General features: G+C 38.2%; 26 protein-coding genes, 2 long non-coding RNA genes and 1 other non-coding gene across 54 annotated transcripts; 17 read left to right on the forward strand and 12 right to left on the reverse strand.

Moving 5' to 3' along the window:
- Positions 1-1,067: 1,067 nt before the first annotated feature.
- LOC131334299 (clustered mitochondria protein) lies at positions 1,068-23,362 on the reverse strand. Of its 2 annotated transcripts, none has more exons than XM_058369233.1 (29): positions 23,067-23,362; positions 21,661-21,894; positions 19,619-19,680; positions 19,085-19,274; positions 18,706-18,846; positions 18,419-18,575; positions 18,139-18,332; positions 17,936-18,037; positions 16,811-16,946; positions 16,575-16,703; positions 15,197-15,596; positions 13,931-14,035; positions 12,628-12,746; positions 12,155-12,263; positions 11,928-12,068; positions 10,491-10,625; positions 10,228-10,398; positions 9,951-10,037; positions 8,279-8,416; positions 7,769-7,918; positions 7,573-7,641; positions 6,216-6,374; positions 5,384-5,440; positions 5,262-5,302; positions 4,546-4,665; positions 3,343-3,652; positions 3,146-3,253; positions 2,977-3,048; positions 1,068-1,932 (listed from the first exon to the last, which is right to left on the reverse strand). In XM_058369233.1, exons 2-29 carry the CDS (start codon positions 21,884-21,886, stop codon positions 1,453-1,455), a joined length of 4,308 nt encoding a protein of 1,435 aa, XP_058225216.1. In that variant the 5' UTR covers positions 21,887-21,894; positions 23,067-23,362; the 3' UTR covers positions 1,068-1,452. The 2 variants fall into 2 exon arrangements, with proteins under 2 accessions (XP_058225216.1, XP_058225217.1); XM_058369234.1 differs by having other exon boundaries at positions 23,045-23,322.
- A 5,778-nt stretch (positions 23,363-29,140) lies between these two features.
- On the forward strand, positions 29,141-31,429 carry LOC131334300 (protein LIM1). Of its 2 annotated transcripts, XM_058369237.1 has the most exons (3): positions 29,141-29,443; positions 30,180-30,428; positions 31,168-31,429. In XM_058369237.1, exons 1-3 carry the CDS (start codon positions 29,416-29,418, stop codon positions 31,182-31,184), a joined length of 294 nt encoding a protein of 97 aa, XP_058225220.1. In that variant the 5' UTR covers positions 29,141-29,415; the 3' UTR covers positions 31,185-31,429. The 2 variants fall into 2 exon arrangements, with proteins under 2 accessions (XP_058225220.1, XP_058225219.1); XM_058369236.1 differs by lacking the exon at positions 29,141-29,443 and having other exon boundaries at positions 30,071-30,428.
- A 1,458-nt stretch (positions 31,430-32,887) lies between these two features.
- Positions 32,888-33,926, forward strand: LOC131334301 (pathogenesis-related thaumatin-like protein 3.5). Its single transcript, XM_058369238.1, has 2 exons — positions 32,888-33,012; positions 33,100-33,926. Exons 1-2 carry the CDS (start codon positions 32,967-32,969, stop codon positions 33,762-33,764), a joined length of 711 nt encoding a protein of 236 aa, XP_058225221.1. The 5' UTR covers positions 32,888-32,966; the 3' UTR covers positions 33,765-33,926.
- Positions 33,927-36,363: 2,437 nt separating this feature from the next.
- LOC131334302 (pathogenesis-related thaumatin-like protein 3.5) lies at positions 36,364-37,110 on the forward strand. The gene has a single exon (XM_058369239.1). It carries the CDS (start codon positions 36,382-36,384, stop codon positions 36,967-36,969), a length of 588 nt encoding a protein of 195 aa, XP_058225222.1. The 5' UTR covers positions 36,364-36,381; the 3' UTR covers positions 36,970-37,110.
- Positions 37,111-39,335: 2,225 nt separating this feature from the next.
- On the forward strand, positions 39,336-40,437 carry LOC131332583 (pathogenesis-related thaumatin-like protein 3.5). The gene is made up of 2 exons (XM_058366885.1): positions 39,336-39,466; positions 39,770-40,437. Exons 1-2 carry the CDS (start codon positions 39,421-39,423, stop codon positions 40,435-40,437), a joined length of 714 nt encoding a protein of 237 aa, XP_058222868.1. The 5' UTR covers positions 39,336-39,420.
- Positions 40,438-40,843: 406 nt separating this feature from the next.
- Positions 40,844-48,763, reverse strand: LOC131334303 (transcription factor bHLH130-like). 2 transcript variants are annotated; one of them, XM_058369241.1, is made up of 6 exons: positions 47,974-48,763; positions 45,597-45,919; positions 45,344-45,517; positions 41,482-41,547; positions 41,327-41,395; positions 40,844-41,241 (listed from the first exon to the last, which is right to left on the reverse strand). In XM_058369241.1, exons 1-6 carry the CDS (start codon positions 48,488-48,490, stop codon positions 41,170-41,172), a joined length of 1,221 nt encoding a protein of 406 aa, XP_058225224.1. In that variant the 5' UTR covers positions 48,491-48,763; the 3' UTR covers positions 40,844-41,169. The 2 variants fall into 2 exon arrangements, with proteins under 2 accessions (XP_058225224.1, XP_058225223.1); XM_058369240.1 differs by lacking the exons at positions 40,844-41,241; positions 41,327-41,395; positions 41,482-41,547 and adding exons at positions 44,478-44,921; positions 45,007-45,075; positions 45,162-45,227 and having other exon boundaries at positions 47,974-48,762.
- LOC131334304 (pathogenesis-related thaumatin-like protein 3.5) lies at positions 42,526-43,599 on the forward strand. The gene is made up of 2 exons (XM_058369242.1): positions 42,526-42,620; positions 42,920-43,599. Exons 1-2 carry the CDS (start codon positions 42,575-42,577, stop codon positions 43,582-43,584), a joined length of 711 nt encoding a protein of 236 aa, XP_058225225.1. The 5' UTR covers positions 42,526-42,574; the 3' UTR covers positions 43,585-43,599.
- A 15,352-nt stretch (positions 48,764-64,115) lies between the features above and the next one.
- LOC131334305 (DNA damage-repair/toleration protein DRT100-like) lies at positions 64,116-65,720 on the forward strand. The gene has a single exon (XM_058369243.1). It carries the CDS (start codon positions 64,325-64,327, stop codon positions 65,414-65,416), a length of 1,092 nt encoding a protein of 363 aa, XP_058225226.1. The 5' UTR covers positions 64,116-64,324; the 3' UTR covers positions 65,417-65,720.
- A 6,558-nt stretch (positions 65,721-72,278) lies between these two features.
- Positions 72,279-77,093, forward strand: LOC131334306 (sm-like protein LSM7). The gene is made up of 6 exons (XM_058369245.1): positions 72,279-72,453; positions 72,627-72,704; positions 74,050-74,131; positions 74,742-74,813; positions 76,158-76,210; positions 76,758-77,093. Exons 2-6 carry the CDS (start codon positions 72,702-72,704, stop codon positions 76,845-76,847), a joined length of 300 nt encoding a protein of 99 aa, XP_058225228.1. The 5' UTR covers positions 72,279-72,453; positions 72,627-72,701; the 3' UTR covers positions 76,848-77,093.
- Positions 77,094-80,517: 3,424 nt separating this feature from the next.
- Positions 80,518-81,844, reverse strand: LOC131334308 (uncharacterized). Its single transcript, XR_009202119.1, has 2 exons — positions 81,576-81,844; positions 80,518-81,161 (listed from the first exon to the last, which is right to left on the reverse strand). It is a non-coding gene; the product is annotated as an uncharacterized LOC131334308 (long non-coding RNA).
- A 1,146-nt stretch (positions 81,845-82,990) lies between these two features.
- LOC131334307 (zinc finger A20 and AN1 domain-containing stress-associated protein 5) lies at positions 82,991-83,985 on the reverse strand. The gene has a single exon (XM_058369246.1). It carries the CDS (start codon positions 83,785-83,787, stop codon positions 83,305-83,307), a length of 483 nt encoding a protein of 160 aa, XP_058225229.1. The 5' UTR covers positions 83,788-83,985; the 3' UTR covers positions 82,991-83,304.
- Positions 83,986-99,438: 15,453 nt separating this feature from the next.
- LOC131334309 (putative RING-type E3 ubiquitin transferase C3H69) lies at positions 99,439-106,850 on the reverse strand. 3 transcript variants are annotated; one of them, XM_058369248.1, is made up of 8 exons: positions 106,649-106,850; positions 104,893-104,980; positions 104,049-104,821; positions 103,628-103,697; positions 101,948-102,036; positions 101,762-101,821; positions 101,110-101,193; positions 99,439-99,832 (listed from the first exon to the last, which is right to left on the reverse strand). In XM_058369248.1, the coding sequence occupies exons 1-6, from the start codon at positions 106,657-106,659 to the stop codon at positions 101,785-101,787; spliced, it is 1,068 nt and encodes a 355-aa protein (XP_058225231.1). In that variant the 5' UTR covers positions 106,660-106,850; the 3' UTR covers positions 99,439-99,832; positions 101,110-101,193; positions 101,762-101,784. The 3 variants fall into 3 exon arrangements, with proteins under 3 accessions (XP_058225231.1, XP_058225232.1, XP_058225230.1); XM_058369249.1 differs by having other exon boundaries at positions 99,439-99,856; positions 106,649-106,814; XM_058369247.1 differs by having other exon boundaries at positions 99,439-103,697; positions 106,649-106,805.
- Positions 106,851-108,098: 1,248 nt separating this feature from the next.
- LOC131334310 (thylakoid lumenal 19 kDa protein, chloroplastic) lies at positions 108,099-109,441 on the forward strand. Its single transcript, XM_058369250.1, has one exon. It carries the CDS (start codon positions 108,585-108,587, stop codon positions 109,323-109,325), a length of 741 nt encoding a protein of 246 aa, XP_058225233.1. The 5' UTR covers positions 108,099-108,584; the 3' UTR covers positions 109,326-109,441.
- Positions 109,442-109,909: 468 nt separating this feature from the next.
- Positions 109,910-113,176, reverse strand: LOC131334311 (uncharacterized). Its single transcript, XM_058369251.1, has 2 exons — positions 112,814-113,176; positions 109,910-110,484 (listed from the first exon to the last, which is right to left on the reverse strand). Exons 1-2 carry the CDS (start codon positions 113,016-113,018, stop codon positions 110,255-110,257), a joined length of 435 nt encoding a protein of 144 aa, XP_058225234.1. The 5' UTR covers positions 113,019-113,176; the 3' UTR covers positions 109,910-110,254.
- A 667-nt stretch (positions 113,177-113,843) lies between these two features.
- Positions 113,844-116,214, reverse strand: LOC131334313 (zinc finger protein WIP2-like). The gene is made up of 2 exons (XM_058369252.1): positions 115,570-116,214; positions 113,844-114,526 (listed from the first exon to the last, which is right to left on the reverse strand). Exons 1-2 carry the CDS (start codon positions 116,062-116,064, stop codon positions 114,089-114,091), a joined length of 933 nt encoding a protein of 310 aa, XP_058225235.1. The 5' UTR covers positions 116,065-116,214; the 3' UTR covers positions 113,844-114,088.
- Positions 116,215-125,863: 9,649 nt separating this feature from the next.
- On the forward strand, positions 125,864-129,063 carry LOC131334314 (uncharacterized). 2 transcript variants are annotated; one of them, XM_058369253.1, is made up of 6 exons: positions 125,864-126,137; positions 126,251-126,306; positions 126,772-126,827; positions 127,002-127,496; positions 127,866-128,037; positions 128,662-129,063. In XM_058369253.1, exons 1-6 carry the CDS (start codon positions 125,993-125,995, stop codon positions 128,827-128,829), a joined length of 1,092 nt encoding a protein of 363 aa, XP_058225236.1. In that variant the 5' UTR covers positions 125,864-125,992; the 3' UTR covers positions 128,830-129,063. The 2 variants fall into 2 exon arrangements, with proteins under 2 accessions (XP_058225236.1, XP_058225237.1); XM_058369254.1 differs by having other exon boundaries at positions 126,778-126,827.
- A 369-nt stretch (positions 129,064-129,432) lies between these two features.
- On the reverse strand, positions 129,433-129,984 carry LOC131334315 (uncharacterized). Its single transcript, XM_058369256.1, has one exon. The coding sequence runs from the start codon at positions 129,864-129,866 to the stop codon at positions 129,663-129,665; it is 204 nt and encodes a 67-aa protein (XP_058225239.1). The 5' UTR covers positions 129,867-129,984; the 3' UTR covers positions 129,433-129,662.
- A 4,538-nt stretch (positions 129,985-134,522) lies between these two features.
- Positions 134,523-149,380, forward strand: LOC131334316 (telomerase reverse transcriptase). 11 transcript variants are annotated; one of them, XM_058369259.1, is made up of 13 exons: positions 134,523-134,950; positions 135,726-135,803; positions 136,690-136,755; positions 136,852-137,014; positions 138,517-138,571; positions 138,662-138,950; positions 141,579-141,705; positions 142,056-142,200; positions 143,141-143,279; positions 144,315-145,598; positions 146,791-147,359; positions 148,163-148,435; positions 148,714-149,380. In XM_058369259.1, the coding sequence occupies exons 1-13, from the start codon at positions 134,585-134,587 to the stop codon at positions 148,985-148,987; spliced, it is 3,828 nt and encodes a 1,275-aa protein (XP_058225242.1). In that variant the 5' UTR covers positions 134,523-134,584; the 3' UTR covers positions 148,988-149,380. The 11 variants fall into 11 exon arrangements, with proteins under 11 accessions (XP_058225242.1, XP_058225244.1, XP_058225240.1 ...); XM_058369257.1 differs by having other exon boundaries at positions 134,524-134,950; positions 138,517-138,950; XM_058369258.1 differs by having other exon boundaries at positions 134,524-134,884; positions 138,517-138,950.
- A 1,100-nt stretch (positions 149,381-150,480) lies between these two features.
- On the forward strand, positions 150,481-154,902 carry LOC131334317 (ATP synthase subunit O, mitochondrial-like). Its single transcript, XM_058369269.1, has 6 exons — positions 150,481-150,716; positions 150,903-150,953; positions 152,474-152,717; positions 154,013-154,125; positions 154,287-154,373; positions 154,525-154,902. Exons 1-6 carry the CDS (start codon positions 150,597-150,599, stop codon positions 154,648-154,650), a joined length of 741 nt encoding a protein of 246 aa, XP_058225252.1. The 5' UTR covers positions 150,481-150,596; the 3' UTR covers positions 154,651-154,902.
- Positions 154,903-156,270: 1,368 nt separating this feature from the next.
- Positions 156,271-156,352, forward strand: TRNAS-GCU (transfer RNA serine (anticodon GCU)). The gene has a single exon. It is a non-coding gene; the product is annotated as a tRNA-Ser (tRNA).
- Positions 156,353-160,349: 3,997 nt separating this feature from the next.
- On the forward strand, positions 160,350-163,018 carry LOC131334318 (uncharacterized). The gene is made up of 3 exons (XM_058369270.1): positions 160,350-161,033; positions 161,822-162,007; positions 162,590-163,018. The coding sequence occupies exons 1-3, from the start codon at positions 160,380-160,382 to the stop codon at positions 162,884-162,886; spliced, it is 1,137 nt and encodes a 378-aa protein (XP_058225253.1). The 5' UTR covers positions 160,350-160,379; the 3' UTR covers positions 162,887-163,018.
- A 2,593-nt stretch (positions 163,019-165,611) lies between these two features.
- LOC131334319 (large ribosomal subunit protein uL2mz) lies at positions 165,612-169,227 on the reverse strand. Of its 4 annotated transcripts, none has more exons than XM_058369274.1 (3): positions 169,035-169,227; positions 167,211-167,261; positions 165,612-166,846 (listed from the first exon to the last, which is right to left on the reverse strand). In XM_058369274.1, exon 3 carries the CDS (start codon positions 166,789-166,791, stop codon positions 165,829-165,831), a length of 963 nt encoding a protein of 320 aa, XP_058225257.1. In that variant the 5' UTR covers positions 166,792-166,846; positions 167,211-167,261; positions 169,035-169,227; the 3' UTR covers positions 165,612-165,828. The 4 variants fall into 4 exon arrangements, with proteins under 4 accessions (XP_058225257.1, XP_058225256.1, XP_058225255.1 ...); XM_058369273.1 differs by lacking the exon at positions 167,211-167,261 and adding an exon at positions 167,560-167,622; XM_058369272.1 differs by lacking the exon at positions 167,211-167,261 and adding an exon at positions 168,439-168,476.
- A 10,216-nt stretch (positions 169,228-179,443) lies between these two features.
- LOC131334321 (protein DETOXIFICATION 43) lies at positions 179,444-193,376 on the forward strand. Of its 3 annotated transcripts, none has more exons than XM_058369276.1 (14): positions 179,444-179,796; positions 187,136-187,334; positions 187,483-187,604; positions 188,722-189,000; positions 189,136-189,329; positions 189,682-189,817; positions 190,549-190,645; positions 190,803-190,903; positions 191,132-191,295; positions 191,673-191,744; positions 191,988-192,104; positions 192,188-192,283; positions 192,387-192,508; positions 193,047-193,376. In XM_058369276.1, exons 2-14 carry the CDS (start codon positions 187,255-187,257, stop codon positions 193,114-193,116), a joined length of 1,650 nt encoding a protein of 549 aa, XP_058225259.1. In that variant the 5' UTR covers positions 179,444-179,796; positions 187,136-187,254; the 3' UTR covers positions 193,117-193,376. The 3 variants fall into 3 exon arrangements, with proteins under 3 accessions (XP_058225259.1, XP_058225260.1, XP_058225258.1); XM_058369277.1 differs by lacking the exon at positions 179,444-179,796 and adding an exon at positions 181,202-181,273; XM_058369275.1 differs by lacking the exon at positions 179,444-179,796 and adding an exon at positions 186,747-186,893.
- A 2,042-nt stretch (positions 193,377-195,418) lies between these two features.
- Positions 195,419-199,746, reverse strand: LOC131334322 (zinc finger CCCH domain-containing protein 30-like). 2 transcript variants are annotated; one of them, XM_058369279.1, is made up of 2 exons: positions 199,297-199,746; positions 195,419-198,252 (listed from the first exon to the last, which is right to left on the reverse strand). In XM_058369279.1, exon 2 carries the CDS (start codon positions 198,172-198,174, stop codon positions 195,979-195,981), a length of 2,196 nt encoding a protein of 731 aa, XP_058225262.1. In that variant the 5' UTR covers positions 198,175-198,252; positions 199,297-199,746; the 3' UTR covers positions 195,419-195,978. The 2 variants fall into 2 exon arrangements, with proteins under 2 accessions (XP_058225262.1, XP_058225261.1); XM_058369278.1 differs by having other exon boundaries at positions 195,419-198,185; positions 199,297-199,684.
- An 8,468-nt stretch (positions 199,747-208,214) lies between these two features.
- Positions 208,215-219,821, reverse strand: LOC131334323 (cellulose synthase A catalytic subunit 3 [UDP-forming]). The gene is made up of 15 exons (XM_058369280.1): positions 219,279-219,821; positions 218,822-219,013; positions 217,943-218,138; positions 216,913-217,133; positions 216,708-216,825; positions 216,421-216,619; positions 215,573-215,839; positions 215,100-215,445; positions 214,875-215,012; positions 214,386-214,511; positions 214,090-214,302; positions 213,079-213,343; positions 211,589-211,791; positions 210,109-210,459; positions 208,215-209,059 (listed from the first exon to the last, which is right to left on the reverse strand). Exons 2-15 carry the CDS (start codon positions 218,843-218,845, stop codon positions 208,475-208,477), a joined length of 3,252 nt encoding a protein of 1,083 aa, XP_058225263.1. The 5' UTR covers positions 218,846-219,013; positions 219,279-219,821; the 3' UTR covers positions 208,215-208,474.
- A 4,232-nt stretch (positions 219,822-224,053) lies between these two features.
- Positions 224,054-232,314, forward strand: LOC131334324 (uncharacterized). Its single transcript, XM_058369281.1, has 11 exons — positions 224,054-224,246; positions 224,334-224,401; positions 225,668-225,749; positions 225,968-226,051; positions 227,450-227,489; positions 228,146-228,191; positions 228,286-228,350; positions 229,902-229,969; positions 230,725-230,808; positions 230,980-231,044; positions 232,055-232,314. Exons 1-11 carry the CDS (start codon positions 224,191-224,193, stop codon positions 232,138-232,140), a joined length of 744 nt encoding a protein of 247 aa, XP_058225264.1. The 5' UTR covers positions 224,054-224,190; the 3' UTR covers positions 232,141-232,314.
- Positions 232,315-237,694: 5,380 nt separating this feature from the next.
- LOC131334325 (nuclear transcription factor Y subunit A-4-like) lies at positions 237,695-242,764 on the forward strand. 2 transcript variants are annotated; one of them, XM_058369282.1, is made up of 6 exons: positions 237,695-237,888; positions 239,054-239,329; positions 240,400-240,521; positions 240,689-240,751; positions 241,745-241,909; positions 242,171-242,764. In XM_058369282.1, exons 2-6 carry the CDS (start codon positions 239,104-239,106, stop codon positions 242,456-242,458), a joined length of 864 nt encoding a protein of 287 aa, XP_058225265.1. In that variant the 5' UTR covers positions 237,695-237,888; positions 239,054-239,103; the 3' UTR covers positions 242,459-242,764. The 2 variants fall into 2 exon arrangements, with proteins under 2 accessions (XP_058225265.1, XP_058225266.1); XM_058369283.1 differs by lacking the exon at positions 240,689-240,751 and having other exon boundaries at positions 237,723-237,888.
- A 7,779-nt stretch (positions 242,765-250,543) lies between these two features.
- Positions 250,544-251,126, forward strand: LOC131334326 (uncharacterized). The gene is made up of 2 exons (XR_009202122.1): positions 250,544-250,944; positions 251,053-251,126. It is a non-coding gene; the product is annotated as an uncharacterized LOC131334326 (long non-coding RNA).
- A 1,061-nt stretch (positions 251,127-252,187) lies between these two features.
- On the reverse strand, positions 252,188-262,096 carry LOC131334327 (carotenoid 9,10(9',10')-cleavage dioxygenase 1-like). Of its 3 annotated transcripts, XM_058369284.1 has the most exons (14): positions 261,809-262,096; positions 260,472-260,542; positions 260,212-260,226; positions 259,418-259,529; positions 258,668-258,767; positions 258,420-258,482; positions 258,081-258,191; positions 257,813-257,997; positions 255,550-255,688; positions 254,693-254,804; positions 254,488-254,589; positions 253,965-254,216; positions 253,041-253,152; positions 252,188-252,655 (listed from the first exon to the last, which is right to left on the reverse strand). In XM_058369284.1, exons 1-14 carry the CDS (start codon positions 262,034-262,036, stop codon positions 252,626-252,628), a joined length of 1,632 nt encoding a protein of 543 aa, XP_058225267.1. In that variant the 5' UTR covers positions 262,037-262,096; the 3' UTR covers positions 252,188-252,625. The 3 variants fall into 3 exon arrangements, with proteins under 3 accessions (XP_058225267.1, XP_058225268.1, XP_058225269.1); XM_058369285.1 differs by lacking the exon at positions 260,212-260,226; XM_058369286.1 differs by lacking the exons at positions 260,212-260,226; positions 260,472-260,542; positions 261,809-262,096 and adding an exon at positions 259,722-260,172.
- Positions 262,097-268,540: the final 6,444 nt, after the last annotated feature.

The following is a 268,540-nucleotide window of genomic DNA, read 5'->3' on the forward strand; positions in this document are numbered from 1 at the left end:
AAATATTAATTGCGCATAAATGGAACTTGGTTGCCGAAGTGACGAATATAGTCACATTGTAAGTGAAGCCTTAAAAATTCCCTCACTAGGGACAATCTGTTCCATACAAAGTGCAATAAAATGTTATAAGGTGCAACGTTATTCGATTGAGGGAGTAAAGGATACGTTTCTCAAAAAATAAAGTATGATCTAACGTAAAATTGTCCACTTGTTTAGAAATGGGTGCAATTTAGTTCCATAAAGAGTGCAGTTTTCTCGACCAAAGGTGCAAGAATGTTACTCACGGAGACACGGAGTAATGTTTCAATTTTCCAATATAAAAAGTTTGACTTAAATATCAAAATGGCACCCAACTGATCCTCAAAGTTTGACTTAAACATCACAATGACAACTTGTCCTCATTGGGAGCAATCCGTTGGATACAAAGTGCAATAAAATGTCACAACAATTCAAGGAGCAAAGGATACATTTCCCAAAAAATAAATTAAAATTATGACTTAGACATCACAATGGCAAATGACGTTTGGGTACAAAGGCATTTTTGTCCGACTAATTTTAAAATACCACATATGTGCAATTGTTGTACGCCTTTCTACAACTTGATTCTTCCCAATAACTTGTCCATGAGTTTGTTTTTGTTTGCCCCTCTTCCCACTGAAATGCAATTCCCCTTTGAAAAAAAAATCATTCAGTGATCTTGGAACACTATCACGTGATATCCCAACATTCTTTTCCACTACATTTCTATAGGCCCAGTACTAAGTGTATGGATTGTGCAAAATGGTCTGGTGTGGTAAAAAAAATGTCGAGCACCGCCATCCAAGACCACTGAATAATTACTCATCAATTAGACACTCTATAACATAGTGGGTGTAAGGTAAGACTCGAAAAACCGAATGTGTCCACCTAAGATATACTACTATCTGCTAAAGATCAGATTCTCAGGCAAGGGAAAATAACGATCAAAAGTGAAAATCCATTGATTTGAAGTTGCAGGGAGCCATAACGGCATTGTGCAACACAAACCATTCCACATTCCTTCACTCAGAAATTCCGAAGCACAACAGTAAGCAACCTCGTATGCTCAAAATATTATTATGATGAAGCATTGATTGAAAAGAACCTTATCAGGTTCGGTATCCATAGAACCCTGATTTGGTGCAAACCAGAAGCAAAAAATAAGTTACATTTGCCAACTAATTATTTGTGAGCTTATACCATCATAAATATGAATCCCCTCTTTTCTTCAAAATTTGACCGATGCTCTCTGGTCCAAATCATGTTTCTCCGAGCATTGATTATTCAAAGAATCAAATGTTATATCACCAACGGGCATGTCTTGACACTCCAAACTTCCGTAAGCAGGGAGATCACAAGTTACCCTCAACAGACCTCACAATATCCCTTGCTTTGAGGACCAAAGGCAGGCTTCTGTCGCCCGTCTGTAAGTTCTCAGTTCAATCCTTCACGCGGTGACTTTGGTTTCATTTTCTGCTTCTTGGCATCTAATGCAGCCAAACCCGTGCCTAATCCAACCGGAGCCTGATCTTGCTGCCCTGGTTCTGGCTGGGCTTCAAGCCCATCTGCTGGACGACTTGAAGGAGGGCCATTAGCTTCTTTCTTTGCTCCACTGGCTTCGTTATTGTTTTCAGCCTCTGGACTTATCCCTGAATTGATTATGTTGAGGAGTTGTGTAAGTGGTGGCAATGCCTGGACGGGGACTCCGTGCGGGCGAATTAAGAGGCCCCTAGCCGCGGCCTTCTTCCTGACTTCTGCGGCAGCACGGGCAGCTCTTTCGTCGACTCCCCTACCTCGTGGAAGAGCCTCTCCAATTATTGCAGAGTTTAAGGATTTGTTCGCGGGGGGACCAGAGCTCCCGGATCCTCCAGCTGCAGCAGCAGCTTGAAATGCATGCAATAGATCGGGATGAGCCTGTTAATCAAATTTTAACTCATGAAGAGTTACGAACTCAGAATACTTAAAAGACAAATAAAAATGAAGCAGAGACAAGAATAAAAGGAAGAGCAATCCATTACCACAACAATAAACACATTACAACAAAATAAAGTCAACCAATAAGTGAAACAATTCCCAAGAGGCCTTTGGCCCAACGACATCAGGGGGTGCACATAGGTGCTAGGAGTAAGGGGATCAGGAGTTCAACTCCTATAAGGTGCTAATCTAACTTTGTCTAACAACACTAACTTTCACCGAGCCAAAAAAAAAGGTGAAACAATTCTGGGCAAGTTGAAATGCTCATTATGCTTTGTTTGGATGGGTTTTTGAGATTTTTTGAGTTTGGTTTTTGGGGTAATGAGTGGAGAGAGAAATTAGGGGAATGATTGGGCATAGGGGTAATGAGTGGAGAGAGATAGAGAGATATGAGAATAATGATTGTAGATAGAGGTAATAAGTGGAGAGAGAAATGAGAGTAATGATTGGAAGTAAGGGTAATGAGTGTTTTTGAAGTTGGGAATTTTTTTTTTTCAAATTAGCATCCAAACAAGGCATAATGCAGTCGAATCAAACTCAATAATTGGGTATCAATCGAGTAAATAAGTTTGCAGTATACAAATAAAGAAAATGATTTTGACATTTATCAATTAGAAATCTTTTATCACAAAAGAAGTCTAAAATTGTTGCAGAAAGATAAGCTTGGTTCAGTATGGTCAGAAACAGAAATAATTTGTTACTTGTAACTATTCAGATCCGGCATTTCAATAAAGAGAATGCTCAAAATATTTTGAATGCTGAAACCATTCCATGTCTTATACTTTTACTTCTAGAAAATATATAAGATTTGTGTATATTCACAAATCTAGATGTTTCATTTAGTTTTATTAACTGACAAAATTTGAACCAATTTACATGAAGCTTCACATGCCTTGGGCCCTTGGGCACTCGAAGCTTCCAAAGCTCTAGCAATCAAGGGCTGCACCATCAAAGGTGAAAAGAAGAATGGGCATTTAAAAGCACCTTTAAGATATCAATAGCCTTTTGGGCAGAATCTGCATTCAGAGTTTGACCTTTCTGCTTTTGTGTATTCATCTGTCAACATAGGCATATAATTAAGAAAAGCAGGAAAAAAAAAAAACTTTTACGCAGTAGTGAAGAATAAAAAAGCAGAAACAGTTTCTGGCATTACCTGTAATTCACGCATCTTAAATGTTTTCATCCAATTCTGGGAATCACGTGTCCTGGAATCCTCTTCTCCAAGTTGTTTCACAAGTATATCATATGTCTTCTTTTCATGCTGTCATAATGAAGCCTATTTTGTCATTATAAAGGCACAAGTTTCTGTACCCGTACATGAATCACATAAATTGTAATACTATGACATACCTGGTGAGAGAGCTTAAAAGCACCCATGCAGTTGAATGCAATGGCCAGAGCGTGATAGCAAACAGCAGTTTGAATATGTTCCTCGCCTAAAAGCCTCTCATTCTTTTTCAATGCTTCTTGCAAATAACGAAGAGCTGTGTTCATATTTCCAATATCTTGGTACATCATTGCAACATTTATAAAGGTTGCAGCCACATCAGGGTGATCTGGACCAGATGATAAACTTAGGAGGAGTAATGCTCTGGACATGTGACGAAGTGCAAGTTCAGTCTGGTTAAGCCCATGGTAGAAAAGAGCCATGTTGCCATAGCTGCAGTAGCCAGCAGATCAACTGAGAATAGAATGGATGTAGAAACATGTCTTTCCTATATACGTAACACCATCATGGTTAACATCAGGTGAGGAAAAAACTGGAGAGAAAGAGAGAGAAGAGAGTGTGCATCCTCCAACTCTATTTCACTTTCTGTACAAATGTAATAAATAAATTATTGAGACTGAGATCTATGAATGTTAAAGAACACCTATTGACACGTCGCGTCGTCATTCCTTGGCGGACCTAGAGGAATTTTGCACTGGCGGGCTCAAGGCAAAGTAAATTACGAACCTTGCTACGGACACAGCAAAAGTATGCACAGATTGCGTAGTGGGGCCATTACGCGTCCCACACAAATAATCCAAGCCGTTCATTATGTTTAATACATTTTTTCATGGCTCCCGCGAAAAATCAGCTCAATCCGATAACTACAAGTACTTGATCTAATCATCTAACTTTTCTTTCCAGTTTTCAGATCATGAAAAGTTAGACGATTAGATCAAGTCTTTATAGGTATTGTATGAAGCTGATTTTCGCGGGAGCCCTTGAAAAAGTGTTTTAAACATAATGAACAGCTCGGATCATTTTTTGTGGGACCCGTTATGGGCCCCACAACGCAATCTGTACACAGTTTTGCTGTGTCCACAGACTTTCCGGATCAAAAAGCCAACATCGTTTATAAATGTCAAAACCTTTATGACAATGTTCCTTTTATTTCTTTTCTTTTTTTTGTGTGTGTGACACCATTTTGAGATGATTAGCAGATTTAAAGGAAAATCAAAGTTTCAGAAATCATAAATAAAAAGGTTCTAGCTTTATTTAGTGGTGCTTCAACATAACCCCACTGAAGCAATTAAATATGTCAAAGAATACAAAAGTAAAGTCTGTGCCTGTGAGCAGTATCAGGATGGTCCAGTCCTAGGCATCGCTCGTTTATAATAAGTTCCTTGTGCTGTTGCATTATCGCTCCAGCCATGTCTCCGGCATGGTACAAAACCATAGCAAGGTAACTGAACAGAAAAAACTTCAAAATTAGTTTCTCTGAGCATCCATTTGTTTGAATAATAATATTTATGAGCACAAGAAATAAGCGGTCATATAATTCCACAAAACAAAATTTGTCTACAAGATAACTATTGCAATCGGAAGTGGGAACATCAGTGGCAGATCATAGATAACCAGTTCCTCCCAGTAATATGCCTCAAATGGCAAATCAATTAGTCTTGCGATTGTTTCCCATCAATGAGGTAGACCTTTCACACTATTCCCACTGGATTGTTTCCCACACTGTTATACATTGTGTCACAGATTGTGCCTTCTGAGCACTTAATCAAAAGAAAATAACTTGTCTATGAGATAAACATTTTGTGATACAAAGACAAGTGATATAATCAGCTCTTTTTTGATAGGCAAGTTAAGGAGACTTGAACTGGAGTCTTTTGACAAGGGGAATGAGGCCCAAGTGACTGGGATGTCTCCTACGCTACATTCTGTGATCAGCCATTCAAGTACCAAGCTGATGAACAAATATGGCTACTTTGTAACATTGGAAAGTAAAGCAGATTAGATATCATGGCAATAGGTTAGCACAGAGGACAATGATTACCGACAACAATTTGCAACCTCTCGATGCATTGGACCAGTCACCTGCAGTTTATGATACAAGCCGATCATTAATCAAAGTAGCACAATTTAAAGTCAAAGGGAAAAAGAACTGGCATTGCATACCTGCTGAAGTATTGTAAATGCCTCAGAAAATAATGCGTACGCCTCAGTAAGCATTCCCTGGAACAAGTGCAACAGAATTAATGATCACATTTCTTCCTACTCGACTTGGAAACTCAAAATTACTGCAACCACACAGTACCAACCCTCAAAGAGGCCTAGGATGGAATCTTAAGGAGGAATTCTTTACATTTAAATACTAATCACATGAATATTTCTCTCTTGGATTCTTGTGATCAAAATTCGTGTTGTATACAGACCCTACTATTGGGTCTTTGGAGAAGTAACCCTTACAAGTTCCTCCAACTGGGGTGAAAACTTTCTCACTAGGCCTTATCGACAAGGTTTTTTTCCTCTTTGGCTGGGCCTTTGGACAAGGAAGTTCTCCATTCTTAATAGAGATTTTCACTGTGGGACACTGGGGCATTCTACTACCACCCCAAAAAGTATGTAGGCCAAAACAGTATGCACCTTCAAAGTTTGGGTGCAAAAAAATGCACGCTTAAATCTGCCTAGTGCCTAGTAGTTGGGTTGACTTCTGATGCAACTGAAAATGTATCTTATATGCCAAAAGTCATCGCATATATTCCCTGCAACCATTACAAACTCATGATTCTAACACGTAGATTTACAATTTGCAAACTATTACTTCCCTAAAAGAATTTGCTAGGGTTTTTAGTTCTGCAAAAGAATTCATCAAATATAAGACAATTTCCCCTAGCATACACATTGCTTCACCTCCATTTCAGGTCAACTTTTTTCTTACTTCTTCCACACATAATTGCTGAAAACTACTTCCAACTTTCTGATAGTACAACAAACTAACAGTTCATACCTCAGCCAACTGAACTTTTCCTGTTTCTACAAGATCCTTGGCTTCTGAACAGACTGGAATAGAATGCTTCACTACTGGTCTCACATCCAAAAAGTCTGATGTTGAGAAAGGTGCCACAACATCAAGATCATATTTTCGAGCTGCAATGACTATGCCTACCTGTGAAAACCACCAAATAGATGTGTCAAAAACTACTCAAGAAGAAGGTATAAATTGCAGAGCTGAAACAACTATGGTGGACATTTGAAAATAGTGGACAGTAGAAAATAATAACACTAGTTCACAAACTAGCATCCACAACCTCTCACTTCCCATATTTTGCACGCCTGAGAACTTTCACACACCGAAACGACAGAAAAGACAAAACAATGGCATATTTTCAAAGAGTGCAAGACAAGTCGACATTTAATAGTTAGTAATCAACTAATTTGTGGCATCACATAGTTCCATATACGGTATAGTATACCTGTATTACTTGCATAAAAAATACACCATTAACCACAAACTGTGGGTTGATATTTTATTGAGATATTGAAACTGAAGTAAATTGATAAGCAAAGCATATGATTTTCGTGGAGGAACATGCGCAACCAAACCAGAAATTAATGCATGACAGCCAATTTTTACTGAAACTCCCAATGAGAATTCCAACCAGATCAAGGAAAGACACAATAACCACAATGTTAACAGCCCTCCACAGATTTAAAGCACCGGTCTATTACCTACAAAATTCTTCTTCAGTTCCTTCTTCTATTAACATTTTTTTGAAGTGAAGGACGGAGCATCCTGGCGGTCAAGCAGTCTTTTAGTGATGTGGCAGGACCGGTAGACTAGGTTAACTTATTTCTGAAAGCACCTATAACGTAATCTTTAACCACGCCAGCCTTAATTAATATCGATTGCATCAGTTCCTCCTAAGCAATGGAAAAAATCCAAAATTAGAGTTTCCTTACGATAGTTGACCCCTCAAAACAAGAGCCTGGCTTTCCTCGGAACCTCACTGGTTTTTTACCCCTTCTGGTTCCAAATGGCATCTGCCTTCTATCTCTGCCACAAGAGTCACTATTTGCTTCTCCACCTCCATGGGAGGAGCCACATATCTTTGCCTGACCTTATAAAAACAAAGAGAACACATACTTCCTATTCCTCAAAACCACTAAGCAAATGAACTTTTACTTCACCTCCTGTTACGTATGACTGAAATTTTCCAGATCCGTTTAAATCCAAGATGTCCAAACAATCAGAGGCAGAGGCAACAAATCAGTCCCATTTAGATCAAAGATCTACAAACCACCAGAGGCAATAAATGGTTTCCAGTTCCTTTTAAATTAACACAACAAAGGGAAGAAAAAGCTACCTTCTGACAAAGGTTGCGTATGACTGAAATTTTCTTTACCCGTGATCTTGCGTCCTCCGGCAACTCAAACTGCAGAGAGAATTAAGCACCCATCACAAAATAATATAAAGACCACGAGGCTCCGATCACGAAATATTACAAGACCATCAAAGGTCAATGGCAGGATCGAAGCAGCAAATGCTCAAGTTTGAAGTACCTGGTATTTAACTTTTGCAAATTCTACAATGTCGGACCACAAACTCTCGGACGTAATATTCAAATACGACCACTGTTCCTTCCGTGAATATCCTCCATTTGTCCCCCTTCCATGGCCCCTAGATGATTTGCCTTGGTAACCAGCGTGATCCTGCAGGATTTACACACGTGTAAATCTTCAAGTTAATTCTCAGATGACAATCTCACAAACCCAATTCAGAATGCCGTAAACAAACAAATCTACTAGAAAATGAACTCCCTGGTAAGAATTTTTCTTTGAACCAGACTAGACAACACAATACAACATCTTCAACTTCTATTTTTTAGAGTATGAACTCTCCCTAAATAGTAAGTTTTTATTGGCCATGCATACATGAAAGCCTATGCATGTGCATTAAAGGGATCCTTAAGCCTGGGATTAGCATAGAAGCACTTAAAATTAACAAGACAAAGCACATCAACAACGGCCATTGTGGACTAGGAATAAATGACATAATCAATAGTGGTGTACCTTCCTTTGGGCTCGGGACTGCACCCCGTTAGGAGGACCTTTTACAGCAGCAGTAGCTTGACAATTTCCAAAAAAACAGTTGAAAAAATGAGCTATTGCAGGCCCAACATCATGATCCTCTGAGTCTCTCAGAACATCCTGCAAAACCAAGTAGAGATGGTAAATGCATGCGCCACTTTCTAAGCCCTGTACGAGTTGGAGAATCAGTCGGTGCTGTGCATATGCCAATATATCACTCAGCCTATTTCACTGATGAGGTTAGAAGGCAGCACCGTTAAGCAAGAGTAGCAAAACTCAAACGAGTACAAAACAGATTGGACACAGCAGGAGATAAAATGCCAGTAGATAGTTCCAACCGACAGCAGCCTAAAAGATCAAAGCAAACTAGGTTCATCAGATAATGACCAAGATGAATGGATTTGTAAACAATCAACATCTGAACCTTCCATGGGTTAAGTTCATATATTCTTCTGTGATTGTTTAGGAACCCAGACATAATGTAAATTCACTCAACCAATATCAAATTACATTAGTTGGCGTTCCACTGTTCCAGTCAACAAGGAAAACGGATATATCCAAAACTGGGTCACCAAGGCAAATTACTATTATTGTATTCTATATATATGTTACATTACAATGGCACATCAACCGAGCGGGCGAAGCGCAAGTCAAATAGTTGCATGTAGATCAGCAAACCAAGTTGTAGATTTTGAAATGTCCAAGATACAAATGGGCATTATGAGTTAAGCGATCTTTAAAGAGGCTGACTCAAAAGTCAAAACATAAAAGCTGACCAAATGTGAAACAAGAGAACACTTCAAGATCACACATTTGCAATCCCGTAACAGTGACTTTAAAATTAACAGAGACACTGATTTAGCAATAAACAGAGGCAATGATTTTACAATTAACAGAGTTTAGGAGACAATTTAAAGGCTCCAAAAAATTACCGAACAGAAGCAAAAAAGACAGGAAAGAAGAAGAATAAAGTAAGAAAGAGATAGGCGAGGCAAGCCAGTCACGATCATCCACAGCTTTCCGAAAATTCTAAAATTCCACTATGAAAGGAAAGTATGAAAAAGAATAACTACAAATCCATCTGAAAATGTAAAAAAGGAAAAATGAAAAGATAAGTCAAATCTCCCAAATTATATCTGCAGTATTTCCTTGTAAAATTTGGACTCTCAATTAGGCACTAACTAGGAAATAAAATTCCTTCGAACTCATAAATAGTTGTATATTTGAGTATCAAATTACAAAAAGAATAATTTTAGCCTCCAATTTCTCAATCAAACTTCCATAAGGAAAACTTTGAATCAACCATCTCTCTTTGAGCTAAATAACGATTAAGAAGTTTCATAATATATTGTAGAAACTACACTTGGGTAGTTCATGTATACATACTTATGACATGAAGCATTTTTTTTCAACAACTATGATGAATAAGTTCATTTTTTGTATCTCTCAATTGATTTTATGCAATTTTACGAAGTGATAAAAATTTATTGTAACTCTCCGTGCAATGCAGGGGCATACCCTGCTTGTATCAATCTGAAATGAAAGGTAAAAGTAGCTGAACCACATACAAGATTTCAATTTGATCCATCACCCTATCTTCGGACAGTACATAGCACATAGGACGAGGATAGTTTAAGAGGTAAAAGCTGTTCACCTTGAGGACGTGCTTAGCAGACCTGACTACAATCTCGTTGGAACAAAGATCCCATAAATGAGGTAAGTGTTTGGTCCCCTCAGCAACCTGGAGAAGTCGTCCGATGTGCGAAAAAAAGTCAGAGAAAGAGACCATATAAAGTCAGGCTTGATTTTCACATTCCCAATTTTTACGCTTCCAATTCAAGTTGGGAAAACTGTTACCTCTCCAACAATTAATTTACGAGCCAGAATCCAATTCAGAGAATCAATGCAGCTCATCAACAGATTATACTTACCTTTCCAATATAACGAATATTAATTCCATGAGCATGGAGTGCTTCAGTCAGTGTTTGGCCATCCATGGGTGAAACTTCAAGGGTACAAAGATCTTGAATAAATTTGGGAAGCACAATGTCCCTAAGATAGAGACTAACTTTCCTAACATTTTCTTCATCAGCAGCAGTCTCCTGATAAATACCCAGGAATATGGCTATAATATGAAAAGCAGATAAGCATGAACTTGAACGGAATGTGTCTCAAGGAAAAATACAAGACTTACTTCTTCACCTCCTGCTAACTTAAACTCTGTAAAGACATTAGGATTGAAAGATATTTCTTCACATATATCTCCATTTCTGACGAATGAAGAACCACATTCTTGGGCAGCCTCACGTTTGCCTTCTTTTAACACATCCTACGAAAAGGAACCACAGTGAATGCATGACTGAGAGTCGTTTGGGTAGATTGAATTCATATGAGAACAAGCAAAACACACTACAAATTCCATCATTACCACTTTGAAAGTCTACGAGCAGTGTTTGAGCATTTTGAATAATAGCGAATACATGACCAAGAGATGTTTGTGCATTTTGAAAATCTAACAAGCAGGGAGAATTAAAAGAAGATTAGGGAGCTACATGGATCCTCAAATAGGAGAGGGAGGGCACAAAAACAAGCTTTCAAAGTCGTCATCGTTCTATGTTTCATGGAGGGAAATAAGCTTTTTTATTTTGTCCCCCAAAAAAGAGAATAAAAATTGCAAGACAAAACAACAAAATCAATCTTAAATCTCACTTATTGCCCACCCATCCCCACTAGTCAAAAACAAAGAAATTCCTTAAAGGGACGTGACACCGTCTCCCAGAGCCCGAAAAAAAAAACCTACAAGACACTATATTGGTCATGTTTTCAAAAACCTAAAAAACAACAGTTTTTCTGACCACTACGGTGGTTAACATTCATACAATGCCAAAAAAAAGTTAGAAGTTCAATATGAATTTGTGTGGATATCAATACACATTCACAGATTTCAATCCACTTCTAGCAAATACCAATGCACTTTACACATTATCCACCAGTTAGCATTTTACTATATATGTTTTCAAAATGAGAGCTGACACTTCTGGGAGGTAAAGGGATCACATACATCACCATTTGGATCTGTGTCCAAAATGAATTCAGCACCTTAATGACAGTCTCTCTATGGTCCACACATTTTGGAGTTAACTAGTTATCTGGATACAGACTAACCCATTCCCAGTACGGCCTCTATAAATTTGAGAGAATGACACTGAGAATCTCATTAAGATTTTCCAAACAACATGCGACATTCATGTTAGCAACGCGACCTCATCATGCAGTATCCTCTGCATAGCAAGAAGCCATTGACACCATATTTCCAACTTTGTAACTCAAGCAAAATAATATGATCTGGTGATGTAGGCATCTGCCTAAACGATTATCACTACAGAACACGTAGACACCCACGTACATTACCGTATATGATGCATACAAAAGGACATACATTATAGATACATTAACTCTGTATGCATGCAAGTATAACCACTCTGTTTGATTTCAAGTTGATACATTAACTTCTAAGAATAACAACATTAGGCTTTTCAGTGCTGCATGAACCCAAGCCATATTTTTGAGTTCTTTTAGGCAACAATCAAATGCACATCACTAAAATTACTTGAGAGAATGACACCTTTACCTGTTTGTCAGAAGTTGTCAGAGATGTATCTGCCTCAGTTCTCACCAGTTCTTCAGAACCATTAACATTTGAAGACTCGCTGGAACCAGGAAGCTCCCCCTTTGTTTCACAACTATTTTTTGGCCTCTCTGCCGCTTCAGCCTTATCCATCGGGCCAATAACGAAATTTTAGAATACACTGAAAGGAGGTCAAAATCATGTTTCACAAAAGCACAGAGCAAGATTACCTGGCAGAAGGCAGAAATTAACTCGGGTCTCAAAATACAAAATCTAGAGCCTGGACCAGTATAGTTTGCATCACGAGGAGTGACTCTCATCAAGTCCAAGAGATAATGCCTGAAGTTCAGAAGAAGAAGAATATTAAGCATCAAAGTTCAATGTTCAGAACTACAGTTGTCTGTATCTTAAAACATTACAGGGGGAAAAGTAGGCACATAAAACTGCAACATGCACCGTGTAAGTGAACTGAAATGTCAATATGTCAATGCCTCGACTTCACAATGCACAAATCAATCGTCACAATGAATGATGCGACACTTTCATGCTACACTACTTCAAACTTCAAAGCCAATATCAAATCTTGCAAGCAATCCGCAGAGTCCCAAAATGTGGAAGTGTCAAACAGAATTATGACATAAATAACAAGCTTATCATAACGAGAAATTCCTCAACATGGTGATAACATAAAGATAGCAATGACCTGTCATCACTTCCAACAATACCCTTGCATTCAACAGGTGCAGCTAATTTGAAAGCATTTCCAGATCCATCAAAGACCATATGTTCCTTCACATGGAGGCGTTTGGCAGCCTCCAGTACCTAGGGAAACACAAGGCTCAGAAATCATCGGAGAACCAGGTGATAGTCATAGAACATATATTGCTAGATCAGTATTGACATTGTGCCAAGAAGTGAATAGTATATTCCTAAATAAATGTAAAGAGTATTTTTCACACGATGGCCTATCACAACTGTTCACATTACTGGTAGCAGGCCCAGATTATTGACAGTTTTGAAACCAAAAATATAGCATATAAAGTATATTGCTCCAGAAGCAAAACTAATCCTGGGCCCTATGCATATAGAGAAGATTTCTCAGGTGAAAACCACCAGAAGTCAGAATCGGCATTCTACAATTATTACCAGGTAATGAACAAATACGCACTTCCTTATCACACAAATGGAAAGTTTCCCTTGGAAAGAAGCACAAAGAGAGATGCCCAGTAAATAGTTTGTCTTGGCAGGGAGCCGTACGACATTGGTTTTTTGGCGCCATTGAATTGGAAAAATGAAACGTTATTGTCAGTCATAGCCCAAAAAGAAACACATTGCTACCACATAACGATAATTTCCTATGTTTTCACTTATTAAATATCGAGATGCTGAGAGTAGGTAGAGATTGTGCCAATAGCAGCACTAGGAGAGTGCACTCTCTCTAAAGCTTTCTTCTTCTTTTTTTCATAAGTACGTTCTATCTAAAGCTCTCACATGCATTTATTTTCTAATAGTAATTACTTCATGTTTTGATCTTGTACATCTAACGAAATTATGCTCTGTCTATAAAAAAAATTTGTGATAATTTCCACCCACATACTTATCACACACCAAACTCTTCAAGTTTCCAATGCAATCCCCTTATAAATTGGCATTGAAGGGTACTTATAGAAATCGCTCCTTCCAAATTTCTATTTGAGTCCATTAACATGATAAGCCAAGACAGTTATCATATACAGACTAGTAACAAAGATGCAACACTAAGAGATTGACTGCATAACAACTCAGAATCCATAATATTATTCTCGTAGTGTTATTCTTATGTATCAGAAACAGGAAATATATTCGACATAACTTTCAAGGTCATCCTCTTCGTAATAATGTATTTCTAATTTCCAAAGCAAACTTTCTGTCATGAAAGGCCAATGATGTCATTTGGATACAAAAATGACTAAAATACAATACTAACAGATCGAGCGCAACAAGACAAAATCAATAGCCATCCTCACCTTGGAATGAAAATCTTCCTTCCAACAAATCTTTTTCCCATTGTCAACGGAACCGTAGAGAAGGGAGTCTGATTTATCACCTTGAAGGATGCCCGGTAAAACACTCTACAAGGGACAACGAGGTGGGGCAAAAAGATTAGGAAGATAAGAATTAGGAAGAGAAGCAACATCTCCAAGTCTAACACATACCAACAAAAAAGAAGAGGAAATCAGAAAAAACAGAATAACAACCAAGGGGACTGAATTAAGAGCGCTGAAAGATTCAGAGAGAGCACCAATAGCCAATACAAAAAATATTCAAATAGTTGACAAATGAAAATGCATTAACCAGTCAAATTGCCCTTTGTAAGACACTAAGGTCAAATTTAAACTTCAAACAATACAACATGCACGCAGTAAAGGAAGTCCATAAAAAAAAGGTTCAGAGATTAACAGCTGTAAAAAGCCAGGATGGAGTGGCAGCAGTGCTAATTTAGGGATTCCATTTGCCGTATTTTTTTTGCCTTTATTCAGCAATTTGATATAAGTACTCATTTCAAAGCTGAGGATGATGCTCTCCTTTTTGGATTCGATAGTGTGCTGACCATGGTTTTGTACAAGTGCATATCATATATGATTCAAACATATACTGGCTATCATCAATCATGCTTGCATTTCTCCTTGGCATATTTGTCAAGAGTTTAGACTTTAGAGATTCAGAAGATTGGGAAGATGTTGACGGGCTTGAAATCTTTGGTTTCTAATCGTTATAGAGACGCGGATAAAGTTCTGGATGCTTAGGGGTGCAATGATCAAGATTGTTTCATCCAGGATGTTACCTCTCTTGGGGGACCATCAAACTATGGATCCTATGGGTTTAGCACTTTCGCTTCCCTCAAGAGCAAAAGAGCATTTTGTTTTTTGCACATGCTTCATCCTCTAGTTTCCCTTTGCTTCTTCCAAGTTCCAAGGCTTAACCCTCTAGTAGACAGCGTAATTAAATAGTTTTGCTGGATAGGTAGCTCCAGTTACAGCAATCCCTCAATCGCTTTGGAAGGAACTTAAGGATTTCAAAGGTGTAGTGGTCAACCACAATCCTTTGTTCAAATATCAATGAAAGCATAGTAGAGGTTCATACCACACCTCTACTACTTCTCTATACTCTTATAAACCTCCATAAAACTATCATTGCCAATATCAGCCTTCTATACATAATAAAGATGATCCTAGAAAGAAAGAAATTTATTTCAGGAAGGAGGAAAAATAATATTTCAGATTGATACGAACCTGTGCCACTACTCTGTGGCCCCTGTAATCAATAATGGCCATAGCAAGATTATACAGACCCGATACATCAACTTCTTGGTAAGCCTTGGTGCCTTTCAGATCATTATTTGCAGAGGCATAGGTGGCTTGCTCGCTTTCAGCCAGCTGTGTCTCAGAACGAACATCAGAAGCCGAATCCATGGTACAACCAATATCCTCTGTACTTGTGCCATTGGATTTGTCCCCACTGGGAACTCTAGCGGCTGAAAAAGGCAACTTATTGGTGGAAGTCTTCTCAGATGAATTGCTTACTGAGCTTATGCTATCACTCTTTAAATTATTATCAGCTATGCGTTTCCTGGACAGCTGCTCAAGGTCCGCATCCACAGCAAAACTGAAGAATATGTTGTTGTGAACATACCTGGAAATTGGAGCAGCACAAAATGTCAAAGCCAGCAGAGACTGCGGATACGAGGAGCATTCAACACAAGTACTAAAGCTACAGATTTTCTCTGCATGCATATGTAACCAATTATATGTGCTAGACTGCTAGTCAACGTTTTTAATTTATGTGTCTACAAAAGCATGTGCCTACATGCTAGCCAATTTGCTGGATATTTAATTTGAAAGAGTAGGAAAGAGAGGAAACAATCACAGCCGAAAAAAGTTTTAAGGTAACGATGAAACAATCGTACAAGAAGCAGCCCATTCTAAGTGGGTTTCAGCACATCTGATAAAGGTTTAGGGAGGGGTGTTGGGCGCCCGGGGGGGGGGGGGGGGGGGGGGGGGGGGCGGGCGGGGGAAGGCCACAACAATTCTGCATGGTTAAGCAAATGTCTTCCTTTTGCGTTTTTCAATGGGCTAATTGAAGTCACAGAAGCTATCAAGGTTGCATCTCCACCCAAAAGAAAGCAATTTTTAATAATACTAGAAGTGCGCATAAGTTGATATTACAGAAAAATAAAGAAAACTAATTCCAGAGGAGCAAATTAAAATCCATTACACATTAATATATTTGACTATCATGATTCATGGACTCATAAATTCTCCATACCAACTTCAACAACCAATACATTGCTTTCAACTAGAAATAATACCAAAACAATTTCAGAGAGAGAGAGAGAGTTATCCAAACTCACTGGCATTTCATGTCCAAATAATCATATTACAGATATGCAAGCAAAGAATAATTCTCGTTGAGAGTCCGAGACCATAAAAAATAAGTGGAAGAATAATGTGATGGTTTCAGCAACCAAAGTTGAAGGCAGAAAATTATTCCAACTAAGTTAAAAGCCAGAAGGCAGTAAATATCAGGTTTTTTACCCGGTCAATTAAAACTTAAAGAGTATAAATCGTCAGTTAGATGAAATATTAGTTAGTGTTTCCAAGTTCTACTGACATGTGAAAGCACTCCGGGTCAGTTGGGTTAATTGGTGGTATACATCTGCTGATGACTCCAATAGCACCACTAATTGCTGCATCAACAAAATCAGATGTCACTTTGTACAGTGCCCTATCCCGCAAAATCCTGCAACAAAACTCCCCATGTAAGTGATCAAGACAATGCCACGACTGACCAAACTTGACCGAGAGTTCTACAATTATTCAAATTATGGAAGAAGAAAGTGTAAAGACCTTTCTTGAGGATTTGTGCGGGGAAACTCCCGACAAGACTGCAATTCTTCATTCCAATCCCTTTGCATGCCAATTAGCTCACTTCCAAAGGAAAGTGTCAGTTCACTCTCTGCCCTAGCAGCATTACGCTTGTGATCTGGATCCCAAAAATGACATCAACTAATATACTAGCAATAGTTCTGAAATATTTGTCTGGCTCTATTGCACAAACTATAAACTAAATGCATCAAGAATATAGCAAAACTGCGACCACCTCACTGCAGAACCGGAGGAGATTTAAGGGAACAGCACTACACCACATTAACAAGAAATTTTTTGCAGTACTTAGCAGGCATAATTTATTGAACAGCACAACCTTGCAGCCACGTAGTTAAACCACACCCCCCCACCCCCAAAATCTAGTGTATATGTTATGCCTCATGATGTTTGGGATCTGAAGCAATCTTACCATTCATATAGCTTACTAATACCGCTAATAACGAGAGAACCCACCAATCTTCAAATGGTTTGACTCCCATGGTTAAAGTTTCAAAATGGTATATACCAGTATCTTATGTCTGTAGGGAATGGCACTGAATAAGAACCTCCTTTCTTTGGAAGAAATCAACATGGAATAAAACCATGCAGGGGACAGAAAATTTACTTTCATGACCTTTTATTTGACAGTTTAGTAAATTTACTTTTACGCCCAGCTGGAAAAAATTCCCCAGGGTCCTGCATTGATCGCACAGGTCTTTTGAAAACAAAGTAACATTTGATGGGTGGCACACTCCACCGCATTAAGGCACAGAACCATCAGGTTTCGTGTCAATTTGTTAAGAGTTCACAGTTCATATCTCTTTTACTCACTTTTTTACATCCTAACCCTTAAGTTAACTGTCCTCGAAAAAAGATACTCCATTGTAATGATCCCAATCAACAGAAGTTGTTTAAATTGTGATGTAGGGAATTGATTCTAGATCCCAGAGTTGAGATAACTGGCCAACGAGCTTGTCGGCCAACACAATCAACTCGTAACCTATGAAATGCGAGGAAGAAACTTCAACCTCCAATGCCTTTACAACTAAGCGAGATGAAAGTCACCATGATCAGATATCAGATAAAGTCCTTTAATATTGAACTCACCTGGAAGAGGATATAGTCCAAGCCACGAATTTGGTGGTAACAGAGATTGGACATTCTCAAACGGATGTGCAGAAGCTTTCCGTTCCAAAATTTCCCGAAAAGCTTCAATAGTGGAACTAGTATTAGAAACTTAACTGATACTAATACTAATGCTACTCTATAGATAACATACAAACTAATGCTCCCCAACCATGCTATTTTACCTTTCTTGAATTTAGGGCTATTCTTTTGCATGAGTCCAATAAGGGTGGCTGATTCAGAAGCAGCTTTACATGGTCTCGGGTCAAGGACATTTCCCATACTTGAGTTGACATAAAACATTTTTGTGGTTCCCGTAATACACAATTTATTTCCTTCCAATGTTGTCACATCCAGATAAATCAAATCCCCCACAAGCCTGGAGAAAACATAAAGAACGTGCATTAACAAAGCCATAATTAGGTCTAAAAAGTTAAAATGAGTATCCAAAGCATGAGAACTAACCTCCTATAGCCTGGAGGTGGATTCAATGAAGAGAACACTATACTCTCCAGACATTTGATCTCTTTAGGAGGTGAAGACAACAAATTGGTAAGTGAACCAGTGACATCGTCCATGAAACCCAAACTATCAAGCTCTGGGACCTCAGTTTTTGCAGCATCTACACCACAGCAAAATTCAAGAACCAAAGTTGTTGTGACTACACTCCAAAACGAAAAGAAGTGTTTGTGTGTGGAGAATAAGAACATAAAGCCAGGAAACAACAATACTGCGGACTCAAAATTCAAGACCTCCTGAATTTGCAGGTGGACTTTTCCCGGTATCGTGCTGTAAAGCAAGTGATGTAGACAATGAGGAATGCAGTGTGGAAAGAGAAAGCAGTTCTCTTGTTCGGTGAACATGAGCCCTGATGGATCTATCGTCGTATAATGCTGCAAACATTATTCTTTAGTTAGACGCCAAATATCAAAATAGTAGCTCAATACATAAACAAATGCAGGCACACCAATTTGGCACCTCACTTTTTCCATCCTGCAACATTCTGTGAAAAATGACTAGCCAATACACCATTTTTGATGCACAAAGGAAAATAGTGAGTGTGAAAAGCATTAACCTACACGTTGCACCTATCACTTATAAAGGCAACCAAAGAATGTAGAACCAACATACCAGCAACCATCTCCAAGGAGCAATCACCAGTTGTGATGTCAGCAACTTCAGAAATTTCGTTATAATCTTCTAGTTGGTGAACCAAACCATCCTTTGTGACCAGTAATAGATCATAGCATGTGAAGAAACACGTCTCAGGAGCATCAAGGAGGAATTGTCTCACATCCATAACAGAATCTCCAGGGCTTAACTGCACGTGACAATCAATTAAGAATTAATTTAAGATGAATAAAATAACTAAATGTCAGGAGTAAGATCATCCAAGCAAATGCAATCTTAAGCGCATGATATAGAAAAGATACGCCACTCACGAGAAGAAAATGACAATGGTAGTGCATTGCCTTCAGACTTAGCAAGATAACCGACAAGAAAGAAACAAAGTGTCCAGAATGTTCGCAGTAAGCCAGTAACAAAAAGGAACAGAATATCAAAGGCAGCCAAGATGCAAATAAACTCATATATGCAATCACTCTGCAAGCAATTATATAAAGGGTTACGCCACCAGAAATTGAAGACTTAATATAGGTAGCTCACTTGTAGATCAAGCTTCTCGCCACCTTGTGTCTTGACAGAAACAGGGTAAAGATGAACTTCACCTGCAGCTAGAACAAACTCCCAAATTAGTCCTGTGTCCAAGTACTTGCATCCAGAAAAAATCCCAGATCAGTCAAATGTCTGAGTCCTATGTTAAAAGGCTGGAAAAGCAATTCCACGTGCCAAGTCAATAGTCCTTCACAAGAATAATCCGGATAGAGTTAGGGCATTGTACTATGGTTCTATTGAATTGAGTTCTGGCTGGGTTATTAATTTTGAAAAGAGAAGTAAGATGAATGGTCGTTAGAGGGAAATCAAACCTATGAACCTCAAGTCTGCAATAAAGCTTATTTTACACCTCCTCCAGCAAGCCCATTCAACCGCGAGCGAAATCTAATGCCAAAAATTAAGATTTAACCCCATTCTCTAGGTGTAGCAATGATGCCCCAAAATGTACCACCAAACAGGCATGGTGACTTTAAAGCAACTCAAGTCTTCATACTTTCAAGCAAGTACTAAAACGGATACATTTTCTTTTTAGAAACAAGAAAATATGCGGTCAATACTTGTCTAGTACATCTAGGACCATGACAGATGCATTGGGAAGACTGACCGAATCTACTTGTTAGCATGACAGCTCAAAACTAATTCCAATAATAATAAAAACCTGGGCTAGCATCAAATTTCAAATTCATGACCACGAACAAGAAGGATTTACACAGAATAGGACCGTACAAGGAGATAGTACCTGTAACCCATACCCCATCCCACATCGGAAGTCTACATTGATGATATTGGGTATATAACAAGCCATGTGAGTTACTACTTGTACCATGGGCTTAAGCATTTTGGGCCATGTGGTGTGGCTTGTAGATTTATAATCAAGGTTCTGGGTCAATAGTCTTGCTTGGGGCGTTAGAGCCTAGAGGTGGTATCAGAGCAACCCGTGCACACGACCGAATGGGCTCGGGCTACAAAAAAGACCCGTGAAATACCGTGGTGACTCTAGGTGCGGGGCACATGTGACCACCAGGGAAAGACTTGTGAAATATCATGGTGACTCTGATCACTAGGGAAAAGACTTGTGAAATACCCTATGACTCTAGTGCTCCACCCCTTGCGGGTGCGAAGCCATAAAGGTGGGGAGATTGTGAATTTGTGATACCTCGCCCCACATCGGAAGTCTACATGGTTGATCTTGGGTATACAACAAACCAATGGGCTACTACTAGTACCTTGGGCTGAAGCATTTTGGGCCATGTGGTGTGGCTTGTAGATAAAAATCAAGGCTAGTAGTCTGCTTGGGGCGTTAGAGTACATGAACGATCTAAAATCCACGTCCACTAAGAATAGATAACAAGGCACCGAGATATATAGTTACACACTAGACCACACTAAGGTGCTACCTAAGGCAAACCAAAAGTGGCCCACCTTTGTTGCACAAGAAGGCTCCTTTTGGCTAGGCATTAGCAAGGGCCTTTTTTTAGGCTGAAGGCGCACCTTAGCTGCAAAAGTATATTATAAAACTCATCCAGCAACGTATCAGATTATACAGTATACTTTCCCAAGTCAATGTTCTTAATATAAATTCTTCTGCGAAGTATACTTGCTTCATAGTTGAGTCAACGCATCTGTGAAGAGAATCCAACATATGTTATGATAGTGTTCTTGCTTAAGTACCTAACCACTAACATTATTGGCATAAAAGACCTTGGAACTATGATTATGAGGTCACATTGCTAAAAGTAGCACAGATGTTAATTTCGTTTGGCACGGTGATGCAATCCATAAGACCCTGGAAGTACAAACAATTCGAAGAAGAGAAGTGCCTCGGGGATTCATACAATCCCAATGCACGAACCAGCCATGTGGAACTTTTGTACCCAAGTTAGACTCTCGTCAAGTTCTATTTTATTTTTTCTTTCTACATGTGTTACTGAGGTACTTGATATATCAGAGGGAGCTAATTTACAGGTAATAGAGAAAAAAGTGATAACATGAAAACCATAGCCAAAAGTTGAATGCTTATATATTCACATCACCTTGCTTGGACTGACTCTCTGAATTTGCAGTTTCCGGCTGCTTTAACTCTGGCTCGACGCTAGTTGATTCCGTAACAGGCACGTCCCCATTAGAAGTGGATTTGGATGACTCTGATAAGCTTATATTATCCTTCACAGGAACATCAGATAAAACTGCCGCTTCCGAAGAATTCGGTGCATTATGAGACCCTCTCCGATTCCTCCCCTTGTTCGATTTTCCCGCCATTTCTTCCTCTTTACACCAATAGTAGACCACAGAACAACATAAGAATAGTAAATACTAAATAGTTTCCAGTTAACCTACAAGCTCATAAGAAGCATAACAAAAACTTATTTTCCATAACTATGAATGATAGCTACTTCAAGAAATCTACATAATGGGTATTGGTACTTCTCTATATATACATGCCCAAACTTTATCCTTAGTTTTTAACATTTTGCCCTGTCCCAAAAGTACCCATAACCAGTATATACGCAATACCCATTGTAATCCATACCTTCTTTGGCATTGAACTATGGTATACAAATCGGATTGTAAACCAGCCAAGTCATTTAACAAGTACTTTCACTTGTTTTTTAACTTGTTACAGCATATAATCAATTCTTCCAAATTAAAAAAATCAGACTTTTCACCGGAAACAAGTCAATCATAACCACACCTCAGTTCACGAGTTACGTCTTATCAACGTACCAGTACTAGTACATGCACTTCATCGTTTACAACAAAAAACCCCATTCCCCTAAGCACTTTTTGTCCTTATTCAAAATATTTTTCGTGTTTGTTAGTTTTGCGCCAAACTTTTGTGGATTATTGATTTTTCTCGACAAGAGAAATCGAAAAAATAATTTTTTTTTATTTTTATCCAAATATATTGGGAAACAACCACTTTTTGGCCCCCAAAAAAAAAAAAACAACTTTTTTTCTGCTGAAAAGTGACTATTTCTCAAAATATTTGGGTAAAAGTCATAATTTTTTATTTTTCCGAACCAAAAAAAATATGGTGCAAACCTCAACGAGAAAAAAAGTTGAATAAGGACAAAACAAGAAAAAATTGTAAGTTGCTAAGACGGTACAGCTCCTTTTTTAATCCACATTAAAGTTTACAAACGACGGCGTGGTTAGCAATGATAAACAGGTACGAAGAAAATATTAAGCTGCGCCAATGCGAAAGCAACCTTTCCTGAAGGAACTAAACACACGAAGGAAAAACAACATACACTTGGAATCTCCACCATATTAATTCGTCTGAAATAAGTACCCGATAACAAGTGCAAAGTTAAGATACGCAAATTAATCACCAGCAAAAAAATCAATCAGAATCCATGAGTTTGATCAAGCATCGGTATTCAGAGAAAAAGACACAAAACGTTGTAGATAACATACATATATAGGTGAGCGTGATTACCAATAAAAAAAATGCTCCAATCGCAGTTCAGCTGGATGGTTACACGAGAGACATAGAAGTAAGAGAATCTGTGAGTATATGTGGCGAGTTGACTGGAGATATAGGTGGTTTAGAGAGAGAAGGCGGAGAGAGAGAGAGGGAGGAGGGGCGGGCCGGGGCGGGCCGGGGGGGTTTTGAAGAGAGGGAGAGCAGAATGGGAAGTGGCTGAGAGACGGCGGAATTTGGCCCCCTATATTTTTTGATTGCGCTGTATCTGTAGAGAGAGCGACAGAGAGATTACACTTGAAATACGGTGAACCCAAATTTTTCTGGGCTTGGGCCTTTTATTCTTGGGTAGTCCTATGGTACACACTCCTTATTAGAGGGTGTAACGTACGCATTATGATTTTAAACCCTTGGATTTCAAAGTAAATAATCCGGACCACCCATTTGTTAAATCAATTTATAAAATAAAAAAAGGGCTCAGCAGGTAACAAGTTGTTCACTCCTCCTTGACTTTCTCTCCCTCTCCCTCATGTGTAAAATACTACAAATTATATAACATAACCACAATTGTTATGACAACACAAAAAATTGACACTTTCTTACCACAATGTGTCGTACCAAAAGAAATCGATCAAAAGATACTAGATACACGACCAAAATATATCGTAGCACAATTAATAATTATTATACCCAAGCAAGATACATGTCTAAAATATCACAAATTAAATATTGTATAACTTAACATCCTAACAGTCCTGATTGATCATTTTAAAAATACACTCACTAACGACATTTAGACTGTACAGTCAATTTATAGTATTTGGTATGAAACCTAGTCCTCTGTTATAGTTGAATGTAATGTAGCCATGTGACTGTGACACAATAATAACAATCAAATCCGTTGAAATTTTTTATGTTTGTTGATTAAGTCACCTACGTAAATTTTTGTCTCAATCAGGTTTAGAAAGCTCTATCATCGACACACAAATTGAATAATAGAATAATATTTTCCATCCAATAAAGTGTCTAGCTATAAGCCATCAACTTCATTCTTGGTACGAATGACCTAATTAATATTATGTAAAAGATAGACGATTTTGATAAAATAAAAAAAACATCCTACGTGGGGCTCAAATGGTGCATTATTATATTTTAATGTTGTATTGAAATTGAACGACGAGATTTGTTGAAGTATGAAAATTTAAGGACTAACTACGTAATTTATCCTAAAAAAATAACAACATTCTTTTAAAAAAAAATAGAAACGAAGGGTGTAAGACATGAACCCCAGATCTTTTAGATAAATGTCCAAACTTCAACACTTTATCACTATGGTACACAATTTAGAATTTGTAATTCTAAAGGCTATTAGTTATATAATATTTTCTTGTATGTATGGACTTTATTTTCAGGCTAAAAATTTGAGAAGACAGAGACCTCAAATGCCTCCGTCCTAGTGCTGGGCCTACACTTGTAGATCATATTATAGCTTATGTCATTGGTGTAAATCAATATGTCGATTATAATAATTTTTTTTGAAAGAAAGTACAATGACAATAAACTTACAAAATTATTTAGATTTTACTTCCACGACCTAGTTCCAAGGACCACCATTAAATTTTGATTGGTATGCATAGGGTGAAGGTTTGACACCGATCCATGTGTCAAATATATAGTACCAATTGTTAAGTGCATCGCCCTGAATATTAATAAGATTGGGTATTAATGTAATTAATTTCACCAATTACAAAAAGGGGAGTAATTTTTACAATCTATTTTTTGATATTCACACTTATTTTTTTGTATTCCATTTTAGTGTCGAAAGTGTATGCATTTGAGACAGTAGGATAATTATTTTTTTAGTGACCTCTCATTTTTCCACGAAGGAATTTTGATTTTTTGAATTAAATTTTGTGGAGAAATAATTTGATTTAGACAATATTTTGAGAGGAAATTGTAGTTGTATTAAAAAATTTGGGTATAGTACTTACTTTTTGGTGAATTTCTTGGATGAAAATTTTGTGCGAGAACTTCATTTTTAGTTTAAATTATTGAGGTATTGTGTAGGGACAAATAACAATTTGAAAAAATAGTATGGAGGAAATCGAAAATTAAGAAAATATGGTGGAAATTTTAAAATTTTAAAAACTAATGTGGCGGAAATTGAAAATAATTAGTGGTATTGTATTTTGCCAATTATAATTATCGTTTACTGAACATTCCGATTGAAATTTTTTTATACGACACGTTGTGGGTATGAAAACGCCAATTTATGGTGTTGTCATAACAAATTTGGTTATATTACTAAATTTGTGGTATGATATTTTGTTCATTATAACTATCGTTAATTGAACATTTTGATTGAATTTTTTTATACGACACGTTGTGGGTATGAAAACGTCAATTTATGGTGTTGTCATAACAAATTTGGTTATATTATTGAATTTGCGGTATGGTATTTTGTTAATAATAACTATCGTTAACTGAGCATTTCAATTGAATTTTTTTTATACGACACGTTGTGGGTATGAAAACGCCAATTTATGGTGTTGTCATAACAACTTTGGTTATATTACTGAATTTATGGTATGATATTTTGTTGATTATAACTCGTTAATTGAATATTCTGATTGAATTTTTTTATACGACACGTTGTGGGTATGAAATTGTCAATTTATGGTGTTGTCATAACAAATTTGATTATATTCCTAAATTTGTGGTATTTTAGACATGTGTTATTACGGAATATTTTAATTAGTTTCATTTGGTACGACACATTGTGGTAAGAAAACGTCAATTTATAGTATTGTCATAATAATTATGGTTTGTTATATAATTTGTGGTATTTAAATATATTTTCTTTTGATACGACACCTTGTGTTAAGAAAATGACAATTTTAGGTGTTGTCATAATAATTGTGGATATTTTATAAAAATTTTGGCATTTTACAAATATTTTTGGCTTGAGTATAACAATTGTTGATTCTGGTACGACATATTTTGATTTTGTTACGGAATATCATACGAGTCAAAAAAAATTTGGTACGATTCATTGTGGTAAGATAATGCCAATTTATGGTATTGTTATAACATTTGTGGGTAACATTATTTAATTTTTGATATTGTACGCATATATTTGGTTAGGGTATAAATATTATAGATTTCGGTACGAATAATTATGGTTACATAATAACAATATTTTTTAATTATGGGTAACCTGCTAATGACCTGTTCAACAGGTAAATTTTAATGTACAAGTCGTAACTAGAATCATAAATATGCATTCAAAAACCAAAAATCGGCATAATGAAAATCACAAATTGTCATAATTTAGACATACGGTATACCCTGTGTACCATAGCTTCCTCCTTTATTCTTAGGTCTGCTTTTTTCTTTTTCTTTTTTTTTCCCTGTGGAGTACTATATTTCACTTTTTTAAAACCGGAATCTAGTGTTTCATTGACTTTTAATAAAGTACAACGGTACATGTAGCTTGGTAGTTTGGAATTTCTCTAGGAAATTAGTAATTTTTACGCTTTCTTTTTTAATAATCACATTCTTTTTTTTATTTTAGTATTAAAAGTGTATGTATTTTTTGATTAAAACATAAAAAAGTGTGTGGATATAAAAAAAAATAGAGTATAGAAATCAATTCTCTTTTTTTATGGTGCACAAAATCACTTTTTGGTGTATGATATTAAAAAAGTCACTTCAGTGGTAAGTGTATTTTACATTTACTGATAAATACTTCATGAGAAATGGAAAGTATTCCACATTAAATACTAAGTATAAATTTATTACTCAATGTAGAATACTTACCACTTCGTATAAAATATGAGTACTTCCACGTTGAGTGGTAAATATTTCGTATGGAGTGATATCAATGTGAAATCTTATCCCTTCATATGAAATACTTACCACTAAAGTGACTTTTTGGGTACTATATACAAATATATATATATATATATATATATATATATATATATATATTTGTATATATGTGCACCGTAGATGGACTCGATAGTTTGTATCGGCCAAAGCATCGGGCGTACCTGTACCGTGTATTCCGGAATCACGGCCTTAGGAAGATAGTGGAGTATATAGTATGTTTTTCTCTTGAAAAAATTGTTTATTTAAATATAATTAAACAAAACTGAGATGCATGATACGTATGTTAATTATGTAATTTAATACATTAGAACTAATGTCAAGGTATATTAAAGTGTTATAATTCATGTTATGGAGTATTTATCCTTCAAGTTTGCAGTTTGTAGTCGTATATAAATATATTACTCCAATAATTATGGTAAGTTTTGAACGGTACTGAAATACATACGCCGTTAGTGGCTTTGCACCATCTCAGTAGAGAAAAAGTACGTTGACTGTCGCGGATTAACAATTTTGTTACACGTCAAAAAAAGAAGTTTGTTTCACATATCTCTAACAAAAATAAAGATGTTTTTTGAACAAAATTTTTACAATATTCCAGAGTAGTAATAACATCACCAACTAATTTTGCTTCGCATTCTGTTACCAATTTCGAAATCCGTATCCCTATAGAACTAGGTATAGTATAAATCATAATTCAAATTCCTTCTTTGATTTTTATACACTCTGCCATTCGCTTCTGTTTACCAAATTCAGTACCCATCTTGTTGTTCATCAGTCCTGCAACATACACTTATATGGATGTCCGGGCAACTTGCACCAACCTTGACTAATTTCAGCTCAAAAAGGTTGAAATGTTGGGCCTCAATGGGATTTGAATATGCGTGCTCATGGAGGACAAGTACTTATTTGTTTTTTTCATGTCCACTTCGCTTGAACTTCCACGGACGTTGTTTTTGTTTGTTCAGTTAATAGTCTCGGAGTAATTTGTACTAGATCATACGCCATAAATGCTTCTGTTCATACTTGATGGCAAACATGGCATTGCCATGATCGAATTTGTCATCCCTAGCATCATACCTAATCGGTATGATAGTGGATGCTTAATTTTCTACCTTAGGTTTAATGTTTGAGAGTTGCACTCCTATCAGCGTTTGTTTGTTATATATGGGTCTCGTCGAATTTCTAGCCGTACCTTTAACTCCTATAGAGAGGGTGTTCATATTCTTGTTGATGGGTAGAAATTTAAGCTAAAAGCGAGGAGACCGTGAAAAATAAGGTGCTTAGATTTGCAAATTCAAGGGTGAAAAATACTAATGACAATACTTTTAGACTTTCCACCAAAAGGTACTAGCTGTTATTGTTAGTGCCCATTGATGTTAGTGTGAGGGTAAGGAGAATGCGGAGACCCGAGGAGAGTAGCCCGGATGTGGTGGAGGCAATGTCTTGGGCTATGGGTGAGCCTACTGGAGGAGTGAGAAGCAATTCTTTGAGTCCTGTGCCTGGAAGTTAATTATCCAGAGAAGCTTTGGAGGAGGTGACTCTTGTGGAAAGTTTTCTTTTCTTTTCTTTTTTTTTTGGTGTGTTTGGCTGGTAACTAAGCAATGTGTGATTTGCTCAAGACTATTTCAGTGGGGGATGGTGGTTACTCGCATGCCATGCTCTAATATGTATCACGAGTCGTGAGTCATGACAAGCAGGGGTGGCGTCACCTAAAAGGCTTAAACCCAGGGGGTCGCGTGCCCCCTTAGATTTCCAATTCCTACATTTCTATCCCTATCCCTAAGAAATACTAGCTATCTGACGTACTTGATTAAATTATGATTAGTCTTTTTTACTGTTAATTTTTCGCATGATCTATTGATAATATTGCGTTCTTGAAATCTAGGACTTCAGATTATTAATTTTGATTGTATGCTTTTGATTCTTCAAATTAATCTGTTATTTGCATGTGAAAAATAGTGCTCACTTCAGTAAGAAAACTAGCACCGAGACTTATAAACCTCTGATTGAAAGTGATATTGTGTGGAAAAATAATTTTAAGCTTATAATGAATGTGTGCCCCTCCGATGTCGATTTTCTAGATCCACCACTGACAAGTGTATTATCATATGGTTGAAGATAACCAACTCATGTCATCTATGCCATTTTGTCATGCCGGCCAATTTGGGATTTGTTTCTCCTTGTGATTGAGTGCTGTTAGATTTGAAGCAAAGTTGGGTCAGGGTTGGCCCTTTGATTATGAAGTAGTGTATTCTTACTATATGAACACTGTTGGGAGTCGGAACATGTTCTCTTTTATAAGGCTAATACACTGCTGGGTCAGGGTCTGTGATGTAATGGCCAGGCCGAGGGTGCTGTTGTTGCAGGATACAACGAGGACCTCAACTTTCTAACAATTCATGGCAGAAGTAGATTCCGCGGTCCAAATATTTGGCTAAGAATGTGCAAAAGATGGAATTGAAGGTTCTATATAATGACTTCTCATTCAGACATGAAAGCAGGTTAGATCTTATTGAGCACTGGTTTACGTTGATGTCCTGATTTTTGTTAGAAGCTGAGTTGAAAGAGGGCCAAATCAAATATCGAACCATTCAACGTGCACCTAGTTGTTAGCTAGGCACATGCTGCAGCTTTCACAGTAGCAATTAATGGCACATTCTTTGTTCCCAAGTCACGTAATTTCGACTGTCAAGACAGTAAGAAACCTGAATAGGTTTCCTAGTTCAAAGTATCATGATTTACGGCGTTAGCTTTTAACCATTTTACTAGTCTGTTACGGTTAAAATGGTCGGCATCTTCCAGTCATTTAAATGAATTCCAGTTGTCAGTTCTAAGTAGAATGGGCCAGTGAACTAAGTGGTTGTGTGTAGCTCTAGAATTTCTTAGCCAAATTTTTGTCCCCTAAAAACTTTAACTCTTTGTAAGCCAAAATGTTCCACATTGCATTGCCATTATTTTTGATACGGGAGATACATTCACAAAATTTGACACTGCAACCCAAATCAGCTCAATGGTAGAGCTACCATGAAAAAAACATGACTTAACCGCAACGTAGGGTTAGGACAGAAGCACACACGGGCATGGCATTCACCTCCTATATATGCATACCATAACAAGTTCAATTTCTTGTAGCAAAAAAAGCCTTCACCAGAGTAGGATACTGAGGATTTCACTCAAACATGATGTTTTTTCGCTCAAAGGCGCTGACAGTGTTGGTGATTATGGTGGTGATGGTAGGTTTGGTGGAGCAAGGCAAGAGCCAGACTTGTGCTAGCACTTTCTTCTCGTCACTGATTCAGCTAATACCCTGCAGGGCAGCAGTTGTGCCGTTTAGCACCATTCCTCCGAGTCCAGCTTGCTGCAATGCCATCAGAACTCTAGGCCAGCCTTGCTTGTGTGTCCTTGTCAACGGCCCTCCTGTCACTGGTGTTGATCGGAATATGGCAATGCAGCTCCCTGACAAGTGCGCTGTTAACTTCGAATCATGTAACTCTCTCTCTCTCTCTCTCTCTCTCTCTCTCTCTCTCTCTCTCTCTCTCTCTCTCTCTCTCTCTCTCTCCTTTGAGGACCTGATCTTGGGAGGGATGTAAACTAAACTGATCTCTCATTGGCTAGCCCTATTATGTGAGTTCCCATGGTCGTTACTGTTATTTTGTCACTTGTTCCAAAAGCTTAAACTGTTAGAAAATAGGCTCAACAATGTGTATCAAGCTATTCAACACCTTCCTCACTTGCAACCTGTCTTGCACGTGGAGATGAAAACATTCATATCTACTGTGAAAGAATGCAAAGAAGAGAAACATAATACAAATAGAGAGACCCCGAGATCTCTAGCAACTTGAGCTCTGATACAATGTTAAGTTACCAATTGTCCCAAAAATGTAAGCTATTAGTAAATGGATCCAACAACATTTATCAAGCCATTCACCAGTTACTGGTTCCTTGGTTATTCTAACCTCCTTTTGGGATGCCAAAGGTAGCAAATTACTCCCCCTTTCCCATAGTTATTTGCCCATTTTCACTATTTCGGGCATCTCAGAAAAGTGATTATATCATTAGATGCCCGAAATAGTGAAAATAGATGGGGACAGAGGGACTATGCTTTACATTTGATCATACGGGTTGTTCATCATCGGTAGTTCAAAAGAGTAGTTACTGATTAGTCATTCTTCCAATTATATGTACCCTCTTCACACTAAGCTGTTTAATCTTTTCTATGGTGCAGGTGGTGTTGGGAAGTAGAACTACTAGTCAGTGCCTGTAGATCTAAAAACTTATCAATAAAGAGTGTGCTAGCTAAGAGCTATAGAGAGAGCCTTTCCGTTGTATGATGCGATTTCCTATGGTGCTAATAATAAGTGGAAACATTGAAATTTATGTACCAAATCCTGTTAATTTGGGCTTCTGTTATTGGAGTTGTTTTTGCTTTCTATGTAAGCTTGATTGTCTCTACGATAATATATAATCAGTGGCTTTTCTATGTCAAACAGTATGCATTTTTCCTGTCTAAGTTTGTGGAGTGACAGGACAGAAATGCACTGAGCATTTGAGCACTTCCTCAAGTGATGCATCACTGCCTAATTGATAGTCGTGATCGACTCTTTGTTGTTTATAGTACTCTCATAACACTTAGAGAGAATTCAAGAAGTGCTGTGAGCGATCTAAACTTTGACTATGTGATATCTGGCATTTCTGCATTTTCAAGCAGGCAAGAGGACTCGAGGAGTCATGAAACCCCTGGTGTGGAGAGAGGAAACTTGTTTTTATTGCAAATGGTTCTTTCTTGTACAGATTGGAACCATACTCTCTCATCTCCATAAACAAAGAACAAAAATTAATAGGAAAAATGGAACTATAAAGTTTCACAAAATCCATGGCCCTCCCACATTTTGAAGCTTGAAAATAATTCCCAAATTCAAAACGGGTGGTGGGTGGAGATTCACTTGGGCGTGCGGACTCCACCAAACTAAGTACCCAACCACAGTATGCACAAACGGCTGTACCAACTTGTTGCGGTCATGCGGGAGGTCCAAGAGTCTGGGAGAATTCCTCTAAGATAGGTGTGAGCTCCTGATTTAATCCTCAAGTCACTCGGCGGCAAAGGGCCTTCGAAGTAACCACAAGTTTTGGTTTACATGTAATTGGGCGCAAGTGAGATGCCTTGAATATTTCGAATGGTCCGGTGACTAACTCCATGCAAAAAACTAAAACGAAAAACAAAGTTATATTCGCCATATTCTTGTTGAAGGTTGCTTGAAAAAAAACGCTCGAAGTTTCTCTCAGAATTGGATCAAACCAACAACTCCGAAATTTTTTTTTTTTTTTTTTTGTAATTTGTTTTCAATCAAACTCAACACCGATAATTCTCGTACGTCTTCTTTTCTTTTACCAAAACAGGATGAATGGTCTTTGAAGTAAGAAACTATTTTAAATCTCACATACTACATAATACTACCACATATGGAATTCATAATGTATTGTTGGATCCTAATATATACCACATAAGAGGCCCTGTCCAAGGCATAGCAGGCTATTGTGCCCTCTACATGGGCCTCATTCTAAGCCTATAAAAAATCAAGTTGATCCGACATCTAACTTAGTTGTTCAATTACTGAACATGGACCTCATTCTACGCCTATAAAAGTCAAGTTGATCCGACATCTAACTTAGTCGTTCAATTACTGAGTTTCCGATATTTGATCAACTTTATTCTTTTACGGGGTTGTTCTACGCATTGACACCTACGAAGTGAATGGTCCGGATCACATTTTTCTAGCTCTGTACGATAACTATTTGGTTGGCACAGCAGGGCTCCAACTCCCGTGTTAACAATATACTGTAGTTTATATTGAATTTTACTCGTGTTTCAGGAGAGGACAGCTTTGGCAAACTCATATCGCACTCTATTTTGCTTCAACTGCCACCCCATGAAAAGAGTGTGCAACCGAACCACTACCTAATAATTACCCAAACTCTTTTATATATACCTCGTACACCCCCCATTGAACAATCAACAACCTGTCAATGGCATTAGTGCATCTTTCCCTTCTCCTATTTTCCACTTTCTTGGGTATACACACACTTCTGGTTCTAACCATTTTCGTTTCCAATCTACATTTTTCTCACAAATGTTGCATTTGTTTCTTTTCATTTTCAGGTGCTGATGCGGCGGTCTTTATGTTGGAAAACAGATGCAACGCCACCATCTGGCCGGGGATCCTAGCCGGAGCTGGAAAGCCCCAGCTCATGAACGGTGGGCTTGTGCTAAATCCAGGGCAAACCATCAGCATCAATGCCCCAACAGGGTGGTCAGGACGCGTGTGGGGCCGCACAGAGTGCTCCTTCGACCAATCCGGTAGAGGGTACTGTGCCACCGGTGACTGTGGCAGCGGCATGGAGCAATGCGCTGGAACCGGCGGCGCACCGCCAGCTACACTCGCCGAGTTCACCCTAGACAGCCCGCTTGATTTCTACGATATTAGCCTCGTCGATGGGTTCAACGTTCCGGTTTCCATAGTCCCCTCTGGCGGATCAGGGGACTGCAGGCCTGTCAGGTGTCTCGAAGACTTGAACCGGCGCTGCCCCAGCGGACTGCAAGTGACGAGGAACCGACGGGTTGTGGCATGTAAGAGCGCGTGTCTGGCTTTTAACCAACCTGAGTATTGCTGCACCGGTGCTTATAATAGTCCTAGAACATGCAAGCCGTCGGTTTACTCGAGAGTGTTCAAGGATTCTTGTCCTGCGGCTTATAGCTACGCGTATGATGATTCCACCAGCATTGTTACCTGCCAAGGAGCTGATTACTCAATTAGCTTTTGTTAGTTACACTTTTGTTTTCATGACATAAACATTGTTGGAACAAATGCAGAATGCATATTGGATTTTTTCTTTTTTTAACAAGCAAATTTAAGAGTTTATCAGTGAGCTGATTTTCTAATCAGCTGTAGCAGTTTTTATATGGAACAAGACTGAGAATTATTATTATTATTATTTTTTGTAATTTCTTTTTTACATTGGGTTAATAAGATATGGGTGGTGGTTATGACTTAAGAATTCGCGACTGAGTCAAGGTGGTTGGGGGTTAGTTGGGACTAAGGATATTAACAGTAACATACTAACATGCTACCAATCTGCTTACAAGAAATCTAAAGATTTGGAAAAAAAGAACTGAAAAGGGAAGGAAATGAAGTTACATGTAGTTGGACAAGCTGAAATTTTAAGAAATGCCTAATTTTTACCTGACGATAACGTTAGCTTTTCTACATTACTACGCTGTGTTATCTTCGTCTCCCATTTCTTTTGTCAAATTCAAGATTCAAACGGAGCCTTCCATTGCAATTATCGCGTTGTGTGGTTAAACCCGTATCTGTTCTGAGCTTCTAACAGGGTATATGGCCATTATAGGTTCGACTAGCAATGTACCTTTTCAATGTGGTTTTAAGCAAATTCCATCTCGTTCATATCTCCCTATGCAACTCTGGTGGTTTATAGCCTATGGCCTCGAAATTATGGGAGAACCTGTGAATTTTTTTGTTACCGAGATTCCGTCGTCAGCAGGAGTGAAGAAATCCTCTTAACTGATATCTATGCATAGTTTTGGAAAGAAATCCAATCTAAGGTGTTCCAGGAATCTCCAATTCTCACAGAAAATGGGGAGGGCTTCCTCTGAGCCCTTTACAACTGATATAGAAGTAAGTTTTTTTCCATTGTAAACTCGTAAAAGAACAATGACTCGTTGAGAACCAAAAACTATCCCTACTATAGTCACGACCGCCAAGCATCTACAACAAACTGCAGGAGGAACTACGAAGGCCTTCTGGATTTTGGCAATTGCATTTCGGCTAACCGATCATAGTGACCAGCTGAAGTTATCGGTTGAAAGTGTTGGCATATATGTGCAAAAAAAATGCAAGAATACTTGCCGTGATGACTCTGGATCTCCTCTTACAAGGACAATGCTATGCAGCTTCGAGACCCATCCTAGCGGTGGGAGAGTGTTCGGACGAAGTTTTGCCTCCAAAATGTACAAGCATGTTCTCTTGTAGAAATTCCAGGCAGAGTTCAAAAATCAGTTTTACCGAAGAGCTCAAAAATCAGTTTTACTTTTACCTGCTAGATTACATACTCACGTAGAAAATCACTCTGAAAAAACGCCGGAAGTTTTTCCTAATTTTGTTCCCTGGAAAAGGATAAAGCAAAAAAATGATAATGTTACTATGGTCATTTTCTTTTTATTGATAAACTAAACTCCACCGCAATCAGTTTCCGTTTTGTGTATTAATAATACTTTGATGATCACATTTTAGGTACCACGTGGTGCATCACGCGTGAATAGATGGAATAGATCTCAAAAGTGTGTACTTTGGAGGTTGTCCCCAAATACTTGTTTGTTTTAAGCGCGTTACCAATTCATAACAGCAATATGTACATGATTATTCATTTGATGAAATGTAGTGCAGGAAATCCAAACGAGTGGCATCACTATTCAATCGCAAATTATAAACACAAGCCACAAATGAACTCCGGATATCTACTTAATATTAAACGTAATCTTGTAACTGTCAGATCTGCATAGTGAGATCGATGCATCGTACCCGTCAGATCTGCATAGTGAGGTCGATGCATAGTACCCGCCGGTACGATTTATGACAGCTTTCTATAGGGATGGTAATATCATGTACCTTACTCATAAACTGGTCGCATCAATTTGTATTCCCCTTTTCTTCATGTTTTATCGCAAGAACAACTCTGGCAAACTCATATCCGGCGGACCGGCCTTTTTTCCTCCAACTGCACACCCCCATGTTAATGGTGTTTGCAACTGAACACCCTTTATAAACCTCTCTGCTCCTATTGTTGAAGACCCAATTACCAGTCACCATGGCATTACTTCTTCTTTCCCTTCTTCTAGTTTCCAGTACTTTCTTAGGTAAAGAATTCTAGCTCTATCATTTCATTTCAGTCTTATCTGCCTATTTCGCTTTTTTAGAACGATACTCAGATGGAACTAAAGCAACAAACAAACAAACAAACAAACAAGAAAATGATGTTGCATTCTGCTCTTTTTAGGTACCGATCAGACGACAGTTTTTACATTGCAGAACAGATGCACCGAGCCTTTATGGCCAAACGTCCTTGACACAGGTGGAACAATAGGGCCCAACTCCCTGGTTCCAAAAAAAACGTACTAAAATTTTGTATATTTTTTTCTTATAATTTGATATTTCTTTCCTATTGCCGTTACTGAATCAGTCGTGCAAAGCAATTTACTGAAATTTGTGAGTACATAGATTATATAGCTCAACAAAATAAAATAAAATAAAATAAACTCGATAAGTCTTCAAGCAAAGTAAATAAATAGTTATCTCATATAGTGTTTTGTATGCATTTTTGTCACCTGTGAGTTAAAATTCTGCTGCAGCCGCTGCACTCACAACTCATGAGTGGCGAAATCAGGCTAAACCAGGGCGAAACTGTGAGCATCACAGTAACAAGAAGTTGGATGGGCCAAGTGTCGGCCCGCACCGAATGCTCCTTCGACGAAGGCGGTAGATGGGATCCACTAAATTGTGCCACCGGCAATTGTGTAAGTGAGGAATGTGGCAGACCCTACACAACTCCATCGCCAACCACCCTCGCCAATTTCCTCCTAGACGGACCGAACAACACAGATCGCTACTCCATTAGCCTCCTTGCCGGATTCAACATTCCAATCTCAGTAGTCCCCTATGGCGGATCAGGGGAGTGCAGGCCTATCAGCTGTCTTACGGACTTGAACCCGCGCTGCCCTAGCGCACTGCAAGTGAGGAGTAATGGGCGGGTTGTGGGGTGTAACAGCGCGTGTTTGGCTTTCGACCGACCTGAGTATTGCTGTACCGGTGCTTATGAGAGTCCTGATGCTTGCAAGCCGTCGAGTTACTCGCGAATCTTCAAGGGTTCTTGTCCCGCTGCTGCTACCTATCCCCGTGATGATCCGAGTAGCTTTGTTTCGTGCAAAGGAGCAAATTACTTGATCAGCTTTTGCTGATTGAACTTTATTTTCAAGACATGGAAATGGTTGAAATAAATACAGAATTGCATGAATCAGTAACAGTTACTTTAATGGACAAATGTGATTCATGAACCTTGTGCTTCTTGTTTTTCTTTCCTTTTCATCATCAAACGCAACATCCAAACAAAAGTACATGATTCAAGGATCCTAAACAGTATCCATGTGGTTATTAATATATGCTTTAGGCCCTAAATTTTTGTTCAAAGAGGCCAAGAGGGGGACACCAATTGACACTAATTATGTACTCCTATATTAAGTATGTCGAAACCCCGAGAGATTGGCCTAGCAGTACGTATATAAACATATACTATACAACAATTATTGTCATTCATTAGATGAAATGTTGTACTAGAAAATCAAACAAGCATTATCACTAATCAGTCATATCGGCCCACGGGTACGATTTATGATAGCTTTCTATCAGATTGTTACAACAGGCATCTTACTCATAAAGTGGTCACATCAATTTGTATTCCCCTTGGCTTTGTTCTTTATTTGTTTCAACTCAAGACTTGAAAATGGAAGTAATAAATAGAGAATTGTACCATGAATCAGTACCCATCATGCATATATACGAAAAAACATGATTCAAAGATCCTAAACAGTATCCAATATATATACATGTTGTCATCCAATGTTTAAACGTAAGTCCTGGAAGCCGCTGCTTTGGGCACTCAATTTTTGTCCAAAAAAGAGGTGTTATTCGGCCTGGTGGTAAACTGCAAAATCCAAGAATCCAAGCTGTGTTTGTTTCCTGACAATTTGAGGCGAAAACGGTCCATTGTGGTCCAGTTTGTTTGGTTTCAAAGCATTTGTACCACCAATCCTGGAACTTCGGTTAGAGAAAATTGAAACCAGAAACCGGACAAAATAATAAGAGGACAGATCCGGTCCTATACTTTTGCATGTTAATTTGGTTGTCTCACTTGTACTTAATAAGATAGGCCAAATGCTTGGTCACAGTAGCTAGGAATGGAGGCCTATGCATTTCTCTGTGACTAGGGAGTCTGTTGCTGAAGATTTGTGACAAATTGCAGGATTTGCTGCTATGAGGGATGTGTGAAACTTTAGAGTAGGTATTGGAAACCAAAGGGAAAACCAGTTCAACTAAAATACTGAATTAAAAGCCATCCTAGATACTGTATCTAACAAACTTAAGTACAGGGTCATCACTCCTATGACTTGAAGAAAGATGCATTCACAAATTTGGATATAGTGCTACGGAAATTTTTTTTCATTTTCTTTCTTGAATGCTATGTTCGAATCTCAGTTTATACACATTACATTCTTTTCAGACTACGTCACAGTTCCAATTCTCACCACCAGTCTTATATATTCTACGATCAAAATCCACAAAACTTACGCAACACATTTGCCACCAATTCATGAGTTAAAAGAGTGAGTTTTCTTTTCAATCACAACTTGACTAGGAATATTTTTCATGACAAAGAACAGAGTCCCAAGGTATGCAGATATGGTTTCAAATCCTTGGCATGCTAAGCCAAGTCAAATTGAAATTTAGGTGATATAGCATACCAAGGTACTCCGTAGATCATATTGTAACATCATACCCATATGAATTAGAATGACTTAGGAGAATTATGGGTTGGATTGTAATACTATCAATTCTTAGGAAGGTCACGCCTCTTGTAGGCACTCCCATGTTTCACATCTATTCCGAAAAAATACATTGATCCCTTCCAAATAAATGCATTCCAATTTGATGGGTGTCATAAATATTCCAAAAATAATACTCCCTCCGTCCCTTTTTTTGTGTCCAGTATTCCATTTTAGGCTGTCCCTTAATAAGTGTCCATTTTGTAAAGTTAGGGAGGTAAAAGTTGGTGTATTGTCTATTTTGTCCCTAAAAGTAAATTTTATTTTGAAAAGTTAGTGAGTAAAAGTGTAATGATGATGGGTAAGTAGGGAAAGTGGAGGAAAAAGTTGATGTGAAAGGTGTAATGATGATGTCTTTTTAATAAGTTGGAGTTACGAAGCAGGACACTTAAAAAGGGACGGAGGGAGTAATCAAAACCCATGTGAAAAGGTGTTGCAATCTTCACAAAAACCTCTCACAATACGAAAATGAATCTTTTCAGAAAGTCCCACATAGAAACTCATTTTCGAAAAGGGAAATGCTAGGGACACATTAATGTGTCACACCCCAACCACACATCTCTCACATGCATGTATGGGAATTCCACAATAAATGCAAGGGACCAACATGTATGTGAGAGGTGTGTGATTGAGGTGTGACAAATTGATATGCCCCTAGCATCTCCCGATCGAAAATCTCTAACATCACATTAATTTGTACTCCGTTTTTTGCTCCAACTGCCGCCCCATCTCAATGGTGTGCAACTCAACCACCCCTTTATATACCTCTCCACTCCCTTTGTTGAAGAAAGCCAAATTACCCATCAAAACATGGCATTTTTCCTTGTTTCTCTTCTCCTAGTTTCCACTTTCTTTGGTAAAGGATTTTGGTTTCATCATTTCATTTCAATCTTGTCCTGTTATTTCTCATTGTTGTTCAACATTTAGAGAGACTAATTTATGTTGATGTTGTTAGTGTCTCATGTGTTAAGTTGTAAACAAAGTAGAAACAAGAAGTAATAACGAAATTAACTCTTTAAGAGTTGCATTCTTATTTCTCACTAGACTAGAATGTCAAGGGTTCGAGTCTAGTCGTAGGCAAAATCTCCCTCTCCTAGGTTACAATATCCTAATGTACCCGGAACAAAAGAACTAACGTTGCATTTTGCAATTTCTTCAGGTGGAGATGCCGCTGTCTTAACTTTGCAAAACAGATGCACGACCAAAATCTGGCCAGGGATCGCAGGCCCGCCTGTAAAGCCTGAACTCACGGACAACGGATTCACCTTGAGTCCAAGCCAAACCCTCAACATTAGCGCCCCAGCAGGGTGGTCAGGGGAAGTGTGGGCCCGCACCGGATGCTCCTTTGACAAAGCTGGGGGAGTAAATTGTACCAGTGGCAACTGTGACGGCGGCGTAGAGGAATGTGGAGGAACTTCCGGTGGTCCACCACCGGCTACTTTCGCCATTTTCATGCTAGACGACCAGGTTGATTCCTATGCTGTTGACCTCATTGCAGGATTCAACATACCAATTTCCATAGTTCCCTCTCGTGGGTCAGGGGATTGTAAGCCTGTCAGGTGTCTTACGGACTTGAACATGCACTGCCCTAGCAAACTGCAGGTAAGAAGGAACGGGCGGGTTGTGGCGTGTAAGAGCGCGTGTTCGGCCTTCAACCACCCCGAGGATTGTTGCACGGGTGCTTACGACAATCCTAAAGCTTGCAAGCCGTCAAGTTACTCAAAATTCTTCAAGGATTCTTGTCCCGCGGCCTATAGCTATCCTTACGATGATTCGACGAGCATTTTTACATGCAAGGGAGCTGATTACTTGATTAGCTTTTGTTGATGACACTTTGTTTCCAAGATAGGGAACTTGTTAGAACAAATATATAATGCATGAATAGTATAGTACGAATAAGTAAGGCAAGTATCAGGACTCATGGAGATGTGATTCAAGAGCCTTTTATAGTAGTACTAAAGACTTAAGGAGAGTGCCTATTATTGCTTGCTGAGTTTGAATCTCATATTATACACTCAGTTCTGTAAATGGGCACTAAATAAAAAACAGTTTTTCTTTTCCGAAGATCAATTAATTTCCTTCTCGTTTCCATCAGGCAAACCATTAAAATCATTCATCAGCTCAAAGGAAACAAATAAAAAGTTAGCTTATAATCATTCATCCAGTCGAAACAACCACAGCTATTAAAGGGTATATAGAATCGAATTTAATCGACTTTCAGTGAATGCAGATAACCTCGAAAAAGGAAATATTGACGTACTCAGCATACAAAATACTCCTACACTGGTATAGCCATCCATTACCATTGTATCATCTCAAGTTGGTTTAACTTCTCAATCACCCAGAGCAAATTCTACAAAAATAAGTTACAACATGGCCATGGGCTAGCTATTATCGCTAAACAAGCAATAATTATCCACAGGATTCAGCGAAGATTACACCAACTTTCTGTTTCATGCCCACCTACTATTTATCAGTGCATTGAAAAAGACAAGTTAGCTTTGCTATCTGTCTCCTTTCCAACTTCCCGTCGCTATGAATATCAGTAAAAAGAGCAAGTCAACCACTAGGATTTGAAGATTGATTCTGTTTACTTGAACACGTGCACTTTGACCTAGTGTCTTCGAGAGTCTGCAATCAAAAGCAAGAAATGAGATGAAGATATGTTTGGTTAGAAATTCACTTGGTTTAATCTGGAGAACTTGTTTTGGTATACCTTAACCTGTTTCTGAAGGTCTTTAATGTACTCAACAGCCAAATCCAACATATCCGCTGTGTTTGTTTGCTGCCAATTGAAAACAGAACGAGTTTTGAGTTTCTCTGTATGCTTTCAAATTAAGTGAACATGGAAGAAGGAATCTTGAAACCTACCTTGTCCATGTTTGGGAAAAGCTCTTGCAGTTTTCTCATTCTTTCACTAATACGCGTTCTTCTCATCTGGAATCAAAACCAGAAAGTCATATCAAACATTTGATTCAATGACAACGCAAACAATAGTAACCCCATGAGAAATTATTCCCTTCAGAGAAATTTTTCCCTTATTAGCCATCCTAGATATCTAACAAACTTAAGTACACGGTCATCACTCCTGTGACTTGAAGAAAGATGCATTCACAAATTCGGATATAGCGCTATGGTATTTTTTTTCGAATTCTTTCATGAATGCTAAGTTCAAATCTCAGTTTATACACATTACATTCTTTTCAGACTACGCCACAGTTTCCAATTCTCACCACCAGTCTTATATATTCTACAATCAAAATGCGCAAAACTCATGGGACACATTCACCACCAATTCGTGAGTTGCAGAGTTAGTTTTCTTTTAAATCACTACTTGACTAGGAATATTTTTCATGACAAAGAACAGAGTCCCAAGGTATGCAGTTTATGGTTTCAAATCCTTGGCATGCTAAGCCAGGTTAGAATGATGGAATTGAAATTTAGGAGACATAGCATTCCAAGAGAAATCATAAGGTAACATCATACCCATATGAATTAGAATGACTTGGGAGAATTATGTGTTGGATTGTAATACTATCAATTCTTAGGAAGGTCATGCCTCTTGTAGGAACTCCCATGTTTCACATCTACACCAAACAAATACATCAATCCCTTCCAAATAAACGCATCCCAGTTTAATGGGTGTCATAACTATTCCAAAAAAAAAAATCAAAACCCATGTGAAAAGGTGTTGCTACCTTCACACAAACCTCTCACAATACGAAAATGAAACTTTTCAGAAAGTCCCACATAGAAACTTATTACTTATATTGAAAATCTCTAACATCACATTAATTTGTACTCCGCTTTTTCTCATGTTCTAACGGAGGAATAACTTTGGCAAACCCATCTCAGCTCTTTTTGCTCCAACTGCCACCCCATCTCAATGGTGTGTGCAATTCAACCACCCCTTTATATACCTCTCCACTCCCTTTGTCGAAGAAGCCAAATTACCCATCAAAACATGGCATTATTCCTTCTTTCTCCTCTCCTAGTTTTCACTTTCTTAGGTAAAGGATTTTGGTTTCATCATTTCATTTCTCTCTTATCCTGTCATTTCTCATTCTTGTTCTACATAGAGAGACTAATTTATGTTGATGTTGTTAGTGTTTCATGTGTTAAGTTGAAACACAGTAGAAACAAGAAGTAATAACGAAATTAACTCTTTGAGAGTTGCATTCTTATTTCTCACTAGACTAGAACGTCAAGGGTTCGAGTCTTTGCCAAAGGCAAAATCTCCCTCTCCTAGGTTACAGTATCCTAATGTACCCAGAACAAAAACTAACGTTGCATTTTGGGATCTCTTCAGGTGGAGATGCCACTGTCTTTACTTTGCAAAACAGATGCACAACCAAAATCTGGCCAGGGATTGCAGGCCCGCCAGTAAAGCCTGAACTCATGGACAACGGAGTTGCCTTGAGTCCAAGCCAAACCATCAACATTAGCGCCCCAGCAGGGTGGTCTGGGGACGTGTGGGCCCGCACCGGATGTTCCTTTGACAAAGCTGGGGGAGTAAATTGTACCAGTGGCAACTGTGACGGCAGCATAGAGGAATGTGGATCTATTTACAGTCTACCACTGGCGACTTTCGCTAATTTCTTGCTAGACGACCAGTTTGATTCCTATGCTATTAACCTCGTTGAAGGATTCAACATTCCAATTTCCATAGTTCCCTCTGGTGGGTCAGGGGATTGTAGGCCTGTAAGGTGTCTTACAGACTTGAACATCCACTGCCCTAGCAAACTGCAGGTAAGAAGGAATGGGCGGGTTGTGGCATGTAAGAGCGCGTGTACGGCTTTCAAGCAACCCGAGTATTGTTGCACTGCTGCTTATGACAATCCTAATGGTTGCAAGCCGTCAAGTTACTCGAAATTCTTCAAGGATTCTTGTCCCGCAGCCTATACCAGTTTCCTCGACAATCCGACGAGCATTTTTACATGCAAGGGAGCTGATTACTTGATTAGCTTTTGTTGACGACACTTTGTTTTCAAGACAAGGAACTTGTTAGTGCATGAATAGTAGTGCTAATAAATAAGCCAAGTATCATGATTCTTGGACGTGTGATTCATGAGCCTTTTGCCGTGTTCTTGTAGTTTTTTCCCCTATTCTTTTCCTTTTCATCCACGAACCCAATATCTACATGTACATGAATAAGTGATTCTCCTTGTGCAGTTATTTTCAACCTTGTGCAGTTATTTTCAAAAGCGTAGATATCGACAACAAACAAGTTTCAATCATGCCGAGCTCGAGTAACTTAAATTGAGATACGTCATAGAGTACGTGCATATAAGGTTTAATGAGTGAACTCAAAATATTTACGAGCTTTAAAATGTGGGTCATCACTCAACAGTCATGATTTCCAGCCGACGAAAGATAGCCCGGTATTGTTATTTCATTGATGCCTTCACTATTTTTTGTGAGATCCGAAGGATGACTTTACCAATGTCTTACTGATTTTGGATTTGCTTGTTTGAAGCCCCTCCAGTTTCAGTTCAAAGTGTCACTTTTCTTTCGATCTGTTACAAAGACTCAAGGAAAGTACCTATTATTCCTTGCTAAGTTTGAATCTCATATTATACACTCATTTCTGTAAATGGGCACTAAATCAAAAACAGCTTTTCTTCACCGAAGATCAATTAATTTCCTTCTCGTTTTCCATCAGGCTACCACAGTCCTCAATCTCACAACCAGTCTGGCAGTGTTTCGTCAGCTCAAAGGAAACAAATAAAAATGTTTGCTTATAATCATTCATCCAGTTCAATCACTTGAACAGAAAATGCTGGGAATCCCACTCACCACCAATTACAAGCACAGCTACTTAAGGGTACATAGAATCGAATTTAATCGATTTTCAGACGAAACAAGGGTTAATGCAGTTAAATGAAGAGCGAGCAATACCATTAAATGCAGATCACGTCGCAAAAGGAAATATTGACGTACTCAGCATACAAAATACTCCTACACTGGTATAGCCATCCATTACCATTGTATCATCTCAAGTTGGTTTAACTTCTCAATCACCCAGAGTAAATTCTACAAAAATAAGTTACAACATGGCCATGGGCTTAGCTATTATCGCTAAACAAGCAATAATTATCCACAGGATTCAGCGAAGATTACACCAACTTTCTGTTTCATGCCCACCTACTATTTATCAGTGCATTGAAAAAGATAAGTTAGCTTTGCTATCTGTTTCCTTTCCAACTTTCCGTCGCTATGAATATCAGTAAAAGAGCAAGTCAACCACTAGGATTTGAAGATTGATTCTGCTTACTTGAACACGTGCACTTTGACCTAGTGTCTTCGAGAGTCTGCAATCAAAAGCAAGAAATGAGATGAAGATATGTTTGGTTAGAAATTCACTTGGTTTAATCTGGAGAACTTGTTTTGGTATACCTTAACCTGTTTCTGAAGGTCTTTAATGTACTCAACAGCCAAATCCAACATATCCGCTGTGTTTGTTTGCTGCCAATTGAAAACAGAACGAGCTTTGAGTTTCTCTGTATGCTTTCAAATTAAGTGAACATGGAAACAGGAATCTTAAAACCTACCTTGTCCATGTTTGGGAAAAGTTCTTGCAGTTTTCTCATTCTTTCACTAATACGCGTTCTTCTCATCTGGAATCAAACCAGAGAGCCATATCAAACATTTGATTCGATGACAACACAAACAATAGTAACCCCATGACTCCATGAGAAATTATTCCCTTCAGAGATATATTTGAGGAATTTACCCTCTCTGCAATGCTTCGTGGGTGTGTTGCAAAACCTCTTTTGGCCCTGATCTTACACGGGACAGAATCTTGTTGAAATTGCAAAAACTTTTCTACAGCAGCCATCTCAGCAGAAGTTTTTGGCAAGCTCAAATGGTGAGTTAAACCAGTAGCATAATTTCTGGAGTCCCGATGCTGATACAGAAAATACATTAAACACAAAAGGCAAAATTGCAACAAATAACAATTATTACAAATCAACTGCAAATGCTACCTGACTTTCCAATGCATTGAAACCAGAGAACTTCTCTTCACCGTCTCTGTTTCTCTTTTGGCCAGTGAACCCAGAATCATTCCAGGAATCATTAGGAAAGCTGGGTACATAAAACCCATTGCTGCTATTATCATTCTCTAGGTGCTCATTATCTGGACTACTGCTCTCATTTGCATTCTCAGAAATCTGCGGCATGAATCTTGAGCAAGAAGATGTCCCAGATGAAAAGTTTATATGACCATTCAACCTTTTAGTTGGACTGGCTTTTCCATTGGTTCCATTGCCAACTCTAAAGTTTCCCACATCACCCATAACAGAAAATCCTGCCATTTATCACAACTCTTCAGAACGTAATAATCATATGAAAAAATACACAAGCTATTGGAACTATGATCAATTTCGTGTTAATAACAGCTGGGAAGAGAATTGCTAGAAACAATCTTCTACATGCAAACAAGAGCTCCTGAAATGCCCATAGCAGTAAGCATTAATTCTTCTTCCTGGACATCATGACTGGGGATTACGAGGATCATTTTCCTATTCTCGATGGTTGTATTCTTCACTCGGGTTTCGTGTGCTAGGGTTTTGAGTTCTTCACCACCTAGGGCTTCTGAGAAAGTTAACATCAACGAACTGCTTGAGAAGGCGTCTGTGCCGTTGTCGTAACACCTGGGGGTTTCCACGGATGATCAGCTACAAAGCAAATCAATGAATTGAACGCTGAAGTGATCAAATTGAAGGCGCTTTTTGGAGGAGGAGAAACTGCTGAATGAGTCATGGTCCTGTGACAGGTATTCTTTCTGTACCTGGTGTCTTTGGTCCTAGTAATATGTCCGGGAAGGATAGGGTTGTGGTGTTGAATCTGTGACTCCAAGTATGAAATTGCAATATTATTCGTTCGTCGTATCAAATGGTAGGGTTGTGGTTAGCCCTCCTGAGGATGTTGCAAATTTGGGGGTGGCCAAATGGAAGGATTGTGTTGTAGGGTATCTTTTTTAATGTAAATTGCCTTTCATGGCTGTGAAGACTATTGCTCATAAGATTTGGGGAAAGTTTGGCCTAACTGCTGTGTTATCCAATGAAGATGGTTATTTCTTCTTTCAGTTTCATAGGGCTGTGGCCTATAGAAATGTGGTTGAAGCTGGACCTTGGCATTTTCGGGGTAGATTAATGATGCTTAAGCAATGGTTCCCCCAGATGAATTTACAGAAGGATCAACTGAAGAAGATTCCCTCGTGGGCTCAATTCTATAATGTTCCTCTTGAGTTGTGGATCGCTGAAGGCTTGAGCTATGTAGCAAGTGCAGTGGGTGTTCCTTTATATGCAGGTAAAATGACTGAAACTTGTAAGAGGCTCAGCTATGCAAAGATATGCGTCGAGGGGCTCAATTCTACAATGTTCCTCTTGAGTTGGGGAAAGCTGAAGGCTTGAGCAATGCGGCAAGTGCAGTGGGTGTTCCTTTATACGCAGATAAAATGACTGAAACTTGTAAGAGGCTCAGCTATGCAAAGATATGCGCAGAGGTTGCTGTTGGCTCTTTTCTACCTGAAAGTTTTTGATGTAATTTGGTCAATGGTACTAACTTTCCTATTAAAGTTCAGTATCCACGGAAGCCTCTTAGCTGTGAGAAGTGCATGGTATTTGGTCACAAGACCTGTGCGGATGCTGTTGGAGCTGGTAAAGACCACGCCAAGAACAAGGTTTGGGTGGTTAAGAATGTTGTTAAGCCTGTGAATGCGGCGCTGGATGGGGCTGTTGTTGTAGTGGTTCCTACCTAGTAAATGATTAATTATGTAGGAATAAGATTCCCGTATAATCTTCAGACTTTTGCGGGATAAATTTTGAGGGGAAGCTAATCATGGAGGGAAAGTTAGAGACATGCGTCCCACAATTATCCTACTAAGTAGTAACCTTACACGTTAAAAAGTGCGGGAAAGCAAAATAATCATGTTGTTTCCCATCCTTTCCTTGCAACTAAACGGAAGGGTCTATTAGTTTGGGTTTCGAAGAAAGTTTTTTACTAAAACATGGAGAGAGATAGAGAAAGGACAGTAATAATTGCAGAGAAGATATATTAGGGACCGTGCCCAAATAGAAGGGTTGGTTCCAGAGGAACAAAACGAACAAAGTCTAAACGTTTCCTATGTAACCCCTCATGACCTCATCCTTTTTCGTCAAATAAGCCACTTAAAACAACCCCTTTGGATGTTGAAAAATGATGAGATAAGAGAGAAGGGCCAATCAAAAAATTCCTTTCTTTTCTCGTGAAACCCCTCCTGGGCTGTAAAAGCCAACTATCCTTGGCAAAGATAAGTTCCAGCTAAAATGAATCATAAATCTATTATCTAGATTAAAAACAGGAAATAAACGAAAATACCATTTTCAACCGTCAAGTTTGAGAAAAGCCCCGCCGGAGAGCTGCTCTGCCGTACCAGATTCGGGCCCTTCCCCCGCACCGGACTCAGACTTGTATCATTACCACACCCCGAATCACCATGATTTGAAAAAGGATTCTGGTCCACTGGAGCCCGGTAAACCAACGGCGCCGTATTTGGGGCACCAGAATACTGGTTCTCCTGCTCCGGCGTCGTCTCGTGCTTTATCGTGAACTGCAGATCCTGCGGCCCAGAATCACCGGATCCAACGGCGGACATGAACTTAGTGAACATGATTTCCGACTCCGGATCCTCACCCCCGCCGCCGCCTACGAGGTTAGAAAAGAACGAGCTCGGCGCGGAACGGTACCGCATCAGGCCAGAGCTGTTCTGATTGTGGTGTTGTTGCTGATACAGATCTGTGTTCATCGATTCTCTGTTCTTCACAAGCTCTCCGTCTGTTTGCTTTAAAGTCGAAGAAAACAAGGGATTCGTGTCCCTCGACATCGTTCCGTACATAGCTCGGCTCAGAGTTTGAAGCGATGGATGAATCAAACTGTCAGCTGAGCTGAAAACAGAGCTATTCTATTGAGAATCAGTTGAAATACCAGGGGAGTTTCCTCTCGAGCTTTTTTTTCAGAGCTTGAAAGACGAATCCAACTTTCTGCTCATCTCCGAAGCACTGAAATCTAGAGAGAGGAGAGAGAGTAAAATTTGTTTCTATTTTCAGTGGAATTCGCTAGAAAGGGTTGAGGAAAGCTTTATCCGGTGCGTGCTTGCTATTCATTGTGCAGTGGATTTGTGGGCTATCCCCATTTATTGAACCGATTTCCCCATATTACCCCCTTCTCACACTAGTATTTACCGGCAATGCCATTTTAACGTGGCGCTCTCATTAGTGACGTGGAATTAAGGATGGATGATGTGAAACGGTGACACCACGTGACGCGCTGACTTGATGTTACCATCCCAATTATGTCCCGTAACATGTGCTTGGCGTTGATTTGGTGTTACTGTTCCAGTTACGTTTAGTAGCTCGTGCTTAACTTGGGATCCAAAATCGAGTTGACCGACTACCCATGATCGTTACCTCAGCATTAGAGTCCCTTTCGTATATACACGGCTAAATACTACGATCAAGCTAACTCATCATTCAACACTAGTAACTCGGTATGAGAGCCCGTACTAGGATATGCACGTCTAATTATGAATGAGTCGATGACATCAAGTCAACACGTCATTTATTGTCACGTTTTCATTCAAAAAGATTATTTCTTAGTAATAATTAAGATTTGGTTTAACTAAGTTGTAACCAGATTCAATAAAAAGATACTTAATGTGATGTCACTTATCCAATTATTTCAGTAACGTGTGTTTGAGATGGAATTCGAGAATGAGCTGACCGATCACTTCGTGATGTCATCTCGGCCTCGACATCCGCCTCGTGTACACCTACATAAATACGAATAGACTAATGACATCATATCAACACGCCATGAGTTGTCACGATTTCATAAAAAACAATTGAAAATAAATTCTTTACACCGTCGGTGTAAACATTTGTTTCCTCCAAATCAATTATATTGCACCGCATCGCCATGTTTTATTGATTAGGACCATTGCTTTGCAACGTAGCGCTATATAATTGATTTGAAAGAAATAAATGTTTACACTGACGGTGTAAATAATTTATTCTCAAAACAATTATGGGGCATCAAGGTTTAATTTTGAGAAGTTGTAACGCGGTTCAAGATAATTGCTAGTAAGATTTATGAGTTAATTGCTAGTCTCATGATTGGTTGTTAGTAATTAATGGCAAACCCACTATCCAGGGAGAGAATCCCGTTCAATTTTGCTTACAACCAGTCTGGTTTTGTTTTGGATCATTTGTGCGCACTTTCCGCCCCATAATAATGTTCAGAATCGTTCACTTTTTAGAACTCGTCGAGAACATTGATCACGTCAAAAAATCATGTTGATCAGATGCTATTTGATATAATTTTGAAATGTATTAAGTTTTAAAAAAATGTGTAACATTGGATTGCAAACTCATTTGACACAATTACCTGAAGATCAATGCATTTTAATATCAAATCAAATGATATCCGATCAACGTGACTTTTGGCGTGGTCAATGTTTTCGACAGACTCTAGAAAGCAAACGGTTCCGATCACTGTTGTGGACTCGTAAAGAGCCCAAAAACTGTCCAAAATTGGACCAAACTGGTTGGAAGGAAAACGTTAGCATGCTCCAGCTTGAGCCTAACTCTACTCCGAATATATTGTATTGACAACAAACTAGTGGCCTAGAACTTTCCGAAAAAAAAGAAAAAGCAAATGGCCTATAATATTTAACGGGTCTCAATCTCATCCCAAGTACCAGCCCATCCCTTTTGAGTAATTGCCAGATCACATAAAGTTGACTCTGATCAATGGACAGTGAATGTTTAATTAGGGTTTTGAGATATAGTTTGACCATTACTAGAAGCTTGAAAGTCTTGTAATTATTGGTAGGTCGAAAAAGTACATTTTAGAGGTTTTTGGTCATGCTTGGTTGGGACCGTACCCAGTTGAAAATTGGACACCAAAAAAGGGCCCTTAAATTTATGTTCGTAATATGTATTAAATATCCCAAACACTTTTGCATTTGCTTGACTGTTCCAGTGGTAGGAAGATGCTTATCCACAGACTTGACTCAAGTTTGAACCCTGGCGTTTACAAGCTCTGCATTTACCTCAAACCCAAACGTACAAGCATTGGTACCACAAAATCGTTTACAATAATGTAATTTCTTACACAAATCAATTACTATAATTCTAAGTTCCACATAAAATAAAAAAATGTGTATTTTCTTTAACATTTTTTTAATTTTTTTTTACAACCTCAACTACCACTAACAAGAAAAATATTTGATGTATATATACACTCATTTTTTAATTAAATAATAAAAATTGATGTGAGTTCGCCTACGACTTTGAAACATATAAGGTCGCTCTTAAAGGAGTGACCCATCTGTCGATCCACCACTGTCGATCGTCGAAGGCAGTACCCGTTTGGCCATCTTGTCATTGCGTTAAATGGCACATTTGAGTAACGCTAATCACTTATCGATTGTAGTACACACAAAATAGGATTGACCTTCGTCTCCTAACTTCCTCAAACAGTCTAAGATTTCCTCACAATGGAGCGGCATCTTCTCTAAAAATAGTATTCTAGCCTGTAGAGTTCGTCGGAGCTTGAAAATCGAATCGAACTTTCTTTCTTCGGAGCATTGAAACCTAGAGAGAGAAGAGAGGGTAATTTGTTTCTATTTTTCAGTGGAATTGTAGAAATGACAGAGGAAATCTATATCTGGTGCTTGCTATTTTTTTTGTTTGATCCGCTCAAAAATCATTCATAATTAAAAACATCATGCGGCATTGTGGATTTGTGGGCTATCTTGAGCTAGCTAGCTAGTGTCCTCGGATTAGCCCTTTCTTTTGCACTTCTATTTACGGGGAAATGCCATTTTGACAAGATGTGGTCAGTGACGTGGTGAAATCAAGAATGGATGATGAAAAACAGTGACATATTGATGTGGTGTCACTTATTCAATTACGTTCGGTAGCGTGTGCTTGAGATGGGACATAAAACCTAGTTGATTGGCTAGTTAGCATTGTCTTCTCGTCCACAGAGTCCTCCTCATATATACGTGCATGGCAAAGGAGAAATAGATCAATTACACAATTGTATAAGGAATCAAGGTTTAATTTTCCACAATCGTAGCCATGCAAGTTCCGAAAAAGATAATTACTGATATTTTGGGAACAAACTTATAAGAAAATGTTTCCTACGTACCCCTTGGTTTTTTGACATATATATCCATATTTGAAAATGCAAGAATCGTATACTTTTTTAATACAAGCGGTGGAAGGATCTTGTAGTGACAATCTTTCTTCCTCTTCTAAGGGTCACAAAAAGTGTCTAAGTAACCTTTTGGTTCGAATTAAAAATTGTGGATATATTTTGTGATGTCTGAACTAGCCTTTTTTTGGGATTTTTTTTTCCTAGAGAAAATGCATGCCGACATATAAAAGAAAAAAAAAAGGTTTAATATTCTTCTTTGAAAACTTCACTCAAGACCCCTCATATCGGTTTTAGGAGGGCATGTTTGATAGCCCTTACATATTTGCTTTGTTTTACTAATGTGCTGAATTTGTGTTTGAATCAATATTCAAAATAAGCAAGATTCAAAGAAAACGAAAAAAAAAAAAAAACCTGGATACATAAGGCGTAAGAGCATCTCCAATCTAATACTCTATTTGAGAGTATCAAAATACTCTATTTTATTCATAAAGTGATTTTAGAGGAAATTACTATTTCTATTTACTCCAACCACAAACCCTTTATTTTTCCCTCTAAAATCACTTTACAAAAAAAAAAACCTTTTTTTATACTCTCATAGGGATATGATTGGTATAAAAATTTAGTAAGAAAAGCTTACAAGAACAAAAATGTCTTTTAAAAAGGTGAATAGTGTTATGGAGATGATCCTCTATATTTTCTCTTACCCTCTAAATATAGAGGATCAAAATCTAATACTCTCAAATGGAGGAGGGTTGAAAGGATGGGTTGAAATACTTTGATACTCTCAAATAGAGATATAGAGTATGGGTAGGAGATGCTCTAAGGGTTAGCAAACGGGGTCAGAATCACTTTTTTCGGGACTATCTCTTTCTTGCGCAAATTTTTCGAAATTGCTTGAATCAAGGAGATGATTATTGCTTGAATTAGTCATCCTTGAATGAATTAGTCATGGAAATTTGTAATTTCTAAACATTTGCACTAAATATGATCCTGACAATTAATGTTTTTTAGGAGTATACGACTGAGTCATTCACTGGCATTGTTCTATAACAATGTCCACTATCACATTTTATAACTGATGCTTTGGTCTCTAGCTAGTAGATCGTGAAAGTGACTTCAACTTAAAATTTGGTATATATAATCTGCACTTGGTATAGTGATACGTTAGTTCAAGATGCTTATCCTAATGGTCGACAATCGAAATGTTTGACTTTGCCGAAAAACAATCACCTCCCTATTGAAATGTTTGACTTCGCCAAAAGTCAATCATTTCCTTCAAATTTGTATTACCAAATTGCATGCAATGTTTGACTTCACCAAAAGTCAATCATCTCCTTCAAATTTGTATTACCAATTGCCTCAAAAATCAATCATCTCCTTCAAATTTTTATTACCAATTGACATGTTTGACTTTGCCCAAAAGTCAATCATCTCTTCAATTCTGTCACCAATATTTGTTCTTTGACCACTTTCTTATTGTTTTTCTTTTCTTTTCTTTTCTTTTTTGAAAATGTTCACTTTTCTATGTTGAAATGGGCTATTCTGCTAAGGGGAAACCACACAAACAACCCCCCACACAAACACACACACACACACAACCCCCGCCCCCCCCCCCAACCAACCAAAAAAAAAAAGAAGAGGAAAGCAAAGCAAAGAGTAAAACGATTTTTTATTTTTTTGAATGTGTACTTAGTTCGCTACGAAAATGAAGATACACAATAAATAGGTGTTTCTCAAAGAAATTCAATTTTCTGTTGCCAACATTGTATACATCAGCGGGGGTTAGCTATACAAATAGATGATCTATTTTTCAGGTATTTTTTGAAAAAGTTAATAAGACATTTGACTAATTGGGGACAATACTTTCTTAGCGTGACCAAAAGAGTCCTTAATCTCTATCTACGTTTCTTAAACTTGTGATAAGCCTTTATCTATATGGTATTCGAATAAAAAGAAGGGCTATTCGACCGATTAGACAACATGAAATATCATAACCACACACAAGAATCTGTTAGCACTCTCGAATCGAATACCATATCATATATACACAAGAATCCGTCAGAGCTTCAGCCTAGCCCGGCTCCCAATCTGCTCCGAATATATATTGACAACAAACTAATGGCCTATAATTAAAGGGTCTCAATCCTTAATTACCAAAAAAATAAAAAAAAAAGGGTCACAATCTATCCCAAGAGCCTTTTAATAATTACCAAATCACATAAAATTGCTCTGATCAATATCGGACCACACTAGGGACAGTGAAATGTTTAGTTAGGGTTTTCAGCGTGACTAATTATGACTGTCTAATTCCGTTGTCCACTTGTAGGGGGTTCAATTAAAACCGAAATAATAACTCCGTATGGATTGGCCCCAACAGAGTTTTGTAATGTTTCGAATCTGATATCTTAAGAATTAATATATAGAGATAGACTCGAGTCATTGACTCTGACTAAAATTTACGAGTTATTATTATTTTACGTCTTCCCAACTAATTCTAGGTTTGAGAATGCAAGTTTTTTTTTTATCAAACGCTGGGCATGTCTGACTGGGGCCATAGCTATCAAATGTCAAAGTCACCACTTTTTGTCAACTTACAACTGCATTAAAGTAATGTTAACATTATTTTCCGCTTGACCAAAACAAAGAAGTAATGTTAACATTAATCACTTATCTATTGCAATACACAAAATATCAGGTTGAGCGTTTGTTCCGGAGTGTCTAAAATTTTTCTCGCAATGTAGATCCAGACTATTTGAACATATACTTATGAAGGCGATCTGCGGTCAACCAAATTAATTAGCTACGAAAACTCTCTCTCTCTCTCTCTCTCTCTCATAGCTAGTTGACACAACTTTTTTACAATTTATGGGTTCGTACGCAAATTATTAGCATAAGCAACCTTGTCAACGCATACGTGTGCTAAATTAGATATTACATTAGTTCATGAATCGAGAGAAAATTATATCTCTTTAAAATTGTAAATATTCAAAATGAATATAAGAAGGGAAAAAAAGTTGATTAAGGTCAACTTTGTTAGGAGCGGCATTGTGTGACTGTTTAAGGTCAACTTCGGAGGTGCCTTGTGACACAGCAACGGCATGAATCTCTCTCTCTCCCCCACACCACGGCCCCCCCCCCCCCCCCCCCCCCCCCCAACATATACATAGCTGAAAAGGTTGAAATACTAGCTGTTTTTATATCGCATTTTTAGTATCTATATACATAACTGAAAAGGTTGAAATACTAGCTGTTTTTATATCGCATTTTTAGTATCTTCTTCACTAAAAATATTTCATCTTCCGTTCATATTTTTGTGTTTTCCGATTGATCGTCTGAACTGAATGATTGATTCGGAATTTTTTGATGAAAAACTAAACGCTTAAATTGAATAGTACGGATAGTCTTTATGACAAATTAATTAAACATAACTTTACTGGGATCCGAGGTGATGTAGTGCACCCTTGTACTATATGTATAGTGCGATCAATCCGGCCGTTGGTCTCGGCAATGGATTACTCGGATGTTTATCCAAATAATAAGAGATTAGAATTTGTAGAAATTCAAATTAAATCCGAATTATCTGTGCTGAGATGGACGGCCAAATGAACCACAGCAAGTGCATTCCAACTTTACTTCCTCTAACAAAAAAGAGTGGTGATCTGTAGATCACGAAAAAGACAAGACATAGCTTTGACGTTAATAAAGGTGATGATTGCTTCTTCTTGTTTGTGTGGACGGGAACAAGGACACGTGACTTGGCATTTGCTTCGATATTTTCCTCCATACCTTGGGCTTAAAAGCAACCCAGAAAAACGGAAGGAGTTACGTTTGTCAAGGGAATGTTAATTTGTGAGTAATTAAAATTGCGCTGTAAATAAACCCGTGGGTAGTTTGAGCAAGTGAGTATGAGAAAATAATATTTCATAAAGTTTCATCTTTGATTTTATAGATCCCGTTCGTTTTGATATTTTGGAGTGTAGGTAATGTGTGTAGAAAGAAATAGAATAATGATTGAAAATATAAATAAGAATTTGAGAAAAATAGAGAAAAAAATGAGAGCAGCGATTAGAGAAAAATAGGATAATGATTAGAATCCAAAAATCTTTAACCATACAAGGTCATAGAGACTAACCAATTGAGGCTAGTTCAGTGCCAGAACTCTTACATTTCACTAGGAAGTCAGGAGTTAAAGTCTTCTTATCTGCATGTGGGTGTTTTTTCTAGTCTTCCCATTTGTCTGTGAGAGTTCTTCTTTTATATTTGTAAGGGTTATTTCTTTCCATAATGGGGCTTGTAGTTGAGTTGAGTTAATAGTGATTGTGATTTCTTCGAAGGGCTTATTTATGGTTCAATTGTTGAGCATGATTATCTCGTGAACTCTCACACAATAGATATAGTGTCCCGTGATTTGTACTTCATACATGATGTAATAATCACTCTCACCGATTGGGGGAAAAAAATCTTATAAAAACTAAACATTTCAAACATTGGGGCTAAGAAAGATGTTTTCAAAACCCTACAATTTAACGAATTATGTGCAAATTGACACGGATACAAGGTTATAAAAAAAAATAGCAGAGACAAACCATCCAATAAAGTTAGGATATATTGGAACATTTGCACGACATAAGTGTCTAACCCGAATACCCGATTGTATAAGATTTATAGCAATGCGGTACTTATTTCACATCTTTATAAGACCATTTTTGTTTTGGAATTCTTTTCTTGTGGATGATTCCTAATAAATTTTTTTTCAATTATTACTCTCATTTACCTATTTATCTCTCTTTACATATTATCCAAAATCAAAATTTCAAAACGGTAGTGATTTATGGAGGAAGGGGGGCTGCTGTCCCTTGAGGGACAGCAGGTTGCTGTGCCGGCCAAAACAGTTTCTTCTCAAGCCTGAAAACTTGATCCGAAAAGTTCACTTGAAAGATCTCATCACATACTATGGCCCTGCAAAAAATCAAGCCGATCGAAAATCGACAACCAAGTGAACAAATCAACTGTCTACAGTGTTATTATCAATGTCCAAAATATTAAGCCAAAAATTAAGCAAAAGAGTGATTCGTTCACTAGATTATCGATGCTCGATTGACTTGATTTTTTGCAAGGCCATAGTATGCAATGAGATCTTTCAAGTGAACGTTTCGGATCAAGTTTTCGGGCCAGGGACGATGCTGTTTTGGCCAGCACAGCAGCCTGCTGTCCCTTAAGGCCCCTTCCTCCGTGATTTATTGGATTGAACTGTGCTACACACAGCAATCTGTGCACAGATTGTGCACAAATTTTGTTGTGGGGCCCACCACGGGTCCCACACAAATCATCCGAGCCGTTCATTAAATGTAAAACATTTTTTCAAGGGTCCCCATAAAAAATAAGCTCAATCCAATACTTATAGGTACTTCATCCAACCATCTAACTTTTCATTCAGATTTTCGAATAATTAAAAGTTGTATGATTGGATCGAGCACCTTTAGGTATTGGATTGAGATTTTTTTTTACGGGGACCCTTGAAAAAATGTTTTACATTTAATGAACAGCTTGGATGATTTGTGTGGGACCCGTGGTGAACCCCACAATAAAATCTGTGCACAATCTGTGCACAGATTGTATGTATGTGTAGACTTTCTGTATTGGATTACCAATGAATAGAAAGGGTGTGGTATAGATTTGGGGGGGAAATCACGGTTCAGTGGGTAGTCGGGTATTTTATCCCCAAGTCATGGACCAATTTTTGTGAAATTACTCTAAACATGAAACGGAGGAAGATAAATTCCTAATACATGGAAGGGCCATGTTAAATGACTATTAAGCCCTTTAGCCAACCCTCCCCTTCTCTTTCTCACAGTCGCCGACTTTCAATCAACAAAATCTCCCTTCTGTCAAAATTTCGTCACCGACCACCGCATCCTCCGCCGCTTCAACCATGACTCATATCCTTCAAAATCAAATCTTCATTAAAATCTTCTTTTGTTTCAATTCCTCGTTTTTAATTCGATTAAAGATCGAAACTTTTACTTTCTCAGGTAACAATTTTCGTTTTTCCCCAACCCACCACCGCTGCCCATCACACCCACCACATCTACCATTGCCGTTGTCACCCATCACCACCACATCGCCGAGCTCAACAATTCCAGTATTCCCAAAACAAACGGTTCAAACCTTCATCAACCACCACCGCGTCGTCGTCTTCGATTTGAACCGAGTCAACTCGTCTGTTTTGTATTTTTTTTAATTTCAAATGGGTTTGTGATGGAAATACAAGAGGTGCAATGAAAAGGCTGGGGTTTTGCATAAACGAAAGTATTAGTACTAGTAAATTACATTTGCATAGGTCTGTGAGGAAAAGGCTGGGTAGCACCACTGGGTGCAATCCACTCAGATTGGAACTCATGGTCACTGGTGTAGAATCCGGAAAAAGGTGAAGAAAGTATCGACACGAGTTAATAAACGATATGAACTTATCCCAAACAAACAAAATATGATTCGGGACAAAGTTCTTTAAAAAATATGATTTAGTCTATGTTAACAGAAAGATTAGTCTTTACTAATACATAATGTAGTTTTTTAGAATTAATCACTTGCTCTTTTATAACTCAAATAATATAAAAAGTCAAATTATTTGGGACAAAATTCTCTAAAAAAATATGATTTGGTCTATGTTAATAAAAAGATTGGTTTTTACTAATATACAATGTAGTTTTTTAGAATTAATCACTTGCTCTTTTATAACTCAAATAATATGAACAGTTAAATTATTTGGGACAAAATTCTCTAAAAAAAATATGATTTGGTCTATGTTAACAGAAAGATTGGTCTTTACTAATACACAATGTAGTTTTTTATAATTAATCACTTGCTCTTTTATAACTCAAATAATATGAACAAGGCGCGAGATTCTCTGTTCGGTGGTGGTACGGTCCTATTGGCTGCGGTGGCGGCGGCAGTTTGGGGGGGGGGGGGGGGGGGGGGCCGGGGGGGGGGGATACCGCCACCAGGCGCCGCAGGTGGTGCTTGTGGTGGTAGTTGTGGTGGGGATCCGGTGTCAAGAACAAAGGGTTTGAAAGTAAAATGATTTTGGAGGGAGGGCATTTTTGTCTTCAAAATCATGTCTAGACAATTAATATTTTCCTTTTCATGACTTTTCAATTCCAGAAAACTATTCCCTGACTTGGGGATAAAATGCCCCTCTTCCCACTGATCTGTGATTTCCCCTAGATTTGGTGGCATCTTGTACAAAGAATTTTATTTTTATCTGATCTTGTACGTAGGATAGGATGCGTACGATAAGATTCCTTTTGGGTTGGATTCCACACATCACGCTTGTTGCTATAAATGGAAAATGGACAGATTTGGAATGTGAATACCGATAAGAGAATAACGACAAGGATGAGAATAAATTCTTTACACTACTCACGTTGCAAAATAGTGGTCCCAATTAATAGAATAGGGTGACATGGCACAATATAATTAATTTGGAGAAAATAAATATTTACATCGACGATGTAAATAATTTAATCTCGACAAGAATATGACCACAATTTCTCCCCAAAACTTTGGCTTCATTTATACTAGTAATTGTGATCCCCTGCCAATCTCATCTAATGGATATGTCTTTGGACCCAGGCCACAAAATGTGCTAGAAATAAGCGTAGTGAGTCGGACATATTATGCACCTAAATAAGCATAATGAGTTAATCAGAATATATATACAAGTCTAACTTATATGCATTTCAATTAATTTTGGAATATTAATCTCGCCGTTAATATTATGGTTCATAACCAATCTTACCGGCACTAAAATAAAAAAAAATCCCATATATTGCTCATATTTTTCCTGCTAAGTCCACAAAACACCATATATTCCTTTCCATTTGGAAAACCTTTTTCTTAATTAGGTGCTATTTATTTTGTTTCTTTGTGGGCTTTTCAGGGAAAATACGGGCTTCTCCGGACCTTAAACAAGTTCTAGAATAGAAAACTAGCCTCATCCAACGTACGTGGGCCTAAATCTTTTTTAAGCCTCGATACTCTTTAGTTGGTTATTGGGCCCAAATAGTTTAAACATGGTGTTGGCCCAACAATAATCTCTATTTGGATTTTTGTAGGGCTTCAAAATGTGCATATCCTTACCATTCTGTCCACAGTTTTTTAATTTTTTCTTTTATCGGCAAAAATAATACTCCCTCCGTCCCTTATTTAGAGTTCAGTATTCCATTTTAGACTGTTCCTTATTAAGTGTCCTTTTTTGTAAAGTTAATGGGTAAAAATTGGTGTATTGTCTATTTTGTTCCTAAAAGTATATTCCATTTTGAAAAGTTAGTGAGTAAAAATGTAATGATGATGGGTAAGTAGGAAAAGTGGAGGAAAAAGTTGATGTGAAAGGTATAATGATGACGGTTTTTTAATAAGTTGGAGTTACGAAACAAGACACTTAAAAAAGGACGGAATGAGTATTTTAAAATATTAATCTTTTAAAAGGATTTCAAAGATTCAACGGGTCACGGGCACACCGACATAACGCCACCCGAAAACCAAACCCAGAGGAAGGCAAGAAGCCAACCGAAACACCACAACAAAAACAAAATCCTCACACTCTCTGAAACAACCCAAACAACCTACAACCAAAAACAATCTAAGGCCGAAAGAACGAACCAAAGCGCAAAAAAAAACACATGGCGAAGGTATAAAATCGAAGACCAAGAGGAAAAAAAACCAAAAACGCCAAACCTTTGATTAACATTATTGTCCACGGTTGTATCCGTCTCTCCGGGGACATCCGATGAAATTCGAAAGATACGGTTTCTATTCAACTTCTTCTCCATTTCCATGTACGTGTAGATGAACGACGGAAATGAACTTTATCTTGTTAGATTAGTTTACCAGTTGGTAGTAAGAAATTACAAAAACAAAAGCCCTTTTGATTCTTGTTTGGGGACCCTTCTTCACGTGATCATAAACTGACGAATGTTGTAATCCAGACGACACAGACCCATGTTCGTGTTCCTTTCTATTTTTTATAATTCAGGTGTCCAGAGCAATTTACGCGCACCTCGATTTATCCTGAGCACCCAATTCCCCTGTCCACTTGCGGGGAGCCCAATCGAAGACGAAGCAATTGCTTCGTATGGACTGATCCCAAAAGAATTGATAGCACATTCTTTTTCTTTCCTTACTATTCAAAAGTGCCATCGGGTTGAAGGTCACATGGCTCACCATGCGACTTTTTCTCAAGCTCTCTCTGTTTATTTCCCCCTTTTATTTTTGTCAGAAATGCATAACATAAAAATTAAGATAAGTCCTGGTATATTTAAGCAGAACGATAAAGAAAATAAAATCCAAATGGTTATCGAGAGCTGTCATTGCTAGGATGTCTGCACATTTCTTTGTTTCTCTGTGGCTATGGCACCTAATCTTCACCGATTCGAACCGCGCCAAGAGATACCAACAACGATCTAACTGTGAGTGGATCCTCTACTAGTTGGATCCTTTAGGGGATGGATAATCGCATTGGCATCCACCTCCACTTCGACACTAGCAAATTTCTGCTATTTCCCAATTCCCTATTTCACAATATCCAGTGCTCCACCACAATACGAGCTCAAGAAATTTATGAGACCTGTCGCAAAACATTAAAATGAATCTTATGTTATGAGCCTTGGACGTATATTAAATGTTTGGAATATATTGATGGGTCTTAAATAAGAAGCTAATTAAGGTCTCCTGTCGTCAAATTACCTCCATTAAAATTTGGGGTAAATTTTTTACACTTCCTATAAAAAAAATATATGCATTTGTGGTATTAATAAACCGGTCGATAACTATTAATCTAATCAAATTGTATATATCCAGTAAGAATCTCTCTATTTAGTATCATCAACAAACAAATATTGGACCCCCTAGCTAGTCTATGAGAATATTGTTTGGATTGATATATTTCATGTTCGTTAATTTCCTCATGGTTAATGTGCTCTCTCTCTCTCTCTCTCACAATTTGATCTTCGATATTGTGCTTTGCCATAGACAAAAATGCCCACAACGAGATACGAAATCGCAATATGCAAAGATGACAACAATAAAGTTGTGAAGAAAATCAGCTGTAATATAGACCCAATGATTTAAACCATTAGGGAAAAAAACTAAAATGGTCCCTATAGTTAAGTGTTTGTGTCAACTTGGTCCCTGTAGTTATAATTGGCTTGATTTACACTCTGTACTTTCCATTTTGTTTCAACTTGGTCCAATTACTAACTGCCGTTAGTCCTTTTAACAGCAAAATCAAATGGCCCATTTTTTGGGATTAAAACAGTAATTTTCTCATTCCCCTCTTGCCCTAATATTAGGGGTGTGCACGCGTCAGGCGGTCGGGTTTGACCCCTGATGCGACATGGCGGGTAACAAATGTTTTAGGCCCGCAAACCAAACCGAAAAAGGGTAAGAACCATCCGCGAGCCCGATTCTTTACGTCAGGTTTGACAAAAAATCGAATTAATCTTTATGAATTGGTCGGGTCGGGTAAGAAACGCACCAACCCAAACCCCGAACCAAAATCTGATTTTTAATAGAAAATGAACCCGTCCCATCCGAAGCACATGTTCGACCCCACCCGCGACCCGACCAACCCGGGACCCTTCGGGTCAGGTCGCGGGTGGACGGATTTTTCACATAGGCCTACCTAATATACCTCTGAACCAAAACACAGCCCATTCTTTCATTCTCCATTGATAAGGAGGCACCTGAGAAGAAATTTAGTTATAGTTTTCTGCAAAAAGTTGCCCTCTAATTCAGCATTTTCATGATCAGCCATGAGGCAACATAACCACCGGTATTGTGTACTTGTTCAACTTGTGGACAAATACTGAGATGCCTATTTTTCTGCATGGTACTGAAAATGCATATAGAACCATGTCCAAAAGTCACAACATGACATAAATCTAAAAGTCACAGCATGATAAAGAACTATGTCCAAAAGTCAGAATATTACATAAACTCAGGGGTTGTTCGGCTAAATAAGCCAAGTGGCTTATTTTTTCTCTTTATTCAAATTTTTTTCACATTTGCTAGTTTTTTTTGGTCAATTTTTTTGGGATTATTATTTCGTCATGATGAGAGGAACCAAAAAAGTAAAAAAAAAAATACCATCGAAATCCAATTTTTTTGAATAAATACAAAAAAAATTGACTTATTGACTTAGTTTTGTCTTTATTGGCTTATTTTTATCTTTATTTAAAAGGAGTAACGGCGGACTAACGGCAGTTAGCAATTGGACCAAAATGAAAAGTATACAGTATAAATTGAGCCAATTACAACTATAGGGACCAATTTGACACAAACATTCAACTACAAGGACCATTTCGGTTTTTTTCCCAAACCATTATTATTCTATGGACCCATGTCTTTTGTGGTTGTTTGGTGGGGGTACTCGAGCACTTGCCCTAGCTTGTCCATTTTCCAATATCTTTCAATGCTCTCATGATCTAGAGCATAATAACACGAGAGAAATTCAAGAAGCCCATTAGCTGGAAAACCAAGTGTAATAAAGGCTTGGCCGTTGGGAGGAATTCTTTAGCGTAACCATAAAATTCTTCAATGTCTTGTTTCCATTAAAATGAAAATTTAGCATACGAAAAGTTAGGAGAAGAAATAATCTGAAACCCAAAAGGTGTAAACTAGTAAGATATATCTTTAAAAGTACAACTGTTTAATTAAGCAAGTGAAATCAAATTTCGGAACAAATAAATTGGAAATAAGAACTTGTACAACTGTTTAATTAAAAACTTATACAACTCAGGGAGGAGGCCCCCATCCAGTTCTCATGGTCTAGTTTGGGCCATTTGTGGACCTTTTTTGGACTTATAACAATGATCGAAATCGTTCACTTTTTAGAACTCGTCGAGAACTTCGGTCACATTGAAGATCAAGTTGATGGGAGCCTCCTCCACAACTCAGACATTCCAATTAAATTGAAAAGAATCATAGAAGGTTAATTAAAACCTCACTGGTATTAGTTTTTGTCCCAAACCTTAGAGGAGGTAAGTGAAATTTGCCCTTACTAAAAGGGAAAAAAAAACAAAGAAATTGATATTCGCGCTCTTTTTTATATTGATGGCGTTTCTCTTTTAATATGAAATTACTAATAATTTCATGAAAAAAATGTAATACCGTCAGTAAAAAAAAAAAAAAAAATAGAGCACAAATATCAATTTTCCCAAAAAAGTTGCGCTAAATATCAGTCGGTTACGTGACTTCTACTATGCAATATACTGTATGCACTGTGCAGTACTATATAATTGTGGATGCAGACTTTTCATGGCAATACCCCTGCAATGAAACCTGCACAGAGCCATTAACAGTCTCCACCAACCTTTTCAAGATAAAAGGGTTGTTTTGCGTCCCAACACTCTGTCACATCCCATGCCACCTTCTCCCCCATCAATAAATACAAAGCTCCCTCCCAAACACTCTCCCTCAAACACAAAACCAAAACTGGAAAAGAGGAAAAATGGAGATGCTATTCATCTCTCTCATCGTACTCGCCGTCACTTCCGCCGTGAACTCCTGCCCGCCGTCCGACCGGGCAGCCCTGCTCGACTTCAAGGCCTCCCTCAAGGAGCCTTACCTGGGCATCCTCGACTCGTGGACGGGCACCGACTGCTGCGGAAACTGGTACGGCGTCAGCTGCGACCAAGCCACGGGCCGGGTCGCCGACATTTCCCTCCGCGGCGAGTCCGAGGACCCGATCTTCGTCAAGGCCGGACGGACCGGGTTCATGACCGGCTCGCTCTCCCCCTCCCTCTGCCGGCTCGACCGGCTGACCACGCTCATCGTCGCCGACTGGAAAGGGATCTCCGGTTCGATCCCCGCGTGCGTCGTGTCCCTACCCAACCTGCGCATCCTCGACGTTATAGGGAACCAAATCTCCGGCGGGATTCCGACCGACATCGGCCGGCTGAGTCGACTCACCGTCCTCAACGTCGCGGATAATCTCATCTCCGGCGGGATTCCGGCGTCCATTTCAAATCTCCAGAGCCTGATGCACCTTGACCTCAGCAACAACAAACTATCCGGTTCAATCCCGGCCGACCTCGGCAAGCTCACGATGATGAGCCGGGCCTTGCTGAGCCGGAACCAACTCACCGGGTCAATCCCGAGTTCGATCGCCAACATCCACCGGCTCGCCGACTTAGATCTGTCCGCAAACAAGATCTCTGGTTCAATCCCGGCCCAGCTCGGGCAAATGCGGGTCCTCTCGACGCTGAAGCTCGACAGCAACCAGATTTCCGGTTCAATCCCGGGCAGCTTGTTGAGCAACACCGGTTTAAGTATATTAAATCTGAGCCAAAACAACTTAGAGGGTTTCATACCGGACGTTTTCGGGACGAAATCGTATTTCACGGCGTTGGATTTGTCGTTCAACAATCTGAAGGGTTCGATACCGAGATCGATAAAGGCGGCCAGTTACATCGGGCACATGGATTTGAGTCATAACCACTTGTGCGGGCCGATTCCGGCGAGCTCGGCGTTCGATCACCTGGAAGCGTCCTCGTTTATGGGGAATGATTGCCTCTGTGGGATGCCGTTGAGAACTTGTTAGGATTACGGTTTGGGTTGATGGAAGTATCGGGTTATTGTAAGATTACAGAATTTAAGTGTGGTTTAACTATGTGAAATCCGATTTGATTTGATTAATGTAAGGTTATTAGCCTTTCTTAGTTGGGACTTGGGAGAAGGACCAAGTACAAGGAAGTTGCATGCACGTGAAGATCTGCGTATACAAGCAGAGCATGTGAGAGAATCAAATTTAGATATTTCTCTCTCTTGTTTATGTGATGATGATGATGATGATGTTTTCCTACTGTATGTATCATTGGAATAATGACATAATCAGATATTATTAAGGTTCTGTTTGTTTGGAAGTTATGACCAAAAAGGAAAAGTTTTTAATCAGTTATAATCTACTTTGTCATTTGTCAACCGCAATCGCAGCCTTCGATCGTCAAAAAAACCATCGCTGCCGCCGCCGCCATTGTCGTTATCCAAACTGTCACTTCAATGATGAAGGAGAAGCAGAGAGAAAATAAAAGAGTAGATGACATAGAAAAAAAATTCTTAATTATATTTGAAATAGAGAGAGAAAACCCTTAGTGGAAATGAGAGATTATGAAAAGCGAGAAAAGTCATCAATACGTTGGAAGGAAACACCCATCAAGAGCAAAGCCCTCATCTGTTGCCGCCATATAAGGGTGGTGAAAACCTTAGTGAAAAAGAGAGACGAATAAGGTTTTTTTGGAGAGATGCTTTAAGTTAGATAGAGAAAGCCGGTACTTGGAAAATCTTATGCTTGCAATGTATTTCCTCCGTCCCATTTTCATTGTCCATTATTCTGTTTGCTTTTTTTATGTTTTTTGCATATAACTTTTATTGTAGATCTTGAAAAATACGCAATATAAATCTTGTTTGATAGATATCGATTAGTTCTATAATACAAAATTTTCAAAATTATGAAAAACATTATAGATTAAAAGATATAAACAATTAAAAAATGACACGCAATTCAATAATGGACAATAAAAATGGAACAGATGGAATACTATATTTAATTGAATCGTTCTAGTCCAAATAAGAAATTTGCATCGTTCACTTTGTAGACATCGACGGGTATAACAGTTGAACAAAAAGATTTAGTTAGTTGAATTATCAATGGCTTTTATCAAATTAGAAGACAGACGTAATTTCATCACTAAGTTATCAATCTCCGGACGACGAACTTGATTTGTTGGAAAAGTTATTCTACGCGTATGAATGAGGTCTAGGCCAGAAGTAATGGATCCGGATAATGTTTTCTTCGCATTTTCTCACAAACAAACAAAGGTCATTTGGCTAGCACAGCGGCCTGCTGAAAACCTGGTTAAAATAGTCTAACCAATTAAAGGAACTAGTGCCAATTCTTTACACACATTACAGCAAAAGTGTGATCCTTTGGGGAAATGAGACAGGCCCCATAAATTGGGGCCTTAAATAATGGTACTCCCACCCAAAAGTCTCAAGATTTGGCAAAGAATTAAATGTACAGGAAGAGTCCTGGAGACAGAGGTCAAACTCTTACACACTATCACGTACACGGCAGCTGCATGTCCCCACTTCCCATGTGACTGGCCTGCTAGTAGTACTGAATTAAGATATAAGTATTTATTTTATATTTTTAATTTTAAAAATAATGTAAATAAATATATATATATTTTTTTTGGCCTCGTTCAAAAGATATTGAGATCTCTCAAACAATATGCATATTGTATATTTTTAAATTTCAATAAGCCTATTATTTTTAAGTTTGAAATTGACTTTTTAAAAAATAGTAAGTACTTACTACGTGCTCCGGAACACACCCTATTTATTTAACAATCCAAACACCTTAAGCTTGTTATGCGCAAGCTGGTTCATACATCTTAATTATGAGAGAACTAGCTAGTAATGTGCAGTTGGAAAGAGACTACTCCATGAAGGACCTGAGACCAGTGTTTAATGCTATATAACCAAACCCAAATTGTGAAACAGGGATCTTATTGTGGGGCTGCTGAGTAAAAGCATCTGCATCATTCTCTAAATTTTGGATCAATTTATACATTTTAAAAGTCACTTTATTACTTTAATTATTCACTTTTAAAATATCTACTGCATCGGACTCTCTATTCTAACAGGTCTTATAAATATAATATTTTCTTTGCCTATTTGTACATTCTTTATTGGAGAAATTACATTAACCCCCCTTTAACTACCACCCGGACACACATTGCCCCCTTTAACTATAAAATTCAACACTTAACCCCCTTTAACTACCATTCACCAAAATTGTGTGGATGGCGTTAACAGAATTCGTGAAGTTACCTTATTGCCCCTTTTCTTTTATAGCATATATACATACACCATTGTACATACATATACATATGCCTTTATTCCTCCAGATCTGACTCCAAACCCACCCTCTCCATGCCGTCTCCATACCCACCAAACCCACCACTCTGCGCAGTAGTGACGGGAGAAAAAAGAGGGGTTTTCAGGTGGTTTAATGGCTGACAAAAATAGTATCTGTACCCCCCATACCGTGTTGAGGCCACCGAGAAGGGTGTTGAGATTGGGCCTGAATTCTAGCACGCGGTGGAGAGGCCACGTGGCGACGAACCCGAGATCAAACGGCTACGACGACGGCGAGATCATGCGGAGCGTGTACGAACATCAGCAGCGACGCTCTTGAAACGGCGGCATTAGGTGCGGCTATAACAGCAGCCTACTGCCGCACCCGGAGCTTTTCCGGAGACTTTTTCGACCGACCGAACCAACGGGGTTGGGGAGATGGGTAAGGGATTGGAAGGAAGTGATTTTCAATGGTTGTTGATTGGGGTTTTTCAACCAATTTAATGTTTGTTTTTTTTGTTGCTTATAGTGTTGTATTGGAAGAGATCACGAGTTGGATCAGGTTGTTATGGCCGAGGATTTCATCGAGCGGTTCGGAGGTGGTGAAGATCATGTCCGGGTGTTGGTTTTTGCCGGACTGGTTCATGCTCGGGTTGAAGCAGGGGAAGAGCTGGGAGAAACCGTTTCCCATTACATTTGATTTTTTTCAAAAACAAGACATTTAGGTGAGAGAGAAATCAGGAATTTTGAAGGTTTCTTTTCCCCGGTTGTACAATACACAGGAGAGAGAGAGAGAGAGAGAGAGAGAGAGAGAGAGAGAGAGAGAGAGAGACTGCAGTTGCAATTCAACGAGAGAGAGAGATCTTTTTTTTTATCCAGAGGGAGAGAGGTACAATGGTTTTTTTTTTTTTAAATAAACGAGGGAGTGAGGGCAAAATAGTCCAATATTTGATTTTTAGTCATTGTGCACCACTATCCGTCCAAAACCCTAACAGATTACAAATGGTAGGTCTCATTTGTGCAGCAAATGGTAGTTAAAGAGGGTTGAGTGTTGAATTTTATAGTTAAAGGGGGCAATGTGTGTCTGGGTGGTAGTTAAAGGGGGGTTAATGTAATTTCCCCTTCTTTATTAGTATTGCAATCAACAAGCTGGTTGTTTGGATCAGCAATGCTACAGCGCAAATTCTATCGCACATTTCTACTGTATGCGTGTAGGGTTCACTCCGGGTCCCACAAGAATATAAAAAAATATTCATAAATTTAATTTTTTTTTATGGGGCTCTGTAAAAAATCAGCTCCAACGGATTTCGGTAAGTATTTTTTCTACATTCGTAGGGGCGAAACTGAGTAGTTGAACAGTTTCACCCAATGAATTCAGAAAAATACTTATGAGTTTCTATTAAAGCTAATTTTTTTACAAAACCCCATAAAAATTTATTTTAAAATTTATGAATATTTTTCTGTATTTTTTGTGGAATCCGGAGTTAGCTCCACACATATGCGGTAAAAATTACTCCGTAGACGTAAGGCTAGGCTTTCTGTTGTTCAAATTGGGATGTGGAACAAGATATCAGGTGAAGACAAAATTCAATCCAAACCAAACACATTAAAATATTGCATGGAGTGAACAGTCCATCGCTGCAAGAAGCAAGGAACTGTAGCAAATGTTAATTTACCGAATTCCCAAACGAGACTGATTCAGTCCTCTTTTTATGTCTTTCCTTGCTATTTTAGTTTTCAAAGGGGGTAAAGAGTGAGATGTGGATGCTCCAAGAGGTTTATCCGCTCTCCTCCTCGGACACCCGTTCTTCCCTCATATGCAAATTTTGGATTCAGATTACGGTAATAATTTGTGTACTCTACTTTCTTGTAATTAAATGCATTTCAAATTTTGACATTTATTGCTTAAAATTACACACAACACGAGCACTAATAGACAATTTTTGAAGTGCATTCACAGAAAAACAAGTGTTGTGCAAAAATCTATTTCCCACATATAAAGTAACATTGAGGATCAGGTCAGGACACCTTGATTTAGTGTTAGGTCTGGGCTTTTGATCTCAGCCGTTGGATTATGTCTTTAATGGTCCGGATCTGCAGAAGGTTTATGACCAATCATAATTAACTTTTTCCCGAAAAAGTTTTATTAAAATCTGGACCATTGAAAACACGATCCAACGACTGAGTGGTGGTCCAAACCTAAGCTCCGGTCATAGCGCCTTGATAGGAACCGGACTGTATAAAGTAAAGCATGCCTTTGTTTATGGGAAATGATATTGGCACTTCCAAAATTGATGCAGGCACTCCAAAAACAAAAGAAAATGGCTTTGGAATTACACTGATTTTGGAGTGCCTGCAAGAATTTTTGGAATGCCAATATCATTTCCCTTGTTTATTAGTATGGCAGTAGGTTTTATGCGTTGCAAAGCTCAACTATAATGTTGTTTCCAAAATTTTCTGTTAAATGTACCATGTGTACTCTTAACATTAATGGTGTAAACAATGAAGGAAAAATTAATCAAAATGGTCACCAAATTATTTTTTTTTGCTCGGCAATGGTCACCAATTTTTGAAACTCGTGTTATTTTTCATTGCTTATATCTTTCAATCTATAATGTTTTTTATGAGTTTGAAAACTTCGTATAATAAAACTAATTGAAAACTATTAAACAAGATCCATATTGCATTTTTTGTGACATCTATATTGAAAGATATAAAGAATTGAAATTGGTATGGATATCAAAAATTGACATCTAATTTAGGATGGAAGGAGTACAAGCTAACTTCATCACCGAAAATTGATAGAGAAATCCAGTAGTGTGCAATAACATTTGAAGAGGAAGGAGGAGTCAGTTTAAAAGGGGAAGGGTTATCTAGCTCATACGCACAACAAAAGACCAAGATAGATTTTCAAATTCTATTAAGGGGGGTGGCAGTGTAATGGATAAAAGCAACTAGCTATAGAAATTAACACAGGAATACAGTATACAAGGACAAATGAGAGGTTGGGGTCAGGCTGCCGGCCCTAATATTTGGGTTGCCTTAACCCGATCTCAAACTTGATTGTCACTTACTATTTATGTACCGTTCCGCTTTCTTTTTAAACATTCTTTTTCAAAAAAAGATAATTTCAAGCTCAAATATAATGAAAATGAAAATGAAAAATAATTTTTTAATTTATTTTGCACTGTTTAAAATATCTCAATGAGATCTATCAAACAAGATTCATATTAGTAGGAAAATTATTTTCGTAAACACATGATTTTTAAGCTTGAAATTACCTTCATTTTCTAAAAGTTCTTTTTTTTTAGAAACTGGAACACTTAGTCATAAAAAATAAAAGGGCAAACAAGTATATAAATAAGTAAAATTAAGGTTACATTGGACTTACATTTTTTTTTCCGTTGCCCTCTTGTAAGGGGTTGTCCAAGCCCGAGGAAAAAATATTTTTACTCCATATGTTTCGCATTTGTTAATTTCCCATCTAATTTTTGTAAATTATTAGATCGTCTTGATGAAAAGAAATAAAAAAAGTAAAAATTTATGATCTAAACTCAAACTTTTTTGAATAAAACTAAAAATCTGATATCTTAATTGATTTTTATCTTTATTAAAAAAAATTGAGTTTGGACCTTAATTTTTATTTTTGAAATTTCTCTCCTTGAGGCGAACCAATAATCTACAAAATTTTTACATGAAACTAACAAATACGAAAAAATGTGAAAAAAATAAATAATCAAAAGACTTAGGGCTTGTTTGATAACCGAAATTCAGCACTTAAAACTGAATCAATTAAGTAATAAGTGATTCAGTAGGTTTGATAACGACATTATACATTGCTTAATAAATTAAGCGCTACTTAAAATGTAGGCTAAAAAATTTTTTAAAAAAATAGCTTTAAGCTACTTAATTATGGCTGAATTCATGTGTACTTGCAATTAATCACCATACCACCACCACAACCACTCCCACCGCCGCCGCCGCTACTACAACCACTCCACCACCACCACCACTCTCGCCACCATTCCACCACCACCACCACCCTATCACTCCATCACCACCACCACCATTACCACACTGTCGCCGCCACTATCACACTATCGTTGCCGTCGCCGTCGCCGCCACCACAATGTTATCATTGCACAACTATTACTTCACCGACACCACTCACTGTCACCATTACACCATCACTCCACCATCACCACCACCATTACACCGCCACCACTCACTGCCACTGTTACATCACCATCACTCCACCGCCACCATTACACCACTATCGCCAGAACTCCAACACCACCACCACCGCTGCCGCCACCACTAACACACCACCACCACAAATCATCATTCCACTATTATTATAAGTACATTGTGACCATTAGTAAATTAAGAGAGAATCGGAACTAAAATTAATTTATCTCTTTTTAATTCAGTACTTAATATGTTTACCAAACAGTTTTTCAGCTTAAAAAATTCAGCATTCAGTTTTATCAAATATGCCTTAAGCCAAAAGAAAATAACTTATTCATGAAGAAAGCGCTCAAAACACTTTTGGACGGCCGAAATCGAGCTCGGAGCTCTGAAAATAAGTTTTCGGGCCAAAAACACCTCTCTTAGAGGGTGTGATTGGTAAAAGCAGGGAAGCGGGAAACAAAAGAGGGAAATCTTGAAGTGGAGTGGGCTAGGGCACGCTTCTCTTTCATCGCTATTCCTCCAAACAGTGTAAGCTTTCTGTTTGTCACGGACTTCGTTGCTGGATTCAATTCAATCAATTCTTTCCGTGTGGAGTAGTATTATATGCTAGGGTTTCCTTTAGTTCCTAATTGTCAATTGCGTATCATCGATCCGCCAGTTTCCTGGATTTTAGAGCTCTAATCTGATACTTTCATGCTCAGCAATTGGTCGCTGCAACTTAATAATTTGAAGCTCTGATCTAATCGATTCAAGGAGAAGCTCGACCACTCAGACAAATGGTACCGCCCCCCCCCACTCACACACACACAGAGGCACATGTATCGTATATTTTCGTGGTTGACATGCTTCCGTATTTATCACGAGGACGTATGCCTTCATTATCTGGAAGATCAGTTTGTTTTGGATGTTATCAGAGTTATTCAGGTGACACAAACATATAGCCAGTGGCGGAGCCAGGATTTTAATCCCGGGGTGGCCGGCTTAGTAGACATATATTTCTTATCGGAATGTATACTTATTATATCATAAGGTTTTTGCTTTCCAATTCATTACATTTGTACATTGAATTAATTTTTTAGGCTACATCAACTATCACGTGTTTATTTTTTATTTATGAAAGAAATTGAGAAATGAAAATGTAAAATAACCGTTTTTTTATCAAATTGAACAATGATTATTAAGATTATAAGTAGCCATACACGAATAATTATCAATAATATTAAAAATTAGGTATATACAAAATTTTAAAATTTTATCAATAATTATCAATAACCGTTTTTTAGCTCCCCCCCTGCATAGCTAAAATCCTATATGAGCTGAAGTTTTAAATACAGTATTAATTAGAAATTTATTGGGCTTCAGTTATTGTATTTTGTTGAGCCACTATTTAGCTATTCACAAATTTTAAGTGGATTTTATTCATTTTGACTTCGTGCTACTGATCGAGAGCAGACAATATCAAGAAAAATCAAACTGCATATCAAAAAATATGAACTTTTAACACATTTTCTGAACACTCTCAAGTAGTAGTTGAGTCGCCCATGCAAGTAATCATTAAAAAACAAATGAAGATGAGCTCCTTTCAATAGAGCAAATACAGCCACATGAGTACTTAGCTTCCCATTTTTTGATCTACCAAGCAAGGAACTACTTGTATTTTATCATCAGTGTGGTGGTGGTGCCCATTGCAAAATCCACAACACACTTTCTACTGCCAATAGGAATTGTTGAAGAATTCTACCCAATCATGTTATAGTTCTATTAACTTGCACTGCTATTTTCACTTCTGTTGCATTGGACTCCCGCAAACACCTATAGAAAACAACCCTTGACATCTGCTTGTCACCCATGTCTCGAACTGTAATTCAGGGGACCCCCTTGGATCATTATTGGCTTTGTTATATGAAAACGAGTTTTCATTCGTGTTTGGAACAAGTTTTGTAGTAGGCATACGTACTGTGCCTTTTCGGAGGTTGGCAAAATTCTCGTACGAAATAAGAAGCAAAAGTAGCAAGCAAGAACCGAAAAGCCGCGGACGAAGCCGAAACATGCATTTTGTTTATGTGATGTCTCTGAGTTATTCCTTCACATCATCACATGTTCTCTCATTGATCCTTATTTCAGTCGGGCAGGAAAGAAACAGTCTTGGATTTGGCAAAGTTTGTTGACAAGGGTGTCCAAGTGAAGCTTACTGGTGGAAGACAAGGTTTGTGCTAGTCTGCAGTCCATTTTGATTGTTATTGTTGATATGGTTATGTTTCTGCTAGATACCACCCTCGGTTTTTAACCACTGTACAGTTCTACCAACTGTGCGACTGAGGAAGGGTGAGAGAGAAGGTAGATTACATGGGAGTTTCATATGTCTTCTCAAACTCTTCGTGTGTGTGTTAGGTCTATTTTATTTCTCTTATGGACTTTGTGATGCTACCTTGTGAACCTCTAAAACTGTGGTATAGAATTGAAAAATGACCATGAGACAGGTTCTCGGGTTATAATATTTCTCGTGTGGACTTTGTGATGCTATCTTCTGAACCTCTAAAAACGTGGCATAGAATAGAACAATCAACAATGACCATAAAACATTTGACAGTCATTCTCTAGTTTTTCTTTGGATGCTCTCTCCCTGTCCCTCTCTTTATAGGTCTGCAACTAGGTGAAATTTTCTTATAAGGGGTACTTTTGCAAGCCCCTGATATTTTCCCTTCATGAGCTTCTTTTCATTGTGGGGGTTTATGCTGAAAAGAAATGCGTCTTTTTGAAACCAATGATTCTCTATGACTATGTAACTAATTATGAGATGATCTTTACTGTTACAGTGACAGGAACCTTGAAAGGATATGATCAGTTATTGAATCTTGTCTTGGATGAAGCCATAGAGTTCCTTAGAGGTAACAAATTTTCTATGTACTTGAGTGTGTGTCACTGTGTCTATTCAAAAGCATGCTAGCATTTTCGACTTCTTGTCGATTTCATTTGTTGTTAAATTTACAAGAAAGAATTGCTCAATATGTATTTTTATTGGAGAAAGGAATGATGATTTCAGCACTTGTTCCGTAATACTTGGAAAAATGATTGCTAATTTCTTTGATTTGATCTCGCTGTGTAGATGTCTCATTTGTTTTCAAGAATTTGTGCAATGCAACGTTAGGGGCCATGGGATTGATCTCCAACTGCAATGCCACATTAGGGTCCACGGGATTGATCTCCAACCCTTGTGTAGCCTTGGCTGCTCTTTTTCTCTCTGTTTAGAAATCAAAAGAAGGGGTCAAACGAACTGAGTTCTTTCCTAGTCTATGATCGATTTCATACCATCATTATATCTCTTTGCTAACTGCGAAGGCATTCGCGAAGCCTCCCCAATCTTCACTTTATGGCACACCTACTCCCTTTTTGTCGTGGGGAGTAGAATAAGACTAAAGGTGAATCTCCGTAGGAACTAGTCCCTTATTTTCCCATATAGGAGATTGAGGTGCAGCCTCAGGTCTATGGGAGAGATGTAGATCAATCGCCCTATTGACATTTAAAGGGTCTCTACGAGTGTATATATTTTTTGGTTCAGTTACCCCTGATATCTGTACCAGTAATCGTATCCTTTCTGTATTATCTGATTTTCAACTCTTTAGTTGCAAAGACATTTATATTTACCAGCCTGTACTTGCGAGCTTTGGGCAATTTAGTATATGGCATTGAGTTATGGTCCTCACGGTGGATCTCTTATGTATCATCCTGTAGCAGTAAAATGTCTTTTAAATGTTTACTTGGCCCTTGGCTAATCATGATTCATGAGAGCTTAACCAGATTATTATATATTTTTGTCCCCTCACCAATTGAATGTTTGTACCTTATAACTGGGAGTCTGATATCTTCCGGAGGTTTGCCATATGAATTGTCTTTCAAGTATTTAAATCGTTCTTTTTTTTTTTTTTATAGATGAATTGTTGTTTGAGCTTGTCCTACAAACAACACTATTAGAATCCATATTGGTATGCGATCCCTACGGCAGGTGGTTACTTATGTTCATGTCTTTGGAGGTGCCAGGTGTGTGATGCACACTTGGAGCAAGTTTCATCTTCTTCAGGCTGTTGTACTATATTTTAAGTTGCTGTTTGTCTTGGATCGGTTGTCTAAACAGTGCAGTCCTAGAGTGTCTAGAAATAATTCAAACTGGCTCTCATAAATGATTAACTTCTTGTGTGCAATAGGAATGATTTTGACTTGTGCTTTCCCTGCAGATGCGGATGATCCACTGAAGACCACTGATCAGACCAGGCGGCTTGGCTTAATTGTATGTTCCCTATACACCTAGTTGGAAGAAAATTTTCAATGGCTGATACTGTACATGTGTAAATTACTGGCACCATTGTTCCCCTTTCTTAGAATGAGAATTATCGTTAACTTATTCCCCTCACCCCATGTTTGTCATCATCAATTTTGAATTTCCTTCCCACAAAATGGTCTAGTTTTTTGCGACTCCGACAGGTGTTCAACCCTTTCAAACTTAGATTTTTTCCTTAATCCCATTCTTCTTTATCTATTCATGAAGGGGAAATCTTATCTTTTATGTTTTTACCTTGTAAGAATAGGATTTATCTTTCATACTAGTGAAGTGTTAGGTAGTATCAAATATTCAAAATCTTATGTTTTGACTCAAAGGCCGAGCCTTTAAGTTCCTCCGGACATCTAATTGTTAAGTGCGTCATGTGAGATGCCAGAGATGGGTTGGATTGAAAAAATAATAAGGCCCTCATTTATATAAAGCTAGATTACCTAATTTTGAACTATAATTGTTGTACTTTGGAAAAAATCTTGATTAATTCGTTGTTATAATGCAGGTTTGTAGGGGAACTGCAGTAATGCTTGTATCACCAACCGATGGAACTGATGAGATTGCTAATCCTTTTCTCCAGCCAGATGGGGCCTAAATGTTACCGAGCCTTTCACCTCCCTGCCCTAAAACTGGTTTCTTCTATTGTTATCACTTGGCTTGTAAAAGCACAAATTGGACTCAAATTGTAGGAAGTTTGTATGCTTCTATTGGAATTATCTGTCGACTGTCAGGTGGAACAGCATTAGATGTCATAGAGCATGGTTCTTTTGTTTGAACTTTATCTGCTTTGAACTGGTAAGTAGTGTTAGGATGTCCCTTGGAAATGAATTTGATTTTCACAGGTCTCGGATACATAAGCTATATGTGAACTGGAATTGCCCTCTCATCCATGATTCCACAGAGTTGATTATCCTTATTAAGATTCCGAACTAATTTAAGTGTTTAGAAAATTAGACTTTCAGAAGTACTTGGGGAATAAACAGGTGCGCTTGTGGTTTTCTAAGGAAATTGTAGTGCCCCTTGGGTGTTGGATTGGGAAGCCTAAGTGCAAGTAGCCTTACCACATTTTTGGACAACCTATCTTCACCACTCGAAAATGTTCCACGAGAAGAGGCCTGGTTGAGTACGATGTGGCAATGTTCCAGGACTTATCTCTCGAGAATTTGGGCAAGAAAATGAAAAAAGTGGCCAGATCATTGAAAAAGTTGCCTCTTCAACTTTGTTGCTTACCTTTTTTGTTTTTCCTTTTTTTTTTTAATACGGAAGGGTAAGAGAGTAATTTCACTTATTACCTCCACTGGGCAATTGCTGATTAAGGAGGGATACGAGGACCTTTTGTCGTTTTCTTAGATGTCCAACTATGGCCTAATAATAATGACAAGCCCTACTGATTGGGGAAGGCACCCTTTCCTTTTGAGTCACATTAGCATTGCAAATTATTCGTTTCGAGGGCACAGAGAAACAAAGAGCAAAAGTCCAAGAAAAAGGTGTAGAGGACAAAGAATACCTAGATGCATTGCCCATCTAAAGAAACCAATTTGTTCAGTAGCAAAAAAGTTTGTAGGAAAGTATTAGGCAACTTAAAGTAATGTATGCACAAATCAATTTGTTCTATCCCTGTCAATGCCCAACTGCAAACCGAAACACATGCAAATACCAGTGCCAAGAAACCCCAACTCAGGCTGCCGATTGGGCGGAGGCCGCCGCCTCCCCTCCTCTCCGCCCCCCCTCGTCGTCGTGTTCTCCATGGGCTCCAGGTTGCGGGCGGCGGTTCGTTAGGACGGCGAGGGTTCCTCAGGCCGGCTCCGCCGGCGGATGGTGGCGCCTCTGTCCCGTTCCTCTTCCTCGTCTCCAGATCTGCTGTTCTTGGTCCGGCGGTGAGCTTAATAAGGTGTGTGGATGGTGTTTGGGGGTTTTTCCGTTCTTTTTCATCTGTTTTTTTTTTTCCGTTCTTTTCTACCGGCGGGTTTTTCCCGTCCGGTTCTGTACCAGTCTAGATGCTCTAGATCTGGTGGGTGATGGTGGTGGGCAAATAACCCGGCGCCTATTGAGGAATGGTCCGGTGTTGGTGATCTTTGTGTGTTTGGATGTTTGTTTTGGGGCTAGGGAGTTTCGGTGGTGTTTGTTGGGGTTGGTGGTGGTACGGTGGTGTTTGTTTGGGCTACAACAGATTTCGACTGGATGAAGATAGGTCTTTGGTCGCCACAGTCCGGAGATGTTCGTTCCTCTTCCTGGTCTGCCCAGTGAACCTTTTGGTTTTTGTCCGGAGACCTGTTAGATTTTTGTTGATTTTTTGTTGTTTTGCTTTCGGATTTCAGCGATGCTTAATTGTTTACAGGTTTGAGCTTTGGATCCTTTTTGATCCTCTGTTATCTAGACCGAGATTGATTCTTATGTACCGGCGTTATCGCGGGGCCTGCTTTGGCAGTAGGTACCTGAGATCGACGTTTAGGTTACTTTGGTTTTTTCCTGTATTTGTTCTGAAATCTGTTTGCCCGGTGGGCTTTTGATGAATGAATGACCTTTTCAAAAAAAAAAAGAAGGGTTAAACCGGTTGGTTAGTGGGTTTACTTTCTATACATTTCATAATGGTTCGATTCTTAGGGTCAGGGTAGGCCGCAAGAAAATAATTTCTTGTGAATTCCTTAATCCTAGCGTAGATGACCTACCTTTGACCGGACCGGAGAGGAAATTAGTTGAGGTGTGCGTAAGTTGGCCTGGACACACCCCTGGTTGATGTTTTGAAAAACATGCAAATACTGCGGAACTACTCCCTGATTTAAGTTAGTTTCTTATCTCCTTTTCGTTGCCCATCTCATGATTAGAAAAGAGAATTCTTTTAATCCCAGAGTAGAAAAGAGAATATTTAGCAGACAAAATGTTAGGGAATCCTCATCCACAATGGGCAGTTGTATTTTTTAGACTCTCAAATAGCTGTGTTTCTTCTTTCCCTCAAAATGTGCGCATTTATCAAAGTGGGTACGGTTCAGGTTCATAATTTTGTTTGCCTGTCTGTTGGTGTATCCCATTTGGATGATTTATTCGGTGCTTCTAGTATGTCTAAACACCTTCATTTTTTTTTTATAAAAAACTTGGTGTCTAGTATGTCTAAACACCTTCATTTTTTTTTTAAAAAAAACTTGGTGTTCGAGACAATTACGTGCACCTCGATTAATCCTGAGAGACCAATCTCCTCGTCCACTCACGAGAGTCTCATTTAAAGTCAAAGCAAACCCTTAACTCAGGTTCCTTTCTCTAATAATAAGGTAAGCTTTCAACGAAAGCTCCTTCCTTCGTGAGCCGTTGTATAGATTGGACGCAAGCACGGCTCGCTTCGCTTGCCCCGCTGCTTGTCAATCACATCGGAAAGTCGTTGAGGTCCGAACATTTTCATCTAGTCCAAGAGAACTTTTGTGACATTTGAAGGTTGAGATAATGTTTGTCATTTCAGCAAATACTTCAAACATCAATTATTTTCTCTTTTTTCAATTTAGACATGAGAGAAGCAATCTTCAAATATCAAATTCCACCCAAACGGATCCCCAAAAAAAAAAAATAATAATCCACCCAAAAAAATTCGAAGTATTTTTTAGAGGTGCATCTTAAAGGTAACAAAAGGTAAGGACAACTCTTGAAGTTTGAAGAGTCTGTTTGAGTAAACAAAAAAAAAAATCATAATTCAATTGATGAAGAAACTTGCAAGACGGCCCTGTTGGTTGGGCGTCGATTCCAAGTTCACCAAAGTTTTGAGTTCGAGACTTGACATCTACGAACTTTCTAACATATTGTATGAGTTTTGCCCTTCCTAGAAAAGAAATCGATGAAGTACGATAATAAATTGTAGTTGTGATGTTAATTGTTGAGGTGGTTTTGTGTGTGTGTGTCGGAGATGCTCTCGTAGGATGAACCATCAAATTTTTGGACCCGGGGACCCTGCCGAGCGGCATCCCTGCTAAGCTGGTGCCGAGCGGCCAATCCGGCCGTTCATCTTGAAATCAACGGCTCGGATCGAAACATCTTTTTCTTTTTCCTTTTTTTTTTTTTTTAAATCCGTTCGGTATCTTTACATCTGGGCCGAGATGTGCTCGGCACCCCCTGCCAAGCACCCTTGCTTGGCAGGGTCTCCAGGTCCCAAATTTTTGTAACAAGATGGATGTGATGATGCATGTGCAGGAGCACTGAATCGTTTTCCCCCATAATTTGTTTGGTTTCAGTTGTTGGAGGAGAGGTATTTCATTTGTAAAGGCAAAAAAGGAACATGAGAGTGAATCAAAAATCGAGCATTAATAATGCGGCCCATAATTGGCCTTACCAAAATCATTGCAAAGCTACAAGAAATATGGTAGTAAAATAATCATACCTACACTTGTTTTAGTTGGAACAGAGCTATGAACTATTCTAAACTTTTTGTACAAAGGTTTTTATGCACCAAAGTTTTGATGTTAATAGAACACTTGTGGCAATATAATTTGTCTAAACTCCAGGCCCGGGGTTGGCCAAGTAATCTTTGCCTGGAACTTGGATCTAGTTAGACGTTTGCTCACTTCTAAAATCTCATATTCGATTCTTCTTGCTAGCAAACTCTTAATGTCACCTCACCTTTACGCGTAAGCGTGTGAAACAACCATAGGAAAAACTGTAAGGATTAGTTCGAGGTGTGCGTAAAAGAGATGTTTAGCAAGGGGGCAGAGCTTGAAGAGTGAAGCGAGCCGCTCTAGGTTGCGGCAGAAACTCCAAAACTCAGATTCCTTTTTTTAATAATAAGATAAGCTTTCAACGAAAGCCCCTTCCTTCGTGAGCCATTGTACAGGTTGGGCGCTAGCACGGCTTGCTTCGCTTGCCCCGCTGCTTGTCAATCACATTGGAAAGTCGTTGGGGGCTTTCATTGTTGTCTAAGCCATTAGGCTTTCTGCACAAACGAATAGGATTTGAGAGGATCATTTTTTTCTATAAAGAATGAGCGGGAGCACAAATATTTAATTGGGTCCGATTAGTTTTCAATAATAACAGTTCGAAAAAATTTACTACAGTAAAAATTTTCTCAGAAATTCAGAATATAGTCGGTGGTGAAAATCTATATAGAACAATAAATGGTGAAATATTTCCGTAAATTGTTTGTATAATTCCGCACCAGGATAACTACTCCACCTTCAACACTACAATAATGAACAAAACTCAAAAAATGGAGCTGCAACAGACTCGGCTGTGAGCTCGTTACTTTGAAAATTTTGTAACTTTGCCACAATGGCTCAGTAGAAGAAAAGAGCCACTGTTCACTCATTTGTGTATAAACTGCAATATTTTATTGCTCCTATCACTGTACCAGAGACATGGATACCAGATACCTCTATCGCAGTCCATCGCACACCACCACCAATCGCCACTGCAACCGTGAGCCAAGTGTGAGGGGAATTTCAGATTCCCCCAATTTGAAACCCTAAAAATCGTAGGGGAAGAGAAAATGGGTGAAAGAGGAAATCGGTGAAAGGATGAGAGAGAATCCGTGAGAGAGAAAGATAGTTTGATCGGAGAAAAGAGGTTTGGTTTCCGCTAGAGTGAGAGAAAAAGAGGCCTGGTTTGATCGGAGAAAAACAGGTTGCTTTTCTCTGGAGAGAGAGAGAGAGAGAGGAAGGAGAAGTGGTTTGGACCGTGGGACGGATTTGTTTTCTATATAAATGGGATTTTTTTTTGGTATTAAAAAGGAACTACAAAAATACGAAATTTAATTGAAAATAGAATGTGAGAAAAGAGTCTGATGCGTTGAACATTTAAAAAATAAATAATTAAAGTAATAAAGTGATTTTTTATTCTCTAATTTAATTCAAAATCTAAAAATATTAGTGCGAATGCTATTACGCAAGACTTATGAATTAAACCACGAGAAGAACGACGAGAACACCACCACCAGCCAATCGGGGAGGGGACCCACCGCATTTTAGAACCTGTACCAATCAATGACGCGACACCAACGAAAAGAAAAAGAAAAGAAATCTATACTATATTTTATTCAATTGACAATTGACACATAAGCCCCCTCAAACCTTTCCAAAATAAACGAACCCACGCCATTCAACAGTCGCTTTCTCCATTCTTCGCTGCCAATCCACCAAAAATATCAGCCAAAAAAATAAATAAATATCAGAATATTTCTCTTGGAATTTTCCTAATCCCAGTAGAAAAATCCAACCAGCTAACCTCCTTATTTCAGCTCGATGACTTTTCCCCTCTGGTTTCATTTCCATCGGGAACTCCGTCCGTCACACATATAGTATAGTACTAGTAATAAAGAGCAAGCAATAACACACGTACATAACTTTATAACACAATTTCGGACACAGATCGACACATACGGATTCACGTACGCAGAACGATTCTGTCTGGATTCACGTACATAGAACGGTTCTGTCCGAAATTGATTTTTTATTTTTTTTGGGTTAAACATGGAACTAGATAACTACAAAAACAGATACAAGATGCAGGGATAAATAACACCCCTCATATCTTCATAGAATTGATACTTAATACAAATCGAAATTGAAAGATGCGGTAAATAAGAAAAAAGATGTAATTTTTATCTTGCGCTAGGAGGTACGCACACTCATCCGAAATTGTATTTTGAAATTGTGTCAGTAGACTTTCTCTGTAACGAAGCATCGACTTTATCAATTTCACCATTTTCACAACAAACGAAAAAAAAAAAAAAAAACAGGCGCACACAAAGCAAAAAGAGAAAAAAGATGGACGAAAAGCAGATGTTCATCATCGTCACCGGCTACAGTTCACTTTTGATTAAAGCAAATAACATCAAGCAAAATAGAGGCAAATTATAGACACAAAGGATCGAAATAATACACCACACAAACTAGAATTCTTCCATCATAAAATTTATCTTCATCACGTGAATCTATCTCTCTCGTCCTTACTTTCTTTTTCTCTTACATCTGTTGCAGCGACCTCGTCTGCGAGAGAGAGAGAGAGACCTCTCGGATCTCCGGATTCCATTTCATTTCACACGAATTTCATTTCATTTAATTTCATAATTCAATAATCAATCAAACTCTGACGATCTTCGCGGCCTTGACCACCGGATTCTCCCTTGCGATCGCCTCCCGTCCGGCAGCCTTGTAATCGTAGCTGCAGTCGTGGCGGTCGGAGTACCGGTGGTCCGCGCAGAACAGGTCCCCGCACCGGCACCGGAATCCGGTCAACCCCACCTTCCTCTGGCAACCGGAGCACCGGCTCACCTCCCTCTTCGATCCTTCCGTCGGATCCTGCGCCGTCGGGATCCGTACGGCCTCGGCCGGACTGGAAGACCTCTTCGGCGAGCGCGATGAGATGGATCTCGGTTTCTGTGACGTCACGATGACGGAGGAGGAGGAGGTGGTGGAGTTGAAGCAGTTCTGGCACATGTTGTTGGTCTTGGGGTTGGCGATGACGCCGCAGTTGTTGACGCACAGGATTATGGTGGTGGCGGTGGTTGTGGAGTCGGGGACGACCTTGAATTCGGTTTCTTCTTTCTCGGTTCTCTGTGCCATGATAATTTTGAAGGTTAATCGGTATGGTTTTTGGAGAGAGAGAGAGAAGGGGGAGGAGAGAGAGGGAGATTGGTTCTGGTTTTGGGTGGAAGATAATTGAGGGGTGGGAGGTGATGCGGATGGAGTTTTATTATGTGTGGGGGAGAGAGAGAGAGAGAGAGGGAAGGGGTCCAGGGGAGGTCGGTAAAAAGGCGATGGAATATGGACCTCATAGAGACGCGTATGAGGCATTTTGCCTTTTCCCGTTTACCGTAATGCCCTCGCGACTTTCCTCGTATTACTACTGTATTTTTCTTTTCTTGCTGATTTTTGCATCTCAAATTGTTAAACATCAATATCGAGTTGATTTTTGCACTTTTTCAAATTGTCAACTTTAGAGAGTGCAAAAATCAATATGTAGTTGAATATAGTGTTGATTTTCGCACTCTCAAAATTGTTAACTTTGGGAAGTGCAAAATCAACTCCTTATTGATTTCTTGGAAGTGCGGTTAAAAATTTGAAAAATGTGAAAATCAACCTCTCTTTTTTTCTTCTATTTTTTTGGATCGAAATTTAAATGACTTAATCGCACAGAAAATTTATATGGTGTATGAACCTCACAGAAACGTGTGGTTGTGAAAATGTTAATACATCAAATGAAAATAGGGTGCAAATGAGCCAACAGGGGCCGAATTTTGTTGTGTTTGAGCTCGGTTTATTTAGTAAACGAGCCTAAAACTAGAGCTTGAGTTTGGCTCAATTACTAAATGAATCGAGCCGAATTCGAGCCTTACCAAGCCACGAATAGCTTGATTCGTTTACAAGCCCTAAATGAAGGTATCCCAAATGCCCAATTACACAGAATAATAATTACTCCAATCAAAAGAGGTTGTTGAACAGTACTTTTAGTAATAAATAATATAGAGCATGAAAAATCATAGCTTGGTGCACGATTAAAAAGTAGGAAGTAGTTGAGTCGGGTAGGAGACGATTATATTATTTATTCCGAATTCGTAGGAAAAAACTGTTTAACTGTGCGATTTCGTCCTGTGAATTCAGAATAAATATTTATTAATATCAGATGGAATTGATTTTTTACAAGACACCCTAAAAAATATTTTAAAATCTATGAACATTTTTTTTCGTATTTCTGTTGTATCCGGGGTGGGTCTTATGTAGTGTAAATGTGTAGCGTACGTAACACTATTAGGACGGAATTGAAGAGACCAATCGATTTTCAATATAGGTGGTTAAAGGGAAAAAAAATGGATGTTAAGTATGTAAGCAATCAATAATGACAATAAAATTAATGACATTGAAGATTTAATATACCAGTAGTAGTAAATAATCATACATTAGAATAATAGGATTATATTTCCAACTCGGTGGTACAGTATTATATACGCGGCGCCAATCGACTTTCGTGGCAATTTGGTAAAGTTCCGCGGGGATCCCCTGGCCTGGTTAAAGATGACAAGGGCAACTTGTCCACCCACAGCATTGAGCCGCCCTCTCTGACCGCTCAGGAAAAATTCCATACAACAGCTAAACATCCTATATTTTATTGACATGTCGTATCATCCCTTAGGTGGAGTAATTATGTGGTAATCGGGTATCGCTACGTAATACTCCGTATTCCCTTGTTTTGGATGGAGTAGCCACAACTTTGGTCGTAATACGTTTAAACAAATAAACCCAGTCCACTTGCAGCTATTTTTTTTTCAATACACTAATACTATTATCGCATTTCTATGGAATTCATACATTAAATATTGAGCCTTACAAAAATATGTGGTGAATAAAAGTGTTGAACGCTACGATGGGGTGTTCAAAGAAAATCAACTAGGAGTAGTATATCCGGCCCCGTTCCAAAACACCTTCTTAAAAAATAAGTACTTATTTCAAAATTTTAAACTCAAAAATAATACAAATGAAAAATAATTTTTCAATTTTTTTTGCACCGTATAAAAGATATCGATAAGATCTATCAAACAAGATTCATATTACTAGGAAAATTATTTGCGTAAACACATTATTTTTGAGGTTGAAATTACCTTCTTAAAAAATAAGTACTTTATTTCGTGTTCCGGAACGGGTCCTGAGGTTGGAGTATTTATTATGATCAAAGAAAGAAAAGGAAAAAGGTTGGACTATTTGTTTTGGTTTGTCTTCATGGTTTAAGATTTTTACTAGTTTTAAGTTACTGTTTTTAAAATTATTTACTCGTCTCGATGGAAGGAGTAAAAAATCAGTTAAAGTAGATAGATTCTAATGGCGTTGAGCAACCTTTTAAGTTCCACCAATAATTTTTTTTAAAGAATGTAATCCGTGTGGTAATACTGACTCCACAAAAAACATGTGGTAAAACAAAAATTATTTGAAAAATGTAGTCCCCACCTTTGGTGAATTAGCGTGTTGAGCACCCTTTTTTAAGTTCCGCCAGTAAATTTTTTACTTCCCCTATTTTCTTGTCTAGAACTAGTAATTTTTTCGTAAAGGAGATTGACATTTTATGCTGTACGTGATATTATTATTGAGGTACTACCCTATAGATCGAACATTATTATTATATACTCAACTTTAGTCAATGTCATATTTGAGGATCTACTTGTGACATATTCTTGTAACTTTTCTTTTACGACAACTTCAAACTCAATTAGCGCGTACTACCCGAACTTAATTTCTTGTTTTTAGTTTTGAAAGAGGGATGTACATGTAACTAGTGAAACAAGAGAAGTTATTTTTCGCTCGATTCAGAGCGAGTAGGAGAAATATAAGCACGATTTTCCGCTCTATGCTTCTATATCATTCATACTTTCTTCCTTCTCTCTCGTCTCTTTATTCGTACGTGTTCCTTTATGCATGAGATTGACCGAGATATATATATAGTCTCATTCTCTTAAGAACCACCTTAACTTAATAAAATAAAGACTTTCCTTTCCCGATAGAATTTCGATGATCCAAGCCGCTCAATGTGTTCAGAACATGATTTTAAGGGTACCCGTGAGAAATCAGCAAAAAAAAAATGACCGGAAAGGCTTCATCCGAGTAGTTTTTGTTTGTTTTTTATCGAACGGTTCAAATAAAAACTGCTTGGATGAAGCCCTTCCCGGTCATTTTTTTTGTTGATTCCTCGTGGGTACTCTTAAAATCACGTTCTGAACACATTGAGCGGCTCGGATCATCAAAATTCGAACGGGAAATGAGAGGAATGGAGAGACCCTTATTTTAGTTAAAATAAAAATCTCCTTATTTGAAAATGACTGTGTGTGTATATATATATATATATATGCGCCGTTCAGATGCATTGTTCCCCTCAATTACTGGAATTTATTATTTCTCAAAGATCCGATCTCAAATCTGCTTGAATTCCTTAATCCGATACCGTTTTACTGCATTAGTTTTTCTCAGTGGGTGACCACATCAAAAGCTAGCTAGAAATGGTCTATATTGTAAAACAGGGTGCGGACTATTCATTCTTTCTTGTTCTTCTTTCTTTATTGTCGCCTTGTTGAATAATTCCACCTTTTGTGGTACGTGGTGGTATGTGTTCCTCCATGCTTGGTGGCCTTCCTCTATCTACTAGTCATTAGAAGATTTCTTGTGGATTCGATATACTTCATCGGTCGAGTATTTACCGGTGTTACGATAGAATTAGTCATCCAGTCTCGCCGATAATTAAGAAAGGAAAATGCTAAGTAAAGCCTGTTTGGCTTTGGATAACTACTGGAAAGTGTATTGATATCGGTTAAAAAAATGCATAGATATTTGCTGAAAAAGAATTGATATTTGTGAAAACTGCATTTTGTCTTTTGTGTGGATTATTCCGTGTCCAATGGATTCACGTTAGCTGGATCCATTAAAAAAAGGACCATGTGCCGAAAATTGGTGAAAAAAATCAACCAATAGGACACTCAGCCAATACACGCTCCGTCCCAATTTGTTTATTTATTAAGGTATAAATCTCAATTTTATGACTCAAAGTCTTTGGGTTGAAAAGTGTAATTTAGATTTTCCGAAACAGAAATGATTGGGACACACCTCATTAGCATAAATTCAACTATACTCTCTCACATATATATGGATCCCATCATTTGTGTCTCATATGTAGGGTCCACATGTGCATGAGAAAGCTTTGATTAGATGTATGCAAATGTGGTGTGTATATAGTATTACTCTTTCAGAATACCTTTTTTGCTTTACTTTTTGTTGGGCGGTATTTTCTTAATCCAACTCAAAACTGAGTGAGTATAACTGGAATTTCTCTCTCTTGGAGAGTTTCCTTTGTGAAAAATTACTCTCTCCGTCCCAAAATTTTTGGACTTCTTCGATATTTGTGTTGTTCTTTAAACTCTAATATCTTTCAATTGGAGTATGATTCCTTTCATAATTTTAAAAACTTTGTATAATATTGTACAACTAATCGAAAACTATCAAAAAATATCTATATTGCAAGTAATATTATAGAACTAATCAAGAACTATCAAACAAGATCTATATTGTATATTTTTAAGATGAGAAATTCTAAAATCAGCTTAATGAGCTGACAATAATGAGTATATAAATGTGTATTAAAGAATATAAAAAATACACAAAAATACGTGTTTTTTTGTCTTTTAGTATACTTATCGTCAGTACAATGGGCTGACAATAATAAGATCGTTTTAAGATTCATATTGAAAAATACAAGAGTTTTAAAAAATACACAAATATCGAAAAAATCTAAAGATTTTGGGATGAAGAGAGTACAAACAACGTGGGACAACCCCAATTAGGAACCGCGAGCGGAAAAAAATTGGACGGATGAAGTATCCTCCGCGTGGTTTCACGGATGTACAGAATTATCATTTCCCTGACGGCACTCCTAACAAGTCAGTGTCATCCCCGCTTCCGTGGCGTACGCGTGGCCGTCGCAGATGTCTCTATCAACCGACTACACCTGTCCAGTTCCTATTGGTTTTAAGGCGGGACCCATTTCACCTTTGTTTTTTTTTATCCATGCGGTGCTCCGTCGATTCTGCACCCGTTTCCGCGTCCCACTACCCCGCCGGCCTTTGAAGGCTCCGACGGCCAACCACCCCATTTCCGGGAAAATTATTCAGTGCGGGTCCCGCCACCACTGCCTCGACTCGATTCTCCGCCAAAGGGAAAAAAGTCGTACTTGTGAATTGTGATCATACGATACGGTGATTCAGCTGATTCTTTTGCTTCCCCGTTATGCTACGTGGCACGCTTGGATTGTGTTTCTTGCCATAACTCGTCACACGCGATTCCGCCTCGAATCCTCTAGGAAAATGTCACGAGCCGTCCTAGAACCCGCAAATTTTTTTATTATTCAAACCCTTTATAAATTGTGTTTTTTTTTAGGTAACTGATTTTCGCGCTTCATTTTTTAATAATGGTGCTTCAATTTTAATGTGAAGTTATTAATAACTTCATGAATAAAATGGAACACCATCAGTAAAAGATGGAGCGCGAATATCAATTTCTTTTTTTATTGTTAAGAGGGAGTCATGAGGCATGGCTCGCGGAACCGGCAATCCTATAGGGCAGCCCGCTCTACAAGATTGTAAGGCGGCTCATCTGGCTATCAATTTTGGCAATAAATAGGTCGAATCAATAGGACCTCGATCGGATTAAATCCAAGTCAAAATAGATGGTCGGATCGCTCGCCCTACAGCTCTTGTAATGCAGGATGCACTACAGGATTTTCAAATTCATGGCTAGGTGCCAACATATATATTTTTAATCTCATTTGTAGGTTTTTTTTTTTTTGTGGCCCATCGATCATTAACGATCTTTTTTCCAGTTGCTATTTTACAATATTTTTTTGTAACGAATTTTAACATCCTTTAATTTAACGGCCAGCAAATTACAGAAAATTATAATGCCAGCAAATTAAAAAATTTGATAGGTATACTTTGGTTGCCAAATTTGATAGGTACTTCCTGCCTTCAAATGCCAGCAAATTAAAAAATTGACATTTTATAGTATGAATTTTTGATAAGAAGAGCACCAGAGAAGGCTACTTATGACATTTTTATCACTATGGGCACCCCACCACCTTTGCCGTCACGCGTGGGAGTAGAATTCCGCTACTTGATAATACAAGCTGGACAAAATACATAGTACTATGAAATTGTCTAAACCAATTTCACAAAAGAAAGGTATATATCTACTATAATTTTGCATGATTATTCAAACACAGATGTGTCAAATGAAATGAACTACTCCAACCTAATCAAACAAGATCATAGGTCGTTGTCATCGAGGATGATAACGAATATCCGTATAGTGGCAGTGGCGAAGGTAACCAGAATCGGCACTCTCAAATTTTGTATTAACTTTTATTGAAGTTTATACATATTCAAATAGTTACCCTTTGAATAAGAAATCGATCCTTGAAATAGTAATAAAGTTTACCTTCGATCTTATCTTCAATTTAAATGATTTTTTATCTTGAATTACTTAAGCAAATATAATTATGTGGGCAATCAAATATAACTCTCAGCTCGTGGTCCCCCAAGATTAATCGAGGTGTGCGTAAGTTGGCTCAGACACCTGAGTTATTAAAAAAAAAAAATACTAATAACTCTCAACTAGGGCCGACCCTTTCTGAAAAAGAATCCGGACCCCGGCTGCCATTGATTGTATTGTGGCATGAACAGTCTGGATCGATGGCTATATTCATGTTTACCAGATAAATGCTGTACCATAGAATTGATTCATACTATCTGATAATGGTGTATTCTTGTTGTATTACCGACGTAAGTATATTGATACCAAATTGGCTATATTGATTTTTACTGGATACATGTTGTACCAATGTATTGATGTATACTACTCCCTCCGTCCCACTTTAATGAGTACTTTAATTTGGTATAAAAAAAACTTTAAAATCATATATACAAATATACTTTTTTAGAATTTGAAAATGTACGAAAATACATAGGAAACATTTAAAGTGAGACGGAGGGAGAATCTGATAATGGTGCATTCATGACGTATTATCGACATAGATAAGTATATTGATACACAATCGGCTCTATTCATGTTTACCAGATACGTGTTGTACCATTGAATTGATTCATGCTGAATAACCGACATAGATGCGTATATTGATACACGATTCGCACAATACGAACATGAGGCATAATTTCGGCCTGTGGTTACGAAGCCTCTGTCGTCCTTTGATTTGGAGTCCATTCCATGTATGTTACCAATATGATAAAACCTCAGGATGATGTGTTCAGATTGAATTTGTTGCGGATTTATATGCCGCAAAATAATATTCACGAATCTATTTTACTTTCACGAATCTCGCGGTTCAGTTTAGCCCTCTAGCTGTAATCTATTATTGCCTTGCGGAATATAGTATTCGATCCCCTGTGTCCCACAACTTTAGGTTCTTATTCTCCTATCCAAAAATAAAACCACTTTTGTCCACGTTTTATGGGACGAAGAAGCTCCATATATGTCACAACCATTGGGGTGTACGCGGGCTCGTCTTGATTTTCGGGACCTAAAATGAAGATTAAAAGGTGACCGAGAACCCTTTTTTGTTGGACTATTATAAGGAGAATCAAAGTAGAAGATGCCCCTATTTTTAAGTTTGTAAATTTTCGTGGGCTAAAGCGATCGATTCTTGAGTTTTAACTCGGAGCCGGTTTTGGGTGTATGCGTTCCATGTGTTCGGAATATTCATGTCAAGTGGCAATATGTGGTGTATAAATGCTGTAAAGTGCCCTGATGATCTGTTTGCCACCACTACAAAAACACAACAAAGATCACGGTTTTTACCAATTTTGATCATGTCATGCGACTACTAAACTGTATTAGATACATAAATATGTAGCATGAAATAATATGACAATTTGTCTATTAGGAGACATTTCCCATTAAACGTTAGAAAAAAGCAAAATGTGGGTGACTATTATGGCCTTATACGTGCGAATCTAAAAGAGAAAACTAGCTAAGAAACTAGATGTGGCAAATGGGCGGGTCTGAGTGAGTTTGAGGGGATTGAAATGGATCGCGGGTCAAATATGGACGGGTCAAATATGGGTTAAATAGTAAACGGGTTGGATCGAATATGGATCAAGCCAAACCCAAACCCGCCCGACCCAACCAGTTTTCCTTGTTTTTTTTCTTTCTTTCTTTTTTTTTTTTCCCTTCTCCCCAACATGGTTCCTTATCCGTGAAATCTTTTTTTACTTCTTTTGTTTTTTTAAAAAAAATTTGAGTTTCGATCAAAAAATTTTACTTTTTCAATTCTTCTTGACGAGACGAATCATTAAGTTACAAAAATTTGAAACAAAATTAACAAATATAAAAATATTATTTGTGGACCATTTCGTAAAGAAGATTTTACGGAGACCAACACACATGTCCAAAGTGTTTTTGAACGGTCTGAATTGAAAATCAATTATGACCGGTAACAATTAATGATGACCAATTATAATTGAAAACAAATCTCAGTCATTAATTGCGCGAATAGATGACTGAAATTGCGTCATACCCAACCCAACCCGACCCATTTTACTTGGCACAAACCAAAATTAGCTTCCTAAGTAACCTAATTTTCCAACGTGTCGTCCCCCACCATCTTTCCCCATCCTCCTGGCCTCCACTTGGAATTCCCCTTCTCTCTCTCTCCTCCCTTTCTTATTAGCTTCCTCTGTTTCTCTCTCAAACACCAATAATTTCAAATTGCCATACAATACCAAGTTACTAATGGCTGTACGTGACTATCTGCCTTTTGAAGTTGTACTCCCGATCATAAATGTTGCCTGGGAAATAAAGCTGCCTATTTGATACTCTAATTTGGATCTTTTAAGTTTAACCCATATTAAATCCATTTTTAACCCATTTAAATTCATATAAATATGAGTTGATATGGGTTCAACCCATATTAACCCATTATATAATATGGGCGGATTGGGTTAAATTATAAGTGGACAGATTTAGACGGATTACAAAATATTGATTGAAATTGCCACCTCTATAAGAAACACAAGAAAATGTATATAAAACTTGGGCTGAAGTTGGCCTTTTATTGATTTGAAAGATGAGTCCTTACATGCCTATAACTAAGAAATAGGATAGATCCTCAGAAAAAGAAAGAGAACTGTTAAATTAATATTCGTAATCCCTTCTTTCGAATCCTCTCTTTCTTCTTCTTGATCTCTTCATTTCATTTGCACGCTTTAGTGCATGTAATAGGCAAAGAAGGACAAGAGGGAGGCTCCCACCAAAGAACCGAAGGCGGGCAAGGAGGCGGTTGCGGCACTTGGTGCCGGAGCCGGAGCTTCATGAGCCATGACGGCGCTCACGGAGGCAGCAGCCACAAGGGCGGCGCAAACAAACTTCTTCATCTCCATGATGGTTGATGGCGGCGTGATCGGGGAATTTGGAACTCGAAAGGATGAGAGAGTATAATTCACCGGATCCCGCCTTTGCTTGTGTTTGCCTTGTGGTGGTTTGAGGGTGGTGGGAGAGGTGGCCTTTTATAGGGTTGGTTTGGCCTATTTTTGGCACAAAACGGGTAATTCTCATTTTTGCATTTTTAGTAATTAGCTAGGATCCACAATCTGGTGATGTTTGTGGCTGATTTTGTGCATTGTGAGGGGATGGTTGCGTTTATGAGTGGTGTCATGAAGGCTATGGGGAAAATTGTGTGGATGGAATAAAAGGATTTTTAATGACCGAGTGTTTTGCTTCTGTTTCGCTCCGTTTGGAACTTGTAGGAAGTTTGAGAATGGAAAAGGAAAAGGAAACGGAAAATGATCAAGGGAGGAAAATAGGAGAAAACCGGAAGAAAAATTTCACTATGCATTGAACTCTATTTTGCAATTTTCTCTTCTTTTCTCTCTCAAACCAGGGAGATTTTTTTTAAAAAAATTTCATTTCTTTTCTGTAAGTTTCAAACAAACCCTTTTGTATTGATGAGGATGTTAATTAATTTGGTTCTTCCTTGAATGGGTAACAGTCCCTAAATTTTACTGTGCTAATTTCAAGATAGTCTGAATAGTTTATTAATAACAAAAGAAGGAGGAATTATCAACAAAAAAAAAAAAAAAAAAAACCAAAAGAAGGAGGAGGAGATAGTGGTCGGCTCGATGACCTCACATATTGCACTCTTTTTGTTCTCAAGATTCATAGTATATCTTAGTTAACTTACGCGGGAACTTTAGTAGCACATTTATATATGAGAAAGGCTTCTATGCAAGTTTGATTTTTTAAGGTCTGGTAAAATCTCTTAGCGCTACTAAAAGCTAGTTTGGCTGATCGGCAATTTGAAATCTCCAGAATTAGTTGAGGTGAGCGTATTTTAACTAATCCAGACACCTGATTATATATCTAAACATGTATACATACATACATAAGAGCAAGTACAATATATGCAGTAGATTTTGCTCGTTTAGTACTCCACTTGGTGCTATAAAAATATGTGATGGAAAATGGTTATGGGCCCAAAAACAAGTTTTTCACCTATCAAGCAGCCTCTACCTCCTTATAATATTTTCCTAACTATGGTGTTTTTGGGTTTAATCGTAAGATCTAGGCTTTTAGATGTTTTGGGCTATGTCCTTATAGGTGCTGATGACTTAAAAGCCCAAATTTTACAATTAAACACGATAAAGAAAACTTAGCCCACCAAATTGGACTAAGCCCAGCTAGTGAAAACCCAAAACCTAAACTACAAAACTGTGCCGTTTGAAACCCAACCGTTGGACCAATAAACTGCTACGTGGGAAAAAACCCCCAATAAACTGCTAATATTGAATTGTAATAAGTAATAACGTACCACCCAATTACCTAAATATATTTATAGAACAATATTCACAAATTTCACCTGTCTTGTTTTCTTTTCCTCTCGATCTGTTTTTTCAGTTTAACATATAGTAGCATGTGATTATGGAAATCGAAACCATCACCTAAATTATTTAAGAACTTGAGGAATTCTAGGAGCAAGAATACTAGGAGTATAAAAGGCTTCATTTTATTAAAGTTTTTATTTTTTCCTTATTTTACGGGGAGAGATCATTATTTTATAATATATCACATTTAATTCAAAAAATAAGTATTTATTTGTAGTCAGTGAAACACAACCTAAACTATGAGTCCATATACGAGAAATCCATGCATGACATAAACAAGTATTCCGTTTATTTACCACAAGAGATATAAAAAGAAAGAAGAAAAAGAAAAAGAAAAGCTAACGTCGATAAACAACGAATCCCTCACATACTCTACCATAAAAAATCTTCAACCAAAACAGAAACAGAAAAGGGAAAAAAAAAAAAAACGTATAGTGTATACGGAAGCATGTATATAAATGTGTGTATGTCTCTCCAGGAAATCAGTCAACGTAACGAAGGACCGATCTACTGCTTCATAATCGCCAGCAGTGTCAGAACCACCGACGAGATAACAATCGCTCCGGAGACCGGCATCGAGCAAGCCGATCCGTGGGCCGGCGCTGGCGCCGGAACCATCGCGGAGTCTCTCGCCGATGCAGCCGCAGCGGAGAAGGCGGCGAGGACGAAGAAGACTGCCAAGGCCTTGAATGAGCTGATCGTGTTCACTATATATATATATAGTGAAACACTGGCGGCTAAAACTGTGTCGTTTTTATGATGCGTACAGGTTATTATGTGTGTATGTATGTATGTATAGGCGTGTGGACCCGAGGGAAAACGTGGACAGGTGGCTTGGATTGGAAGGCCGGGTGTTTCAGTTTTAACTAACTTTGTGCCATTTGGAGCTAGCGAAACGTGCCGTCGAGGAACACTCAAGGCTACCGACGCTGACGGCAAGCCCGCAGCTGACGAGGAATTCAATCGATTTGTTGAGCCAGAATTTTGACCTGATGAAAGCTGACATGAGAGAAATATTTTTATAGAAATTAATTTTCGTGTTTCATGTTTGTACGCAAGCATTCCATTTTGCTTGACAATGTAAAATAACTTTAAATTTTAGCTAGATCAAGTAAAAATAATTCTTTAATTTTAGAGATTGCTGTATTTCAATAATATAAATAATAACCAAATTACATGTAATATATGTAAAATATTTTAAATGTGAAGAGGGCTCCTATATACCTATGCCAGTGACTGCTGGCTTGCCGAGCTGGCAAAACTCAATTTATGTTGCTATTTTTACTCAACTGAGCTCAATTTTCTTTCAAAAGTTAAAAATTCACATCCGCGTTTAAACTAAAGAGAAGTTGGACACCCACGAAAATTCGAAATAAATTTTCCTATTGCTTTAGTTAAACAATAATGATTTTCTATCTTAATTATATGAATTTGAAAACCATTCTTCTAAACTTTTGTATGATAAGCAGAATTTACACGCATTGACTAATCTCAAGAACTTGAAGGTTAACTGTAAGTGGCTATCAAGGTCGGCCCAAGGGTTTTTAGTGCCTAATGCCTAATAAAAAAAAAGTGTCTTTAAAGAGTTAATACTTAAAACAATTTTTTCACTAACAATCACAATATGAGAAAATCAAACCAATATATATAAAATTCTACTACTCATTATAAAAAATACGAGATTGTCAAGTTTTTGGGGGTGGGTTTGGGGGGAAACGATTTTTGGGAGGTGTTATTCGATAGTTCGGGGGAAATAATTTTGGGGATTTAGTGGGTTGGGCACTTGGGCATATGAGACGGATGGTTGGGCTAACTCATTACATATAATTGAGTATTTTTTTTATTCTATTGGGCTTAAAAAAAGTCATACTCAAACCCAAATAATAAAAATATTGAAGTGCCTTTAAAAATTAAATTTTTTTGAATGCCCAAAGCCCAGACCTCTTGGGCCTTGAGGTTGCGCTGGCCTTTGTGGCTATATTTTTCCATTTAACTTGCGAGTTCGGGATTGTAAGTTTCTTAGTTGCTTCCATGCATCCGCCCAAACGATTCTTTAAGAGTTAAGTTCTTTCATTGATTCATGATCCAGCACTTGACTACAAATGAAAAGGCGCGCAATTCGATAACTTAAGAACCAAGAAAAAGGAAAAAACTAATTAAAGCAAATTTGTAGTACAAATTAGAAGTGTGAAATCACCCAAAAAAAAAAAACACAATACCACAGCTAGCCGACCACGTTCAAGTTTGTTGTTTTTTTTGGGTGATTTCACAATTGACTAACAAAGAGTCTCTTCCTTGTTGGATTCTACATTCTCCAAGTTTGTAACGTTAACTCTACTTCGTCCAGCTGCCCACGTTCTTGCGGGCCCACGCGCCAATACAAACTTCCTATATATACCCCTCACCTCTCCTCAGATTTGAAGAAGCATCACTCCCTCTGCCTCTCTCTACAAACTCTCTCTCTCTCTCTCTCTCTCTCTCTCTCTCTCTCTCTACAATCTTTGTCTCGGCAGATTAACATATTTCTTCTATATATCTACAATGGCGCAGTTGAGCTCGTTGTTCAAGGCTCTAACTGTCCTGATCTTCGTCGTCGCCGTCTTCTCCGCCTCGGGTACTGCAGTACTGGCGCAACAGTTCGAGACGGCACCGGCTCCGGCGCCGTCAGAAGACACTGGATCCGGTTACTCGTTGCCAATCTCTGGAGTGATCCTGTGCTCTTCATTCGTTCTGTCTCTTCTCGCATTTGTTAAGAAATAGAGCTAGCCTTGGATTCATTATTACATTATTAATTATATATGGTCGGAGTATGAGATTGTTAGGATTATTTCCTGTGTAATGATTGCGACCGATTCTTTATCTGTTGCTGTTGATTTTTCGTTTATCACAGAGCTAGGGAGAATGAGAGAGATTATCACATATACCTGATGTTATCTACTACTATGGTTTTTTTCACAGATTCATATATTTTATAGTGTCGTTCAAATATATCTCGACTCTACTTATTAGTGTTCAAAATTTTTTTTTGATAACTGGTCCAACTCATATGCAACTCGACAAATTGTTCAATATTTTTCTGGTGACATGTAATGGTAGAATGAACAAACTTCTACACAAATGCCCTGAAAAGTTGTTTAATGCTTCAGGAGCAATGGTTTTTAGGGGAAAAAAGAGAGAATATATGTTTATTTCAAAACACGGGGAGTACATATCCTAGTATATCCTACTTCGTAATAATTATTCTCTGTTCTGGGTAGGCTCCGTCACATGGTGCCTCAGACTCTTTCTCCACCACAAATTGTGATGAGGTTCATACTCTTTCTTTTGAGCCCCACAATAATATGTGGTGAGGAAGACGGCTCAACACCACGTGACCCAGGGCTTAGAATGATTGTTCCCTACTTTGATGCCATTTCAAACATTCCCGAAGGCAGTCTTGAATCATTACCAAACTAAACAAAACAAAAGAAGGATCACAATTGACAACCAGATAAATCTTCCAAGACACTAGAGATAGGTAACCTTATATGATCCACATCAAATAAACACACGCCAAGAAGTAGTTGGATCAGGAATTTGTAAAGGGATTTTACTAAGGGAATGGTAAATTACGTAAGTGAAAATGTAAAGGGTAAAAACCGTTTTAGAAAGATCCACACTCCTTGAGATCGATGCACGTCGCAACTTCGACGAGACCCTTAAATCTAGGGCACAAGAACAGCAAAGTCAGTATTCGACTAAAACCCTAATTTCGTAAGAGAGAACCCTAATTTCGTAAGAGAGATAGTAAGTAGAATTATTGCCCAAAGCATATCTTTTCTCATTAGATTTACCTCGTATTTATAGATTTCATGTGACTTGCTCCCCAAGCGCTTGTGTTGCCCTAAATTTCCTAACTCATATAGGAAACTTAGCTTTTCCGGAATTCTTTTCCCTTATCAGCCAAAGTCCTAATCTCGTTAGGATCCTTTCACTTTTATAGAATTCGTTTCATACAGTAACTCTACGTCTACCCTTCATGGCAGAATATCTTAATATCTTATTCCCTTATTCGCGGGATTCCCCCTTATCACGCAAGGAGCTTATTCTAGAACATTCTTGACCATTCCAGCCGCCCATCTCATTGGGCGGCTTAGGTCGGCTAACACTCTGCGATTGCCCTTTGCTTGGTAACAACGTTGAGCACCTTTGCTCATTATTGTCTACTAACAACCTTGCTCGGCCTTACGCACCTTCACGCGGTGTTGTTATGCTGCCATGTTCACTGTCTCGGATGCCTCTTCCGTGGTGCTCCCGTGCTCACCACATGATCGGTTTTTACCCCCGTAGTGAACCCCCACGTGGCATCTTTCTCCGCACGTGCTCTAATGTTCTTTTCCTAGCTCGATGAAAACCCCACTACAAAAAAGTTGCTCCTAGGGCATTACCACGTGATACTTCAGAGGTCTTGTTCACCACATGTTAGTATGGCTCACACCCTAATGTGAGGTAGATAAGGCCCCTGAAACACTGCGTGAGGGCATAGTAAATAACCATTGAATCGGAAAATAATAATACAAGAAAGCGACAACGTCCCTCATTAGACTTTCATGATTTTACCTTAACTTGATACATCGATGATCCAAACACGCAAACTTACATGCCTATCAAAAAAAAAAAGCACGCAAACTTACACAGCTATCTTTATCATTGTAAAGAAATCATGAGTTTCCACACCCACTGTAACAAGAAGCCTGGCCTATAATTTCCAAGGGTTGGTAACAAATATTTCCACACCTGCTAAACAGCGCACTGGAACTCAAAAATCATCATCTCAGAATCAAAATTTTTTACATCGTCATGTAACATGGTATGATATACACTGAAAACCCAGACCAAAATCGAAACACCATCAACCTCGTCCCGGAAAGCTCAAAGCAAACAGTTATCTCAAAAAGCCCCTCGTTCGGCTATAATACAATTCATAGATGCTGCCGGTAGGCAGGTAATAAAATGTACTAGCATCTATTGTACATCCTTTATTCAGAGCAACCGTTCAAAACAAGAGACTGCTCACTTCACAGTTCCAAAATTTCTCCAGCATACACTCTTAAATCCTGTTTTACATAAATACAAGCAGCAGTTTATTCACACAGTTATTTGTTCCCAGCCTCCATCGATGATTGGATCCAAAACGGCAACGAATTCTGTAAATGACACACAGCACAACACTGCGAATCAGATAAATAAGAAGTATGGCCAAATAATACAGCCTGCGAACCATAAAGTACAAGCATAATTTGGGTGAGAAGCCAACTATTTTGTCCAAAACAAATCAGTAAGTTTCTGACTGTTTGAGCAACCTATGCCCTTCCTGAAGTCACTAAGTTCAGGAATTGCAAATTTTCTTATTCCTCTTGGGCAATAGGGCAGGGAATTTTTCATATAGAGTATTTTGTTTCGAATATTCTTCTTAAAGGGGAACTTGTATGCACAGTGGCGGACGCAATCAAGACCCTGCGGGGGCCATAACCCCCACTGGAATTCCAGGTTTTTTTTTTCCTTTTGCTTTTAGTTGAATTTATAACTAACCTCTTACAATTATTGATCTCAAACTTGTACAACACGTGCTTCATCACTCCAAATACCATATATATTCACAACTATTGTCTCAGACAAATACCACATGTTGACAATTAAGCTTTAGCTTCCAAATACCACATGTTTACAACTGCTGTCTCACCATTAAATGCATGTCAAGCCAGTCCCATATATTTCTCTCTTCTCCAATCTAAGATGAATTCCAATTACAAACGAAAAATTCAAAATTCTTTTGAATTACTAAACCATTCATTAGTTTGATTGTCAATAATTATGAAAATTGTTTTTTTCATTGAAGCTACTTGATACTTGATAAAAGTGTAACTAAAAAAGAAACATAGCCAAATTCCTGAAAAAGAGACCCCAAAAAAATCTTCCTAAAAACAATGTAATGCATGAGATTGTTGCCCTCACCGACATCGCCTATGCCATTAATTGTCTGAGAACAATTAATGGATGCAATAAGAATACCATGGTAGTAGTGCCAAATGGAACTCAGCAACTGAGGACAGCCAAGCATCCAAAGCAACCAAAGATTTGTACATAGCGTGATAGTTTATCGATGCATAGAATGCAAACAAAAATGACTCAATTCTTGAATCGCATGGATTAACTAACCATGCTCACCAAAGAGCAGCAACGCGTATCAAGAGGATAATTTTTTTTTTGCTCGGCGTATCAAGAGGATAATTGTAGAACAGAACTTATATAAGCAGCAGCTTGTAAATCAAATTTGCCTCACAAACTTGCTGTCAATAACCCTTACGGTTATGGGTGATGAAATCGGAAGATCATAAAAATGTAGGTGAGATTGTGTTATACACACTAAAGAGTTAAGGCAACATAAAGATCTGAACTCAAACAGAACAGATATTTCACACACCTGAATAAATACTGTAGTGCAGCATTGGGAAGATCAAAGATTTTCGGCTACTTATGCTGGGATAATTTCCTTATAGCAAGTAACCTGCAGGCATGAACATTAATCATTATGTGTCATCCCAATAATACGGATGCTGAACCTTGACAAACTACTTTTAGGAAGTCAGCTAACTAATGAAAATTTGAGACAAATGATAAAAACCATCAGTTTGGGTGCACAACATTGTGCAGCATCGGACCCTAGAGATGGTTCGGTCGCTTCGATAAAAAAGCTATTTCAATCAATCATCCTCCAAACAGAAGGCACATCATAAGCACGTGAAATTGAACTTATATTGCATACAAAACAATTAATATGTTCTCATTTCTGTCAGGCTTAAAGGGCAAAAGAATACAAAGGACTTCCGTATTAAGACACTAAAACAGCTATGATTTAGAGAGGAATCAACCACAAAAACTCATGTACCAAAGAACAAAGAATTGGAGACATGTTAAGCCACATCTTATGTCAAGAGATCAGTCTGCAATCGGATAAACAAATAGGTGATTGGCACAAAAAATGAACTGAATCGTTGGGATCAACATGCATGAAACATGTAAATGAGATGGAGAGAACACTCGAGAGAAAAACAGACTAATGGCCAGAAACTTACTCTGGAAGCTCTAAAAAAGTTCTTCACCTTATGTGCAAACTGCGGAGGAAATCCGAGAGCCTGAAAATACACTCAAAGAACTGAAGGGGGAACACCAGAAAACAGATAGAACACAAATTCCATAGGAAACAATCCTTGTACTTATAATCAAGGAGACGGGGAAAAAAAGAAGGAAGAAGGCAAAACCTAATATTCTTAGCAATCACTGTATGTCCATCTTCAGCCCCAAGATGACGCAAAACCACTTCCTCCAAACGGCCATCACGATATGCATGCTGTAGTGATGTACATCCATATACATAAACACGTCAGGTTCTATCTCATTAAGAGGACATCATCTAAAATAATAAGATATACCATAGCAGATGAAATCAGCTTCCAAATTGAGACAATTTAAGTCATCTGCTACTGCTACATATGCTAAACAAACCTAAAAAAATTAACATTATTAAATCTTCATAATAGAAATGAGGCTCAAGCTTTCTGAAGGGATCATGCTTGCAAGGAGGCTTATAAGTACCAAGCAACTTCCTATTGCAGCGCACTAAGTAGCAGACACATGTACACACACCCTATGAACAGGCTTGCACTTTGGTTAATATAGGAAATGACTACTTCAGCTGTAAACCTGGTACATATAAATTGAAGAATATGCCACATAAACAAGATTCATCACTTAAGCATCACGATAACATTGACATACGAATCGCATTTTCTAAGGAAAACAAATGAACCTTTTGCATTGTAATACACATGTTGCATTCATATCATCAAGGTAATGGTTTATCAACCAGCTAGTACATTTAATGAAGCACAATTGGGAGGAGTTGTCTCGGAAGCCTAAGGACTACTAAAACTGTTTTTTTGAACATGACTACTAAAACTGTTGAAACCCTCACAATGTTTATGTTTTATTACCTCAATTATCTCCACCACCTTTCTACTACTATGCTACTAATTCTGAAGATTCTCCCCGGTAATTCATTCACAGTGTGGAAGCTGATAACTTCTCAACTAAATGATGAAATAACAATTTGGCCACCATTAACATTTTGCTTTTGAACATCAAACATCCAGTAAGAAGTAATGTTGAATGTTACGTAATGGAATCATCAAGATACAGTTTCAAATCAGATTTTCGTACTCCAAAGTTTTCAGAGTTTATACAATCTCCCCAGACACTAAAGGGTCGGCATAGAGGTTCACATGAAGTGTTACAGAACATAAGTAATCAGTTGTCCAATTAATCGTTCATAAAACAAAAAAACCCTGAAGTAAACAATTTCGTGAAACATTGAAATTACGAAAGAGCTGCCTTAAAGTTCTCATAAGCCAATGAATATGGCCTGACTCAAACATTCATAAACTTCAAATAACCTACAGGAAGGGTAAAAAAGCCAAGCACATACCAATAGAAGAAACTGTTCTTCAAAACACAAATTGAACCCACCAAATAGTGAATAACTATCTGCCTAAAGACACGTAAAACATACACATGACAATTGGACTTCCGGCTCCAGCATTCAGAGCATTTCACTTGCTTTATTTACTGAAGCATTTTCAACAGAGAGGAATTAATGAAAGGTTGCATGCAAGAGTGAGAGAGCATATCACCATCTAGCTTTGTAACTAAAACTCATTTTCGCCAAAGTAATAAATGCATTAAATAATTCTGTATAAATCATTTCGTAGTGTGGAGCATGCTACATAAGAAGACATAATAATAATCAATAGGGGGTTTAAGCATTGAGTTAAGTAAATGGTTACACCTGAGAGAGAGAGAGAGAGAGAGAGAGAGAGAGAGAGAGAGAGAGAGAGAGAGAGAGAGAGAGAGAGACCATCACACCATTTGTCATCATAACTTACCATGTAAAAACAACTAGACCCAAATGGACAACTCCCATTTCCAAAGTCAAAGTGCTTGCAATGAATGGACCTGCAAGAGGAAGTCATCTTAATATCCATCACAAGAGACACCACACTGGATTCATTAGCCTTTTAGCAACGTTATTATCCCAGACCCCCTCAAAAGTTATGAATATATTAAATTTCAAGACACCAATCAAATGCTCGTAATCATAATGAAAAAGGCATGCATGAGTGAGTTCAAAATTACCAGGCTGTTTCCTACATTCCTACTTCACCAAGTTTTCCAAATCGATTAGATCAATTTAATAAATCAACAAACACAATAAGGACGTTGTTCTCCTAATAAAATAGTGATGAATTGGTGAACTAATACCCCATTCAAGAAAATTAGAACAGTTCAAATCTCACATAAACATACTTGAGTTTTTCTTTGTAGCTGTCAACAATCTCCTGCTTTTCTTCTTTTGAAGAATACCAAATGACACTGGGAATGACAAAGTATGAAACCTTTCTACATATTGGGCAAGCCCTCAATGTAGAGTTGACATCCATTCCAGAGGCTGGGGAACTGCCGCGCCAATTCCTGATACATGATATGCAGAATGGATGATCACACTCTGAGAGCAATCCAAACTTCCGTTCAGATGCAGTCGGCTTAGAAAGAACACGTTCAAGGCACACACTGCATTCGATCTCTTGACTATGCTTTAATGCTTCCAGTTTCTTTTGCTTCTTCTCACAGGTTTTCATATGTTCCTCTCTCTCCTGGGGTCTGAAAGGATGCAAGCAATTTTTCCCACAGGATGGGCATATATCCCCGTGGATATGAGGACATGCTTCCCCACGTGGGCAATCACCAGCGGCAGCAAATGAGCAGATTGGAAGATCAGCTGGATCAAGACTCTTAAAATCGCCAAGATCATCGGACTCTGACAAATACTGATGCTGGGATGTTTGACTCCAGGCAGGTTTTACAGGGAGGAAGAAAGGTATACTTGAAGGTGAAAGATCTGAAGTAACACCTGGGACTATAGTCAACCCCCCAGACGCAGTAGCAGAATCAGAAACCAAAAATTGGTGAGAACTTGTGGACGAAGATGCCATGGACGACTGTCGAGTAGACACTTTAACATGTTCATATCTGCATCGGCTTCCATACGAACAAGCTCCTTTTTGGTAGAAGGTGCACACCTGCAACAGTATTTCAATAAGGATCAACTAAGAGGAAACAAAAGCGTAAGGGACCATAGTAGGAATTTTACATTATTCGACGGGTCCTTCCAATCATGGGAGAACTCACAGTGGTCCCCTTTTAGACATGCTCCATTTGCAAAGAACTTGCAAAGTACCCTGGACAAAACAGAAACAGAAACATGAAACTGTGAAGAAACTAATTCTCATTCTGACAGATGACTGACCAAGAACATGGGATTGGAATCGAGAGAATATGATTTCTCTCTACAATCAGTTAAATCAAGTTAACTTACAAAGTTGGTACAAAATTACTAGACCAACTTTGTTAACCAAATTTCAAGGCAAAATTCAAGCCTTATTGGCAATGGAATACACTCGGTGACAGCAATATCAGCACAAGGAAGAGCATCCCTGCCTGGTTGTCAGCAAGGTTGACAACAGCATATTTCACCATGTGCCCAAATCATTATTTAAGAGCGAAAGAAAATAAGAAAAGATCAACTGCCAAGGCTTCGGAATTCAATACCATCACCCAAAACAGCATCAAGTTCCTCACTTAACTTCTTATGCCAGAAGAAGGTACTTCTGGATGAGGGGCTCGGCTTAGCTTTGCATGAATTTCATAATTTGGATCAGACCATCTAAAAAATGAGACCATTGACGCTCTAGCAAAAGATGCAACCAATACTTTCATGGGGGTTCCCTTTTTTCCTTTGACAAACCAGCGTCATTTCCTTAGGCATCACCAACATATGAAGCTTCAATAGATGCATTCATGTCCCCGAAGTAGGTACAACCTTAACTGGGCCAGTATAAGTGTCTCAATGATTCGCTTACAAAGTAAGCAGCCAGAAAGAAGCAGAATCTATCCAAATAAAAAATTTGGAATGACCTCTACAACCTTTTATCAGCAATTTATCAAAGATGAGAACAGTGCAACATTCCCAACCGTAGCCTTGATTATTTTGCCACTCTAGCAAACCCTTTAACTCTGAGAAGTCAATTTTTTTTTTTTTGAAGATGAAGTCAAATTCAACTAGGGAATTTGAGAGTAAACTTGTAGTTATCAAATCAAAAGCACCAATGGATGCAATGAACTTCTAAATGTCAATGACATAGGACTACAGCCTAATACGCAGCATAAGGTTGCATTTCAACTTCTTAAAGAATTTCCATGTGTGGAAGACAACCATTATTTTCTTTAATAAGAAGAACACTGCCATGATTGTCCTAAGATATAACCAAAAACCCAAGAATTACAATTATTTGTTTTTACCCATTTCCTTATCAAGCAAACCAATACTTGACAATAAACAAATTTTGCAAAACGAATAGGAGAGGAAAAGAACACCAATTCACGGGTAAACCCAATCTTCACTTGACATAAATAAGCCCCAACTCCTCGTATGCACCAACAAATAGCAATTAAGAAAGTCACCAATTTGGGGACCATGAGATGATCGTAAAAAAACAAGGATAACGAATTCCAAAAAAATCTCACCTCTCGCATTAATGAAACCTAGAGTTATTGACAAAGCACACATAAACCATACAATTAAACATATACATTTGGGAATTAAAATCCCAATGGGCCCCTATGGATGGTGAGATTAGGTCAGCAACGAAACTGGACCGATAAAAATCCACTGTTTCTCAATCTTCTATCATCCAAACAAATGGAAGAATTCATCTTTCTTTTCTTTCTCACCATCTAAAGAGGCTGTAAATCAAATCCCAATGGTTTACCACGCCAACAGAATGCAACATTTCAGAAAACAAAAATTCAAAGATTTAATTGATGTCGAAAAGGAAATTGAGAATCACCTCTTGGACATGGCTTCGAGAGGATCGGAACCCTAAAATTGATTTGAATGGCGGAAAAAAAAAATGCGGAGACCCTTTTGTAGGGTTTTTGCGGGGGGGCGGTTGGTATCCTGTCAGGTGTGGAAGGAATGAAAGGTAGGGGATGTAATTCGTCTTCGTATTTACCAAGATGCCACTCCAAACGATTGGGAATGGTTTAAACGAGCCAGAGTTTTGTAGCATTCGAGTTCAGCTTGTTAAACTAACACGAGCTTAAAATTTGAGCTCGAGCCCGTTCTGTTTGTGAAAGAGTTGAACGGTTAATGAGCTGAGCCGAGCTAATTTTTTAACAAACATCTGAAAACGACCAGAGCCTATATAAAAGAGCCGAGTTTTTGAGCGTTAAACTCGACTCATTTAGCAAATGAACCTAAAACTCGAGTTCGAGCTTGGCTAGATACCTAAACGATTCTAACGAGCCAAGCCTTAACAAGTTGAGCCACGAGCTGCTCACGAGCATTTCGGTTTATTTGGAACCCTTGATTTGGTTATTGCTGTCCGTGGCATTCTTGCAATTTCTGAAGAGTATGAGGATAGTTGTGGAATACGAAGGATTTGGTATGGAGAATTGGAGACGTCCTGTTTTCATGACACCTGTTCGATCGAACCCCGTGGGCACAATGGACGGTAGGAATTGCGAGAGTTTCCATGATTTTGTCATATAAATATTTTTAATTTACTTTTAGGGTGCGTTTGTTTTTACGGAATTGATAATGAAAGTATACGAAGACATGTATTTCTATCTCTATCAGATTAATAGTGAAGGTATATGAAGGCATGTATGTATTTCTATCGGATTAACAGTGCGAGAATAAATCTAGACTTCTAAGCAAGTAAGCTAATAACACGGCATACCAAACGAACTTTTTTTTTGATTGGCAAAAAAAATTTCCAATTCATTAAGAGTATGAAAACCTGTAACAATACAACAGGAGTAGAGATGCATTGAGATCCTTCATCTCGCGAAATTCAAACGAACTTACTACACATGAATTTTAAACTTTCTAGTAAGAACCGCCAAAAAAATCATTCATGGGACTCACAAAAAGAATTCTGTTCTAGTAATCGAAAATAACAGTAGTAATTTTTTATGCGCCAATGCATCAATTGCTTATAGAAAACGAAAATCCTTGTAAACGTTATTGGAAATCCGCATGGTTTTTATCATAATTCCTACGTTTCCCACACATTCCAATATCCTGGAAAGAGAGACTTAGCGGAGCCGTGAATAAGCTGTTTATAGCGAAAGTGAATCGAGACCATCTAAAAATATTTGGAACGGTCCAAATTCACCGCTGTAAATAAGTTTTTCTCTATTATATATGCAAGTTAAGGAACAACTTGTTGCATTGAATTTACCCCCAAAAAAACTTGTCGCATTGAACTCATCGAGTTTTTCTTTTTTTTCTTTTTTTTTTTTTTGTCGGAAAACTCGTCCAGTCCGAATATCTTCTTCCGAGTTTGATTGACGCACACATTATCTTGGTCAGAATATTATTGATCCAATTTCAATATCTATGATTTATCCCGATGTATCTTATCTCATCTCAATCAATAATTCTAAAGACTCCGAAAAAAATTCCTGAAAGTACTTTACCAAACCAAAAAAAATAAAAATTCCCCTGAAAATAAAATTAATGATTGTGGTTTATTTTGATGTGCGGCCCAAACATCTAAATAAATCTGAGCCACTAATTTCTCTTTCGGAGACTTTTTGGGAAAAGCTTTTCGGGTTCTCTAGTATTGCTCTATGTCATTAGAAATGTAGAGATGAGGTGGCTCAGGCACTCAGCCTTCCTTCTCTTCCATTGGATAAGGGGAAATTTCCTCACCAAATAGTACTCCGTAGAAGATAAACAAAGCCAAACCACAAATCCACCTATCCTCCACATACCAAATGGCAACAATTTTCTCCCCATCAGCCCTCCTCTCTCCCTCCTCCTCCACTGTCTCTCCCAAATCTCTAACCCCACCACCCTCCAAACCCCAAAACCTACCCATCCAATCCTCCAAACCACCCTTAACTAACTTAACCACCACCCTAACAGCCGTCGCCGCGGCTGCCGCTATCCTAACTACCTCCTCCCTACCTTCCTTGGCAGACTCCCCAAGCGCCGCCTACAAAATCTACTACGGCACCGCCGCCAGCGCGGCCAACTACGGCGGCTACGGCGGAAACTCGAGCAAGCAAGACTCCGCCGAGTACGTCTACGACGTGCCCGACGGGTGGAAAGAGCGGTTAGTATCGAAGGTCGAAAAGGGAACCAACGGGACCGATAGCGAATTCTACAACCCGAAAAAGAAGGCAGAGAAAGAGTACCTGACATACCTCTCCGGGTTCCGCCAGCTGGCGCCAAGGGAGGTGGTGCTGAATAATCTGGCATTGTCTGACGTGGGACTCCTAGACTTGATTAGCAGCGCGGATAGCGTGACCTCGGAGGAGACCAAGGACGAGAAGGGGCAAGTGTACTACGTGTACGAGATCGATGGGGTTGGTGCACATAGCTTGATTTCCGTAACTTGCACGAATAACAAGTTATACGCGCATTTTGTTAACGCGCCTACGCCGGACTGGAGGAGGGACGAGGAAACTTTGAGGCACCTTCATCAGTCTTTCAAAACTGTTGGGTCATTTTAGGTCAATGTATGACAAGTGACAGAGTGGGGAGAGAGGTATAATAAGACGTACTTGTGTGTACAATATGTTCTTCTTGTCTGAGCTTACATTTGAGAATAACATATTGTTTTTCTTTATTCAAGCCAATGGCATAGTTTAGGAGATCCTAAATGAAGGACAACACAAGTGAGTTGTCTATTTGGAAGTGTCAATATTGCACTTATCTTGTGGTGTGCCGAAGTTCGGTTTATGTTTTGGGATTATTGTGCTCTTCTTGCTGTTACTAAGTTTGAAAACAGGTGGTGTCAATGTTGCGACAAACGGTCACACATTTAACGACTCCATTTCCCAATCGGCTTAGCATAAATCTACAAGTTTGAGTCGTGACATTATGATCACGTATGTGAAAAGCAGTGATAAATGCATGGACATAGCTTAGTTTTGAACTAAGTGAACAGAAATCTGCAGCATTTTGCTTAGAACTGTTTTCCGTATGCTAGGGGACAGATGGGAGCACTTAAGAATCAGGACAGATTTTGATGAAGTATTAGAGAGCAAGCAGAAATATTAGAGTACAAAAACAGAGCCACAAGTTTACACTAATCTTAAAGCAAGCACCAAAGCAAAACAAATATAGACTTGATAACACCAAAAATCGATTACACAAAGCGAAAAAACAACTTGTTCAATTTTTTTTCCCTTGCTAAGAGATGCAACAATATTTTTGCAAGGGGAGAATGCTGATCCATGAACTGAACAATTTTATCAGCAATTGTGCAAGCAAGAGAATATGAACCAGTAAAGATAGCCTGGTTTTCTTTACTTGATCGGTGTAGTGCTATGACAGAGAGTTGGTGAGGGGCTGAGGGCCATCCATGTAGTACTTGCAGAGCTCCGTCTCTTGAACAGCTCAATGATAGGGCGATATATATACCTGATTCCAAATATAGCTAAAACATTGTATGCCCATCATTGTATGAGACATGCCATCCTCTTCGACAAGGCAGGGCATTCTCACCGTGCTCAGCACAACAGCTCCATCTCTTTTTCCAGTTGGCACTTCCGGTGTTTGGTCTATTAGTCTTGTCATTCCATTTGTAAACAATCACCCCAGATCGGTCACTCCACTCTCCATCAATCCCTTGATGAGGTGGCGCCAATGCCAATAATCCCTTTTCTCCTACAATTATTAAAGCACAAGTTCCATAAGCCCAGATTACTCATTTATCTATGTATGAAGACATGTTCATGTGTACGAGTATGAAAATTCCACCGAAGAGCACAAGAAACTATGGATATGCATCAAGAGGATATTCCCATCTAACTACTTTAGTTGACGACTCTTGAACTTGTTTGAGGATAAATTTATAAGGGATTCGTACATAATGCGGGATGACACAGCTATGTTCCATAAATTGTTCGAAAGAAACTATCTTACTGCAGAGCGAATTCTCACAAATCATACATGATTCACCACTTCATTCCATCGTTAATAATTGGTTTAAGTACAATTGCCAACAAATTGTGGGATTGCAAAAGGGACTCAACTCATACGAGACTTCTTCACATGTCCTATTTTTGACAATTAACTGAATGTAACACCAATGGCATGCATTTGCAAACAGCCCATACAAAATCAACAGCATAGGAACCCCTGGACAGGACTGTATTAGGCTGGTCAGAATGACACTTAATAAAGTTGTCTCCTTTGACACCAAAAGAAGTCAGATCTATTCTAACAGTTTCAGTTCTTTCCTTTCTTTCACTCCTATGGTTAAGAGGAAAACAGTTTAAAATAAAAACATAAATGCCAAAAAAGGATGTTACAAAAACCATCCATTGATAAGTAGTACTCCATCATGGTTGTAATGTACCATTGCATCTTACTGAAACATGTTCAAAGGTAGACTGGCCTATTTTTTTGGAAAATGGCATAAACACAGTGGGAGTTCTTCCCATTGATTTTTTCAGCATTACTGAAATGTCTGTCCAGCAAAGACTAGCTCTTCTGTCCAAAAAAATGCATCTCGTTGATCGATTATCACAAGTGCCCTTTTCTTTTCCTTATGAGGTGAAAGTAAAACATAAAAAGCATTACGATTCAGATTTTAGTCAGATGTTATGTGCTTCTAAGAAACTTGTGAAGTGAAACTGAGCACTGATTCAAAGTGCTTTCCTACAAAGAACCAGCAAATAGTATCTATATTATTCCGCACAAAATAATAATCTAAACCAGTTTGAGTTTGTAGTCATTCCCGTTCGGTATGGAAATGACAAGAAGATCAATCGGTTAAAAGCTGAACTTTCATACAAATGTTCACTGGCATGAACTTTCATACTCACACACACAAACATTTTACAGATATCCGCCAAAACTGCCTTTTCCAATACGCTTTGATTAATTACGAGGAGAAAAGTTTAAATTGGGGGAATCCAAAAATCTAATATTAGCTAAAGATTTTGGCACACTTAGGTGGGGCTGCAAACTAATTGATCTGCTCCAGAGCATCTTGTGGCTTGGCTTGGTAAGATTTCGACTCCGCTCAACTCGTTTAGTAACAAGCTGAGCTCGAGCTCGAGTTTAAGGCTCTTGTAGCAAACAAGCAAAGCTCAACACTCTAAAACTCCGCTCGGCTCGAAAAACCTCAGCTCGTTTGTATGGAATCGGTTCGTTTATAGAGGCTTGTTTAATAAATGAACTGGGTTCTCAAGCTCGAGTTTTGGTGCTTGTATGGTAAACGAAGCGAGCTCAAACACTACAAACCTCGGCTCGTTTTGCACCCCTACGCTTCAGTGAACCTCTTCCCTCCTCATCAACACTGTCCACAAATTTAATACACAAGAGGCTAATATGGCTGTGTGTACCAATGCTACTAAGGACACATTCACCGACATATTTTTCGAGGACTTTTATGGGGTAAAATTATGAGAGTTTGGGTTCTAAAGATGGTTAAAAACTCTTGAAAGTATGGAAATTCACTCACAGTGACTGCGTGTTCCAACTTTTCATGATACACAAACACTGGTAATTTCAGAATAAACCTTAGCAGCAAAGTTGGCTAGCCCAATACAAATATGGGATTATTTTAATCAGAATTGGAATATTGATGGCCACTGAATTCTGCCTTACCCAATATTCATGGAATTAGTGGGTTTTTTATTTGATCCGCAAATTACTTTCTTCGGCAGAGATTTCAAAGGGAGATTCTCCATACTACTACCTCAGAAAAAGAGAAAGGGAAAAAACAAACAATCCCAAAAAACAAGTACTGTGTGCTTGCTTAAGAGACTCCGTCCCTAAAAATAAGTGTCCCTACGAGAAGATGTGCAATTTTTGAAAAAAAAAAATAGAGTATGTTCGTGCATAATTTTTTCAATTTCTTTGCACAACTCAATCAGAAATCTAATTCAGTGCGAAGAAATTGAAAAAATTATGCACTTTTCTTTCAAAAATTGCACGTCTTTTCGTAGGGATACTTGGAAACGGAGGGAGTAGAATATATCCGTACCAGTTGTGTGGCCATGGAAAGAGCAAGCAGTTGGTGAGTTATCTCTGTCTTGGTACAAAGCATTACACCTCAAGCATCTCTTCTCCGCAACAATTTGAGCTGTTTGTGGCTTTATCTGATTGGCGTTTGATATGGACTTGATTTTCATACTGTTTGATGGTTTAGACATAAGGATTGGCACATTAATGTTGTAGGCCAACGCCATTTGGGTTGAAATTAACTTGATATGATGGAAGAAAAATTGGACAGCTGAAATGGGTTTTGGGTTGATTGGAAGGTCTCTGAGCTGTGGTGATGGATTTATTACGTAGCTGCTCTGTTTAGGGTTTGAAAATCAGAATACAAGGCAACTAATGAGATTGGGGAACAGAGTGGAAGCTAATCGGCCAGTTATTAGATAAGTGGGACCCTATGTAGAGATCCATAAACCCCTCCAGTTATATTTTAATGTGTTTTTAACACGCTACTTCTAAAATCCCCCACGTAGCCGTATCCATAACATATATGGTACCGGTACTTTACATGGCACTCTTAAATTGATACTGGATACATGAGACATGTACCGAAACTTTTCTCCTCGACTTTTGCCATACCACAGAAATACCGCAATATATATTAAGCCGTACCCACTACCCAACACAAAAAATGAAACTATAAGTTGATAACACTTCTTTTTTATATGCTTAGGATGATTGTACAATAGCATGTTCGTCTACCACTGCACACAAATTACCTTTCTAATTTTCCTGCAGTTGATAGGAGTGATGTAAGAGAAAAGAGAAGATAAACTTGCAATTTGATAAAGACTCAAATCCAGATTTCATGCTTTCGCAAGAGAACGCGTCGACCATCACATCAAAGATCGAACTAGTCAATCTTAGAAAAATCATGTTTCTTACCTCTAACAAAAAGTTACAGTATGTTTTAAGAGTAGAAGGTAAAAAAAATGGAGGGGAGGAGCTGATGATCCAGGAGCTTTACCATAGCACATAAAGAGTAAAACTGTAAAAGAAGCAAGGCTGAAAACTCCAGTAAATAGGTGAAATCCAATAATGCATACCACAACTCTCTCCTAAATTAACATTGTACAGAACACTTTACATACTAGACTTGTTCCACAATGAGTAATATTCTTACAGTTAGGATAACACACATTTTAGTCACTAGCTTTAGTTACTAACTTACTAGCTACAGTGTTCGGGTTCGAGTCTCAATGCTGCGAATTGCAGTTTTCTTTATCTCACTCTCATTCCCTTTCCTCGGCTGAATCACCATTCACCATTCTTGCTCAATTTCAGAAGCTGGTTCTTCTTCTTCTTCTCCCCCGGAGCACTTAACACCAACATCACCATGACCATGGCCACGACCAAAGGCCTTGATGTGGTCTTTCAGGGACCTCTTGTGCTTGAAATCAGACCCACATGTGCAGTACCAGATCTTGCCACAGTTCTTCTCATGGGTCCTCCAATCACCTTTCACTGCAGATGGCTTCCCACATTTCCTGCACTTGAAGGACTTGACCCCATGCTTTCTCTTGTAATGTGTTTGGAGGGTTCTGAAGTCTTTGAGTGGCCTTGACCTTGGGTGATCAATGTGGTGCTTGCACCCTGCTGCACAGCAGTAGCAAGGGAGCCTTAGCATTGCGGTTGGCTGAATACCCCTTAGAGATTCTGGCCCTTTCCTGTATTCAGATCCATGTCCCCACATGTGCATCTGCAGATAAAACATAATCAAAAGTCAAGAACCCTAGATTGTTCAGGGAAGATGATCTAGAGAGAGCATGGACAAACCAAAACTGAAGTAAAAAATGGGTAATGGTATACAAAAAACAGTATAGAACTTCAAGCTTCAACCATAATGAGATGGCCTTTTGTAGTTGTCTGAATATCAAACTAAAACACCGGTTATTGTTTGACTTATACTCTCGAAAATGTCATTACCATCTCCAGTATCCTGTGAGATCTTCTGTTTAGGGATCATTTTCCATTATAAGTTTATAACCCCCAGCAATGGAAAACCGCCTATTCCTTTTTCCCCGGTTTAGTGGTAAGGGTGTTCACGGTAGCGTACACAAACCTTGATAATTCACTTTTTAGGAAGGTCAAAGGCGGTCATCCACATCGGAATTACGCCTAGAATTGCGGAATTTATGTGAGAGATTCTTGTGGCCTAGCCTAAAAGAGACTATGCTTCCAGTGGCAGTCGAACCAGAGACTTGTGCTTATAAGGCACTTATCGCCGGGGGTTTTCTACCACTAGAGCTATATAACCCTTTGGTTTGGAAGCCACCAGTTTGAGAGAAGAAAAAAAGTGGCGAAAGGAAAATTGGAGACTGAAAACAGCAACTTAATCGGTATTGGAAATAATTTTAGAAACCAATGAGCAGTACTCCCAAATGGAGCTACGAAAATACTATGGTTCAAGAGTATTATTTTTTCACTACAAGGAGTCATAAAATCCATGTATAATGAGTGGGAAGAAGCCTTAGAAATATCTACAATTAACCAGAAAATTTCACTTCTACAAACCTTACAAGACATTTGATTTTCCTCACAAAAGAAATTTTTGGCTCAACTCTCTATGTGGAAGACACTCTGATCATACTTGATTTTCAAAACAAAGATTCATAGACAAGAGAGAAAATCCAAGACAAAATCACATAGAAGAAAGGACAATTCCACATTTGCATATCTGCTCTATCACGACTGGATACCAGAAACACACATCAATATACATGCACATCTGTCTGTTTATACCTGCAAGTTGTTGTATCTGTTAAAGTTCTTGTAGCAAAGAGGGCATGAGAACTGTGTAGGACCACTGAGAATCTGAGAGGGAGTTGGAATCCAGTACTGACCACCCTTGTTCAGGCTTTTCAAAGGGTATCCTGAGTTAACTGCCCTACAACTTTCCTTTTTTCCTGTTGCCTCTGAATCAGGGCTAGGGAGCCCTATATGTAGGGCTACAGTTACACCTTCCTTTTCAGCATTTGTTCTAGGAAAAATGCTCCCCATATCTCTGGCAGTAGTACTACAACATGATGAAGGCTCATGGTCTGCTGATATGGTGGCGGCGGTGGTGGTGGTGGTGGTAATTAGGTTGTTGAGAAGAGGAAGAGCTTCTCTCAGTGGAGGTGATGATGGGGTACTGCTGCTTGAGAACTGGTTTTGATAATTGGAAGAGTAGTGGTGTGGGTGAAGAGGGATGAAGTTGAACCATCCATTGAAGAAGTTTGAGTAGGGTTCTGTCATAATTAGAAGATGATGACAGTTTGGAGCTATATCCTAAAGGATTGCTGTATGGAGATGGTTATGGACTTCGGTGATAAGAGATTTAGCACACAAAGAGGTAGTATAACATGTCTTTATGCGTGTATGTATTATATATAGAGGCAGACAGAGAAGTGAGGCCTCGTTCGACACGCGTTATAGGTTCAAGGGTCGGCCTAATGGTCAAGACCCGAGACTTAACGGGTTTGCTCCCTTCTAAGGTCTCAGGTTCGAAACCTTAAAGGTGTTGTCAACTTCTTTGGGATCAGTTCCTACAGAGTTTTGCTATGGCTTTAATTGAGACCCTCCGAAAGTGGCCGGTGGAATTGGCTTCCGAGAATTAATCGAGGTGCACGTATGATCTGGAAACCTGAGTTATCGATGAAAAAATAAAAGAAAGCCCAATACAAGGCAGAGAATAGACTTGCTAGCAGGCTAGACTAGCAGTTTGTCTCCTAACTCATGCTGCAGAGAGAGAGAGAGAGAGAGAGAGAGAGAGGAGTATATTCATTCTGTTATGCATACGGGTTTTTCTGCTCTTTTACCTTATTCCAAGCAACAAGTAGTTTTTTTTAAGTTTTGTTTACTCTTCTCGATCAACACACGGGTTGAACGCACATTGTCACCCGACAACTAAGGTTTTAAAAATCTTTTTAGTGTGGAGTTCGACTCCTTTTTGCGTACTATCAATTCTAGCGTCGGGCCAATCTACAATGGACTTTGTCCGAATTTCAATTGAGCCTCCTACTAGGAGGATTGATTGTCCAAATTAGTCGCTCCATCAGACGGATACCGAGTTATTAAATAGGAGTGAGTTGGTACTACTACTATCCAGCATTTGCTTTGGTGGTCGTGTTTACTGTTTCTTATACATGGACACTTTAACCTCTTGTTCCTTTCAGAACTATTGCCTTCTCCGTATTTTTGGGTGCCGAACGGGTACCACGTGACAGTACCCGTCAGCGATATCAACTATCTAAACGTGTTTTGGACGGACCAGATTCATTGTCTCTCTCTCCCCTCATTCTACAACTCTTTCTCATCTTTTTTCTATATCTAAAATCCGGACCGTCCAATATACTTTTGGACAGCTGAAATAGTCGACGGGTACCACACACCCCGGCACCCAAAAACTTGACAGAAATAGGAAAGTCTAACGACAGAAAAGATATCCTTTTTTGCCTAATCAATATATCACCTGCCTTTAATTAATTACGGCGAAGAAATAATTTTCTTTTCGAAAATTTTCATCAGTCAAATGACCAAGAGCCATATGTGCAATAATATTCAAATTCTACTAAACTACTAATCTCCTTGTAAGTATAGTCTATGTTTGCAGCCATGTGCTAACATTCCGTTAATTAATTTAGGCTGCATTCTAGCAAGCTTATTTGTCCAGAAATTATTTCGGTATTTTTTATTTTTCGTAACTTTTTATTTCTCTTTTCGTCGTAATTTTTAAGGCTATTGGATTGTCTCGACGAGACCAATCGGAAAAATAAAAAAAATATGAACCAATATTGAAAAAAGTTCATATAAGAGGACACTTTAGATTTTAAAAAAAACAGCTGTGTGATTTTTTTTTTGTCTGGGTGATTTTTTTTTTTTGTCTTTAGTGAGTTTTTTTTGGCTTTTGGTCATAATTTTTAACTTTTTAGACTCCTCTCATCAAAACAGATGATTAATTCAAAGAAATGTAACGCAAATCTAACAAAAAATTTAAAAAAGACGAACAAAACCAAGGAAAAAAAATACTCCCTCCGTCCCACTTTGTTCCGCCTGTTTCCTTTTTGGGACGTCCCAAAAAATTGTCTATATCTCACAATCTATAATTTTTTATATATTCAATATGAATCTTATTTGATAGATATCAATTTATTTTATTAAACAAAGTTTTCAAAATCATAAAAAATATTATAAATTGTGAGATATTGACAATTTTTTGAAATGTCCCAAAAAGGAAACATGCGGAACAAAGTGAGACGGAGGGAGTAAGTTTTTTTACTATAAAAAGTTAAGAACCCACGTTGCAGTGTTTCGTTGAGCCAATAAAGTTGAAATCCAATTCTGATTCGTTTTTGGTCGGTTTTTATGATTGCTATTAATATATGTACCGTATGTTTTGGTAAGGGATGGGGTGGGGATTTAAAAGTTGTCGGGAGAATACTGTTTGCACAATTGGAACTCAGTGGTAAAAAAACACAAAGAAAGGAAAGAAAAGAAACTCACGTCGGGAGAAATATTTATTCACGGCTCCGTTATGAACAAGTTTTTTTAGGAGACGAGCATTAAATACATGTTCCTTTTTTTTATACCAGAAATAAACTCGATTTATATAGAAAAACAAAATAAAAAGAACCGGAATTCTACCGGTCCGAAAATATAGTAAAACAACTAACAAAAAACAAATACAACAAACAAAAAGAAAAGTCACTTGGAGCCAAGACGCCGGAGTCGGACCCGTCAATCACATTTTTGAAGGGGGGTTGGTGTGGCCAGGTATGAACACAAAACTGACTCTCCTGGATGGACCTGCCGCACCAACTTGAGCTCGTTCCCGCTGCAGACTGAAGGCTGAAACTGTTGCAAACGCCGCCACCGTCGCCGCTGAACCTTGGTCAAACGTATACTGAGACTTGCAATTTTACCCTTATTAATTTTGTACTTTCTATATTGTGATCGAGACCCAAAAATTTAATTCCTACCTAACTACGTAGTTGTATTTTTCGCGCACTTTTATAATCTGTGGAGTGGGGACTGGGGGTGGATCAAAGCCCTTGATGTTTTGGTGCTCTTTCATCATATATTTTGAAACAAAATAGCAATAATACAAGAATATCTCTTCGATCACCTTGTTGCTTCATTTGGAAGAATGTTCGTAATTTTTTCATACAAAAAGCATCTCAGTGAACACACACATGTGCAGATAATCAAAGTTACTACTGGTACATGCATTAACAAATTCCCCAAGGATTTGCACCATCGATCCCAGTCAAAATTTTCTAGGCCTTGTCTAGGACCACATCCGATCAAAAAAATACCTTATCTAAGACTAGCGCATACAAGGCAGAAATTCGTTGAGATGTGCAACTAGACAAGTATAGGCATCATGCATGCACGTAAGCCAGCATGCATGAAAACCCGGAGTTATCCAAAAAGAAAACAAACACAAACTGCATGCTACTATAGTAAAAACCTGTCGACTTTTAAAAATACATCTTTGGTAATGACGCAAGTCCAAATGGGTAAAAGCCAAAACTTGGTTTTTCTCAATACCCATGCATAGAAATAACATTTGCTGAATATGGACGTGCCGCTTTGAAGCTAATGTTGACCATTCGGCATGCATATTAATTGTAGAGTGGAACCCCTCAGTATGGATCTCTTTCACTTGATTCAAAGTCACTTCTCTGAGATTTTTAAATAAAAAGGAAAACCAAGATTTTTATTGGGCCAAATGGAACCTAGGTTGAAGCAATTAGGAGTTGTGGAACTAGCAATTCCTTTTCCCAAATCTTTCACATTTCCCCCTGTAACCAAAGATCTTTGGGTGGAGGACCCTTTAAATGCGTGCTTGCATACGGAGGAGTATATATTTACAACTTGTTGGGGGTCTTAGTCAAATAAGTTCAAACAAGTTGTGTTGAATTCAAAATTTTAGAGAAGAAAGTCATAGCAACAATTAATGAAGGTACATTTATAGCAAAATAATATTACTGGAGGCCGGTGAGGTGAGTATAGCTGTAATTACGATGGTCATCGTTTTTTTTTATATATTTCTCAAAACTAGAAGGTTAAAATAGAGATGCGAAATTCAGTTGTTTCTCCCTCGAATTCTTTCTTGAGTTCCTAATTGTAGTTGTTTGACTCATTTATTTGTATGACTTTATTCTTTCTAGGGATGCTTTATTTGCATGTAATGTAAAAACATTAGTATATATAGGTTTACAAATACACAGAGGAAAATGACTTTTTGGCACTTTCCATTTAGCCATTGACACTTCACTTTTTGTATTTATTTTATGCAAAATTACCAAATTATCTTTTATTTTGTTAGTTTTCATCTACTTTAAAGGGTATTTTGTTGTAATTTTAAATAATAAATAAAAAACAAAAAAAAGTAGAGTGCTAATATCGATCTAGAAGTAAAGTGTAAAAATCAATTTCTATATATACATATACTATATGAATATAAAGGTTACCGAGAAAGAGTCTCCTCTTTTGACTACAAATCGTGCTGCAGTATCATGGTAGACTTCCAAGATTGCACGAGTGTGTCTTTAGGGGTACGTGCGAGCTTTTTTGGTCTTCGATTGAAGGCTCTACCTTCAATGACAGTGTTGGCATTCCCAAAAAATCTCTGCCTCCCAGTTTAGAAATCCCATGGAAACTATATCCAACCCCACTCATTCTTTAATTTGTTTCAAACTAGTAATTCAATACTGTCCATTGGTTTTTCACCCCATTGATGAGAGAGCAAAAGCACAGACACAAGGCATGCCAAACTAAGTCACGTAATACACGGGACGGGTGCGCGAGCGCTGGCGTGAAAGAGTCTTAAACATAAATCTCCCGAACCACTAAATTAAATTCGTGAGTGAGAGAATTAAAAACGCGAGCGCAAAACGAGAATTGAAAACGGAGAAGACCAGTTTTAAAGATTATATACAGTGAAGGGCTCTAATGTTGAGTTTCCTAAATACTAAAACTGATGGACTACATACACCGTCATACAGGCACAGCAAGAAGAGCAAAGACCAGACTAAGATGCCAAACAATGTTGAGTTTAATTCCTAAAAAGAACTGATGGACTATATACAGCGAAGGGCTCTAATGAAAAAATCAAGGGGTTGACCTAGTGGTCAAGACCGGAAATTTAGGAGTTAGCTTTATCCCAAGGTCTCAGATTTGAAAATTTTCAAGCGCTATCAACTTTTTTGAGGTCATACATACGTATCATTTACTCCATCTTTAAATGAGGCCCCCATTATTGAACTGTGGGTTTTAAATTGTCCATACACTTACTTATTATTATTTTTTTAAAAGGGATCTAATAGAACTATTGATGTGGGAAAGGAATAGGATTATAGTTGGTCTAATTAAGTTCCCTTCTTTTAATTTTTTCTACGTAGCTACACTAAAAGTCTATGTTCACCGCTTCCCCCACCGTTCTCAATCTTACCATTCAAAAATATTTTAGACGGTCTGAATTTAAAAAAACTCTTCTCACTAATTGTTGAGACGGACGATGAAATGTTTGAACGGTAAATGTTGAGCGGTGATCGCAAGAATGCTGGTAAATTACTAATACTGTAAATAAACAGACTGGAAAGTTGAATGCCGAGAGTGACAGGTTATTAAGGACTTTTGGAGGGCATGGCTGTGGGATCACTGGGATGTCAGTTGGAGAGAGAGAGAGAGTAATGCCAAATGCCAAAGCTAAAATTGCAAGATAAGAAAATGATTGGAACTCACTGTTCACATAGGACATGATGTTATTCCAACTTTGATCGCATTAAAATTGCTCCCCCTCCCCTGTTTTCTGCACGAAAATGACTAAAATCTCTCTCTCTCGGATGGATTCAATTTTCGTGCCGACAGGGAGCCTTAATAACCTGAAGCCTTCCCCAACCATATCATATAATGGGGACAACGGTGTGTGTTCTGCACCCTTTATGAGCCCATCCCGGCTCCTATTATTTGATTTGAATCGTTCATTTTGTTCGTGTCATCGAGTATGTATGTCACCTAAGAATTCAGGTTGATCGGATATCGGTAACTATTTAATCGGTAAGCATTTAACTTACAATGTTGTAAAAAAAATCACCTATTTCTGTAACTGTTTCTCCACGAAGAAAAATGCATTTTGAAAACATATATAGTTACCTACGTCGTCCGATCAACTTGAACTTTCATGTGCACTGCGTACTACGAGGCGAACAAAATGAACGGTTCAAATCAAATAGAGGGACCCGGGATGAGCCCCATAACGGGTGCACATCACACACCCTCAATCCTGTATAATGTGTGAGCATAAACAAAAATAAGGGTATATATAAAAGTATGGCGTCTATCGAAAACATTTCGAATTTCTAAAATTTATGAAAATAAGATTTCAGAGCGGAGCATATAAGCAAGAATTGAGTGTGAGATGGAAAAATATTTCTTAGAAATTATGTGACCTACTTCTTGAATATGGAGACATCCTCCAACCACGCATATCTTTTAGTAAATTTTTGAACTTTACAAAGTTCTAACACCTTAGAGATTTCGAACCAAAGATCTCAACAATGAACAAATCTAAGTCCCAACCATTTACCACCAATCTTAAAAGTGAGCAACCCTAGGTCTTAGGCATTTGCCATCAGCCGACACCCGACGGTTGTGTTTTGGAGTTGATCATACTACCACATTCCCGAAATCTTAAAACACTTTCTTCATTTCTTCTTACCACTTTTGGCTTATGCCTTTTCTCTTTTTTCCTTTTTGTTTATGGGTTAAATCTTGGAAGGCTTAATTATCCATCCTCAAATCTCATCCAACTTAAGTATTCATCCTCCATTTTTTAAACAGTTATGATTTCATCCTTGTTTTTTTTTAATACCAAAAGTGCCCCTAATATATATATATATATACACACACACACACACACACACTAGAAAATGAGACCAAAACATAATCTTTCCCATCCCATCCCACGATTTCAGTTCAATCCCTAAAATTATGGATCCCAAAAATTTGGGTGGGATTATATATAATTAAGCATCTCTCTCTCTCTCTCTCTCTCTCTCTCTCTCTCTCTCTCTCTCTCTCTCTCTCTCTCCAAAGTCCTCCATTCGTCCTCCATAAACAACCGCCGCCATTCACACGTCCTCCGGTGGGCGGCGATCCACTCGTCGTCCAATGTCTTCCGCTCTATCGCCGCCGTTTCCCTCCTCCCTCTCGCCGATCAATCATCCTCCGTCGTCATCAATGAAGCCAACAGAAATCTCCCTTCGGTACCGTTGCTGTCGACCGATTCCCTCCTCCCTTTCGCCAATCAATCATCTTTTATTGTCAATGAAGTTTAACGGAGAAGTGGTCATTATCGTTGTCACCGGAGCAAATCTTCAAGATGTAGTGATTTGAACTTTTTTTGTTTATATGGTTTGGGTATTCATAGTTTATTAACCATGAATTGGCAATTGAATATTCATGTTTTTTTTCTCGTCTTGTTCGTTGATTTTTTTTTATTTATGGCTTGTTTGGGTATTCTTACCATAATTATTAACGAAGGTTTCCATGACAATACACAGATTGAATGATTTTTTGTTTATTTGAACCATTTACCATGAAATATTTGTCGAATCATGGGATATTAGTCGTGTTCACGTAGTAATCGTCATGGTAATTTAACCATGTAATGTCATGGTAATTTAACCATGTAACGGTTTGAATATGTCATGTTATTTTTTTTTTACGGTAATTTAGCCATGTTCCATGTAATAAGATCAATGAAAATATGACTTTCTGTTATCTGGTTGGTCAACTCGAGGATTAAAGAAAAAATGCAAATATGTGGTCAACTTATCATGTTATATTCCTAAAAATAAGTAATCAATCATATTGAAATTTACCAAATCCCATTGAATTAGGAAAATAATCCAATCCAATCCCACTAAATTAGAAAAGCAATATAACATTGAATTAGAAAAATAATCCAATCTAATCCCACTAAATTGGAAAAACAATCAAATCTAATCCCACTAAATTAGGAAAGCAATATAACATAATATATGTATATCATAGTGAAAATGGTAAGAAAGGTAATTCACACACTAAAATGATAAAAACATAAGTATGAAAAAATGGCCGAATGAATTCTTACATGACATGGATAAAGAGGATGAATATTTAAATATTCCTTAAATGTTTTCTGAAATTAAACGAAAAATTGCTCGACATACTATTATCCATAGAAAGTAAAAAATAAAAAATAAAAATTCTTCCTCACCATGCCATAGAGCACCGACAGAAGAACAGCAAATCCTGAAAATCTCGTACGGAAATGGTCTATAATGAGAGCTCATAAATAAAAGCTAGCAAGGTGACAAAACTAATTGATAAATAAATAAAAAGGGGTGACAAAATTGAAAATCCCCGTGGTTGCCTAGGAAAATTTCGAAAATTAAATCAGTCCATATTATTAGAGAAACCTCGGACAACTAATTGTTTGTTTATGAGATAAGCGATCTTGGACGAGTTTTAATCGAGTCGAATGCGAGAATTGTTCGGAGTCCATATACTTAGAACGGTTGCAGACACATTCACATTCGGATTTATGCTTGAATATTTGTGCATGTATGTTCATTCAAGAATAGCACAGAACCACGTACGCGAGAATTGGTAGTAACAGAAAAGGTGTCCACTTTGCAAATGATTTTGGCTATTTCCTTCCTTCACTTTCAATGACTCAGGTGCCAAAAAATACTGTATATAGCAATCGAAAAATCACAGGAGACAAATAACCCTGTTGGTTTTCTGCACCAAATTTGGAGGTTCTGATCAGATAGTCCTAACCTAGGGCCCCCCTAACCTAAGTCACATTATTGGTACGTGGGTGCATGGGCAAAAGTGAGAGCATGAAAACGTCTTTAAAATACATCCCAAACGACTAAAATTCGTGAGTGCGATGATTGAAAGTGTGGGTGCAGTGCGAGGATTAGAACATGAGCGCATGGTATTTTGAAAGATTGTGATTGTATTCGGTTTGGGTCTCTGGAACCAACCACACCCTTTATGCACGGTCTCCAATAAGTTTTCTCTTTGTTTCTCTCATTTCTCTATCTATCTCTCTCCACTGATTACCCCAAAAACCTCTCTCATAACCCAAACCAAACAAAGTCATGACTAAGGTCAACCACATAAAACCAGGCCCGTTCCTTGGTCTGCCATTAGGCCACATCAAAGCTGGCCCAGTGACAAGAGAAAATGTACCTGCATAATTTGAGTTCCTGAGGACTATTTATATGTTACAAAAAAAATCTACAAATACAACTTTGAAAAAAACCTCCACCCACAACTGTATCTCATAACAATAGAATTAAAACTTCTTCGCAAGGTTTTTTAAGAAAAATGATTTCTACACTCTCCTTTTTACAAATCACACTCCCCTTTTTTGTTTTTATTCATATAAATTTACTATATTGCACTTGAATGTGTGAAAAATGTATTGAAAGAATGGCAAGATAGTAAATTCAAGTCGATAAAGACCCAAAAAAAAAAAACGGATTGTAAGAAAGGGATTGTAAAAATCGCTTCCCTTTTTTAATTATTTTTTCTTAATTTTTATCAATATGGAGTCCAATTTTTGCAACATGTTTTTTCGCCTCCATACTGTCTTTTTGTGTTTTTATTGTCTTCCTTCTTACATTAAAAGTTTTCAACTTTGACCTTTATTTATATACTTTTTCCAATTCCTCTCGCCAAACCGGACAGTGTGATATAAGAATGATACCCTGATTGATAAGTAGTACTCCGTAAAAGTTAAGAAAGAAAACAATTGTTTCTTAAAAAGAAACTCCTAAAAAGGTAAGGACAATGGGCCTAATAAGCCCGGTTTGGGTTGCTAGTCAACGGCCATGCGATGAAAATTTTTATGGGCCAAGAAGGACAGGTGAGCTGAGCCCGAAAAGCCCATTCCAAACAAATACAGGAGTAATAAACGAACATAAATGACAAATCTCCCCAACGGTCGGAAAAGCAATAAAGCCCCCCTCGCTCGCCAAAACACATTCGACTCACCTCCAAGGTCCCCCAGCGGTTCACTCTCTGTCTCCCCCCCCAACGTATTGTTTCCATTCTCTCTCTCTCTCTCTCTCTCTCTCTCTCTCTCTCTCTGTGGGTTGCATGTGGAGTGGAGTGGAGTGGAATGGAACCAGCGAAGATCGATTGGAAGAGAATAAGCTCCATTCTAGTAGTGGACGATCTTTACGAGAACATCAATGCTCCCAAGTTCGTAGATTTCTCAGCTCCAGATGAACCTGTGGACGACGAAGCTTGGTTCTGCAGACCTGGTATGTCATACGAATGCACATGTTAATGGTACCCATGTCATACGATTTCAGCTGGTAATTCTCGTGTATTATTAGTCTCACAGTTTCTTCATTCGTGGATTGAATTGTTGCAGATTGCAATCATCCGAAGACAGTGGAAGATTTCCTCAAGGCAACACCTCTTTCAAAGGTTCTATTATTTGTTTCGAATTCCGTGCATCGTTCTTCTGTTTGGTTCGGACTCGGAGTGAAAGCAGGAAAAGAGAATAATAATGCCCTCTTAGTGGACCTGGGAAACGAACCCTGTTTCGTTGTAGGAGTTAGTTTTGTTTTAAACTCTTCTCAGCAGGCAACTGTTTCCCTGTTTGGTCGTAGTTAGAGAATTGGGTTTTCTCTAAAAAGTTTTATACAAATTCCACAAAACAAGTTTCTGAAAAGTGTTCTCAGTCGAAAATTGTAATGAAACAGGGTCGAAATTCTGCTGAACTGAAATCTGGTTTAGAACCAAAGAGGGGGGGAATGCCTTGGGTTGATAATTGAACATTTTTTATTTTCTTTTTCTGCATGTTACTACCGGTTACCAGAAGGCTAATGGTACTGTAACTATTTTTGGTGTCGTTGAATAACTAAACGTATTTGTTTTTGTTCTGTCAAGCTTCAGAGATCAGCTACCGTTTCTGAGGCCCTTCCACAGCGTGATCGAAACACAAGGTACTTCCATAAAATTAGTTTGGTTGACAGGATTTTGAAAGGGGTACTAGAGAATCCTTTCAAAGAAAGAATCCATTTTTAAAAAGAACCATAAAGCAACAAGCGTTCAGCATTTGAGACTAATTCAGTTTATTCATATACAAGCTGAACAGTTCACTCTGCTTATTGATCCAGAGATGCTTATTTGAAGAGGAGAGGCTTAACTCAACCTTCAGATTTGCCAAACAAGGACTCGAATTGCGATAGATTCGTTGAAGATGGAGAGAATCAGCACCCTAATTTATGTTCTACTCCAAGTCACCACTACAACATCATGAAAGCAGAAATCAAGTCGAGCACAGAGAGGAAACAGATTGCTAATCCAACCAAAAAGGAAGAGACGCCACGGTTGAGAAGTACGTTATCAGCACGAAATTTGTTTGGAGGGCGCGACTTGATGAATCATATAACTGAGTTTTGCAATGAGTTGAAGAGATTGGCCACAAGGGCAACGGAAAGAGAGAATGTGGAGAAATCAGATGGGAAGAAGCTGGAGAGAAAGGAATGTGACGACGGCAGTAATTTGGGGGAAATGGACGAGAAGGAGAGGAAGCCATTGCTTGAGGTAGGCAAAGAGAACTGTGAGGAGGCACAGAAGAATAATCTCAAGGAGAAGCAGAGGATGAAAAAGTAAAGCTCTCCCTTCGATCTAATATAATGCATGCAAATACACTTAAACAAGTACACACAATGTTGAAACTTCTTTACCAGAGTGCAGCCAACATATGCTCCATTTCATGCCATAAAGGTGGATAAAATCCAAGATTATGATCTGTGACTTAATTAGACGCGGGGGGGTGGGGGAACCAGGTTGAAAGTTGACGGATTGAAAGTTCTAAACTATCAGAGTAGATGAAAAGTGATGGGTTTTGTTCATTCTAATCAAATTGCTTAAGTGCTTTCATTTGGTAAATCTCTCTTTGCATTTCATAGTAGGTGTAAATATGGGCAGTTCTCACGATAAAGAGGATTAACACTTAAGTGATTGAATCTGTGCAGGAGAGTTGAAGTAGAAAACAATCCCAGCCCTTTGGAGTTGAAGATTGGAAAGCGCAAAGAGGGGGAGAATTTGTTGCAAATTCGAACCAATCCTCCCTCTCCTCAATGTTTTTCAGCTAGCCGTGGACCTGACAAAGCTGCCCCTCTGAAAGCATCTAGATCTAAGCCTCAGGTAAGCAATGGTTATCACCAAAAAACTATAGAAGATGGTTTCAAACGCATAGCAATTTTAGCACATGATACTGGAATGCTACTGAGAATGCACTGGAAATTGTTTTGCTTTTCTGGTTTATTACCTGTAATAGAAGCTTGTTAGCTAGGAGCCTAGGACAGGCTGGACATATTTTCCCCACTCTGAAAGGAAACATATTTGTGCTTATTTGCATCTCCTATCAGGATATTCTATTCAATCTAAATGGGTTTATTTGGCGAAAAAACATGGTACAACAGTTCAGGAAACATTTTTTCCAGCAGTTCACAAAACATGTTTTTTAGAAAGGAACCAATGATGGTACCCAGGTAAAAAACAACGGCTAGAGTTGTGTCTTGCTGCTTCCATATTCTTTCCTCTTTCTATCCAAAGGCACGCAAGAAAGAAAAGAGTCATCGGTGAAATGCATAAGGTAGCTCACTAACTAGGTGCCAACTGTTGGCTCAATCAAGAGCTTATTCCTGTCTAATATTGAGCTGCCTTCAAGTCCCTACAATTAAAAGACATTGTTTCCACTATTTGAAGTTTTTTTCAGTACAATACTGGATTTTACTGATTCATTGACTTAAATTGTTGACATACTAGGAGAGGGGAATCCTTCAAAAACTGGAGCAGGGCAATGCAGAGTTAATGAAGGAGAAGACCGCAGAAACTAAAAGTACCGGTGGGAAAAGTGCTTCCATTGTTGCTGAAAGAGAAGCAAGAACCTTGGATGTTTTCTGGTTTCTAAAGCCTTGCACTCTTTCAAGCTAAAATAGTTGTACTTGAGATCAACCTCATTCATTACTTCACTTCTCATTTTCACCCTTGAAACCTCATTGTTAGTATATATCATCATTCATTCATTCTTTTGTTGTTAAATCAAATCACTTAGCTTTTTGTTACTATCCAATTGTCTTTAGGAGAAAAACTACAGTTACGAATCCAATTCATTGAGATTTGTACAGGGAACCAAGTTCATCAATAAAGTTATAACCTTTGCCTCCATTTTCAGTGTCTAATACAAACCTTGTTGGATATAAGTCATTTTTTCATGACATGAAGTATCTTCTTATTATTATTACCCTAACCATCACACCCCTTTTTTTTCCCCCCTCAAGTTAGTAGAGTGACTAGAGTCACATACCAAAAGGGATATCCCAAACTTCTGATGACATTAAAGTAGCCTCTTCTGAGATTTTGAAATTGCCACAAAAGAAAGAAAAGAAACCAAAAAGCTAATCTTGAAAAGAGAAATAAAATAAAATAAAATCCTCTCCGCAAAACGTTTTATCCAGACTCTGTGGTCTTCACAAAGTTACCATTTTCAGCCATGACAAAGGGAAAAACATAAAATTATGCAACAAAAACAAAAAGAAACACAGATCCACAAATTCTCTAAAATTTCCATGAGTAACATACACACAATTCCGCATCAAAACACCACAAGATCTCACAACTAAACCCAGCTACATACTTAGCAAAAACACCAAAAAGAATCGAAACAGACGCGACAAGAGAGAAAGGAACCAAAGCCCTAAACTAGGAATAGTTACAAGTTTTGATGGAAATAAAATCCATTTCTACACATATATATATAGTATAACTTATCTGGTGTTGTTACATAGGAAACAATCCAGGAGCCTCGAGCAAGCGTACCGTAGGCGAGGGTAGAACCGTCCCGTGTACAAACTCGACTCCCTGAAAAGCTCTTCCATTGTTTCCACAAACAGGTTGAGGCTTCGAATTGGAGGGACGTACAGGGTCAGAGGGACCGCGGAGAAGGCCACGGCGAAGAACAACTGCAACATGACTCTCTTCTGCCGCCGAGAGAGAGAGAGAGAGAGAGAGAGAGAGGAAGAGGGGGGTATTGGAGTTCTTGGTATCTATCTGAATGATTTTGGAGACTTTCGATTTCTGAATTGCGGATGGGGCCGGCTGTATATAGGTGCTATGACATGTACGAGTCTGTATGTGGTGGGGCAAAAATTATACTATACCCTTGGGGCATGGCCATGTGATGCCTCAGGGACTCTTTGCACCACACAAATATGTACGGGTCATATATTTGTGTGGTGTCCCGCACATATTTGTATGGTGCAAAGAGCCTCCGGGGCACCACATGGCCATGTCTATGAGGTATGGAATAATCTCTGGGGGTGGGGGTTGGGGGGTGTGGATGTAAAAGCAGCACCAAGTGTCACATGGCGCGTGGAAACCAAAGCGTCGAATGAAGAACACCAAAGTGTCCTTTTTTGGGGGTATATACCGAAGGTATCTTGGCTCAACTTGCGAGCTCTCATAGCCTTTATACACAATTATGCGTAAAAATGATATGATCCGAAAATTTGTTAGCAAAAAGAATTAAACATGATTGTTAAGATGTGGAGTAGAAAGCACGTACGTTTTATGCCAAGATCAATACACCACCCCTCAAAGCTAAAAAAGCCATATATAATAATTCATAATATATGTTTACCATCCTTAATTCATTTTCATAAAATACATTATAAAAGTACTTTGTATAACTTAGCGAGACCCAAAGAAAAAAAAAATCACAAATTGGTATATTTTCATGAGATATTTAGGTTTCCGTTCATGTGAATTTTTACTTAGGTCTTGTTCTGCTAAAAGAAATAATGTAATGAAGATTGGTTATTTTAAAGAGAGCATCACTAAAGTCAATTATTGTTCCATAAATATTGTTGTATTTTCACCACACAAAAAAATGTTGCTCTATTGGATGGATTGTTAATTTGCTTCTTCTTTTTTTATAACCAGATGTCTCGACTAGTTTGTGCAGGTCTCGATTAATTTCGAGGCCTCGAAATTAACGATCAGACAAATCCTTCAATAATTTCAAGATTTAAAATGTTTGGTCCATGTAAAATTCGAACACAGACACTTATTGTTTTCTCGTTTCCGCTCAACTAACCTTTGAATTGTATTGGGATGGATAGTTGACCACCAATGCATAAATTGCCAAACACAACAACAATTGCCCACCAATTGCTTAATTGTCAACTGCTCCACACACACGCGCACACAAATTATTATCGGGGGTTGCACCTGCACACCGTTTGTATCGTTACAGTTTATGAACCAAACTGTACTTTGTTGAGAAAACCGGGGGCTGCAGCAATCTTTCTCTCAGTTTCCGTTTCTCTCTCTCTCTCTCTCTCTCTCTCTCTCTAGAAAGTTCACCGGCATTCCCCAACCAACAACCCATCCAGGGATTCCAGACTATCCAGCTATCAATATCATAGGAGTAATATTACACTAGCACTAGATAACCTTGTCCAGAAAGTTCCTTAATTTACACCCTAGAATTTTAGAGGGGAAAAAAAAAAAAAAGTGAAGTAGATTAGCTAGCAATCACAATTCCAAAAAAATGCACATTGCTTGGTGCTGTCCACAAAAGTAAAGAATGTGCTACAGATTCGTTGATCGAGTGGGAGCATAACAATAAATAAGGAACGCATTATCGATCCCCTCTTACTCTTTCTGTATTCGTATATTTAATTTTTTACGGTCTGATAAAAAACTCTCGGGCATTTCATTGAAATTTTGTTCGATGAATAGATTTATAAGGGACCTGCGGTAAGCGAAGTGTGCATAAACTCGCTCGAACTTTCTTTCTTTTTTATCCGAGAGAGACACTCGTACTTGATTACTCCCTCCGTCCCACTTTATTCCGTCTGTTTCCTTTTTTAGACGTCTCAAAAAATTGTTTATATCTCACAATCTATAATATTTTATATATTCAATATGGATCTTGTTTGATAGATCTCAATTTATTTTATTAAACAAAGTTTTCGAAATCATAAAAAACATTATAGATTGTGAGATATAGACAATTTTTTGAAACGTTCTAAAAAAGAAATAGGCGAAACAAAGTGGGACGGATGGAGTACTATTTAGAGAAAAGGTATGTTGATGTTTAGGACTGGTTGGTGATGATTCACCTAACTTGGAAGTTTAATTTAAAGCAAGATGGTACTCCATGCCAGGTGCGAACCACCCATGATATGCTGCTGATTATAATGGATGTTTGACCAATAAAACATACGGAGTAATAACTCCAACTAATTAATGGGGTCCACAACAAGGGTGTTTATATTTATCAATTTTAGGCTTTCTTCCGGGGGTAAAAATGGAAGACAAAAAAGTTGAAAATGTCTACCGGGACTACTGTTATGTTTTTTTGTTTTTCTATCAATTAATTGGTACGATAATTAAGTTGGCTAAAACACCTGAAATTATGTAAAATTGTATGAAATTATGTAAAAATGTAAGAGAATTAAGTTGGTCCAGACGTTTGAGTTATCAAAAAATATATATTATGAGAATTATACTGTATACAATCTAACAATGGAAGAAAGTATAATATATGTACTTTCGGATGTTAACGTACTTCAAACATTTAGAAGTGGAAAATATTTGAATTTAGGTAATAATATACTTCCTCTTTTCCAAAATGAGGAATCTTTTTTGGAAAACATGTTATTTTCAATTGATTATATTTTTCAACGTGAGAGTTAAAAAAATATGTAATATGAATCTTGTTTGATAGATTTACATTAGTTCTATTAAACGAAGTTTCAAAATAACATAAAACTTCATAAATCAATATTTTAAAATGGCATGAATTTTTTAAAAGGTCACTCATTTTAGAATGATTCTTTCATTAATAGGAATCCAAAGAAATAATTAATTAATTTAGGTCAAAGGCGTTCTTAATTCAGTTCGAGTGGTTCATGCACGCGCCCCATAACAGTTTAGTCGAGGGAGAATGTGGTATTTTTTTTTTTTTGCCACGGCGATATACATCAGCGGGAGTTAGTGGAGGTGAGAAGATAAAGATGTACCTATATGATGAATAAGTGTGGTTTTTTATTTGTTCGAATCTTTAAAATCTATACTTCACGAACTTTATGCGAGAACATAATTTGTAGATGCGTACTTTTGTGGATCCACCGGAAAATTCGTGTCGTTTTGCTACCACATGGAGGGCCAAGACAATCCAGTGTACGAGAGGTTCATGTCGTATGCTTCCCCACCAAGGATACTCCATCATGCGATCAATGAATTCTTTTTGTGTTCTTCTGAACCACGGTTGATGAGATTATCCGTACGTACTGTTTTCCAATTGCACGAGGCTTTAGGCTCCGTTCAGTTGTACGGAAAAAATATGGAAAATAATAGAAAAATCAATTTTCTTCTATTTTTCTGCGTGCTCAATTACCAAAAAAATTGTATAATTCACATGTTCAATTTTCTCATTGGGAAATACTTTCCTCGAAAATAAATCTTGCCAAAATAAAGGAATTCTTGTATTCCTGTAAGATTTCTGTCAAGAGAACACACACAGAAAAATAAATTTCATTTTCTTTTACTTCTCCTCTTCACGTTTCCTAAGAACCAATTTCTCATACAACATTCCAGACAATATTTCATGGGAAACACTTTGAGCAATGATACGATGAGTAAATTTGGTGAACATGTTAGGTTACCTTCATGAATTGTAATTCTTTTTTTTTTTCCCTCATCGGCAGAAGAGATTGTTACAACATGTATGAAGTACAAATTATGAAACATTACATCCATCGCGTGAGAGTTCATGAGATAACCAAACTCAATAATTGAACTAACAGGATAAATTAATCCAACTCAACTACAACCCCATTAAAAAAAGAAATAACCCCAACAAATACAAATAAAATAATACCCACGCGCGCATGAATTGTAATTCTGCACCGGTAAGAAACGTCACATATGCGACCCAATTTTATCTATGCATCGAAGACAACTCACATGGTATCTAGAACATGCTCACTACTTGATTATTAATTCGGGTTTCGCCTGCCTCGTCCAATTAAATCAGCCTTTTCCCAGCTGTAGAAAAATATAGATGAACTGAAACTGAAATGAGAGAATGAACAAACATGTTCACCTTGCAAAGCGGGGATGCTACCAAGCAGCATCCTACAAAAGCGGGTACAGAGTGATCAATTTGGTCGTTTATCTCGACACGGCTTGGCTGATCTTAACCGAGTAGTCGACGGTTCAGATTTGTATGCGCTCAAATTTTTTTGACTAAATAATTTATTCGGATTACTTTTTTGTCCGTACTCATTTTTTCACATTTGTCAATTTTACGTCAATTTTTTTGGATTGTTGTTTCGTCATGACGTAAGAATACTATCGAAACTCAATTTTTTTTAAATGAAGACGAAAATAACTACAATGGGTATGGACCCCATATTTGATGTGAGTAAGTTTTTAATTCTCTTTTATGATTGTGTGTGTGTAAATATTTGTGGTAATAGCATAACTGCAGCTCCAATACACAGCTGGTGATGTGGCAGCACAGCTCAGCAATCGTGGTGATCTGGCAAAACATCTCAGCGGATTTCAAGCATTAGTGTTGATCTGGCCGAACAGCTCAGCAATCGTGGGCTCAGCTTTATATCCCGCGGTAACTTCTCCACATCAGACAAAGAGTCTCTCTCTCTCTCTCTCTCTCGCAATGGCGAGGAAGCGGAGGGTCCCGGAGGTTCTATGGAGGTTGTTCAACAGCCGCGCTCGAACCCTAGCCGACACCATTATTTCATTGATTCCACCAACGACGCCTTCTGCGGCTGCGGCGTGCCGTTGCAAGGGGCGGGGATGCCTGGGTTGTACCGGCGACGGCGCCATTTCGTTCCTGCTCCGGCCAGATGACCCGTCCGATTATCGCAAGCTCTTGTATCAATGCATCGTTGTTGTATCCGACAATGCCCCTCCTTTCTCTGCGTTTTATCCTGACCGTCGTTGGTCCCAACAAGAGGTCTCTCCTAACCCTTCAGTCTATTACTGGTCGTACACAGTGGCGTTAAATTGGTTATCGTCTGTGGTATAAAATAATAGACGTTGTTTATGACATTCTTCATAAAATCCGTTCTCCATTGGATACATGATTCTCGGTTGCTGTGAGATTAGGCTTTTCACCCTCTTGTTGTGTCTGGCGATCAGACCTAGCATAGCCTATATACTATTCATGTTGTTGGTGACCAGGTGTTATTTACGTTACGAATTAGTTGTTGAAAAAAACAAGTTGCACCTCTCTGTTTCAGTATGTGTGTGTTGTTCTTCTTTTTGGAGGGAAGAGCATTAAATGGTTTCCCTCAATAAACCATCCTGTTTACCAAGACGTTATAGCATTGGAGAGTTTGTTACATATCCAGTGTAGATACAACTCATTGTTTTAGAAAATTTGCTTCGTCTTCGTTCACTACTTATTCAAGGAGTCTGCTTCAATTTTCTAAAGGAAATAGGGTGACTCACTTTGGGTTTCTATTAAATAGCAAACAAAAAAAATATCGTTTGGCATTTGAAATGTTTGCATATCCATATTTATCGCAAAAGCAGAAGTTAGGGAAACCATTTGTGCAATTTCAAAATGGTTATTATCACTACGTATCTCGTTCTGGTGGTTGGATTCTAGTTTTTGTGATCAGCTGGTGATTCAGCCTTCACATGTTCATTTACGACCAAACAATAAATAATCTCCTTGAGGTTGCTGCATGTTTCAGTTTGCCTTTACATTGTTATTTGATGTACTTGTGTCTAATCTAAGTGCCGAGTTGATATCTATTTATGCTGGCTTTTTACTGCATGTTATGGTTCAGATTGTTAAGAGGACCATTGAAATGATAATAAGCGAGCAACCCTTGTCTTCTAATGTCTTATGCAGTGATTATGACAAGGCAAGTGACTTTCATGTAATGTATTTGTATCTCTGAATTATTTTGGTAGATAAGATACTACATGAGTTTTATGAATTATATTGCAAATTGCGAAGTACCCAAAAAAAAAAATTGTGAATGAAAATAGGTATAAATTTGATTTTAACGCAACTAGGTGTAGATGTATTAGTAATTAAATCATTCTTGAGTAATAGCTTGGTGCACTGTAGGTCAAACTGATGTTGAAGACCAAATTATTTACCTGGTCATGTGCATTCAAATCTAAATTAAAGTTAGACACGAGGCAAGGAACTACGATAGATTGTATTCCTGAGAATAGATCACATCCGAGATGAATTCCGTAAACATTCTTCGTAGTCCTTGTATTTGGTTTTAAGATTGGAAAGCAATATAATTTCTATCTGAAGGCAAAGTGATTCCCTCTGTTTAAAAATCACCAGATCGAACTTCCATTATTTGGATAAGTGCCCAATCAACTTTGCATTTTGGAACCAAAAATATTAGTGGCATGTCTGACACAGATACGGTGATTCCTAGGTTCGTCAGTGGTTGATGGATATAATCAATACATCTTACGACTAGTATGAATGCAGAGATAAGCCATATATTTCTCCAACTTGCATTGGCTGTTGTCATCGACTCATCACTACACCATTGTTAGTCTCTTTTATGGTAATACTAATTACGTAGTATGTGATGAACTGATGTTATATTAGCAAGAAGGGTTACTCTTTGGCAGCAGGACCAAAAATGCCGGTGATTATCGATTTTCGTTGTTGAGTATTCCTGCAAGAAAGAATTTAATGGTTTTCATAATTAAGGCCAAGTAGTTTTTGGGTTGGTTAATTAGTGTTTTCGTGTTGATAGTAATCATATACACTGGCAGCATTGCTGTTCGAGCTCTGCCATGGAGCTTTTAACAAGTTCAGCATGGGACTTTCTATTGAGAAGGGTAGGTAATGGTCAATTTTAAGTTATGTTTCTATGCTTTAAATGTATTGCTTCATTTTCTTACGTGGGGTGCGTGTGTGTATTCTTTGACATGCAGGTTGGGGATGGAGTGATGGTCTATTTGCTGAAGTATACTTCTATATTTTTGCCACTTCCTCGTAAGAAACACTATCAGGTGGCAGGTTTTCCTATCAGTGATTTTTGCCTCAAGTCAAAGCACATATCAGAGCCCAAATGTCTTCATTCTTCATTTGCTGTTGGTATGCACCAATTGGAACAAATTCACTTTGCAAAATTTAAGTCGTATGTGTCAAGTTCATCATACGTTCTTCTTTTACAATGAAGTGAGTGATTTGCAGTTCATTTTCCATTTGTATGTTATTTAGTCTGGATCAATGCCCAATTTGCCAGGTTCTATATAATCTGAACTTTTTATTGCAGTGTGCTATGTAGTAAATCCTGTATTTAGCCCAAGCAGATTCTGTATTTTACTTGGAATGAACTATGGAGAAACATCGCAGGAGAATTTCCAGACAACGAAACGTGACCAGACCAATTATCTTACCTCCTTGCGTTCCTCTGCGTAACTAAATGATCGCAAACTAATCACCCATTGCCATCCTGTTATCTCCATTTATCCATCTAAAGGAATATACATGATAAGCAGACCAATAATGCTGGGTTGACTGCATGTGGACCAAATATCTTGTTCTGGAAATACACTTGGTGTGGTCATAGACCCGTAAGGTAAGCTTTTTCAAACCTTCCAATTTAATGAAAGGTAAGGAGGCTCTGGTTGAGAAGTACAGGCCGAGGTGGGCTTTTTCAGACCTTCCAACATAACAAAAGGTAAGGAGGCTTTGGTTGAGAAGTACTGGCCATGGTGGTTGAAGTCCTGGAAAGCTTACACTTGACCTCATGGATATGTCATGCTGGGCTTGTGGAACCTTTTTCTGGGAGGTCATGTAAATTGAGGGGCAGGCGAATTTCGATTCATGTGTTTAATACTGAAGTTTGCAGTTGGGAAAAAAAAAATTTCTTTCCACTGTACCAAAGAAAATGAAAAAGAGCAGTAATTGTTCTTGAGAGGGAGCTTTACTATGGAGCTGTAGTGATTATAATCCACTGACTCAACAACATATCTAGGGACTACTGAAGTTATAATGGGCGTCCTATAGTATTCGTTCTTAATAGAAGCCCATTATTCGTATGTTAGCTGGTTGATTTGAGAAGAATCATCAGAAGAAATGGGAAAGAGGGCAAGAGTGAGTAAAGAGAATTCGTGTTCAAATAGTGTTCAGCATGCATAAGAGGTTAGACTTAAGAAATTTCAATATCTGAATCGATTTTATAAGAAGTTTGCTTGCTAACTACTAGTATTACAGTAGTTGGTAAACAACATACCTGTCCTGTTGTGAATTCATCTATTTACTAGGTTTATGGTTGCGTAATTTTGGGCACTGGGTGCTTTTACAAGACACTTTTCTTGACTTTCACCATATCCCTGATCCATTTCAGTCTGTCATTAAACTGAACGGTATGATCTTGGCTGATGTTGCTTTAGGTTTCCACAAGGGTAATTCATCGTTCTGTACTAATACTGCCCACGTGCAGATTTGTCTTCTCTTATCTCTCTACACATTTTGACTTTTATCCGACTAAGTTAATTGGTTGCATTGAAACTATTAGTTTCAGAATAGTGATCAGATATATTTTCTTGGTAATTTGACAGATTCGTGATTTCCTTTGAACTGTTCTTCAGGATCAGGGAAAAAGAGAAAAGGAGTTTATGAAGTTGACTTATTGTCAGAGAAAGAGTATTCCAATGCTGCTTTCAGTGATGATGTTCCCTCTGGTTCAGTTAATTGCTTCAGTCATGATGGTCTGAGTTATTCTTCTTCATTCAGCAGGCATTGTAGGAAAAAGAGGTATCAGAAGAGTTCATCTGGACGACCCACGTTACAAACTAGAACAGCTAATTGTAACACCGAAGGAAGTCCAAACGAGGAACATCACGGTAGCTCAAATCAGCTTATAGTGAAGCCTGGAAAGCGTCAAAGACAGTTTAGTTGGCAGCGCCACAGGAAGCGTAGGAAATTTGACATTCAAGAAACCCATTCTCTGATCCAATGTGCAAGAAATGCAAGTGATGGAGATAGCTCATATGAGAAGCCTCATTCTGGGTTTAACACAAGCGTAAGTCTCGCTAGGAAAAATGGGCAATTCCTTGTAGAAAACAGGGCGACAACATCGGTTTGCTTTTTGCTACTCCCTCCGTCCCCTTTTTAATGTCCAGTATTCCATTTTGGGCTGTCCCTTAATAAGTGTCCATTTTGTAAAGTTAGTGGGTAAAAGTGGGTACATTTCTCATTTTGCCCCTAAAAGTAGATTCCATTTTGAAAAGTTAGTGAGTAAAAGTGTAATGATGATGTTTTTATAGAGGGTAAGTAGGGAAAGTGAAGGTAAAAGTTGACGTGAAAGGTGTAATGATGATATTTTTTTAATAAGTTGGAATTACGAAGCGGGACACTTAAAAAGGAACGGAGGGAGTATTTGAAGTTGTCTGCCTGTCATTGCCGTTGTATACATATATATACATACACACACAAAAAAACTCTTTTTCTTGAGATTACCTAATTGATAAATTGTAAACTAGAAGTGGCAATTACGGTTGTCAGGGATGGATGTCAACAAATTAGGGAGATTATGAGCCGAGGCTATTCGGTGGCTTGTAGATCATTCAAACTGAGGATTGGCCCCCTGATTCAATTGGACCATTGGTTAGTTTCTATTTTGGGAAGGAGGTTCAATTTTGGAAAGCTTCATGGTTTAAGGATACATTTTATGTGCTTTCACTATGTGCAGGTTTAATTAACGAGTATGTGTGTATCTAAATAGAAGTGAAAAGAGAATCACGTAGTTGATAAAGCCAATCAAGGTTGGTGAGGAGGTGCTTAATACCTTCCCTGTCTGTAGGTCTTCCCTGTTTGTAGCTCAACTCATGAGATAGATCTCTAGTGACGATGGTCAGTGGCTATATTATGAAGTTATTTGGAATTCGCCAGTTTTTCCCAAAACTAGGTAGCGACTCCAGTCTCTGGATTTCGATCTAGTGCTCCCTTTGGTGACATGTGGTATATTGAATCATATGTCTTGTGGATTCTTGTGGGCCATCGGTTGCTGGATATTCAGAATAAAAAAGGAATCTGTTGAGTACTGGGCTCAAAATGTTTAATCGCAAAAAGTGAGTCTAAGTTGAGTGTGATGATGACATAAAAAAGCGTGGTGGCCCTTCGTTGGGTGCACGCACCTTGACTGGTCATATTGAGAGAGGTGAACATCCAACACCTCAGAGAGCTAGCATACTACGACTCCCCATGATATGAGCTCCCATAGATCATATGAGCCTCCTACATGAGTCCATGATGGGAATTCCAAGTTCTTATATTACGACTCACAGAGGAGGCCTCGTCGACTTCCATTCTGACAAAACAATGATGAAGCAAGCCCCTGCACTAAATTGAGCTGGCTTTACACTTCTCGAAGACTCCAAAATAAGGATCATTTGACACTGATAATAAACAGTACTTTACTCTCTGCTTCATTCCCTACTACTATTGTGATCCTCTCCTCTGCCCTACTGTTCCCTCTACTGTGGCCCTGAGCTGTCTCCTCCTACGCCTTTGGTGGCCCTGAGCCATCCAGTGCCCTTCATTTTCTTGGCATAACATTACAATAGCATTTTCAACTCTAGTTTGCACATTAGGCAAGTTTATAAACATTGAAAATGCTTGCATCCTCATAATTAGTTTCTTGGAATGAAATTCGTTGAAATAATCAGTAACTATTTCATTCTGGAATCATATGCCTTTCCATACCAGGTCAAAATAATTCGTGCATTCTTCTTATAATTATGTTACGCGTGACTATTATCAACTGGATAACACTGCAGGAAATATGACGGTATCTTGTTAAATTCTAGGTAATTCACACTGTACCAGGGTTTTTATCCAAGCTCTTTACTAATAACAGACATATATCGGTCCATAGTGATAATAATGCAGTACGAGTTGAATGTTTACTAGTTTTAACCATGACTAATTATTCTCTAAAATCAAACATGACTAATTGGAGGTTGAGATGAGTCAATGGTTCTTATTTTGAGAACGACCAAATATACTTTTGATGCAGTGCTCAGATCAGCTACTAGTTGCTAAAATTTTGCCATGCATTTTACTCTTGATGTGGTAATTTTCCCAGTATTAGAGGCCAGAAAACTTGTACCGCATGATTTGAATGGTGGGAGAGGTAAAATTCTTATGACTAATGAGAGGGTGAAGAATAGTTAATTTGCCTTCAGCATGAAAAGAATGATTGACTGGTTATGTTTGCTTAATATGCTGTTTGTAGTCCAAACGTTTAGAAGGTGACATTTTTTAGTATTCTTGTGCTCTAGCGACGAGAATAGATGGTTGATGCGAAGTCACCAGAATGGAAGATATATATACATTTTGCGCTATGCACTTGGAGTTCTATTATATATTATATATACATTTTGCGCTATGCACTTGGAGTTCTATTATATATGTGCCAAATCTGGTACAGATTTGTATACAGTTTTTACTTTTTAGTACAGTAAATTCCATGTTTCTAGCGGGGAATGTAGATTGTTGATGTGAAATTACCAGAGAAATATTTTCACGGGCTTGTAAAGCGTACCTCATGCCCCTTTATTAAACAAAGAAACATGAAAAAATCATTTGAGTCATTTGACCCTCACCCCACTACAAATGCTAATATTTTTCTGCATTGGTCTATCTGCAGATGCCATTTCAGTGCTCTTGCTGTTTGTTTCTGCAAAAAATCCAGTATATCAGCAGAGAAGGTCATATTGATCGGCAGTCCATATTTTATAGGTCGGAATGTTCTGCATCAGTTTTACCTAGAAATCGTATCCTCTTCTACCCGCTTGGTTCCCACATCATGTATATGTAGTTTGTCTCTCTGGGATTATCATTTTTTTCTTTTGCTGATTTTATTTTGATATACATTTGTGTTATCTACGTTATACATGACCTGCTATTTCTCATTGAAATTTGAAATATTTTAGCTGTTGAGATATTGCGGATCATAAATCTTTGATACGTGGAATAAAGAACTTCTGTTCTTTCTGTGGTATTCTTCTAGGGTTTATTCCCTGGACGGATGGGCTGAATTTAATGTGAGATATTGTCTAGTGTTGCGAAAATTTCTCTCTTCCTTTGAGGGAAATGAGTCATGTACAACCTTAACATTCTTCAGATGTGTTGAATTCTTTGAGGCCCAATGCCTCAGGTGCTAAAGTTCTTTTTGAGGATATATTTGGCTTATCTGATGGCAATATTAATTCCCTGTCACGGTCATGCTACCACAGCAGTAATTGTTGTCTCACAAACTACAAGTGCCTGTAAGTAGAGGAATATCTTCGATATACATTTGATGCATGGATTTACCTGTATGTTGATTTTATCAGAAAGTAATTTTCCTGGAATGCTCTTATCGGTGTTTTAAGTCTTGTGCTGTATTTTGGTTGATATAATAGTCACTATATTCGTACTTTTGGGTACAAAGCATTGTTGTTTTACGTAATAAAATTTATTTAGTATGTACCGCTATGAAAACAGACTGAAGAATCTAGTTGAGATTACTATGCTGAGGTCCCTTCTTGGGGCCTAGATCCTATCATGCTTTAGATAAGGTTCTTCTAGAAAGCATGTAAATTGGGGATGAAAATGGATTTTCACTCACTTCGTACATCTGCTCTTCCGATATCACCCACTAGTTTGAATGAGGTTTTGATCGTGATAATTAGCAGAATGCTAACGGCCGGAACTTAGTTTAGGTTAATTAGCATTAAGCCTATAGGTCCGTAGAACTCGTCTTTACCAAAAAAAAAAGTTTTGGGATAAAAGAGGCACTTGACTTGACACTGGTACCTGTGTAGATTTTTTTACAAGTATTGACGGGCTACAGAGTATCAAAAGTTGATGCCAGGTTTGTTGGTGCAGTTTGACTTTGTATCAAATTACTATTTTTACTTTGTATCAAATTATTATTTTTGGTGAAAGTTGAAGTCTAATGGAGAGCTGAAGTTAAAACACTGATGTCAGAATTGGGAGGAGAACACAGTTTTATTTCAGATGATGTAAACTGGGGAGGGTAGATCAAGATGGACATGGGTTGTCCTGATATGATGGTAAATTTTAACATTATTGATTGACTAAAATCACAGATTTCTTTTGTTTACTATGTCTGAAGAACAGGATTTGCTCAAGTTTCTCCTTTCATAGATTGTCTGCGGGCAGTTTTTTTGTGTGTGTTCTAATTCTTTATTTTTGGCGATCCAGATACCATTCACTTGTTAAGTTTCTTAAAAATCTCATACGCAAAGCTCACCGCTGCCAGCATTTGAGGTTATTAGAAAAGCACTGTCCAATACCATCTTTGGATCAAAGTGCTGAAGGAGGAATTGGTTCCATAGTCGAGGTAAGTAATTTTTTTTAAGTTTATTTCATTGTTGTCAATTGGGGTAGCATGCCGTTGAAAGGTTTTTATTTGTTCTCTTACGTTCTTGCTGATGAAGGTAATACAGAGTCATTTTAAGTCATTGGTGTAGCGTCTTGCATTCATTATCATAACGGAGCTTTAACCCCCAGTTTTTGCTCATACAAGTATTCGTTTTGTTCTGTATTGTTAGTATGTTCTGCTTTATATCAGGTTTTGCTATGGGGATGTATACTTCTTGTTAGTCAACCCTGCTGCTATGATGATCATACGGTCTCCACTAGCTGTTTAACGTTTGATTCATGTCTAGGCTAGGTTGTAATTTATTAGTGCTATAAGAAGGTCCTAAGCGGAGCACAAGGCTGGCGAGCAAAGCAGGATCTCGTAGAGGTAGAACAACCGTTGCTGCCTTCCCCCCGCTATTGTGTTTTTTTAGGCTAATTCATATGACTGGAAGAGGTGCTACAATGCTGGCAGCAGATATCACTTCCCATTGCTTTAGGTCACTATGACTTGCGAAATGTTGTGGCTAAGTTGATAGGGGACTCCAATTTCTTGGGGAAAATGGAGCCTTTGTTTTTGCTCTCATACTTACCTTTGTCTTTAAAATATCTATCAATGTTTCAAGTTAGAGTCGTTAGACTAACTCCTTGCTAGGTTTGACTTTCCAGAAGAATGAAGCCTGTGTGAAACTGAAATACTTGTTCTGTTATTTTTTTCTGGCGGATTCTCATACCCAAATCAGCCAATGGAGAAAGAGATAGCATAACCAATAGTGTGGTTGCCAGTCTTCCATTAGTAGTTGCAATATTTAAGCTCCTCATGGAATGGTGAATACGCTAATGGAGGGATGTGAAGTTATCGTTTTCTTGTTTTCTTCTTTGCTAGTGTCATCACCTTTATTGGCACCATACCTTTTCTGTTCTTTAAAATACAGCAATGGAGCTATTTCATTTTTTTATTATTTGCTTTTTGTTCTGACGTAGAAGTCTAATGTGTGTGAAATTTCATTCTCAGGGCATTGATTTCCAAGCAAATTTTCCAGGGAAGAGGCATGCTAAGGTTCAGCAGGATGGGAAGTTGCCACCTGATAATTTAACCAACACCGATAGTAACATTTGTGGCATAACTCCAGATGTCCTTGATCATCAATTTGAGCCAAGCCAGTCTTATTGCCTTAAAAAGCATGTGGTGTCGTTTTTATGGGCTGTTTGCAGGAGTATAGTTCCACCAGATTTGCTTGGAACTTCTTCTAACTGGAGAATTCTGAGGAAGAGTATCTCAAGGTTTGTTCGGCTTCGAAGATTTGAAAAGTTCTCTTTAAAGCAGTGTATGTATAAGTTGAAAACATCAGTGTTCCCCTTTCTATCTGATAAACGCGCTTCATGCTACTCGAATGTCAAGATGCTAAAGAGCAGAAAAAGGCAGATTCCAGATTTGCATAAAAGACAGAGCCAAGTAGAATTCGCTACTCATTCTATTAAACATAAAATTGTGCAGAACTGGATACTTTGGTTCTTTTCATGTCTGATAGTGCCCTTGGTGCAAGCCAACTTCTATGTTACAGAAAGTGAGCATGGGAAACAAAATTTGTTTTATTATCGGAAATCAGTCTGGGAGAATATAATGAACAAAGCGATCATCTCCTTGAAAAATCGGAACTATCACCCTTTAAATGATGAATCGGTTTGGAACATTACAAACAAAAGGTCATTCGGTTTCTCAAGGGTCCGACTTCGTCCAAAAGAAAATGGAGTAAGGGTGCTAGCAAATCTTAAAGCATCCTCAAGAATACTGGGCAAAGAATTCTCTTTTAAAGTTCAACCCAATAGGTTGGTGGGAAAATTGTCATTGGATCCAAAAGAAGTTAAATATGACTATTTCAGGTCTGTGAATAGTGTTCTTCGTGATTTGCATGCAGTACTAAAAGGTCTACAGTTGAAAGAACCAGAGAATTTGGGCTCCTCAGTATTCGATTATAATGACGTCTACACAAAGCTATGCCCTTTCTTATCAGCTCTGAAGAATGGATCGACAAAGGTGCCTGAAGTATTCATTGTTGTCTCAGATGTATCTAAAGCATTTGATTCTGTTAAGCAGGATAAGTTGATCAGTGTAATGGAGGAAATAATGCAGAGTGATGAATATCTCATAAAGAAGTCTCATCAAGTTGTTTGTGCAAATAAATCTTTGTGGGCTCATCAAAACCTAATACTAGCAGACCAAGACACCAGCATTGGCTCTACTATTTTTACATCTTTTGCCTCCCGTTGTTCATTGCAGGGCATCCTTGTTAATCAGGTACCATACTTTTTTTACTTTTAGTAGCCGCCAACTTTTTTCCCCGTCTTTATTTGTTAGATTTCTTGCTGCTAATGATGTGGTTGACATTGTACTGCCACAAAACAGTAATATGTTGTGCATCTGTGTTAGTGGTACGGTGGTATGCCAAAACCTAAGAAACACATAATGCAGGAAAGATCGGGGTGTGTTTGTGTTTTCTTTAATGTGTAAAGATTACTAACCATTTCATATAAATCCTAAGTAAAAACATGTTCAGCAAGAAGTTCAGGAGTCCTTCAAATTTTTTTTTTTATTTAAAGGAAAACTGGAATACTTTATCTTGATCCAGTTAATATCGAGCATGCAGTGTTCATTTACTCTTAGGCAGGGTCTGATCAGTTTTGCAAAAGGTTTTGAGCAAATGTTCCACAGCTTTATATGTGAACTCATGTGCTCAATCTAATTAGGGAGGCCCTATTCTTTTTATTCTGTTATTTTAGTAGCATAACTACATAGAGCCGCTCAATTTACAGTGAGTTTATATCCCATAATTCCTCTATCTATTTCTTTTTAAAGCGTAACTTAACTCACAGAGGAGCATGGTCTTTTTCATTCATGGATGTCTCTCCTCCACTCTCTGAGTTTAACTTTAAACTTTCCATACTCACTTTTTTGGTGGCTAGTTCTGCAATTTTGAAATATAGTATCAACGAATAGACAAATTTATAGCGTAAGGTTGGAAGGAAAATAAAATCAAAAGCATTAGTTGTGGATATCAAGCATCTAGTACATCAAGAGAGAAAAGAGAAAAAAAACAAGGCCTACCTGAGTTGTCCCCGCATAAGTACAAATCCTCATTCTCACAGCATGCCAATATTGTACCCGGATATTACAACGTAGTCCATGAGGAAATCACAATGAAATGAAGTTCAGTGATGACACAAACAAAGGGGGAAATCAATCTAGAGAGGGTTGGCCAAAGGCTTTGGAAAACCTAGCTCTGATACCATGTTAAAAGCACTTAACTCAAAACTCGTTGGCCATTGTGGAGAGACCACCGAGGCTCATATACTAGTTTTGGAGGCGATTATTAACCTACGTGGGACAAGATCCAACATTAGTCATTAAAGGAGCGACGATCAGTATGTAGTAGACATCCTTTCAGAGGAAGCTTGGTTTTCTTTTAACTTACTGCTTTCGGATGATTCAGGGTCAGAGCAAAAATACAAGGAAGGAGGAGCTTTTCTTTGATCTAAATGAGCATGTGAAGCACAATGTACTGCAATTAGATAAGCACTTTTACTTGCAAGATGTTGGTATACCCCAAGGAAGTGTTTTGTCTTCACTGCTTTGCTCATTTTATTATGGGCATCTAGAAACCAAGGTAATAATTCCATTTCTGCAGAAGAGTGTAGAACCTGGTAACGACAAATTTTCTGCAACAGAGAATAGAAATCATGTTTATTCTCTTCCAAATAATGAGGCTGGAGTCATCGTGTCGTCCCCTAAATACATGCTACTTAGATTTATCGATGACTTCATTTTCATATCAACCTCGAAGAAGCAAGCTGCTAGTTTCTTCTCCAGGCTGCGAAGGGGATTCAGAGAATACAACTGCTACATGAATGAAGCAAAATTTGGACTAAATTTTGATGCTGACCAAGTATCAGGACTTGCATCAAACCGGGTGTACATGGGGCCAGATGGCGTACCATTTCTTGGATGGAGTGGCTTGTTTATCAACTGTCGCACTTTAGAAGTTCAGGCAGACTACACAAGGTCAATCTCTGGTTTTCTAACAAATGATGCAATTAAGCCAGCGGTTGAATGTAATTTATGGGTTTTCTCTGCTTTCTTAGACAGAGTGTTAGTTTTGGTCCATTTTCTTGGAACCATTGCGACTCTGTTCTTGTTGAAACTCGAGGATGGATCTATAACGCATCAAAATAAAGTACATATATTGTTCTAGAATTTTAAGAACCAGAAACACACACTAGTATTAGGATTGGTGTAAGTTCAAAACCATTTGTGTTAGTTATGAGGAGAAAATCTATGCAGAATTCTCAGATGGAATTATGTTGTTTATTGGCTCCTTTTATCGGTGCCACGAAAGCATAAAGTGCCATTTGGCAACCCAAGTCTGGATTACACCCATATCAGTGCAGCTTACAGTTGATCAATTTTAGAAACCAAGGGGGCCATATTTTGTCATCCAGGTTTAATCCACTCAAAAGGCGACTAACCCTTCTCTTCCAAATTTTCTTTCTTAACATAGATGAGCATTTGTGAAGGCATGATTTATCTTTATTTCGTGCAATACCCTTCTTTTTTAAATCTTTGTAGTTATGTCTTTAGATGTGATATTTAAATACTTTCTTGTCTTTAGATGCGATGTGTAAATACTCTCTCTCTCTCTCTCTGTGTGTGTGTGTGTGTGTGCGCGCGCTTAAATCTGATTGATTCCATGGATGCATCATATATGCCCTAATTTCCAAAACAGCAGATCTGCAAGTGATTAAAGAACAGGTGGTTTGTCAAACTTATGTACTTCATAAGTTTGTTCTTCTGATTTCCTGGCTCAGGTACCTGAATATGCATTTAAGTTCAAGTCTTACGGTCTGCTGGCAAGGTAAACCAGGCGGTCATTTAAAGGCAAAGTTGTGCGATTATCTGCGACCTAAATGCCATCCCATATTCTTCGATTCAAATATCAATTCGTCGGCAGTTGTCAGATTGAATATTTATCAAGCTTTCCTGCTATGTGCGATGAAATTCCATTGCTATGTCTGTGACTTGTCTAACATCTGCAAGCTTGACTTGAAATCATACATGTGCAGTATTGAGAAGTCTTTGAGGTATGTACTTGTTGATTGTTAACTCACTTGTAATGGTGCCGTCAAATTCGGTAGTATCGTCAATAACTTTTCCCAAAAAGAAATAAATGCATTCACAGACAGTTATTTTGCTTGTGTTTTTTCTGCATCTTATCAGCAATTGTTTATATTTCTTCGATATCATGTTTTCTTAGTTGAAACTCCGTAGTTTGTTTTTTTGTATGTCATTTATCAAAGCTTTACTTATAAGACATGCAGAGTAACATAAAAGTTTGTCTGCCTGATTTTTTTAATGTCAGGTATATGCACAAGCTTGTTAAAAAAAGGATGCATTCTGTGGATCTTGGTTCTAGTTTCCATCCAATTTTTCAAGTGGAGAGGGGAGAATTTGAATGGCTTGGACTCGTTGCTTACACCCAAGTACTGAAGAGAAAACAGTCTCGGTACAGGGATTTACTGTCGTTACTAAGGTCTAAGTTGATAGCACATGAAGAAATAGAAAGTGTTTCATCGGTTCTAAGGTACGCAGTCGATGATTCACATTCTTCTGTGATTTGGAAGATCAGATATTAGATCATAAACCATCTAGCTGTGATATACACTTCAGTTGCTCATCGCTGTCATTTTGGAAGGCAACATTGCATCTTCTTGGAAGTACATTTCACTGGTGGGACTATGGCCAATTTATGTTCATTATTTTTTTGGTCATCTTGCGGCTGTCTTTTTTTTCTCCTGGAGCTGTTGGATGTATTTTGTCTTTCGGGGTCTCTCTATTGCAAAGAATGCATTTTTCTTCTTTTTCTGCTTCATTGGTTTATGTTTTGGTTGGTTCTCTCTCTGCTGGGATTGTATTTTAGAGAGAGGTAGAGAGAGATTGAAATTCCGTTCAGTTCTTCAGATGATCTTGGTGGAAAAGAATTGATCTTGAAACAAATATATATACTATTAGAGGGATTTCTTTGCGTATACTCTCTAATCTTTCTGTTGGAAAATGCTAACCTCCACATAGATAAAATGTGCATTGATATCAGCAAAAAGTGTATTGATATATGTAAAAGTGTATTAATATCCATGAGATATGTATTGATATCCGAACTTGTTTGAAATTATTTGTGTATTATGCTCTGCCTAGTAAATAAAGGTTAGCAAGACCGCTTTTATATTTACCTTCACGTCTAAGAATTCCTTTAGGTTGATTCCCCTTTTTATTAACGTTTTTTTTTTATTAAATTCTTTGACTTTCAATTAAAAGAATTTAAATTTTCTTAGTCCTTGCGCAAAAGAATCATAAAAGAAAAAAATGAGCCTAATTTTATACTGTAAGTACTTAAAAATGATGAAATAAACCATGAATTTTTTTGGCTTTTGTGTTTTTTACAGAAATATTTGCAAACCCCAATCATCGAGATGCATGAGATTATTGCATTTTCTTCCTAAATTTTTGCTTTAGCATTTTGCTTTACTTATAATTTTTTTAAACTCTTTGTCGTAATTTTTTGAGATAAACATTAGTTTTAATGAGTTCCAATCCGAAAAGTATAAAAATGCGAACTGCAGTTGGAAAAAATGCATATAGGACAGCATTAACGATAAAAAGAACAAATATTTGATATTTTTTCTGTCATTACTCTACCCTTTTCTTTTTAACTTTAGTTATAATCTTTTACTTTTTAAACTCTTCTCATGAAGCCAACGACCGATTTAAAGAGTTTAAGGTGAATCTGGAAAAAAAAATTCATATTCCCTCCGTCCTAATTTTTTAGACAATTTTGGAAGTTTGTGTTAGTTTTCATTTGACTATATTTGGTAATCTATAATTGTTTTTGTGATTTTGAAAACATTGTTTAAAAAAATTAATTAAGATATATGAAACTAGATTTATATAGCATATTAAAAGTATTATCAATTGAAAAATATAACTATTTTTTGCCAGTTAAAGTACAACGAGTGAAGTCTAAAAATGGGGAGGGAAGTAAAAAAAATTGGATTTGATACTTAAACAAAAAATTTAGGAATAACAGGGCCAATTATAAATAAAATCAATTTCCACGAAAGAAAAATAAACAAAAAGGCTAGCACCATGCCTACCCTAACCAACGTCACCATTTCGAGACCATTTCGAGCTAGACTCTCTCTCTCTCTCTCTCTCAGAATACAACGAAGGAATTTGTGATTCGTGGGAATGGCAATGGCTGGGCGTCTGAGATCGAGCTTCCCTCACTTCCAGAAGATTCTGAGATCCGATTCTCTCTCCTCCCCCCAGCGATCCACCCTGCTATGCCCTGCCTTCTCCAATCCCGAGGTATACTCAACCCTTGAAATTGCTTGATTTCTCTCCGCCTTCCCGTCGTTATACGTTCCTGCTCCGTTTTAGGGTTAAATGAAATGGATTTGGATTCTGTTTGGTGGATTCGTATGTAGTGGAAAATGTTTCTTACCTGAAACTTCTCTAGTGAAAATTGATGTAAATATCTCTTGTTTGTTGCAGTTCTCTAGGGATTATTCTTCAGCATCTCCTCCAAAGGAACAGAAAGTTAAGGTAAATAGTCTCTTTGAGCTTTAAATTTTATTTACCGGCTATTTGACCTAAATTGGTGCGCTTCGGCTTTAAGATTCAATCGCGATAGCTATTTTTATTGGCCTATTAGATGTGGTTTGCTTGAGGAGATGATGCTGAAGTCGTATTGGTCTTAGTAGGAACTCTTAGCATATAAGCTGTGCTGTATTTAGAAATATATCTGGCATGTGTGCACTTAGGGTTTTCGCAGAAATTGCAAAACACTGTTTCTGTTAGAGATGGATTTGGTTTTGAGAAAAGTTGGGGGTAGACAGTGTTCTCCCTTCGGTGAACGAGATTGGGGGATTTGTGACTGATAATAGGATCCCATAGATTGTAGTAGAAGATGGGACAAACTCCATGTACGTGTGTGAATACATGGGGTGTGGGAGTGGGTTGTTGAGCTCGAGTGATTTTACTACTTTGCCCTAGCAGTTATTCATGCTATATTAGAAGTATTGTAAAATTGTATTGTTATTAAGACAATGTCGGAAATCACATTTGTGATATATCTTCAAAAATTTGTTCTCACCGATTGGTGTTCACTGTTTTGTATATTAGAAAAGATGGGTGTCCTATGGAAGTTAGAGAAGAGTAGGAAAGGAAAGTGTGGGATTGGTGGGGTGTTTTGGATGATGCAAAAACTGCATTTTGTACCTGTCGGCTTATGTAGAGTAGACACCAAGGTTTTGATTCAGAGTCTGAGAAGATCTAGTTTGTTCGACCAGTATATGGAGGAAAGATTTATCAAGATTATGTGGAGACAAGTGGTGGTACTTGGTAGTGTCCTAGTAATTGGGCGAGGTTGATTTTGCCCCATGGGTCAAGTGGGCAACTTGAGGCTATTAATTGAAATGAGAAAACCAGAGCTCATGAGGAGACCTGATGGGCTGAGGATAAAAAAAAAAGTCAACTATACATTGTTCCAGAGTGTTATGCCTTTTGGGTTTGTGAAAAGATCAAATGCTGAAATCCTTTTTTTTTTCCTGGTGTTCAAGCTAGGAATATGGTCATTTATTAATGGAGACAAGGATGTTTGTGAGAACGGGCTTTACAAATTGGGTATGGGCCTCTACTCCAATAGACTTGGGATTTATTGTATGGTCAAGAGCACCAAAAATAAACTGACATAGGGGTCTATAACATATTTGTAATACCCTTTTGTACAATTATCTTCCAGGTCCCTATTAATAAATGTCCATAATCCATATCGTCTAGAGCAAGAAAGAAAACTATCACAGATACTTGTTATGCAAGGGAAATTTCCAAGAATGTTTGGATAGTTTGGATAAAATTTTCAATCTGGTTGAAAAATTGGAAGGCATTATGGTCAATCTTCTTGTTTTTGTTTGTGTTTTCATATTATATTCATGAAGCAAAGATGTAGTATGGGCCCTGGTTTTTTCTGCATTCATGGCATGTATTAGGCATCTCAATACTTCTGACATATAGGATTATCTTCTTATGTCAATATTTCTTTTCTGTTTCCCTATATATTTCAGGTGCCTCTGACTATGTTTGGTGTATCTGGAAACTATGCCTCTGCATTGTACCTTTCAGCAGTAAAAGCTAATGCACTGGAAAAGGTTGAATCTGAGCTTCTTGACCTTGTTGAGGCTTCAAAGAGAAGTCCTACATTTGCTCAGTTCATGAAAGATTTGACAGTCCCTAAGGTTACTAGAATCAAGGCTTTAACGGAAATTTGTGCTCAAGCTAAATTGTCTGATATCACAAGGAACTTTTTGTGTAAGGCACTGCCTTCCCTTATTACGTAAAGACATAAGGTTCATTTATGTATTGAAGTTATCGGTAGTTCGAATGTGGAGATAGATTCCTTTTACGTGAATAACATCTAGATCTAGTTAAAAAGTACAATAAATTGTACATGGGATACGTTCAAATTGCTTATTTCCGATTATGTCAGAATAACTGTTGCTCGAAGTATGTCCTGGATACGACTAAGCTGACAACATGAATTTTTGGCTTAAGAGGTCAGTGGTGTGTCTTTTGATTGACTCTGAATCCCAAGTTTCATTTAGATATTCGTAAGAAATTGCATGTACATTACAAGCCTTAATCACAAATTAAAATAATACTCCATCTGTTTCACAGGTTATAGATAAGGAGCCCACTTAAGCACTAGTTGTTTGTTTCATATCTTCTCACTTTAGAACAATAGAACCAAATCACAAAGCACAAATCACATGCCTGGATCTGGTTAGTTCTACTGTTGTATGGTCTTTTTTCTCCTCTGAAACATTTGTTCCCTTGTACGTCTTTTAAATGATTGTCCGTGAAGAATGTCTTCAAAAAGGTTCCATTCTCGAGTATAATTCTATTAAGGAAAATAACAAATGGGTAAAAGCAGAAGTGATGTGTAAACGCAGAAGTTGCACGCTATTACATTGTAAAGACTAAATAGAGGTTAAATTTCCAAAGAGACAATTTCTTCGAGGGTAATTTGTATTGGAAACTTGTGGAGAATGTAGTGTCTTTACAACCTTGTTTTAGTTGCGGCCTTATTTACTTTTAAGTGATGTTAATGTCTGAGACTATACTTTGTCAGGGTTTCGTGGTTTCTCAATGACTAATCATGATATGTCAGTAGTTCTCACTCACTCAGCGTTCTGACTTATTCTGAGAACCTGCAATGGTGAAATTTTTGATAGAGATTGTGCTTGAATCAAGGATTAGAGGTATCCACGGGGGAAAGGAAATTATGAATTCAGAAAACTAAGTTTATTCTGTAACTTTGTTATCCAACACAGCTGATGACAACAATTGCAAGGCATTCCAATGCAACTGTCTTTCATTATTGCTCTCTCACAAATTTTGAGTCAAGGGAACCAGTTCTGGAAGAAACTCATCTGCTTCGTGTAGACAGATTAGTCTATTCCCAACTGCTCTCTTTTTTGACACTTTTGTTTATAATACTGCTCTACTTGTTCAATTTTGCCTTCTAATTATGAAATTATTTGCTTGGAGCTACTGGCAGTTCATGTTAACTCCTAAAACTATCTTTTGTCTTGTTTTCTACCTAGTAATTTTGGCTGAGAATGGGAGGCTAAGGCAGATGGAAATTATAGCCAAGAGATTTACAGAAGCGACCATGGCGCATAGGGGAGAAGTGAAAGCCATTGTGACAACCGTAATTGTAAGTTCTACTCTTTAAATGCAAATTACTGATTCGGAATACCATATGCCACAGCCCACAGGTCTGCGTTGAAACTTTAACGACACTACTAGTTGCATATAGTGGTTGGAAGTCGATGACAATTCTTTCTAACCCATATCTTTTGTTGGTTTTTTCGCCAGCCTCTTCCTGCTGAAGAGGAGAAAGAACTGAAAGAAACTCTACAGGAAATACTTGGACAGGGGAAGAAGGTTAAACTTGAACAGAAGGTAGCTTTTCCTGCGATTCTAAATGCTTTGATGATAGGTTGACTGAGATCCGTGCATATATGTAAAAGGAGATACATGTATAACAGTAATGGGTATCTGGTAATCTACTGGTTTTGTTAGGATGTCTCTAATATTAGTTTGCTTTTGCCAGATTGATTCTTCCATTCTTGGTGGATTGGTGGTGGAATTTAGCCAAAAGGTCTTTGACATGTCCATCAAGACTAGAGCAAGGCAGATGGAGAGATTCCTGCGGGATCCTGCCAATCTGGGGATCTAAAAGGTGCTGCGCCTTTTTGGCGTAATCAAAAGAAACACTTTCCATTCATGTCTCTAATATCTTTTGTCAAAGTTTCGTTTGGTTTGGTCTGACCAAGAAAGGTTCTTGTTTCGGAACCAAGCTGCGAAAGTATTTACTTTGTCGTATTTCGTGGGTTGGGAGCGATGTGCGTGCACATCCTTTGGACTGTTTGCTAGTTGTTCATCATCAAATTTGGATCTATTTTTGTTGAAAATAAAAGCTAATAGCTCATCCTCGAATTTTCTTACTTGGTTCTATGCGCACTCAATATTTAGATCATTTTTTTTTTATCCGGATATTGAGATCACCATTTGATTGGCATATATTCAATACTTTGCATTTACAAAGATGGACTGTTTGCTAGTAGTTTTTTTTTTCTCGTTTCCTTTCTTCTTGGTTTGCATAATCCAAACGATTTTTCGAGAAAAAAAAATCCAATAAATTAGGATGATTCTATTTTAACAAATTGCCTTAAGTTTTTCTAATATTGGTACTTTTACATCTAATGTCTTGAACTCTTGGTAGTCTGTCTTTTATTCAATTTTTAGCGTTGAGTTTATACATATACATAGAAAAGAGATACCTAGAAACTATCCAATCCAGCTTATTAAGAAAAGAGTAACAATTTAGATATTAGAGTTCGAGAATCCTTTCCTGTTTTTTTTTTTTTCTTTTAAGAGTAAGAAAAGGGTAAGAATTTCATTGTTAAAAAGAATAAAGTACAAGAAACAGGCCTTATAAAAAATGCCTACACCCAAATGGATTGCAAAAGCAAACTTAGCGGGAGTACTTATTGGATTAAATCACTCTAGCACTTGCAAAAAAAAAAAAAAAAAAACATTCGAGAATGACGAGCAAATAAAGGATACTATAGCGTAGGACACTGTGACCCGTTCGTTTCAGAGAGCTTTGGATTTTAATCATTACTCTTATTTTTCTCTCTATCTCTTTCCAATCATTACTCTATTTCTCTTTACATTCATTACCTATAAATCCAAAATACCAAAATGAACGGGTCCGGTGTTTGGGAGTCCCTGACTGTTTCAAAGGCTATTTTGTTACCTGCTAATGTATACTAATGTACTAAGTACGTCTATAATACATAGCACACGTTTTTTTGATAAAATTAGAAAATGACACAAGAAAAAACACTTCACATTTAATTTTGAATCGTAAATCGGCTAGTGGGAATGGGTAAACATCGTTAACCATAATAAAACAAAATCCTTACCCCCATGTCTAGCATGGATGCACCGTACAATGCTTTTTTTGGACACGAAAGATAAATTTACTCACTCCATCAAAGTAGCGATAGATGTGAATGTATCTTCAATATTACATGACGCGAAATGTTCAACATGACACGAGTGAAAAATTAAGTTTCCAAGTTTTTGGTTTGGTCTATAGAGACTGCAGATAGTTACTACATGACGCAAAATGCTCAACACGGGTGAAAAATCAAGTTTTCAAGTTTTTGATTTGGCCTAGAGATCTTCCCAAGCGAACAATTAGCTTACCGAATAAGCTGCACAATAACGGATTGTACTTCGCTTATACTAGTTTATATGTAAAATTAAATTCATCCCCTAGCATCGAAGCGTCGCTTTGGCCGAGTGGTTAAGGCGTGTGCCTGCTAAGTACATGGGGTTTCCCCGCGAGAGTTCGAATCTCTCAGGCGACGACTTTATATTTTTTTCCTTTTTCTCGGTCGACTTTTTCTTTGCTTTGGAGATGATGAATCGTCGGGCTGATTAAATTACAGGACTGGCATTGTAACAAATCATGGTCGACAGCATTGGAAATGCCCCCAAACCAAAAATCTCTCTCCTCGTTTATTCACTCTTCGGGCTCGATTGATTGATGGATTATCTCGGCGGAATGAGGGTATGATTGGACGTTTTTGTCTTGGTTTGGCAGGAAACTTGACACTCGGATTATGAGTTTCCATCTTGTTTGGTTCAATTCTCATCTCATCTCATTTTTCTCTCTACGTGTTTCTCAATATCTTTATCTATTTATTTCTTTCTACTCATTACCACTTATTATATCAAAAATAATTTTCAAAAAGTTAAACCAAACAAGATGTGCCTTCGAGGGTGTAAAAGATGATAACTACATGTAGGAACGGAGCAAGATACATTGCATGCGCTCGAAGGCATAAAAGAGGATAACTACATGTAGGGACGGACCTACATGTAGGTGGGGAGGTCCGGGTCTCCCCCAACCTTGCTAGAATTTGCCTACATATATATATATATACACACACACACATTAAAATAGTCATTATCTGCTATATCGGTCCCTCCAAACTTCAAAAAATGCAATATTGGATTAAGATGTAGTACAAAACAGTTACTACTTCTTTTTATGTGTATATATATATGTGTATATTTTGTCAAGTATGAATAGAAAATGGTTTTTTTTTTTTTGTGTGTAGAATATCGTTCTTGAATTTCAAAGTACTTGTAAGGGAAACTTAAAAATTCAACAACCATGTGAAATTGTGAATATAATTTCCGGTTCTAATTAAGTTTCGGGCCCCTCCAAACTTCAAAAAATGAAATATTGGATTAAGATGTAGTAGAAAACAATTACAACTTCTTTTTATGTGTATATATGTATATTTTGCCAAGTATAAATAGAAAACGGCTATATTTTTTCTTGTAAAATATCGTTCTATAGATTTTGTACGTACTTGAATTTCAAACCATAGTTCTGAATACCGTTTCGGACAGGGTACCGATTTTCCTACTGGTACGATACGTACCGGTACCGGTCAGGTACCGGGTACCGTTTCGGATTTACCGCAACTACAATATATATAATAATTATATATAATTATAATTCAAAAAAATCCCCCATATCATACAATTCATCATAAAATATCTCTACTAGAGATTCTCTAGTCCCACATTGCTTAGTTACAAAACTCTTTTCCACTTTAAATGACTTTGCACACTAGTGATCTTGTGAATGAGAACCCAATAAGAGGTCTCGCGCGCTCGGGAAAATGTGCCGTGGCCGAAGGCAATTTGGAAAAACTGATTCGGAAACCAATTAACCGTGTGCGCGTCACGGGTTATTCGTGCGCAGGGGGGGTGCAAATCCGGGATTTAAGCCTCGCGCACGTACTATGGTTAAACCCACGTTTTGCTAAAATTCTGAAACCGGCAACTTTTTTTTTTATTATTATTTTTTTCTTAAGTAACAAAACTCTGCAAAATTCCGTCCGGAATTGCCGGTAACCGTTTTCCGGCCGGTATTTCCCGAAACGGCCGGTACCGACCGGTATTTGGTCCGGAACGGTATTGGGGTGTTAAGGTACCGGTTTTCTTCAAAACCGGTACGTACCGGCCGGTAATAACTATGTTTCAAACTACATGTAAGGAAAACTTAAAATTCAACAACCATGTGAAAATGTGAATATGATTTTTGGTTCTAAATTTCGGCCTCCTTTCTACGTAATTTTTGGCTCCGTGACTATATGCTTAAATGAACTAACCCTCTCTTTTTTTAACAAATAATGTACTCATCAAGCTTTACAAGATGAACCCTTTTGGACTTTTGCAGATAAAATATTTGATTTCTTGAGGAAACCCTTGCAGAACTCCCAAGATACCACAACCATATATAGTGCGAAACCACAACCGTAAATGTATTATTTTAGTATGAAAATTGATTTTGACACTCTCAAATTAATATAGACACAAAGGAGAGTGGCATTAGAGAAAAAGAGATTGGCAAAATTATTTTCCTTTTAGTATATCCTCAAACGTAATATATTTAACATAAACACTTGAGATTAAGAGCTGGTCGTCGTGACATATAGGGACCATATAGCCTTCATAAAAAAAAAATAATAATAAAACAAAATAAAACAGGGGGTTTTAATAATTACGACAATGAGAAGTGGAATTCATTATACCTTGATGTAAAAGCTACTGTTAGAATACTCCTACTTATTTCTCAATGTGTTCTCGCTATGATCTTCAATCATGATCACCAGTGTACATGGTCAGCCTTCCTGTTCAATCCATCATCCCTTCGAAAGCAAGCAAAACTAAAATTATTAGCATTAATTACATCCTTCATTGCTTCCTAATTCTCTTCCTCACACTGGCAAAAGTACGTGTAAAGGTGCAGTCGGGACGTCCGGTTATTTAAAATAAATAAAAAAAAATCATCTTTAACCACTCAACACCTTTCATCAACGAGTATAGCTTATTCACAGAGCCGCTAACTGTAAAGATTAAAGAGGTTATTTATGGAACCGCTTGATCTCAGTTGTCCGTTTCGGCATTGAACGGTCCGGATTTTAATGAAACCTTTTCGGAGAAAAATTTAACTTTTTTCCGAAAAAGTTTCATTAAAATCCAAACCGTCCAATACACTTTGGACGGGCGAGATTCACTTCTATGGAAAGCTCCGTGAAATAGTTTTTTTCTTTATCAACAACCTTTGTGGGCAAGAAGACATGAAACTTTAATTCCTTAGAGATTAAGATGACCATAGCAAAATCATAGTACTAGTAATTAATCAATGGTAATTAAGCGTGCTTGCTTTGTTATCATTCCTTGAGCCACGAAAAGGAGAAACAATTCGGTGTAAAGCCAATAGTAATATAGTTTAGGTGTGCACTGATTCTAGCATTAGGCTCCACCGTAATTATTGGACGGCTTCTTTGTCATACCCGGCTTCGAATTAGTCAATTGGCCTTGGCTCGGCTTAACAAGCTCATAAGATAACAAAATGAGATAAAAAAATTTCCACCTGTGGTGAAAACCCTTGGTTTTCCACCACTGCCCTTTACGGGTCCCACAAAGTATTTTTTGTTATAATCTGAACCGTCCATCTTATAGGGCTCGCAAAATAATATATTCACGCAAAAAATGAGCTTGATCGGAAGATATATTAAAAACCAAATTTCTATTTAGAAAATGGACAATCATGAATAATTTAACTTCAAAATCTATAACCGTCTGTTCTGTAAACCAAAATTCAAGTTTTGATATATTTATCGATATCCAATCAAACTGAATTTTTTATGGATATACTACCCTATGTACCCTACAAGATGAACGGTTCAGATTATAATAAAAAAAAAGTCTTGTAGAATCCACAGGCGGTGATGGAATTCTCATGGTTTCCACCTATGGTGCATAGAAGTTACCCTCAAACAAAATCTACGGTAAAAAGTTTGCTTGATCAGACATTGACTAACACATAAACATACTGTTTAAAATAGACGTTTTAAATAAATATTTATTTTTTGAAACACATAAACATACTGTTTAAAATAGACGTTTTAAATAAATATTTATTTTTTGAATTAAAGATGATGTTATGAGAAAATGACCTATCTTGTAAAACAAAAAAAATAAATATTTAAAATATAAAAATATTAGCGGAACAAGACCGTAGTTGGCCATTGATTGAGTACTTCACTAAGTTCAATTCTTGACTCTAACATATACTATATGAATTTCTTGCAATGTCTAAGTAATAAAATTGGCTCCGGTCCTTCACTTTTTAATTTTATATAGCAAAAGGGGTCAATCCGATCTTTCACAATAAGGTGATAGACGGAACTGTCATAAAACGGACTTAATTAGTCGTATGAAGACATATTTTTGTGGCTGGCTAGATCAAAATGGCTCCTAGTTCCCCCACACAACGTCTCTTTCTCCAGTTTAAAAACCCCCTCCAAAATGATAAACCACGTCAGAAACATCATTCATTCTCTCTCTCTCTCTCTCTCTCCAATGGTAAACAACCACATGAGAATGGACGCAGAAGAGGAAGCACTCTTCCGCTCCTACCCATACGCGCTCTACTTCGTTCAAAGCCCATCAACCGTGCTCTCCCACTCCAACACCGATCTCCGACTCACCGCCGAACTATCCCCGCCCAACTCCCCGCCCCGAGCCGAAAACCACTCCACCGCAAACCCGGCCCACGACACGCCCCGGTTCGCTCTCTCCCGGTACTCCTCCTCTCGCGGGTCCAACAACTCGTTCTTGCACGAGAAAAAGATCGCGTACGACGTGCACAGCCATGAGACAGCGGGGACCGAGAGCGGGGAGAACCGTCTGATTGTTAGAGTTGATCGTCATGATCATATTGGCTGTGGTGATGAGTATGATGATGAGGAGGAGGAGGAGGAGGAGGAGGAAGAGGAGGAGTATTATGGAAGAGAATTGGGGTGGTGGTGGTGGTGGAGATATTATTTGTCATTTGGGGCTTCTTCTTCTTTGGCTTGGATTTGTTTGCAAGTAATGTGGAGGGTTTTGGTAAGCTTGGGGGTTGCTTTGGTTGTTTTCTACATTGCTACAAAGCCTCCACCTCCCAAAATGTTTGTGAAGGTACGTAGTTTAAACACTCTCTCTCTATCTCCCTCTCGGAACGGGCTCACGTCTAGTCTGGTCCAATTTGAGCCATCACGATCTTTTCTGGTCTAAAAACTGATAAGAATTGAACCATTTATTTTGCAGTTTTTGCGAAACTATGAATCCATATGAAAAAATAACTTGGTCGAACATTCGTAGATACTTGAACAAATTACATTAGTACAGTGAAAATGGACGGTTTAAGTGCAAATTCATATTACTAGTATAACATTTTTGTATTTACGTAATTTGGTAAAGAGGGATTTTATTACCAAAAAGAAAACAAGATACAAAGGAACTAAGGGACATACCCGAGCAAACTGCTAGAAGCAAAAATAGTAAACAATATTCAAAGAATTAAACTAGCCTAAGTACTGTACTAGCTACAAAACTTTCTCCGAGATGTTCCAATTAGCTTTACATAAGACTCAATTCACAGGGTTGTCGCAGTTTTTTCAAGAAAACACTCTATCCTGCACGTTCTTAACAATCTGCTCATAAACGGAATTCGGAATACATTGCTTGTTGCCCAAGATTGAGTCATTCCGAGCCTTCTAAACATAATATATTGTCCCAGCCATAGCTCGCTTATAGAGAGCAGAAAAGAACCCTTTCTTCTTGAGGTGTTGAATAGCCCAGTTAATTTCATACTCCCACTCCCAGAAAAGAACCCTTAATTTTTTTCTATTTTGCTTTCTAGCTATTACCTATTAGTAGTTATACTTCTCTTTCTCTAACAAAAGATTAGAACTTGGTGCATGCAGATAGCAGGAATTCGAGAATTTGCACTTGGAGAGGGAGTGGATAGCTCTGGTGTTGCAACTAAAGTTCTCACCTGCAACTGTTCCATTGATCTATTCGTAGAGAACAAGTCTAAGCTCTTTGGCCTTCACCTCCATCCCCCATCTATGGAAATGTCCTTTGCAACTCTTCCTCTGGCAATTTCATATGTAAGTGAATGTACTAATTTCTTGCCTCAATTCCAATATCCATGGTTGCATGCATGCACCCTAAATCAAATAAAAAGTCATTAGCTCGTGTCAAGCATAGCTAAAAGAGGGTAAATGTTATCCTCCTTCTTATTGGTTTAAATGGTGTAAGTCTCACCTCTTCAATACATTTTTTGATAAGTATGACATCACTTTATAGTAGGATCCACACCGTTTCGACCAATGGGAATGAGAGTACGTGATGTTCACACTCTTTTAAAGAAGGTGAACAAAATTAAATTCGATGCGAGTACTCATGCATCATTCTCGATCAAAGAAAGAGTTATGCACAAAATCGGTCACAGATCCAGACAGACCTCTGGGCCTCAATCTCACAAAGGATGAATAGCTTGAGGAGCCTAAACCTAGGTCTAATGTCTATGCACGTAGAGCTGCTGATTTGACAATTCATTGCTTACAAAAACAATAACACTATAGGGACGTCACAATACTGTCATCAGTGTTTTGTATTCATTGAGCTAAAGACGGATTGTAATTGAATATATAGCGGTATCTAAAAGCGTGTCACTGATATTGGTGCAGGGACCAAAGTTATACGCGGGGAACGATGGCTCAACAATGTTTCGACTATTTGTTGGCACAAGGAATAAGCCAATGTATGGTGCAGGGGCAGTTATGCAGGACACGCTAATTGGGAATGGGAAGGGGCTGCCCCTAGCTCTTCACCTCAGCTTCAGATCAAATTTCAGGGTAGTTTGGGGACTTTTTAAGCCTAGATTTCATCACAGGGCAGAGTGCTCGTTGGTTCTTGATAGGGCATATGATAAGAAACATCACACCCAAGCGTATAGCAGCAGCTGCATAATGATCACTACCTAGTCAAATGTTTCTTTTTTTTTTGGGTCTAAAAGATGGGTTTGAACAAGTTTCTCAGATTGTTTAATTGAGGGGCAAAGAAGTAATCTTTGCAAGCTGTTTTTGAGATGGAATGGAAATATTTATCTATCTCAACGAAGTCCAATTTGTGTTTGCCATTTTTTATAAATTCTCTTTCAGCTCAGGAGTACCATGTGGCATTGCCTACTTGGTACTCCTAACCATTTACGTAGCGACAAATTCTGCGGTAGGTACATTATCATTCATTTTTGTTGGGTGATTGAGAGACAAAAAGTGACATGCATTATGTGGTGGCGATCTTTTGTTCACACATGTGGTACTCCGGGAGTACCGAGTACCCAATACTTGGCGCTTGATCGATATCCTTGGAAATGCCCTTAAGGCCCAATTTTTTTAGTACGTTATGCCCTTTGTGAATAAGTCTCATACGTAAAGAGTGTTTTGGCTTAACTTTAAACATCGTTTGCAGAAAATCAGATAATTCAAATTTGTTATATGGTTACATTGATCGGACGATATTTATGCTTATCTACTTTTATAATATTTCTACGGACTTAAATGTTTTAAATTACATGAATTTTTTTTTCACGGAAATTACATGAATTCGATGTACCAAAAACTATCTAAATGGAGAAAAAAAAAACATAAAAGCAGAGAAATCAAAAGGACCGATGGTAGTATATACGCACGGATCAAGTTTCTTAGTTGTTTTTAGGAAGGACAAGAGCTTTACTAGAAGCAGAAGCCTCGTTTTTTGTGTTCAATTGGTAACAAAATTTCAAAAAAAAAAAAAAAACTGTATACAAAAAGGAGAAAAAGACTAAAAAATTTATCAAAATTGGTCAATAAAATTTAACTAGAAAAACAGAGAGTATATAACTAAGTAATTACCATCTGAGATGTATTTGTTCTTTGATGTTTACTCAGTCTCATGGGCTTTAATTTGTAGTATGAACGAACAGTAAGAGGTATTGAGCCACGTTACGCGAAAAAACCAAATTTTCGTACATGCATGGTTGAGGGTGGGTTACGAATTCAAGGTGATTAAGGGGTGTATATCGCACCCAAATAAATGCGTACGTGCATTGTTGCAATTTTTTCTAAAAATGATAATTAATGATGGTTAATTCCAATCTTTTTATTTCCTTTTCTTGTCTAAGGAAATGAGAAAGGACCAGAAAACAAAAGGGTAGGGTTGATCAAGAAGCCTTATAGAGAAAGAAGAACTAAAATATGGAGTTGGTGGTGTAGATCACTAGACGTACCGATGCTTTGCTTGAGTTGGTTGTAATTTGGCTTCACGAGGATTAATAATTTGGCAACTTATTGATTATCATAAATGCAATAATTTTAATCGAAAGGATCTTGCCAACCTAATATTGCCGATCAAAAAAAAAAAAAAATTCCCCGATCAGAAAAATAAAACAAAGAATATTGTCAGTCTTTTGCAATCGAAAGATAGAGTTGATTATTGTAATTTTTCAACTAAAAATCCCCCCACCCCCCCCCCCCCCCCCCCCCACAACCAAAAAAATAAAAAAATAAAAAAAATAAAAAATACTTGAATGAAACATAACTGAAAAGGGGATTACCGATCATAGTCTTTCTCGTCGTAGATAAATTGTTGGCCCATTCTTAAGCCGCCTTAAATGACATTCTCCTCAATTAGTAATCGTTCCCCTTCACGACGTTCTCAAGGAAGGTGAGATAAGAGAGGGAGAAAATCACGCCATCGTTTATGTGTTTATCGATTTTATAGGAGAGAAAATTACTATTTTACTATGCAAAACTCAAGATCATTCAATTTTTCTTTTTATCAAATAGATCATTCATTTGGTAACTAAAAATTCTCCCTTTTATCGCAACAAGTGTCTTAACTAACAATAAAGGTACATTAGGGCTAACTGGGGGCAAGGCACGTACTTCGCACGAAAATGTCGTGCTTGTTGGTTTAATTTTGGTATTGTTTTTTGTATGAATTTAAATTTGAAGTTTAAGTTTTCTTTTATGTTGGGTTTGTATGTTTAAATTTTGGAGGATGTAACTGAAAATATTATTTTTTTGGGTCATTTTATTATTTGAGATTTAACAAAATCAAATGTGGTGGATTTTGTGAACGTATGGAGCATCAAAATTGGGGTCTCAATTGTGGTGGATTTGGTGGATTTTGTGAACGTATGGAGTATCAAAATTGGGGTCTCAATTGTGGTGGATTTTGTGAACGTATGCCAGTGGCATAGCAATGTGCTATACATGATCGGTTATGTCCGTCGATTTGAAAACGGAAATTATATTGTCTTGTGTAGTTGCCTAAACAATTTATGCAATCTAAAGAGATACTCTATGTGTGGGTTTGGGACCTGCAATTTACATTGACGAGAAGTTTTAGTGCGCATGAAGCACGAAAGTATTACAGACAAACATTGAAGGAGTTTGGTATTAGTTTTGTGCGCCAGGGGCACGACATATTACAGACCTAAACATTCAAGGAGTTTGATGCTCTACTATAACACTTGGAACCAGGATAAGGAATTAGGAAGTTATATTCGGGTTTGTCTCTGCTCATAGAGTTCCCTCTCCTGCAAAAAGTTGTTGCCATCAGTCTAACCACGGTGTTGCATTTCCAGAAATTGTAGTTACCTGAACAGAACCAAGAATAGACATGGCCGAATAGCAAGGTGAGAGACATGGCCAAAATGGCCACTGATGAACTTGTCCAAACCGCACATAATTTCATAGGAGAAACGGGAAAAACAAAAACAGTTTCAAACAAAGAAGAATTCAAACTAATAGAAGTTGTCAGGAAAAACACTCCCTAGAAATTCCTTGGCAATAACAACTCCATCCAGCAATTGTTGAGTTCTTTGCCATTACCAACTGATTATTATATGGAATCATTGACTAATAGTCTGGTAATTTTCCAATTAGTTGCTGGTCGGAGGTTTAGACCAATCGCAATTCATCACCATCTTGCCCGCTTCCAATTGATGACTGGCTATTATATAAGTGACAGGTGCACGATCGACTTTGCACCTTCCATCCTTCGTCGGCAAGCTACTTTGATCCGTCTTCAGCTTTGATTCGTTATGCTCAGCAGCTCCAACAAGTCCGTCAGTCTCTTGCCCCCTAAAACTCTGCCAAGAAAGCGCTGCTTTACGTTTGATCCTATGTGCCCATTGAATGCTATGGGTTGCCCACTTTCGGATCTCGCAAAGAGAAAACGTGTTTTTCCCTCTGACTTTCTCTCTCATTCGCGGAGCAAAGAAAGCGGGCTTTGCCCCAGCTACCGCTATCCTTGGGAAACCAAAAGAGCTACTGAAGGAAAGAGGTGCAATCTCTCCCATGGCCTTTGGAGAGGAGAGGGCAGAGAAGAAAACATCCTTCGCGCAAGTTTTTTGGCTTCCTGGGCCCTTACCAGTAAAGGGGCCTTTCGACCAAGGAGGCATTCCGGTAGGAAGGCCAACCACTGCATAACCCTCCATCAGTCCAGGAGAGAAGGAAGCTACCTTTCTTTGATCCACCTTCCCAGGCAGGGAAGAAAACGAAAATGGACCGCGGATGGTGGTCGTGGTAGGTTCGAGGATCTTACGCGGTGCTGGTGGAGCGAACTCTTCTATCATGTTGCATTTCCTCTGGCGGCCTTGCTGTACCCCCTCGATCCATCGTACTAGAGCGATTCGAGAGGAACGATTAGGGTCATATTCTATCCTTTCTACAATGCCTATAGACGAAGTGCTTCGTTTCAGATCAATGCTTCGCTGCAATCGCTTCGCTCCACCCCCTCGGTGGAAAATCGTAATATGCCCTGAGGAATTCCTTCCAGCAGACTTCGATGAACTCAAAATGAATTGTCTAAGTGCTCTCCCCTTTGACGAGCTGCAAGTCATATTGGCGTTGCATACAGCAGTAGACTTGTCAAGTTCTGTATATTTGTGCTAATTTCTGCACATGTAACCATAAATACAGGTTTAATTAGGAAATCACATTTTCATTCTAATTAATCGATTAAGTAGATTAGGTGTATAAGCGCAAAATAAAGGTGGCAAAGTTACATTTGCATTCACCACACACCAAAAAACTCTTTTCTACAATAGACCTTTAATGACAAAGATAATGATACTAAACTACAAATCTAAGAAGTTAGAAAACCAGTATGTTTTATGAAATACATATAATTATTGACTTGGGATTGACCATTTTGGGTTTTGGAGAACTTAGGACCGAAAATACGATTTGGTTTTTTGAGAAGTTGAGAACTTTGGGCTCAAAAACCGGTCTTATGAAATACAAAATTGAACAGATCGACCTGAGAACTTTGGCCTTGGGTTTTTGAGAACTTTGGCTCAAGAATTGGTTTCTGAAAACACAAAAGCAAACGCAGTCAACTTGATTTTTCAAGAGGACAGTGTATGCCACAAACTCTAATCAAGTTTAAAACATCTGCTTTTTTATGACATGCACAAGAACAACAAACTAAAAAATTCAAATATTTTTACTAAGCTATACCTACATCAAAGATATTCAAATGAAAGAAGCGTAACATAACAGAATAGTGAAACCAAATACATTGCTTGCAACTTTAACTCATTCAGCTTCCAACAAGTGGTGCATATGAGAATTAAAAGACTCTAGATTGGTAGAAATAACTTTATCACCTTAACAACTTCCTATGAGCACATCTCTATAGTACTCCAATAATTCATCAAACGATTGAAATCCTATAATGCAATGAGTTAAAGCCCCCATGGTAGAAGTTAGAACAAAAGAGTCAAGTGAGGACAGTTTCACAACATCAAATGTGAATACAACCATTCAAGATATTAGAAAAACCTCATAACTTATTTTGATATCTGTAGTAATCTTCCCAAGGACCCAAACTGGCAAAAAAAAAATATAGTTCAAAGAATCGGAATCAGCACCAGGAATTTCAGCTAGGGCTGCCATCAAATTGAAGGTTAACTTAAATGCTAGATTCCAACAGAAGCTTAACCATCAAAGTTGGTGAATACTTTGGGAAATAAATTTTTAGACAAACAATCAACTTCCAACAACAAGACTTGCCATTAGCCCTTTTGTACAAAGGGATGTCATGGAAACCGCTTGCCATTAACCCTTTTGTACAAAGCTGCATAAAATAAAGTTCGTTTTCCGGTGGATAAACCAAGATGGTGCGATGGCCTCTTCAACAGCAAGGACAGACCCACATGGCTGTTGAGGACCTTGAGGACACAAATTGTGTGAGAGAGGTTGTGTAGCAGTTACACAAAAGAGGATTGAATGTGATAGAGATGTGGCATACTGGGCCTTCTAATAATCAAATTCAAAAGACGATAGTAGTTCAAAGAAAAACGCAGCAAATCTTTTAATTCCTCACTAGAAGAGAGTGAATCTATATTTTTCTACCATGAGTAGAGGATTTTGTATCAACAAAACTCAATACAGACAGCGGTCTCGTATAGCCAACCCCCTAATTTCTGCAATTTCCCCAAATTTTAAAACCCTAATAACTCACGTACACACACACACAGAGATACCTTGGTGGTTGTCGTGTTCGTCGTTCTTCTTCCTCGATCTGTTCAAAAACCCTAATTTGTGAGAGCAAGGTTCTGAATACCGTACTAGCCATGTTACCGGCTTTCCTACTGGTATGATACGTACCGGTATTGGTCAAATACCAGGTACCGTTTCGGATTAACCGTAATTACAATTATATCTCATATAATTATAACTCAAAAAAATTCTCCATACCATGCAATTCATCATAAAATCTGACAAAACACATGCAAAGTAACTTAATTGTGTATAGTGATCTATTCGTTACAAGTTTCAGTCTGTATAGTGAAAAACATTCAGTGAGAGAGAGAGAGAGAGAGAGAGAGAGAGAGAGAGAGAGAGAGAGAGAGAGAGAGAGAGAGAGAGAGACGCAGTGTGGCATTCGGCATGTGTTGGCTATTGGTTGTTCAGAACCGATTGAATGGGGTGTTCAAATTGAAGAGTAGAACACGTACATATTAATTATCAATGCATACATACATCAAACTGGGTGTTCAAAATCAAAAATCAAACTTGGTTTAACAGTGTACACGTCGACCAAATAGAGTGTTAGAAAATTGGAGCCTGGAGGGAATACCTTCGGTTGAGGGTGGCTCAGATCCCGGCGGGCAGCGGGGACTAGCTGCGCTGCACCGACTTCACCGTGGATGAGATTTGACGGCGACAAGCTGGAGATGAGGTGAAAATGGGAACAACTTGAATGGTGAGTGTGAGTGAATCACTGATCGATGTCTGCGTGATTCGGGTTTTAGGGTTATTAGATAGATTAGTTGCAGTATAGATAGATACACCGAATTAGGCCTGTCAATGGACCGGATCCGATCCGGATCCGATCCGAAAAATCCGATCCGGATCCGGATCCGAATCCGATAACATCGATCCGATAATCCGATAATCCGGATCCGGTAATTCAATACGGATCCGGATCGGATCCGGATCGGATCGGATTAAATCCGTTATCAATCCGAATCCGAACTTTATTTTTTTTTTAAATTTTAATTTTTTTAAAAAAAATAGTAAAATTTTTATTTTGAAAAAAAAATGTTTAAGAAGTTGTATTTTTATTTTTATTTTAAATTTTTTAAATTTTTTTTCGGAAAATAATTTTTTTTTGAAAAAAAAAATTGTATTTTTTTGAAAAAAATATTTTTTTTTGGCTAAAATTTTTGAAGTAAAAAAAGTTTTCGGATCGGATTCGGATTTTCGGATCGGATCCGGATTTTTCGGATTCGGATCCGGATTTTCCCTATCGGATTTGAGTCTTATCGGATCCGGATCGGATTGTGTCTTATCGGATCCGGATCCGGATCTGTCGGATCCGGATCGGATCCAGCCCATTGACAGGCCTACACCGAATTGAGGTGCAAATACGGTTTTAGGACTTAATTTGGACATTATTACAAAATGACCCAGCATTGCAAAAAAAAAACCGGCCGGAATTTCCGGTTAGAGCATGAATCTCGCCCGGTATTTACCAAAAGGGCTGGTACCGAGCGGTATTGGGACCGGTACGGTATTGGAGGGTCATGGTAACATTTACTCGTCAATCTGGTATGTACCGGTCGATATCGGCCAGTACGAAACAGTATTCATAACCTTGTGTTAGAGATTCTGAGAAACAGAGAGAGACCTTTCGTTGCTTCGATCTTCTTCTTCGTCGTTTCAGTCTTCCTCTTCTTCATGTTCATCTTCTCTCTCGCTGTGCGCGTCTGGAACGAATGAACAGGAAAGAGGGCCGGACGCACTTGGGTTTTCTGTTAAACAGTAACCCGCAAAATGATTTTACCGGACCCAACCCCCCATTTTGATATGAGTGTTGCTATATGTACCGAAAAGGGGGGAGGGATTTCGTACCGACGGCCGCCGGTAGACCGTCTTCGGCCACCGGATGGCCAATTCGAGCCGTTCAAAAATTCTAAAAAAAAAAACCGAGGGGCCGTTCACGGGAATCAATGGCATCCGAGGTGTGTAGGGTGACACGAAAAGGGGTACTCCGATCAAGCACCCTACACACCTCGGATGCCATTGATTCCAGCGTACGGCCTCTCGGTTTTTTTTTTTTAAATTTTTGGACGGCTCGGATTGGCTGTCCGGTGGCCGGAGACGGCCCACAGGCGGCCGTCGGTAAGAAATCCCTCCCCCCTTTTCGGTACCTCTATCATTTCCATTTTGATATACATATACATATATCAGTAATGCTATTGGTACATATTATACAGCGCGTACAAACCCTTTCGGGCTTGTTTTGAGTTTCAAAAAAAGAAATCGGAGCGGCTCATTTAATTTAAAGTACTTTGCTTACGGTCCCTACAAATAATAAGCTCAATCTGGTATCGGTTAGTGCGTCTACGAAACGTCCAACTTTGTTCCAGAATTCAGGCTTGGATTTTAAAGCAAAGTGTAAACACCTTTATCGATACTGAGCTTATTTTTTGTAAATACCATAAATAAAGTATTTTAAACAAAATGAGCAGTTTCGATCCTTTTTTTGCGACCCAAAACGGGTCCACAAAGAGTTTGTACGCACTGGTACAAATTATATATCCATACCATTATCATTTTTGTATATGGAGGAATTTTCAAGTGAGGGATCCCTCATTTTAACAGGACTTTTATTTTCTGATCAAATTTTGAAAATCCGAACCGTTCAATGTGTGCAAAACGTAATTTTAAGGGTCCTCGCAAGAAATCAGCAAAAAAAATGACCAGGAAAGGCGTCATCCGAGCAGTTTTTTTGAACCGTTCAATGAAAACTGCTCGGGTGAAGCCCTTCCCGGTCTTTTTTTTGCTGATTTCTCGCGGAGACCCTTAAAATCACGTTCTGATCACTTTGAGCGGCTCGGATTATCGAAATTCAATCGGAAAGGGGAGTCCCGCATTTTAATAAAATAAGAAATCCCTCACCGAAATATGACTCCTTATATATATATACACACACACACTCTAAGGCTCCCATAAAGGAGATCAGAACTTAGGCTCAATCGACGATCTCATCGATCATCGGTCGTTTGATTGCTAACTCGGCTTAGGGTTCTCAGGTTTACGTCTCTCGCTCTCTCTTAGTAACCCACAGACGAGAGAAGGACGAAAGAAACGTGTAGCAGGCTTTTCTTCAGAGACCCTGTCACCACCAAGCAGTTTTACAATAAAGCCCCCAAAGAAGAAGACAAAACAAAGACAAATTGCACTGGCGAACAGGACACATACGGAAAACGGCAAAAATCCAAAAACCTCTTTAAGTAAAATTTAAATAACAACTACAGTACATAAACAGTACCCATTTTAGCTGTGGAAAGTCAAAATTGCCCCTGTTCAATAGCCTTGAGACTCCCCAATTAGGGGGCAAAATTGGAAAAATAGCCAAATCGTTTTAAGCATCACCATCCTCTATTAGGGCCAAGGGCAGGATATATATTTTATGAAATGGAATTTTTGGGGGGTTATAATCTTTTGAAATGATGGTAAAAGTGATCAATATTATAGGAGTGGCCAAGTGGGACCCACCTTGATTAATATTTGAAAAACAACTAAGCAATAATCCTCATCTTTTAGGAACAAAGAATGTAATTTATGTTGATTACAATAAGACACAATTTAATATTTTACTTTTTAGATTTCTCTCGTCATAACGAAGCAATAATCTTTAAAAAATTGACGAAAAATCAACAAATGCAAAAACAATTTAAATAAGGACAAAAAAATAAGTCATTTGAATTATTAAGCCAAACAACCCTGTAATGGTAGTTTATATTGATTACAGATACAAATTGCACGATTCATATGCCTAAAGTAGGAAAAACGACTAATAAATAATCAAAAAACAAAACCTAAGAAATTACACAAAAAATTCGAAGCAAAAATAACAAACAATTGTTATGAACCCAAAATAATTCTGAAAAAGTAATGCAATGAAAATAAGGGTTAGCCTTGTGGTTAAGGTGTGAAATTTAATTGAGGTTTCCTTTCTTCTAGGTTTCGGTTTGAAACTTTCCAAGTGCTCTCGACACTTGTAGTGCAAGTCTATAGGAAGCTTTCCCGGCTTTAAAATATATGGGTCTTCCTTATATAGGATGTGTTTTCTATTATTCGTCTTTTCTGAGTTTTTATTAAATTCACGTGACTCGAATTGATGATAGCGACACTGTGAGTCGGCTATAATTCAGCGTAAGAAAACAACACTGTGAGTCGGATTCTACTTCAACTTCTCGAGTCTCGACATTAATGGCAGCAACATCTTTGTTTGCATTTGCCATACTTTTAGTTTTGCAGCCAACAAACACTTACTGCACTATACTTTTCTTGCACTGAATGTGAGCCGTTGAACCAAATTCTGTTCTTCATTTAAATACCATCAAACAACACTGTGAGTTAGTGCCGGGTGAGTATCACGTGATGTCTGCTCGACGCATCTTGGCCGTCCATTTCGGTTTTGGATGGCTCGGATTTGGAGAGAGAAAGAGGAGAGAGAGTGGTGGGGTGAGAGAAGAAAGAGGGTTTTAATCTGGGCCGTCCAACACATTTTTGGATGGCCCGGATGCATTGCTCAAGGATCACGTGGGCTCGGCCACATGGTACACATCCGGTACACAAAAATTTAGCCAGGGCGGTTGGCTCACTAGTTTGTCATATTAAGCCAGGGCGGTTGGCTTGGATTAAAAGCCTGAGATTCAGGAGCTAGTATGCTTTTTTCTAAGATTTCAAGCTTGAACCCTATCAAAAGTTATACATCAACTACGTAGAGTCTTGGTCCTTCTTTCTGATGAGCTAGTGAACGGTGAATTGGTCTCGTAAATTAGTCGAGACGTGCATAAGCTATTATTCGTCTTTTCTGAGTTTTTGTTAGATTCACGTTTTATTTTTTGGATCAATCATCTGTCTCAACGAGAGTGAATCTAAATAGAAGCAAAATAAATTATGACCAAAAGCAAAAAAACAAAATCTCAAAAGACGGAAAAATGCCAAACAACTGGTAGTATTTTTTTACTCAGAAATCCTATTGGTACCGACGGGTACCATAGGGAAAATGTACCGACGGCCACCGGACGGCCGTCTCCGGCCACCGGACGGCCGATCCGAGCCGTCCAAAAATTTTAAAAAATAAAACCGAGTGGGCCCATGCGAGAATCAATGGCATCCGAGGTGTGTAGGGTACTTGATCCGAGCACCCCTTTTTCGTGTATATTTGTATATACGTGTATATACACGAAAAAAGGGTGCTCGGATCAAGTACCCTACACACCTCGGATGCCATTGATTCTCGCGTAGGCCCACTCGGTTTTATTTTTTAAAATTTTTGGACGGCTCGGATCGGCCGTCCGGTGGCCGTCGGTACATTTTCTCTCCCCCATGGTCGGTACATGTAGCACAACTCTTTTTTACTAACGTATCGTCTTATATGAACTTCTTTCAACTTCAATCTGCATTTTCATACTTCTCTATGACTTCTCTCGTAGAAACGTATAATTAATCAAAAAAACGCGCATAACTTAATCCACATACTCCAAAAATAAATACTTACTTTAATTTTGGTGCAACAAACTCTTGCTACATTTGTTTCTTACGCTGAATGATAGCCGCCGAAGGAAATTTGGGTCATTTAATAATCATCAACGCCAAGTTGAGTGACCGAGTAGGATTCTACTGTACTTCACTAAGTTCTCGACATTAATGGCAGCAACGTCTTGCTCCACTGTACTTTTCTTGCACTGAATTGTGAGCCGTTGAATCAAATTCTGTACTCATTTCAATGTCATCAAACGGACAACACTGTGTGAGTCGGATTCTACTGTTGGGAATGCCTTGTTTATGCCTTGTATTCTTTAGTCCCACATTGGTTAACTATGTTGCTCCTATTTATGTAGCCTATTATAAATAGGGCTTTTGGGGAACTTCTATGGTATCCTTTTTTGGGCTGTCATATTGGTGGCCTTTCTAGACGAGTTACGGATCATAGCCGGCTCTTTGTATCTCTTCTTCACGTTGGTTAGTGAATCCTCTCTCTCCTCGCCCGTGGACGTACCCAATTTGGGGAACCACGTATATCTTGTGTCTTTGTGATTTCTTGTTTAGTTTTCAATTTCTCGTTCTTAGCTTGCATTCATAGCGTTCGTTACAACAAACTGGTATCAGAGCCTTAGGTTGCAAAAACTAGGGTTTCGTTTCCGATTGTGGCTATGGCGGCTAAATTTGAGATTGCGAAGTTTGATGGGCAGAGCAGCAGTTTCAGTCTTTGGAGAGTAAAGATGAAGGCTTTGTTAACCCAACAAGGATTGCACAAGGCTTTGTCAGGCAAGACTAGTTCTGGAATTAAAGAGGAAGATTGGGATGATACGGATGCCAAAGCTCTGAGTTCTATTCAGTTGAGTCTGGCAGATGATGTTCTTCGCGAGGTGGAAGAAGAAACTTCAGCAGCAGGAATTTGGCTGAAGTTGGAAGGCATATATATGACGAAGTCGCTCACCAACAGGTTATATCTCAAACAACGTCTTTATACGTTTCGTATGCGAGAAGGTATACCTGTTAAAGATCATTTAGACGAGTTCAACCGTATTATTATGGATCTGAAAAATATTGATAGTAAAATTGAGGATGAGGACCAAGCCCTAATTTTGCTATGTTCTTTACCACTTTCGTATGAGCACTTTGTTACAACCCTATTGTATGGCAAAGACACGATATCCATGGAGGATGTTAAGGCCAGCCTATATTCGAAAGAATTGAGGAAAAAAGTGTCAGGTGAGGGTGATGCCCATGCGGAGGGTTTATTTGTTAGGGGAAGAACAACAGAAAGGGTGGAGTCGAGTAATAGGGGAAGATCCAAGTCATCAGGTAAGAAGAAGGGAAAGTGTAATTATTGCAAGAAACCCGGGCACTGGAAAAGTGACTGTTTAAAACTCAAAGAGAAGGAAAAAGAAGACCAGAAAGGGGGTAAAGTAATTGCTGGAATTGCTGAAAGTTCAGATGAGTCAGATAATGTGTTATCAGTTACAGAGGGCGATTCTCGCTCTAATACCGAGTGGATTCTAGATTCTGGATGTTCATACCATATGTGTCCGCATAGAGAGTGGTTTTCTACTTATGAGGCGGTCAATGGTGGTACAGTTTTGATGGGCAACAACATGGCCTGTAAGACTGTTGGTTCAGGAACGATTCAGCTTAGGATGCATGACGGTATTGTTAGGACTTTATCTGAGGTTCGACATGTTCCGGATTTGAAGAAAAATCTTATATCCCTGGGTGCTCTTGATTCTCATGGTTGCAAATTCCTCGGTGAAGGTGGAGTTTTGAAAGTCTCAAGGGGTGCATTAGTACTGATGAAGGGTCAAAAGCGTGGTAACCTTTATACACTCCAGGGCAGTACAGTTTTAGGTGCTGCAGCAACGGTTGCTTCATCCAAGGTTTCAGATTCAGACTTGACTCGTTTGTGGCATATGCGCCTTGGGCATATGAGCGAGAGGGGGATGACGGTTTTGAGCAAACAGGGTTTGCTATGTGGCCAGAAAATTGAGAAGCTGGATTTCTGTGAGCATTGTGTTTACGGCAAGCAGTGCAGGGTAAAATTCAGTACAGCTGTTCATCGCACCAAAGGCACGGTGGATTATTTTCACTCGGATCTTTGGGGTCCCGCAGAGGTAACTTCTAAAGGTGGTTTTCGATATTTTATGAGTATTATAGATGATTTCTCTCGTAAAGTTTGGGTGTATATGTTGAAACATAAGAGTGACGCCTTTAATACATTCAAACAGTTTAAAACTTTGATTGAGAATCAGACTGGTAAGAAAATAAAACGTTTGAGAACTGACAATGGTATGGAGTTTTGTCTTGGTGAGTTTGATAGGTTCTGCAGTGATGAGGGCATTGTGAGGCATCACACAGTGAGAAAAACCCCTCAGCAGAATGGTGTGGCTGAACGAATGAACAGGACTCTTTTGGAGAAGGCACGTTGTATGTTGTCCAATTCCGGATTGGGCAAAGAATTTTGGGCTGAAGCCGTTTCCACAACATGCTATTTGGTGAACAGGTCTCCGTCGACTGCTATTGAGTGTAAGACTCCGTTTGAGGTATGGTCAGGTCATCCGGCTGATTATTCTGTGTTGCGTGTTTTTGGGTGTCCAGCTTACGCTCATGTCAATGAGGGTAAATTGGAGCCACGGGCCAAGAAGTGTATTTTCTTGGGTTATGCAGCAGGTGTCAAAGGGTACAGGTTGTGGTGCTCTGATGATTTGAAGTTTTTGATCAGTAGGGATGTGACTTTTGATGAAAATTATCTGATTAAGGGGTCTAAGCAGGTTGATGATACAGTTCAGGAACATAGTGTTCCAAAGCAGGTGGAGTTTATGGGTGAATCTTTCGACTCAGGGAAGAAGCATATTGAGAAGCCAATTGAAGAGGAGTTCAAGAGTTCAGACACAGAGGTTGATGCGTTAGTTGAGCAACCACGCACTATTGCTAAAGATAGGCCAAGGAGGGAGATTCGGCCTCCTGAAAGGTATTCGGCTTATTCTGAGATGGTGGCCTATGCTTTATCAGTTGCTGAGACAGTTGAGTATGAAGAGCCTTCCAGCTATACGGAAGCTATTTCGAGCACTGAGTCTGCACAGTGGTTTGTTGCTATGAATGAGGAGATTGAGTCTCTTCAGAAGAATCAGACATGGGAGTTAGTAGAACCGCTGAAAGGGAAGAGGATTGTTGGATGCAAGTGGATCTTCAAGCGCAAACCAGGTATTCCAGGGGTAGAAGACGCTCGGTTTAAAGCTCGGCTAGTGGCGAAAGGATACAGCCAGAAGGAGGGTGTTGATTACAATGAGGTATTTTCACCAGTTGTAAAACATAGTTCCATTCGCACTATACTTGCTATTGTTGCATGTTATGATCTTGAGTTAGAGCAACTTGATGTCAAAACTGCGTTTTTGCACGGCGAGCTTGAAGAACAGATTTATATGCGTCAGCCTGAGGGATTTGTTGTTTCTGGTAAGGAGGATCACGTTTGTTTACTTCGTAAGTCTTTGTATGGCCTCAAACAATCCCCTAGGCAGTGGTATAAGCGGTTTGATACTTTTATGATAAGCCAGTCATATTCTAGGAGTGAGTATGACAGTTGTGTGTATTTTCGAAAACTTTCAGATGGTTCATTTGTTTATCTACTGTTGTATGTTGATGATATGCTTATTGCTGCCAAGAGTGTATCAGAAATCAACAGGTTGAAACAACAGTTAGGTGGTGAATTTGAGATGAAAGATTTGGGTGCAGCAAAACGTATTTTGGGTATGGAGATTTGCAGAGATCGAGTAGCTGGCAAACTATTTTTGAATCAGAAGTCTTATGTTCTTAAAGTGCTTGAGCGCTTTGCCATGCAGAACTCGAAGCCAGTCAGTACCCCTTTGGCAGCACACTTTCGACTTTCAGCTGAGTTGTCACCACAGTCGGAGGATGAGGAGAAGTATATGTCTCAGGTTCCATATTCATGCGCAGTTGGGAGCCTTATGTACGCCATGGTATGTACTCGTCCTGATATTTCACATGCAGTTAGTGTCGTTAGTCGTTATATGGGGCGTCCAGGAAAGGCACATTGGGAGGCTGTGAAATGGATACTACGGTATTTGTGCGGAACTGCAGGTGTTGGTCTATTGTTTGGGATTGTCAATTCTGGTGATCATGCTGTTGGTTATGTTGATTCGGATTTTGCCGGTGACCACGATAAGAGGAGGTCTCTGACAGGTTATGTCTTTACTCTGTCCGGAAGTGCCATTAGTTGGAAAGCTACTTTACAGGCTACAGTTGCGCTGTCTACAACAGAAGCGGAGTATATGGCCATTGCTGAAGCTGTGAAGGAGGCATTGTGGATGAGAGGTTTGCTTTGTGAGCTTGGTCTTACACAGGGTGTGAGTTCAGTATTTTGTGATTCGCAGAGTGCTATACATTTGACTAAAAATCTGATGTATCATGAGAGGACCAAGCATATCGATGTCAGGTATCACTTCGTTCGGGATATCATCTCACAGAAGCAAGTTGAGGTGAAGAAAGTGGGTACGGCAGATAACCCAGCAGATATGTTGACTAAACCGGTTCCGGTTGCCAAGTTCAAGCATTGCTTGGGCTTGCTTGGTATTTGCAGTTGATCGCCCCTCGGGGGCATTTGGCGAGTGAGAGGTTAGAAGGGGATAGCTATATTTGGTGATTTGGTTCGGTGGAATTCAAGTCAAGGTGGAGAATTGTTGGGAATGCCTTGTTTATGCCTTGTATTCTTTAGTCCCACATTGGTTAACTATGTTGCTCCTATTTATGTAGCCTATTATAAATAGGGCTTTTGGGGAACTTCTATGGTATCCTTTTTTGGGCTGTCATATTGGTGGCCTTTCTAGACGAGTTACGGATCATAGCCGGCTCTTTGTATCTCTTCTTCACGTTGGTTAGTGAATCCTCTCTCTCCTCGCCCGTGGACGTACCCAATTTGGGGAACCACGTATATCTTGTGTCTTTGTGATTTCTTGTTTAGTTTTCAATTTCTCGTTCTTAGCTTGCATTCATAGCGTTCGTTACAACATCTACTTCACTAGTTTGCTCCAACTCATCAACAACACAGTTTGTCATAATTTAGCCCGATCGGTTGGCTCGGGATTAAAGGCTTGAGATTTAGAAGTATGCTTCCTTCTAAGATTTCGAGTTTGAACCCCATCAAATGCTATGAACTTTCTGATTAGCTTAGTGAACGGTGAATGGGTCCCATTGATTAGTCGAGACGTGCGTAAGCCGATCCGGACACTCGACTCACCGGACAAAACACCACTAGTTTGTTAGTTAGTTTTGTCATTTCCTTCAAACTTTTGCCACCAGTACAGCTGATCCTCTCATCAACTCTCTGTAATGGCGACAAGCGCAACCGCCATTGTTGTTTCCCCCACGAAATCCAAAATCCCTCTGTCTGGTTTCGATTCAATTCAAAAGTAACGCATATAAATTCACTCGAAACAACGCATAATTCACTCACTCAAGAATCGTCCTGTTCTACTCTGTTTATTCTCAAGAGAGAGAGCAAAAAAAAAACCACAAGTCACTTTCGTCCCCATTCGAGACGAAAACACATAAAATACGGATTCAAAGGAGTTACGTGCGAAAAGAAAAAACCTGAGAGTATAGTTTAAAACGGTTGCGATAATCTGAATGCACACATTTACGAAAACGCAACACTAGATTCGCGCAGGAGGCGTGAATGTATTTCAGTTATCTGAGATATTTCTGAGCTTGGGTTCACTCGCTTGAGATTGATCGGTCGTTCGATTGATAAGCAACTCCTCAGCTCATTTCAGTTCGTTTGGCGGTTTTCGGCTCACTTGCTTGAGGTTCGGTTTCTTTTTCAATTTTGCTTTCGCTTGTTATGATATCCGTATGCTGCGTTACTAACACCTCAAGTTTAGGTTTTGTAAGAAGGTTTATGAGAGTTTTTGAGACTAATGAGTGAATAAATAGATGTAGAAATTTTTTTAAAAATCGTGCCCAGAATTTTTGAGACCTGAACGAGACCCGCATTCGGAACAGGTTCATCTGTATAATGTGGAAATAAAGTTACATTTGAGTTCGCGAAAGTGGAAGGTATCGATTGATGGACCATGGGTACAGATGGTGGTACGGCTGCGATACGGCCATTAAAAACTCTTCTCTTTTTTTTTTGCCATTAAAAACTTAAAAATGATTTTTGTTTCTTTTTTTCTTTGGAAGATACTACTCGTTTATGTTAATTGGTTCTGCGAGGAGCTCAAGTCCTCCGTACCCCAATTTCCTCAGCACCTCTGATCCTATGCATTTTCGGCCGTTGGGTCTAATTCAAATGTTTGTATCCCTTAAAATTTTCAAATAATCTAACGGCCAAAAACTCACCGGAACATAGGTACACCAAATTTTTGATAGAGAGGATTTGAGGGGGGTTTTTAATTGTGAGGCCTGGTTTTTAGTCATGGTTCGTCAATCACTAAATGACACTATGTCAGAATTTGACTTACTCGTACCACCCCGAAATCTAGACAATGTTATTATGGTAATATATAGGTGATTTAGATACTCTTTACAACCCTAAATATTTTTTGATCCAAAAAACAAGAACTTAAAAACATTATCATTGTTTCAAGAATTTTTTTTTTTTTTCAACAATTTGCTAAATACTATTGATTTCATTTAATTCATGAGAAAAGTTGGTTTTTTCTTTTTTTTTAAATGTATTAACCGGGGCTACAAGCATTTGGGACAGGTTTATCTGTATGATGCGGAAATAAAGTTGCATTTCAGTTCACATCACAAAAATGAAGGTTTTGATACAATCACTTTTTTAACCCCTTTTCAACGTCTTCTTCTGATTGTTTAACTTTGCAATTTGGTAAGTTTGAATAATGTTGCCCTTTTGACCCGTCATTGAAGTCTTCCTTATTGTACTTTTCAATTACGGTCTTTAATTTGTTGGTGCATTGAGCAGTGACTCGTGGTCCTGAGACGCGTACATTTTCTGAATTTTTGATGCATTGACTACTATTTAATGATTGTATTGGTAAAATCTGATATCTTAGGCAAAAATTAATGCGTTATATAGGGGTAATCTGGTATATTATGCAAAAAAAATTATTTATATATTGGTAATCTGATATCTTAGGCAAAAACTCATTATATATTGATAATCTGGTAGTAGTAGTAGTAGTATATATATATATATATATGGTGTTATATATTGGGAAAAGGGGTAGGAAGGAGTCTCGGTAATGAGCAGGTCTCTCTTGGTTGGACTCTTTTGCAACTAACTATAGAAAGCTTGGGAATGCTCAACTGAGGGAGGTGAAGTGGCCTTTCCTTTTGCATATTTTCTTCTTTAACAAGTCCCACCAACTTACTACGTATATATTTATGCTCTTAAATTGTGCAATTTCAGTGTGCTTTATTTTGCCCATGGTTATAATTGCTATATACTGTATAACACACCCAGGTGAGTGCTGAGAAGTTCCCCTGCCAGCTAGTATGAGAAACCAATGATAGGGCATACTTAGCTAAAGAATTAGCCAACCTATTACAATTACGTGCAGAACAAAATGAAAGTTAGAGCATAACAACTTGCAAACTGTAATGAATCCTTCCTTGATGATCACTCCTAATTAAACAAGCTTTGACACTTGATTTGCCCTGCAACATCTGGATCACTGTTTGTGCATCACCTTCGATCACCATGAACTTCCTCTCGACGTTGCTCAATGCCGACACCAGTGCATAACGGACCCCCAAAGCTTCCACCGATTCTGCTGTTGAACTCTTACAAATCAGAATTGCAGCTTCTGCTCCCGTTACCTCGATGATCACCACTATCATTCCTGATAACCATGCATGCCAACACCTCCTTTCCCCGATCTTGTATTTATCGAAAGCTCCATCGACATCGATCTTCAGTATATATACCTCGGGGAGGTGGGCTCCAGGACGGATTGACACCCACCTGCTCCCTTGATGAACTACTGACCGTGCATTCCGCAGCTAACAAAGAATTAAACGCCTCCATCGCCTTAGAACGAATCCTTGTCTCCTCCACTCTTTCCCTTAATGAAAATCCACTCGTTTCGAGCCAACCGAATATGCCAACAGATAGTAGCAAATAAACCCGGCCAGCACACGCCATTTTCCCTCCCCAGCCCCCTGAATCTGGCCTCCCACCTCTGTAAATTAGAATACAAAACTTGCTGTACGTATTTTACAGTTTAAACGTCAGCAGCTAGCATATTCAAACAGACAACCTGTTATTATTGGCCGAGTTTTTCCTCCCAAAGTAACTGGCACCTGCTCCAAAATCTGGATAATCTGTGTTTTCTTGTGAACTAACTCCTCATAGTTTCTTTCAGCGACGAGCCGACGACTATGTCGTCTCCCCGAACTGGGGGAGGTTTTTTTTTTTATCACCCCCAAGTTGATAAGTTCATTTCAACTTGGGTAAAAGCATTCGGAACAGGTTCAAACTGAACCATGTGTACGGCTGGTGGTACGGCTGCGATACGGCCGTTAAAAATCCTGTTGTTTCTTTTTACTACTCCATTTTGGAAGTACTATTTGTTTATGTTTGTTTTGCATGTGAAGCCTAATTCAGTCTTGGTTGGCTATTCACTAAATGACACCGTGTCAAAGTTCGACTTGTCCGTAGTCAGAGTCAGCCGTAAGCTAAAGCTTAAGGTGCGGCCGCTTTAGGCCTCCGGGACTTCACAAATTTTAGGGGCACCTCTCACTATAATAGGGGTTCATCTTTAATCTTCGGTTTAGGCCCCTGAAAAGTCATGTTGGCCCTACCAATCGATAGCACCCCGAAATCTAGACAATGGTATTTCGGTAATCGGTGATGTAAAATATATAAATTCACGATGGGCGTAGCAACGGATGTTATTTGTACTCTTCCTCCATTCGATATGTGGTGGAAACCGGTATGAGCCATGCATGTACCTAGTTATACAACTGGAGACCACAACGCATTTTTTATTTTTTATTTTTGAAATCTTACTAGTCCTTCTATTTTCTCGAGATGAATGTGTTTCGGATATTTAGCCACCAGTGGTCAGTCTTCTTTTTTCTTGCGAACGGACAATCAGCTTACAATCCAACAAACCAATCACAGTTAAGTCCAAAAGTAACGCGCAAACCATAATTGGACGTCATCATATGGAAAAAGTCTCAACAGTCTACTTTCATCACTATATACTATATATAAGAAATTACTTTTTCGGCTGGGTGCAACAAAAACTAAGAAAATAACGCGATTTGTGCACACTATGCGTGTAGAAACGCCGGATCTATCCGGAACTTTTTTCGGTACGTTCCATAGTTTTCGAGTGATCAACTGGACTACAAGCATTTGGGAACAGGAGGTTTATCTGTATGGAGTGGAAAAAAAGTCTCATTTGCCTTCACAAAATGAAGGCGTCAATGTGCCTTTCGATTACTCTTTTCAATCACTTTTAACTCCTTTTCAACGACGTCTTTTGATTACTTGTTGAAAACAATGTAGCCTTTTTGTCTTTTGATGACCTCTGTCTGATTTGTACGTTTAGCTACGGAATTTCCTTCTAGATTGGTGATTTGTTTATGCATTGGCCATTGAGTATTGTTTCTGAGATGCTTCCTCCATTTTTCTTAATTTTGATGCTTTTGATCAGATTGGGGACCATAATTTAATGTTTGTAAACATACTGCTATAACGGGTGTTATCTGGGGGGAAGGGGGGCAGCATTTTCTTGGTAACAAGCAGGCCTCTCTCTTTTTCTCTCACTAGCTTGGACTATTTTGAACCATAGATAGAAAAGCTTTTGGTTTTTGTTGGCACATCACCAAGGGAATGTTCAACTGAGGGAGGTGAAGTTGCATCACCCCTGCAAAGCGGGTGCAGAGTGGTGGCCGATCCGGCCGTTCATCTCGGCAATCGACAGCTCGGATTTTTTGCCAAGCAATCGACGACTCGGATTTGTATGCGCTCAGATTTAATCCTAACCATCCGTACCGAGACGAACTGCCGGATCGATTGTTCGGCACTGCTTTGCAGGGATGCCGCTCGGCAACATTCTCTTGTCCTCAACTGAGGAAGGTGAAGTTGCATTTCCTTTTTCATATTCGCTTAAGAAGTCCCACCAACTTATTACTAGTAAACATTTATTATTCTCTTGAATGGTGCAATCAATGTGCTTTATTTTGCATAGTGATTGCCCGCGGCCATAATTGGTGAGTGTTTTGTTGAACTTTTAATGAAATGGAGTAGTCTAGTATACTATCAACAAGTTTTTATTCAGTTGCATATTGCTTCAGTGTGCAAAATTTCGGTTTACCATTTTCTTCCTGAAAACAAATTAGGATACAAAACTTGCCATATTTTCCAGTTTTGGAAAGAAAATGTCGGCAGCATATTCCAAACAAAAACCCCAAGTGGGTACTGGAAAGCAACTAATTAAAGAGTTTGTCCTCCAAGAGGTTGCAAGTTCGAAAAAATGCACATTACCCCTACGCTCGTTGTTTCTTTCATTGCTTTAGTTTAGCAATAATCAAACTCTTCTGTGTTTTTTGTATGGAGATCTGTCTATCTTAATGATTTCTAACAACCTAGCAGGTCAAACATTCCAAATTTAGGGACCTCTAGAGGTTTCTCGGCCGTTAGTTTTACGCTCCGGAATTATTCGAGGTGCGCACTAACTGACCTTGACATCCGGTTATAGAAAGAGATAAATATTCCAAACAAATTGCCACTTACTATTGGCTGAGTTTTTTCTCCCCATATTCTGTGTTTTTCTTGTCAACTCCCCTCCCAGTTACTATACATACAGTATTTTCATTGGTACTTTGAAACAAATGACCAGCTAATTTTTGTCGTTTTCTTATTTGAAATTACAATAATATCTCTTAAAGTGGACGAACACTGACACAATAAAAAATAATTTCATAACGTCATAAAATAAAGACAAAAAATAAAGTGTTAATGGGTAAATATGAAGTGCCAATATTGCTTTCCATTTTCATTTAGCATTAGCAAGTAACCACGGTTGTCTCCCTGAACTTAATTGGGGGAGGTTTTTACCGCCGTTGAAAAATCTTGATTTTTGTCTTCTGACCAGAGAGATTGACATCTGCACGATTGTACGTTCAGTTACGGAATTCCTTTCTTTCTAGATGGGTGATTTGTTTATGCATTGATGAGTATTGTTTCCGAGATGCTTCCATATATTTTCTAAATTTTGATGCATTTGATCGGATTGGGGACCATAATTTAGTGGTTATAACGTACGCTATGGCCTATGGGTGTTATCTGGAGAGAAGGGGTAGTAATCCTGGTATTACACCCCAAGGGCACTTTTTCACCTCTTTTATATAGAAAGTAATGGTTCGATTTTTGCTAGGAGCGCGAGTGTTTGGTGTGCTGGCTGATGTTCTCTGGGTTTGTCTCCCCTATATGCCGTTTAGCAGTATCCCTTTTTCATTTCCGTAGGAGCAGGCTAGACATTTATCGTGTGACAAAAAAACAAAAAGAAAAAATCTTGTTAAAACAATAATGTAAGAAAACACAATGCTCCACCACAACCATTTAAGTGGCCCTGCATGATTAATCATGTTGTACCACATAGGCGGGTGTGATTAATATTGTGGTGGAATGCTGTACCGCACAGGTGGGTGTGATTAATATTGTGGTGGAATGATGTACCGCACAGACGGGTGTAATTAATATTGTGATGGAATGTTGTGTTTCTAACATTATTGTTGTTAGTAATGGGCAAGTCCTCTTTTTCTCTCTCTTATTTGGACTCTTTTGAACCATAGAAACCTTTTAGTTTTTTGTTGGCCCATGGATTAATTATTATTGCTACATATGCATCACCAAGGGAATGTTCAACTCAGGGAGGTGAAATGGCATTTCCTTTTCATACTCCCTCCGTGCCATTTTAAGTGTTCTAATTTGACTTTCACACAATTTTAGGGGTTAACATAATTGTACCTCCAAAATATTACTTTTCATACTTACCTTCTATGAATATATTATCATTACACTTTTACTAATCAACTTTTCAAAAAGGAATCTACTTTTAGAGGTAAAATAAAAAATGTACCAACTTTTACCCACTAACTTTACAATAGGACACTTATTTAGGGACAGTCTAAAATAAAATACAAAACACTTAAAAGGGGAGGGAGGGAGTATTTGCTTAGGAAGTACTACCAATGTCCTTTATTTTGCAGAGTGATGGCCCATGTTTTTAATTGGTGAGTGTAAATTTGTGGAATTTTGACCAAAATGGAGTTGTAGTCTAGTAGACTATCAAAAAGTTCTAATTCAGTTGCATATTTTTTTTCTTTTTATTTTTTTCAGAATTGCATATTGCTTCTCTACTCTTTTTTTTTTTTGGTCACAGCAGCGATATTCATTAGCGGGATTAGGGGAGTTAGTGAGTTAATAGGTTAGTTAGTAAGTTAATAGGTTAGTCAACAGGGAGTTCAGAGGTTATTCATAGCCTTGAATCCCAAACGCGCCCTTGTGGGGCTCGAACCACAACCTCCACCAGGGAGAAAAAGAAGAGAGAAAGCATTGGGGTGAAAGAGGAGAGAGAGAGAGTTTCAATCCGAACCGTCTAGGAGTGTATTGGACGGCTTGGATGTACCGAGCGGGTAGCACGTGGGATATACCCACCTGGCATCAAAAAATTTCTCAACAAACATATTTTCATTTAGCAAGTACCACGGTCGACTGTGGTGTCTTCCCTGTACGTTCCGGGGAGGTTCTTACCACGCCTAATTAAGTTGACTAGCAAGCTTTAAATTCATTTCAACTTTGTTATAGTGCTTATATATATATATATATCTTTCGGGTTTCCTGTTCTGAAACCACTGCTCTGATAGAGTAACGCTGTGTGCCATATCAGAGTTAAAGAAGGTTGCTCTAAACTATATCTGGGTACGTAAATGCATCACATTTCTATGGCCGCTATCCTTCCTGGAACCCTTCCTCACTCGGAATTACTATCTTTATCTATTTTTTTCCTGCTTTTAGCTTTATGTTGGATTGGCTACATGGATACACCTCCTTTGGCATGGCATGGGTGTTCCTTGGTTGTTGAAACCCATAATGCATACGTTTTTTTGTTGTAATGCTTACCAGAAAAAAAGTGACTAAATTATCGCGCGTGCTCCTTGTAGGTTGCAGATCTCAACCTGTGAGTGCTTTAGTTTCGGTGTTGCACCAGAGGTTGTTTGAATCGGGTGAAAAGAAAAGTACTTGATCAGTACGCCATTGAGGTTTTTGGCTTCGATTAATCATGGCCGAGAATGGTGAACAACTGCCTCCCATGGAGAGAGAGTGGAAGTTGCCACTCTTAGTTTTCTTCAAAGATCTTAGGTATGTGGAAACTTCTCCCACATCCGAAATTCTGCTACTTTTGTGACAACAACAAAAAAAAAAAAGTGCATGGATATATGTACACATACGTAATTGTTTCATGTATATGCTTCTAACACGTGATACTTAATTCGGAAATGTTTGTTAGGCTTCTTTTTAAGTTGGATCCTATCGGTTCGGAGATACTGCAGATTGCCTTACCTGCTGCACTTGCTTTGGCTGCTGACCCCGTTGCTTCTCTAATTGACACAGTATTCATTGGTCATTTAGGTATGGCATTTTGTTCTATATTCGATCGTTGAGAATGAAATTTCTTTAAGACCAAACAGTGAGTTGTTTATGAGCATGTTCACATAATTCATGCATCTCATCAACATAGTTGCAAAGCATCAAGAATGCAACAGATTTGGCCTGCTGTTGGGGCTCCGGTTATGTGGACTCCAATACAGTTTGTACCTGTTTATCACAAGCTCGTCTATTAGAAACCTTTTTCGTTTTTATTTTTCCAGTTCGGTGTCGACTAATTAACCAGATTTCGAACTTTTTTGACCAACTTCTATAAGAACCATGATTATTGATACTATGTGATTTTACTTGCAAGAAAATGCCAGCACATTGATTGGAAGTAGTTTACATAACGTGTCATTGCATTTCTACTATTTTCATTCTTGGCATAAACCGTCTCAAACTTTAGCTGCTCCACTTTTCGGGTCATTGCTTTTTTAGCAGGGTTTTTCATTTTTGCCTTTGCCCTACAGGTTAGTTCACCAGGCCATTAAGTTTTGTGGCACATGTATGGTCTTCCAAACTGCCCCATTGTAAATGGTTCTTCCATGATCTTAACACTTCGAAGTGTTTTCTCTACAAGTTTCTCGACATGGCACTCATTGTGCATCCCCACGTTGTTTCCTTGTAAGGATTTCATACCTACACCCTCATTCTTAGACACAAAGATTATTGTTAAAGAACCTAATTTTTGGCAGATCTTGTACATTGTTTCCCACTCATCTAAGGCTCCTCCTTCACTCTTCCCACGTTTGGGCTCCTCTTCGACGAAATAGCCATAGTCAGGTTTTAGTGTGTGGTGTCTGTTAGAGTGAGGGGAGGGGTCTCTAGCTCATGGTGATCCCTTCCGCTTTGAGTTTGAAGCCAATATATATATATATATATATATATATATATATATGTCAGAAAATGAAGAAGAAAGAAACATGCATTTTTTAATACTTGTCAATACTTACCCACAGGTTATTTTCTGGAAGCCAGCAGATCCTTCTCTTGACAAAGTTTTCTTCCCCATTATTTGCATGAAATTGCGTAAATGAGTAGTTATTCAATGGAGAAATCGTAGATTTGAATATCCTGCTTCTTTTCTGCTATCTTGTAGGCCCGGTGCAACTTGCTGCAGTTGGAGTTGCCATTGCTATCTTCAATCAAGCTTCGAAAGTTACCATATTTCCCCTGGTTAGTATAACCACTTCTTTTGTTGCTGAGGAAGACACAATTGAAAGAATGAACAGTAAACTTCCAGAAGAAGAGGACGCAAAAAAGATTTCAGATAAAAACAAAGGCATAAAAGAGTTGTTGCCGGAAGATGCCGTGCTTGAAAACTTGGAAAAGGGTTCGGCCTCAAAGAATGAAACAAAGGAGTTGATGCCAGGAGAAGGTACTGAACAAGTGATAAGGGATGTTGATCTTGGCATATGCTACGTCGTCATAGGTTATGCAAGTTAAAACCACTTGCGATAAATGTATCGCTTTTACATTCACTAGTCACATCTTAAGTTTCTTTTTTTTTCAGATTTCAAAACAACTGCATGCAAGTCTCCGACTATTACGATTAGCAGTGGGAACAAGGTTAAATTAAAAAAGGAGAAGCGTCACATTCCTTCGGCATCTACTGCACTTCTTCTGGGTGGTGTCCTTGGCCTCCTCCAAACCATATTCCTTATATTTCTGGCAAAACCAATTTTGGGTTTCATGGGTGTCAAAGCTGTAAGTATCCCATTGTCAAATGCTTCAGGCTGTTGGATTTCTTGTAGATATTGCTTGTCTGCACTACGACTGTTCTCTTGTCCGATTTGTCGTTGTGTACATTTAACATACCCCTTGAATAGTTTTTGCCTTTTTGGCACCGCTAGTAGAACTGTGAAACAGAGTTACTGAAAGATGTAATCCTAGTAGTTTATGGTACAGAACACACAACATTTGCGCCAGAAACGGAAGAGCACCTTTTCTTGTTCCACTACTACGAATTTCCGCGATCCAAAAAACGTTTTAAATTTTCTTCTACTGTTATTAGTAGGACGCGTAACAAGGAATGACAAGGCTCTCTTTCATTGATTAGGACTCCCCTATGCTAAAGCCAGCACAAAGGTATTTGACTTTAAGGGCGCTCGGGGCTCCTGCTGTTCTCCTCTCTCTGGCCATGCAAGGGGTGTTCCGCGGATTTAAAGACACCAGAACTCCTTTGTATGCCACAGGTAAACAGGATTTTCTCGATTGGTTTGCTTTTTCCTTGTCCTCCATTTCACTTGTTGCTTTTCAAGGAGTGTCCTTATTGATGGAGTATGGTATTCTTCATTTGTTCGGCCAATCACATAATAGTTCATAACTTAATAACTTTATAGACGGTGGATCCCCGGCCCATCAGAGCTAAAAACATGATAACTCCTTATCCTATGCTGATAAATGATGATAGGAATCTTTCGCGTCTATGCACCCATCAACCTGAAATGCGCAATCAATAACTAGCCTTTAACTCATGTAGTCTTTTTGACACAGATTTGTAGACGTATGGATTGGAATTTCAAAATTAGAAATACATAGGATGATAACAAACTTGAGCTATTTATCTTGTAAAAATTTAAAATCAAAATTTCAATTTGAATTTGGAGATTGTTTGTAGTAAAATACTGACCAGGAATTCATCATAGAATAAAGTGGACCATAGACCATAGAATTATGGGATTCGAAATCATCTTTTTGTTCCATTTGCTACATGGATCAATAGACATTTTTTTGGCGATTCTAGTGGAAGTTTTTGGAGGACTAGCATATTGGATGTGAAGTTATGAATCCTTAACAAGTACTATTACTTTGTGCTTGCAACTTTCACTAATCAAAGAAATGAAACACAACCATATAATCTATGTTGTTTGAAAGTGATGTACGTTTCATCTTACTCTGTTCATCTGGGCTGTGTCTCATTTAGTGGCAGGAGACTTGATGAATGTAATACTGGACCCAATTCTTATCTTCTCTTGCCGTTTGGGAGTCAGTGGCGCGGCCATTGCACATGTGCTTTCTCAGTAAGTCTCTTTCAAAGACCATCAAGCAGATAGTGCACATGAAAATCTAGTTTGGGAGAATGTTGTGAAATTACGTACTACTAGGTTAATTTCCACATCTTGATCTTCCTAGGATCTTCTATGATTATATCTACTCTTAGCAAATTTTTATTTACAGATACTTAATTTCATTGATCCTCCTGTTTCAATTGATGAAAAAAGTCGATCTCCTACCTCCAAGTGCTAAAGATTTGCAGCTTGGTCGATTTCTTAAAAATGGTAAGGAGTTCAATGTTCCTCTGTCATTGTAAATTAAGTCAGTCTTATTTTCCAAGTTTACTCTTTTGAAATGAACTTATCAATGCAATAGTAATAAGGATTCAACTCCACTGCTCGATCTTTTTGCTTCTTCTTCGTTCTAAGCTTACGGAACATAATGCATACTATTTCATGGCCTTTTGTCTACTGCTTAACTCTGTTCCCCCCCCCCCCCCCCCTTGGGCACAGGATTTCTACTGCTGACAAGGGTAATAGCCGTGACATTTTGTGTAACCTTGGCAGCATCAATGGCTGCAAGGCTAGGCACAACACCTATGGCTGCATTTCAGATTTGCTTACAGGTCTGGATGACATCATCCCTTCTTGCTGATGGTTTGGCTGTTGCTGCACAGGTATATATGAGCCTCTCTCTCTCTCTCTCTCTCTCTCTCTCTCTCTCTCTCTCTCTCTCTCTCTCTCTAACTCTCTCTCTCTCTCTCTCTGGTAGCAAAATTGCCTTCTCTATGAAGAAATAAACTTTGAACAAAGAACTCGATTTTCCTTGTTTGGTTGCATCAAAACAAGAGGGAGGGAGATGTTCTTTATTTTCCTTTTTCCCATTCCCCTATATTTTCTGAAATGGAAAGTGGCAAACAATTTCTTTTATATACCAAATCCTTTTTCTTTTTTTTTTTTGTTTTTGGAGCAGTTAAAACCCAATCCTTACTATTCTTTTTTCATGAAATTGGTCGATCACTTGGTAATGGCTCCCCTCCTCACCCTCCTCCAGGCTATCCTTGCTTGTGCATTTGCTGAGAAGGACTACGAGAAAGCAAAAGCTGCTGCAGCTCGAGTATTGCAGGTTAGCCATTTTCCAAGTACCGGATTACAACTCCTCCGCTAAGTTGTGATATCTCAAATTATGACTACTTTCGTATCTTGAACTTGTGGAATCCTCTAAAACGGGCGAATTTCATGGCGTATTTTGGAAATTGAACCCTTTGTTGAAATAATCACAAAGTCAAAGTTACAACGTATCTAAAATTACTTTGGTACCCTCTTCCATGTATACAAGTTAAACACTTTGAGAGGTTTTATTGTGCAGATGACCTTTGTAATGGGTCTGGGGCTCGCTGTTGTAGTTGGACTTGGGTTGCTATTCGGCTCTCGAATATTTACAAAGGACAAAAGCGTCATACACCTCATAATTGTAGCCATTCCGGTAAATCCCCATCTCTTGTGTTAATTAATTACTATAAGGTTATACCATGACTCTAAACTAAAAATTTGTTACACTCCCGTCAGTTTATCGCAGCGACCCAACCGATTAACGTCTTGGCATTCGTGTTCGACGGCGTGAACTTCGGAGCATCCGATTTTGCCTATTCGGCATACTCCATGGTAAGCTGTGTTCGCAAGAAGCAAAAACATGTTATTGCATTTTCGTCTACGTAAACTCACTTCTAGCGAATACTTGTTGTCGTACCCATACCCGTACCCGCAGGTTATTGTGTCCGCAGTGAGCATTGGATCTTTATTCCTTCTGTCTAAAAGCCATGGCTTTGTTGGAATATGGCTTGCTTTAACTATTTATATGGGCCTACGTGCATTTGTCGGGGTTTGGAGGTAATTTCCCTTGCTATTACCAGTACATTACTAACCAAACCATTTCATGTGATTTTTTTTTGCAAATCTTTAATTTGGTGCAAAGAAATCGGAAAGATTATGCACAGAAGTAGTTTGCTTTTTTATTCAAAAATTGCAAGTCTTTTTGTAGGAGACACTTAAAAAGGGATGGAGGGAGTATTATTCACATGACCCGTACACCATAACAACCTCCCAAATAGGTTTCGATTTTTCAGAGCATAAGCGTCGAATGATTGCTCAACAAAGCCCAAGTGCGTGACCATGACAACCGCTTTCGTTCAGCTTCCAGGAATAAATTTAGATGACTAAATGTTTGCTAATTGTCAAACGAATCCAACCTGACTAACCAGGAAAAGGGCTAGCTGTTGTTTGCTCAGAGACATGAAGGGAAATACTAAGAAAATGGAAAATAATTTGCTAGCTTTAACTCTTATTAGAGCAAAAGTAGTACTATGATTCAGTGTTGATTGATATGAGAAGTTCATATTTCGTAACATGTCTCTCTTTGCACGTGTAGGATGGCGAGTGGAACAGGACCGTGGCGCTTTCTCAGGCGCCGAACGATTCAAGTGGGAGAGGGGAGATGAAAGCTATACGGCGACTGTAGTTTTACATCGATCCCTGATCCATTTTTCGAGCAGGGTGCCGGACAGACTTGTTTCTGTCCATTTTTTTCTTCATTCTTGGATCAGCATCATGGTGAGTATACAGCGGTAGTTACTGGATAGGCGGACTAGTTATGTTCATTTTTTCTTTGTATCGGGGGTTTGATCTTTGAAAACTCTTATTTCTACATGTTGTCATATGAACATAGAATCCGAATGTCATTCGAAGATGATACACTGAATCTCTTTTTCTCCTTTGTTTTTTTTTTTTTTTTGGTACACTTGAAAGATAAACAAACTAAAATCTCTCAAACGCCACACCTCTCATGTCCGCCTCAAGCAACAGAATGATGACGTCTAGTGGAATGATGTGCGACACCATTCCGAAACCTTTGTTAGTATTTCAGAAACCTTTGTTAACTCGTTCACCTTTTTTGTGTGTTTGCTAGTTAGATGTGCAATTTCTAACGTACCAGAAGAAAGTAGCACTACCTCTAGAAAAATAACTTAAAGCATCCGCAGTTTGTAAATTTGGATAACATTGGCATCATTGCCATTGACTAGATGGGTTTTTTCTTTAGTAATTCGGTATTCGGCCATGATTAATATGAGAGACCAACTCCATCGTGTGCACTAGCAGATCCAATTAAGTCGGAAAAAAGTTCCGTATAAAATGATCTGACACAGAAATTGATAGCAAGTTGTGAGAGTCACATCTCAATCCAAGCTCTTCGAAGACCATTGATTGTTCGGTGACTGCGTTTGCTCGGGGTTTACTAGATCAACAACTTACCGAACATAGAAGCGCTTAGATCCGTTCCCAAGTCTTTTCTCATGGAGCAACAGAGTCCAAATAAGAGTTTTATTCACCCACTTGTCTGAAAATTGTTTCTCCAAGAATGCCCATGTGGCATGCTCCCTCTCTAACATAACTGTGGGACACTCAAATGATTTTTCCTCCAACATAAACTAGCTCAGCCATGCTGATCAAAAAAAAAAAAAAAACTAGCTCAGCCATTGCTAAAAAAATACGTAGTATATTTAAAAAAAAAAACTACTATCTCAGACAGCACGGATCTAGCCTTCTTCAACAATTGATGGGGAAAGGCAGAGTACGAATCCAAATGCTAGTTAAAGAAAAATGAATCATTTATACTGAAGACCTGACAAGGAATTTAATATGGAGGGTGGGATGGTAATGGATGATACTTCTAACCTAAGCAATAGACTTTAAAGAAATGTACAGTGGCCAACACCAAGTTGGCTTGGTGGTCAATCTCGAAAATTTAAGGATTTACTCTCTCTCTTAACATTTTACGTTTGAAATTGATCATGTGTTATAGACTTTTGTGAAATTAGTCCATACAGAATTTTGCTCTGACTTTAAATGGATCATTCCTAACGGACGGTAATATTGATCTCTCACAATTAGTCGAAATCCAAGTAAACTAGCCCGAACCCGTCTTATAAAAGAATAAGATAAAGGTAACCAAGTCCACAACCGACCATTAAACGCAGGCCAGATACTTGCCCCCACATTTCACAATCAAAATCAAAATCAAAATCTTAAAGAAATCACTCAAATTCTCATCACATTGATAAAAAGTCACACCCACTTTCCAGTACACAGAGTGGTTGGCACCCAAAAAAAAAAAAACAATAAAGGGAGAACCGACCAACCCACCATCCATCCATCCCCATCCTCCTTAAAAAAAGTTGAAGGACCAAATTTTCCTATTGAAAGAAAAATATATACCCCCCCCTTCCCCCGGTGTCACAGTCCAACACATCTGATTCCAATGTATGCAAATCACCGTTGAGAAGAATCCTTATCAAGTATAAATCTCACTCTATCAGAAATCCAGCAGTGGGACCCACCTGCTCCCATCCCTCCAAAAAGCCTTGGCATGCTTCTCAATGTACAGTAGCATCCAACCAACAAGGTCTCAACTTTATAATTACTGTAAAAGAAAAATGCCAATCTCCCTTAAGGGTGACGGATAATAAATAAAAATTGTATTAACATCCGAGAAAGTATAATGATATTCGTGTGATATACTTGTTTGAAATTATTAATGTATTAGCAAAGGTACGCAAAATACACATTCATGACAAAATATACGAGTATGAATTTAGGCTGTGTGCTTCTGCATTTAGGCTATATGCATTTTATATGTTGCTGTTGGTTTTACTTTGTATCATGAACAGCTCTTTGTATTTCCTTTCTTACCTATGAAATGATGTTCTTTAGCCAAAAACAAAATGGAGAGAAGAAAAATAAAGGTATTGAAATAATAATAAGCTATTTAAACTCAATTTTACATCAATAGAGGAACAATGGTACCTCCACAAGACTTTCTACCAACCTTTGCCACCACTCAACAATACAGACATCATGAATGAGAGGCAAAAGACAACCACCATTCCTCTGAGATTACAGTTACTAGTTTAGCAAATGGAAAAAACAGTTTAGAAATCAACAGAGAAAAAAAAAAGAAAAAAAGCCCGGTTTCATTGCAGTGAAACGTGTAGCTTTTCTTCAAAGGAAATGTAAAGGGAAAAAGAAATTCTACAACTTCAAAAAAATATTAAGAAACTATACCAAATCTGGACTGGGTTACTTTAGTAGCCCAGATAGGGTTCTTCATGCTCATTTTCTGACTCCTGCTGCAACAACAAATGAAAAATGAATGATCTTTCCCAAACTTTATGCCTCCCTCTTAAACCCTTGTTAAAATTTCACCATCTTCATCTCCTCCACCAGCCAAAATAAAAACCCCAAAAAGGAAGTACTTCCTAACTTCTGTTTATATTTGAATGAGTGAAAAGAATTCAATTTTTAACTTAGGCTACGAGCTGATCGAGTTGCATCTGCTCAAGCCACGCTCCTAAAACCGAATGATCAACCGATTCAGCTTGAGAACCGGATTTCACAGCCTCACCATTTGACACAACCCCAGAAACTGGACCTCCAGCAACCTTGTCTTTCATCTCAGCTGGTGATGATTCCTTGACCAGAGATTGGACCCACGACAAGTCCGGCTCCTCCCCATTGTTATTCAGCTCAAAAGAAGATGACCTTCGTAGTCGACCCAGTTCAGACCCATTGACAGACCAGTCCACTTTTCCATTTGGGGATCCCCATAACTGCTGATTCCCAGGGGACCCCACAGCAGAAATAGGGTTGTGGTTATATCCAAGATCCCGCGAACTGAGGCTGCGTAGTTGTTGATGCTGCTGCTGCTCACGTTGAGCAAACGCAGAGAGCCGATTGCTCATTGGAGAGATTGGTTCCACACTTCGTGGAGACATGCCTCGGGGAGACGAAACACCAAAGGAAGCCTGCAATAGAGGGTGCTCAACATTTTTGGGTGAGAAAACATTATTAGTATTGATAGGCGACAGCATGCTCTGCTGCTGCTGAAACTGACTCAGAACAGCAGATTTGTGAGATGGAGAAAAAACACCACAACCCGCCGCCTGATCAGAGTATCTGGGAGAAGAATTGATCTCGGCAGAAAATAGCTCATCGAGATTCGAAGGAGTTAGTGCTTTAGACAAACAGGAGCGGTTAAAGGAGGCCGAATTAGAACGGCTCTGAGCAAAACAAGCCAAGTCATTAAGGAGATGTTGCTGTTGGGTGTCAAAATCTGGCAACATGTTCAACTCCTCAAGTGCAATGTCTCTTGCACAAAGGGAAGATCTCAATCGACTTGACTGCAGATTGCTTCCAGGGAGATTAAGGGTTGGAACGTTTGGTTGAGGCCAAGCCAATGAAGAGTGAGAAATCCCATTCCCGGATGGAGACATAGGTTGTTGATTGAATGGTGAAGCAGACATTAATGAGGAGGGCGAACCAGGCAAAAGGCTCAACATGTCCATAGCACTACCATTTGATCGCGGAGATGGAACAGCAGACCCCGTTGAAACATACAATGGGCGGAGCTCCTCAGGGGTGTGGGCAAAAAAGCAAACCCTTCTTGCGCAACTCGTTCCATCCTTACATAGCCTAGTTCGGTACTGAGCCGGGTGGAGCCAGCTTTCAAACACTCCATGGGCATATTCACACATATCCCCTCTCCTACAAGCGCCCTTGCGAAAATCAGGGCAAGGCACACAACTGTAGTGGTACTTCCGCGGGTCCCTCCTCCGAGCATTTTCTCCTGGGTGAACAAAAGGGCATTCAGTCCAATCGTGCGAGTAGGCCCTTGAACAGGGCCTTACTTTGAATGAGAACATGCGAAACTCGTCTGTTGAATAGATGCTGTTCTTGATGTCTGGGAGAGAAGGGTCAATCGGGTACTCTTTCTTCTCAGATACAGAATTACTAGGAAGATCATTAAACTTGGAGGTCATCGGAGAAGAAACTGAATCCGAAGGAGATCGCGGTGAGCCGTTGCCTGGTGATGAAGATAATGTTGGCGAGTTGGAGTTTGAACTGGTGATTGATACCCTTAGGTTATGTTCACCAACAGAACCATCAGAAAGACTATACATTAGCAATTCCTCAAGTGAGGCTCTCATACTGGGGAGCTTCGGAGGGACAATAATCACATCAAAGGGACGTAAACCACCAGAATCCATTGAATTCCGATCAGCACCAGCTGATAAAAGCAGCTTCACAACATCAACAGCTTTAACTGAACCACCAGAGGCAGCACAATGAAGAGCAGTGCTTTTGTCGGGTCCACAAGAGAGATTCACATCAACTTCAGGAAGAGAGAGGATTAACTTCATAACATCAAGGCTTCCATATGTAGCAGCAACCATGAGTGGAGTTCTGTGCTCAAGGACTATTTGTTTTGAGCCCTTTTTCCGGCCATACCAGAGTCCAACCTCATTAATAGCAGAAGCAGCATCTTGCTCCACAAATAGCTTGAAACCCTTAAAATCGTTATTAGCAGCAAGTTCAAGTGAACAGGGAAAAGAATCCTTCGTCTCAACAGTTAGTTGACTCATGTCTTTGGTGTTAGATTTGTTTTCTGCAGCGGTTGGGGTTGAAGACGACGTGGATTTTGATTGCTCCGGTCCACTGCACATGCTTCAGTAAGCTGAACCACAGCCAATACACGACAATCAAATTGGCTGCATATCGAAAGACTTGCACCCCAATTAAACCTTCAACCAAAATGGCAAATCAACCATCATAAACAAACTGTGACCATCATACATAACAAAAATAACTACGATCACAAACCAAAAAACTTATCAGGCCCTTCAAAGCAAATTAACTACAAAATCTGCAAACTTTGAGATTGAACAAAGAGAAAATCAGTACCCAAACATGAAACATAGCAAGACCTAATTAATCCCCCTTAATATAACCGCATAGGTATGCCTCTAATCTCCATCTACACAAGTTCAACCACCCATCGGCTACTGAGAAAACCGATAGAAGGAAAAAAATACTCGCTTTTTCATCTTTTCTTCTTATCATTGACCTTATTCTGTTCTAATCGTGGGTTCAGAACCAAAGAACGAAAAAAGCGCTTAATACAATTCCTTTAAGTTAATCCAGTGTTTTTAGATCCTTTATATTCTCCTATCAGCATCCAGAACAATAAATCTTCATCTCTGAGCTTAATCCAAATCCTTCCATCAATGTTTTTACCGCTTCTACCTTCTCATATCAACGCCTATATAAGCAAGACTCAAACTACTATATTTCCTCCCTTTTCCTGCACATAACCCAATATTTTCCCATAAATGGACCAGAAGCACAAAGATCGGCAACAAATCACATCTACCCATATGCAGAAAAAAGATCTGTTTCTAAACATCTACCATCAAAATCCACAACTCAAAATTAGCCCCTTTTAATAACTCTTTTGTTTGGGCTAACTTACACGCACCTTAACTAAACCTGGGGGACCAATCCCACCACGGACTTGCAGGGCCCCAATTAAAGCCAGAGCAAAGCTAATCACGTACAAAAAAATCAAATCTACGAATCCTTCGAGATTAAAACGACAAATACAATCTTAAAGAACGACTTTTTTCAGAAATAATACGCAACAGCAAATAGTATATAAAAGTGAAGCAGCCACTACAAATTCTAGTGAAGCAACCCTTAAAACCTCATACGAAAGCCGAGCTCAAGTCACAAAAAGAAAAAAACGATACCGCTCTAACATACATGCGTTGTGGGGATGAACAACTCACCTACGACCAAAAGCTCCGGGAGCAAAGTCAGCTCTAGAGAGAGAGTGTGTCTTCAGTTCTCACAGATCTGTAGAAAGAGAAGGAAGGTGGGGAAAAAAAATTCAAGAAACTCTGGAGAGAGAGAGCCGAGGAGATCGCGTAGAGAATCGGAGCCAAATGGCTTCTTCCACCATATCCATAATCGTCCAAGTTTTACTCGAAAACGATCGCTATTCGATACGAACGAGGAGAGAGAGAGAGAAGGGGGGAGACAACGAAATATAGAGAGAGAAAGAGATGTAGGGAGAGAGAGAAAGTAACGTCTCGGAATTGAAATTGAAATGCAAATGAAATGAGGGTGGGGGAAGGGGAGGAGTGGGGGAGTGAAATGAAATTGAGATGGTATTGAAATGCACGCGAAATGAAGTTGAAATGAGAGTCAAATGGGGAAGGGGGGGGGAGAGATTTTTGAAATTGGGTAGGGGACAGGTTAGGCCGGTGGGAAGAAAGGGGGTTTTATCGGTAGGGTAGGTAAAAGTCCAGAAAGGTTGTGACCGGTTGGATAGGTGAGCAGGTTGCCTTGTGCCCAAAGTGATGGATTCAAGTGGATTGGAATTGGGGGGCTCGAATCCGCCAATGGAAGAGAGAGAGTACTGGAGGGTTCTCTGGTCAACTTTGGTTAATTTTTGGAGCCTTAAATTGAGGGAGCAGTAAAATGATTTTTTTGCTTTGATTTTTTAATAAATTGGAGTATATTTTGGTTAATTTTGAATATTTTTGTTATGTATAGTGTCAGGCCTTGTTCCGCTAAAGGTTCTTAAAATTTAAGTATTTATTTATAATTTTTAAACTTAAAAATAATAAACTTACAGAAATAATTTTTTGTGCAGTATGATCTTGTTTGATAGTTATCGATGAGATCTTTTGAATGGTACAATAAAAATTTAAAAAAATTCATAAATATATTACAAGTAAATACTTATTTTTTAAAAACTCTTAAGGTTACGTTCTTATGAACTTAACTTAAATCTAAGAATTTTGTACTTATTTAAATTTTTTTGTATTTATTAATTTTGCGCCAAACTATTGTAGGTTATTGATTCATCGCGACGAAAAGAATTAGAAAAATAAAAATAAAAATTACTTTTATCCAAGTATTCTAAGAAATAACCTCTTTTTAGCTTCAAAATGACATTTTTTCGCTAAAAAATGGTTATTTCTCAAAATACTTAAGTAAAAGTAAAAAAAATCATAAATACTTAATTTTTTATGTTTAAAAATTATAAATAAATGCTTATTTTTTAAAAATTCTTAGCTGAACAGGGTCTAACTTTGTTTGGAGTGTGTTTTTAAGGAAACATATTGTGAGAAATACTATGGGATGGTATTGTGCGAGTGGTGTACTATTCGAGCCGTTCGTTCGGCAATACAACGGTCCAAATATCATCTTAGCAATAAATGGTTCAAATGCTACGCAAAGGAGACATTGAACTGTTAGATTATCGAACAGACGGCTCGGATGATACACTACACGATATTATGCATCACCCACACAGCACTATCCCCAGTTCGTGAGAAAAATATTGGTAGGGATCAATTGGCTTCAAATTTGACTACAATTGCCAAACGCTTCCCTGTTTTCACTGTCTGATCTTTCGTGAATTTAATTTTTTTTTAGACAACGAGAGCTTAATATAAAATATCTCCCCAAGAAAAATTTATGAGAATTATTTTCTAATGGCATTAGAAAAAATAATCCTAACTTATAGTAGATATTCTCTTAATTTATTGACGCGGCATGCATTCATAAAAAGACGTACGTACACCCACTCAACAATACTAAAATTAGGGAGGGGAAAGTTTCAGTTATGGTCCATTTTATAATACGGTCTTACTAACCTTTGCCTATTAGACAGAAAAATAATATGTCAATAATTTCAAACAAATTCAAATATCAATGCATATTTCACGAATATTTTAATATACTTTTACAGATATCAATACAGCTTTTCTTAAATATCTATGCACTTTTTATTTATGATCTTACACCTTCTGAGCGAAGGTTAGAATAATATTTTATAATACATTATGTAGAATTTGGTAGTAGTAGTTTGGACTCAAAAAAATATCTATTTCAAAACTCCACTCTCGATCAAAATCTTCAACAAGATATTGAGAGCATCACTGATTTTTTGTCTTTCAAATGTGGAAGTGTCAAAAAAAAATTTAAAAGCTTATTAGTGTGTATTTAAATGTCTCCAAACATAAAACTCAAAACTCGCAAAATTCTCCCTCTCCAACCATAGTAACAAAGGTGTAGAGTTAAACGAGGCTCTCATCGTCTGGAAAAAAAAGGTCATGAGAGCAATTTAAAACATTTGGCAGAGTTAGTCGAATTTGAAGTATTGGAGACTTTTCCTGCATTTTCTAGCCATTGGAGCTATACGGGAATTGAACTCCTCCCCTTGGAGATGCTCTAATGTAGTACTAATATACTCCTTGTATTAGCGCAAGAGATGATTTGGTTGAAGCATCTTGATTGATTGATTGATTGCGGATATCTTTTTTTCATCACCCAACAATAATTTTATCCTCCGACGGGCCTCTAAGTGTTTAGACTAATTTACGCACATCTCGATTAAATTTATGAAAAATTAATCCAATTTAGTATAGGACTTGATCACTGTTAGGATAAAATTTCGTACAGACAAGCCCGTAATGAGGTGAGAACAAATGTTTTTTGAAAAGCAAAGAGAACAAGGATAAATTTGTGAAAAATTAATCCAATTTAGCATAAGACCTGATTATTGTCAGGATAAAATCTCGTACAGACAAGCCCGTAATGGGATGAGAACAATCTAAATGGGTTTCTTTTTAGACAATTGAAATTGTAATGTAGGAGTACTTATTTTGTTCTCACCCAAAAAAAATACTGTAATTTGGATTTTCAAGATAGAACCCCCTGGGCTGGTGGCCGGCATCAATTAATATTCAATCATAGATCTAGTGTCATCTATTTCTCTCTCTATATATATGCTGTAGTATTCAACAATTTTGGGGAAGGAAGGAAATGAATTGTAAACATAATTTTTAAATAGAATAGTGCTCTATAATGACGTGGCTGTATATAACTACCTAAAACGATAAACCAAACATGGGACTTATTTTAACTTATTAAAAAAAAAAAACGTGGTTGTTGTTCGGTTTTGAAATAAAATGGATCACAATTCACAAGACGCAAAAAAACCGTATATTTTTTCTATATATAAGATTTCTTTACGAAGTTGTATTTTGCGTAAAATTACATGAAAAGGAATTGGAATCGAAATCTTCGGAAAGTTTACGCTTCTTCTTTTTTTCCTTTTCCCGAAAGATGAAGAAGTTCTTGAATTTTCAGCTTCTGGTCCCCAATCCTCACTTTCATAAACTTCCATTTTCATCTATTGGGATATGGATTTGAAAGGAACTATTTACCCGTTCGGCTAAATAAGCTAACCGGCTTATTTTTTTTATCCTTATTCAAATATTTTTCGTATTTTAAATTTTCGTCAACTTTTGGAGATTATTGCATCGTCATGACAAAAGAAATCTAAAAGGTAAAAAATTACGATCGAAACCTAATTTTTTGAATAAAGACAAAAATAAGCCAATTTTTTCGTCTTTATTAAAAAAAAACGTGGTGGTTGTTCGATTTTGAAATAAAATGGATCACAATTGATCAGAAGACACAAAAAGATTGTATATATTTTCTATATATAAGATTACTTTACGAAGTTGTATTTTGCGTAAAATTACATGAAAAGGAATTGGAATCGAAATCTTCGGAAAGTTTATGCTGCTTTTTTTTCCCTTTCCCGAAAGATGAAGAAGTTTCTGAATTTTCAGCTTCTGGTCCCCAATCCTCCTCACTTTCATAAACTTCCATTTTCATCTATTGGGATGTGGATTTGAAAGGAACTATTTATTAGTTGCAATTCATTTGTTCATTTGCTTTATTATGCAAAAAAATGATGCTGGAAGGAAGTGGTTTGAGACAACTCCTATCTCAACCACCTCTGAATCAGCTACCTGATAAGTGGTTTGATACACTATCCCATGCCTAACAGATATGATTCACAATTCTTGAGCATGGCGTCCTTCGGCTGAAAAAGTCAAGTGGCTTAATTTTTGTTATCATTTTGTTTTTTTGCATTATTTAATTTTTTGTCAATTTTTTTTGGTATTATTGCTTTATCACGACGAGAGAACCCTAAAAAGTAAAAAAATTACAATCGAAATCCATTTTTTTTTAATAAAGACGAAAAAATTGTTTTATTTTTGTCTTTATTAAAAAAAAATTAGGTTTCAATTGTAATTTTTTAGGTTCCTCTCGTCATAACGAAGCAATAATCCCCAAGAAATTGATTCAAACTAACAAATGCAAAAAAAAAAATTTTAAATAAAGACAAAAAAATAAGTCACTTAGCTTTTTTAGCCGAAGGACTTCTAATACCTTCTTCGATTCCTTTCACACAGTTAGATTCAGGGGCGGAGCAAGGACTTTCACCTCGAGGGGACCGGCTTAATAGACATATGTTTTTTATCGAAAAGTATACTTATTTATATTACAAGGTTTTTATTTTTCAATTAATTACATTTGTACATTGAAATGATTCTTTTGGCTACTTTCAACTGTCACATGTTTATTTTTTATTTATGAAAGAAATTGAAAAAATGCAATAATCAGTTTTTTATCAAATCGAACAAAAATTATTAAGATTATAAGTAGCTATACACGAACAATTATCGATAATATTCAAAATCAAGTATATACAAAATAAAATTTTTAAAACTAAGACGCTCGGGGAGCTAGGGTCAGGGGGACCTTGGCCCCCCGGGCCCCAACATAGCTCCGCCCTTAATGAGCCAAACTGTTAATTGTTTGAATTTAAAATTTGAAAACTTGACAACCTTGTACGGTTATGGGATTTGGATTTTGAATTCTCTCTTCATTCTTTATTCCTATCTTCAATCATTACTATCATTTTTCTCTTTATGTCTCTCCAATCATTATCCTTATTTTCAATTATTACTCTATTTCTCTTTACACTCATTACTTACAAATTCAAATCCAAAATTTCAAAACGAACAGGCCCGATGAGTTTCAAGGATACATTCAAACTTCTCCCGATTCTTGAATGAATTTTCATCGGGAGGATCACGAGCTAATCTCCAATAGTTTAACATTATTATTAAAGACGAGAAGAGCAGTAGATGTTCCACTACAGGAAATAAGTATTTATTTTTTGAATTAAATATGATATATTGTGAGAGAATGACTTGTTTCGTAAAGCAAAAAATAAGTACTTTCAGAATAAGAACCTTAGCGGAAAAAATTTGTTGAAGTTCAAGCTTGATTTGAACGCCTCACTTGATTTCCAAAAAAATTCAAACTTGACTTGATCATGTGATAAATCGTTCAAACTTGTGCATCTTGATTCGCTTATCAGTTACCAGCCTTAGTGACACAACATAAGTGAAAAAAATGATTTGGTGATAGATTCAAAAACATATTTTTTGTAACCAAAAGAAGAGGATACTGATTTTGCCACTTTTTTTTTTAACGCCACTCTTCTGTAACTGTATTTTTGGTGCAAAGATGCACTTGCAGAGGAGTGACATTAACAAAAAAGGGAGTGACAAAATCATTTCCCAAAGAAAAAGATTAGAACATGCTCCTTCCGACCTCGTTCGTTTAAGGATTTTGGATTTTGGATTCTAATCATTATCATATTTCTGATCTTCAATTATTACTTTCATTTTTTCTTTCTATCTCTCTTCAATCATTAACCATATTTTTAATCATTACTTTATTTCTTTTTACATTTGTTATTTATAAATTTAAATTCAAAATCCCAAAACCAGCGGAATTACAAACATCTTCCCTTGGGGGAGGTGACTAGTAAGCCATTACAGTACTACTCTTGATGAAGATAGAGAGCATCTCATTCGATAATGACATGCTCCGTAGTACATGAATTGGCCGGGCTGGTGTTGTTTATCTTTATCTGCAGGCTCCTACAGAGGAAACCATCCCAATGTGGGGCCCTACTTTTTGTCCACTTACCGGTTACCCAACGCTTGGCAAGCCTGGGTTGATGAGTGTTTTTTTTTTATCGCTCCTTTAAAAAAATTCAAAATATTGAGGCTAAGTTTCGCTGAGACCCGTTCGTTTTTGGATTTTAGACTTTGAATTTTTTATTCGTGCACGGTTTTTAATAAATTTACTCTTAATTATTACTTGTATTTTTCTTTCTATTTCTATCTACTCATTACCCGAAATCCAAATCCTAAATGAACGGGGTCTAAGGGTTTTTTAGTTGATTTTTTCGGTAAGGTAATTTTTGGATTTTAGAAAAATGATCTTGCCACCATTTATGTCTTTTGATATCAATTAATACACATCACAACATAATTACCTTGATCTAATAGATTTTATCTTATTACGTAACAAAGAATAAATTTTCTAAGATAAATTGCATTTCGTAGTATTTGATTAAAGTAATTTTCTATTAAGTAATAATTTCAATTAGATCTAACAATTCAATACCACAAGAACCCACAAATAGGAGGTGGAGAAGGTCCTTGGTGCTCAGCCTTCAAGAGCAAATAATAATTTTTTTCTACAAATAGACGAGTCTCACGTCCATAGAGGGAAGAGCTATCCTCTCAAAACCTCCGATTGGGTTATTTTGTGGGTTCATTTTGAGTTTCAAGTAGTAATCGGAGCCGTTCAGTTTTTAAATCTTGTTAACAGCATAGGTCATACCAATAATTACGTTCAATTTTTAAATTTTATTAACAGCATAGGTCATACCAATAATTACGTTCATCGAACTTGGGCAGATATCATTTCAACTTGTATTGTTTTCTGACATAAAAGAGTTTGGATCTAGTGTGTCAACATATTTCCTTTGAAAATCTCAGGCTAGTCTATTTTGCAGTTTCATTCTGAGTCACACGTTGTAATCGGATCCGTTCACTTTTTAATTCTTTTTGATAGCATTGGTCGTATCAATAATCACGTTGATCGAAGTTGGGTTACTTGGGTAGATATGTAATTTTTTCCGAAATAAAAGAGTTCAAATCCAGTGTGTCAACACATAGTTTCACTCTATAAGATAAACGCTTTACTAAATTATTAAAATGAGCCACGATCGACATGGTTTTCTTCGAGGCATAGTTTCACTCTATACGATAAACGTTTTACTAAATTATATTAAAATGAGCCACGATCGACATGGTTTTCTTCGGGGATCATGTTCTCGATGAGATTTAAAATGTGAACGATTCCGATCATTTTTTGGATCCAAAAATTACCACAACCAGAGGGGTGCGGTGGACCGTGGACAAGCTTTAAGGCCAACGCTGGCATAAAGTCAAAGACTCATCAATCACTTGTCCACTTCGAAGAACTTCAATGGTTGCGTTCTGACCAGATGGATTGATCTCGGCCGTTGAGTGGTTTCCCCAAAGATCGCGTTACTACTACAGTATTATTGTACTACTCCTATTATATCCACATGACGGGTCCATTGTACGACTCTTCTTTATTTAGTGGAGACTACATGACATGTGTATGACCAAACGACCTTTAATTTTTCCTATGGGTGTGTGCCCCACCAACCGTGTGTGTGGGGTAGTTTGGTCATTTGGATGGATGAGTGTTTCGAGCTCGTTGATGTGGCCGGAGGAAGTTGAAAGAATCACTCGGTTGGCGCCGGAGCTTATCGTCCCTTCGCCCGCTGCAGTTGGTGCTGCTTGGTCTCACCACCGCTGCTGTTGATATTGTCATTTTTAGTGGATTTTTATTTGTTATTTTTGCTTGTTTTTCTTATCTTTGTTCGAACTGTTTGAGTCATTTGTCTTGTTTGACGTTTTTGTGTGTAAATATATGTTTCTGTTTTAAAAAAGAAGCAGCAACGTATATGGTTTGTTCCTTATACTCTTATGATTCCCAAATTTGTTTACCCTTTATTTTATTTTTTCAAAATCTTTAACTTAAAAAAAAACAATAAAGACAAAAATAATTCAAAACAGACTAAATTTGAGATTATTTTGTTTTTTATTTAAAAAATTTTGGTTTGGTTATTCCTTTGAATCAGCATAAACAAGATTAGGTAAGGTAGAACGTTTCGATTTGGGACTTCGAAGGGAGCAAATTCGTAATTACACCTTTGTGTAAAAAGTAATTTTTGTTGCTGAAATAAAATAAATTCTTTTTCACGGATTGGAGCCACGATCTCCTTTCAAATATGGACCGACTTGAATTTCAACAAAAATTACATTGAGTCATTTTGTATTTTCTATGCTACTCTATATAGTAGCTTTTAAAGTGAATTTTTTTGTAAGGTAAAACTATTGGAATTGAAGACCAAACTACGTTAAGAAGTGTGTGTATATATATATCATTATAGTCAGATACATATGAGGTCTAGTAAAAAGTACATGAAATTTGAGTTGTCCCGAAAATTTATCTAGCGTTCTAAGACACTGACACGTGATGCCCTAAGTCCATTCATCACCACACAATAATGTGGAATCCAAGACCAAGTGTGCAGACTGCGCGTAATTGTGTGGTAGAGAAGGAGCCTAAGGCACCCCTGCCCCTGATCTCGATATGCCAGGCCCCGACCATCTCCGCCCCGCCTCTGCTTCTTTCCCAGTTACCATTTGATTTGATACAAAACCAAGTTTCCACACCAAGGGTGAGTTGAACCAAAAACCAATGAAATAGAAACTAGCATTCCCCTGGCTACTTCGAGCTCAAAACAAGCCCAATAGGTCGTACATGGTCTTGCCATTACTACTTGAAAATAACAGCACGTTCACTAATTACGATAGAATTCAAGGAAAGGCGAAAACGAAACATTATACTCCCTATAAAAACACGCAATTCGTAATGGAAAGAACCAAAAAATGTTGCTTCTGATAGCGGGATGAAAATTACACAAACAAAATAAAGTAAATAACTTCTGCAAGTCTCTTCAGTTTATCCAGACAAAAGCAGAATGTATAGATCACTCCTTTTACAACCACATGACTTCTTATAACCATTCCGGTATTCTGCACAAATTAACAAATTCAAGCCCTCAAGGCGAGTATAGCACAGTACAAACCTGACAAACGCCAGCTCAGTTATTTCTGGTTATCCTCTCTTTTAACAGTTGATTCCACACGCCTCTGTAGATGGGCCGGTCACCTGGGTAGTAAACGGGTCAATCCGAACCCACAACAGAGAGAAGATGGAAGCGAGGAGAATCGCCCAAACCACGACCACTGTGGGTGTCCGGTTCTGTCGCCCCATTAGACCCTTAAGGAACGGGTACAGATGCACAATCACCCAAAAAGCAAAGAACAGCTTGCCGAAGAGCGGACCCCATGACTGGTAACCGCTGTTTATGGCATAGGAAATACCGGCAACAACACCCACCAAGTTAACTAAGAGGATAGTTGTGGGTGGGATGAGGAGGGTTGTCCATTTGAACATGTAGAGCTCTGTAAAATCGCCATCTTCATCGGATGCCTTGGAGGTGACAGTGAAGTTGGTATCGATCCCGGCGAGCACTTTAAGAATGCCTTGGAAAACGGCAAAAAGGTGAGCCGAAACACCACCGATGACCCAAAACTGTTCGTTTCTCCACCATTCATCAATGCCTACGCCACTCCACCTCATCTCCAGTATACCGGTGGCAAAGATGGAAAGGAAGAGAGAAATGAACCAGAGACTGGCGAGGTTACTAATCTGCACCATAATGAGGCAAGAGATTCAATATGCAGCGTTGTGGTATTAAATAAACAAGTCAGATTCCAATAAAACGTATCACCAAAAGCAGATTACGGCCCATTTTTTTGACTAGAATAGTGAAGGGATATATGATCTTGCAAGATACATAAACCTAAGCCAGAAGTAGACCTTACGCAGGATCCAAAACAGAACAGGTTAGTAGTGAGGGGATAAATAATACCACAGCCCCAATGCATGTTTGTAGGATATCATGTCAATGGATATTTAAGGCTAATCGCAAAGGTTCCGACCAAACATGGATATGAGCTTCTCCTGGATTTGTAGTCCAATCCGAAACTTCAACCCTGAGAAACAAACAGGCCCTAGATATCTACTAAAAGCTGAACAAAACAAGCTTTGAGAATTCTCATTTTTCTACAATTAGAACCCGACATAAAGCTTCTCTAATATAAAACAACACATTGGCAATCTCAAATGGTGGAAGATAAGAAATTCTGATAACCATTTTGGATAGAGTGCAAAGCATAGACAATTTCTGAAAAAGATAGTAAAAAAGTTGTAGCTTATCTCACGCAGTTGGTATGGAATGTTTTCACTGTCAACACGTTGGTAAGAAAAACACATGTTCCTCATGTATAAAGCATCAAAAAGGGAAAAAAGAAATTAGGTCGGGAAAGAGAAGTGAAGATAAAAGCATCCAAACACCCTATCGGAAGCAGCACACTTTCCACAAGTGGCTTATCCAGTTATCTGGAATCCAAGGCACGGACACATTGGGAATGTGAATCATTAAAGATGAATTTAGAAGCACCCCTTCCCATCGTTGACTATGCTGAACACTAGAAAAATGCAACTACAGATAGATTGACTGCCACAGACCATCGCCCCCATAACAATCACATAACTCATTTCAATTCTTCTTTGATCATCAATAATTGCCCATGAATTGAAGATATTATGCAAAAATCTAGAATTTAATAAAGTATTTCCCTTTTAAGGAATAAACCGAAAAAGATTACAATGGAGACTGTGTTGAAATAACGGACCTGTGGTATAATGAACTGTCCAGTAAGCAAACAAACTGCAGGCAAAGTACAGTAAACAAGCAGAGGGATGGAAGTGATGGGATAAATCGTAGTGTTGATGTATGCAAATCTCTCAAGCCACTTCAGTCTTCCATTATAACCATACCATAAAGGGCAATGCCGACTGAAAAGAATTTCCACAGACCCCAAAGCCCACCGCAGAACTTGGTTCAGACGATCTGAAAGATTAATAGGAGCAGACCCTTTAAAGGCTGGCCTCTTTGGCATGCAGTAAATAGACCGCCAACCACGTGCATGCATCTTGAATCCAGTAAGAATATCTTCTGTTACAGACCCATAAATCCACCCAATCTGCAGATCCGAAGACAAATATTGGAACTGTTATGATAAACCAAAAAGACAAGTGAAGCCATCACCATAAAATGGTTAATAATGGAGCAAACTTTGTTTAGTCCTTAAAAGCAGTCTGACAGAAAGGGTGATAAAACAAAATTCATTAAGAAACAAGAGCGCCTTGGAGTGACAAAAAGTGCAGCTCAAAAGCACAAAACCCTAAAGCTGTACAAAGAGTGGATAGAAGAAGACCTCCCTCTTTCAACTAAAAACAAACATGAAAAGGAGCACAGTCCTGCCATCAAGACTAGCGCAATCTATGCAGGCAACCCCAAGGATCCCCCGGCACAGGCCCAGCATTTGTGAATGAGCAGGTGTGGGTAGGTGGAGCTGTATTCGAGATAAGACATGATGAAACTACTAGAGTAGACTTGATTATAAAGGAGAATAGACCTTTTTCAGATGCTCTTTTCAAAAGGCTAGGAGGTAAATCTCATTTCAATTTTGAGATGTGAACATCGCTAAGGACTTGCCCACACCTGAATCAAGTATATGGAAAACCTATATACTGAAAAAAAAAAAAAAATATATATATATATATACACACACACACACACTAAATCCTAATCATGTTCTAGGGAAAAAAAGAGGTGTCTGAACCATTTACAAAAAAAACCCCAATACAATCAACCCAGGCAAACTAATCACCAAGAAATGGCCTGTTCTCCAGTCTGGTATAGTAGGTAAAAGAGTTGAAAAGGATATTCTACTTCGCAGTAAAATTTCCGGCCAGCAAGAGGCAAAAACTGCAGAAGAGCAACTCAAATTGTTTTAGTTCTTGGCATCTTGCATGCATATATCCTTTACGTGTCGATAAGGCTAGCTAAAAGGACTAGAGGCTATTCTCACTCATTCAAATGCAAAAAGTGGGCTGGTAAATTCATCCTGTACCTTTTGACAATGCCCGTTAAAAGCATGAGTACAAGTGATATACTGTATAACTTAACTCAAGAAGCAATCTTTTACCAAAAGAAAAAGATTGGGAAGAGAAGTATCTCCCTTCATGCAGTGGTGTTCTGGTGGAGGTGTACATTAAGAAACAAATCTACAAGGGAGAAAAGCCATTAAACATACAAAACCTACGTACCTCAAGTCCCCAGTCCGATTTATCCTCGTACCCACAACTGATAACATGAATAGCTTCTTTAAGGAGAGTCTCTGGTGTAGCAGACTGAGGAACACCTCCATTCTCCATAAGAGTGGATGCAACAAAAACAGCAGATTGACCAAATCTTTTCTCGAGGCTCATTTGTGACATGAGTAGTGACTTCTCATCATCAAACCCAGCTCCTAATTTTGAAATCAAATACCAAAATGATTGATAAAAAGGAAAGAAGAACTATGTGAACCAAACAGAAATGCAGTTTACTAGGATAAAAAATATGTGGGTGCTCCTATGGTTAATAATTTCTTCCTCCAAGACAGTTTCAGGATTGCGGCCATGCATATGGGTAAATACAAGACTGCTTATGATCAGATGAGATGAAATGAACTCATATATACACATATATAAATATTAATCTGATAGACATCAAATAGGAGTATGTCAAAACCAAGCTTCAGTGCATGATCAGCAACCAAAGCTTTATTTATCTACCAAAAGGAACTCTATACAATGGTCGACCGTCACAAAATGTGTCAGGGTATCCATTTAGCTGGCATTATCCCATATATTTCATCCGGCCAGATGAGCACATACAGATGTTCACCTCCTTTACAAGTCCATCAAATACAACAGTTAGTCAAGCTTACAACCCACCTAATCCAAGCTTCTTCGATGCGTCATCATGCTAGTAGCTTAACCAAGACTAAAACAACTTTGCAAGGCCATCATGGAACCTCAATATAATGGCTAGTTTTGAATCCTAATGTTAGGACCCGAGCGTGAGATAAATGACTGTAAAAAACAACTTCTATTCTATATCACCCAAATATGCCCTTCTTTTTTTTTCCCAAGTTACTTTAAACTGGTATTTCCATCATAGAATTATGTAAGAATACAAATGAAAAATCACACTCAAGTAAATTCATGGATAAAACCTAAAATGTACTTTAATGAACAAAAATTAGATAAGCAACCCTAAGGAACACACAATGCATATTAGACTTATAGTATCATGTAGCTGTTTACATATTGTATGTTCTTTTACTATCCTCTAGATATTTTCCAGTATTTCAACACTAGTAGAGTCATAGACCACGTGCCGTATACTAACTTGTAGGTTCCTCAAATTCTATGAAGTACATCAAGAGTTCGAATTATGATTGCATAGTTTCTCTCTGGAAAAAGAAACTTAAGTGATTTGATGGCCTGGTCACGTGACTTGGCAGTTGAACTAGTCACCCAGTCACAACTCCTCACCCCTAATTGATTGACGATGAACTGTCTATAGAAACTGCACATAAATCGGAATTATAGAAGTGATAATGTAGTGGAGGAGCCTATTGTGATATAGGCCTACTTTAATCAATGTTTTTAACTTCGGGCACTTTCATTATGAACTACAAGAACAGAAACACAAGTGCACTATCTGCATCATATGGATGTAGAAAAGGTAAAGAGAAATAAAACTATACCTTCAACTCCTTCTTCTATGTCCTCTAGACTGAAAACTGGCACTGTGGGATCCACATTCTTGCTGGATTTCTTTTTGTCAGAACCTTTCTTACTCGATTTAGAACTCTTTTTTCGTGATCCGCCACAGAGAGATGCAAACATCCCAGTTTTCTTAGGCTTAGGTTTGAGAGGAGGCTCATAGCCATACAAAGCTGTTCTATTGAAAACACATCCAGTACCCACATATACAGGGCCTTGTATGCCATCCAAGCCCCTCAAGTTAATCTGACAAGCACAATAAAAAAAACAGATGAGTGAATAAGGAAATTTATAGACCAAGGAAAAATGACAATACATCCAGGCCATTTGGAAGTCGCTTGCTTTCCATTAATGATTGCCAGATGCTCAAACATAATTAAGGGAACCCCTGAAAGTTTTACGTCACCAGAAGTAAGGACTATCCAAGAGGCAATCAGAAAGCCTTCTGAAGGGGAGTCTTAGTTCAACAGTGATTAGCAAAATGGTCTCAGAAGACATGATGAAACTGTTAGTCTAGGGATTTACAGTCTCTTGTTATTTGTCATTATATGCAATAGAATGGAACGTAACTTTTCCCTCTGCAAGTTATCATGGTGACTAAACTACCCTTAATATAATGACAAATAACATGAGCCAGTAAATCCCTAGACTAACAGAAACTTCCTTTAATCTGTTTTTCTTTTTCGTTTTGTGCGTCTCAGCTCATAAATCATAGAACACAAGGAAACACATAGGATAATGCCCTGCTTGTATCTTTGTGGAAGTACCAACACAAATTTGGGAGCTTTTATTTTGTCTAGGTAGACTGGAGACTGAATTGAAATCCTTCCAATTGGCCTCATGGGTTGGGGGCTTTCAGGCCACTCTTGATCTTATTGTGGTTGGGAAGGGGGCACGGAGTCAAAGTCAATGGTCATCAAAGAATTATCATAAACGCAGTTCAACAAACATCACATGAAAAAATAAACTCAAGGAGGGGCGAGGCAGCTTACATCAAAGAAAACAGTATTGCGATTGGCATATCGATCATTCCTATCAATACCATCAAATCTCTGGGGAAACTGGACATAACAGACATATTTGCCAAGGTTTGGATCCATCATAAAACACATAGCTTCCCTCAGCGCCTTGCTGTTGTTTATGTAGTGATCGCAATCAAGATTCAGCAAGAAGGGTCCATTAGTAAGGACTGCTGATACTCGAACCTGCAAAAGAGTTGCATTGGCCATTTTGAGATAAAGATGACTAGACACAAGTAACAAGCTTAAATTTTGATTTCTATACTCACAAGGGCATTCATAGCACCAGCTTTCTTGTGATGTTGGAATCCAGGACGCTTCTCACGAGAAACATACACTAGTCGTGGTAGCTCGTTACCATCACTGTCAAGGCCCCCACTTTGACCCAAGAAAACCTGCAAATAATGTCAGTCAGAGACAAAAAGGTTATGCACAAAGAAGCAACATGAGTGTTACATGAATTAACACTAATTCGCTGCCGTGCGCACAAAGAGAACGGACATGATAATAGCACAATAGCATGCAGGAATACACCAGAATCTAGAGAGAGAGGCGATGCATGACATTAAGGAAGTGGAAAGAAGATACGCACAAAGAGAAGAACCAAAAAGGACATGACAATAGCACAATAGCATGCAGGGAAGAGACCAGGATCTAGAGAAAGATGCGATGCATGACATTATATTATATCAGATAACGAGATGATAAAAGTTCCTGTTTGACATAATCAAAGTAACCTATGCGGGACTTTAAGTTACCTGAATCATTCCCGGATGGTCCCTAGTATTATTCCCAGGCCATGGTGTGCCATCCTGCATGACCCATCCCTCTTCAGGAACCTTTGCTGCCTTTGCGACAAGTGCATTCACACGAATTTTAAACTCTTCATATTCCCTCTGCAAAACAAGTGTGCAAAGAAATTTAACAAGGGTGTAAGCAGAACCTGGAATTGTATATCTGGTGTACATGTGCTAGATCCTCACCTTCATTGCCCGGCGATCCTTGACAAATGATGGATGAACTTTATCTTTCAAGTAATCGATCTTCTGAGCAAAGTACCATTCTGGAGCTCTTGGTTCAATGCTATATTTCTTGCAAAAAGGGACCCATTTCCTAGCGAATTCTGAAGTTTCGGACAGAGCTTCAAATGTTAACATAGCAGCTCCATCGTCAGAGACATAGCACGAGACCTTGTCAACGGGGTAGTCAACAGCAAGAATAGATAGGACAGTATTGGCAGTAACAAGAGGAGGCTCCTTTAAAGGATCAACTGTACTGACGAAAATGTCAACAGCAGCTAGTTGTGATGGTTCTCCTTCACGGTCATACCTGTAATCATGTCACTTCAAGTTACAAATCTGAGGGACATTGGAACTCAATTGATATGCAAACTCGAAGTTATGCGAGAGGACTGAATTGTTTAAATGAAGGTGGATAACTGGAAAATTTATCCCACCTAAGAGAAAGCCTATCAAGATATGTTTCTCGGTTCACAGGAAGCCATTTAGGGAACTGATCCAATATCCAGGACATTGCAAACCAAATCTCACATATGACAGAAAGCAACCATAGAACATATGCACCGGGCACAGGATTTGTTAGTCGATAGTGCAAGAAAACGCAAAGAACTAGGAGCCGAAGACAAATAACCATCCTGTAAGGATTTATCCTCGACGAAGGAATAGAAACCTTCCTAGAAAGAGGTTGCCGAGCTTCATCATTCCTGCAACACAAGGAGGAATAAGCACAACAGAAGAGAAACCTTGGGTACTGATAAACAAATGAATTGGCAAGGGAAATGAGCTATCAAAGTGAATGGCACTAGAAACTACGTCGACGGCTTCTAGCACAAGTGGCACAGCACATTGAATTAGTATTGAATGTAGAAACAAGAAAAGAACTCTGAAAAATGGGCTTGTTCGTTTTGGGTCTCAAAACCCCTGCACACGGTCCCCAATAATTTTCTCTATCTCTCTCTACTCATTACGCCAAAAACCTCCCTCAAAACCCAAACCGAACAGGGTCTAATGTTTGCCACACAGGAAAGTCTCATGAAAACAGGTCAAGCATTTGTGTTAAATGTCATACAAAATTTCAATCCCCAACCAAGCAATCAGAATGAACCCAAAAGAACAAAGCACAAGTTAAACTACAGTGGTAATGAACCCAAAAGAACAAAACACGAGTTACTCAAGAACTGAGATCTGATATGAGCTGACAACATGAGCCATAGATAAAGCAAAAGAAAACTAAAGCACAGGTTGCAGCAACAAAAACACAGAGTTTACTAAAGTGGGAACTTACAGCAAAGAGTCATCGGCAAGAATATCCGTGCTGGCATCAATATCTACACCTCCCCTCTCGGAAGCAGCATGGCTAGTGGTCATGGGAACAACATTCTTCTCCTGCTTCATCTTCCAGCCATCAACTCTTTCTTTCCAGGCCACATTACCTAATCCTGCAGACCCGAACTCCCTCACTGGATCCACAACCCTAATGTTCGCTGCAAAAGGCGCATTACGAAGAAACTTGATTCACAGAAGGGGCAAATTACGTAAAACAATGATATAGAACACAAGAAAGAGATTTACGTGATTGATTCACATCTACAGAGTAAGGCAGATTATGAATACGCTTTCCCAGATCACCGTGTTCAGGAGATGCCATAGAAAGACGATCAGGAGATGCTGCAGACAACTCTCCAGAAACCTTCACAAGAGAAAAATAATACCAAATAGTTTTCAAAGCAGATCACGTCCATATACAAGATACAACAGTAGAAGCTTTGCCGCATACCTCGTATGTATGAGTCAGCAGGGGAATGTGGTTATGGGAGACCTCTTTGTCATACTTTGGAGCCGCAGGATCTTCACCTCGTCCATATGCCATGTGCCAACTCAACATGCGCTCTGCAATCTTTTGCTTCTCGTTTCGATTTTCTGAAGAGTAATGAAAATCATTCGCACCAACATCTGCACCACCCTCCTCCTCTCCGTCACCATGAATAGCTGGGCTTCCTGGAATCAAGCCAATAGATATTTGAGGAACTTGAGCTTTCGCAAACAAACTAAAAGACCAATTTTAAAATTAGTGGATCTCAAGACGACGTGCAGAAGAAGACGGTCAACAAGTACCGCTAACAAATTCCAGTGGTATGGAATGAAGAAAAAACTTTTCCTTCAGTAATGCTTGACACGTTATCCCATATTTAAAAGTTCCATTCACTAAAGTAATGAATGGTAACACAAATATAAAAGGGAAATTTATAGAAATGGTCCTCCTAATTTCACCCGAGTCTCATTTTCGTCCTCCAAATATCAATTGCAACTCTTTTGACCTTCAAGTTTGTTTCTCGTACCAAGTTGGTCCAATTGATAACATCATTCAACCAAACTGGATGAAAAAAATCAGATTGAGGGCAAACGTTATCAATTGGACCAACTTGGTACAAACTGCAACGTCCAAACTGCCATCAATCTGATTTTTTTCCATCCAATTTGGCTAACAAAAGATATCAATTGGACCAATTTGGTACGAAAACCAAACTTGAAGGTCAAAAGAGTTGTAATTGATACTTGAAGGACGAAAATGAGACTCGGGTGAAACTAGAAGGACTATTTCTATAAATTTCCCAATATAAAATTGCTGGTACAGTGGTACTTAATGGATGCCAGAATGTTAGACAATATGCTGATATCCTCTAGTTTCTGTTTAAACAGAATAGTATCTAGCATATAGATACTTGTACATAACCTTATAGACATATGAAGAAGTTGACTTGCTTTACATGTCTAACCGTAAATACATGTGAAAATGATTAGCTAACCTTTATGTCTCTTGTATTTGGTCTTGCATTGAGGGCAAGACTGATTTCCATCCTTCCTCTCATATTCGTAGCATGGTCTACAGACAGGGAATGCACACACGTCACAAGCAATGAAGGATTCACCATCAACAGTCATTCCAACATTGTCACCACAGATCTGGCATGCCTGACCACCCAGACTCTTCAAGGACTTTCCCTGAGAAAACAATGGCATAACCCACTCAACTCCGAAACTCAATAGTACATCGACGTCAAAGGTAAAGATCTAATCCTGTAGACTCAACAACCTAGTCTAAACTAACGCATAACAAGAAGCTATAAATTGCATAACTACTTATATTCCCCGGCAACGTTTGGTTCACAGAAATGAAGGCTACAATGGATTGAAATTCCCTTTGAATGATCACGCCAAAATTTGGTTTGACAAGATGTACACTATAACCATTACATTCCTTTCCAAAACCATTCAATCGAACCAAAAATAGCCCCGAAATAGCCCCGAATATCAGGGCTGTTGAGGTGTGGACTGCTGCTACTTTTGAGGCCATCAGGGCCAAGCTTAGCTCTTCGTCCTCTGTGAAGTTCAGAGATTTGAATAAGAGACTCTGTGAGGATTGGCTCTTGGGTTGTAGAATTTTTAGGGTAAACAATTGTTGATAGTTTCCTAAACAAACAATACCCAAATCGTTGCATAATCAAGGACCCCAATCGTAGCGATCAGTTGATCCGTCGGACCCGTTAAAAGTGGACAATCAAGTCCAAAATAAAGATAACCAATTCAAATAAAAAACACTTTGTAATGAGTCAAAACTACAACTTTCTTAATAGAACATCAAGCTGTAAACAATATAGAAATTTGTCTAGCATATCAATACTGACCCCACTTTCTCCTTCTGACTCCATCGTCACTTCCCTTCGGTTGAGACCAATGGACTAGAATGAGGCACCGACTTCAGCAAGCAATTAACATGTCCAGAGCTTCTTATCCCCCCCAAATGCACATAAATAAGTGGAATCTGACTAAAATACAATCTTTTGCTAAAATTACAGCCCAGATCTGAGGGTAACCACCTGAAAAGGACATCAAGAACAAGTTTTTTTTTCCCATTTCAACAAGTTATTCCCAAGTACAAATTGCATTACCCAAAAATGAAAATGAAAACTACTCAATTTGTAATAGAGTTGGGGCAAGGAAATGAAATAAAGTCAGTAACTTGACAAATGTGACAAGATTTGTTCGGACAAACTTTTTACAAAAAACCCATCATTTTCTTATCTACAGAACACACAAATTGTGCAGTCACTACACGACAAGAGAGTGAGATAAGTAGATTACCCCAAGATCTGGACTTTAATCGTAGTTTCCGCCACAAAACAAGCGCAATGCCTTTGGAATCAATCAAGTTATCTCCACCTGATCTTTCAAGAAAGAAAAAAAGGAGAACTTCAAACGGAGAGATAAAGAGAGGGCGGTAATGGAGATCGAAGCAGGTGGAGGTGGAATTGAACAGATATTGGTGGAATTTGGAAGAGTAAAGAGGAGAACAGCTGTCTTTCTCCCTCTATCCACACGTTCTTGTCGTTCTAATCTCGCTATCTTGCGAAGTCTCTCTGTGTGGGCATATAATTGTGTTAGGTGTGCAGCTGTAACTGTATAGTGGGAATAGAAAAAGAGACGGATTGCAAGGGACGAAAGCGACGTAAGAGCTGTAAGCTTGGGGGAGACTGTCACTCCGCACCGACAATGAATTCACAGTCTAGAGAGAGAGAGAGAGTTGCAAAAGGCAGCAATCTTGCATTGGGTAGATCTGAGATAAAGAAATCTACGAGTGGTGTTCCAGAAGTAAACGGTAAAACCCTAAAAAATATTCAGCACTTGTTTCCGGGGGTTCTGTTGTACGCTACCCCTTTGCATTTCCGCGACTGTTCAGGTGTGTTTGTTTTACTGTCAAAGTTAGCGCTTACCAATAAAAGTGTTTCAGAGAATTTAAACTCTCGATTGAAAAAATAGACGGTCTAAATACGCACCATAAGGTGCACTGCAGGATCCTGAGTTCGTAATTTTTCATGTACCCATAAAATTTCATCTCTGAGTGTTGATTTTAGAGTATAGGCACGTTTTGATTTAGGTTTTTAGGATAATTAAGTAAAGACAGACAAATAGAGAAATTAGAAAATTATTGTTGAATATTGTGCTAACAGAGAAAGAAGGTGGTTCTGGAAAATCCAAGCGAACAAGAATCCTCCTCAGTTAGATCCATTTGCTTTCGCTATCAATTTTCATTTTACGTTTCCATTCCCAATCTTCATCATTTTGTATTTCTAGGATGTTTTCGACACTAGCTTTCATACTCGTGCAGTTGTAGCTGCTCACATAGGGATGAACGCATGACCCCCAAGGTTGATTGTGCGAACGTTAAAAAATTTGTAATGTATCAAAAGTGAGAATAATTTTGCCAATATAAGATGTAAAAATACTACCAGAACTATGTATTGTACATATATTCGATCAAAGTACCTCTAAAAATAACTGCTTACTTTTCCCAAAAACTCTTGGTTGAGCATGTTAGAAATAGATTGCTCAAAATAATAGAGTATTACGTAGGCAACCACGCATATAGTATAAAATTTTAACCTTTTGGGGGGATAAAAACTCCTATAATTCCTATAGAAATTTGAAACGTGGGTAGGACGGTCGGCTGGGTTCATCTGTCCCTCGGTTCATCATGTACTTGGCACACGGGAATTAGATGACTAAAGCCAACATATACAATTTTAGAGTCCAAGTATTGATTTCAGAGTCCCTCAATTTTAATTTATTATGAAAATTCAACTATTTAAGAAGATAACGTAGTGTAGGCAGTAATAAGACATTATAAATCGCCAAAAATAGGCCTCACTGTGAATATATATAGGGTGTTTGTATATTTCTTTGAACATCTTACATATTATTCCACTTAAAAATAAATAAAAATAGCAAAAAGCAAAATTAAAACAATCGAATTTGTGTCTTTCTACTCCTCAACTGTACGTGTATTATGAGAGTCAAAAAATGTTATAGTACATGCACCCAAAATAATGTTATGCTTGATAATAAAATTAAAGGGCGGAATATATAGAACTTTTTATTTTCCACCGGCATAATTGACCTTTCCGGGTGTGACCATAAGGGAACCATCTGCCTTGGAATGTTGGAATTTGAGTCATAGTTGAGTCGCTGACCCAACCACGGCGGCAATGAGGAAATAGTTATCCATCAACACGTCATGAAACTCGTCATCAAAACCTCACCGAAGTACAAGTTAAACATGAGGTCCCCTCCACCAATTATCTGAAGTAATTGGTCGATTTTGTACCTCTCAGCATCTCTTGTCCGAACCAAATTAAGGTCTTGGTAGTCCGGACCAGTGTTAGTCTTGAGTTTTGGTGGCTTGCAGCATCTCTAATCGGGACTTGCGAACAACTTGTGATTTCGGGCTCTCAATATGTCTTGTCCGGATGAGCGATCGGCTGGGGAATTCGTTGCTCTCAGTTTCTTTGATCCGAACCAGTGAATCCTTTAGTCCGAACTAGCGTATGCTAAATGGTTTCGTATTTAAGCCACTTTTAGGATTTTCTGCTTATAGTATTTGCATTCACAGCAAACCTTTTTGGGATAGGCAAGAGAGAGATTCTGAGAGATATCATTTGTAGCCCTTTGGGCGTATGTTTTCTTTCATATAAAGAAACCATCGATCGCCTGCTTGCTCGTGAAAACCACGTAATTTTTTTTGTGATTGCTGTTTCTCTATCTCTTATGTGATTTGTTCAATTACATAGCAATTATCACGTCCGTTTTTCTGTGTTTGTTAACTCTGCCGCACAACATCATCTGATTCTAAATCTTGAACTTGAGACCGGTGGTGCCCGTGGTTGGAGATGGGAAGGTTCTTGCCCACTGCCCCAGGACTACCACCTCGGGGGAGCCTTAGCTATGATTAGCAACCTTTGATATGCCTATAATTTTCAGCACTATTACGAGAACCTGTGGAACACAATTTGGGGTTCACCTCATTTTCCTGTTCTCCTCGGAAGACTTGTTCGAACTTATGCATCGTGCGTTCCACTTCTGAACATAGAATAGTGATTCCAAACCACAGACCGTTTATTCTATAGTGCCACATAAATTGATATATTCATGCACGAGTTCCGTTTGATTGTACATTTTATATATACACACATACATACATACATACACGCATTTGAAGCCTTGACTTGAATTTGATAATGTCACTTTTTATTGAAGGCTTATTTTGCAATATCCAAGTTTGACACCCTCCCTCTCCAATCAAGGCGTCAATAATTGTTATATATTCAACAGAATTCACATTAGCGTTTGGCTTCAAATTTGGCAAATGAGGGGTGAGAGATGTCAAATCCACGTAGGATTTGTACAATGAAAACGGAAAAATTGGAGTTGGAACTAAGGTCAAAAGCTATCATTCGTCTGTCACGAGAGATTTGACTCCGCTTATTAGAAATGTTTTGTTGTTATTAAAAGAAGACTAAAATGGCTTAAAATTCAAATCAAGAACTTTCCGAATAAAACTTTTCAATGTGGAGCTCATTTGGTTGCAAATTTTACTTGGAGTATTCCTTTGGTGGCATGTTCACCGACATATTTTGGGCCAATTTCATATTTTGAGTAAATACGAACTCTAAAAGTCAAATAGTATATGATTGGAGTCACATGGTGTGGGCGACAAATGTGGCTATTCTCCATGAGAATCTTAGGTTGTGTTTAGTTTATGAGTTTGTGAAGTGTTGTATTGAGGGAGGGAAAAGGTGGTTGTAACGATGATTAGTTCGTGAAGGGTTGGCTTCGTGGTCAAGACCCGAGACTAAAAGGTCTGCTCCTTCCGAAAGTTTCAAGTTTGAAATCTCTCAAATGTTATCAACTCTTTTAGGGCCAAGTCATACCAGTTTTAATTGGGTTCTCCGAAAGTGAGCGGTTGGCCCCACATGATTAGTTAAGGTGCGTGAAAACTAGTCTGAACATATAAATTATAAAAAAAAAATTAAGCTCAGGGATTACCTTGTGTAGTTAATTAAATTGTTTATATGTTTATAAGTAATAAATTAGCAAATGAAATAATATGTAAATTGTTGTTATGACATACAGTATGACTATAGATGTTTCAATTCCAAATATCATTATCATGCCTCATTGTCATTTTCATAATCAATTTTGCAAAGCGATCACTTTCGCAACGTTTTTAAGAAATCTTCCAATAGTTGACTCAAAAGATCTTTGTAAACTAAGTTTTGAAAAAATAAAATGATTTTGGCACTCCATTTTTTTATAATAGCACTCCAAAATTTGTCTTTTAGTGTGCTTTATTATGTATAATTTTTATTTATACTAAAAGACAAATTTTAGAGTGTCATAATAAAAAAGTGAAGTGCCAAAATCATATCCCTTGAAAAATTTGTCGAACCAAACAATTTTTGTACAAGGGAAAACAAAAAACGGAAAAGGGTCCAAACATAGAAGGTAATCTTCACTCTTAATTAATAGCATCAACTGATCATTGCTTTATTAACTTGTTGATTCGTCTCGTCGAAAATAATTATGAGTTTCAATTATTTTTTTTACTTTTTTGATTCCTCTTAATGAGACGAATCTAGTCACAAAAATTTGACGCAAAACAAACAAATGTGAAAAAATTTAAATAAAGCCGAAACAAGCCTAAGAGTTGTTTGTTACTTTTGGTTAAACGACTCTTGTTTTTTTCTTTCTTTCTTTCTTTATTCTTCAGTTTAGGGTTGATTTTGTCTTTATTTAATATTTTTTTGCATTTGTGAGTTTTGCATCAAAAATTTGTAAATTATTGCTTTGTTACGCAAAGAGAAACAGAAAAAATAAAAAAAATTAAGATCAAAATTAATTTTTTTTGAATAAGAACAAAGAATAAGTCAAAAGACATCCATATTTTTTTGGCTTATAATCTTCTTTGTTCAAAAAAATTATGAATTTTTGTCACAATTTTTATTTTACCGATACTTCAAAAAAAAAAATATTATAAAAAACTAACTACGCTAATTTTTTTTTAATAAGTCAGCCCAGTTTGTAGTTGCGAGTCGTCGTTATTGTTTCTTTCGGTTTACGTCGGTTGTTACCGGGCAACCCGCAACCCTTTTCAAGCTTCTTCATCACAGGAAGAAACCAGCGTTTTTAGGGTTTACTTTCCGGTAGCAGAATCACGAAGATGGCGTCTTTCGCGTCTCTCAAGTCGGCAATATTCGATAAAGAAGCGAGAAAACAGTGCGTCTTCCCCCCTCCCCATATATGTATGTATTTGCTACGCACACGGCAATGTATATATTAAGCATCACAATTTGTTAATTGCAGGCAGTATCAAGCTCACATACGAGGGCTTAACGCTTACGATCGCCACAAGAAATTTGTGAATGACTATGGTTCGTTTATATTCGTTTTTGGTTTATATATTGACTTGTAGGGTTTTCCCTTCGATTTATTCGCATTTTCCTTTCACGTGTAATGAATTATGATGATCGTTCTCGATCGGCCCAAGCTTTAAGTGCTTGAAATCGTTAGTTGTTGATCTAATTGACTTGTATTGTTTGTGATTTCTAGTGTTTGCGAAAATTTACAAATCCATGACTACGATGCTGTTCAAGCTCCGGATGTTTTGATTGAATAATTTGCTGGTTCATCTTTTGAATTCATTTGTTAGGTGTTATCAAATGAATGCGGGGAGTCACCACGCCTTGTTTGTTTGTTTGTTTTGGGTCAGACAGAAACCGTTTTCTGGACATCTTTAGTGTAACACAACTAAATAAAAGAGTAGTTTGTTCTCTCTCTCTCTCTCTCTCTAGCTGTACATCCACGTTCGGCATCACACCACCTTTGGTTTGTAACCATATTACCCTTGGCACGTCCATCTTTTGAGCAGTACCTTGATTTTTTATGTTTCGGGGCTCTTGTTCTTAAAATGTAATACAAGAGGCTTTTTCTTCGTGTTTGGTAGTTTTCCACTGGTACACTGATTTTATACTTTTACCTGTGGAAAACCATGAACATTGGATTCCACTGGTATACTGGTTTTATACTTTTACTTGTGGAAAAACAGCATTCGTGTTCCTGCTAGACGGTGACTTTTGACATAGACTTTAATAAGTTTTATGCAAGGAGTTCCCCATTGCACCTTACATCTCATTTTTGGAAAATTGGACGCAAGGAAACCATGCAAATAGTGAGCTCCTTATCTGTAAGTTCCTTGTGTCCTAAAGCAAATGGATAATGAACACTCTCCTCCATCAAGGAAGGAAGGAGGCTACAATTATCCGTACATTTTAGCTCCAGTATTTAATTTGTCAATGTGGTTATTTGTATTTAAGTCACACCCCATTTTGCCATGTTCTCTCTCACTTATTTTATGAGTTGTTGACCCCTACTGCTGCAAATACCACGAATGACCAAACTCTGGCGATTTTTAGTATCTTATCACTGAAAATAGGATTATGCCAACACCGGAATGACTTACTGTCCCTAAATAGGTTTTGATTTCACAATTTGCCCTTTTTCTTGTTAGGCATGCTTTGCATCATGCATATGCCATTCCAGAGATCTAGCTTTCTTTTAAAGTTTTAGCATATTTTAAAAGGACAGTACTAGAGATCAAAATTAAGCTTTTATTTTCCCTATGTTTTTTTCTTGAACAGCTGGCTTCTATGGGAAAGGTCAACCCGCCCCAGAAAAATTGCCTGTAAAGACTGATCAAGATACTCTTAGAGAAGGATACAGGTATGCTTATTTTGTAGCTCTCTCTGACTCCAAATGTTCTGCATCTACACCAAGCTTTTTAGGTTCTCAGTATCTCATTGGGAAGCTGGTCTGGCTCTAGACTAAGATGGGGAACTGCCTTTTGTTGGTGGATAATATAGTTACTTTTAGGTTTTCATATTATCCAGCATTTGCTATGCCATATTTGTGAATTCAGTTTTCGTGATCATGCTGCGTAGATTTATACGGTCTGAGGAAGATGATTTGGATCCATCTTGGGAGCAAAAATTGGTGAAGCGGTACTATGATAAGCTTTTCAAAGAGTATCCTTTGCAAATGACGTGCAACTTGCAAAGTTTAAATCGTTCACATTACTATCTTGTAAGATGAAGGATGAGTGTTTTTTCCTGAAAAATCTAGATTGAGCATATTAGCTATTAGATTTGCAGTTTTATTTCTTCCCTGAAACTAAGGACTGACTTGATTTGATGACCGCATTTTGATCATTATCTTTGGACACCTCACAAGACCATGGGGTCTCCACTGTAAAAGGGTCATTGTTTGTATTATACATTGTCTTACCGAGCAACGCTTGTTCAGCTGTCGCTGTGGGCTAGCAATTTAGACCTCTGACCATTGAATTGTTGATGATAACATCATGTTGGTATTGCCATCATAAAGATATTATCTTTCTCCTTCCATTGCTCTTGTATCCAACTCATAACCATTTGGCAACGAGTGAGAGGCTGTCCAAGCTCATATACTAGTTTTAAAGGTTATAATAACAGATGTGGCTCAAGCTCTAACACTCCCCGGCATGACCCGCGCTTAAAGAGTTGCCAACAAAGGATCCATAACATAGGAATCATAAAGAAACAAGGTGCACTTAAGGCACAAACAATGGGACAATCAATTAAAATAGTCTTTCCCTAAAGCCTCCGAAAGTCTAGCTCTGAAACCATGTTAAAATATCCAACTCAAAATCAATTGGCAAAGAGTGGAGACTGGAGAGGCCTCCCAGGCTCATACAATTGGTTTTGTAGGTTATAATAAACCAATGTGGAACAAGCTCTAACACATGTCAACGACCATATGTGTAGAGCATCAGGAACACGGAAATTTTTGCCCGACCATAACTCCACAATCTTGTATTAGTCAAAAAAGGTCAAGTGACATTGTCATGCTCCATGCAGCTCTTTGTGGTCATAGCACTGCACGAAGGTTTTTGCTCAAGTCCATCACGTGTCTAATAAAGCGCCATGATTCCCCTTGATACATGTCAAGGATCGTTATGCATCGTCACAGCACGAGGGACAGTTCCGCCCTTACAGAACTCGAAATCTTTATATCTTTGTCAAAAAAGGCTCACATTGCTCCATGCAGCACAATGTAATCATAGCACTGCATGAATGTTGTTGCTCAAGTCCACCCCGGACTTCCTACTGCCTCATAATCCCCTTCGTCGTGGGGTTGGTCATGGTCAAACCCCATGTTGACAAGGGGTCAATGAGTCTCTACTCTCTAGCTTCTCATGTCTTCCTTTACTTTCATTCTTAGATCTGTGTGTGTGTTTGTGTGTTCGAGTCTACATATCCTACTCATCTATTCTAAAAAAAAGTACATCTAGCATCATCGTGTCTTTCAAGCCTTAAGTAGTTTGATGCTACGAAGTATTTGTGAAATCAGTATGACTTTTGTTCATGACCTTAATGATATTGAAGATACTGCATTGCTGATATGTCACAGTATAAGAGTGGAAAGGTATGTGTCAATGCATGAGTTCTATTTCATTCTTTTCTGTTTACAGCTATTACTAGCAACCTTCTGTGATGCCTACAAAATCCGCTCTTATGATTGTGTGGTAGAGTGACAACCTATATGCATGGATTTCCACATCTGAATATGTGCTTGAAAGAAAACTTCAAAAATGATGCGATGCAATTCATTAGATTGGATTATTGCAACACAAAAATGTTTGAAGTTATTTGTTCTATGGGTGAAGTATGGTAAATATCTTCTAATTTTGCTGATAGTAAAAATGCCCATATAATCCCCATTGGTGTGGGTATTGTGATGGAGGACTAGAGATAGACCTAACCTTTAGCAATATGTGCACAAAGTGGCTGATCTCAGAAATTTTTGCTACTAAAATAGTGTGCCCCCTTTTGTGAAGTGATAGCATAACAAAGAATTAGATTTTGAAGGCTATACTACTCTTTATCACAAGCCTACAGATTCTTTATAGATCCAATGGGATAGTTATCTCTTTTGGACAAGAATTGCCTTATAAATTCGTTCTGCGTCGGTGAGAGGTTTACCTTTGTGATTTGATGGATTTCTCAAGAAAAGATGGAGTACGTTCATATTTGGGGGATTTTTGTTTGTTTTGAATCTCATCTAAACTTTCTTTCTTCTAGATTGGCCTGAGGTGGAGGGTGGAAAAGGAAGTTATATCAGGGAAAGGTAAACTAACACTCTCCTCTCAATACTCTTAATGAATATTTGGTAGCTGTAATGGCAGTATGGATTGGGATTTAATTATTAGCCTTATTTTCAGGACAGTTTGTATGTGGGAACAAGCATTGTAATGAAAAGGATGGACTTGCAAGTTACGAGGAAAGTGCTTCTTCTACTTATCTTCTAATCTTCTATCTTTTGATTGAGATAGTATGTTTTATGTGGTGGATCGGCAAGAAAGAAGAAATTGGATTAGAGAAGGTGCTGAGGGGGCAAAAATCCTGAACAAGAAGTACAAAATGCAGACCCAACTTCGTTGCCGTCTATGATAGCTAAAGAAAACCATCAAGCCTAATAATGCTTCAAAATTGTGCCTAACTCGCAAACGGAGATTTTTTTGGCTTATGACATTGCCATTTGTATCCCCCAACATTGCCAATAGCAACCTTAGACTTATTATCTAGGTACATCTCCTTGAATTCCATCGGAAAAACTTCCATGAAAACAAAAAGGGAACTAACTGGCTCGTTACCACTCTGCCTTGGTACAGTATCACACCCTTTTGAGCTATGCTACAAGGACTCTTCTAAATCTACAAAATACTATTGTCGGAGACTGGACACTTGGAAAGGTAGCTTGATGTGTGTCCAATGTTTTAGTTGGCGTTTCACAGAGGACCATGCAACATGCTTCTGACGATCATAATTCCCCAAACACTGAAGCCTATAGTTCCCTTTCCTTTCGACAGGATGATATTCCTGTTCATTTTTTCTCCTTCGGTTTGTTAATTTGACGAGTGGAATGATCTTCATTCTTCTCAATCGAAGTTCTGCTATGTCAGCTATCTTTTTTTATCATTCCTAAACAAATCATAAGTCCTATCCATCTATTACCTCCCTTGTCATTGCCTAAGACAAACTCTCAACCGTTCGACAGTTTTTATCAACCATTTAAGAATTGTCACGAGAGTCAAATGACACTGCAAATAGATGAGTTCATTTTCCTCCATGAGCGGAATGAGAGGCAACTATTGACAAGTAGCTGCTGTGCCGCCAGTCCACCACCAACCCTCCTCCAAGAATAATTGTGCTCTGCTCCCCCTTCCCTACACCAAAACCTTTGTATTTTTGTCATACTGGTTGGTTCACTCAAAGAGAACGGCTGCTGGTAGGTAAATGAACGAGATCGAAGGATAGCTTGAAATATGCAAGTAGAGTATTCCTTAAATTCGCAACCATCTGCAATATCCAATCCCTTTAGCCCGTCATGACACGCAATAAGATACATTTGATTCCTCCAAGGACTTCCTCTCCATGCTACGAAAACACTGGCATGCCTAACTGTGAGTCTGTGAAGCGAATACCACATCGCTTGGATACCAAATTAAAGTGAAGTATATAAACGTGAGGGCACCCTCACTTCAATAGCTAGTTTTTGGTGTTGAGTTCTACCCAAGACCGTGTAATATGGTATCAGACCTAAGTACGTGGATGGGTAGGGTGCGTGTCTCTACCCTGCGGAGTGAGTACCTTGCAAGTGAGGAAGGGAGTGAAGCGAAATCCCTCATTTTTTGGGTACCAAATTAATGTGAACTTGTGAAGTATATAAGTGTGAGGGCAACTTCGCTTCAATAGCTAGCTTCTGGGTGGACCAGGACACAGTGGGGGGCATGCCCAATTTAATTTCTTTTTGTCTCATTTGTCTGTCACATTGCAGGTGAATTTTTCATATTTCGAAGCAGGAGAAAACAAACAGGCCCTGGTGAAACTAGTAACTTGTGAGAGGTGCATGTTTATGGATGTTTATCCCTTTCTTTCTCAATTGCTTTCTTTCTTCTTCATCTTGCTTGTTTTTTTCTTATACTATGTGGTTTCAGTTGCTACTTACCAGTTGCTACAGTCGAGAGTAGGAGCAAGTTTTGTGTGCTGTGTGATATATTAAGAAATGTGATCCCTGTTGCTCTCTTTTCCATCCAACCCCTCCCTCTTGTTCCTATTTTTATCACACCATGACACTCTCTCTTTGGACTCTGCACACTACATAAACTGTACATGGTTTTGTGAGGTTGATGACAGCACACTAGCATTTTTACGGGATAAATATTTTTCCTAGAATTTAAGCCCATCTGATGTTGTATTCTAGAGGATTTTGATTTACACAAATGTGGTACTGAGTATCCCGTTCTGAATACTGTTCTGTCTGGCTACTGATACACCAGGTGAGTTTAGTGGTAGTCCTACTTGGGAAAACTGCAAATTCATCTAAACTCATATGTGTTTAAACCAATAAACACTGAATTGATATTTTAAAGAATGTAGACTAAACCCGAATATGAAATTGGATGTTTCTGTAAACCTAGTAAGCTTTCTCCTGATACATATCTGTATGATGCAATTTAGAAGTTTGAATATGCTGGTTTAGGTGTATACCCTCTTGTACATGCACTCATGTGATTTCTTGTTTTCGCATAGTGTTGTCAAACATACCTTTGATAAGCTTTAATTTTATGTTTCCTTTTTTGGTATAATGTTCCAAACAGATGTGCTGAGAAGCTTCTTTATAAGAAGAGAAAAGAGAAGGAACAATTGAGGAAAAGAGAGAAGGAAGAGCTCCCAAAAAAGAGGTGTTTCTCATTGCAGTCTTTCATTTGAATAACAGAGATAACTGCACCCATGCAATCCCCAATTGATGGGGGTATGGGTGGGGGAAGAGTCTTTCATTATAATCATTACTTATGAAAGACAAGCACCAGATTTTCTTCTGTGTTGGGAACTGATGCGTGTCTTGTTTTCAGGGAAAGGTCAGAAAGTGGTGATGACACTGATACAGGATATGGGAGGAGCAAAGAGAGGAGAAGAGGTTTGGTTTAATCACTGATTCTATTTAAACCATCATGTTTACAAAACTATCTCAATGGCACGATTGTGCTGTCTTGGTGTTCCATTCCTTTTCTTTTCGTGGTAGTTAAGGAGCTTGAACTTGTGTCGCTTTATTGGGGTATGCAGCATAAGGTGTTAGGGTGTATCCCAAGGGCTCTTTGTTTTCTATTCTCTAGGTCTATTGGCAAACCCAGGTGGCAGCCAGTGGCTCTATTGACACACGCACACGCTAACTGCTCAAAAAGTTTTCATATTGTGACTGCATTTCTCAGCCAGCACACTCGTCAAGCTGCCAAGGCCCATTCTCCGTGTCTAATTCCAAGCCAGTTTTTAGTCAGCCACTTGTGGGCAGCAAAGTTATGGTGCACAAACAAGGCTATTTCTAGTTATCTACAGTTTAATCTTCTTTCTTCACTGTAAATCTGTTATATGGAAAACAGTGGTATATAAGTAGGTGATAAAAAAAAGAAAGGATTATAAGTAAGCACACACCATAAAGGCTGATTGTCAGGACTGGGGCTGAATTTAAAATGCTAGCAGTTCTATGTCATTCTAATCATAATCCAGTCGGCCATAACCTGTTCACCAACAATTACAGGCACACAAATGAGTATGTCACCAGGGCTGAACTAACAAGAAGCCCACAATCAACCATAGCCTTGGTTCGGTTTATACTTGCTTTTGTGTTGAGGCAAAATATGGGGCCCATTTGGTGGTAGGAGGTGGTTTGTCCTTGCCTCTTATTTTAGAGCCTTGGAATTGCTTGTAAATCAATTTGCTGCGCCACGACTCACTCACTTAAAATAAGCATACATGTGCAAATTGGGGCAAATGGGTATGAGATAGATACTAATTTCCCAATCTTGTGGGGTAGAAAGAAAAAGCTCTATGTAGGGTTTTCATGTTAATGTAAAACATGAATCCGTGCTCATGTTCATTATCCTCAATCTTCGCAGATAAACCTACAGTTATTTTTCGTGATTTTTGTAGGAAGACAGGATTCAACTTCAGCAAGTGGTCGTAAGAGTGACGAAGGAGAAAACTTTGACGAGTTTCTTGAGGGTATGTTTCCCTGATTCTTTGCCGAATGAAGCATTCCTACTTGAAATTGCCTTCATCCTTCTGGTACGGTGAAATGTTATTATAATCAGAGCTGAAATTTGAATGTTGTACAATTAGTACTATTGCAAAGACAAAACCATCAGTTTATCATGTTTTATCAATTGTAAAGCAAATATTGCTTGCTTTAATCTGTTCTGTATTCCTTGTTCCAAGCGGTGTGAGGGGAATAGTGTTGGGAAGCTGGACATTAAACTGGGCTAACCCTTCGTTCTTACATCAGCGACGCTAGGGGTACATAGTTAGAATATGTACCCGTGTGTACAGATCCGTTTTGGACCTGTCTCGGGTCCTATAAAAGATGATTGGAGCCACTCATTTTGAAGCATAGTAACATGATTATTTCTAGTATAAGCAAAGATTTGTACACGCTGCTATGGGTACAAATTTCCGAGACGCGTCTGAACAGATCTGTGCCCGCAGGTAAAGATCCCAGTCCTGTACCCACAGCATTTCCGTTCTAACATTATTTGCTAGCACTATAATTCTACATAGAGGCTGTGAGAAATGAACTACTAACTGTTTCCAAAATCTAAGTTGGGCTGACATTGTTTTTGGTGAGTACATGAAGAACTTCATTGAAGCATCATCTGCTGGAGAGAAGATTGGGAATGGTAAGAGTTCAAACCCAGACTACAATACACTGTTGAATTCCTTATAAGTCTTATAAAGTCACTGTCAACCATTTTATATATATTTGCTTGTCTGGTAATTTTAATGATATGGAGATTAAAGGCAAGAAAAGACCGTGAGAGTTAAAGGGCCAAATTGACGGACATCAAAGGTATTTCCGCGGGAACATCCACAATAGATCCAGCGATACGCTTGACTAGATAGCCCAATGGGACCAGTTTACAGTCCTGGTTAATTCAGGCCGCCCAAAACACGTAGCTGACATTGAAATCGGAAACTATCCTTGCACCAATAATGTCCGAATACAAAGATCTATCTTTGGACAGGAGTTGTAGCTAGGCAAAGGAGCAATCGACATTTGCTCGCAAGTTTAAAGCGCAAAGAGAAGTTGATATAGAAGGGAAAGAGGAGTACCTTAGCCTGGTTCATCTTTTTTTTTTTTTGATCAGTCAGGGAGCCGCCCGGTTCATCTTTGTTTACACCTGCGCGGTATTTTATGGCACATGCGAAGTAACATTCTTAGAGAAATAATGAGACTGAGTCACATCCACGGGAAGTAACAAAGTACAAGTGTGAATTAAATTTGAACTTAACTTAAATTTGAGAATTTTGTCTTTATTTGAATTTTTTTTGCATTTATTAGATTTGCGCCAAATTTTTGTAGGTTATTAATTTGTCTCGACGAGAGGAATCGGAAAAGTAAAATTTTGGCACTTTTACCCGAGTATTTTGAGAAATAACCATTTTTTTAGCAAAAAGACGTCGAGACGAATCAATAATCCACAAAATTTTAGCGCAAGCAAAAAAAATTCAAATAAGGACAAAACTTTCTGATTTAAGTTAAGTTTAAGGTTTCATTCTTATAGATTTAACTTAAATCTGAAAATTTTGTTTTTATTTCAATTGTTTTCGCATTTATTAGTTTTGCGTCAAATTTTTGTGGGTTACAGACGAGACGAATTGGAAATGTTAAAAAATTTTATTTTTATCCAAGTATTTTGAGAAATAATTATTTTTTAGCACAAAAAGTCACTTTTTGCTCTAAAAAATGGTCATTTCTCAAAATACTTGGGTAAAAGTAAAGAAATTTTACTTTTCCGATTCTTCTCGTCAAGACGAATCAATAGTTGTCAAAATTTTGGCGCAAAATCAACAAATGCAAAAAAAAATTCAAATAAGGACAAAATTATCAGATTTAAGTTAAGTTTAAGTTAAGTTCATAAGAGCATCCGCAATGATAATAATCAAAAGCAATAACCAAAATGTGCCACATCAACATTTGATTATCTATTTAGTTCATAATCAAATTTTACCTCTATATTGGTTATTTTTGCATCTCTAACAAAAAAAATTTCATAATACACAATGCACATTTATTCAATCTCAAACGAGTTTCAATCACGTACCCAATCACACCAAATTATTTGTCTCGATGAGATGATTTCAATGTGGGGTGTTTTTGAGTTATTGAGTTTCGAGTTTGGTTATTGGTAAAAATTGTTAAGTTTGGTTATGGAATATGTGAAATTTGATTATTTGTTAAGGCCCCGTTTGATAACAGTGATAGATGGATGAGATTCATAAATAAATGATATTAGAATTGAGATTGGTAATGAGAAGAAGAGATTGATAATGAGTATGTTTGTTTGGGATGAGATTGGATTGATAGAAGAAATTGGTAATGAGAAAGAGTTGAGATTGGACTATGAATACCAAGTTCCAAGGGGTATTACTAATACCTCCTAAAATCCGGCTTCCTCATCGCATGGATTCACAAGCTGTTACCAAACAAGGAATTAATAGTCTGAATGGATTATTAGCCCAGTCCCATGGCCGAATCAAGTTATCAAATAGGGCCTAAAAAGACTTACAACTTTATTTATTACAATATAGAATATTTTTTGAACATTGTTATTAAATTTGTTTATTTGCGCTCATTTACTTATTACAATTTGCATGTTCTAAGAACGCAGCCTAAGTGGGTGGGGTATGCTCATTTCCCTATGAGAAAGAGAATGATAACACGAAGAATGTCCTAGAGGGAGGGGAATGAACGGCACCGTTAAGTTAGGACTTGTACTTTCAAGTTTTATCTCCCAAGTCCCAACACAGCTTGCTTAGTAAAATTAAGTTTAAAAAAAATAATTATTCTTATTTTTTTTTTCTTATCCTTATTTTAAATTTCTTCACAACACGAATAAAAACATTTACTCAAAATAATTAATTTACTCCACACTTGCTTGGCCGGTCCCTCGAGAAAAATTGTTATTTGCTCCTTGGAGCAGCGTCATGTGACGTTCTACGAGTCTTCTGTACTTACATACTAAAAAATGTTCGTGGATCGGTACTTCAAGAGTATTGAATAATCACTCATCTTTTGAGGGGGTGTTTAGTTTTTGGTGAAAAAATGTATGCCATTTTACCACCTTGTTTATGCTCTAATCAATGAGTATCGTCATTTTAGCTTGTTGTTTCACTTAACAACTTGTGAACAACTTATTTCTTAACAATTTTTTCCACTCACATAGTTATTACTTCTCTACCAAAAATAACTTGACAATTCTCAACAATTTATTCATCATCGGAATCAGCTAACAACTTGATTGTAACAAATTCTTTCTCAAAATTTATTCACTACGGAAAACGCCTGGATTTGTCGACGTCCACGTGTCCACCCCTCACTAACTTTGACATAGTTGGCTGTTAACACGTGCATCAACTCACGTGTCCCCTCAAACACAAGTCCTCCGCATACGTGCTATACATCTTCCCCTTTCCCATCTTCCAGAGGCACACTCCTTCTATGCTACCTCGGACCCCGACAAAAAAAAAACCACCACCGGGGCGCCGTCACCAAACGGCTCTCCGCCGTTAAAACTCCTCCAAACTGCCAGCTGTCGATTTCACGGGGAGGCACGTGGGATTCTCGTGCTGTGGCCCCATCTCGTGAACTCATCATGAACTTGGACGTTGTGGATAGACTAAAATTAAGGCCGATTAATTAAACAAACAAAGAGGATTAGCCAAATAGTGGACTCGGGCGGCTGGCACTTGGCAGGAGATTTTCCCGTGACGAATTTGCCCTCTTGTGTTTGTTTTAATGGCTGTGTTGACCTCTTTCTATTCCCCCCTCTTCGAAGCACCAATTGATGCAGATCCTGGTTGATGATTCAAGCCTTTTCAGAGATTTTGATATGCAAATTATTTGAGTGAGAATTCAAACTAATTGAATATTGATAAATACGTAATCGAAGCATGTTTGACTATAAAATAAAACTATTAAAAAATTTCTCAAGCAAAATGTTATTCTTTCATGTGGCTATTGACCTTTGATTAGTTTTTTGAAAATATCCAGTTTATATTTGGTGCTTATTAGTGTATTGGTTATGCCACCAAAAAGGTAACTTTAATAAATTTCATTTTCAATCGTTAAGAGAAGGAGAAGCCAAGTTTGTTAAGTTGGTATTCTGATCTGCCTCTCTAATGGAGACATGAGTTCGAGTCCCATGGGGGCGCGACCGGTGTCCAGGGTTATGAATAAGTCTCCCAGACTCCGCTGATGTATAAAAATGACCCACCAAAAAAAAAAACGTTAGAGAAGATAATAAAAGAGAATATTCAAGGACAAAATCAAATTTCCGCTGTTTGATTTTTGGGTGACATTTACAAAGTAATGCTTTTTAACATATGGCAATTTGTCATCTTCGTTTTCTTCTAATATTTTCCACGCTCGACGTAATCTATATGATGTCAATCAAGAACAATCGTATATTTGGTGCTTATTAAAGTAGTGATTACGTCACAAAAGCGGTAATAAACTCTATTTCGAATCATTAAAGAGGATCACAAGAGAGAATATTCAAAAACAGATTCGAATCCCCTCTTTCTTATTTAGGTGACAAGTGTATTATTATTCACGATCAAATGGACAAATGCATTATCTTGCTTTCTTTTAATCTTCAACACACTTGACATAAGATATATAAAGTCAATTGAGAAAAAAAAAATGCTTTCAACGAGCCACTTACAGAAAATATTTTTCCTATTTTTCACTTGAAATAGAAACGTATTAAAAAAAGTGCAACTAGCTTCTAACATATTTTTTTAAAGAAAAAAGTTTTAAGAGAGATCTTTTGGTTAGTTTTTTATTTTAACTCTTTGCCGACAAAATTTAAAATTTTGAAGTAACATCATTGTGACAAAGATTGAACATACTTAATATTTTGTCAGAGATACTAATAATGTAATTTTAGTTATTATGGGACATAGTTATGTTCAGGTTTAATACAAGTTACGACTGAATTTAATAGTGTACTATTTTAAGTTCTAAGAAATAAAAAAAGCAAGTTCGTAACATATGAACTGAGATAAACACCGAACCCATTTGATCTAGTGGCGGTTATTTGTTAGTCTTACACGTTGGGTTAAGTTCTTGACTTCGTTTTTTCAAAAGTAAATGCCAAAGTATTAGTTAATATGAGTTCTCTATTGTTTTTTTTAATGCAAAATTGAATGTCCATATAAACAAATTTTTGCGTTAATTAAATGAATTACAAGATTTACATTGGGATGTATGGTAGTGGTTTTGAGGGAGTAGATTTTGTGGTGATAAACTTTAGCTACCAATCATTTGAAACCTTGACCCTTTTGTCTAATTTTGATTGCAAAGGAATGTTCCTCCAGAAAAAGAAAAGGACACAAATGTCAGTATCTGAGAATACAAGGCTACTTTAGTCCACTTGTACTGAGCTTGCTAGTTTACCTTGTTTAAACAAAGACTTCTAGTTGCTAATTACTTCAATTTTTCCTTAACAGAGACACAGAGAGCGACATTAGCGTGGCCTATAAAACAAAAGAAAATTTCCATAAATTAATAAATAAATAAAAATTAGTAGAAGTAGCACACATGTCTCTCTCTCTCTCTCTCTCTCTCTCTCTCTCCATTTATGTTGTTTTCTTCTCTCTCATCAACCACTGACCTCTCTGCACAGACCAAATGGATTCATGGGTTTGAATCCAGAATCAAATCAGAGCTTTTAGGGTTCTATCCACTCTTCTCAACCCCACAAAAGGCAAGTTTCTGTTACTCTGAATTCTTCTTGATAAAGTTTCGGCATAACCCATTTTATTGGTTTCAAGAAAAAATATAGATTTGGGTTATGATTTCTCTTGCTTCCATGCTGTTTTCTTGAGAAGTTTATATCTTTAAGTTCTGTTTGGTCATTTAGATATAGAATTGTTAAGCGTAGGAATAAAAATAGAAAAGTTGATGCTTAATTTTAGCCTAACCACTGCTGGGTAGTTGAGAATTAGTAGAACAGAGCTGTCAATATAACTAATACATATATCACACATATATATTTTTGCATTTTCTTTCTCCTTTCTATGGTCCTTAGTTTTTGTAGAAACCGAATGTTGGGTTTATCTATGGTAAGATTATGTTGTTATATTCAAATTTTCTTAATTGGATACTCTGGTTAAGTACATTGAAAATGTCTGGAAAATGAAATTAAATTGAACTTCTGTACATAGCCAAGGATGAGGGAGGTGGTTGTGATCTGGTGGGTTTTGGATATTTCCAAATTTGTCTAATTTTTATATTCGATTTTAACTCCTTTTTCTGTAGTTGATTAGGCTGTGTTTCTGTGGCTTGTTCTTGTGTTTCTTCGTTACCTTGTCTCCTTTTTTTTTTTTTCTTCATCTTTTTGTTTGTTATGATGACGACAGTGGCATGATTTTGAGATCTAGGGAAAGAAGTTTCTGTGTATTCTTTTTGGCATATGTATGTATAAATCCCCCCACACACAAACACACGTATATATAGACACACACACACACACACACATATTTGAGCAGACATGACCAATGGGTCAATTGTGACCTTGTAAATGTGCTGTTATTCTGTAAAATTTTGCAGGGACAATTTTCATTCCAAGTGAAAGTTTTTTTTTTTTGGTTGTTGGTTTCTTGGGTTGGATTATGAGACTGAGTGCAATATTGGCTTGCTCCCTTCATACCCCACTGGCAATCCTGTAGTTCCTAGTTGACCATGCCCTGGAAATGTGGAGCTCCCAAACTAACAGTATAGAGCTTTAATTTGTGGGTTTTATTTAGCCCTTTTGCTTGCATGGGGTTATGTTTGATGTTTATCCGAAGATCTTGGTATCGGCTATTATTACGTGTTAGCTCACAATGTTTTGTCGCCTTACAACTCCTTCAATAATGTGGTTGGTACAGTAAACTCGGGGATTGAGACATTGATTAGTTCCCTGAGTAAGTTGAGAATAATGCCAACGAAATCCAAAGATGAAGATCGGAAGCAAGAGAATGGAGCACATATAATATCAGCGTCAACAGCCTACTCCCAGCCTTGGTGGCGTGGCAATGGAAACCATGTCATGCCTTCTTCAATGGAACACATTACTGGTGCTTCCACGATGGGAGTTATCCCCTCCCAAGCTAACGGTGATGGTGGCAATAAAGAATCACATGCTGCTGCTGCCCAGCAATCTGGTAATTATTGTCTGTTTTTGTGATTATTATCCGAGTTGTCACTTGGTTTTACTGATATAGACTGCTAAATGAGAAGATTAGTCAAGTGTGAAGTACAACTTTTTTGAAGGTGGGAAACAGGTGTGGTTCACATGTGCCCATTGTTTTCATTGTGAAAAAGAATCTTCTGAATCTAGTTCTCTGCTTTGGTATTTGCTCTTTTCTTTGGTACGAGAGTGAAAATCTCTTAGCTATTTTATTTGTATGTGATAGTTTCATTTATATAGGCTTGGAATGTACTTCAGGACTTGACTTGAATACTGAGTTTCTTTTGGTTGGTTGATGAGTTTCCCATAAGCTGAAGTTTTAGGTTCTATTTTGTGTAGTCACCAACGGTTCAAAATGAATCCTTATGCACATTTGGATTTGACGATGACAAATCTTTAATAGGTAGTAAATGGACACATCAAGGACAGTACAAGTAATTGATATATTGGTATTGGCTATGAGTTTTATTAACATAATCATGAATTATTGTATCGTTTTTACTCGAAATTGCGAATTCGAGAGGTTCTCATAGGTACCCTCTATGTGCGGCATACTCCTCTTTATACTACTGGTTTCTTAGTCGGTATGATGTATTTGTTTCCATCTGTGTCCAGGTCAGTGTTTCTTCGCCTCCACCCCTATCACCCCAATACTACCACCACGTCTGATCTCCCCCACAAAACCACCACAACCTCTCTTTCTCCCCACACAGCCACCACCGTGTCTGTGATAGGGTTCTTCCCCTTTCTCATTGTCTCTAACTTTAAAGTAATTACACTTATGCTTGTGGTGCTATATAGTTTGGTATGCTTAGTAAACTCGAAATGCATAAACAGTCACGCGATGACAAAAGATAGCGCTTAGAGCCCATGGGATGCATACCTTGTTATGTATTGAGTTTATATGAGAAAGAAATGAAACTCAAAGATAGAATCGATTGGAAATAGCTCCCTGGAAGCCAAAATTAAAGTAATAAGCAAAAACATTTTAGCTTACTTGCCAAACATCTCTACCCATTTGACTGACGAAAATCTTTCTTTTAGGCTGGAATGGTCATAGTGTGCGAGAACAGCAGCACCTCAAGCATGTTCCTTCTATGACACCACCAGCTATGGGGGAGCATCTTGAACCAAACTCCCAAATGGAACTTGTTGGTCACTCGATTGTAAGAGCTCCTGTGTGTGTGTGTGTGTGTGTTGTTCTCTTTTTATCACTCATTAAACTGTACTTTTGGGCACTTGGAGGGTTGGAGTACCAATGGAGGGGATTTTACATACTTCGTTGCGAGTATGCAAATATTAAGGGTGACATTAGTTTGTTATACGTCTGCAGGTGTTGACCTCATATCCATATTCCGAGCCACATTATGGGGGTTTAATGGCATACGGGGCACAGGTAGGAATGCAACTTGGTCCTCGTCTTCCTCCCTCTCTTTCTCTCTCTGCCTCTCTCTTGATCTCGTTCTTGTAAGTCTACTTGCATATGCTCTTTGTCCTTTATATCAGTTTATGGTAATGTCACTGCTTCCCTATTAAGGATGCCACATGTTTCAACTTTGGACCGTGTACTCTTTTTTGATGTCCTTTGGTATTTACTTTCTTTCCTTTCCTTGTACCATAATGCATGTAAGTTGCTCTTTCACAGTGCCATACTGCCATGCATTCAAAATTTCAAACTCCAAACCTTAGCGTAACCTAGTCTTTATCTAAGGAATGTATGTACCACTTGAGCTAGAAAGTTGTATATGGAGCATGCATATGAACATTCCGGATATGGGCATATATTCTTATTAAGTACTGTATTTATTAATCAGCAAAATCATTTTTTAACAGCAACTAGCAACACCTTGTTGTCTGCGTGATTTGGCCGCCTTCTTTTTGGAGGGCGTCTTGATCATGAATTGTCCTAAAAGCTTAAGCTCTTCTTGATCATGAATTGTCCTAAAAGCTTAAGCTCTTAGAAATGGGCCCAAGAATTCACTTCAAGCTATCCAATACCCTCCACGTCCAACGCCGTCCTGCATTTTGAGATGCAAATATGGATACATGGGGATAAGAAGATAGTAAGAATGTAAAGGGAGAATAAAGCAGACAGAGGGACTTAATTCCACTTCAAGGAACTGGAGCTTTGGTTCCATGTTAGATCAACCTATAGTCCCAAACACGATATGACTTGTCAGGAAAGGAGCCCAACAATGTTTATCAAGCCATGCCAACGATTTCAATTAGTTATATGTTCTTTAATTAAATGCTACACAAATAGTTGTTCATATTTTTAGATAATCTTCTTGGTCATGCTAGTATGCTACAGTTAGGTTTATCTGAGGAAACAAGTTCTCAAAGGACACGTCTGAATGTATTCTTCTGACAGTTATTCCTATGATCCCAGGTTCATCCTCATTTACTTGGTCTCCAGCAGACTAGAATGCCTCTTCCCCTTGAAATGGAAGAGGAGCCTGTTTACGTGAATGCAAAGCAATATCATGGAATTTTGCGGCGAAGGCAAACACGAGCTAAGCTGGAGCTGGAAAAGAAAGTAATAAAAGATAGAAAGGTAGGAGTTACAGTTCATGGTTTGATACTTTTAGTGAGCTAAATAAAGAATTAAGAACTGCGTTTTGCTATGCCGCGTCACCTAAAAACTACTAGGAAAATAAATGGAGAATTTTACCTGATTCTGATTTATATTTCTGTCAACCTTACAAATTATGATTACGAGATTTTGTTCCTGAGAAGTGTTGCAATCTGATTAACGTTTTATTTTCTATTGGGAAAATCTCGAGTAATTAATGGATGGTTGTCTTTGCCAATTCAGCCGTATCTTCATGAATCTCGACACCAACATGCTATGAGAAGGGCAAGGGGTTGTGGAGGACGTTTTCTTAACACGAAGAAGCAAGATGATAACGGCACCAATTCTTCATCAGAAAAGGAGCCTAAGTCTGGCGGAACCATTTCGACACAATCTGCCAACTCATCGGGCTCCGACCGCCGGCCCTTGAACTCTAGTGGAAATTCAAAGGGGCACACGTTTCAAGACATGCACAACGGACATGCTTCCTCAAATGGCAGTATGAACGGTAATGGCTTCCGCCATCCTTAATACGGGGGAGCTCTCTCCTCAGGCAAATCATTCTTGGCTTTGGTTACTTTGTGTTTTGGAAAGGGGTGAATCGAGGGAAGAGATAGTATCGTATGCGTTCTCTTTTCCAAAGCTCACCCCGTTTGTAAATGAAGCTGTGTAACAATAGTAGTTTGAATTTGAAATCTTTCAACAATCAAACAATCTGAGTGTGTTTGAAATGTGTGGAGACCCTTTTTGTTTGATGCAAGAATTGACTGTACGTCCCACTATAATCTTCCGTGTTTAGTGTTTACGAAGCTTTGCTCCGGCTTTAATTGGGCTCCACGCAAGTGTTGGCTTTCTTCAGTAATATTTATTCTCTATGTACTTGGCAAGAGTCTGCTTGGTTCATGGATTAGGGTATGTCTCATTGAATGATAAATGTGGCAGGAACACCTTTGGATGGAACAATTTCTAGATAGAACAATTTCACGCCCCTCCTCGCTATAGGTAACTGGTTTTTGTCTGCGATTTCGGTCACACATACATGGCAAGATATGATTCGTCAATCTCTCTTGTTTCCTATGTGGTATAACTATTTCTAGGATCGGGATTGTGCTGATAACCTGATCATACAATTGTGTAGTACCTGATGATACAATTTTGTACTGTTGACCTGATCAACTAAACGTGGTGCTATTTTCGTAACATTTCAAAACTTATTACTAGTTGCGTATGAATTTGGAGATATTTAGGAAAAAAACAATTATTAATCTAAAGAAACACAAGACTGGTTCACTCGCTCTTTCATGTGTGGTTACAAACTCCCCAATCCCAACCTTTTTTATACTTAGAAAACAAAAAAAAAAAAAAAAAACACCAAACAAACCCTTGGGAAGTTGTGGAAAGATGTGGAAAGGAATCTTGCCTCTATCATTGGCTCGGGTAGCCGGTGGAAAATTTTAATGCTATGTTTGGAACCTATAGAAAGGAAAGAAAAAGAAAGGAAAATAAAAAAGAGTGAAAATGAGAGGAAAAATTTACTATTCACGAATTTTTTAAATTTTCCTTTCCATGGGTTCCAAGGAGAGCCTAAAACTTTCCCCACCATTGTTAGGTTCTTACAGAAAAATTTAAATTCTAATTCAACTTTCCTCTCAATTTCTCTCCAAATTTCCCTCTCCTTTTCCTCTTCATTACTACTATTTTCTTTCCTTTTCCCTTTCTTTCCCTGACTTCCAAACAGAGCCTAAAACCTTTTGGTTGAGGTTTATGTTCTCAACCCAGAACGACCAACGGTTGCGAAAAACCCCTAATTAGGGCTGGTCTACAAGCAGCCGGAGCAAAAACCCTGCCGGCCTAAAAAAGTCACCCTGATTAGGTTGACTCTCTCTCTCTCTCTCTCTCTCTCTCTCTGCGGTTGGGTTTCTTGTAACTACTACAAAAGACTAGACAAGGTTTTTCTTTTTTCTTTATCTTGCTACTGTCTGACCAGATTTTCGTATGACCCAGATCTAACACTGCCGCCACAGCAAAATCTAGCCGTTGCAAATTTTGTATGAGAAATAGGTCTCCTTGATTTGAGTCAAGAAAAGGGTTAACCGCAATTTGGTATGTATTCGAGTAAGTGTTCAAAAGATGCATTTTGAAGGTTTATTTTCAAATCTGAAATTTATGTTAGGGCTGGAATTTACCTGTTGATGTCTTGAAACTGTATCTAGTGTTTTTGAAGAGTTCATTGTTGTGGGCCATTCTTCATGTTTTCACCACTGGGGTCATTCTGAGCATCGTCTGAACACAGTTTTCCATCTGTTATGTTCCTTTTAGGGTTACAAAGATGCTTTATCAGAACTTTTGATGTACATTTGTTTGTTTGGGCAAATTATTGGTTTGGTCTATTGAAAGTGATCATGGTCCGTAAGTATGTGCTTAAATCAGTGCAGAATTTCTAGCTTCCCTTTCTGAGCAATTTCTGTTGCTGAGATGCTAAAATGTAGAACCAATTTGTATGAGGTTTGGACAGCTGGAGCTGGTAGCCTGGTACCTAAATAGACAACTGATCAGGTATCAGCGTTTTTTATGCGTTGTGAGTGCTTTTGCGGTCAAATCAAAATTCATGAATTTGCAAAGTGAACCTATGTAATGGAACTGGGATTGTATTAGTTGTCTGAATGTCAATGGTTTGCAATTTGGGTAGCTTGGCCAAAATTTGGTACTATGGGCTAAGTCACCAAGTTTGTGAATTTTGATATCTGGATTTGGTACTGTACTATTTTGAGCCTTCTGGATTCGTACCGTACTAGTTTGAGGCTTGAGCCTTCATATTTGATCCGATCATTTGGTCAATAATGTTTTTTGCCTTTTTATTTATGGATGCTAGTTCTGCTTTGTTCTTGTGCTTTCCAAATCCCTGTGACGAACTATTTAGTAATCTGAATTTGTGCATGAAACTTGTGACAAGTTGGTGCTCCCTTTTGCTAGTTTATACTGCATGAGGTAGAGGGACCATGATTTCATGCCAGGTGGATACTAGGCCTTCTGAGGGATATCTTTGTATTTAACCTCCTCCTATACCTTGGTTTCCAATGTGTTATTTTCAAACTTCTGTGGGGGGAAAAATATCAAGCACTTAATTTCTTTTCTTCCTAGTGTTGATTTATTATTGTTCTTTTCAAGGAGTTTTGGAAGTAGTAGAATCATTTTTGTACGTCTTTTTTGCAATACAGATTAGAAAGTTTTGAGAGGTCATGGTATCTCAGATAGTTGCAGTTTGAATGAGGCCCCTTGGTTTTCGAGGAAAGAGTTGGACAACTTGCATCAAGTGTTGAACTTTGCAAAGTGTGGTGATATTCATGTGGGTGCTTATTGCATACTCAACTCATGACAACTTCTTGGTGCAAAAGAAAGTGCTTGTCATTCCCGATTGCCTTCATGATCTATAGTTGTCAAAGTCCAACGTTAAATGGTTGAAAGAACCGTACATTTGGGTCATCACTTTGAAAGCACTTTCTGGGAAATGAAGGAAGCAAATGGTAAAGTTGGGGAAATGGCATGCTGTGTGACCTTGTGGAAAACGTGATCAAAAGGAGGCACAATCTAGGTAATGAGGGTGGTGAAATGGATGCAGAACGGCTTTTGGGGGTTGATTTGTTGTGATTGTATAAACTTGTCCTTCATTTCTTTGTAGCGGATGTTGAGATCTCCTTGTTAGGTTTGTTAATTTTATGTACCGAGTGTGTAATGACCATATTTTAGAGGGCTGCAGAAATCGTCTAAACTTTCTTGCGTGTTCTATCTCTGTTAAAGCAGTTCTCTATCAGTATTTCGAAGGCCTTCATTTTAGCTTCCATGGAAGCAGTTGTGTCTTGAGCTTTATCTTTGTCCCGTGTCTTTTGGGAGAGAGCTTTGGTCCATAAGAATTGTTGATTTGATTTTGTTGTTGTGCATATCTAGGGGCTTTTGTTATACTCTTGTATTATGAACTAATGTTCCTCGTTTTTGCTTGAGGCCGATTTGGTTACTTGCTTATTACTCTCTTATTGTTTATCTTTGTGAAACGCACAACAAAAGTACTTGGCTTATTACAGTGGTTTTTGCGTTGATAATCAATAAGTAACTCCGGCAGGTGCCAAAAAAGCTTATTGCGTATTTTTAAGCAAGAAGTGGATAAGTAATGTGAACCAGACGAGCCCTCAAGGTTGTGGTTTCCTAGCGTAGGACCTGCCATGGGCATCGCAACTGGTAAGAGAGATTCACCCACCATGCCAATCTTTGCTTTTAGGAAGATTAGAGAATAAGATCTTTTGTTCAAGAAGTTAGTGCTCTTGAGGGGAAATGCCTCACCAGCCTGGGAGCCACCTAGCCACACGATCGTTTGAGGTCTACCTTTGAATTCGTATGGTTCGCATCAATTTCTCGGATTGTTAAGGCATGTCGCCAAGAGCTGGCAATAATTTTCAGTTTAGTTGGCTCAAAGTGCAGGCTTCACGTACTGCTGTAATCCAGTTGATAACGAAGCTTTGATTGTGTCAAGAGGAGGCTGTCATGGTGTCTATGAATATCCTCTCTCTCTCTCTCTCTCTCTCTCTCTCTCTCTCTCAAGCCTTCTCTTTTTCCCTTGTGTGTATGGGTGCCAGGTGTCTGGATATTTTGACGCAGACAATGCACAAGCAATCGCTCAATAAGAGGTCGAATTCATAACTACTGGATGGTGAGAGAAATTAGTCGAGGTGCGTATAAGCCAGTTTGGGACAATTTGAGTTATCAAATCGTTACCCTTGCCTTAAAGCTGCGTTGAGCCTATTGGCGCATGTAAGCGTTGATGAGCCATTTTGGCCATGTTCTCCCGAGAATGCCCTTCTTCCTCTAGCTTGTAGTGATTTGTCATAGGTGGAAGGTTGAGGGTTTATTGAGTAATTTTGCTATATTCCTGGATTACCATTTTGACCTTATCAGACTTTTCATGTTTTTTGATGATTGTGCGAGTTTTGTCCGGATGTGTAGGGGTTTTTTTTTCGTTAGAACACAATTGTGTAGTGTGAACACAATTAATAGGAAGTAATCAGAATCAGAAACACATTCAATTAAAAAAAGGTGAGAACCCAATTGTGTAGTGTGAACACAATTAATTCCGATCACATGAGAGAGAGAGAGAGAGAGAGAGAGAGAGAGAGAGAGAATGCTCTCGAAAATGCACGGGTGTCCTATGAATGTGTGAGTTTTGTCTAGATGTGTAGGGGCTATTTAGGTACAATCCAACTGCATACACAACAATCCAACAACGCCATCCACAACCATTCACATACAAGAGGAACCCAATTGTGTTGTGTGAACACAATTAATTCCAACCACATGCACGGAGAGAGAGAGAAATCAAAATCCAATCTTTATTAGAATCAAAATTTGGATTCAGAGAGAGAGAGAGAGAGAGAGAGAGAGAGAGAGAGAGTAGATGGTGAGAAGAGGGTCGGAATGCAATTGAGTTGTCAGGTCTTTTAATTGTGAGTATAGATGGTGAGAAGAGGGTCGGAATGCAATTGAGTTGTCAGGTCTTTTAATTGTGTTCACACAATACAAATGTATTCTCAATGAGCACGATGTGCGAGCACGTTGCTCTTTTGTCTAGTAAAAGTCCTGTTCGGTTTGGATTTTGAGAGTAAAAAGTAGAGAGAGAGAGAGAAAAAATTTATCGAAGATCGTGCCTAGAGATTTTGAGACCCCACAACGAACAATACCCGTGTCCGTACCGTGCTTTGTGTTGTACCTGTGCTTCAAAGTGTCTGTGCCATGCCCCGTGCTCGTGTCATGTCGGGTGCTCCAAAACAAACGATGGCCCAGCCCAGCCCAGTCCACCTTAGTGTTTGTGCCATGCTGTGCCGACCCATACCATGTCGTACCAAAGCTAAATGTGTTATGCTTGTGTTGTGCTTGTGTTGGCCCAGCCCATTCAATACCTCTAGAACAACCTAGAAAAAGTAAGGAGCAATCTTGGAATCACTTATCATACAATTAAAGCAAATCAAATCTCAAAATCAGGCTAATAAAGAGTCAAAGATATCAATTGCAAACCATATTACATATGACATTGAATGCAAATCATATATGATTTTTGTTTCTATCTCTCTAATGTAATCCAACCATTCTCTATCAAAAATACTATATATACCGCTAGTCTAAGAAAGGGATTCGCAAGACTCATTAGGGTTCTCGCTTGAGAAGTATAAAGATAAACTCTAGACGGTTAGTGCTTTACCAGAAATTCTTGAAGGAACAAGGGACCGTACATTTGGGTCATCACTTTGAAAGCACTCTCTGGGAAATAAAGGAAGCAAATGGTGAAATTGGGGAAATGACAAATAATTACAATTAAAATTAAAATTAACACATTATTGAAAGGAGATCGCTGTTGTTTTTGTTGAATGTCATGTGTGAGAAGCTGACTGGTCCTACAGCCCCGTTTGATAAACGGATTGGAGGTTAGGATTGGATTGCTAAGGTGATGTTATTAGTAATACTTTGTTTGGTTTTCAAAATTGGTCCGGATTGGTAGTCCCATGGGATGAACAATTCGGCCCATAGGGGGTATTAGCAATACCTATTGGGACTTGGTATTCGTAGTCCAATCCCAACCCCTTCTTATTACTAATCCCTTCTCATTACCAATTACTTCTATCAATCCAATCACATCATCTAATTACATCTCAAACAAACATGATATTAATAATTTCATCATCTAATCTCATCCCAAATAAACATACTCATTATCAATCCCTTCTCATTATCAATCCCAATCCCAATCCTAATCCCATCTCCTTACGAATTTCATCAATCTATCACTGTTATCAAACGGGGCCGCAATGTAATATACTACTTTGTATAACTTTTATATGGTATACAATTCACAATTGGCACAATTTTTTTTCTTCTTTTTTTGGATGTTTCTTTTGTAAAATAAAAAATCACGTTTGTATTGTGCCCTTATGCCCGTACCGTGCTTCGTGCCATACCCGTGCTTTAATGTGCTCGTGCTCATGTCGTGCCATGGGCTCCAAAACGATGGCCTAGTCCGGCCCACTCTAGTGTTCGTGTCATGCTATGCCAGTCCATCTCAAGTCGTGTTGTGTCAAAGTTAAACGTGCCTGTGCCGTGCAAATTAAATCTAAAAAACAGGCTAATAAAGAGTTAAAGATATCAATTGCAAACCATAAATGATTTTTGTTTCCATCTCTCTATTGTAATTCAACCATTTTGTCTCGAAAATGCTATATATACAGGTAGTCTAAGGAAGGGATTCGCAAGAAGCATTAGGGTTCTTGCTCAAGAAGTATTAGGATAAGCTCTAAACGGTCAGTGCTTTATCAGAAATTTTTGGAGAGAGACTGTTTATCCATCGAGTTTTTGGTAAATCACTGATTCGATTAGAGCTTATTTCTAAAGAAGGAATGCAGAGATTACGTTCCTCTAGTCCAAGAAGATAACCAAGACCGACCATATCCTTTCGATCGTCTTTCTTTTCGCATGCTTTGTTTTCTTCACATGCCTCTGCCGTGCAAATAAAATCTCAAAATCAGGCTAATAAAGAGTCAAAGATATTAACTGCAAACCATAAATGATTTTTGTTTCCATCTCTCTATTGTAATTCAACCATTCTATCTTGAAAATGCTATATATACAGGTAGACTAAGAAAGGGATTCGCAAGAAGCATTAGGGTTCTTGCTCAAGAAGTATTAGGATAAGCTCTAAACGGTCAGTGCTCTACCAGAAATTCTTGGAGAGAGACTGTTTATCCATCGAGTTTTTGGAAAATCACTGATTCGATTAGAGCTTATTTCTAAAGAAGGAATGCAGAGATTATGTTCCTCTAGTCCAAGAAGATAACCAAGACCGACCATATCCTTTCGTATCGTCTTTATTTTCACATGCTTTGTTTTCTTCACGTGCTTGTGCCGTGCAAATCAAATCTCAAAATCAGGCTAATAAAGAGTCAAAGATATCAACTGCAAACCATAAATGATTTTTGTTTCCATCTCTCTATTGTAATTCAACCATTCTGTCTTGAAAATGCTATATATACCGGTAGTCTAAGAAAGGGATTTGCAAGACTCATTAGGTTTCTCGCTCGAGAAGTATTAGGATAAGCTCTAGACGGTCAGTGCTCTACCAGAAATTCTTGGAGTGAGACTATTTATCCATCGAGTTTTTGGTAAATCACTGATCCGATTAGAGCTTATTTCTAAAGAAGAAACGCAGAGATTACGTTCCTCTAATACAAGAAGATAACCAAGATCGACCATATCCTTTTGTATTGTCTTTCGCATGCTATGTTTTCTTCTTGTTTTGCTTCATAAATTCCCTTAATTAGGTAAAAAGGGGGCCTAAGATCGATTGTTACTCAAAAGGGAAAAAAAAAAGTGGACTAACCACATTACTAATTGTAGATATATGTTATATAGTGATTTACTCTAAAACCTTGATTAGTAATTGACAAATGATTTTGGCACTCTAATTTTTTATGAAGACACTTCAAAACTTGTCTTTTAGTGTAAAAATTATACTGTAAATAACAAGCACACTAATTTTTTTTTTTTTTAAGTGCTATCATCAAAAATTAAAGAGCTAAAATATTCTGCATTTCAAGAAATAGAAAAAAATAAGTTTTAAATTTGATTTTTTAAAGGAGGTGATATAAGAAGATGCCGAATATACATATCTGAGTTGTGTATATCCGGTGTTTGTTTTGATTTTGCAATCCGGGTATAATTTGGCCGGGATATGTATATCCCTCTGCAGTCGGATTATTTTGGACACACCCCTCCAAATTATATCCGGCTCCCACACTCTACCAAAATAGCCCTCGGGCCCCACCAGTTTTTCTCCCCTCTTCCCTTGCACCGTTGCACGGAGGGAGAGAGGGAGAGAGGAGAAGAGGGAGAGGGTTCTGACTTCTCGTCACCGTCGTCGACTTCAGGATTTTCCGGTGGCAAGGTTTTTGGATTCCGGCGGAGATCGAGGTTAGGGCTGTGAGGTCGACTCTGGTTACTCTTCGTTTGATGTACTCTCTGTCTGTGTTCTATTTCTATTTCACTCTATCTTTGTGTTTTTTCCTGTAAAATTTGTGGAGCAATTGATAGAGGGATCGCGTGATGCGAGCAAATTTCGATAAGGAACACAAAGAACCCAAATAATCCAAATCTCTTTCCTTAGAAATTAATTTCGTGGGTAGAAGTGCTTGTTAGTTACTGGAAACTTATTGGCAGTTGAGATGCTTTGTTCGCTAACGAGTAATAGCAATTTTTTTGTTTGTTTTACTTTTACTTCATTTTCGAGTGGTGGTTATGAGATCCTCTTATTACGGAGGAGGTGTCAATAATACATTTACTTTACGGAGTTGCATGATTTCAACCGTTGTTTTACTTAAATTCAAATCATTCAAAATCGAAATGGAAGCACGCGATTCACCTGCGAAAATAACAGAACCCTTCGTTAAAATGATATTCTCGTTTGTTATTCATCTATACATTCTGGATTGACGAGCTGTGAAGAATTTTTGGTTGGAGGGATACCCATTGGTTTCGGGGCAAAATAGGAAAGTGTGCACAATTATGTTTTATCCACTCCTCATATCAACTCCAAAACAAACCAAGTAATTTTTAATCTCCTCTTCAATCATATCCGCCTCCTTATTTCCTCCTTATTACTCTATATTTAGAAAGTCTAAGACCACTGCATGCAGACCCACTCCGAGTCGGTAAAAAATACAAAAAAATAATATTCATAAATTTTAAAATAATTATTTATCCCACATAAATATAAAAAAATATTCATAAATTTTAAAATAATTATTTACCCCACAAAAATACAAAAAAAATAATATTCATAAATTTTAAAATAATTAGTTATGAGATTTTGAAAAAAATCATCCCCAACAGACATCCCTACAAATTCAGAAAATATAGCTACTGATATCTCCATTGGCGGAGTGAGTCCTACATGGCGTGCAGTGGCCCATGCGTTGGACTAAGTGCGGTGGCCCATGCGTTGAACTAAGTGCGGTGGTCCTAACACAGTTGTATTATATTTCCTTCTCTCTTCCAAAACATCTCTCCCTTCCGAAACATATCCCTTTGCGAAACACTAGCCGAAATGGATTTGGGCTCTCGGAGGCTGGATTTTCCTCGGGAGCACCAGACAACATGTCAACAAACCTACAGCAAAATGGGGAAGCCAAGACAGAGACTACGGAAAGTACAACATGATCTAAACATTCATTACAGCAAACGTATCAAAGTAGCATTGCCAAAGTATAATGCTGTCTCGTAGTAATATTTTTACAAATCATTTTAAAGGAAATTAATTTTGGCACTAAACTTTTTTTTTACTTAAAATTACAACAATACCCTTTAAAATGGATGAATACTAAAAAATAAAAGGTAATTTGGTAATTTCACATAGAATAAAGACAAAAAGTAGAGTGTCAATGGCTAAATGGGAAGTGCCAAAATCACTTTCCTATTTTAATGGTGAACATCATATACAATACTTGTGTTGTCTAGATACGATACTGGCCGATCAAGAGTGCCTTACTTCACATACATAAAAGTTTCCCACTGCCTTTGGAACTGTACTTCAACCATTTGCATAATCACGTCACTCCTTTTTTTACAAACAAGTTCATCCCATTGATTACGTTACGCCACTTCAAACGCTCATAGTTTTGCTTGTTCTTGAAGTTGCTCCTGTGTGAAACATAATGAATTGAATTTACTAAGCATCACACAGAGGAAAACAGCGAAAATAATGTAGAACCATTATGTAAAATGACCGCAGTGGTTTACATTGCGTTTGTAAACAATTCAATGCTTTCTTAGCATTACGTAATAGCTCCACAATTCGTAACCTCAGTATGGCCATGATGGTATTTATTCACTGTAATTTTTTTTTTTTGTGCGCGCACATGCGTACAGGCAAGAATATCAATTTAATATACAACTTTAAGGGGAAGGAGAAGGGGTTGAACTCGAGACGCAGGTGAACTTGAAACTTATTCAAGAGTTTTTTTTGTTTTTTGTTTTTCTTGTGGTCAGATTATTCAAGAGTTAACACTACAGAGAAAATACTGACCTCTGTAACAAAAAGGGCGTGGAATCCGTAAGGAACTCTATTTGGTAATTCAACCACTGCAACAGGATCAGCTGACATTGTCTTCGCATCGATTACATTTACTGCTGATTTTCTGGACATATAAAACAGAATATTCTCAGATTCTATTTAACTAATCAAGGTGATTGCGCTCGAGAACTAAGGTTTGAGGCAAAATATATAACAAAACCACTGCTGCTCAGGTCCATTGCTGTAGGGCTGTTCCTCCGTTAAAAAAAAAACTACTGCTGCTATCTCTCCAGAACCAAGGTTTTGTTTATTACATTATAGATCTTGATGTAGGCCATGATGCCCATCCCTTTCTTTGTATTCAATAGTATACAAGAGGCATTCTTAAAACTTCTCTCTGAATTTAAGATGGCATTCTCTCTAGCAAGAAAAAAAAGAAACACAAACCAAGATCTACATTTTACGGGGGTGGTGACGTTCAAAAACCTATGGTTTGGGGTGTCGTTCAAAAACCTATGGTTTGGAGAACAAGGACCCAGGAGTCTGCGAAGATAGATTTATCTTTTGCTTCCAAGAAGAATTATGAAGGTTAAAAGTTGGAGTTGTTTTTATCCCTTTCTTTGTATTCAATAGTAATACAAGAGTCATTCTCATACTACAGTTCAATCTAGCAATCTTTTAAACTAGTTTTGGATATTTCAAAGGCGTAGTGCTTGCTAGTTGCTACCTCTGTGGATGTGTGTGATGTGCATAATCTATGACAGTCGTCGACAGCTCTAAGAAGGCAACTGAATGTTGTTTAGGGGATTAGCTAGTATATTCTACAGTTTAAAAATAAGGGCTTTTCGACACTGCACCAACCAAACTCTGGCATCTGTTAAAATAGATAGACAAGTATAAATACTGTATATGATGGTATGAGAAAGGAATACATACCCACTAGCCTCATCATGTACAAAGAATATCAAGTAGCCATCATCTTCTTCAGAAGAAATACCAAGCTTGCGAGGGACAAAAATAGCCTCTGAACCAAATCTACCTGGTCCTAGGTCAAAAATGCCTTGAACATTTCCTCCAACTTCAAGCTTCGTTTTTCCAGACTCAGGTTCAGCATGCAAATCAAATTTGATAATTCCAGTGACCCTTGTGATGCTGTCCAGCATGGTTCCATATACAAATTGCTGTTTCCTATATTTGCATGAGATAATTAGTGCGAAGTGTAGTCAAAGAAATGTTTCTAACACGAAGAGGTTCAAACTAGTACTCTAGAAAATTATGAAATTGAAGTGGATTCCAAGAAACTAACAGTACAAGTGAGGAAAACAAGAAACGCATTCTCAAACGTCAGATGATGCAAACAACAGAGAGAATACAGAATGCTTTTTCACATGAATCACATAACATGATGTTCCAAGATTTAACTCCAAATCTCCTACTTGCAAAATCACCATCCACATACCTTCCAGTGTAGCTCTCGTTCACTCTTGGAAAATCTACTGCAGATACTGAGAGCTTCTTCTGCGACGCCAGACCAGTTTTCATGTTAAATCTCATCTCATACCTGGAAAAACCTCCATTCAGGAACAACTATACAAGTATATTTTCATTGACCTCGTATGGGCAAAATAGAGAATCTATTCTTGGGGCCAGGCACAGAATCTTACAGTTCATCTGTCTCAAAGTTTTCTTTGACCTCCCCACTAATCAAATCTATATTTGGATTCTGAATGCGACAAGTGATCAAAACAACTTCATCCCCTTCCTCCCATGAATTGGCTGACATTGGAAATATATTCCACTAAAAAAGTCAGGACGAAACAAGACAATCTCGAGCATTCCAAGGAATCAATAAAGCAAATAAACTCTCCTAATAAAGTAAAGAAAAATACGTGCAAGCGCGCGCCCAAACAAAAACCTCATACGGAAAAGCTTTTGGATTTTGGATTTTTTTTCTTGCTTTTTTACGCAGTAAAAGACTGCCCAAACTAGCAGATCCAATATAAATTACTATGAAACAGAAAAATATGCTGTTCAAATACTACCAGCTTACGCATGAATAAACAAAAAAATTAAGGTTGAAAAGAATTTGATCAGAATTAGGATGCTGTCATGCTGTGACTCTGTGAGTGCCACATGAGTTTCAGCAAACATAATACACTATTTTAGTCATAGGTTTGAATATCAAAGAGAGTGTGTCACATCATATAAGAGTACGTAGACATGAGCAAAAAGGAGAGAGGGAAGGGGGAGACATTACTAACTCTTATTTATCTAAAGGCAAACCGCCTATGGTTACTTGGAGGAACCGTGTATTGGAGCTAGCCGTCAAACAACTAATGTCGTATAACCTAGATAAAAAAAAACAGAGAACATATATTGACACATAGGTTTACTGTCTAACACTTGGGAAGCTGCAGAAATGTTAATTAAGCAACCAATGAACACAAAATGGTAACAAATCATGGAAGTTTGCTTTTAGATTTCAGCCAGAAAAAGAAAAAAAAGAAGCAATGGGGCTCACCATTATGGAATATAAAGCAATTAGGAAGCTCAAACCATTTGATTAAGAGCTCATCCTTCGCATACCTTGGAAGGATGCCAAAGCGAGATTTTTTAGTTGCATCAAATGTGAAGATCAGTTTGTTATCCTTCACCATTTCCTGCAAAATCAAACTTTCATGACCAAGTAGAGCATGCTATCTCATGATCAACTCCACAATATATATAGAAATAATAAAGCAGCCGACGATTCTATGATTCCTATCAACCAAACCTAACTCCTATTTTGCAACCATTAGCAACACCCATGTGAGATACATACTCTGGTATTACGGCTCTTGGAAATCAATGTTTTCCTCGTAAACAGTAATCACTCACATAATTTCCTAACAATGTGAGGAGAAATGCTTCCAAGATAAATAACACATTATCTGGAAAGGTGGAACCTCAACCACATCAGAAGAAGAATTAGGCCGGAAAATAAAACTTCCAAAATATTCATTTTCTTTTCCACCTGTAAAATATGAAAGAGAGCATAAGACAAGGCTTTTCATGTGGCTTTGTGCCAAGCATTAATCATGAACCCTTGAAGTAATTTTCTAGCTGACTGAAAATAACATCATTGGTGAATCATCCGCATCTCGGATCTGTAGAACATTATTCTTCTAAAACTTGTCAATAATTAAGATGATGTAAGTCATTACATCAGCAAGTATTTCAGGAGATTACCTAGTTATTTTGAAGATGCTACATTTCGTACTTATCGCATGTTAATAATCATAAAAAATGTAAAACCATTCTTCAGGTGCTACGTGTTGTTTTAGTCTTTTCTTTCATTGTAGATACAGAAACTAGTGGTAGCTGGACTGGATCTTCTAAATTTAGTGGGCGTGGTGGAGCGATCTGGATATTGTAGCTGGAATCAATCCCTCACTTGGTCAGCGCTGGCAGAATTGCAGCTATAGACATTTTAGTCTAGTAAGAAAGCCCTAAGTAATCCCATAGCTACTAAAGGAAAAAAAAACTCTCTCCATAAAAGCTAGGAAAAGGGCGATATCAGATTGCTTTAGCTGGTAAATTTACACTCTGAAACCTACCAGCATGAATGCCTAGAAAGTATTATAGACGCCATATTCAGTTTGAATGGGTAACCCAAGAATGGGTGGTTTTTATCCTTCCCTCTTCCTAATTTCCTTCTAACAACCAAGTGATCAGACATGTTTAGTGTTTCAATTTAACAATCTACACGCTTGTAGCAAGGATGCAGATGGGTACGAACACAGGACACAACAATTCTCAAAAAATGGGGATACAGACACGACGAGAGACACTATATGTTGTTTTAGTTAAGCATAACTACATTATAATTTATAACCACTGAATAGTTCGGTTAGGGCTCCCATCGAATGCAAAATACTGATGTATGCCTCTATACATACACATGATTTATATCACACTTTTTGAGCAATACCTTTGAAGTTCTAAATATTTGTCCCGGAAAAGCTTTCAAATTTTAGAAAAGCCACCCCGTGTACCCATGTGTGTCCCCGGCAAGTCCCCCGTGTCTTAAGCGCGTCCCATACTTATCTTGGCGTGTCCCCTGTGCATCGCGTCTCCCTGGTGTGTCCGGCATGGATACGTAAACTCCTATGTGTGTCAGTGCTTCATAGGTGCACACTCATCCGTCCCTCTAAAAGTTAATCAGACACTACAAAGCTACACCAATTCAAAATTTGACTCTTGTGCGACCTTTAGAACCCCAATCCCTGACGTCTTTATCTTCAAATACCACTTGTACGAATTAAAATCACAACTTAGCTCTGTTGAACTTCCAAAATGAGCCTTAGAGCTATTCCTTCTACCAAATGACATCCTGTACAGTCCACATCCTGGTTAAATGAGAACTTACAAATTCCAAGCATCATCCATAGGTACTTTTGAACCATGTGTTTAACCCCTTTTAAGAATAATACCAATCTACTAAAAGTAAAATACATGGACAACCAATCATAGGGCAAGTACTTCATTTGAATGTTATAAACAAATGATGAGCAGAAGCATTCAACCACGGACGTTTTTAGAAGAACCAATAACGAGAATTATGGGAAATCATCCCCCATAAGTGATGATGCTGGCTGGCATCCAATAGGGTACAGAACCTACGGATATACAGATTGCGATCTTGTGAAAAAACACATACCATATAGGCTTTGTTTTCTTGCTTTCTGTACAAGGCATATGCTACAATGGCTGTGAACCATAAAACTTACCAAAAAAACACATACCTTTGGTCGGAAGTACATTGGAAGATCCATGATAATCGCATAATTCTCAGTAATGGCAAAGTCATGCATCATGATAGGTTCTGATATTGTTATTGGCACAGGATCTTGCATGAAACCATCCTTCGAAATTACTCTGTAGGTAATGTACGGTGGTGTGGTTGAATAGCCAAATGTAAACATCTCACCTGCATGCAAGGATTCCAAAAATCAAAAGGGAGTAATGTGAATCGCACTTGATGACAGTTTGTTTTGGGTAGACAGGTTTCACCAGTGAATGGGTCAACTTTCGGATGAGCAGTGAAAGAATGTGCCAATCTCTTGTCATAATCAAACATGCCAAGTGTTTGTAGGTCTCCATCTTCCAGGACTTTAACGACATCTGCACAATACAGTGTTCATAACATTTCAGGTCTGCCTTATGTCTGGAAAACATGGAGTCACTTGACGATATATGGTGCAGCTAAATTCTCAGTTTTTCCAGTTTTATCTCGCATAGACCATCAAGTACCTCAAATTCAAGCTGAAGCAGAGTATATAAATTCAATTCAAATATATCAAAGAAAGACCAATTTCACGTAACCAAAACTGAGGTAGGAGATTGGCTCACATGGTTTATCAGCCTCTTGAAGAGCCAAGAGCTTGCCATCATGATATACGAGAGCTGTGTTAGCTGGCAGAATGCAAAAAGAATTAGTTGTTTTTGGACTTCTCACACGAAAGCTCAAAAGAAGACCTTAGAATTTAGCAGGCATCTGGAACCATAGCAGTTCAGTTGTTGCTGCTATTGCACAAGAATTGACTAGTCAAACAAGTACAATCCACAGGATATCAGAGGAAATGGCTAAATTAACCTACCAGTTCCATCTCCATATGAAAGATCCAATACTTTCAGCTTTCCTCTCAGCATTTGCATGTTAAACATAAGCAAACCAAAAAGCCCCTTGAGGTCACCAATCTGCATACAAGGTTACAAAAACACCATAAATGGATCCAGAAAGAAGATGCCTGTGGTACATGGTTTATCCTCTTTTCTACATCTATTCTTCAGAAAACAAAACATTCAGGACTTATGTGTGAAGGGTGTGGACTGAAAAGGACAACAGACATGCAAATGAAGCTAAAACTTTGGGAAACTATGAAGAAGAAAAGGAACGAGACAAACTAGGGTTCCTACATTGTACAAGAGAATAGAAATGAGGTTATGCCGTTATGGTTGATATCTCTAAGCTATTCTCATTACGTTAGCTTCCTACCTCCCCAATCCCCCTAGGGCCCCAACAATTGATGTAGATGAAAGCCTTAATTTGACTGCTAGAACAATCAAACAAAACATGCCATGCACATATTACTACATACTTAAGCACTAGTTAGCAGTCTTAGATTGGATTTGGGATAAAATGAACATACAAATTACTACGCATAGCACACAGAACTGGGTATTTTTTATTTCGAGTTACCAACTTGAGTACCTTTTTGTCTAAGAAATAGATTCTAGTGTTTGGCTATCTTTTGATAATATTGAAGAATATCGGGCTCACCTTGAACTTAAAAAACAAGCATAAGTAACGGAAAGACTTCAGGCGTTTATGCAGTTCAACAGTATACCTTCATAAATTTGGCTCCTCCCAAAAACTCTTCTTGTTTAAGACGTGATGTCTTTACATAACGGGAAACATATGTTGCTTTGCCGTTCTTGATGCGCAAACCATGAACCATCCTGTATAAACAACAGTTCACCATTCAAACCCTTGGACACCTTCAAAACACTATGACAGATTATGATATATTTCGTTTCTTGGTCAGTTGCCTGAGTGGTACTTTACCAAACAAGAACAGTAGCATAGGAAAAAAAAGTACACCCAATTAAATCCCCACTAATTGAAATAATAGGCAGGGGAAGATTTAGTACATTTTGACATTATATGTAGAAAGCGTATGCCTCTAGTTTGAAACCACAACCTCAAGGTTAGCAGGCAAGAACAAAACCATTGATGCCACTGCAGAAAGTAAAAAGTGGACAACAGCATAGAAAGAAAGAGGAAAATAGGAAAATCGCTGTGAGCTTCAGCAAGAGAGAGGAAACCGATCTTTATAACATTCTTGTAGTCCCCCGTGATTCAGTGATCCCCACGGGCTTCCATATTTCCCATGCAATGAGCCTACAACTTTGGATAAGCCTGACAACACCTAAACCTACTGACACCAGAAACCAATGGACTTGAACTTGTCATTTGAGCTACTAAAAGTCTTATAGTTACATTAGTCATAGATACATAGAAGCCATCTTTGCTGGAAACAAAAGGGATGCTGTATTTCAAATCGTAGAATTCCTCCTTCAAAAAGAACTGGAATGAAGCACAGAGACTTTAAGAGGAGTGAGGGAACAGAAAGACACGCACCCATCTCCATCAAACCTGCAAAGTGAGCAACAAAAGAAGGTAAGCGCACATCTCATCATTGATATTAACTCGAACTCTAACCCCAAACCAAAAACAAGCTCATGTTCAAGTAGGCTTCAGATATGGCACCAAGCTAGAATGGAGAAGAAGATAGAAAAGGCTTCAAACGTCCTTCTAAAGCACGAGGAATTGAGTACATTTTCTCAAAATGGAGCAATTAACGCTTATGGAACAAGTTGGGCAAAAGAAGAAGGATGTACCAGTGATATCCAGCCACCAGAGTAAACTTCGGATTTGGACCAACTCTGACAAACTCACCATTCAGGCACTCCTGCGACACAGATTTTTCTTTTGTCACTTGTTACACCACAGAGATAAATTTCTATATAAAACACATCATGCAATTATCATGTCACTTATGTAAAGATTAGAATTCGTGTCCTGTGACAGGAATTTAATCAAAATGAACATCCAATGATTGGCATGGAGGCTCTCAACGTTAACTGAAAAGTAAAGTTTAAAGCACCACGAGAAGAAAAAATTCCAGTTGCCATTACGTCTCCCACGAGAATAAAGAATACAGGTCGCGATGTGGTAGCAACGGAGACTGGGTTGGTGATAGGCTTCTGAACGAGGCAAGACTAGTTTTGTTCATGGAGCTGTTGATGTTCGATTGCGCCAGTTTTTGAAATGGATGATCCACTTGACGAGCTCTTCAAAATGAGCGGTTCCGATACTTCTCTTTGGTTCATAGAGCTATCAATGTTGGATCATGCTACTTTTTTACATGGATGATCTGCATGACATACTCTGGAAATGAATCGTTCCGGTATTTCTTTTTGTTTGATTGCTCTTGTTTCTTACATTGTTACACAGATAATTTGCTTGACGAGCTTCTGCAAAGTGGACCATTCCGATCATTGTTGTGGGCTCTGAAAGGGCTCACAAAGGCCCAACTGTATGTGGAGGGGCTCAAAAAGGGAGACTGGACGAGATTCATCCAAATAAGAGATATTTTGATTGTATGTGGTTGTCAAACTTGTGAGGCACAACAATTGTTAAATAGAACCTTAACAAAAATCAACTTGCCAACAGCCGAAGTTGAGCAAAATTCAAAAAAACTCATTAGCAAGTACCTCAACAAAATTCATGATCAGTTCACTCAGGATGCGAACAAGTGCAATTAGCTAAACAAGTACTCACTCCGTTCCAAAAAGATTGTCCGGAATGCAAAATGAGAACTTAGAAAAAATGCATTTTTTATCACGAAAAATTCAAACTTTTTCTTATAAATCAAAAGAACTCATTGACATTAGTAATTTGTTAAAGCATCTAACTCAAAACCAATTGGAACGAGTGGAGAGGCCACCCAGGCTCGCATTCTAGTTTTCGAGGTGATAATTGATCATCGTGGGACAATTCCCAACATAACTACCCGCAAAAAGTTTGAATTTTTCGACAAAGATGCATTACGTTTAAGTTCCGGGCTGGACAATCAATTTGGGACGGAGGTAGTACATTCTTCAATTACACAATAAAAATACAAACAGCACCATTCAAATTTCATCATATAATTGTAAGTATATTGTATACTAACCGGTAGGTAGCCCTTGACGGGGAGGTCCTTGCAAGGAGGAGTCTCGGGGACGGGAGCGAAGTTACCGGAGAGGTATTGATGAGGCTGAGTCGGAGAGGCGTACATAAGCTTGACTACCACCTTCTCCAACCAATCGATCGCTTTCGAAGTGATCCCTTTGTTGGGCTTGGGCTTCACCTCCACAACTCCTCCCTCCACCCTCTCCTTCTCTTCTTCCTTCCGTTCCATTGTCAACTCTCTCTCTCTCTCTCTCTCTCTCTCTCTCTTTGTGTGTGTTGTGATAGAGAGAGAGAGAGAGAGGTTTATCGATAGATTTCAATGTGAAGGCGCACACACAGACCCAAACTCCCACGTGAGCCAGCCCATCTGACGCAGGACCAAGAACCTCGCAGCAAAACGCAGCACAACGACAGCGGGCCCAAAAGGGCCTACACCAGAGGTCGTATCCAATGCCGGCCCCGACATTTGGATTGCCCAAGCTTGACCTTCCGCTTGGTTGCCCACTCGAAAATTCTAATCGCAAGAAAAATTTGCAGGAAACCACGCAAGAAAAAATGCATTTGGGCCATTTTGGATCTCACAAAAATCTAGAAAAATATCCAAAAAATTTTGAATATTATTTTATGTGGCCCTGTAAAAAATCGGCTCAAAAGAATATCGATTGGTAAGTATTACTTTTGGATTCGTTGGGACGAAACTGCTCAATTCGCCCATATGAATTCAAAAGTAACACTTACTGATGTCCGTTGGAGCTGATTTTTTACAGAGCTCCATAAAATAATATTAAAAAATTTATGGATATTTTTCTTGATTTTTGTGCTACTTGAAATGGGCCAAAACGAATTTTTCCTTATGTGGTTGTCTGCAAATCTTTATTGCGAATAATAGGGCTCGTTGCCCACTAGTGTTAAGTATAAAAAAAAAAGACACACAAGCAACAAAAAAAAGAGGACAAAAACAAGATTATATTGTCCATTTAGCTTGAATTACATCATCCGTCCCTTCTCGTTTTGTTTTGGCTATAGCGTTCATTTTCTTTTTTACTTCTTATCTGATAGCCCTTCTAATTTTCTCTCTTAATAATTTGTTCTCCTAATTTTTTTTATCTGTTATTTACCTCAGGTATGTACTCTTTTACCCTTATAGTTTTCTTAAGTATCATAAATTTTTAAAGTAAGTGGAAACCATACATATTTATTTTTTTTTAAAAATTTGTACAAAATTTTTTGGATGATGCCCCTAAATATATTTTTTGCTGGATTTTTTTTTTTTTTTTGTATACATACAATTTTTTTTTTTGTTGCCCCTTGCCGGGGGGTTGCCCGAGCCGCCCGGCTTGCGGGGCTTACCCCCTGGCCGGCCCTGGTCGTATCCCTCCACAACGGGTGGGCACGACTTAGTTTTTTTGAGGGAGGGCAAGAGGGTAATTTCACCTACCAAACTCACCTAGGCAATTGCTGACTAGGGAGAAGTAGAGTGAACCCTTTAAACACAATTGTTTAAAGGGTGTGTGTGTTTAAAGGGTTCACTCTACCTCTCCCTAGTCAGCAATTGCTTAGGTGAGTTTGGTATGTGAAATTACCCTCTTGCCCTCCCCTAAAAATGTGAAGGCGGGTACGAGGTGAATTTTTTTTTTTTTTAAATTGAGAAGTCGGCCTCTGTACGCGCGCGAGCCAGCAGACAGGAGACGACGCGTATTTATTTAAGTTTATCACAAAAATGTGTTTGGAAAACACTCTTTCAATATTTAGCGACCAATAGTAATTAAACGCGACCAAGGGTAATTAGTGGCGGCCAAGTGTAGTTAGTTGCGGGCAGTTTACCACGAAAGCGTGTTTGGAAAACACGCTTTCAATAATTAGCGGCCAAGAGTAGTTAAACGCGGCCAAGGGTACTTCGTGGCGGCCAAGTGTAGTTAGTTGCGGGCAGTTTATCAAGAAAACGTGTTTGGAAAGCACGCTTTTAATAATTACCGGCCAAGAGTAATTAAACGCGGCCAAATGTAGTTAGTTGCGGGTAGGTGTGTCAAATGGACAGGTTTGGGCTAAATTTGGTTAGTTATAAATGGGTTGGGTCTGTAATGGGTTATTGACTCATTTAGATCCAATTAGTTAGGAGTCTAATTACCCATACACAACCCACCCGCCCATTAATCCAATTAAAATTACAAATGACTAAAATACTTATATATATTGAAATGACCATATCACCCTTATACATTTAAATGACCAAATTACCCTTGCATACTAAAATTACCATAATACCCCTACATATTAAAATGACCAAATTACCCCTACATACTAAATTACTAAACCGAATGGAGATTCTGCTGAAATTTTAGACATTTTTGGACTTAGTAGTTTAGAGTTTTGAGATTTTTTTTTACTTGATTTTCTCTTCTAAATTGTCGGTGATTATTATGTCCAAATTAGCTTCTTTAAACCTTCTGTCAGATTGAGCCAAACTTATGGGCTATCTCCACTCCCAATCTTTCTTATAACAGTAATGTACCTTTAACAATCAATATTCAATAGTAGCTTGCAAAATTGATTTCAAGGAAAGAAAATGTAAGGAAAAAAAGTGAATGTCGTTTCCCGTCTCTTTTCTTTTCATGTTCTTTATTTCAAACACGGCATTATAAGCACCATCAACATTAATTTTAAGCGAACCATCATCGATCTAGTGGCACCCGTCGTTCTGGATTTGACGCTTGGGATTGGGAAATGATCAATATGATTAATTATCGTTAAGGGTGCGTTTGGATTGAAAAGTTAAGTAACATATTTTTTTTTGTCTATATTTGAATTTTTTTTTTTTGCATTTATTTGTTTTGCGTTAACTTTTGTGACTTATTGATTTGTTTCGACAAAACAAGAGGAAAGTAAAAAATTTTAATCTCAACTCATAATTCGTGGAAGTCGACGAATCGTGTTTGAACAAGCTGGACTGGGCGAAATTCGACCTCTGCTTGGCTCTCAACCAGGTACCCTTGAACTCAATTTGCGGCCTCAAATGCATTTAAAGCAGAAAATATTTAACCTGTTGTGGAGTCCTGTAATGTACGACCAACAACAATCGAGGTTTCGTTTAGTAATTGAGTCGAGTTCAAATTCAAGTTTCAGGCTCGTACAGTAAGTGAGTCAAGCTCAACACTCTAACTTTGGCTCGTTTTGTATAAGCTCGGTTCGAACCGGACTTGACTCATTTACAAACAAACGAAGTTTGAGTTCAAATTTTTGGTTTGTTTAGTGTACGAGTTCACTACAAAACTCGGCTCGACTCCGCTTGTACTGTAACTGGAATTCATAACATGAAACCGTTCAAACCGAATCACCAGTTCTTGATTTGACCAAGAAAAAGGTTCGCTTCACGTAACATGTTTACTTTTGTTTTTTTTTTCATTTTTGTGGTAGTTCTATTTTTTTATTGGATAATATTTATGACCCATTGGGCATTAAGTTGACCCAATGGAAACCCAATTAAGACCCAATAATAAATGGGTTAGATGGGTTTAATAAATGGGTTGGATTGGGTTGGTCTATTTTTTAATAGGTGGATTTGGATTCAATTTGCCATGCACCCCTAGTTGCAGGCTAGAGGCGTGTAAAACACGATAGAATCGTGTATAGTAATTTCGCTTTCATTACTTAGCGGCCTGGAGCAATTACTAGCGGCCACAAGTAATTCTTCGCGGCCAAGAGACGTGCAAAACACAAGAGAATCGTGCATAGTAATCACGCTTTCAATACTCGTGCACTCATGGTTGAACCAACAGTAAATGTGTAGGGCCCACACATGCTACAACTCGTGTGATTTCACACATTTTACGTGAGTGTTTGTGTATATTTTGGATGTGATTCTAGATCAACTTATTGATTTTTTAGAGCAGGTGAGGGAATATTTATTCACCCTCGTTTCTGTTTATCCTCTCCCGCTGGTGTGTTTGTATTCGCTTATATCTCCGATGACCAGAATTGTTTATTTTGTTCAAATTCATTTACTGAAAGATCATGTAGAAGTCCAACTCAAATAAAAATCTGTAAGTGTTTTTTTATCTAATTTTTTTAGAATAATCGAAATTGAACACTCTTCAATATCTGACTGAGCTAAATTTTTGCATAAAATCCTAATTCCTAAAAATTGAATCTGAACAAATTCCACGATTATGATCACAGAAGTGGGACTCAACAATGCATCCGATCAAATTTTTATATTAAGGTTGTAAACGTTAGATCACCTTTTCTCTCTTCAACACACATTAATCTCCACCCGCATTTTATACTCTCTCCATCTCCTTTTCAACCCCCCTGGTAATTAACCCTCTCGTATTTTGATTTTGGTTTCCAATTAACGGATCATAGTTTCGTACATCTCTCGCATTGAGTTTCGTACCTCTCTCACGGTTTTTTTAAAACCTCGTGTGTTGATTTCACATAGTGACATTGTACCACTCTCGCATTTTTTAAAACGTCATGTGTTAATTTCACACAGTGACGTTGATCTATTTGATAATCTAATGTGTATATATATGGCATCAAATCGTTGACAAAATTGTACAAAGTTTGTTTTGGTTGGCTAAGGTTGATGCAGGCCCATTCAACAGTTACATATGGTTCTTTTAGTACAGATTTCTCTTCTGATCGAAGTGTTAGTTTTGTATTGAAGAGTAAATTTAAATGAAAATTTTAACGTAGTTATTTTGTTTTTCTTAGTTTTCAAACCGGGAGATAAAAATTAATTGCCTCAATCGTTACGATGGTGAATGGGCAAGGAAAGAGGAGATTTCTACGAAATTGTATTGATGTTCACGTAATAGCGTTGATCCATCTAATAATCTGATGTGCAACGCATCCAATGCGTATACATTTTTGTTTTGATTGGCCAAGATAAAGTTGATGCCAATTCAACAGTCGCGTAGGGTTCTTTTAATATAAATTTCCTTTCCAAATTGTCAGTTGTGACATTGAATTTAAATTCATATGAATATTTTTATTTGTCTTGCTTCTCTTATTTTTTTAATTAAACTGTTGAATGGGCATCAGATTATCAACATGATAGCAAATGTATGAGAACAGCATTGACAATGTTTAATGTTGTCTGCAATATTTTCACAGGCCGCCACCTTTCTCCGGCTTGGCTTCGCTATCGCTCCTATGTAGTGGTCGACCTAAAAAGTCGTATTCCTGCCATACCGACACTACTACAATAATAGATATGTATCACACTAAGGAAATTCACAAAGATTACGGTTTTCAGTGAAAGTGTGATAAAAAGTGATGCTTAAATTTTTTTTATCACAGTTTAACTCCAAAACTGAGATAAAAAGTGGGTTTTAACACGGAATAAAAGACCTCGCTCTTGAGGTGAGATAAAAGAAAAACAACCTCACATTTGCGGTGTGATAAAAGATTTTAGGGCGAAAAAATGAGATAAAAGATCTCACTCTTGTGGCGAGATAAAAGAGAAAAGACCTCACCCTTGTGGCGTGATAAAAGATTTTAGGGCAAAAAAGAATGAGATAAAAAATCTCGCTCTTGTAGCGAGATAAAAGACAAAAGACCTCACCCTTGTGGCGTGATAAAAAAGAGAAAAGATCTCACTCTTATTGCATGATAAAAGATTTTAGGGCGGAACAGAATGAGATAAAAGATCTTGCTCTTGTGGTGAGATAAAAAAGAAAAGATCTCACCCTTGTAGCGTGATAAAAAACTTAGTGCGAAAAAAAGTGAGATAAATAATCTCACTCTTGCGGCTAGATAAAAAGCCTACCCATTCAGGCAGGCGGTTTGAATTTTCACATGGGCGGACTGATACTCATTTAGGCGGGCTTTGAAAAGTTATGTGAGGAAAACGATGTCGTTTAAGGACTTTGAAAAGTTTTTTTTTTTTTAAAGGTAAGAAAATAAGCCCTAATTACACTCATCCCAAAAAATCTTTACGTTTCATCTTCATCTTCACGCCCAAAAAGATATATAGAGAGAGAAGGCAAATTCCACAAATGGGTTTCACTAGTGCCAGTTGTTTCTTCAACGACGGTGAGTCGAGAATGGAGTTGGGTTTTGAGATTTTGGGGTCCGAAGTTTCTTGAGGGGCCTATTTGGCTCGAGATCGTCGTCGTCAATGGGTTTCTGAGGTTGTCTTATTTTTCAGCTAAAGAGCTCGTTGGCCCTGTTTTCGGTTGGATTTGGATAAAAATTAATTTTGGTTTTGTGTTTAATTTTTTTTGGAGCCTATTTTGATGTGCCACCGGTCTTACTCTATTTCATTACTGATCACAAGAGGATTAATTAGCAGAGAGAGAAAGAAGTATTCTTGGATTCTTGCCTCTGAATTAAGCAATGATGAATTGGTTAAGTTGAAACTATTTGCCAAGTAATTTCGCAATCTGTGTTACTATGTATGCAAGGATGGAACCAGAGGGTTTAGTGGCGGCGGCCGTCATGTCAAGAATTTTAGAAAATGCAATTATTATATGTGACAATTTTTTTTATCTCCAACTTATATGGTCTTGCCACTGCTAGGTTTTTTTCCTTATTTTTTTATTATATTCTAGTCATAAATCTTCTTTTTTTTTTTTAAGAAAGGAGATCCAAAAAAGTATTCCAAAACTAAATTTAATGGGCCAAAGTGAAATAATATAAATGATGATGTGTAATTAAGAAAAAAAATTTCACACTCTAACCCTAAAACAACTTAACCTAAAAAAATTAAGGGAATTTAATTATTATGCCA

The sequence above is a fragment of the Rhododendron vialii genome, chromosome 7a (genome assembly GCF_030253575.1).
Source record: "Rhododendron vialii isolate Sample 1 chromosome 7a, ASM3025357v1".
In the NCBI taxonomy this organism is placed as follows: domain Eukaryota; kingdom Viridiplantae; phylum Streptophyta; class Magnoliopsida; order Ericales; family Ericaceae; genus Rhododendron; species Rhododendron vialii.

Coding starts and splice junctions, on each gene's coding strand:
- LOC131334310 (XM_058369250.1), top strand. CDS start 108,585: ATGGCAACAATTTTCTCCCCATCAGCCCTCCTCTCTCCCTCCTCCTCC.
- LOC131334327 (XM_058369284.1), bottom strand. CDS start 262,036: ATGGAACGGAAGGAAGAAGAGAAGGAGAGGGTGGAGGGAGGAGTTGTG. Junction 258,192..258,419: donor TCAAGAGGCTGATAAACCAT/GTGAGCCAATCT, acceptor TGTATTGTGCAG/ATGTCGTTAAAGTCCTGGAA. Junction 253,153..253,964: donor GTACATGATGAGGCTAGTGG/GTATGTATTCCT, acceptor TTATATGTCCAG/AAAATCAGCAGTAAATGTAA.
- LOC131334315 (XM_058369256.1), bottom strand. CDS start 129,866: ATGTTGCAGTTGTTCTTCGCCGTGGCCTTCTCCGCGGTCCCTCTGACC.
- LOC131334304 (XM_058369242.1), top strand. CDS start 42,575: ATGGCATTATTCCTTCTTTCTCCTCTCCTAGTTTTCACTTTCTTAG. Junction 42,621..42,919: donor CCTAGTTTTCACTTTCTTAG/GTAAAGGATTTT, acceptor GGATCTCTTCAG/GTGGAGATGCCACTGTCTTT.
- LOC131334324 (XM_058369281.1), top strand. CDS start 224,191: ATGGCGTCTTTCGCGTCTCTCAAGTCGGCAATATTCGATAAAGAAGCG. Junction 226,052..227,449: donor TATGATAAGCTTTTCAAAGA/GTATCCTTTGCA, acceptor ATGATATTGAAG/ATACTGCATTGCTGATATGT. Junction 231,045..232,054: donor GAGCAAAGAGAGGAGAAGAG/GTTTGGTTTAAT, acceptor TGATTTTTGTAG/GAAGACAGGATTCAACTTCA.
- LOC131334307 (XM_058369246.1), bottom strand. CDS start 83,787: ATGGCACAGAGAACCGAGAAAGAAGAAACCGAATTCAAGGTCGTCCCC.
- LOC131334306 (XM_058369245.1), top strand. Junction 74,814..76,157: donor AGCCATAGAGTTCCTTAGAG/GTAACAAATTTT, acceptor CTTTCCCTGCAG/ATGCGGATGATCCACTGAAG. Junction 76,211..76,757: donor CCAGGCGGCTTGGCTTAATT/GTATGTTCCCTA, acceptor GTTATAATGCAG/GTTTGTAGGGGAACTGCAGT.
- LOC131334311 (XM_058369251.1), bottom strand. CDS start 113,018: ATGGCGTTGGCCTACAACATTAATGTGCCAATCCTTATGTCTAAACCA. Junction 110,485..112,813: donor TTTCCATGGCCACACAACTG/GTACGGATATAT, acceptor TAATAATTGTAG/GAGAAAAGGGATTATTGGCA.
- LOC131334318 (XM_058369270.1), top strand. CDS start 160,380: ATGATAAACCACGTCAGAAACATCATTCATTCTCTCTCTCTCTCTCTC. Junction 161,034..161,821: donor CTCCCAAAATGTTTGTGAAG/GTACGTAGTTTA, acceptor TGGTGCATGCAG/ATAGCAGGAATTCGAGAATT. Junction 162,008..162,589: donor TTCCTCTGGCAATTTCATAT/GTAAGTGAATGT, acceptor ATATTGGTGCAG/GGACCAAAGTTATACGCGGG.
- LOC131334301 (XM_058369238.1), top strand. CDS start 32,967: ATGGCATTAGTGCATCTTTCCCTTCTCCTATTTTCCACTTTCTTGG. Junction 33,013..33,099: donor CCTATTTTCCACTTTCTTGG/GTATACACACAC, acceptor TTTCATTTTCAG/GTGCTGATGCGGCGGTCTTT.
- LOC131334299 (XM_058369233.1), bottom strand. CDS start 21,886: ATGGCGGGAAAATCGAACAAGGGGAGGAATCGGAGAGGGTCTCATAAT. Junction 12,747..13,930: donor AGGAAGATTTTCATTCCAAG/GTGAGGATGGCT, acceptor GTGTTTCCCTAG/GTACTGGAGGCTGCCAAACG. Junction 3,254..3,342: donor CTTTTAAGCTCTCTCACCAG/GTATGTCATAGT, acceptor TCATTATGACAG/CATGAAAAGAAGACATATGA.
- LOC131334319 (XM_058369274.1), bottom strand. CDS start 166,791: ATGACTTGCAGCTCGTCAAAGGGGAGAGCACTTAGACAATTCATTTTG.
- LOC131334317 (XM_058369269.1), top strand. CDS start 150,597: ATGGCAATGGCTGGGCGTCTGAGATCGAGCTTCCCTCACTTCCAGAAG. Junction 154,126..154,286: donor CCATTGTGACAACCGTAATT/GTAAGTTCTACT, acceptor TTTTTTCGCCAG/CCTCTTCCTGCTGAAGAGGA. Junction 154,374..154,524: donor AGGTTAAACTTGAACAGAAG/GTAGCTTTTCCT, acceptor TGCTTTTGCCAG/ATTGATTCTTCCATTCTTGG.
- LOC131334325 (XM_058369282.1), top strand. CDS start 239,104: ATGCCAACGAAATCCAAAGATGAAGATCGGAAGCAAGAGAATGGAGCA. Junction 240,522..240,688: donor AACTTGTTGGTCACTCGATT/GTAAGAGCTCCT, acceptor ATACGTCTGCAG/GTGTTGACCTCATATCCATA. Junction 241,910..242,170: donor AAGTAATAAAAGATAGAAAG/GTAGGAGTTACA, acceptor TTGCCAATTCAG/CCGTATCTTCATGAATCTCG.
- LOC131334303 (XM_058369241.1), bottom strand. CDS start 48,490: ATGTACGGAACGATGTCGAGGGACACGAATCCCTTGTTTTCTTCGACT. Junction 45,518..45,596: donor TCAATGCATTGGAAAGTCAG/GTAGCATTTGCA, acceptor TTTCTGTATCAG/CATCGGGACTCCAGAAATTA. Junction 41,242..41,326: donor ACCTTCAGAAACAGGTTAAG/GTATACCAAAAC, acceptor TTTTGATTGCAG/ACTCTCGAAGACACTAGGTC.
- LOC131334314 (XM_058369253.1), top strand. CDS start 125,993: ATGGAACCAGCGAAGATCGATTGGAAGAGAATAAGCTCCATTCTAGTA. Junction 126,307..126,771: donor AGGCAACACCTCTTTCAAAG/GTTCTATTATTT, acceptor TGTTCTGTCAAG/CTTCAGAGATCAGCTACCGT. Junction 127,497..127,865: donor GAGAAGCAGAGGATGAAAAA/GTAAAGCTCTCC, acceptor GAATCTGTGCAG/GAGAGTTGAAGTAGAAAACA.
- LOC131334322 (XM_058369279.1), bottom strand. CDS start 198,174: ATGTGCAGTGGACCGGAGCAATCAAAATCCACGTCGTCTTCAACCCCA.
- LOC131334300 (XM_058369236.1), top strand. CDS start 30,122: ATGATGTTTTTTCGCTCAAAGGCGCTGACAGTGTTGGTGATTATGGTG.
- LOC131334316 (XM_058369257.1), top strand. CDS start 134,585: ATGGCGAGGAAGCGGAGGGTCCCGGAGGTTCTATGGAGGTTGTTCAAC. Junction 135,804..136,689: donor TATGCAGTGATTATGACAAG/GCAAGTGACTTT, acceptor ATACACTGGCAG/CATTGCTGTTCGAGCTCTGC. Junction 142,201..143,140: donor CTCACAAACTACAAGTGCCT/GTAAGTAGAGGA, acceptor TTGGCGATCCAG/ATACCATTCACTTGTTAAGT.
- LOC131334302 (XM_058369239.1), top strand. CDS start 36,382: ATGAGTGGCGAAATCAGGCTAAACCAGGGCGAAACTGTGAGCATCACA.
- LOC131334305 (XM_058369243.1), top strand. CDS start 64,325: ATGGAGATGCTATTCATCTCTCTCATCGTACTCGCCGTCACTTCCGCC.
- LOC131334309 (XM_058369247.1), bottom strand. Junction 104,822..104,892: donor GGAAGGACCCGTCGAATAAT/GTAAAATTCCTA, acceptor ATACTGTTGCAG/GTGTGCACCTTCTACCAAAA. Junction 103,698..104,048: donor AGCTACAAAGAAAAACTCAA/GTATGTTTATGT, acceptor TTCCTCTTGCAG/GTCCATTCATTGCAAGCACT.
- LOC131334321 (XM_058369276.1), top strand. CDS start 187,255: ATGGCCGAGAATGGTGAACAACTGCCTCCCATGGAGAGAGAGTGGAAG. Junction 187,335..187,482: donor GTTTTCTTCAAAGATCTTAG/GTATGTGGAAAC, acceptor AATGTTTGTTAG/GCTTCTTTTTAAGTTGGATC. Junction 189,001..189,135: donor GGAGTTGATGCCAGGAGAAG/GTACTGAACAAG, acceptor TTTTTTTTTCAG/ATTTCAAAACAACTGCATGC.
- LOC131334323 (XM_058369280.1), bottom strand. CDS start 218,845: ATGGAGTCAGAAGGAGAAAGTGGG. Junction 215,840..216,420: donor CTTGCCGATGACTCTTTGCT/GTAAGTTCCCAC, acceptor CTTGTGTTGCAG/GAATGATGAAGCTCGGCAAC. Junction 211,792..213,078: donor CATAGAAGAAGGAGTTGAAG/GTATAGTTTTAT, acceptor TTTCAAAATTAG/GAGCTGGGTTTGATGATGAG.
- LOC131334313 (XM_058369252.1), bottom strand. CDS start 116,064: ATGACAGAACCCTACTCAAACTTCTTCAATGGATGGTTCAACTTCATC. Junction 114,527..115,569: donor ACAGATACAACAACTTGCAG/GTATAAACAGAC, acceptor TTTTATCTGCAG/ATGCACATGTGGGGACATGG.
- LOC131332583 (XM_058366885.1), top strand. CDS start 39,421: ATGGCATTTTTCCTTGTTTCTCTTCTCCTAGTTTCCACTTTCTTTG. Junction 39,467..39,769: donor CCTAGTTTCCACTTTCTTTG/GTAAAGGATTTT, acceptor CAATTTCTTCAG/GTGGAGATGCCGCTGTCTTA.